Source organism: Micromys minutus, assembly GCF_963924665.1.
Source record: "Micromys minutus genome assembly, chromosome: 7".
Classification (NCBI taxonomy): domain Eukaryota; kingdom Metazoa; phylum Chordata; class Mammalia; order Rodentia; family Muridae; genus Micromys; species Micromys minutus.
In genome coordinates, this window is record NC_137976.1 from 69,863,427 (window position 1) to 70,115,809 (window position 252,383).

General features: G+C 44.4%; 5 protein-coding genes and 1 pseudogene across 9 annotated transcripts in view; 3 read left to right on the forward strand and 3 right to left on the reverse strand.

The window, feature by feature from the left end:
• The first annotated feature begins 20,383 nt into the window (after nucleotides 1-20,383).
• On the forward strand, nucleotides 20,384-38,154 carry TRA2B (transformer 2 beta homolog). 2 transcript variants are annotated; one of them, XM_080918849.1, is made up of 9 exons: nucleotides 20,384-20,556; nucleotides 30,623-30,756; nucleotides 31,383-31,545; nucleotides 32,279-32,467; nucleotides 33,803-33,918; nucleotides 35,337-35,420; nucleotides 35,811-35,870; nucleotides 36,852-36,925; nucleotides 37,145-38,154. In XM_080918849.1, exons 1-9 carry the CDS (start codon nucleotides 20,521-20,523, stop codon nucleotides 37,153-37,155), a joined length of 867 nt encoding a protein of 288 aa, XP_080774975.1. In that variant the 5' UTR covers nucleotides 20,384-20,520; the 3' UTR covers nucleotides 37,156-38,154. The 2 variants fall into 2 exon arrangements, with proteins under 2 accessions (XP_080774975.1, XP_080774976.1); XM_080918850.1 differs by having other exon boundaries at nucleotides 36,855-36,925.
• Nucleotides 38,155-63,243: 25,089 nt separating this feature from the next.
• Nucleotides 63,244-63,787, reverse strand: LOC308422338 (ferritin light chain 1-like; annotated as a pseudogene). Its single transcript has one exon. The product of its transcript is annotated as a ferritin light chain 1-like (transcript).
• Nucleotides 63,788-81,870: 18,083 nt separating this feature from the next.
• LOC308422913 (non-histone chromosomal protein HMG-17-like) lies at nucleotides 81,871-83,674 on the reverse strand (the record flags this gene model as incomplete). The annotated part of the gene is made up of 2 exons (XM_080919537.1): nucleotides 81,871-82,231; nucleotides 83,631-83,674. The coding sequence occupies 2 exons, from the start codon at nucleotides 83,672-83,674 to the stop codon at nucleotides 81,871-81,873; spliced, it is 405 nt and encodes a 134-aa protein (XP_080775663.1).
• Nucleotides 83,675-93,515: 9,841 nt separating this feature from the next.
• On the forward strand, nucleotides 93,516-183,003 carry IGF2BP2 (insulin like growth factor 2 mRNA binding protein 2; the record flags this gene model as incomplete). 3 transcript variants are annotated; one of them, XM_080919564.1, is made up of 16 exons in its annotated part: nucleotides 93,516-93,693; nucleotides 95,176-95,236; nucleotides 155,456-155,504; nucleotides 156,991-157,049; nucleotides 160,356-160,436; nucleotides 161,962-162,207; nucleotides 163,746-163,880; nucleotides 164,379-164,501; nucleotides 165,054-165,189; nucleotides 167,429-167,557; nucleotides 173,093-173,161; nucleotides 174,822-174,938; nucleotides 178,910-178,984; nucleotides 180,176-180,307; nucleotides 181,831-181,944; nucleotides 182,911-183,003. In XM_080919564.1, 16 exons carry the CDS (start codon nucleotides 93,516-93,518, stop codon nucleotides 183,001-183,003), a joined length of 1,797 nt encoding a protein of 598 aa, XP_080775690.1. The 3 variants fall into 3 exon arrangements, with proteins under 3 accessions (XP_080775690.1, XP_080775691.1, XP_080775692.1); XM_080919565.1 differs by having other exon boundaries at nucleotides 156,991-157,042; nucleotides 160,373-160,436; XM_080919566.1 differs by lacking the exon at nucleotides 167,429-167,557 and having other exon boundaries at nucleotides 156,991-157,042; nucleotides 160,373-160,436.
• A 7,996-nt stretch (nucleotides 183,004-190,999) lies between these two features.
• SENP2 (SUMO specific peptidase 2) lies at nucleotides 191,000-222,075 on the reverse strand. The gene is made up of 17 exons (XM_080919642.1): nucleotides 221,887-222,075; nucleotides 220,281-220,339; nucleotides 218,472-218,605; nucleotides 216,583-216,649; nucleotides 214,690-214,780; nucleotides 210,865-211,033; nucleotides 208,906-209,006; nucleotides 207,756-207,850; nucleotides 207,242-207,293; nucleotides 204,541-204,601; nucleotides 202,273-202,449; nucleotides 200,879-201,010; nucleotides 199,003-199,206; nucleotides 198,189-198,268; nucleotides 195,532-195,616; nucleotides 194,256-194,351; nucleotides 191,000-192,240 (listed from the first exon to the last, which is right to left on the reverse strand). The coding sequence occupies exons 1-17, from the start codon at nucleotides 221,985-221,987 to the stop codon at nucleotides 192,178-192,180; spliced, it is 1,767 nt and encodes a 588-aa protein (XP_080775768.1). The 5' UTR covers nucleotides 221,988-222,075; the 3' UTR covers nucleotides 191,000-192,177.
• A 13,199-nt stretch (nucleotides 222,076-235,274) lies between these two features.
• Nucleotides 235,275-252,383, forward strand: part of LIPH (lipase H) — a gene marked incomplete at its 3' end in the record, with an annotated part of 32,559 nt that continues 15,450 nt past the window's right edge. Inside the window, exons 1-4 of the mRNA XM_080919538.1 lie at nucleotides 235,275-235,389; nucleotides 244,482-244,849; nucleotides 246,741-246,849; nucleotides 250,761-250,862. Coding sequence (XP_080775664.1) covers nucleotides 235,341-235,389; nucleotides 244,482-244,849; nucleotides 246,741-246,849; nucleotides 250,761-250,862 — 628 coding nt within the window. The 5' untranslated portion in view covers nucleotides 235,275-235,340. The remainder of the gene's footprint in view (nucleotides 235,390-244,481; nucleotides 244,850-246,740; nucleotides 246,850-250,760; nucleotides 250,863-252,383) is intronic.

A 252,383-nucleotide genomic window follows, 5' to 3' on the forward strand; every position in this document is an offset into this window, starting at 1 on the left:
GGAGCTTTGCCAGCTCCCGGCCCTAGGCCCCTGTCATGTAGATACAGCCCCCCATAGATGGAATGTTGTACATTAGTCATATAGGAACAGTGCCCCCAAGCCTCTTCACATGTAGAAGAAACATCCCTAATATCTCAGGCCAAGCCAATAGAAAGCACCTGTTGTCATATCCCCAACCCACCCTAAAAGTGCATATAAGATCTTATCCAGAACGAATAAAGGTGTGAGAATTACTCCATCTGTCTCACAAGAGCTGTAACTGCCTGGGGAGAGAATGCTCACCCGAAGCATTCACTACCAGAAGCTCCCCTACGTTCCACCCACTAGCCAGCCCTCCAGCGTCTCGGCTCCGCTCGCAATTAGTGTGGCATCTAAAGCTGCCAGGGCAGTGGCACCAGAGGAGCAGCAGCAGTGGTCTCCCTCCCTGCTCCGGCCCTTTCCCCTTCCCTTGAACCCTCCCACTGGGCTGGGGCAAAGATCTCCACAGAGAGCCTCCAGTATACAGACCAGCAGATCGGCAGAAGATCCCAGCCGCACACAGAGATACTGAAGGATCTACTTCTAGAGGCACCGTGGGGAAACTTTAGGCATCCCATATATTTAGAAGTACCTTTAAAAAAAAAGTTTTATCTAGTTTATATAGGTGACCACACTGCCGCTGTCATCAGACACAGTAGAAGAGGGCATCGGATCTCATTACAGATGGTAGTGAGCCACCATGTGGTTGCTGGGAATTGAACTCAGGACCTCTGGAAGAGCACCCAACCCCCACCTGGTAAGGGTTAGCTAAACTGCCCAATTGCATGTTTTGACTTTGGGAAAACACACCTTCCTTAGTAATACTAATGCCCAGTCACAAGCCTACTCCACACCTGTTCCTGCTTTTTGCTACCTGAGGATAGACTTCACCCCAGGGGGTAACGCCTCCACCCAGCAGCTAGGGAATTTGCATACTGCCTTTGTAACTACCTTTGTAAGTATAAATCTGGAGTTGGAGCAAGTTGCACTTGGACTTGGAGTTGGAAATGGAGTAAAGCATTTCTGGTAACACGAATAATTGAGTTGTGTCTTTCTTTCAAACCCTACCCAGGCCTTCAACCGATTCAGAGTAGGTGTTCTTGGTGTGGGTACCACACAAGAACATTGAAATAATCCCATGGACTAAGGCTGGTCTTCAATAACAACAAAAACAACAAAAAACCCACATACACATGGAAACTGAACAATGGTCAAGAAAAAAATAAAGAAATCAAAGACTTTTTAGAATTTAATGAAAATGAAGATACAACATACCCAAACTTATGGGACACAATGAAAGCAGTGCTAAGGAAAACTCATAGCTCTAAACACCTCCAAAAAGAAACTGGGGAGAGCATACACTAACAGCTTGACAGCATACCTGAAAGCTCTAAAACAGAAAGAAGCAGGTATACCCAAGATGATTATACAGCAGGAAACATTCAAACTCTGAGCTGAAATCAGCCAAATAGAAATAAAATACAAAGAATCAACAAAACCAGGAGCTGGTTCTCTGAGAAAATCAACAAGATTGATAAACCCTTAGTCAGACTAACTAGAGGGCAAAGAGAGAGTATCCAAATTAACAAAATCAGAAATGAAAGGGGAGACAAAACAGAAAAAGAACTTCAAGAAGTCATCAGATCCTACTACGAAAGCCTATACTTAATAAAACTGGAAAATCTAGAGGAAGTGGACAATTTTTTAGATAGATACCAGGTACCAAAGTTAAATCAGGATCAGATAAACCATCTAAATAGCCCCATAACCCCTAAAGAAATAGAAGCAGTCATCAAAAGCCTCCCAACCAAAAAGAGCTCAGGACCAGATGGGTTTAGTGCTGAATTCTATCAGACCTTTATAGAAGACCTAATACCAATACTTTTCAAACTATTCCACAAAACAGAAGCAGAGGGAACACTACCCAACTCATTTCTGAAGCCACAATTTCAGTCATCCCTAAACTACACAAAGACCCTACAAAGAAAGAAACTTCAGACCAATTTCCCTCATGAACACTGATGCAAAAATACTCAACAAAATGCTTGCAAACCGAATCCAAGACCACATTAAAAGGATCATTCACCATGATCAAGTAGGCTTCATTCCAGGAATGCAAAGATAGTTCAATATACAGGAATATATCAATGTAATCCACTATATAAACAAACTGGAAGAAAAAAAAACATGTGATCATCTCACTAGATGCTGAGAAAGCATTTGACAAAATTTAACACCCCTTCATGTTAAAAGTCTTGGATAGATCAGGAATTCAAATACTTTAAAACATAGTAAAAGCAATATACAGCAAGCCAGTAGCCAACATCAAACTAAATGGTGAGAAACTTGAAGCAATCCCACTAAAATCAGGCACTGGACAAGGCTGCCCACTCACTCCCTACCTATTCAATATAGTACTAGAAGTATTAGCCAGAGCAATCAGACAGCAAAAAGAGGTCAAAGGGATACAAACTGGAAAGGAAGAAGTCAAAATAATATAATTTGCAAATGATATGATAGTATATTTAAGTGACCTCAAAAATTTCACCAGCGAACTTCTACAACTGATAAACAACTTCAGCAAAGTGGCTGGATATAAAATTAACTCCAACAGTAACATTCCTCTATCGACACCCTTCACAATAGTCACAAAGAATATAAAATACCTTGGTGTGATCCTAACCAAGCAAGTGAAAATCTGTATAAGAAGAACTTCAACTCTCTGAAGAAGGAAATTGAAGAAGACCTCAGAAGGTAGAAAGATTTCCCATACTCATGAATTGGAAGGATCAACATAGTAAAAATGGCCATCTTACCTAAAGCAATCTACAAGTTCAATGCAATCCCCATCAAAATTCCAATTCAATTCTTCATAGAGTTAGAAAGAGCAATTTGCAAATTCATTTGGAATAATAAAAAACCCAGGGTATCAAAAACTATTCTCAACAATAAAAAAACTTCCAGGGGAATCACCATCCCTGACCTCAAGCTGTATTACAGATCAATCGTGATTTAAAAGAACCGCATGGTATTGGTACAGAGACAGGCAGGTAGATGAATGGAATAGAGTTGAAGACTCAGAAATGAACTCACACACCTATGGTCACTTGATCTTTGACAAGGGAGCTAAAAACATTCAATGGAAAAAGGACAGCCTCTTCAACAAATGGTGTTGGTTCAACTGAATGCAAATTGATCCTTTCTTATCTCCCTGTACAAAGCTCAAGTCCAAGTGGATCAAAACATAAAACCAGGTACACTGAATCTAGCAGAACAGAAAGTAAGGAGAGAGTTTAGAACACATAGGCATAGGGAAATTTTTTTTTTTTTTTTTTTTTTTTTTTGAACAGAACACCTCTAAGAGCAAAAATCAACAAATTGAACCTCGTGAAATTGCAAAGCTTCTGTAAGGCAAAAGACACTGTCAAAAGGATAAAATGGCAACCAACAGATTGGGAAAAGATCTTTACCAGTCTTACATCTTATAGAGGGCTAGTATCCAAGAAGTTAGACTCTAGAGAATCAAATAATCCTATTTTAAAATGGGATACAGAGCTAAACAAAGAATTCCCGGGCTGGAGAGGTGGCTCAGTGGTTAAGAGCACTAACTGCTCTTCCAGAGGTCCTAAGTTCAGTTCCCAGCAACCACATGGTGGCTCACAACCATCTGGAATTTGATGTCCTCTTCTGGTGTGTCTGACAGCTACAGTGTATTCATATAGATAAGATAAATAAATCTTAAAAAAAATTATTCCCAACTGAGAAATATTGAATGGCTGAGAAGCACCTAAAGAAATGTTCAATATCCCTAGTCATCAGGGAAATGCAAATCAAAACAACCCTGAGATTCTACCTCACACCAGTCAGAATGGCTAAGATAAAAAACTCAGGTGACCGCAGATGCTGGTGAGGATGTGGAGAAAGAGGAGCACTCCTCCACTGTTGGTGGGGTTGTAAGCTGGTACAACCACTTTGGAAATCAGTCTGGTGGTTCCTCAAAATAGTGGTCACAGTACCTGAGGACCCACCTATACCACTCCTGGGCATATACCCAAAAGAAACTCCAACATCTAACAAGGACACATGTTCCACCATGTTCATAGCAGCCTTATTTATAATAGCCAGAAGCTGGAAAGTACCTAGATGTCCTTCAACAAAGGAATGGATACAAAAATTGTGGTACATTTATACAATGGAGTACTACTCAGCTATTAAAAACAACAACTTCATGAAATTTCTAGGTAAATGAATGGAACTTGAAGCTATCAAACATCCTGAGTAAGGTAACCCAGTCACAAACAAAAGAACGCTCATGGTATGTACTCACTGATAAGCAGATACTAGCCCAAGAAACTCGGAATATCCAAGAAACAATTCACAGAAATTATGAAGCTCAAATAGAAGGAAGGCCAGAAGTTGGAAGCCTCAGTCCTTTTTAGAAGGGAGAACAAAACAATCATGGGAGGAAATAATGGGACAAATGGAGAAACAGGGATTGGAGAAAAGATCATCCAAAGACTGCCTCACTCGGGGATCCATTCCATATGCAGCTACTAAAGCCATACATTATTGCTGATGCCAAGTAGTGCTTACTGGCAGGAATATGATATGGGGGGTAGTGTTATCCCAAGACTTGACTGAGGGTCTCCCTTCTGAGGGGGTCTTTCATGATGTGTAAGTTATATGTGGATTTATGTATATGTCATGTACATACACATGAATGTAAATGTACATATTTCTTCAAACTCATTTTTTTAAGAGGCAAAGCATCACAATACAAATATTTTCCATAGAACCCCAAATATTCTATTCCTTGCCTCAAAACTAATAATATGACTACCTCATAAATATTTGGGTATTTGGACTTGTTTTTTTTTTTTTTTTTTTTTTTGTGGCTTTATTTTATTTTTTTGTGCATCTGAATCACTTTCTCACTTTAAAATCTTGTAATTAAATTACTTTCTTTTTTATTTTTTTAATTGGATATTCTCTGTATTTAGATTTTAGTTGTTATCCCCTTTCCACCATCCCATCTCCCCTCCCCCTCCCATTACCTCCATAAAGGTGCTCCCTCTCCCAGCCTCCCTCTCCCACTTCAGCACCTTGACATTTTCCTACACTGGGAAAATGAGCCTTTGCTGGAGCAAAGTCCTCTCCTCTCATTGATGTCATACAATGCTATCCTCTGCTGCATATGCACCTGGGGCCATGGGTGTCTCCATGCAAACTCTATGGTAAGTCCCTGGGAGCTATGGTGGATTTGGCTAGTTAATAATGTTGTTCTTCCCGTGGGGTTGCAGACCCTTTCAGTTCCTTCAGTCCTTTCTCTAGCTCCTTCATTGGGGTCCCTGTATTCAGTCAAATGGTTAGCTGCAAGCATCCTCCTCTATATCAGTATGGTTCTGGCAAGAACTCACAAGAGACCATCCTTGCTGCAATTACACAAGGTTTTTTAATGAACCAGTGCACTGGGGTCGAGACTCATATCCCACACAGGGGTCAAGGAGTCTGACTCCGAGTGACTGAGAGAAAGGGTTTTTAAGGAAAACAAACCACAATGGGGGGGGGGGATGTGGAGTACGTCATTGGAGAATACCAAAAATACCAGTGAAGAATCGTTCTCAAGATTGTTTATAAGGTGAAAATTACCAGTGAAGAATCGTGAGGGGAACATCCGGTTTCTCAAGGTTGTTTATGATGTGTTATTTAACTTTTATGTTTTTATGGTCAGTCAGTTTCTGAAACAGAGTCACCCTGACCTTAAGGCCATAAATTCTTTTATGGTCAGCCAGTTCCTAGAATAGAAGGATAGATAGTATTGCAGAACTGGCTAGCCTACATTTTTGGCACTACTCTACCTGCTAGGGGTCTTCTACTTTACCTGTTAGGGGGGTCAGGCTTTATCCTGGTCTTTCAATCACTTATATGTATTTGTGGATGTACATATGCACACACATACACATGCACACACACACACACACACACACACACAAGGGGAGGAAAGGTATGTGCAACCACTTCCCTTTTATAAACCACAGATTCTTAAAATATCAGATGACCTTGACAAAGTCTTTAAGGGACTCTCAAAGTTCCCTCTGAAATGTTGTTACAAGTCAGGCTTCTACCATCCACACTACTCTCAGCCGTATCTTCTAAATTCCCATAACAAACATTCCCTAAGTTCTGAGAAATCAATAGTTTTTCTAGTTCTAAACCTTTCAACTCCTTCCACAATCATTCCCAAACTATGATTAAATCCGTCATGGTAATATTCCAAAAGCCTGGTACCAGTTTCTGTTGTTATTGTCTTCCCGACGCCTTTCTCCCTTCTTCTGTTTGTTTGTTTTCTCTGTGTAGCCTTGGCTGTCCTGAACTTGCTTTGTAGATGATGCTGGCCTTGGGTTCAGAGATCAGCTTGCTTCCCCAGTGTTGAAATTAATACTGTAGTAATTAATTAATTAATTTCACCATCACCAGGCTTGATAAGAATTTCTATTGCTGTGGTAAAACACCAAGTCCAAAAGCAAGTGCTTATTTATAACATCTTTACAACTTAAAAAAAACTTTTTTTTTCAAGACAGGGCCTTACTATGTAGCTCTGGCTATCCTGGAACTCACTCCATATACCAGGCTGGCCTTGAAGTCACAGAAACCCACCTACCTCCTGAATGCTGGGATTAAAGGTGTGAAACACTTTGCTCAGCTAGATACGCATTTTTAAAAAATTGTTTTTCTGTGTATGAGTGTTTGAGGCCAGAAGAGAGTATTAGATCTCCTGGAATTGGAGTTAACCATAGTAACATAGTAATAAGCTGTCACTAGGCTGGCTCATTTTACAAATTTTTAAAAAACATTTATTTATTTTACTTTTATGAGTACACTGTCTTCAGATACACCAGAAGAGGGTGTCCCATTATAGATGGTTGTGAGCCACCATGTGGTTGCTGGGAATTGAACTCAGGACCTCCGGAAAAGCAGCCGGTGCTCTTAACCGCTGAGCCATCTCTCCAGCTTCACTTAACTACTCTTAAGGTCACATTCCACCACTAAGGGAAGTCAAAACAGGAACTTAAGGCCAGGAATCTGAAGGCAGGAAACAAAGCAGAACCATGAAGAAATGCTGTTTGCTGGCTTGTTCCTCATAGCTTGCTCAGCTTGTTTTTTTAGTTGAGACAGGGTCTCATTATGTAGCTCTGGCTAACTAATTAGCTATGTAGACCAGGCAGACCAGAAGCTCGCAGATGATGGTCGTCAGAAGCTATTCTGAATCAGGCGAAGGCCTGAGGATTTGAAAGACACAACTCAGGTCTTTTTTATGAGAAGAATGCCATTTACTCTCTGAATCCAGCTAAAATATCAGTTACAAAGGCAGTAATTCGAATTCCCCAGCTGCCCAGTGGAAGAAAGCACCTCCTGGGTCAAACCTGTGACCTTCAGCAGCATAAGCAGGAACAAAGGTATGAGTCTGCAGCTCACAGCTAGGCCAATTTAAAACTCAAAGCAGGGTGTGTTTTCCCAATGTCTTGGCATAAAAGCAGACAGTTTGGCTAACCCCTGGAGGGGGATGGGCGTCACTCCCAACAGCTCCCCCTAAATTATTTTATAAATTAGCGCCTGTCTTGGGCGACACTCGGATGTCAGCACTTGCTTTACCCGTTTTTGGAAGTCCATCCAGATCTTAGGTTAGCAAGCACCCCTCCCCCATGGTCTTTTCTGTCACTGGCTGTCTAATTTATTCATGCTCAAACAAACTTGAGCTGTAGAGTTGCCTACTGCTATAGTTTGTCGACTGACAGCTCAGCTCTGAGCTTGTCTTCTGCCTAAGCAACATAAAGAAAGATACATACCAATGCTGCTCACAGGGCTAATATGCTTAAAGCTATGGTACTAGCCCAAACTTATGAGCCTCCCCAAATATAACTAGTTGTTCCTGCAACAGTGCCATCTGTTGATTCAAATTTAATATTCCCAATTGAATGAATATCCAGTTAAATTAATGATTTCAAATTAATTTAAATGGAGAGGGCTTCAGCTACTTCTCCAGAAAACTCCACCATGCTAGCTGTGACAACAGAGTGGGAAAGGGCAACCCCAAAAAACTGCAGCTGCAGAAGCAGCTGCTGTAACAGCAGCAATAATGGCTGTAGTAATGTTAAAATTTCTTTGGTGCAGGCATGAATTAGTTGATTCTCTCCAGTACGTTCCACAGGCACAGATCCTGGGATCCTCGTCACCACTGCAAGGTCTTCTCTCCCCCAGCAGCTTCTCGGGTGACATTTCTGTTGAGAACAATTAAGACTATCCTTTTTATTAATATCAATAGTACGAGTCCATGGGTTTAACAGGATGAACACAGTGCTCAGAAACCCAGACAGGTGACTGCATCCTGAGGAAAGACACAGAGCCTCAGGCCCTAGTCAAAATAGGGTCTTGTTCCCACCACAAGCCAAAGACAAGATCTTTCCATTGAACCATTCCCTGCTGCCCTGGGCACACTTTCCAATGTCAATCAGCCACAGAACAGCTTTCAGAATTTACAGTTAAAAATTTTTAAATGGGCTGGAGAGATGGCTCAATGGTTAAGAGCAATGCCTGCTCTTTCAGAGGTCTTGAGTTCAATTCCCAGCAACCACATGATGGCTCACAACCATCTGTGATGGGATATGATTCGCTCTTCTGGTGTGTCTGAAGACAGCGACAGTGTACTTATAAATAATAAATAAATAAATCTTTAAAAAATGTAAAATATGTAAAATTAAGAATAAATGTGCATGAGGGGAAATCTGCTCCCCCATTTTTGTTTTAGACAAATACATTTTTATAGTGTGATGAGTATGTTTACTGATGGCTTTTCCTTGAGGATTATAGGAAATTCCAGTTTTATAAATTATAGCATAGTCTAAACAAAATTGTTCAAACCCTTTACTGGAATAAGCAGGACCGTTAACTGTTTTAATTTTCTTGCGAACATTCATATATGCAAAGGCTTGCAAGCAGTGATTTTTGACATCTTTTAATTTCTCACCACTATGTGTAGATGCATATATCATTCCTGAATAAGTATCAATTAAAACGTGCACAAATTGTAATCTCCCAAAAGAAGGAACATGTGTAACATCCACTTGCCAAATATCATAGGGAGTCAGTCCCCTAGGATTAACTCCCAAATTAGGAGCAGAAATGAATTCTACACACATGGGAGATTGAGTGACTATTTGTAGAGCTTGGTCCTTTGTTATTTTGCAATGAAATCTTAAAGATCCTGCATTCAGATGAAATTTAGTATGCATCCTAATAGCTTTATCCACGTTAGATTCTCCTATAACCAATGCAAGAGGGCGAGTGTACGCATCTGCAAGCCAATTACCTCTCGAAAGAGGTCCTGGAAGGGTAGTGTGAGCTCTAATGTGCCCCACAGATATAGGAAATTTTCTTTGCCAAATCAAAGTCTGTAATTTCAATAGCTGATCAAGAACTGCTGACACAGGGGCAATATAAGTGGCAGTTTCTAAAGGTGACAAAGTTTGAGCAATGTAGATACTATCAGTATAAATATTTAGGGCTTCTTCTGGAAACCTCTGCAAAGCAAATTGCACAACCATAATTTCAGCCATTTGAGCAGATTTAATTGCTACTTGGTAGGTTTCAGGGATCTCTTCAGATACTACAGAAGCAAAGCCATTAGAGGATCCATCTGTAAGAACTAACCCAGCATGGGGAAGAGGGACAGAGGAAACTTACCTTAGGAAACACAATGGGATGCTCTTTAAAAAAAAATGAGCCAATTTATTAAGATAATGGTTATCAAGTTCACTAATAGTACTGCATAAAAATATAGCCCAATCTGTATGGGTTTGCACTAAAACACATAAGGTGTAATGGTAACTTCTACCTCTTTTTCAAAGGTCTGCACTACTGTTTTTTTGCTTTTTTTTTTTTTTTTTTTTTTTGCTTTTTTTGTTTTTTGCTTTAAAAATTAAATTAATAAGAGCTTGGGGTAAGAAACAACAATTTTTAAAGGCGAGGCTTACAAATGTACCCATAAAATATGTCCTTGCTGCCAAAATACTCCCATTGGAACATTATCAGATGGAAATACTAGTAACTATACAGGTATTGAATAATCTATAAATTTCAAATGAGCTCTTTCCAATGCCTCTTGGACCCCCCTGCAAACAATCTCTGGCTTCAGTAGCAAGCTGTCTATCAGAGATGTGATTAGCATCACCCTAAAAAATATCAAAAAGAGGACACAATTGTCCAAAGGATATCCACTTTTAGTTGATTCTCCAGTTAGAGAGGTTGTAACTAGAAAGCCTGAAAGGGTGTTACTATTTAAATAAATATTTTCTAAGATTTTATAAAATCAGATCTCATTACACCTGGCTCACACAACCCCCTGGGTTAGCTCCTCTCCCTTCCAGTATCCTGACAAGGTCATCGTTGTGGGGGCTCCTCAATCTGCTGGTCCTTTGTCATTGATATGGTGAAGCTGAGAAAAGAAGGCAACAGAGGCTGCTGCAGCTCTTCAAAGGCGGCCAGTTTACCATCCCCTGGAGCTTTATTCCTCTCATGATTAACCTGGGATTTACAAAGGGTTCAGATCCTGGAATGCCTGAACCATCAGTTTTAAGCCTACTTTGGGAGTTAAAGGATTGGTCATCTGGATGCCATCCAACATGGAAGGTGTGTACCTGGATAAGAAAGGAGACATTTCAACTCATCTGTGGCAGAGTGGGGTCTGTACTGACTTATGATAGACTATTAGAATAAATATTAACAATGTTAAAAAAAAAAAGAAAGCAGCCCTGGGTTTAGTCCCCAGCACCACATGAAGGGCATAAACTACACACCTGTAACTCAGTGTTCAGAAAGAAACAGCAAGAAGTTAGAAGTTCAATGCCAGCCTCAGTTACAGTGCCAGACTGAGAGCCCCTATCTCAACACAAAACAAAACAAGAAAAAAGTACAACAAAAACAAAAACTAAAAAGACATAAAATTGGAACATCACCCCAAATTGAAGGGGGCAGGAGAGGCAGGAATTTCAAAATGAAAGTATGGAGGTTATCTTAGAAAATAAAAACCCCCATTCAGCTTTTTTCTTTCCTTTTAGCACATCAGTACCTTGACTCTCTGGCTATAAAGAGCTTGTTTTCTAGTGTGGAAAGACAGGTCAGAGGTCAAGTAGGGGAGGGAGTGACTGGGCTAAAGCAAAATCTGGTGCTTTAAACGCAATTCTGAAAATGCCTGGCAACAGTGATTGTTTGAGTGGAGCCCCAGATGCTGAAGGAGAAAACAGTGGATGACAAGGAAGACTTTTCCAGGCTGCAGCAATGTGCCCAAAGGCTCTAAAGGAGCAAGTGTTTGAAAATGACACCGAGGAAGAGCCACAGAGTGGCTCAGTGGATAAAGTGCTTGTGGCTAAGCCTGGGGACCTGAGTTCTATTTTCCAGATCACAGCCAACTCGACATTTTAAAGGAAACAGTGAAAGAGGGAAACCAGTATACTAGGCATTCTCTTGGGCAGGGGGTTTGGGGAAGGACATTAACCAAGACTTCATTTTCTGGGGAGAGAGGCTGACTTGATTAACAGAGATGGTTCAAGCTGCTGGGGAAGGGTGGAAAGGGGAGGATAAAAGGAACAAGCGCAGGCAGTTGCCCAGGTGAGGAACGGCAATTTTCTGTTTCCATGAGACATTTCTTTCTCAATAATTTATTTTTTTATTCCCTTTACATCCTGATCACAGGCCCCCACTCCCAGTACCACCCTTTAATATCCCCCCTATTGCCCCTCCCCCTCTCCTCAGAGAAGGGGAGCCCTGTTTGAGAACCACCCCAACCTGGGACATCTAGTTCCAGGTGGACTAGGCTCATCCTCTCCCACTGAGGCCCAACCAGGCAGTCCAGATAAGGGGGCGAGGGATCAGAGGCAGAGAACAGAGAAAACGGAGACAGAGACAGGATCTCCTCACTGCTATAGTTAGGGGACCCATACGAATACCACAGGGAACATTAAGGCCTTAAGGGAGATTACAACCTTTGTGTGGCCCCTCCCCCTCATAAGGTTCTCCTGGTTACTGCCATTTACTCTGTAGTCTTCTCCATTGAACTTGCTATGTGGCTGGCTTTGAACTGATAGAAGCCTGCCTTTACATGCTGAATGCTGGGATTAAAGGCATGCACCATAGCGGCCAACCGTTAATTTGTTTTGAGACAAGGTCTCATATCCCAGGCTGGCCCGAAACTTGATAAGTAGTCGAAAATGACCTTGAATTTCAGGTCCTCCTGCCTCTACGTCCCAAGTGCTGGAATTTTTGCCATATTCTTAAGTAAACTGTGGTTATAATCTTTACCCAGTATACTTCGCTTTTTCCCTCATACACCCGTATTGCCAATGTGTGACAAGCATGTATATTTATTTATGTATTTATTGTCTGCCTCCTCCTCCTGAGTGTTTGCTCCTGAGGGTACCATGTTCCCTTCCCTCATAGCACCCTAGTGTCCAGATGTGTCAGCTTACAGGGAGTTCACAATAGATCTTTGTTGAAACAATGAATGTATAGCGGATGGATAGTACCTAAGATCTGGAGGGCATGAAGCACTATACCAATCCAGGGGTGCTGAAGTGGTAGCTTGTGGAGAGCATTTTTGGCACCTCCGGACAGTTGAAGGCAGAGTAATATTAATATTAATATTAATATTATCCCAGGACAGCTTGGGGCTGGCCAAGGCAGGAATCTGGCTTCTGTGCTAAGCCCTGTAAGGGCTATTATCAAGTACATCTACATCTGAAGTTCGGGCAGGGCTTTTAAGACTGTGGCATAGGGAAGTACATTCGTAAAAGAAGCTCCAGGCGGTGTCCTTAGAAATGCAGCTCAGGGCAGGGTGGATTTTAGAATGTAGGCACAGCAGTATCCATTTTTGTCTCTGACCTTTTCACCTGACCTCCAGTAAGATGTTTACAGGATCTTTGATTATTAAACCAAGCTTCACGTCGGCCATAAGGCTTAGGCCTCAAGTCAGGCTGAAGTCATGCTGCAACGTTAACTACCTTGTCTTTCTTCTTTCAATCCTCGCTCCGGCTCTGGGAGACCCATGTTGTTTGCCCGAGCTGGTCTCGGAGAGTAGCTAAGCCTCTTGGCCAAATAGAATTAAAGATAGATCCAAAGTGTTAACATTCCTTCTAGGCTCTACCCCACAGTTACCTGGCAATAATAGCTAGGTATGCCTGACTCTCTATAAAAGGTGTTTTTTGCTCCTCCCCTCTCTCTTACTCTCTTCCCTCTCTGTCCCTTCTCTCCCCATTCCCTTCCTCACCTCCGTGTGTTCATGACCAGCCTCTACTCCTGTCTCCTCTGCCTTTCTCTGTCTCCCTCTACTCCCCATCCCATGCCCTAACTAAACTCTATTATATACTATATTTGTTTTGTGGTTGGTACTTCTGGGGGAAGGATGACTCAACATGGGCCCCCACAGAGGAACCCCCTTCCTCCCCCCTACACACAACACCTCACCTCTACCAAACACATCCCTGGTTTCCTTTTCTTTTTTATATAATGCAAACCCAAGTTGTGCCATAACTTGGATTTCCCACTGCCACCTGACTATCAGCACTCCACATTCTCTCTCGCTCCTCGCCCGCCTGCACTTCGCCCCTGCCCACTCACATGGCGACAGAAACCACCTTGAGTGCACTTGCTCTCCCACCTGAGGAAGCTGCTAGGAGACCAGACTCTACTTCAGGAGCTAGCTCTCGCCCTGCTCTCTTGCTCCCATTAGATTCCTCTGAATGTTTGTCTCTGCCATGTTCTGTTGTCGCCTGACTTTCCTCCAGGCAGAGCTGTGCTTCAGCGCCATCTTAGTTAAGGGCAGTCACGGTTATGTGGTTGGCTGCCATTTCAGTATCTTCTTAACTAAGGACAGTCCCAGGACCATCCGCCATCATTGTTATGGGCAGTCCCCAGGTCTCTGCCTTTAGGAATACAGCCTGCCAAAGTCACTTAGCAATTAAGATAAGGTTTTCTAAATGGTAAAATGTTAAAGATCACTGCCTTACATATATGTTTACCCTTGTTTTTGCTACTGTCATTAAGTTACAAAGTGTTCTCTTTATTTGGGAGATATAGTCTCAAACAAGTAATCAAACAAACACAGGTTGTCTAACTCCGATACGCTTAATAAATACTGCTCTCAATCTCCTCAGAAATTTGCTAAATGTAACGTTAAATCTTTAAGCTTATAACAGACAGACTCTCCAAACGCCTAACAGTGACACCACACACACACACACACACACACACACACACACACACACACACACACACACACACCAGGTCTGAGACGATAATGGGCACAGCAACAAGAATGCCTGGATTGTGGTCTGATAACCACTGAGAATCACCGCCATTGCCTTGCCCGCTGCCAGCACTTGGTCTACACTGTGGACAGAGGAAACCCAGAGAGTTAAATGTCTCATAGTGCCTGAGTCAAGGTGGGTCATTTCTCTTTCATACTTATCTACTCCACAGAGAAAAAGATTTTCATCTTCTGGGCCTCACAGCCAGACCAACTCTGCCCAAGTTTCCATGGAGACCACAGGGACCTGGAAACTGTAGGTAGTGGACTCTAGACCAACCTCTGCTGCTTTAATTAATACATGACTCCTAGACTATAATTTATTCTTCCCAGATTTCTGACTACATTGACAGCTAAGCTTGACAGCTAGAAACAGACCTAGCTCCTTACACCAAGGTAATCCACCACCATTTTAGCCATTTGTCAACTAGCTAAGGCATCCAGATTTCTTTTTTTTTTTTTTTTTCTTTTTTCTTTTGACAGCCATATTTCTTATCATAGACAGATAGGTTTGCCTTCCTCACAGACTTCATGACAATGGATACACAGGTTCATATGTAAGCTTTCACAGATGCAACTTTCTGTTACTTCCTTATCTAAACACATATTCCAGTGACTAAGTGCTTCATATTTCCTCTCCATGCTATACCACTGTCCTAACATTAATCAGCATAATTCTTATAAATTATCCTAACTCTAATTAAATATTCCATATACAATCCAACTATATAATCACAAGTTCAATTTTTAAGTTTTGATTGTCTTATAACTATAGACTAAAAATGCTTCTTGGGATAAAACTACAGTATAAGCTATCATGTTCAAATATAAGTTTACTTTGGTTGTCTATTAACTATGGACTTAAGGTGCTTCTCGTGCTAAACTATATGATCAACGATCACATTCACAAAGTCCTCACATTTCTGAGTTTCCTTTAATTGTCTTTCAATTGCTATATATTCAATCTCCTAGACAGAAGGAAAAAAGCCCTTCTTGCTCCTCTGCTCCACAAAAGGGTTTTTTTTTTTTTTTTTTTTTTTTTTTTTGTCTTCCTTAAGCTCATCTAAAAGACTGTTCATATTGTTAACAAATTTATCTTTGGTAAACTTATAAGCTACAGGAAACCCACTCAGATCTTCTCATGGACTAAATAGACTCCATCCAGATAAGTACACCTGCCACTCAATAACCTAAGTTCTCATTTACTACCTGTCTTAGTTAGGATTTTATTGCTGTGAACAGACACCATGACCAAGGCAAGTCTTTTTTTTCTTTAAGTATTTATTTATTTTATATGAGTACACTGTAGCTGTCTTCAGAGATGGTTGTAAGCCACCATATGGTTGCTGGGATTTGAACTCATGACCTCCGGAAGAACAGTCAGTGCTCTTAACCGCTGAGCCATCTCTGCAGTCCCAAGTCTCATAAATAACAACATTTAATTGGGTCTGGCTTACAGGTTCAGAGGTTCAGTCCATTATCATAAAGGTGAGAACATGGCAGCATCCAGGCAGGCATGGTGCAAGAGGAGCTAAGAGTTTTACATCTTCATCCAAAGGAATTCAGGAACAAACTAAGCATCCTCAGGCAGCTAGGAGGAATGTCTCCAAGCCCACCCCCAGAGTGACAAACTTCCTCCAACAAGGCCACACCTTCTAATAGTGCCACCCCCTGGGCCAAGCATTATGCAAACCATCAAACTACCTATTCCAAAGGGTGGGATTCCTCCCCTGCGCCCTGGAATTGGGACTCCCTTGCCCCAAACACCAAGACCTAAGGGTTTCAAAGGTACATCTAAGAAAAAATATAATTTGCTCCCAAATGTACTTAACTTTATTCTCTACGTATTTATATTTGTACTGGCTGCTTTTGTGTCAACACAAGCTGGCGTTATCACAGAGAAAGGAACCTCAGTTGAGGAAATGCCTCTATGAAACCCAGCTGTAAGACATTTTCTAAACTAGTGATCCAGGGGAAGGGCCCAGCCCATTGTGGGTGGTGCCATCCCTGGGCTGGTAGACCTGGGTTCTATAAGAAAGCAAGCTGAGCAAGGCAGGGGAAGCAAGCCAGTAAGTAACATCCCTGCATGGCCCCTGCATCAGCTCCTGCTTCCTGGCCTGCTTGAGTTCCAGTCCTGACTTCCTTTGGTGATGAACAGCGATATGGAAGTGTAAGCTGAATAAACCCTTCCCTCTTGGTTCTTGCTTCTTGGTTATAGTGTTTGTGCAGGAATAGAAACCCCAAGTAAGACAATATGTATATAAATGTGTGTGTGTGTGTGTGTGTGTGTGTGTGTGTTTCAGCTGTCAAGTCCAGGCGTTTACTCAAAATGTGCATCCAGGACAGGTCTAGGGAAGCAGCCCCCAGACGCTCCAGTCCTCTCTCACAGATGCTCCTACTGGACCTGCTCCTTCCTATCTATCCACAGATGCTTCCACAGACCCTGGACAGCAAGGAAACAGACGGCGGTTCTAAGACTGGACCAACATTCCCCAGAGACAAGCTGCCTCATAGTCATCGGGAAGTAGCTAAAGATCACGATGACTCTATTCCTGCTTCACCATCACCTCTTTCTAGTTTCACCCTTTTTAATTAAAACAAAACAGGAATGTCAGCATTCCTTCTAGGCTCTGCTCCACGGTTACCTGGTAACAGCCAGGTATGCCTGACTCAGTATAAAAGGGGCTGTTTGCCCCCTCCCCTCTCTCTTATCCTCTTCCCTCTCTGTTCCTTCTCTCCCCACTCCTCTCCCCCCTCTCTCCACATACTTTTATGGCCCATCTCTGCTCCCCCCACCCCCGACTTTGCCTTTCTTTGTCTTTATTCCCTCAACTCCCCTCCTCATGACCTAAATAAACTTTATTCTATACCCCTCCTTGTGTGGCTGGTACCTCAGGGGAAAGGGATCCCTCAGCATTGGCCTGCGGAGGCACCCCCTCCCACATCACCATACCATGCCTCTACCAAACATAGTCTGATTCTTTCTTTCCTGTAAAACACAACACAAAGCAGAGGGCAAACCAAGCCCTTGGTCTTCCTCTGGACTCTCCAACTGATATTCCCTGCTCCTGCCTGCTTATCCTTTTGAGAGAAGGCAGTTTCCCAACCATCTCATTTTGTAGTATGTTACAGTGCAATGGAGGGACAAGGCTAGAGTTGGAAAAAGAGAAGCTGGTTGTTGTAATGGCAGCTTGATTGTCAACCTGAGACTTAGAATCACCTTGTAGTGAAGCATTTGCAGGACTATGAGAGGTTTTCTACACTGAATTGAAGTGGAAAGGCCCCTCCAAACACAAGTTCTTGAGCCCAGACTGCACAAACATGAGAAAATGACTTGAGTGTTCATCGATCAGTTTCCTGGTTACCAGGAAATGTGACCAGACCTCTTCAGCCACTATGACTTTCACACCGTGGTGAAAATACCTTTGCACCACGCGGTCACCTTTCCTTCCTAACATTGCCTTTGTAAGGCATTTTGTTCCAGCCAGGATAAACTCTACAAAATAGTTGTATACATATGCTCATTTATTTATTTTTGAATAGTTGTTTGTGTGTGAGTTTTTTTGCCTGCTTGTTTATATGTTCACAATGTGTATACAGTGTCTGTGGATTAAACAAAACAAAACAAAACACTCTGGCCTAGCACTGATGGCATGCAGCTTTAATTCTAGCTTTAATTGAGAGGGAGATTTCGTTTCAAGGCCAGCCTGATCTATAGAGTGAGTTCCATGGGAGCCAGAGGTACACAGAGAAACCCTGTCTTGAAAAAAACACCAAACAAAAAACTAGGTGTTGGCATTTCTTCTAGGCTCCACCTTACAGTTACCCAGCAACAGCCAGAAGTGCCTGACTCACTATGAAATGGGCTGCTTGCCCCTTGTCTCTCTCTTACTCTCGTACCCTCTTACTCTATTACCCTATCTGTCTCTTCTCTCCCCATTCCCCTCCCCCTCTCTCCACATGTTCCTGGCCAGCTTCTACACACTCTCTCTACCTCTCTTTGCTTTTTGCTGTCTCTACTCCTTCCTCAACTCTCCTTCCCATGCTTTAAATAAACTCTATTTCATACTATATCCATCTATGGCTGGTACCTCAGCATGGGTCCACAGAGGCACTCCCTCCCACCTCACCATACCATGCCTCTACCAAACATATTTCTGATTCATTTTTTTTATATAAAACACAACACTAGGTAGATGAGTAATGAGGAAGAACACTCCAAATTCATTCACACACACTTGCAAACATACATACGTAAAAACAATAAGAATTCATGCCCCAGATAATAAAAAGGAGATCAAAGCTCTAAAAAGAGAAAGACAGGAAAAGAAATGAACGTGGGTCCTGTCAGGCTACAGTGAAACTCAACCTGCCTCTGTCTCCCAAATGTTGACCTACACATTTGTGCCACTGTACCCATTGGATATTTCTCCTCCAGTAAAATGAGCCAGTTCAAGCCAGATTATATTACATTAAAGGCGGGTTTATTGGGAAGCTGCTCAATAGATTCAGTAGATTCTCCAAGGATTGAGGCCAGTGGAGTCACCATGAGGACGGGAAAGAAAGAGAGAAACGGTGCGGTGCATTCTCAGAGAAGAGAGAACTTCACCTAGGCCAGGTAAGGACTGAAGGATGCTGGGAGAACCTGGAGGCCAGATCTACTTTGATATGTAAAGTATGCACCTCAGAACCTTGTCCTGGAGTCTGAAACTAAAATCCCACTTTTCTTTCTTTCTTTTTAGAATTATTTGTTTTATTATTTTGTGTAATTTTATTATTTTATGTGAGTACACTGTCGCTGTCTTCAGACATACCAGAAGAAGGCAACAGATCTCATTATAGATGGTTGTGAGCCACCATGTGGTTGCTGGGAACTGGACTCAGGACCTCTGGAAGAGCAGTCAGTGCTCTTAACCTCTGAGCCATCTCCATCTCTCTAATCACCAAAACCCATTTTCTATAATTTTCTGCTAAACTAAAAAATACCATTCCTGGAAGAGCCTGATGTGTCTGCCCCGCTGCCTGTTTTCTTCCACTCATCTGGGGTCTTGATATTACCTGCCTGTCTCAAAGAAAATGTAGCAGGAGTGGGTGACCATGTAGAGACACCTAGGAAAATGCGTGCAGGGGCTAGCCTGATAAATAAAGTAATTTGCCCTTGGTGTACTAGGCTGAGGTTAGGGAGTGCTCTCTCTCTCCTTCTCTTTCCCTCTCTAGTTTTTTGTTTGTCGTAACATTTATTTACTTGGTTTACGAGTGTTGGAGATAAGGTATTGCTCAGGGAGATCTGCCTGCCTCTGCCTAACATTCCAGGCCATAGTGAACTATAGTAGATCAAAGTTGTGAGTTCAAAGTCAATCCATGCAACAGTGAGGCTTTGTGTCAATTTTTTGTTTTGAGCCAGGGTTTCTCGGTGTAGACCAAGCTGTCTTCCTAGACCTGCTTTTCTTTGCCTCTTTGGTGCTGGGATTAAAGGCATGCACCATTATGCCAGGTTTAAATTGGAAAAGTTTTAAATGAATGTTTTATTTAGGAAGGAAAGATCTAGAATGAAGTTTAAATAAATGGGAGGTGAGAAACTGGTGTGTGGCTGTGTTCTCCCCTAGATCAAGAGAAAGAACAAAAGGAGAGGAAACTAGTAAGGCAGAACAAAGGCACTGAGGAAAGTGCAACCATCTCTTCTCTTCTTCCACGCCGGACGAATCCCTAGAAGGTTCCAGAAACGTCTGTGGCATAGCTCCCGACATCTCGGTGTCCCAAGGAGAGCACTATACTCGCCTAAAAGCAGGAGCACACTTTCCCGCCACGCTGTGGCCTGGTACTAGGGGCGGGTCAGCACAGGGGCGGTAAGTTAGACGTCACGTCCGGTTTGGGAAGCGCCTTTGCTGGAGAAAGCGGTTCGGAGACTCTATGAAGTGGGCGGAGCCAGGAAAGCGCGCCTTCGGGGGGAGTGGGTGGGGCCAGGTTAAAGAGCGTGGCGTCACGTCCGGCAGCGTTAGACCGGTGCGGAGGTGGTGTGGAGCGTGTCGGCTTCGGGCTACTCTCAAAGTGTGGCGTCGCGCGAGGCTGCGGCGGAGCCTCTGTAAGGAAGGCGGGAGCTTGACAGCTTCAGTAAGGGCCAGCAGCGGTGACAGCAACCCGGAGTCATGAGCGACAGCGGCGAGCAGAACTACGGCGAGCGGGTAAGCGCGGGGATGCGTGGGAGGCCGCGGTCCCACCCTGCTTCTCCTTCTAGGCCTTTCGGCCCACTCCAGCCGGGTGTCGGGAGCCTGACGTCAGGAGGGAGTCGGGGCCCCGAAGGGCCTGGTGGACGACGCCCCGGGTCGGAGGAAGCCCGCCGGTGGGATATGTGCCTCGCACCCGCCGCGCCACGACCGTTTTTTCCCCCCTCTGTTAAACGGTGTTGGGGGGAGATTAAAAATGGCCGCGGCGTCCCTCGGCGTTGGGGGATGGGAACGGTATCTTATTTCGCCGTTGCTCTCCTGCGAAGCGGCGCCGCAGCCATCTTGGGCTCGCGAGCCGGGCGAGCTGCCAGAGGCACAAAATGGCGGAGCCGCCGCCGCTCCCTGCAGCCAGGCTTTACCGCCTCAACCCGGGGTTCCAGGGTGAAGCGGGGCAAGGCCGGCCACGTGTGACCCGGAGCCGAAGGGGGCTGGTGCATTCGGTTGATGCAGGGCGGCCTCCACCCAGGAACGGACAGCTCTTGGGGCGTCCGGAGACAGAAGCAGAGGGAAATTAAGGACCTGTTAGCTGGAGGGCTTTGTTTTTCTCATTGTTAAGATCTTACTGGAATAGAACTCAAGGTCATTAGGCGTTGTTGTATGGATTCCTCCTCCCCTGTGAAGGAGAAACCAGTGGCGACAATTTATGACGCTGTTAAACTCTGAGATCGACGTGTTTTTATTTTTTAGGTTTCCACCTCCCAGAGGGTGAAAATCAGTGGAGGCTGATTAGATTGTATATAACGGTCCTGGATTAGACCCAGTTCCAAAGCTTAACAAATAAAAGCGCAAGTGGCGTGTCTGTAGAGAGTATTAGATTAAAAAGCTATCACGTGAAGATGGCGGAAGTACAGGGCTCAGTGAAAAGTAATTGCAGTTTGAAGCATCATCAAAGAATGATTGTTTTGCTCCTCGGTATTTAGGTTTCTATTTTCACAAAAAGCTCACAGGAACTTTCAACTGCCAGATCATAGTTTACTTCTTGGTCAAATTTTTTGGTTAGTAAACTCTAAAAGGCCTTTGACGGTTTGTAGAAAGTGTTCTGGGACTCTTCGATGGTGAATTTGGAACCAAAAAGAGTAATTTGAACAGATCTGATTTTTACATACCGAGACTAGTTCCTTATCCTTAGATAAGTTGATAATTTTAACCTCACCATAAACCGGTGTGAGCCTTGTCCTTTTTGCCTTTCCTAAAAAAGATGGAGGTGGGGGGAGTGGGACAATTTTGTTATTTTTCTGATAATGGAAATGGAACCTAGTCTCAGTAATGGGCAAGCCTCAACTATACCCCAAACTTTTAAATTTGCTTGAACTCCTTCTGTAGCCCACACGTACCTTATTTTGGTCTTGCCTCCGGAAGTTGAAATTATTCTGTTTAGAATTAAAAGCAAATAGTTTTTTGTTGTTTGGGCACTAAATAGGTATGCATTATCACACCCCGGGAAGTTTTCATAGTATTAAGGGAATGAAAGTGGGTACCATTTTGAAAGCTGAAAAATTGTTACTTATGTTAGAGTTTTTTCTTATTTCCTTTTTAAAAATATTTATTTATTTAATTATATGAGCTGTATTCAGACACCAGAAGAGGCCATCTGATCTCATTGCAGATGGTTGTGAGCCACCATGTGGTTGCTGGGAATTGCACTCAGAACCTTTGGAAGAGCAGTCAGTCCTCTTAACCACTGAGCCATCTCTCCAGCCCCTTTTTTCTTATTTCTACTAGTAAGATGCACCTTCTGGTAATTTTCAGTCTTTGAGGTAGGGCTGCTCATGTCGCTGTCTTGGAACTTGACTCTTGTAGTCCGAGGCTAGTCATAACCTCAGGCATCTGCCTGCTGCCATCTCCCTAATGCTATGGTTTTAGAGACTTTCTGTGTAGCTCTGCCTACATATGTATACCAGGCTGGCTGGACTCAAACTGTTGATCCTCCTGCCTCTGTCTTCTAAGAACTGGGGTTAAAGGCATGTGTCGACCCCTTGGGTTTAACATTTAAATATGTGTGCATGACCTTTCCACGCCCCTTGACCCATGTGTTCAATTTTGAGCTACCTGGTGTGGGTGCTGGGGCATAAAACTGGGTTTTCCCTAAAGAGCAGTAGGTGCTCTTAAGACCTGAACCAATTTTCCAGCTCTGTGATTACTTCCCCCCCCCATTGGAATCTTGGGATGAGTGGAAAACTGAACTTTTCAAGAAGGCTTGCCAAAACAAAGTTCAGAGAGGAGGTTTAAAAATACTTCAGGGTAAACTGGGCGGAGTGTTGCTGGTTTGTAAATCCTAGCTACTTATTCTGGATAGGATCCAGAGTTAAACATAATCTGGGTGAATTATTTAGCAAGACTAAACATTTCCCTCCTGAGGAATTAAGGGGTAGTTTAAGGACTTGTTTAACTCAGAGTGCTTGCCTGCCACACAAGTTCACACACAAACATAATGAGTGGTAGCTCAAGCCCACCTTGCATTTTACCAGTCACAGTAAATGCAAAGTAGCAGGGCCAGGTCTGACTGATTTACCTTTCCTTTATAAGTGTAAGAAGTCATGTTCAAAGTAATAGTCTTGGATATGCCTGGTATAACCACCCATCTCTGGAACCTGAAAATGAGTTTCATTGACTTCTAGACCCTTAACTCTTAAGAGTTATGTACATGACTATCTTCCTGTGGACACTCCCACACTTCTGGGTTCCCTCAAACCCTTTATTCTTTCAAAGTTGTTTCCTAAGCAGATTTTAATTTGAGTTTGTGAAATAGTGTTTAGTTTGGTTATGAAATTTATTGGATGGATGTTAGCATTTAGCTCTGTTGCTGTATGTTCTCATTCTTGCTATCTGTAGGATTTATTGAGTTGGGTTTTTTAAACTCATTTTAAAGTTGGTGTGATTAAAATCTTCAAGAATTACTCATTTTGTAAAGCACTTTTTGAAGGAAATGTTGCCACTCATTAGAAGTGTAAAGAAATATCAGTGTTAATATTTGAAAGCCTGTAGTAATTCCAGTATAAGGTATGAGGCTTTTATGCATATGACCATTCACTTAGCTTAAAATTCTAACTTCTTTGAGATTGTGCACATGAATCTTTGTCCAGAAACTAAGGGTTGTGGAAGCTAGATAATTTAAATTTTTTGTTAGGCTATTTTATTATGATAATGGTCAAGCGTTAAGGAAAAGTTTGGAATTTGCAAATATTCTGGTAGGATGGATAGTAGCTGTTTACTTAGAAACACTGTGTTTGGAACATAAGCCTTCTGAATGGAGAAGTAACTTATGGATCCCACCCCATCAAATTGCCTTTCAAGCTCTGCAGCTTTTCTCTATCCTGTGATGCTTTTGTGTATTCCTTGATTTTATCCCCTAACTCCAAAGTCTGGTTTTTAAAACTAAAACATGTATTTCTAAAATAATTGTAGCCTTCACAGTTTTCCTTAACAAAGAAAGGGTTGAATTAATGGCAAGTTTAAGAAAGTTGCATACTTTTTTCATTGTTGACTAGACAGGTATAAGTCTCTTAAAACTGTTAAATTGTTTTCTTTGGCTTAAGAATGCTTATTGATATTGTGGCTATTGTCAAAATAGTGGTATTTTCAAGGTGATGTTGAAATGATTTTATGAGGTAAGTACTACTGGTTTTGTTGAAAGCTTGAAGAGGAATTTGTCTTGTTTGTACAGCCTTTTTCCTTTTCAGTAAAATCATGAACTATGTGCTAAAGATGAATATTTTTAACCTTGACTTTGTAATTTGGCCAAGTCATTGATTAGAGCTATTTGGCATATGTATCCAGCATTGTATTGTTGATTAGTATTTATTCGTAGCATTGTTTTAGAAATGAGTGCTTTTACATAGGTTATTGTAGGATGTGGGCCATATAGAATTAGGTGCTATCATTGTTTTTTGTTTTGTTTTTTTTTAAGTTTCTGGTCAAAATTGACCAAATTATAGTTCCCAAGTCATTGCTTTGAAGTGGGTTTTGGAGGTTATTTATTGGCATAGGTTTTCATGTGGCATTATGTATGGGTCCCACTTCTGCATAGTGGGTAAGAACTTTCTAAAACACCCTCCCCGCCCCCCAATGCATATATGTGTTTTTGAGGGAAATGATTGTTCATCATCATGTTTAAGGTTTTTTATAAAAATCAGACTTTATAGCTAGTATAGGTGTGTTCCCCCCCCCTTAAAGAAACTACTTGTTTTTGAGGATTTTTCTCCATCCTTCTGATACTTGCAGAAAAAAAGTAGAAGATACTGCCTGTAATTGCCCCATTTGGGATGTGGAGGCAGAAGGATTGCGTCATGCAAAACTATATAGTGACTTTGAGGCCATTCTGGGGCTACATAAGGCACTGACTCAAGGGGGGGGGCTTTGCTCATTTCTGTGTTGATGTTTCTGTAGCAAGGTGTTTTCTTTGTTCATTTCTTTTTGTTATTGAACCACTCCCCCAGTAAAGTGTTTTTCTAAGTAGGATCATTTTTTCAAATGCATGTTAACTCAGTAGTTGATCTTGTTAAGTTCTTAGCTAAGTTCAAATGATCCTAAATGCAAATATTGCTTAGCAGTGATTTTGTTCTTTAAGAGAAGGAAGACTTGGAAAGTGGTAATAAAGCAACGCCAAAATGGCCTTTACATTGAAAAGTCATGGCACCTAAAGCTTTAGAGTTTTCTGAATCTAAGCCCTGTATATGTACATAAATAACCTTTAGGGAGGCCAGGCACTAAAGAAACGTGCTTGGGCATTCTGATTCCATGATTACATTTGTGCTTCCAGCAAATATTTCCCATTGCATTTTAGTGATGGATGTTACAAGGAAATGAATTATTGTGACTCCCTTAAATAAAAGCCATTAAACAAGATGTTTCCAGATTAAATGATAATTGACTATAAAATTAGGCTGGAAATTAGGCTTTTTTTCTTAGTTAGAAAAGATGCTACCTACTGTAGCCATGATTGCCTATACCAAAAATAAAGTCTTGTCTCTACCTACCTTATTTTTTTGTTGTTGTTAAGAAAATAATTTGTTTTTCATTTTTACCAGAAGAAAATGCAGGAGGAAACAGTATGCAGAAATATTTAGCAGGATAACAGGGAAAATTAGACTGATTTACATGGACAGTGTTTTGCTTAGTGTTCCAACAGTGTTCTAGTTTGTATTAAAATTCACTAATATGCTAAAGTGGGCCTTTTTAATAATCTGAGAGGGTTAACTAATTTTCTCATAACCAACCTTTCAAGTAGGATCTCTGCATTGGATATCCAGAAGACTAATGTTAACAGAGGGGAAAACTTACAGAATTCTTTGAGCATAACTACTGTTGGAATCAAGTTTGCTGTTTTTCTTTATAGCTGTTGGCATGTAATAGTTGATTAACTTTATTTAGTATCAGGATTTTAGTTCTAAATTTAGTAATTAAACTACCCTTAGAATAGTTTGGCTAATGCAGATTTCCTAAGGGTGGGTTGAACAGATCCAAACAGTCAGGTTTGCTGACAATGTCTAACAAATGCTGTTTTAAAAATACACAGTAATGTGGCATTAAATAAATTTCCATATGTAGACAAGTCACAATAATGTAAACCTCCTAACCCCAGGCTTTGTCATTATGCAGATGAGTTGTCCATGCTTTTCTTTCTTGCACTTTTGTACTGAAATGTGTCATTTTTTGACTAGAGATGTGCTTTTGACACTTAGCATTTTCTCTTTAATACAGTAAGAAGTGTGAGATGTGATTACAGTTTGTAAAAATGTTAATTGAACAGTAAATGTTCAGTTACGAATGATGAATTTATTTGGAATAAACAAACGATTACCACATACCAACAGGAAACTATGTAGTTTCAGTTTTTTGAACTGCATATCTAGTAAATTTTTTTAATCCAAAACTACAAAAAGGGATTTTTTTTTCTAGTTTCAGTTTTGGCACTGGATTTTATCCTGGAGTTTTAAAATATTCTTCATCCTGTTCTTTTTCTATTAAGGTTAATGTTGAAGAAGGAAAATGCGGAAGTCGTCATTTGACAAGTTTTATAAATGAGTATTTGAAGCTCAGGAATAAGTGAAGCTGAAATTTGAAAAAATAAAAGAAAGAATGCATGCTAATTATCAGACCAGAAGTCCCACTTGTAGAATATTGAGCAATTTGTGTGAAGTGGGGAAGATGAAAGAAGTCAGAATTTGAAACGGAAGAATGAAGAAAAGAAATAAAAATGAAGTTAAGATAAGAAGTAATCTGGAATCAGAAAGCACTACGCTAAGTAATTACTAGTCTGTTTATGTGTCCCTGTATATTTTGCTAAACATGCATGCATTATTTGTTTAATAGAAGAAAGTATATACAGGGTAAAGAAGTGACTTCCAAGGGAATCCGTTTAAATTAGGTAATAATTCTAATTTTACCTGCTTAGTCAAATGATGGAAATGCAATTCTTTAAAAATACTTTTAGTCAAATAGGCTGCAGCAGTGTGCTATTTATCCTGGGTAATTGGCCTCCCATTTTGCCTTAGGCCTTTTCATCTGTTATCCTCTGCTGGTTCTGGGGCATGAGTGAGTATGAGTTGGAACTGGTGGTCTCTTTAATGCCCTTTGGACTCTAAAAATGCACTGACAGTGTATGGTAGAATATTTCCTACTAGAAAAATTGAAGATTGTTACCAGGGTGATAATGGGACTAAACCCCCAAAATCTAAGCAAAGCATTCACCACCATTGTTTCTATTGTGATGAAAGCATTAGGTTTTCACATATTTGTGGAAAGCTACAACCACTTAAAGTCCAAACGTTGATCTACATGTGCTAAATAAGGATGAATTATATTGTTTCAGTTTTAACGCCCGTTCCAACTGAATTAGGGGTTTTGCTGAAGTGTATAGTAGCTTCCCTTAAAAGAAATGGGTCGGTCATACAAGTGAGATGAGCTGATTCAAAGTGTGGTAGTAGCTGGTGCTTTGTGCGTTTTCTGTTATCCTTAGTTTATTATAAAGATCCTAAAGTAAGCATTGTTTTCTTCTAGTATGCTACTCCAACTGAAAAAAATTAAACAAAATTTGTCTTTCTATATTTTGACTGATTATATAGTTAATTAGCATAATGTCAATTCCAGGCACATACAACCTGCAAGCAACCAGTAGTTGTCTTCATCATGCAGAATATTTAAGATTATCATCTTAAAGCTATGTCAACTTTTGAGTGTCAGGTTTTTAGAGCTATTGGAAAGAATGACTTAAATGACTGAAGGATGCCTGTTATCAGTGCTTTTTACATTATTTCTGTTCCTTGGAAAAGTACACAATACTCATAGAAGACAGTTTTTTGCTATGTAAAACTAACAAGATGAGTGAGTGGTTTAACTTTTGTTACTCAAATTTATGTGAAATTAAAGTGAGTAATGTTGATGTTAGTGTATACATTCCCCATCTGTTTTTTAATTTCTTTTTTGGATCTTGCATCTTCTAAGGACCATTGAGGATGATGCTTTTAAGTCCGGTTCATAGGGAAAACAGAATTAAAATCAGGGCTGAAGTGGGGTTTGTAATCAGGGAAGATTGCTTTGTGAAAGAATCATATTAAATATTTAACTTCTAATATTGAATTTGTGAAGCTTTAAATAGCATAGGATTAGGGTGACTAACAAACTAAAAGCTGTATATATGTCTTTGTATTCTGAGCTGCTATTTATAGGAGCTTTGGATTGAGAATTTTGTTTTTAAACTTGACCTGTTCCTTATAGGTTGTGCACTAGCTGAAGTGATGGCTAAGATTTATTTGAGATTTTTTTTTCTGGGAACTTCTGATGGTGTTTTAGTTATTCTACATTCATGATCTTTTTCAACATTGGCTCTCTAGACAATAATTTTATAGGTTTATATATACATATATAGCTTTCTTACACAGTTGAATTTGAAGAATTGTGTATAAAGAATTTTCCTAGCTGGTTTTGTAGTTTGTGCATTAAGGTTTAAGATTAGCATAGAGCTTTGGATTTAGCTAATCAGTCTCGTTTCTTCACACAAAAATCTTTTTTTCCCCACCAATAAAGTTAGTCAGCATAACTGACTTAACATCTTTAAACTCTGATGGGAAAGTTTAGAACTGGTTTGTTTTTGTTTTAGTTTTTTGTTGTTCCCCACTCCCAATCCACATTCCAACAAGGTAGCAGTAATACAGACAAGTGAAATCTTTTGTATTCTGTTGCTTATTTCCCCCTCATTTCTGATCTAAGAAATAGTTGTTCAAAATGTACATCTGGGGCATAGCCTATTAGATAGGGAGGCTGAATGGTGCCTTGGGATCATTCTAAACCATCTGCTTAGAATTTTAAGGAGAAACCTTACTATGGCTAATTTTTATGCTAGATTTTGTTTTCTTCTTTAAGCAAACAGAGGCAAGTCAAAGGGTGAATTTTTATTTTCTGCCCCTTTATTCCTAGGCAAGCTTCTGTTAGCTAAATTTAATTTTTATTTTATGCTGTGTGGCAGTATATTATGTGTATTTCTGGAAAAATACTTCATTTGCTTTCCTTTAAATCTTTTAATTGTTCTGTGATACATTCTTGTAGGACTAAAGTAAAGGCATTTTTATTAGCTTTTCCCTATAGTAAAGATGGATAAAGCTACTCTTAGTTTTTTAATCTAAGAAAGTGAGGTAAATTGTCTTATTGAATGTTTGCTTGAGCATTTGATACAGAAATCCAGGGGCTAGGTAATTGGAGTAGTCTCCCACCAGCCACAGTGAATGTTAAACTGTATCTTGTATTAAAGGCAGCTGTTTTCTCATATATTTTAATCTGTAGTCACTCCTTGAATGAATTAAGAAAGGTCTAAGGGAGGTGATGCTTCCTATGGCATGTCATATCACACCATGTTTTAGTGTCATTCAGGTATTTTCTAGATGATTCTGGACCTAGTTGTCTATTTTACTTGAGGTCCCTTCTCTTCTATGTTGTATACAAAATACATATTTTTGTGTTCTGAGCATAGAGGGAGGGATGTTCTAAATTGTCTCCCGTATTCTGTATCTTTATCCTTTTGAGAATATTCATACTATTTTGTCAAGGGAGCTGTTGTAACTTTTATATGTAAGTGTAGATGTCCATGTTCTTTATTTTAATTTTGCTTTAAAAAGTTGTGGTTAAAGCTTAGCTGTCTAGGAGAGTTAGTGCTGTTTACTCATTTTCTTTGCATTCTATTGCTATATACTTACACTTTTTCAACTAATTGACTCAAGTCCTTGGCTTAAAACAGTTATCCTATTTAGCCTGCCCCCACCCATTTTTTGAGATTTCATTTGTGTTGGTTAACTAGCATTTGGAGTTTTGATAGAAAAACAAGTACATAATTGCCTAGGCATCTATTTTTTTTCTGGGCTCCTATCCTTGTTTGAATGTGCCCTTGACACTTTTTCTCAGTTACCCATTGTATTCTGCCTTGGCTTTTGTCAGTTTAGTCAATAAAACTAGATCTTTGTACCTTCTCTACTTACTGTTAACTGTTTATACTATCTTCCTCTGTTCTTAGCTCCTTTGGTTGCTCTTGAGTTTTGTTGGAGGTTCCCACATTCGAAACAAGAACCTAGCTAGATTCCTTCAGAGCTTGCAACTCAAGACTATCCTTATTGCTTTTGCTCTCATTCAACAAACTTTAATTTGAGATTTTATAAATTCTGTAGGATGCTTGTTTTCATTATTGGATTGCTAGAATAAACTTCATAGTTCACTGAGGTTTGTTCCCAGTCTATGTTGTGTTGTTCTCCAAATATAATCCCTGGGCAGTTCTTTAACAGTCTGACTTGGACACCTTTTAAAGGGAGTGGAGTTAGATACTTCTTATCCCTGCTCCTGAAAGGAGGAAGAAAAGAACCAAATCATGTCAGTTGAAGCAATGAAACCATTATACCAGGTATACTCAATTCCTGCCCTCGTGTATATTTTATCTTTGGAAGAGGATTGCTCTCCTTGGCCATTTATCTCACAGAAGCTTATTTGTTTTTAAAGTTTCCAAAGCAGTATACAAATTAAAACTTTTGACATCTGCGTGTAGGAATCCCGTTCTGCTTCCCGAAGTGGAAGTGCTCATGGATCGGGGAAATCTGCACGGCATACACCTGCAAGGTCTCGCTCCAAGGAAGATTCAAGGCGTTCTAGATCAAAGTCAAGATCCAGATCTGAATCTAGGTAAGAAAAGACATTTTGAGATCTGTTAAGTCTGCTTATGGGGTAGTTGATAAACCAGTGAAGGTCTGTTATATGTTGGTATTAGCTAAGGGGGGGCAGAAGACTGAAAAACAACTGGGCTTCTGGAGTCAGGGTTTAGATCTTTGCCCTATTTTTGCTGACTTAACTTTTTGAATGGCACCAGTACAGACCACAATGTGTTGTGGTTTAGTGACCACTTTATACAGAGGTAAACACTCTAGTCAAAAGCCATGAATATTACTAAAAAGACTACTGTGGTAGCCTAAATTTAGTGGGTATAATAGGAAATATAGAATAAAGGGGGATAGCATTTTGAGAGGTAAAGGTGTGCATGAACTAAACTAGGAGTGTGCCATGTGGTCCAGTTTTAAAAGAATTTTAAGTATTATTTTTTTTTAAATCAAGATTTTTCCTTTTATATTATATTGAAATGTTTTGAGGGATTTGTTCTGACTTTGAGTGCTTTGTAAAGTTAAAAGGGACACGATTAGGGTTGGTTTTGCTTATGGGTTATGGCCCATGTTTAACTCTAGGATATAGAGTAAAAGAAAAGGCATACCTGTTTCAGTTATTTAGTCATAACTACAAAGACTTCTGTCTTGCAGGTCTAGATCAAGAAGAAGTTCAAGAAGGCATTATACAAGGTCACGATCACGATCTCGCTCTCATAGACGATCCCGGAGCAGGTCTTACAGCCGAGATTATCGCAGACGCCACAGCCACAGCCATTCTCCCATGTCTACTCGGAGGCGTCATGTTGGGAACCGGGTAAGATTTCTGAAGTGCTATAGACTATGCACAACTTAATATTCAGTGTAATTTTTCTCTCTGACTTCAGCTGCTAGACATTCAGAAGGAGTGGAAGATTATAGGAAGAATTTGTGAAGCTTTAATGTTTGCTTTATCCTTACTTGCTCCATTTTAAGACAGGGTTTCTGTTATGTTGCTCTTACTGTCCTGAAACTCAAGAATTATTAACAAGGTTGGCCTCCTGGAATAAAAGTATTTATGACTCTACTCAAGTTTTATTTTTTATCACCTTTATTTTTATGTGTCCATAACTGAGGGAGTATAGAAGTCAGAACCAACTCAAATGAGTTTTGAACTTTTGAACCAGCCTTAGTTGTACTGAGTCTCTGACTATAAACAAAATGGTTCATTTTTTTTTGTTGATAGAGATTGTACTGTTCTGATTTATCTCTTCTTACTACTATGATCTTTTTCTTTAGAATAAATTCCTAGATGAATATCATCTCAGCTGAACTTCAAACCCCAAAAGTGGATTATTAGGTTTCTTTTTACTGAGACTTAATAACCCTCCCCACTTTAAGGTTGAATTTAGTTCTCTTGTAGGATTTTCTCCCCCTTTTTGTGTTTATTGCACCATATGCCACAATGTTTTGTAAGATACAGTGGTGCTTGATCATTTATCATTTTTCTATACTAGTTAGATTTATGTTAAATTTTCAAAGGTTAAAAATATCTTATTTCTGTTTTCTAGGCAAATCCTGACCCAAACTGTTGTCTTGGAGTGTTTGGATTGAGCTTATACACCACAGAAAGAGATCTAAGAGAAGTGTTCTCTAAATACGGCCCCATTGCTGATGTGTCTATTGTGTATGACCAACAGTCTAGACGGTCAAGAGGATTTGCCTTTGTATATTTTGAAAATGTAGATGATGCCAAGGAAGTAAGTAAATTCTTGCACTTTATAGTTAAAAACACAGTTCTGTTAACTGTTCTGATAACCAAGTGACGACAAGGCAATTTCTGTTTTATAGTATAAATTTAAGATTTGAAGCACACAACTAACTAAATTTGAGTCAGAAGAAATAAATACTACTGGAAACATGTTAAATTCAGTGATTTGCTGAATTAATTCAGGACACTTAATTAGTTTGGAAGCTAAGCTTCATTAAGTTGCTGGCTTTAACCTGGTGTACTTTACTAATTATTTTGAAGTAAAATACATAAAGCCATGAAGAGTACACAGAACTATTTTCTATTTAAAAAGTACATGCTAGCAATTAAGTGAGTTTATTATTTGAATTTCTTGTCTGACACAATAAAAAGTGAGATTGTGGTTAACTGTTTAGAAATGTGCTACTTTATATTTTAGACCCTAAATTTGTATATCCATGGGTTTTTTGCCTACAATAGTATCTTTGCATTGAATGTACAGTTGTCTGGAGGCCATCAGAGATCAGGGCTCCTGGAATTAGAGCTATAGACTGTTGCATATTTGGTGGGGATTGAATTCAGGCCCTCTGGAAAAGCAGCCAGCACTGAACTGCAGAGCCATCTTTCTAGTCCATGCTCATTTTAGTATAAAGAGCAGGTCCATTGGTTATTGTTAAGACCAGGAAATAAGCTTTTGCTAGAATTTTAGTGCAGTAGTTCTTCTTGAGGTTGAGAATTTTTTTAAATATTTGTTACTAAAAAATTTAGATGTAAAATGGCATTGAAGCTTTAAAGAAAACTTAAAAAGAGCCTTCTAATATGCCGAAGCATGTAAGATGTATGTAATAGTCTCTTCTAATTTCAAATAGTATGGAGAACCACCCCCAATCAAGTCCTTTTTCACTTTACAAAGCACTCAAAGTCAGAAGAACAAACTCCCTCAAAACATTTCTTCAATATAATATAAAAGGAAAAAAATCTTGATTTTTTTTTTTAAATACTTAAAATTCTTTTAAAAACGGACCACATGGCACACTCCTAGTTTGTTCAGAGATGTTAGTATGCTGTATGTGTGTATAATCCCAACATTTAGGATGTTAGAGACCAAGGGTTTAGGTAAGTCCCATCTAAATTTGTAGGTAGGAACAGTATTTTGTGGGTCATGTAGGCCGATTTATTTGTCTGCACTGTGAGAGAGAGAGAGAGAGAGAGAGAGAGAGAGAGAGAGAGAGAGAGAGAGAGAGAGAAATAAATTTACAACCCATTGTAAATTGTGTGTGGGGGGGTTAGGTAATTAGATGCATTGACCAGAATGTATATAACTTTTTTTTTTAATCTTTTGAAGGCTAAAGAACGTGCCAATGGAATGGAGCTTGATGGACGTCGAATTAGGGTCGATTTCTCTATAACAAAAAGGCCCCATACCCCAACACCAGGAATTTATATGGGGAGACCCACTTAGTAAGTTGAACCTTTTTGTGTGTGAGGATGGGTGGTACTCTATATAGTCTAGAGGTGCTTGTTGGGCATCTTCCTCTGTCATGATCTACCCTCCACTTCCCCCAGTCTCTGGACATTTTTTTAAAAGAAATTGTTAAATACTGTTTATATGCACAACCACATGTATGTAAGGTTCAGGAGGGGCAACTTTGGAGATAGACTCCTTTCTTACACAGGATTCTGGGGGTGATTTCATTTTCACCCTTGCTGTCCATGTCATCTATTCAGATTTGCAACTCTCCCAACTCCCCAAATGTCTCCCACTCCCATTCTCATCAATTAGTACATCTATATATGCTCCATGTGTGGCCATCTACTGGATCATGTTCAGTCTGACGTGCTTCACACCTTCCTAGAAAACTGCCTCTTCAGCAGCAGCCATCAGTGCCACTAGCTAGTTCCTTGGAATGGGGGTGGGGCCTTGGTAGGACCATCCCTTCACCCCCACGTGCTGGGATGTTAATTGATACAGGTAACTAAACTGCAGTTACTGTTAGATTATGAATGTAGTGGCAATATTGTTATGCAGTATGGTGTTGTAATTCTTTGTAGATTTAGAATCTTTCTACTCTTTCCCTGGAGTGAGGAATAGATTGATATTGATGTTCAGTACCAAAAGAAGCTGCTTTTTAGGACTGGTTGCTCTAAATCATGGGTCCTAATATATGATTTGAATAAATCTAGAGTTTATTTACTGGCTGCCGTGAGGCTGTGACCTTGGGTGCTGATTACCTATTTTAGACCCAGTACTTGAGCTGTAAACACTTTACCCATTGATCCATCTTCAGAACCTCTAAATAAAATTTAATTCTAAAATTTGTGAGGTGGCAAGGGGGTTTGTGGAGCCCTGGTAATGGAAGCCTTCAATCCCAGCACTTGGGAGGCAGATCTCTGAATTCAAGTACAGCCAGGTCTACACAGTGAAAACTGTCTCTGAACATCAGCAGTAAAACAAAACAAAGGCAGGGTTCTTGCAGTACAACTCTGGCTGATCTCAAACTCTCTGCCTCCTTAGTGCTGGAATTAAATGTGTGCCACTGTGCAATTGGTGATTTTTAATACAAAAAGTAAGTTGGATTTGTGTGCTCCTAAAATCAAAACATTGCATATGGGCATACACATAAAAGTAATAAAGTATAACAAGGAGAAAGGAAACAAACATGGTATTGATACTGGTAAATTATATATATAGAAATATATTTCGGTTAGTGTGCTTAAAAAGGTCTATTAGTAGACATCTCTAATATTTGTACAGGAAATCCAAAGACACGTTTGTTTAATCATATCCAAAGTACTAGGTTGAGTTGTTCTCTTTCTATCTACGAGGACCAGTTTTAGCAAGAGAGGATTACTAAAAGATATGTTGTTGTTGTTCATAGTGGCAGTTCACGGCGCCGGGACTATTATGACAGAGGATATGATCGGGGTTATGATGACCGGGACTATTATAGCAGATCATACAGGTAAGCTGTATAGAAGTCAGTCCACACTGAAAGCTTAAAAAAACCCAAGCTTTTAGGGTGTAATAAGTAGCTGAAATTTAGGGCAAATTTCATTAGTAATGTCTAACTTGGTTGTGTTTCAATGCCTAGTTAATTTTTCAAAATGAAGAAAGACCTAGCCAGTACAAAGATGAAACTTAATTTTGTTTCTCTGTTTAATTCAGTGTGGGTCTCAGCTTACTCATTGGTGTGCTATGCATACTTTTTTGGTATTTTTATGATGTTCAAGAAATGGACAATTGTTCACGACGTTAAAGGGCTCTTCAACATTTCACTATAAGAAACTGGATTTGGAGCTTTGTTTGTGGTGATGGTTTTAACTAAACAATTTACTTTTTTCTGTCTTTACAGAGGAGGTGGAGGAGGAGGAGGTGGATGGAGAGCAGCTCAAGACAGGGATCAGATTTACAGGTGTGCCTTGGGTTTTTAAAATCCGGATACTATAGAATACTTGTAAAAATGTTTGCCTGATACTTAAGCAACAGCCTCTAAATGGTACAGTTTTGTTTTGAGATAAGGAGGGTCCTAGAACTCAAAGTTCCGTCTGCCTCTTTTCTAAAATGTCTCAAGTGCTGGGATTAAAGGCTTGCCCTGTCATGACTTACTTTTTTTTAAAGATTAATTTATTTGTGTATTTTGCCTGTATTGGTTTCTCCCACATTTATGCTTGCCATGTATCCATGAGGGACAGAAGAGGACTTCACGTTTTCTGAGCCACTTTTTAGGTGCAGGGAATCAAACTGCTAGAGTAGCATCTTCATTCTTAGCTATTTCTCTGACCATAGGATTTGATTTCTTAAAGTTTGTAAAAGTAGTTTTCAATGGACAGTGAAAAGGAATTTGTAAAGATTGCAAATTGATCTTATAAGAGATAAGCCATTTTTTAGATAGTTCTTCTGTAAGCTTTGTAATCACATGGAGAATCATGTTTAAAACGTCCTGCTTGCTCAGTCCATGTGCTCTTAAGCTTTTTTAAAAACTTGTTTATGAGTGCACTGTAATTGTCTTCAGACAGACCAGAAGGTGGCATCAGCTCACATTACAGATGGTTGAGAGCCATCTTGTGGTTGCTGGGACTTGAACTCAGGGCCTCTGGAAGAACAGTCCTATTCTTAGCCACTGAGCCATCTCTCCAGCCCAATTTTCCTTTTTTTAAATTGACACAAAAAAGTGAAAACAGAGACTGAAACTTACCCATTAAGGGATTTTCTTTTGGGTATTCATAAAAATGGCTTGAATGAAAGGTGTTTTGTAAGTAAGCAGATACTGTAGTTATGATGCTTATTTGGACATTTTAGAGGTTGATAAGAAACTTCTAGCTTGAATAGTGTGGCTATGTTATTATTAGACCAATATCATATAGATGTAGATGCAATCTTGATTTGTTTACAGAAGGCGGTCACCTTCTCCTTACTACAGTCGTGGAGGATACAGGTCTCGTTCCCGATCACGATCCTACTCCCCTCGTAAGTTACTTTAATGGCTTCTATTGTAAGTCCATGCTGTTTCATCCTGTTTACATAGTTAAATCTGTGATACATGAATGGTTTAAATATAAGCTTACTGAATTGCATCTTTGTATTTTATGCATTTATGAACTAATCTAGTATGAATGCTTGCGTAAAAATCTTACTCGCCGGATTTTTCAGGTTGCTCCCATTTAATACAGTTTATTTTCATTCCAGGTCGCTATTAAAGCATGAAGTTGAAGACTTTCTGAAACCTGCCATAGAGCTGGGATATTGTTTGTGGGCAATATTTTCTATTGTCTCCTGTTTAAAAAGTGAACAGTGCCTAGTGAAGTTAGGTGACTTTTACACCTTTTATGATGACTACTTTTGGTGGAGTTGAAATGCTGTTTTCATTCTGCATTTGTGTAGTTCGGTGCTTTGTTCAAAGTTAAGTGTTTTCAGAAAAGTATGTTTTGCATGTATTTTTTTAAAAACAGTCCAAATTTTGACTGCTGAGAAGTTTCTATTGTACAAAACTTCATTTAAAAGGTTTTTCTACTGAATCCAGGGTATTCTGAAGATCGAAGCCTGTGTGTAAAATGCTACCAGATGGCAAAAAGCAACAATAAACAAGTTTGGTTTTTACTTTTCTTTCTAAATATCAATGCTTAACAAGAACCATTCTTAAGTTATCAGTAAAATAAATAAATAAAAATAATTTTTTTCAGGAGTCCATGAAACTTGCCATATTCAATATATCTGCAGTTAAGTGTTAAAATGCGCTGTAACTCTGTGCTGCTAGTATTAGAACAAAGATCTTTCCATACAGCAAATGCTTAATGCTTACATTAATGTGGATCTGTCGGCCTTTGTGTAATCTTTGTTATAGAGCAGGGAATAAGAGCTACAGATAGATACATGCCTGTAAAAGGCTGTTACAAGGAGGTAATGGTATTTCAACTAATTATCAGCAAATGACAATACATTCCACCACAAATGTACTCTTGTTCTTCTAGCTTTTAGACTATATGAAAATACTGGGTGCTTCAAAGTATGGAATGAGAGAAGGGATCACCATACCTGTGTCATGGATGAGACTGCCTGTTCATTTTTTAAATATGATTTTCAGGTCCTTTGCTTATCAAAGGAAGCCCAATTCACTCAAATGTTTTGAGAACTGTTTAAATAAACGCAAGAAAAATTGCTGATGCAAACTTGTTTTTCAAAGAAGTGCTGGTTTTCTTTTTAACTGTTGTAATTAAAGTCCTGTAGTTTATTTAGTGCCTAGTGCAATATTGTTCTTGTTTCAAGATAACATTAAATGTGTTTCTCAAATATATTGGTAGATACTGGAATAAACATTTCTCTTTGGGGCTGAGGTTGTATAACCTAACCTCACATGTCTGGGTATTTTGCAAAGCATGTTTTTAGTATCAGTTTGCTTCTGGTTACCGGGCTTTTTTAGTACTTGGATGTTACTTAGTATATACAGGTGTTTCATAAGGCAGAGAAGTTCCTTACTGGAGAAAGGTTCTAGTTTACTAAAGTGGTAACATTTACAGCGGTGGGAGCATATGTTGTGATGACCACTAAGCTCTGGCTAGCTTATAACAGCTAGGAGTCTGACTTTGAGCCCAGAGACCATTTTTACCTCCTCCCTGAATGATAGTATTACAGGTGAACATCTTCCTTTATGTTTGGGAGAAGTAAATCTTACTAATGGAGTAGACTTATGCCAAGGATTGTTTGAGCTGGTTTACTATGGTTTGTTTTGAGCCTGAGTTTAATGGTTAGAATGCTTTGGGGGCATGAGTTCTTGAGGGTACACAGCACACATACACTATATGCATACTGCACATGGTTTGTAGCTTTACTGCCTTAGAATTTTAAAAATCTGTGGTCAGGCAAGAGTGATGACTATAATAAAACATAAGCTATTGTGGGCAAGAGTGGGGGTGAGTTAATTCGTGTGTGAGGGTGATAAAATAATAGTTTGAAGCTTGATATTAGTTTAGGTGCAAGGTTTTTAGGGAAAGAAACTAGGGTCTTAGCATAACCAGAAGACGGAAATTTTGTGAATATGAGCATGAACTTTAAACGCCAGATGCTAGTGTTTAAAGTGGGTGTATATGTGCACATTTGCATGCAGAGGCCAAAGATGGAGGTAGACTAGAAGCTTGCTCTTTGGGCTAGATGGACAAGTTGGGAACTCCCAGTCCTGGGAGGTTAGGCATACATACAGCACCATGCCATGAAAGAAAATGGATTCCTAAGTTAATGGTTATCATCTAAAATTAAAGGGAAAACACAAGTGCTAAGGTTCATAGGGGTGAGTCTTCATGCCAATCGCTCCGGGGTACAATTTTATTCTGTGTCTTTAAAGGGGTGCTGTGTCGCTCTAGTAGAATGCCTTCTGGCCTGGTGGGGGCCAGCTGGTGCTAATGAGTTCCAAGTGATCTGGCTTTGTCCTTCATGTTGAAGACTGACTCCAGTGATTAAAGCTGACAGGTGGAGAAGTGAAGGAATGATGGGGGGATGAGGTTGGAAAATAAGAGGATGAAAAGAGCAAGGAAAGGATGGGGGGAAGTCCTTGTGAGGATCCCAGCTCGATGGCTAGGTCATAGGCCTGCAAATGAGTGCTGTGGCGTCTAGGATTTATATGAACCCCAGATTGCAATCCATGAAGTGTGAGCAGAAAGCTGGAGCATTAAATTTTCATATTAGGGAATTTTGCTTTAGAGGCCTACTAATTAATGTACACCAGGCTGGTCTTGATTACAGCTCTGCTGATTGAAATTTGCCAGGAAACCTCTTACTCATGTATTCAGTATGCAGTTAGTATGGCAGACATTTCACTATGCACTATCATAGGTTGGGATGGCAGGACACAGATTGATAGTGAAAAACATCTAATGGGGAAGGGTGTCAGTGTGGAGTGAGCAATAAGGGGCACAGATTACAAGCCAAAGGTCATTTTAAATTGTGGGTGTCATGAGTCTTCACCTCTTGAAACAGCACTTGGGTCTAACTTCATCAAAAGTAGCCTCAGAGGAATGGAATTTGGACATGTTTCTGGCTTCTACCTACCGTGCAGTTAATAAGGTGTGAATTAATGGCCCAATGTGAGGCTGGGAGCTGGAACGCCTGTTTTGGCAGGGTCACTGCCATTCAGCAGAAGGTAAGAGGCTGTCCAGGAACCAGGCACCAGCAAGCCTGCTGACTCCAAATCCTGTCAGCCAGTGTACTGCAGCTGTTGGAGCAGGACCAGCCTTACAAATTGCTTTACAAGTCACTTGCCAAGTGTTCAGTAATCTCATCTCCATCCCTTCTGTGCCCCTCAATCTAATCCCAGGCAGAATAAACGGCAGTGATTTCTTTAGCATTTTCTCTTGAAGTGAGTGCAGTTAAAGAGGTTTTCATTCCCATGCAGCCTCGAGGCTAGAAGTTACATAAATATAACTCAATAGACATGATAATATGCTTTATCATGTCTATTGAGAACAATTATGAGCTGGAGAGATGGCTCAGCAGTTAAGAGCAATGTCTGCTCTTCCAGAGGTCCTGAGTTCAAATTCTCAGCAATCATGGTGGCTCAAACATCTGTAATAGGATTTGATGCCCTTTTGTGTGTCAAAATCTTTAAGAATACATGTTAAAAAACAATTAGATGGTTGGGACATTTATGTATATCTCTAAACCATACAACATCTAACATCTGATAACATCATAGAGCACCAGAAATAAGATAATTATATTGGTAATGCAAAGTCAGGAAGGTGGCCCATAGGCCTTGGGCTGTTTCTGAACTGGTGTCCAGGCTATACTCTGACTCCCAGGCTTTAGACAAGACCCTATTCAGGGATCCTGGGATCTCTAGAAGCTGAGAAGCAGGTAACCAAGTAGGGACTTAACAAGGAAATCAGCTTGGCAACCTCTCAAGTCATTGGCTAAACTGTATGTACACAGATTGAGACTCCCAACTGGCTGGTCCAAGAAAGTGAGCTGAAGAGCTACCCAGTCTTGTTTACGGACAGACCAGCAGTGCCATGAATGATGCCTCCACAACCTCACTTTATAAGGAAGGACTGACCTAGCAGTTCTGAGCTGCCCCGTGTGTGCTGCAAATCAAGCTTGGGGCCTCTATAGAACACCAACCACTTGTACCTACTGAGCCATCCTCCAGCCTGCTCATTTATGTATATACCAATTGCTGCCCCCGCCCCAGGGCATCACACACAGTCCCTTTCCCAGTAACCCCCTCCCTTAGGTGGTGGGCCCCTCTGAGTCAGCCTGGTGTTTTGTTTCATTTTTAATGAGAAAGCCTCAACCTATTTAGTTTTTGGTAGAGTCCTGCTGAACCCTAGAACCTGTGGGGCAAGTAATGAATGAAAGGTTTTCTTTCCACACTCACTTTTTTAAAAATTTGCTATGAATTTATTTTATTTTTTTTCCTGTGTAGTCTGGGTACTTTATTTTCTGTTGTACATTAGGCCATAAATTCACATGGAACTGGCCCCAGCAACCCAGGCTCTTTCCCGTTATTCCTCACAAAGTGTGCTCCTCTGGATGTCACAGGCTGGTGCTTCAGCACAACCCAGGTACCCTTTGGCTTCCGTTTTCTTCTGGTCGTTCCCCCCTCACCCGCTTCAGGAAGCTGTCTCTGCTCTTCGGGTGCTTGATGTGCTCAATCCACACATGGATCCTCTTAGCCAGAATCTTGCCCTTCACTTGGTGCTTAAAGTGATGCCCGTTGCGTGCTGGGAGACAGTGTAGACTAACGGATTTCCGTGGTAACATTCATGTTTCCTAAAAGGTCTAGAGAACCTAGACCAAGTGCCTCTTTCCCTTTGTGTCGTCATGTTGGCGAGTTAACTGGAAGATATGGCTGCTGTGGCTGAAAGCATTTTATTACATTTTTGTTTGCGTAACTGCCTTACTACGGAATTTTCCTTTTAACATTTTTGGTTCAATTCTGAGTGAACTAACTTGGCCTCTTTATACAGTGTTCTTGCCTGATCCTTTTCTGATAGTTTCTCTCCTGTGTATAGTACCACAGTCTCAATGGAAGGGACTCTGAAAGGCCCCCTTCTTGAGCCCAGATTTTGCTGTCTCCTGGTGTATCATAGCAAAAGCCATGTTTCTGCTCCAGGTGACCGCAGTCAGGGCAAATGTCTGGGGGTTTCTTCTATGTCGGTTAACTTTGTTTTGGGGAGCTGTCATTCAAAAAATGTTGTCTAAAAAGCTGGAATTCTCTATTTTCACTGGTATCGTCTGCTAGTTCTGTGAGGACACATGGACTCTGGACTGCTGGTGCCCACTGAGGAAGGTGAAGCCGCCCCAGCGCTGCTGCAGTTGCTGTTGAAGCAGCTCCCAGCTCCTCTGGAGCAGTCCTGGACTGCCATGGGAGTGACCGCAGCAGTGAAAGAGCCATGTCCCATGTCCTCAGTCTACATTCACTCTCAAATCGCTTAAATGTCTCAAAATGAACAATTCTTCCTATGTAAACTATTTCTGAGAACAAAATCTAACCCACCAAGAGACCTAAAGGCTGGCAGCGTGCCAGGTACCCAAAATTATCACCAGGTACATCTGAGACCAGGGCATAAAGATCAATTGAGCCCAGGAGTTCTGCACTAACCTGGGCTTATGTAGCTGTGTCCCAAAAACTCTTAAATAAGCTGGTTTTTAAAAAATTGTTTATTATATTTTTAAATCATTTTATTATAGATAAAAACTAGTTGGAGAATGGTTCAGTAGAAGAGTGCTTGCTGCTTCTACAGAGACCCCAAATTTGGTGCCCAGCACCCACATTGGGCACCTGAGAAGTGCCTGTACTTAGATATTTTACCTCACTTGCACACACATCAACATGCATGTACATAGAATACAAGTAAAAGGACTAAAACAGGGGCAGTAGAGTTTGCTCTGTGGCACTTAAGAGCACTTGTTATGCCTGTAGAGGACTCTGGCTTGATTCCCAGCACCCACTGTGTCTTACAGCCATCTATAACCCTACTTCTGTAAGATAGGATGCCCAATTCTGACCTCAGATACCTACATGCAGGCAAAACACGCATATGCATAAAATTGTAGAACAACAGCCAGGCAGTGGCAGCTTTAGTCCCAGCAACTGGGAGGTAAGTTTGAAGCTAGCCTGGTCTACAGTTAGTTTCAGGACAGCCAGTGCCGCACAGAGAAACCCCATCTCAGAAAACCAAAAAGTAAGCAAACGGCAAAAAAAAAAAAAAAAAAAACTCCACATACCACAAACACTGTAGTGCCTATAATATCTAGCATGTAATTTCAAAATTACAGATACGAGAAGGAAATCTGTAGCCAAGAAGAAAATCACTCAATAGAAACATCAAAGTGATGGAGGGGCTCCGGATGTGACTTAGCTAGGAGAGTGCTCAGTGTATAAAGTCTTTATTCTCAGCACCACACAAGCCACCTGGGAACCACAAATCTGCACCTTGCTGCTGTGGAGGTGGAGGAAGAAGGATCAGATGTTCAAGGTTAGGGTCAATCCCAATCAATCACACAGTAAGATCAAAGGCCAGCCTTTGAGACCCCATCTCAACACCATAAAAACCTACTATTCTAGTTACATCTAGCAGTTATAAGGAAAAGGAATATTGTGAGAAGAAAAGTGGGAGAGAATTGAGAGATCAAAAATTAAAAATTTAAAAGGAAATTGTAGCAACCATAAAAACAATCCACCAATATTCAAATATTGGAATCTGTGGGGCTGAAAGACCCCTGCAGAGGAGAGACCCTCACTCGAGTCTTGGGATAACACAACCCCCCAAAAACTCACGTCCTTGCTGCAATTACAGGTTTATTAATGAACCAGTGCACTGGGGCAGAGAAGTCTAACCCCGAGTGGCTGGGAGTAGGGGTTTTTAAAGGGAAAAAACACTATCCGAGGGAGGAGGGAGTGCATCATTGGAAAAGGCCAAAAATACCAGTGAAGAATTCCCAAGAGTAACACCCGGTTTCTCAAGATTGTTTATAAGGTGTTATTTTAACTTTTATGGTTTCATGGTCAGTCAGTTCCTGAAACAGTCACTGAATCGGCTATCCTACATTTTTGGCTCTACCTGCTAGGGGTCTTCTACTTTACCTGTTAGGGGGTCAGGATTTATCCTGGTCTTTCAGGGCCATCCTATCCAAATGTAACACATGGCCTCCCAGTGACCTGCTGACAGGATCCAGTCAGCACTGCACCTGAAGCTCAGATCTGAGGTTAACAGATGAGAAGTACTTGGTAGAAAACTACTTGAATGAAGAACAGCATGAATAAATGTTACCACCACCCCACCCCACACCCCCCAAATTTCCAACACACCCCCACAGATCTACGTAGCTCCAGGAGTCCTTAAAAAAAAAAAGAAGAAGAAGAAAAAACTCAAACATGCCAGGGACATGGAAATGAGCTACTGAAGCCACAAGAAAACAGTTGAAAGGCAGCCAAAGAAAGAAATATGCATTCCATGGTGGAATAGTGGGAAAATATCCTCTAGCATCTCATGAGAAACAATGAATCAGAACACCAGAAGCATGCATGGAAAGCGACGGGAGAGAGAAATTCTGGAGTGATTCATTGCCTAGTGCTTGTGTGCCCTTTTGTTTTCAGAGGACCTACTGGTAGTTCAGATCCACCTGTAACTTCAAAGCCAAGTGATCTGGCGTCCTATTCTGGCTTCTCTGGCTACCCAAATGTATGTATGTACAGGCAGACAGAGGAACACATGCACATAAATAAAAAGCAAATTTTAAAAAGGAAAACTGATTATATAAGAATTTATATTAATCTTCAAAAATGTAGGGTAATGAAGCCATTTTCAAACAAATGACGTTCAGAGAATTTCATTACCAATATGATCTACGGAGAATTTTAAAAAACTCTTTAGGCTGAGAAAAATTATACCTGGTAGAGAAAACCAAATGAAGAAACAAGGATTAAACTACCAGAAGAGGTAAATATATGTCTCTACCTGAGGAATGTCATGTAGCCTCAATTAGATTACAGGATCAATTTCTTTCCTCCTGATAAAACCTGTACACCTAGCACCTGAGATTCCCGAAATGCTTCCCTATGCTAATGAGGCATTTTGATGCCCTGAGCCCCCAGCCAATGACATTTGCCCATCGTGGATGCTCTTACCCTCAGTCCCCCAAAAACTTAATAGACTTTGAATCACCCTAAATAAAGTTGGTGTGCCTCCTGACAGCTGGTCCTGGGGTTGTTACTCACTGTATGTACTCACGGGGCTTCCAAATGCTCCCCTCGCTGTCTGTTCCTTTTGCTCACATGTTGGGTGAGCCATATATACATATACACATATACCATGTATATGACCTGAGAACTACAACATGCTACAATAACCACAGGGTGCAGTAGGGGCACATGTGCCCTGGCAATAACCAATAGCACCTTTGGCCTCTCAGGACACCTGCACATATGTGTGTATACCCACACCCAGATGCCATGCATGTATATGATAAAAGAAAAATGAAAGTGAATATTTGGCACTGATATTTGTATGAAATGTAAATGATGTAGAACAAAATGTCTAAAATAATTTTCATAAGGAACAAAGAGGATATTTTTTTACATGTGCCTGAGAGAGAATATGAAGGTACACAAGACACGCATGAATAAGTCGGGACAATCAGGTGCTCGTCTCACCTTGCTTAGGGCAGTCTCTGGGTCACCACTGTGTCGACCAGGCCAGCTGGCTTTTGAGCTGCAGAGGATTGTCCTGTCTATTTGTCCATTTAGCCAAGCTCATTCTGGGATTGCATGTTCCCGGCACCACATCCATGTTTTGTTTTGTTTTAACTTGGGCTCTGGGTATCATACTGAGTGTTAGAGAAACAAAGGTAAACAGGAAAGTGAAAGCAGGTTTCCTCAGATGGCAGCTTCCTATTGCCAGAAGTCACTGTGGGGAGAAATAGGGGAAGGCATAGGGCAGGCATCTATACAGGTACCAAGAGGGGAAAGGGGAGGACCTATAGGCCTATAAAATGCAAGAGTCCATTTATAGTGGATTTTCAACCTCAGGTTTCTTTCATTTTGAAGGCTTGGTCTTTTGTCTTTCTAAGTGGTTCCATTTTTTGTGCCAAGGAACAAGTTAGATGATTCTCTAGACTACTGGCACCACCCTTGTTATAAGTGCATATTTGTTTGGTTTTTACGTGAGTGTTGGGTATCTGAACTCCAGCCCTCACATTTGCACAGTGAGAAATGACCATCCCAGAGGTCAGGAGGAGAGGGAGAAAGATGCCTGGGACTTGTGAGTTAGCTGGTCTATCTGAAATGGAAAGATTTGGGTTCAACAAGAGAGCATTTTAGAAAAAAATAAGATTGAACACAAATAGAAGAGGACATAAAATATAATCTTGCCTCCACACACAGGGAGCCAGTGAATATTTGCTTCTTGATGGAATTGGGGCAGAGGGCAAACGATGTTTCCTGGTCTGAGAGGATTTTAGGGAAGTTAAAAATGGGATATACAGGGCTGGAGCGATGGCTCAGTGACTAAGAGCACTGACTGCTCTTCCACAGTTCCCGAGTTCAATTCCCAGCAACCACATGGTGACTCACAACCATCTGTAATGGATCTGATACCCTCTTCTGGTGTGTCTGAAGATACCAATAGTGTACTCACATACATACAATAAATAAATCTTTAATTGGGTATACATCCAAAGTTAACATGTCACCACTTCATAGCCCTGAGCACTGTGTGACGCATAAACATATTAACCTTGACATTGCTCCTAGCTCCTCTGGTCAGTGGTGGCTGGGGCAAATTCATTGTGGCAGGAGATAGACAAGAAGCAATGGGCTGTCTAATGAGTACAAGTGAAAAGGGAGATGTGAAATGCCTGCAAAGGCAGGAGAGATGGTGGGAACGCATGGAGAATGCTTGCGTTGAAGGGTAGCTAAAGCTTAATAAACTGAGACATAACCATCAGGATATACAAAGAACTAAAGGCCAAGACAGGTCCGACTGCTATAAAGGGAACTAAGTCTCCTGAAGTAACTGTTGTCTCCAAGGCTTGCTGCTAACCTAGGCCTAGTCCTGGAAGCTTCTAGCCTCTGTGCAATCTAATCTAGGCCTAGAATGTTTTTGGCCTCAGAGTTGCTGCTGAATAAACTCACCCTTTCTTGTTCTTTCTGAACTCTGGCTGGCTGGTTCAGCTCTGCTGTTCTGGCTCAAACTCCTCTCCGAGCTGACTGATTCAGTCTGGCTTCCCTCAGGTTCTAACTGAATTGCTCTGCTTAGCCTCATGCTACCTTTGGCAGGCAATCTGTTCTTATCTTCTGGCTCCTTTTCATTCTCTAGCTCCTGTTTTCATCTGTATTTAGCCTGTTCTTTCTGCAACCTGTCTCTGTAAAACTCTCCCAGTAAACCTGTCTTTTTTTTTTTTTTTTTTTTTTGCACTTTCCCTCAAATAGCTTCTTCTTGAGAGAGCTGGGGCTATCCTATCTGTCAACTCTCTCTGATTCAGCACTTTGTCTGCCATTCTATTAGACATCACTTTCAGCTATGGGTGCCTCCTTCACACACTAAATTCACCTTCTTTGTTTGGGATTAAAGGTATGTACTAAGGGTGTGTTTGTGTTCCAGCTACAGGGATTAAAGGTGTGTGCTGAGCCACAACACACCCAGTAACCGTTTTTTTTTTTTTTTTTTTTTTTTTTCAGTAAATAACACAATCTCAGGGTTTACAGCATGATCAAATATCCTGCAACAACTGCTCTTTGATTATTTTAAACTTAAAAAAATCAATTAATTGCTGAGCATCATGGTACACGCCTTTAATCCCAGCACTTAGGAGGCAGAGGTAGGGGGATCTCTATGAGTTTGGGGCCAGTCTTCAGAGTGAGTCCAGGATAGCAAGGGCTCAGTTGCATAGAGAAGCCTTGTTACAAGAAAAAAAACTAAACCAAAAAGAGTTCATTAATTAATTAAAATATGAGACAGGGGGCTGGAGAGGTGTCTCAGAGGTTAAGAGCATTGATTGCTCTTCCAGAGTTTCTGAGTTCAATTCTCAGCAACACATGGTGGCTCACAACCATCTATAACGAGATCTGGTGCCCCCTTCTGGTGTGTAGGCATACATGCAGACTGTACATTGTATACATAATAAATAAATCTTTTAGAAAGTTTTTGAGACAGAATCTCACTATGTAGCAGGCTGGCCTGAGACTAGCTATGTAGATCAGGCTGGGCTTTAAGTCAGAGAGATCTACCTGCCCCTCCTAAGTGCTTAGACTAAATGTGTGCACCATTATGTCTAGCTATATTTATTCTTAATTATGTGTAGGTAGGTATGTCACATGAACTCAGAAACCCGTGGAGGCCAAAGGCCTGGAGCTGGAGTTACAAAAAGCAACTATGAGTCATCAGATGTGTTGGCTGGGAACAGAACTCAGGTTCTCTGGGAGAAGAGAGCTCTTCTTTCAAGTGCTCTTAACTGACGAGTCATCTTTCCAACCCTATATAACTTGTTTTTAAAGTAGGATTCTTGAGGTCATATTTTTTTTTTGGTCTATTCCTTTAATAAGATGTATAAAGCAGACCACACAGAATTATTTCACAGTGATGGCTGCTCCTCATCTGGTTGTGTGCCTTTTGACAATGACCAACAATAGGAAATACATTTCAGATCCAGGAGTGGTGGGGGACGCATGCCTGTAATTTCAGTCCTTATGAGGCGGACGCAGAAGGATTGATATGATTTGAGGCTGCGTAGTGAGTTTGAGGCCAGTTGGGGTACAGGAGTTTCTTAGTTAGGACTTCATTGCTGTGAAGAGACACCATGACCAAGGCAATTCTTATAAAGGACGCTTAATTGGAGCTGGCTTACAGTTTAATCTATTATTGTCATGGTGGGAAGCATGGCAGCAGCATCTAGACAGACACGATGCTGGAGAAGGAGCTGAGACTTGATCTCTGATTCCACACCGGGCAGAGTTTAGGCATAGAAGACCTCAAAGCCCAACCCCGCAGTTACACACTTCCTTCAACAAGGCCACACCTTCTCCAACAAGGCCACACCCACTCCAGCAAGACCACACCTCCTAATAGTGCTAGTCTCTGTAGTCCAAGCATTCAAACACATGAATCTGTAGGCATCATTCCTATTCAAGCAACCAGAAGAAGTTACTTTATTTTCCCCAAACAAAGAAAAGAAAAGAACTTTTCACATTGTCACCGAGTATACACACAATTTTTTTTAAAAAGAAAATATGCTCTTTATAAATATGACAAACAAAAGTTATAGCAAGGTTTGAATAAAATGTTAATATTTAAATAGAATACTGGGAAATTTCAAAGGAATTAATCTAAACAAAATCAGGAACAAGCTTGGACCCAGAAGAATGTGGATTACGCTTCCAGGTTCAGGTAGATCGGCAGTCTTTATCAGGAGGCAACTTGAGCCTTGAGTTTTGACATCTAAACAAAATCTATTTTCTCCTCTATAGCCCAGGCTGCCCTCTAATTTACCATGTACTCCAAAATGACCTTAACTCCTACTACAGTCTCCTGCTTTTGATTCTCCTGCTACAGTCTTCTGCCAGATTGTGTGTGTGTGTGTGTGTGTGTGTGTGTGTCACCATGACCACTTATATGGTCTGGGGATTGAGCACAGAAGTACCTCATCTGTATCATCCGTAGTACCTCAAGGAAGTATTGATTTGTTTTTGTTTTTAAATATTTATTTATTCTTCTCTCTTGTATTACATCTCGAATGCAATTTCCCTTCCCTCCTCTCTTCCTAGTCCCTTCTCCCCGTTCCCTCTCCCTCAAATTCACTTCTTTTTCTGTTCAGAAAAGGATAGGTCTCCCAGGGCTACCAACCAAGCATGCCGTATTAAGTTGCATTAAGACTAGACGACAAATCCTCTTATCTGAAGGGTGCACTATCCAGCCCAGTAGGGAAAGAAAAGGTCCCAAGATCAGAGAAGAGAGTCAGAGTCAGCCCCATCCCCGCTGTTAGGAGTCCCACAAGGACACCAAACTTCGCAACCATAACACCTACTCAGAGAACCTGGGTCAGACCACTGCAGGTTCCCTGATTGTCAGCTCAGTCCCTGTGAGCCCTGCTTAGTGGGTTCTGTGGGCTGTTTTAAGAGATTTATTTTTAACTTGAGATATTTATTATTTTATGTGTATGGGTGTTTTGCAGGCATGCATGTCTGTTGCCAGGGAGGCCAAAAGAGCTTGTGAACTGCTGTGTGGGTGCTGGGAATCCAACCTGGGTTCTCTGAAAGATCAGTCAGTCCTAACCACTGAGCCATCTCTCCTTATTTTTTTTTTTTTTTCAATTTTTTAATAAACACCAGCATCTTCTTTACTTCCTGGCTCAGCATGATACAAACAGCTACTTTCCTGCTACATGTCACATCCACACTGGCGTACACACAGACTTGGAGGTATCATCTCTCTATGCTGGCCAAGGCTGCCCTGTCTTCACATGGGCTTATTTCACTGGTGCCTGCCTGAAATAAAACGATCTTTAAAAAGAAATCATTTATTTATTCTATATGAGTACATTGTAGCTGTCTTCAGACACACCAGAGGGCATCGAATCCCACTGCAGATGGTTATGAGCCATCATGTGGCTGCTGGGATTTGAACTCAGGACCTCTGGAAGAGCAGTCAATGCTCTTAACCACTGAGCCATCTTCTCCGGCCTAAAATGAAATTTAAAAAGAGCTTTTCCTAGCTATTCCCGCTGCAATAAAAGTCCCAATCAGACCTTGGTGAGGAACATACACAAACTGTGGAGCCAAACTCTAATCACACTTAATCCTGAGCTCTTTAGATAGAAATGATGGGTTCTATGTCTGGGGCAGGAAATAATAAAAGAAGACAAAAAGCATATCATTGAAAAAGAAAGCCATTACCGAAGTGTGCTAAAATGACCCCCAAAGAGCTGGACAAGGGGCTCAGTGAGTAGAGGTATTTGCATGACCTGAGTTTGATCCCCAGAATATACCACAGAAGGAGAGAAAAAAAAAATACTGAAGTTGTCCTCTGACAGTTTGCACATCCTGCCCCTCAACAAACAAACATGGAAAAGAACCCCAGAGCCTAAAGAGGCACCCACAACTTCTAAATAAGACCGTTGTACCAACGCTCTCTAACTAGTAGAATTCCTCAAATACATTTACAGATTCATAATGATACTAAAAACCTACTGTCAGTCTTTGGAAGATATTAGGGGATTAAGTCATTATTTTGGATTATACTAAAAGGGTAAGGGGAAGCAAGCGTGTATCCTGCCTTCCCTATATGAGTCGTATCTCTTTCCATAGGCACAGCTCTTGGTGTGGGGCACTTGGGAGGTGAAGGCCGACAGGTCAGAAAGCCAGAGTCATTCTTAGCTATGTCACACGTTGGTGGCTAGCCTGAGCTATGAGAAACTCTGCTTCAGAGCATGGATGGCACCACAACCATGAGTTTATGTACAGTCCAATCTATGGGGGTGGAGTGGTTCTGAGAGAAGCTCACATATAAAATTCTCAAAAGGCTAATACATATTTTTTAAACCCAAGGATAATAAAGACTTAATTATTATTATTTAATTATTTATTTATATTCCAGCTGTTGCTTCTTTTCCCAGTCCCCCACCTCACAGTTCCTCATCCCATTTCCCCAACCCCTTGCCTCCGAGAAGGTGCTCCCCGCTCCCCAGGTGTCCCCTTTCCCTAGAGCCTCAAGTCTCTTGAGGGTGAGGGAGGAGAGCGGGCCCACCGATCCGGCCAGGTGGAGGAACAGCACCTTTTCATACTGGTACCATCCCTTCTGTTGCTCTGTTCAGGAAGATTTCCTCAGTATTTTCTTTGTCCCACGATCTTGACAGCTTTGAAGAATCGTGGTCAGTTACTTTATAAAATCTCCTTCTGTTTGAGTTTGCCAAGGCTCCCTCTTAGTTAAACCCTAATCATTTTTATTTATTTATTTATTTTAGAAAGAGAAAAGCTAATAGAGAAAGAGTGATGTTAGCACTTTGCACTAATAATGGGACAGTGCTGATCACGTCGACCGCAGGAAGAACCAGACGTCGTATGTCTCATGATGGAAATGTGTAAACTGGGCAGTACACCTTTAATCCCAGCACTTGGGAGACAGAAGCAGGCAGATCGCTGAGTTCGAGGGCAGCCTGGTCTACAGAGTGAGTTCCAGGATAACCAGGGCGACACAAGAAACCTTGCCTCGAAAATCTAAAAGGAGAATGTGGTGATGTGCTCCAACAGTCGCAGTTGCTCTTGAGGTTGAGGCAGGAGGATCACTTGAGTATGGGAGTATGAGCATGTTTTCTAAAAAGATTTATTTATTTATCACATGTATATGAATGCTCTGTTCTCATGCACACTAGAAGAAGGCATCAGATCTCATTACAGATGGTTGTGAGCCAGATGCTGGGATTTGAACTCAGGACCTCTGGAAGAGACCCTAACTGCTGATCCATCTCTACAGCACCGAGAGTGGGAGTTTGAACATGAACCACATAGTAAGATTCTGCTTCAAAAAAGGGTGCTAGGGCTAGGTACACAGCTCAATGGTCATGCACTGGCTGCTTTACCAAAGGACCCAGGTTCAATTCTCAGCACCCGCATGACAGCTCCCTTGTCTTGTAACTCCGGTCCCAGGTAAGTCAAGTGTCAAGCTCCTCTTCTGGCTGTGGTACAGAGACACTTACGCAGAAAAAGCATCTATATACATAAAATAGAAATAAATCTAAAAGAATGCAAAAAAAAAAAAAAAAAGCAACAATCTTACTCTGCTGAAGCATACAGACATAGCTCAGAAGGCACAGGAATAGAGAGACACATTAAATAATACCACAAGGCTATAACGAGCAAAAATACAGATTGTGGGAAAGTGTAGGACGAGTGACATGACATGCTGGGGAAAAAGAGAGACGAGAACAAACAAGCAAAGCTAGTCACACTGGGTTCAGTTAGAGCTGTGGGAGTCTGACGTTTGGCTAGACAGAATCTTGATGTTGGTTGGTCAATTCGTATAGGTCCTGTACCCCTGAACTCCCTGGTCTGGATCCAGTGATGTTCATGCAGCTGAGAGACAGCAACAAGTGGTACACCTGTCTGTGCTCTTGAGTACAAACAGAATAATGATATACCAAGGCCAGCTTCAGGGTGACATATTAACTTTACTTGAGGTGAATCAAAAGTTGTATCATTTTGGGGCTGAGGGACTAGGAATATTCAGGGTGGGCAAAAGGTTGTTGGCTAAAAGCTCAAGTACTGAGAAACCTCATTAGCATAGTGAGGCATTTGGAGAATCTCAGGTGCAAGCTGAATGAATTCTTATCAGGAAAAAGGCTGTCAAACCTGTAGCCTTAACAAAGGCTATCCACATTCCACAGGTACAGGGTGTGGCATCTGGGATTCCTCCTGTTGAGGAAGGAAGCCTCACTTTCAAGACCATTTTGCACTAAGGTTAGGGCCTTGTGGTAAGGTCAGACTTCGACAAAAAAGAGAGTCTAACCCCTCCAAGGACTCCCAAGCTACCTCACTCTAAAGGAGCCTTAACCCCCACGCCTATGTAGCCCTAAATACCTCAAATTCCAGACCCTGCTCTCTGCCAATAAGTAGATATAAGGCCACACTCCTTGCAGTTCCGGAGCCTGCTTTCTGTTTGAAACTGGGTGAAAGGGCGTAGGACAGGCCCTTGGATACTTGAGCTGGGCCTAGTAAGTTAACAGGAGATAAGCTGACTTAACTGCTTATCTGGCTTCTGCAAACTGCTTGCACCATAGGAAACCCCCCCACCCCCGCCCTAGTGACTTCTCCTGACTGCAATTGTCACCCCCATCCAGGAGACTGAGCAAACACAGACCTCTAAGACTATAGGGAACTGATTGGTCCATGGAGCACGGGCTTAGATAGTTTAACATGATTGGTCCCCAGAGTGCGGGCTTAGATGGTTTACAATGATTGGCCTAGAAAGCGCTGGCTTAGATAATTTAAAATGATTGGTTTGTGATTCACAGGCTTTGCTATGATTGATTTGGGATTTGCAGGCCTTGTGGACCCTATAAAGCTGTCCTAATCCTGCACTCGGGGTCTGCAGTCCTCTATCCTTGTGTGGTGTGTGACTGTGGGCCCCAGCGCGCTTGGAATAAGAGTCCTCTTGCAGTTTGCATCAAGATCGCTTCTTGTGAGTGATTTGGGGTATCGCCTCTCCCAGGACAGATTGTGGGGTTCCTCGCTTTGAGGATCTAACCCAACCATGTAATTTCTTATACACCTGCTCAAAGATGACAACACACATAGTGAGCTGAACTCTCTAGAATTAATTATTTAACAAGAAAATGCTTGTTAACTAGACTGGCCTACCAGCCAGTCTGATGGAGGTGTGTTCTACACTGAACTTTCCCCACAGATTGTGTAAAGCTGGCAGAAAGTTTAGTCAAATTAACACACATATACATACAGAAATTGCTGTTAAACCATAGCCTTTCTTTTCTTGTTTTCCCAATATCTTGTGATAATATCACAATATAAAACACAGTGAAACTTTAAAAGTCCCAGTTTTAAAAAATTCACACATTTAAAAAGCTCAGTCTACCTAAAATATTCAACATCTTAAAAGTCTGAAGCCTCTCATCTGTGGGCTCCTAGAAAATCAAAAACAAGTTACATACTTTCAGTTCCAAGAGGAAAAAATCAGGGTACAGTTACAATCAGATTTTTAAAAGTAAACAGTTTAAAACATAAAACACTCAGTGTCCAATATCTGATTCACTTGTGCTGTTCTGGGATTTGGCAGCTCCTCTGCCATCAGCAGCACACACAGCTTGTCTTCACTCTGTACCTGCTTCTGTTTTTTTGTTTTTTTTTTTTAAAGAATTATTTTATGTATATGAGTACACTGTAGCTGTCCTCAGACACACCAGAAAAGGGCATCAGATCTCATTACAGATGGTTGCAAGCCACCATGTGATTGCTGGGAATTGAACTCAGGACTTCTGGAAGAGCAGTCAGTGCTCTTAACCACTGAGCCATCTCTCCATCCCTTCTGAATGCTTTTATAGCCTGTGTACATATGCCTGTTGCCCTCTGAAGTCAGAAGAGTATTTTGGATTCTCTGCAACAGGAAGGATGATTGTGAGCCATAATGTGGGTGCTAAGAACTGAACCCAGGTCTTTTGGAAGAGCAAGTACTTTACACTTCTGAGCCATCCTTCTAACCCCTGTGTGTTTTCTTGGACGTTGCTCGGGTATTTATCCTCTGTAAGTCCTCTTTAATTTCACTGACCTGTTTCTTTTAATTTTCTTTAAACTCCTTGAATTCTTTGATGAAGTTTATGATTATTCTTTTAAATTTTATGTCTTAGGATTCATCTAGGTAATTCTTATCGATAAACATTTCTATAGGACTGGTAAGGTTTTGGAGTGGAGATGCTTGTCTAATCTTTCATGTTGTTTGTATATTTGTCATAAGGCATGTGGGCTTCTTTTTTTAGTTCTATGCCTGATACAAACAGAGCTGGTTGAGGCAAAAGGATATGTGGGTGGGTTGGGCAAAAGGTTGGAATGAAGTCAGGTGAGTTGGTAGAATGGTCTGATGTGCAGGATGTGGTCCTGGCTCATCGTGGGGCATGTGAGGGTAGACCTGCCTAGATGGAAAGGTTGACTATGGCTCAGAAGGGTCTTGTGGTTTGGGGTACAGGTAGAGAAAGGGCAGGTCCTTGCAGATAGGCTGGGACACTGATGTAGGACCTGGATAAGATCTGGTGGGTTGGGGAGGGTTAGCCAGACTTACCAGGCTAGACTCTGAAGAAGACCTTGTGCAGTATTTGGCTAAGTGGAGAGGTTCTCTTGTTAAATATTTATGAATACTTAGGACATCTCATGTAGAATATATGTTTACATCTCATTTTATTGCTTTGGCTGAAATATTTCTGTTTCACTTTGTCTCCTATTAATTTACTATCTGGTAGTTTTATTTAGCAGGTTTTCCTTGAACATAGCCTTATATTAGAGGTTTTGTTTTTTGTGTTTTTGAGACATGATTTCTCTGTGTCGCATGACTTGGGATTCATTCTCAGTGCCCAGATCAGTTGGCTCACAGCTCCCTGTAAATCCAGCTCCAGGTATAACCCTTGGTGCTCTGGTCACCAAGGGTACAGGTATTCGTGTACATATACCTATGTGCAGCTGCACATATATGTGCACACGACTAAAAATAAGTATTTATTTTTAAAATGTGAATGAGGGCTGGAGGAATGGCTCAGTGGTTAAGAGCACTTGACAGCTCTTCCAGAGGTCCTGAGTTCAAATCCCAGCAACCACATGGAGGCTCACAACCATCTGTAACAGGATCTGATGCCCTTTCCTGGTGTGTGTGAAGACAGCTGCAGTGTACTTATATATAATAAATAAATGGTGAGTAAAACCGGGAAGACAGCTCATTCAGTAAGCTGCTTGGTATGCAAGCAAGAGGGCCTGAGTTCAGATCCCCAGCACCTATGGGAAAAGCCAGGTGTGGCAGTGTGTGCCCGTGATTGCAGTGCTAGGGGGCAGAGACAGGAGACTCCCTGGAGCTTGATGACCATGCTGTCTAGCTGATTGGTGAGATTCAAGTGCAGTGAGAGACCTTGTCTCAAAAAAGCTGGAAGCGAGTTCATGTTGGGTATACATCTTTAATCCCAGCCATTTGGGAGGCAGAGACAGGCAGATTTCTGTGAGTTTGAGGTTGTCCTGGTCTACAGAGTGAGTTCCAGGTCATCTAGGGCTACACAGAGAAACCCTCTCTCAACCAAACCAACCAACCAAACAGACCAAAAAGTTGGCACAGCGAGGGTTAGAAAAATACATGTGATGCTAACATCTGGCATCCATGGGCAGGAGCACCTTGCATGTTCATGTTATTTTAAAGGGTGGAAGATGGGACACTAAAAAAAAATGCTTTCTGTTCAATTCCCATTCAGTGTGAGGATGTTGGACCACAGTGGAAGATACTTTATGGCATGACAAACTAAACTGTATGGTATTTAAAAGTTTATAAAGAGTTTGTGGCATACAGGACAGTGTACTATTGATCCTAAGAATCATGGCCTTTCATTCCAGTTCCAGCAGGCAGGAACAGCTGAATCTCTGTGAGTTCTAGGCCAGCCAGAGCTACATAGAGAAAATCTGAGAATCTATCTAAAAACAGATAAATAAGAACTATGACCTCACTTCTGAGAAACGGTTGTGGGAGCAGGAACATGAGGATGGTGAGGCAGGTCTCAGGCTAAATCAGTGATTCTCAATCTGCAGGGCAGGACCCTCTGGGGAGTTGCAAATTTAATATCTTACACATCAGATATTTACATCACAATTCATTTGTCATTGGCAAAATTACGGTTATGAAGTAGCTGTGAGATAGTTTTATGGTTGGGGGACACCATAAATTGAGAAGCTGTTTAAAGGGTCTTGGTGTTAGGAAGTCTAAGAAGCGCTGAGCTAAACCACGGTTCCTCAGAGCTCACACCGTGTACACAAGGCTATCAAAGATGTCTTGAGTCTTAAAGGGTTTGTGTGTTCCATGTCCTTGCGAAGATAGTTCTTCACCCATGGGGGTGGAGACTAGACCTAACTGGGAAGGTAAGAAAATAAAGAAACATGTAGACACTTAATAAAGCATCAGTCGGGTTGACTGGGCTCTCTGATAGGAATGCTTCATTATCATAGAGGCTCAGCATTTTATTATACAGCTGAACAGAGAGGCAGGGTTATTGTATACAGCTGGATCTGTAAAGCCCAACCATCTCTATTTTTGAAGAAACCCATTTTGTGTAAGACCAGGGGCTAAACTCCACTTCTAGGAAGAAAACCACAACGTCCTCCTGAGCAAACATCCCATAGCAACCCCCTTAGTGACAGCCAGTCAGGCTACAATAGCAGGGTCAAGGTCCATATAGATACCTGAAGACATCCTGCAGAGGACAGATAACTTGGCCATCCTGTTTGTCAAGTGGGTTTGCACCTTTGTTCATTTCCTGCAGATTACACCAGAGATGCAGTTCTTAAAGTAGTAACGTGCTGACCCGTTAGAATTACTCAAGCTTGCTGTAACTATAAGGAGTACCGTGCACCCCTAGACTCAGGGCTGTGCAGACAGTGAGAGACCTGGCCTGGCTCCAGGGTTCAGGCTGAGGCCCACCTGCACTGTGTGTGTGTTTCCCAAATGTAACATCAAAGCAATTAAACTGAAAGCAAAAATGGAAACATGCTTGAGTCCCTTTGTTGTGTATCTAATCCCTCAAAGGTTCTTCTATTAATTTATTCTTCAAGCAGCCAAATCTCCTGCCACTTTCTCTGGACATGCCTCTGGAACACTGCCCAGGACCAATGGAGGCCTCCAAAATTCTTTCAGTGTACTAGCATACAACTACCTCTTTAGATTTGACTTCTGCCCCAAATCTTAACACATAATTCTCCTTTTCTAGAGTTTAGCTGCCCCTCCCTGGAGTCAATATGTTCAAATCTTTTATTAGCCTAATGCTTAGAATTGCACCTCCTTTATTTGTTTCTTTCTTCATGGTTTTATTTATTCAATTCCTTACTTTTTCTTTTATCTGTATAAGGATGATTCTCTCTGGAGTGTTCCCTTGGCACAGAGGCAGAGAGTACTGGTCCCTCTTCCAGAGAAACCAGGTCCAATTACCAGCACCCGTGTGGCAGCTTACAATTGCGTGTGACTCCAATTATAGGGGATCCGACACCCTCACACAGACATATGTGCAGGCAAAACACCAGTGCACATGAAATAAAAATAATAAATAAATATATTATTGTCTTATTCAGGGTTTCTATGTCTGCACAAGCATCATGACCAAGAGGCAAGTTGGGGAGAAAAGGGTTTATTCAGCTTACACTTCCACATTGCTGTTCATCACCAAAGAAAGTCAAGACTGGAACTCAAGCAGGTCAGGAAGCAGGAGCTGATGCAGAGGTCATGGAGGGATGTCACTTATTGGCTTGCTTTCCCTGTCTTTGCTCAGCCTGTTTTCTTATAAAACCCAGGACCACCAGCCCAGGGATGGCTCCACCCACAATGGGCTGAGCCCTCCCCCCTTGATCACTAGTTGAGAAAATGCCTTACAGCTGGATCTCATGGAGGCATTTCCTCAACTGAGGCTCCTTTCTCTGTGATAACTCCAGCTTGTGTCAAGTTGACACAAAACCAGTCAGTACAGTTATAGATAAATAATATATAAATATATATTAATATATTAAATGTCTATATTTGTCTATTTGTCTATCTATCTATCTATTCTCAGTAGCCAGTGTCCACATTCTGGTCTTCTGTTCAGGCGTTACTTCCTGTGTCTTGGTGTCCTTGCCTGGCCTCCCGGAGGACCTTGACCTGACTTGGGGCACTGAGGGAATGAAGAAAAAGACACGTGTAGAAGAGTTGGGGTCATGCTGCCTCTCTGATGGAAAGACTGTAGCCCCTGGACTCATAGCATTGTTGTTGTATGTAGTTGGCAGATAAACAAGCAGGCAGGTTTATGGTATACATCTGAATCAAGGAGGCAGGGTCAGTTAATCATTAGGCACTCTCTCTGTGGGCAAACAGTCTTCAAGATATAAATACCAGTGTGAGGTCTACGGTAAACATTTTCTGCACTCAGTATCAACTCAACATCCACACTGAACCAGAGGAAGATTTTGCCATTTCCCTTTGAGCTTCATTTGCTCTGGGAGTTGGGAGAGAAAATGTTTGCCATTTTTCCATGTGTCTGAGGCTCTGGGGTCCTTGACATGGCTGTTCCCATGTCAACAGCACAATTTACTCAAGGATTTCACAGACTCAGAGCTTCGTCTGCTGCCCACACGTACCCACATGTATGTGTGTGTGTTTGTGTGCTTGTGTGTGAGTGCATGTGAGTATGTGTATGTTTGTTTGTGTGTGTGTGTATGTGAGTGTGTGTGTGTGCTTTTGTGTGTGAGTGCATGTGAGTATGTGTGTTTGTGTGTGTGCTTGTGTGTATATGTGAGTGTGTGTGAGTATGTGTATGTATGTGTGTGTGCTTGTGTGTGTATGTGAGTGTGTGTGAGTATGTGTATGTATGTGTGTATGTGAGTGTGTGTGAGTATATGTATGTATGTGTGTATGTGAGTGTGTGTGAGTATGTGTATGTATGTGTATATGTGAGTGTGTGTGAGTATGTGTATGTATGTGTGTATGTGAGTGTGTGTGAGTATGTGTATGTACGTGTGTATGTGTGTGAGTATGTGTATGTATGTGTGTGTGTGTATGTGCTGTGTGTGAGTGCATGTGAGTATGTATATGTGTGTTTGTGTGTGTGCTTGTGTGTGTATGAGTGTGTGTGAGTATGTGTATGTATGTGTTTGTGTGTGTGTGTATGTGCTGTGTGTGAGTACATGTGAGTATGTGTGTGTGTATGTGAGTGTGCATGAATATGTGTATGTATGTGTTTGTGTGTGTGTGTATGTGCTGTGTTTGAGTACATGTGAGTATGTGTATGTGAGTGTGTGTGTGTATGTGTGTGTGTATGTGAGTGTGTGTGAGTATGTGTATGTGAGTGTGTGTAGGCCAGCGGTCAGTGTTGAGCATCTTTCCCGATTGCTTTTCACTTTATTTTTTGAGTCAGAGTCTCCCCACGTCCCTGAAGCTGACTAATTTTGCTAGACTAATTCTGGTCTCCGTCCCTGCAGTGCTAGGATTATAGGCACATTGCTGTAACCCACTTTTACTGGGGAACCAATTTTAGGTGCTTGTACTTTCCCTGTAAGACTGTTCCTGACTGATTTACCCCCCACCCCAGGATTTTTGAGTTTAGAATTCTCTATTCTTTATATACATGCTATTGCTGTGGGCCCTTGAGGAGCAGAGCACATTTTCATGTCCCCAAAGAAAGGCTTTCTTTTGAGCTCTGTAGACCAGGCTGTCTTCTCCCTGCCCCCCATTGTTTCATCTCCTTACACGTGACTCACGCCCGTTCTCTCTCCCAACCGTAGACTTTAGGCCTGGCATTTCTGTTCCTTTTATTTCCTCTTTAGAATGTCATGGACACTGTGTAGATATCCTCCTCACGGGAGGCTTGATGTCACACCATGAAATGGGGTGGGCTGATTATACACAGAGCTTTATTACATGTTCTCAGATGTCGAATACCTACAGACCCCAGACCCCTGCTGAAAGCAAATTTCAACTTAGTATGTCAGGAAGATTCAGTGCTGGAATGAGGTTCGTTGAGAATCTAAGGCAGGAGGATTATCATGAATTGGAGGTCAGCCCGAACTACAATGTGATTCTATTCTTACACATCAGTTGGCCATAATAATTGTACATAAAATGATTTTATGACGTAAGGACATAAAAATCGCAATCATTTATTTCTCAGTATGTGTCTTAAGGTTGGCTGACATTTAACCTTTAAGCAACTGTTAGATATCCTTTAAACTTAAAGCTGAAGGTTGGGTCCATGTTTTTATAGATTTCTCATTTCCTGGGCCACAGGTTACTCAAAACATGCTATTCTCAAAACAAAGGGCAGGAGGACATGAGAAAAAGCCCAGTTTTGCTGGTTTACTTCCAGCCTCTCCTTTCTCTACATATGCCTCAAGCAACTGGCCACAGTAAGCCATGTGGTGAAACCCAAGCCAGAGTAGGAAAGACACACTGTGTCCTTTATGAAGGTGCTTAAGAGCATGAGCCCGAGAGTATCCAGGGGACGATGTGGCCCTGGGGACCAAACATCCCAAATTCTATGTGCAGAACGTTGTGTTTATTTCATCAACATTGGCTTTTCATTGGATTCCAGGAGGTCTAGAAAACAGGTAGACTTGGTAGCCATGACAACTTAGGGGTGACGCTCTGTATGACTGAAAGTTTCCTCACAGCTCCTCCACGGGCCCACCATAGCTCCTCCACGGGCCCGCCATAGCTCCTCCACGGGCCCACCATAGCTCCTCCACGGGCCCGCCATAGCTCCTCCACGGGCCTGCCATAGCTCCTCCACGGGCCCACCATAGCTCCTCCACGGGCCCACCACTCCAATATAGACCCTGAAAATATTTTGCTGTGTTGTTCTCTCTACACATTTGGAGTAATTTGATGATTAAGAAATTCTGACTTCAAAACAACACCTCCCCCAATATTAAATATTTCGTGAAAGAGCGGGGCTGAAGGGCAAGTACCTTTGATGGAGGCAGATCTCTGAGAGGTCCAGGACTGCTCTCCATAGGTCAGCCAAGGTGACACAGTCAGACCCCATCTCCAGAAAAAGAAGAGAAAAGAATCTCCAATTTACAATTTATTTCCACCCTCCCTACAATTCTTGTCAGACTAGACCCTTGCTATGTGTAGGTAGGGAGGGTAGGGGGCTGAGGCTGCACTTCATAGCATCCCTTAGACTTGAAAAGGTCAGAACTTCAGAGCATCCCTTAGACTTGAAAAGGTCAGAACTTCAGAGCATCCCTTAGACTTGAAAAGACTATGGCCTGGGACAGTGGGCTCCACCTCCAGACAGGCTGATTCCCGTAGGGAATAGAAAAGGTCCTACAGAATCACAAGTCACCTGTTGGCCATGCTTGAGGTGGTAGGCACTCAGAGAGGCCATGTAAACCTCCCAGATGGCTTTCGGGACAAAGCATACTGCTAGTCTCCACATCTTTATCAGCTGAGCATAACACCAGTGTTTCCTTTTGCTGGGCATTTGGCTTTTGTCCACTCTGTCATAAAAACAACGAACACCTCATAAACCTTGGTCACACTTCTGATTGCAGTCCCATGTTACTTAGTGGTGGGGCATCTATTGTGACAAACCTGTCATTAGGCGACCTTTTACTGTTATGACAGGTTAACAGTGTGTCACAGGGAGTCTGTCATCGTTCAGCATGACCAGATTTTCAGTGGCGAGGTTCTCAGGAATCTGATCATCTGGCCAAAGATGATGATGATTATCTTTAAAAAAAATATTCACGCATGAGTACACTGTCGCTGTCTTCTGACACCAGAAAAGGACATCAGATCCCATTACAGATGGTTGTGAGCCACCATGTGGTTGCTGGGAACTGAATTCAGGACCTCTGGAAGAGCAGCCAGTGCTCTTAACCGATGAGCAATCCCTCCAGCCCTTGATTCAGGCTCTTTTTTTTTTTTTTTTTTTTTTTTTTTTCTGTTTCAAAAACTTTATTTTTTTCTTGGTAGAGGCTCCAGGGCAGTTACAAAGCGGCCTAGTGGCTTTAGAGGTTCATTCGGGTGGAGGTCCTGAGGCGGCTGGTGCAGCAGAGAAGGGAGCCCCTTGGAAGGCACAGAGGCCTCCTAGTCCTGCTTGAGAGTGAGGCGCTCAAAGAGATACTCGCCCAGAGATCCCTGGGGCACGCCAGTCTGCGCTGGCTGTGGCCCTGCCAGCCTACGGAGGTTAGTCAGGTGGCTGCCCATCTTCTCGATGAGCTTCGCCTCCTTATCCAGGAAGTGGCTTTCCAGGAAGTCACAGAGATGCGGGTCTGCTCGGGCAGAACCCAGGGCATGCAGATCCAAGATGGCCTGGTTCAGGTTCTTCTCCAGGGCCAAGGCAGCTTCCATGGCCTCCAGAGTTTTACCCCACTCATCTTGAGATGGCTTCTGCACATCCTGGAAGAGTGCACGGCCCCCACGTTCGTTCTGCAACTTGAGGAGATGCTCTCGCGCTTCTCCTTGGCCAATTCAGGGAAGAAGTGGCCTACGCCCTCCAAAGCCACGTCATCGCGATTGAAAAGGAAGCCCAGAGAGAGGTAGTGTAGGAGGCCCGCAGGTGCAGGTTGACCGGGCGGTTCACGGCAGCTTCCACTTCTGTGGAGTAATTCTGACGGATCTGAGAAGTCATAGCTGGTCCGCAGTACGGGGCAGACCGCGAAGACGGTGTTGGCCGGTCCTAGGAGACGGCGAGGAGATGGTCCCGGAGGCTGCGACTGGAGAGACTTGTAGGGCAGCTGGAAGCTAAGATGGGAGCCCCCGGGTCTGTTCCGTTCAAACGCTGTTGAAGCAAGACACAGACCCACGGGACCTCAAAGATGCTGCTTGATTCAGGCTCTTACAGTGAACTGCCAAATGGCTTAACCGAAGGGTCAGACTAATGTATTCTCCCATTAGCCCATCTTCAGATGGTCTTGTCATGGAATTGAACATTTGATGGTAATATTACAAAACTTTTCTTTCCTTTGCCTGGACAGTTATATTCCATGGTTACCATATTGCACCTAGGTTTTTTTTTTTTTTTTAAATTCAAGAATATACACCTTTTTAATTGTTTGAGACTTTTATCCATGCATGTAATACAAACATTGATCATGTCTACCCCATGCTCTCTCTCCAGTTCTTCTCACGTTGTCTCACTTCCCCTCTCAAATTCATGTATTCTGTTTGTAAATCTATGGAGCCCACTTACTGCTGCCAGTGTGTGCATGGGTTGGATGCCCCCCATCCCCCAATCCCTACATCTACACGCAGTGAGGGGGGTTATTTTGATAAAAATTGTGGAGGAAAGGAAAAAAAACTATTTCTTCAAGGTTTTTTTTCCCTTCTTCTTTTCCTTTTCTTCCTCCTTTCCTTTCTTTCTTCTGAGGGCTGGCCTGGAACTCCTTATGTAGACCAGGCTACTGGAGCACAGGTAGCTTCTCGGGGGCTGCTTCCATGAAGATGCACCTTCAGTTGTCAATGGTGCCTCGGTAGGGGTTTGATTCCATGATCCTCTCCATTCAGGCTGGAATGTCAGCTGGCTTGTTCTTGTGTAGACCTTGTGCGTATAGGCACAGCTGCTTCGGGTTCACGCCCATAGAGCAGGTTTGCTGTAGGTATCTGCTGCTCTGGCTCTCACAATCTTTTCTTACTGCCTTCTCTTTCTCGATGACTTGGATGGTGGGGGTGGGGGTGTGTGATAAGATATCCCTTTTAGAGCTAAACACTCCGCCATCTCTGGAGACCACATAAGGTTTGTGAGATGCTCTTCAAGTGGAAAGGTAAATGCTTAGATGGCAGCTTATGTCCATTTAACAGAACAGTGCTAGCAGACTTTCCCCTAGGGCATATGGCTTAACTAGTCATAGGTTCTTGGCTCAGTTAACAGCATCAGGCCGGAGTCCTGTTTGGTGGAGTGGACCTAATTTCAATCATAAAGTAGTTGGTTACTTTCATAACATTTAAGCCATTATTGCAATCGTGGGTTTATCAGGCTAGTCAGCGTTGTAACTCACAGGCTTCCTCGCTGCTGAGACTTGGGTAAGACAGCTGATTACTATTCTCTACTGACAGGGTACACAGCGCTTTGCAACACCATGGAAGTGAGTAGGGGTGAAGCTTCTAGGTCAGTCCTGTCACCCTCATTTCTCCATGCTCTATGGTTCAATTGTGTCACAGAGCAACCAAGTATACTGACCGTTGTCTGTAATACTTGGGGAATCTCTAGGGCCATAGTGACTAACAACTCAATAAGCAGTAACCCCTACTTAATAATTGGGTTTATTTGATGCCGTGATATATGGAAGAGGTATTGCCCCTTCCTCCACTACAGACTAACTCCATTTAAACTCTGTATATATGTATACATTTTAGGAAGCTTCTACAGATGTATGTTTCCATAAAGCTTTATTATGTTAAGTGACCCCCCCATGCTCTCTCTATCTGCCCTCTCACTCCCATCCACTTAACCCTTCATTTCCCATTATCCTTATCCCCCTTCACACCACCTACATTCTATTTTCCTTCCCTTGAAATCCTCATAGCTCTTTACAAGTTTTCTGACTTTTAAGGGTACCCTAATTTAAGTAAAGAAATAAAGAAAATAGCTAAAGAAAATTAGCTGGAGAGATGGCTCAGTGGTTAAGAGCATTGACTGCTCTTCCAGAGGTTCTGAGTTCGATTCCCAGCAACCACATGGTGGCTCACAACCATCTGTAATGGGATCTGATGCCCTCTTCTGGTGTGTCTGAAGACAGCAACAGTGTACTTATATATAATAAATAAATATTTTAAAAATTAACATTCATATAGGAGAGAGAATATCTTTATCTTCCTGGATCTGGGTGGGTATCACTCAAAATGATTATTTCTAGCACTATCTGCTTGACTACCAACTTAATAATTTCATTTTTTTTTAACAGCTGAATAACATTCTACTGTGTACATGGACCACATTTTTATTTTCTTTTCCCCACTTAATGGGCATCTGGGCTGTTTCTACTGCCTGGCTGTTGAGCACAGAGCAGCGGTGACCATGGATGAACAGGGGTCTCTGTGGTAGGATAGAGTCCTTTGGAGATGTGCCCAGAAGTGGTATTTATGCCTCCTATATTTGCCTTTTCTAGTTTATTTTTTAATGAACCCCCAGGCTGATTTTCATAGTGGCTCTGCTGTTTTACATCCTCGCCAATAGTGAATGGGAGTTCCCCCTTTCTCCTGGCTGGCCTGGAACTTGACATGTAGACCAAACTGGTCTTGAGCTCTCAGAAATTTACCTGTTTTGCCTCAAGTTCTGGTGCCAACAGGGTGCTCTACCACACCCCAGCGTGGCTTATTCTTTTTTTCTTTTTTTTTTTTTTTTTAAGACTTTGATGGAGTAAGATGTCTTGTTTTTAAAAGACAGAAGTCCTGGATGTTCAAGGTTATGAAATGAAGGCTCAGGAGCCAGATCCTATGGTGAAAGTTTGCTAGCTCAGGCAGAGAAAGCTCTAAGCTGAACTTCCAGTAACATTCCAGGAGGAAAATACTCTTTCTCCCTCTGCATGCTGTCCTGAATTCCTTCAACTCAGAGCCCTCCCCTCTTCTTTTTACTTTGATTAAGTGTTGCTAGGAAGTAGCTAGAGTAACTCTGTCTATGGACAAGCTGTGGGGTCCTTTCTGGGTGCAGCTTGGATTCAGCTGTGGGCCAAGTTCTCAAGGCTTTTCACTCCCTGTCAGTCAGTTACTTGCTCTGCCTCTTGACCTAGGATTGACCTTGGATTGAAGGTGTGTGCTTGGGCTGAGCTGCACCACAACTACTTGTTTACAGTAAACAAAGAGCTCTAGAACAAAGGCTGAGCCACAATTAGAAACAGATTCTCACAATTCACAATCTCAGGTTTTGCAATGTGATCAAATATCCTGCAACAAAGGTGGAATCTCAAATTAGTTTTAATTAGCATTTTTCTGATGGGAAAGGATATGGAACATTTTTTTTTTTAAAAATGGTTTTGGTGATTTACATTTCCTTTTTTGAGACCTCTCTATATAGTGCCCCATTTTTAATTGCTTAATTGGGTTGTGTGCTAGATGTTCAGGGTCCTCTGGAACAGCAATCTCTCTAGCCCAGGGTCCTGTTTTTTTTAAAATTTAGTCTGCTAGTCTGTGGTTTTTGTTTTGTTTGATTGAGAATTGGAGGCCCAGGATGTTCAGGATTATTATGGAGAGATGTGTATTTGAGAGGCCAAAACCTACTCCATCTTGAAACTAGCCTCCATCTTAAAAGAAAAGAAAAAGCCCTGAGAACTTGGCCCACAGCTGAATCCAAGCTGCACCCAGAAAGGACCCCACAGCTTGTCCATAGACAGAGTTACTGTAGCTACTTCCTAGCAACACTTAATCAAAGATTAGTCAGATTGTTTCAGATGTACTTTCAGACCATTTGTAACTGTATCATACCATCTTGCTGAACAGCACCCACCTGTTGGGTTACAATAGACATTCAGTAGTTACTTGCCAGGCTGGACCCCTCCTCACTTGCCTCCATTTCCTATAAAACCTTGTCCTAATGAGTGTTTGGAGCTATTTGACCAAACCATTCTGTGGGTTAGCAGTAAACCCAAACTCAAGTTTGTAATAAAGAGACCCTAATGTAAGTACATCTGAAACGACTCCTTGGTGGTCTTTTGGGTTCATGAATACTTGTGGCACAACATATTGATTCCTGTCATTTTTTTTTGACTTGGTGGGGGTTGTTTCCTTGTCTAAAGTGTATGTGTATGTATGTGTGTGTGTGTGTGTGTGTGTGTGTGTGTGTGTGTGTGTGTGTGTGTGTGCATGCTGTTGCCTCTTGGACATGTTTATCCTTCTTCAGTCTCAAACATTCTTTTAAGTATCCTCTGCAAGGCTGGTGGTCATAAATTTTTTTAATCTGCTTTTATTGTAGAAAGTTTCCTTTCTCCTTTGAGGATGACAGTTTTGCTGGGTATAGTAGTCTGAGATGGCACCTGTAGTTTTTCCAGAAACTTCTAGAACATCAGCCCAATCTCTTGTGGCTTGTAAAGACTCCACTGGGTTGGGGGGGGGGGATCAGCCGTTATCTGATAATCTTGTCTTTATATGTGATTTGGTCTTTTTTTCTTGCACCTTGCAATATCCTTTGTTCTATACATTTAGTGTTCTGTACTTTGGGGACAATATGATTTTGTTGAAAATATTTTCTGTGCCTTTAACCTGAGTTTGTTCTCTTTCTTTTATACTTATTAGTTACAGGTTTCATCTTTTTATATAGCATTTCAGGTTCATGCATGTTTCATTTTTCAAAACTCATTTTCCTTGACTAAGTGGTCCAGCTCTACCCTGTCTATAGGCTCTGAGACTCTCTCTTCCACTTGATCTACTTGATCTGTTGGTGAGGCCCTCCACTGAGTTTTTTGACTTCTTAAATTTTTTTCATTTAAAATTTTATTTTGTTGGGGGTAGAGGTTCTTCAGAAACTCTTTACCTCTTTATTAAATTATATTTTCATATATTGAATGGTTTTATTTTATTCAACTGTTTGAGTTCTATTCATTCTATTTTGGCATTTATTTAAATCCTTGTCAAGTTCCCCAAACATATTTTATATCATTATTTTGAATTTGTTTTCTTGTCATCTAAAGGATTTCCCCAGGGAACATTACTATGGGAATACTAATGTCTCCATGTTTTATTTTTATGACAGGACCTGGGCATGTAAAGTCAGGTCATTGGTACTGTTTTTTAGTATGGACTCTGCCCCACCTTTGTTGAGTGGGAGTTTAGGTTTCTGTTTCTTGTTATTCTGATGTCTCCGGTTTTAAATAGTCTGGTGTTTGAAGTTCAGTCTTAGTTCACTCACTATTGATGTGAAAACGGGATACGAGAAGTTGTCTTATCCCAAGGGTAGAGATGCATGTCTTTGATCCCAGCATGCAGAAGGGAGAGGCAAGCAGATCTCTCAGTTCCAGGACAGAGTGAAACTTTCCCTCAAAAAAAAAAAAAAAAAAAAGTTTTTTGGAGGTGGCGGCTAGAGAGATGGCTCAGTGGTTAGGGGCATTGTTGCTCTTTCGGAGGACCTGAGTTTGATTCTCAGCACACATGTAGGACAGCTCACAACTTCACAACAACCTGTAACTCTAGTTCTAGGTGATCTGACACCCTCTTCTGTCCTTTATGGGTACCAGTATACACGTGGTATACACACACTTATGCAAAAATAAAAGTAAGGAACTCTTTTTTTAAATATTTATTTATTTATTATCTATATAAGGACACTGTAGCTGTCTTCAGACACACCAGAAGAGGGCATCAGATCCCATTACAGATGGTTGTGAGCTACCATGTGGGTGCTGGGATTTGAACTCAGGACCTCTGGAAGAGCAGCCATCTCTCTGAGCCATCTCTCCAGCCCCGTAAGGAGCTCTTAAAACCAAAATAGTACTCCTCATTCAGCTGGGGCCAAGTGTAGCTTCTGAGCACAGCAATGAATCTTCTAAAATAAGAGAAGGTAGACTGGAGAGATGGCTCAGCAGTTAAGAGCACTGACTGCTCTTCCAGAGGTCCTGAGTTCAATTCCCAGCAACCACATGGTAGCTCACAACCATCTGCAATGGGATCTGAGGCCATGAGAAAAGGAATCTGTTGGGTGTGGTGGCTCAACTCTGTAAATCCAGCACTCAGGAGGGCAAGGCATAATTGCCCTGAGTTTAGGCTATCCTGAACTGCATAGTGGGTTCTAGTCCAGCCTAGGTTACAGAATAAGACCGTGTCTTAAGAGATGAAACGAAACACAAAAACAGAAAAGCTAAAAGGAAGGTCAGAAGGGAGACAAGGTGGTTTGAATGAAAAGGCTCATTCATAGGAGCTGGCACTATTTGGACGTGTAGCCTTGTTGGAATGGGTGTGGCCTTGTTGAGTGGGTGTGGCCTTGTTGAGTGGGTGTGGCCTTGTTGGATGGTGTCACTGAGGTTGGGCTCTGAGGTCTCAGGTGCTCAAGTCAGGCTAGTGTCTCTCCCTCTTCCTGCAGCCTGTGTGTGGATCCAGATGTAGAAGTGCTGGCTTCCTCTCTAGCACCTTGTCAGCCTGTGTGCTGCAATGAGAACGGACTAAACCTCTGAAGCTGTGAGCCAGCCCCCACCGAAAGGCTTCCTTTTATAAGAATCGTCACAGTCATGGTGTCTCTTTACAGCATAGTAACCCTGACCAAGACATGAAAACCTCCTTACTGCTACATTAAGATGACAGGTTGACAGCCTGAAGGACAACAGAGTTTTGGAGCAGAGGACTCACCTGCACCTCCCTTCCTCCCCGTCAGACCAGACGGTCTAAACAGAGTCCAGTGTAACATTGATATCGCAAGTGAGCCATTTTCCTCACTGATTCTGTTATTTCAGATGTGTGATTAGGAAAAATACAACTTGCCTGTAATATGTGAGAAAGTGAAAAGACTTCCTAAACAAGCCCTTAAAAATAACTCCTTGGAGCTGAACAGTACGGGTACTACACTACTGCGAGGCTGCAGACAGGAGCAGGAGGGAAGGATGCTGACTTTGCCTTTCACAGGTAGCCTGTGGGCCTGCTGGAGCCCAGAGCATCCCCTGTGAGAGCTCTTTGGCTGAGGGAGTGTGTGGTTAACCCTAGACCTGGTGAGAGGTGTTAGTTGTTCTTTTTTTAAAACATTAACAACAGTTGGGTATGATGGTGTTTACGTGAAAACAGGAGGACCAGGGAGGGCTCAAAGTCAGCCTCACTGTGTAACAAACTGGAGGTCAGCCTGGGCTAAATGAGACAGACTTAAAAACCAAGGGGAGGAAAATAGCATGCCAGTAACCATTGCCTGGATATTAGCTAATAGCCTGTTCCTTTGTGTGTGTGTGTGTGTGTGTGTGTGTGTGTGCGTGTATGTGTGTGTGTGTGTGTGACAGCACCTGTGTAGAGGCCAATCCTAGGAACTCAGATCTCACTTGCCACTCCATAGGCTCTGGGGATTCAACTCAGGTTGGCAGGTTTTACTGCTGAGACATCTACTATTCATTCATTCATTCATTCATTCATTTTTAGTGCATTGGTGTTTTGCCTGCACCCATGTCTGTGTGAGGGTGTTGGATACCCTGGAACTGGTGTGAGCTGCAGTGTGGGTGCTGGGAATTGACCCTGAGTCCTCGGAAGAGCACCCAGTGCTCTTAACTGCTGAGCTGTCTCTCCAGCCTGTCTGAATAGTGGCAAACCAAGGCCATCACTTCTAATTTTGCTGTAGTACTTACTAGAGCTTTGTCTGGACAAGTTGATCAAACCAGCACCTTCTCAAACCACTTCTGGTTTGAGTTCTAGAAACACTACTTTCACATAATGGAAGGCAATTAAAAAAATTAAATTATGTTTAATCGTATATGTATATCCGTATCTATAGGGGATGTGAGTAGAGGTCAGAGGGCAATGCGTAGTAGGTTCTCTTGCTCTATCAGATGGCTCCCAGGGACTGAGCTTAGGTAGTCAGGCTTGGTGACAGGTTCCTAGGAAAAGGGATTTCTAAAGACTTTACTCTCTGGTATGGTATGTTGGCAAATGCCTATAATTCCAGACATTGGGAGGTGGAAGCAGGCGAGAATCAAGGCCATGGCGGCACAGTGAGAATTTTGGGTCCACCTGGGCTGCCTGAGATGCTGTATCAAAAAATTTATATAGAAAAATTTCAAAGACACGGTTCTAGATACATCATTGTGAAGAGGATGTCTTCATGCAGGAAGGCAGGTACTAGATAAAACAAGGCCAGCCATTGGACGAGAAGGAAGGATGGGTGAGAACAAGAATTAGAAAGAGGAGAAGAAGCCGGAGAGAGGAGAGGCAGCTGGGAGCAACATGGAAGCAGATGTTGAGATTCTTCTTTGCCCATAAATACAGATTGTTATGAGTGTCTTTAAGGGGTGAAGTGTTCGGGATTTTGTGCTGTCTAGATGGGAAAATTATATCTTATCTTATGGTGTGATGTATTCTTTCTTGCGGCCACTTAATTGAGTTCAAGAGAGGGTGTGGGGGCAGGATGAACCACGCCCACCACGGAAATGGGATGAGCAGAGGGCTGGGATGAACCACGCCCACCACGGAATTGAGACGTGCAGAACTGGCGCCATGGCAACCCGCAACCCGCCAAGGGAACTATGAGTGAAAACACCTTGGCTGAGGGGGGGGGGGTTTGATGGTGGTGGGGGTACCATGGAGTAGCGGCTCCCGGACCGCCCAGGTCAGAGAGTTTCCGGGGAAAGAGCAGAGTGGTGTGTGGGGGAACCAGTATGGCTGTGGTTTTTAATATTTACTGCAACATTATTGATTTTAAGTTACTAAGACAGTATCATCAAATTAAGTGTTGTAACTATAGGGCTGGAGAGATGACTCAGTGGTTAAGAGCACTGACTGCTCTTCCAGAGGTCCTGAGTTCAATTCCCAGCAACCACACGGTGGCTCACAATTATCTGTAATTGAATCTGATGCCCTCTTCTGGTGTGTCAAGGACAGTGTGGTTATAAACATGTGTGTCATATACATAAAATAAATAAATCTTTAAAAAAAAAAAGCGTTGGTAACTATAGCAACCTCATGAAACAGCAGCAGTGGGAGAACACAGCAAACCTTTCAGCCAGACTTTCTGATCCGAAACCCGGAAGAGCTGCTGACACTCCTTCAAACAGCTCTGGAGGAAGGGGCCTTCTCTCACAATTTCCACAAAAGCCTAATAACGCTGAACTTCTAGATGTATTTTAAAGTTATAAGAACCTCCCCTCACTGGAGAAAACATCAGGGCCCCATGTGTGCTCAGGATGTTAGGCAAGCATTCTGCCACCGCACTGTTAATGAGGCTCGTGATCCTCCTGCCTCAGCCTCCCTAGTGCTTGGGTTACAGGTCATACCAATGCACTTGGTAAAAGCTGGCTTATGGGTTTGTGTTGAGACTGGTTCATGTGGTCTAGGCTGGCATCACACTTAATCTGTAGCTGGGGATAACCTGACCTCTCGGTTCTTCTGCTCTGTGAGGATAACAGCCTGCAGTACTAGGTGTAGGAGGTAGATTTTTGTTTTTCAGAAGTTCCCCTCTAAACATTGTCTTCTTATGTTAACATATTTTGGCAAGTCTTACCAAGCTCTTCCCTGGGCCTCGCACAAGTGTTTCCAAAGTACCCTATGTCCAGTCAGCAAAACTACAGCATCATGTCTACCGAGTTTTATCCAAGCTCTGCTGGCTGTGTGTGGCTCAAGTTGTTGGCATTTCCAGGTCTAATGACTCCGATCTGACTCACAAGCAGACCCATTTCACGGTGGGTTAGAACACAATGAGAAACTTGTCAGTTCTGTGAGTCACAGATGCTGCAAATGCAAAGATGAGGGACTGGAGAGGGCAGAGGCGAGGGCCTGATTCATAGGCCGGGGGCGGCAGCACTCCAAGACCTGGGCTGATGCTAACACCAAGAGACCAGAAAGACTGCTCTTCTGCCGCAGTTCTACAAAAAGGACAGCATACTTTCTCTCCTATAGATGCTATACTCCTCTACACAGAAGGGACCCTATAGATACTATACCTTTCTACACAGAAGGGACCCTATAGATACTATACCCTTCTACACAGAAGGGACCTTATAGATGCTATGCCCTTCTACACAGAAGGGACCCTTTAGATGCTATACCCTTCTACACAGAAGGGATCCTATAGATGCTACACCCTTCTACACAGAAGGGACCTTATAGATGCTATACTCTTCTACACAGAAGGGATCCTATAGATACTATACCCTTCTACACAGAAGGGACCCTTTAGATGCTATACCCTTCTACACAGAAGGGACCCTATAGATGCTATACCCTTCTACACAGAAGGGACCCTGTAGATGCTATACCCTTCTACACAGAAGGGATCCTGTAGATTCTATACCCTTCTACACAGAAGGGATCCTGTAGATGCTATACCCTTCTACACAGAAGGGACCCTGTAGATGCTATACCCTTCTACACAGAAGGGACCCTGTAGATGCTATACCCTTCTACACAGAAGGGACCCTATAGATGCTATACCCTTCTACACAGAAGGGATCCTATAGATGCTACACCCTTCTACACAGAAGGGACCCTATAGATGCTATACCCTTCTACACAGAAGGGATTCTATAGATGCTATACCCTTCTACACAGAAGGGATCCTGTAGATGCTATACCCTTCTACACAGAAGGGATCCTATAGATGCTATACCCTTCTACACAGAAGGGACCCTGTAGATGCTATACCTTTCTACACGGAAGGGACCCTATAGATGCTATACCCTTCTACACAGAAGGGACCCTATAGATGCTATACCCTTCTACACAGAAGGGTCCCTCCCACCCCCCAAAGTAAGAGAATTGCAAACTAAAACAACACTGATATATTTCTCATCTATAAGATTGGCAAGAATTAAAGATCACCACCCACTTTGTTGGCACAAATTGGGACCTAGGTACCCTTTTACAATGGATGGGATGCCAAGGGGTATAACTGTGTTCATGTTCACATGTGGAGGCCAAGAGGTCAGCTTTAGGTGTGGTTCTGCAGAAGACACTGCCTGGGGTTGTCTGTTTGTTATTGCTTTGAGATGGGAGCTCACTATGTAGGCTTTGTTGGCCAGGCATTTACTATGTAAACTAGGCTAACCTCAAACTCAAAGATTTGCCTGTTCAATGCGGGGATGAAAGGCAAGTGGTCCCTACGCCCAGTTGCAACTTGTTTTTTTGAGACATGGCCTTTCACTGGCACATGGGGCTCACCCATCAGACTAGGCTTTTTGCCAATATGCCCTAGAATTCTGTTCCCACCTCCCAGAAGTGTGCGTTCCAAGTATGTGTTATCATGCCTAGCTTTTCCAGTGCTAGTGCTGGGAGTCAAATCTGGGTCCTCATGCTTACAGAGCATGAGGTCTCCTACCCTAGCCTGGTATAATGTTCTTGGAGGATGTGTCCGCAGTGTGTATTTAAAACATATACACACAGTCCCAATGAGGTTGCTAAAGAAAGAACCTAAGGAGCTGAAAGGGGTTGCAACCTCATGGAAAGATAACATTATCAACCAACCAAACCTTCCAAATTTCCCATGGACTTCCAAAATTCCAACCTTTGTGCAAACTTTGAGAGACCTATAGATCCAGTTGCATAAGTAGCTGAAGATAGCAGGGTCTGGCATCAATGTGAGAAGAGGCTTTTTTCCAGGGAGGGCATGATTTCCCAATGTAGGGGAATGCCAAGGCAATGGGGTGGAGAGGGGGATCAGAAGGGAGTACACCTTTGTGAAGGCAACTGGGGGGTGGGATGGGAGCAGGGCGGAGTAAAGAGATAACATCTCAAATGTAAATACAGAGTAATAAAAAAGAGAAAAAACATGCACACACAGGCTTTGATTTTCTTTTTAAAAAAAGATTTATTTATTTTATGTATGTGAGTACACTGTGACTGTCTTCAGACACACGGGAAGAGGGCATCAGATCCCATTACAGATGGTTGTGAACCAACATGAGGTTGCTGGGAACTGAATTCAGGACCTCTGGAAGAGCAGTCAGTGCTCTTAACTGCTGAGCCATCTCTCCAGCCCAGATATACTGGCTTTTAAACTAGCAACCTCACTCTAAGAATTCGGGCTAAAGATAAAGCTTCAAAGATGGTCCAAGTGTGCACATTAGGTTCTTAATGGCATTTTCTGTTTTCTTTTTTGTGTATATGTATTCAGGGTGCCTGTGAATATTCCTGATTGTGTTTGCATGCGAATGCACACATGCAGGTCTATGGTTGATATCCAGTATCTTCCAAGACAGCTCTCCACCTTATATATCAAGGTGTCTTGCTGACTCATGAGCTTGCTGTTGGCTAGTCTGACTAGGAAGCTTACCTTCTGTGTGCTGGATCACAGACAGACACTATGCCTGACCGCCACTCAGGTGGGCTTCAGGGATCCCAACTGTTCTCAGGCCTTTACTCTATGAGCCATCTCCTTAGATGAGTATCTACCTTTGGAAAAAAAAATACAGAATATTGGAAGTCATTGATTGATCACATACTGTGTGTGCCGTGCAACTGCTAAAGGGGTGGGAAAATCTGTGTGAACTGAGAGTATTTTTTTCAAGATGTACTGTTATGTCAATAGAAAAAAGTACACACAGGCCTTGGGTGTGGCTTATGGAAAAGTACAAAATATTGTTGTTAACAGTTACCTTTTTTGTGGGAAAGAAGAAGAATAAAAAGAAAACATGAGGGGTTGGGGATTTAGCTCAGTGGTAGAGCGCTTGCCTAGCAAGCACGAGGCCCTGGGTTCGGTCCTCAGCTCTGAAAAAAAAAAAAAAAAAAAAAAAGAAAGAAAACATGAATGAGTTTAATTGTACAGAAAGAAAAGCATATGAAAGATCAGTGGGGGATTAGTAAGAACAGCCACCCTTGGGAAGGAGTAGATAAGGGTCAGACAGAAGAAGAGAGGGGACAGACTGCCTTAGTAAATACTTACTGAGGAATTAAATCATTAAACAAACCCCTGCAGTGGCACATTCCTCTCTGCCCAACCCAATGTTCTGGGTTCCCAAATGAAAGATACACTCAATCTTTAAATTTTGATATGTCTTAATCAGCTCAATGGCCGGGCCACTTCCTAACCTCCATGTGGTTAATCTAATCCCCGCCGAGAATCCTGAGTTATAACTTACTAAACCCTGCATTCTATCTTGGCTGCCCGGGACCCAGAGTGATGCCCAGTAGGCTGCACTGTCCTAGCTTCTGCACATGCTGGCTGTGCCTCCCTGCCTCCCACTCTCACCGGGCATCTCTTCTCCTTTTCCCAGAATGGCACATTTGCCCCTTTTCTTTCCTTCCTCTCTGACCCTAGCCCAGGCATCCTAAAAGGCCTCCTCTGTCTGCCCAGCCAATGGCTGTTGGCATCTTTATTTGCCAATCAGAACCAAGAGGAAGCAGGGTCCTTGAGTGTCTTATGGAAGCAGTTGGGGGGGGGGATCCAAAATAACATAAGAATACAAGTGGCTACAATTAACAACCACTTTAATACTTTATATATTAAATGGCAATAAAAAGAAAAATTGACACAGTAAAACCAACATGAGAATGAAAGACAAATAAGGAAGAATGAAAACAAAGCAAATCAAATTTCAGGTGTAAAAGAGTAACATTGGAGAAGGGAATAAAGCCCTAGTGAGTGTTAAACACTTAAACATTCTTAGATCAAAATCAAATGTTAGGAGAAAACACTTATTTAAAAAAATCATTTATTTTTATGTGCACGGGTATTCTGTCTGCACATCACATCTGTGCAGTACCTGAGGCAGCCAGAAGAGGGTGTCAGAGCCCCTGGAGCTGGAGTTTCAGACGATTGGAAGCCATTATGTGGGTGCTGGGAATTAAACCTGTGTCCTCTGGAAAAGCAGCTAGTGCTCTTAACCTCTGAACCATCTTTCTACTGCCATTTTAAAAGATTTATTGTTGTTTTGAAATAGGGTCTTTATATATACTCTGGCTGGCCTGGAACTTGCTTCATAGATCAAGATGCCCTGAACTTAAAAGATCCATTTACCTCTGCCTGCTAAGTGCTGGAATTAAAAGCATGCACCCCCACATCATATTAAATTATGTGTGTGCACGTCTGTGTGAATGAGAACCAGAGCATTGGACTGCCCAGAGCTGGAGTTACAGGTGGTTGTGTGCCACCTGAACTGGGTGCTGGGAACTGAACCTGAGTCCTTTGCAAGAGAAGTATGTGCTATTAACCACTGAGCCACCTCTTCAGCCCCAACAACAGACTTCTTTTTCAAAGATAGATGAGTAATTCTACACACTCTAACACTGAATTACTTAACCATAGGGATTAATCCAATGAAGACTCAACAATAGGGACAGGCCTATGGCTCAGCTTGTCTAGGATGTGTGAGGTCCTAGCATGGAAAAGAGTTGATAATAGGACAACAAACAGTAAAACCCCTGGGGTTGAATTTTAAAGGTAAGAAAGTAGTAGCTACATAGTTTTGAAGTCCTTAGTAACTTTGTAACACAGAAAGCTGATTTATACTGACATAACCACCAGTGCTAGACACACCAGCACCATGTCCCCCAGACACAAGACAAACTCTTACCTAAATAGTGTCATCTCTGTGGTATTCCTGTGAGCAACCTAATTCTCCTAAATCTACCGAGAAGAAAACATCAGATAAATCTATTTTGAGAGCACTCCACACAGAGATATCTTTCACACATCAAAAATGTCAACACAGGAAGAACAAAGGACCAATCAGTTATGTAGCCTGAACACACCCAAATGCAAAAACCAATTCCAATTTTCTGTTGCTACAGCAAATGTCATTGATACAACAGTAAAATTCAAAAACCTAGATTTCAACATTAATGTTTATCTTGTTTTTATGTGCTTCTGAATTTTCTGTATTAATTTTTTGAGAATTTCATATATACATGCAATGTATTATCATAATCCACCCCATCCTTCTGCCTAACTTCCCCCAAACCTAACTTTACAATCAACCTATCCAAACTTCTCTTTAAAAAAAAAAAAAAAAGATTAATTTATTTTATTTATGATTACACTGTAGCCATCTTCAGACACACCAGAAGAGGGCATCAGATCCCATTACAAATGTTTGTGAGCCACCATGTGGTTGCTGGGAATTGAACTCAGGACCTCTGGAAGAGCAGTCAGTGCTCTTAACCACTGAGCCATCTCTCCAGCCCCTTTTGTCTTTTTTAATACTTAAAAATTATGAGTGTTTTGTCTGAATGTGTGTATGTGTACCACATGTGTGCAGTGTATACAGAGGTTAGAAGAGGGTATTTGGTCCTGGAACTGAAGTTAGTGTTGGTTGGGGGCCACCATGGGATACTGGGCACTAATCCCAGTCCATTGCAAGAGCAGAAAAGGATCTTAACCACTGAGCCTCTCTCTGCCTGTGAGAGACACAAAGCTCCAACTACTCCAGTGACAGAAATAGGTTGCATCTGAATTGTTGGTCAAAGGGTTTTATGGGAACCCCACACTCCAGTTATTGCCAAGGCTATCCGCAGACTGATGGTAAGGTCCCATGCTAAGCATAACCATGAAACTCAGTGAACACATAGAAGTCAAGCTGATACCTACCTAGAGCCTTCAGCCCCACTGACTAGTGTTCACACTCTGCATACTCCCAAATGAGAAAAGTAAACAGCAACCCAGCTATAAACCCTGAGCTCTACAATGGTGACGTGCCTGCAGGATACCCTGGCACAATAGAGGCTCAAAAGTTGTGGGAGTAACCAACCAATATCTAGTTGGAATTAAGGCACAACTCCATGAGATGGAACCTATGCCCGATATTACCTCGGTGGCCAAGAACCCGAGAGGAGATGGACCAAGGACACAGGAGAAAACCAAATGTTCTTGTTCTGCTAAAGAAATAGAGCAATAAAATGACTCCTAATAACCTAGTCCTCTGATCACAGATGAGTGCTTAGCTAAGCCACCATCCGAGAAGCTTCTTTCCATAGTAGATGGGAACAAATGCAGAGACTCTCTCTGGACAATGTCCAGAGATTGAGAGACCTTGAAATGCTCAAACATAAATGGGGTGTCGCCATTAAATCCTTCTCCTCAGGGCTCAGTGAACTCTGTGGAAGAGGCAAAAATATTCTAAGAGGCAGAGGAGATGGAAGAGACCAAGGAAAACAATGTTTTCTAAACACAGTAGAACTAATGCACATATGAACTCACAGAGACTGTGGTAACTGCCACAGGGTCTGCACAGTGCTGAGAGGAGTAGACATAAGAGCACATAAATACTAAAAAAAAAAAAAAAAAAGTAGTCTTTTCCAGCCGTCTCACTGGGTATACAGACCACCGTTAGGGGCCGGCCCCAGGTAGATGGGCAACACGAAATAAACTTAACGGTATTTCTGGAGGCTCACAGTATTTTTTTCTTTTAAACTTTACAGATCTTTTGCCTATGTATTATGGTTTCTGAGTTTGCTTTTTGTGGTTTTCTGTGTGTGCTAATGCATGTGTGTCTCAGATTCTGTATTTCTTGTGATTATTCATTGGCTCCCTTTTTCTGTTTGTTTTGTTCTATTCTGTTTTGCTTTCATTTTCTTATTACCACAGCATCTTTAGATGTCTGTTAGCATTCTAATGAGAGATGGAAAGAAAGGGTGTGGATTTGAGTGTGTGGAGATGTGGAGGATCTGGAAAGATTTAGGAGAAGGAATCTTAAAAATCTACTTCCAACAACAACAAAGAATCCCAGTGATAGATCTTGAAAATTCGTATTCTTTAAAATAGCTTTGATTGTGGGAGTGCACCAGTGCATGCCACAAAGCACGTGTGGAGGCCAGAGGACACCTTGTAGACGTTGGTTCTTTCCTTATACCATGTAGGTTCTGAGGATGTAGTGCAGATCATCAGGGCTGTCTACCAGTACCTTTACCTGTCCAGCCATTTTGCCAGCTCAGAAATCTGCAGTTGTAAAAGTTATCCTGACAATTATGATGTAAAGTCAAACTTGGAAAACATTCTTTGCCCTGTAATAAAAATTTGTTAGAGCAAGATTTTTAAAGATTTATTTATTTTACATATATGAGTACACTGTTGCTGTCTTCAGACACACCAGTAGAGGGCATCAGATCCCATTACAGATGGTTGTGAGCCACCATGTGGTTGCTGAGAATTGAACTCAGGACCTCCGGAAGAGCATCAGTGCTCTTAACCACTGAGCCATCTCTCCAGCCCAGGGCAAAAATTAAAAAATATCCATATATTTACCACCAAGCTTTATTATTGTTTTTTAAAAATAATACTAATAATGTTACTTAAGCATAGTGAAAACTAATTACTGCTGTCAGCTTCCGGCTCTCAGAAGAAGCCTGAAGGCAGCAGAACTGTCTGCCCAGGAAATGGCACCAGGTTTTTCTTTTTTTTAACTGTAACCAGCTTTATTAAAGATACTTTTCATAAACAATCATGGTATTCAGGCAGGGCATGAGCAGACATTCAACAATATACAAGAACTTCCAAATTCCCTTCTTGTATAGACTACCAAAATCAGAAAGCCACTGTAGAACCCAATGAAATCTTCATTCAATGCTTCAAAAAGGGGAAAGTAGCTTAGAGTGAGGGTTGACATTTCACATTAAGGATGTTGCTTAACAACTTTTCACAAGCCGACCCTGACTTTCAGGAAATGAACATGGCAGAATTATCAATCTGAAGATCCACAATCTTTTATAAAAGGAGCCATTGCTCTTCTGAGAACACTCGATGAAGTCATTGCGAAGTCCACATGGTCCAATAGACTAGAAAACCAATCTTGGGGGTCAGGTTCCAACAGGTCTCTGGTTTTAAGGGAATTATGTCTACATTCATGGTACACAGGAGATAGGTTATAAAAATGAATTTAGAGTTTTCCCAGACCACAAGGCATTTTGTGCCTTGGTATCCACCTATGCAGGATCAGGAGCCTTTCAAAATTATCAAGGAAAGAGGTTTTCTGTCCTCAATGCAGCTTGGGTGATATTTTAAAATGTTAGTGACACATGATCCACCCCCCCACCCCACAATGAAGTGTTCTGTGTGCTAACAATATAGTTTAAAAAAAAGTAAAACAAAATTCTGCATTTTTATAAAACTTGATAAAAAATAGTTTTTTCAAACTGTACAGTCACCAGAAGTACACAGTTATCAAAAATGCACACACGTCACTTGGCATCTCCAGCACCTTCAGCTTTCTGTGCCTGGTCTGTTCTGGCATCTCCATTTTCTGCAGGATTATTCGTATCCTTCCCGGCATCGGCTTTCCCCTTCTTCCCCTTGGGTACCTTCTCTCCCTTCTTTGCTGGGGCCTTTTTAGGTTTGGGCTCAGGCTTTGGAGGAGCAGGTTTAGCAGACAACCTTGCAGATCTTCTCTGTGGCTCGTCCTTCACCTTGGCTTTGTCTCCTTTAGCATCCCCTTTAGCCTTTCTTTTGGGCGTGGCTGCGGCTGGGGACATCAGCGCTGAACACGAGTATACAGCTGTGCGCCGGTGCACCGACTTGGTCTGTCCTCGCTGCTTCTTCACACTGTTCCATGGCACCAGTTTATTCAAACAAAGACATAAAACTGAAATTCTGACACACACACACACACACACACACGTTTTCTATTCTCTCTCACTCTCACCAGGGCCAGTGTCACTTCAGATTTGGAACTGTGTGACTCTTGCTTGCTTCCTGTCTTCTAGATCATAAACAATGATGTGCAGTGAGTGAGGGGAGGCGGTGCATCCACAGGCTGAGCAGGAATGGTGAGGCTGTCTGTAATAACACTGAGGTTATCAGGTATAGGGTCTGATGAGGGCTGGTGGACAGCTCTGCTGGGTCCAAGTGTCACCAGTCACCCAGGACAGTGGGAGAGGAACATTTCTGATGCTCTGAATCTCCAATGCCTCGGAATTTAAAAACTGGTCTGTTGCAGTAAATAAAATAAAAATAAGAACCCCACCCCGGTTCCTGCACAGTTCACGCTGTGAGCTTCGAGCAGACTCTGGCTTTGACCCAGGCTGTCTGCTCTGTCACCTGACCAAGACCAGCTCGGGCAAACAACAGGTTCCCCCAGAGCCGGAGTGAGGATTGAAAGAAAAGAGACAAGTTAGTTAAAGTTGACTTTGGCCGGACTTGAGGCCTGAGCCTCATGGCCAAAGCGAAGCTTGGTTTAATCCATCTTTTAAAATCACTTTAATTACATGCAAAAAGGTAACCGGTTCTGAGACAGGGACCAAAGATCCTGTAAATATCTCTAGGTCAGGTGAAAAGGTCAGAGACAAAAATGGATACTGCTGTGCCTACATTCTGAAATCCACCCTTCCCTGAGCTGCATTTCTAAGGACACTGCCTGGAGCTTCAAATATGAATATATTTCCCTATGCCACATTCTTAAAAGCCCTGCCCCAACTTCAGATGTACTTCCTTATAGCCCCATTCTTGAGAGCCCTGATCGAGCTACAGATGCCAATGTGCTTGATACTGTCCCTTACAGGGTGTAGCACAGAAGCCAGTTCCTGCCTATAATCAGCTTTAAGGTGTCCTGAAAAATTAATATTACTCTGCCACCAACAAGGTGCCAAAATTCTCTCCACAGTCACCCCAGCTGCTTCTGACCCAGGCGGTCCACGACTGTCCCAGTGTGCTGTTTTCACTCACTTTCCGTTGGCAGGTTGTTACCACGCCTGACATACACACATCCCAACGCAGCAGCGGGCTTTGTGCATACTGCCACGGCACTTTCTTTTTATCTAATTAAGTCGTCACCTTAAAGAACACACCAAAACACTCATAACAACCTGTATGTATGTGCAGAGAATATTTACATCTGCTGCCATGTTGGCTTCCAGCTCCTTCCTTTTCTACCTCTTCCTCTGGCTCTCCGGTTTCTCCTCACTTCCTTTCCTCCTCCCTCCTTCCTAGACTTTTCACTGCTTACCCTTCCTTCTCATCCAGTGATAGGTTGGACCTGCCTAGCTGCATAGTGACATCATCCTACACATCTCCCTCTCTGTTTACTTTAAAAAAAAACAAAACTTTTCTCTCAAATGTCAGCTGTGCACAACTATTACCATTTGAAAATCATCTAAATGACTATGTTTTCTCAAAGTTAATTAGCTTGGGTAGGCTATACTATATTAGTCTTCAATGCCATCAGAAATCTGAGACTGACCAAATATTTATAAACATAGGAAGCCTAACATGGCTTCCAGAACTGAGACAGGCTGTAGAGACAAAACTCTACCAGCAGTCCCCTGTTAGCAACATGTGAGAGCAAATCTTCGGCCTTCTGGCTCAGGATCAAGTAACAGACCTTTGAAATGCAGAAATCTTGAAGGGCTGATAATTCCGACTTGACAAGGATTATCAGTTGACTATTCTGTAATGTGTCTCTTTCTGGACAGTATTTGTTCGTAGACGAAACAGGCATTTTTTGCCCAGTGGCTGCCTGGCCACAAGATATAACCTCACCTGGAGGCAGAGATGATCCCTATCTTCATTAAGTCCACCAAAGGAGAACTGTTAAGAGCAGATATGTCTCAACAAAAGAAAAATAACAATAAATGTCATAATTTATAGATTTCTGATGTTTTTGAAAATTATCTATCTATATAAGGTAATCTGGACTGTTGTCTGTTAACAGCTGTTTCTGATGAGAATATTTTCAAAATGCCCAAATGGTGAACTAGGAGCCATTAATTTGTTATTTGACCCTTAATTCCTATGTTTAATCAACTCAGAAGTTGCAATGCCAACAATAGAAGGACTGGGTCCAAACCTTGTTTTCTTAGATGTATTGTATAGGCACAATGCCTATATGAAACTAACAATATTAATCTCAATTTTAAATCATTAAGAAAGGTCTGAAGAGATGACTCAGTGGTTAAGAGCACTGACTGCTCTTCCAGAGGACCAGTTCAATTCCCAGCAACTATATCATGGTTCACAACCATCTGGAATGAGATCTGATGCCCTCTTCTGATGTGTCTGAAGACAGCCACAGTGTACTTATATATAATAAATAAATCTTAAAAAATAAATTAATAAGACATTATACCAATAAAAACCTTAAATTTGTATTAAATAAATTCTATACCAATATAAAGATTATAACTTCAAGTTAGCATCAATTACAAAGATTTCTACTAATGTAAGATATGGCTTTAGCTTTGGTCTGGAGAACTTGTCTCTGGCTTTGAGAACTTTGGCTTTTCATTATCTCTCTTCTCTTTTTATTGTTCTTAATTTCTCAATCTACATGTGTGTTTGACTTTAAGGGTTGGAGTGGTTTGAGTAAGTTTGGCCCCCACAGACTCACGTTTAAATGCTTGGCCCAAGGAGTGGCACTATTAGGAAGTATGTCCTTGTTGTAGAAGTGTGCCACTGTGGCTATGGCTTTTGAGACCTTCCTCCTAATTGCCTGGAAGACAGTCTCTCCTGGTTTCCTTTGGATCAAGATGTTGGAGATTTGGTCTGCTGCTTGCATTGTTATTTTAGTTCCCCAAATTCCATGTGATTCTATTTGTAAGACGCTGAGGGTCCCTGCCCCCAGTTGGTTCTGATTGGTAAATAAAGTTGCCTGTAGCCAATAGCTGGGCAGGGAGACAAAGGCTGGACTTTAGGATTCGTGGGCAAAGGGGACTGAGAGGGATGGAGGATCGGATCGCCATGCCAGGAAAACAGTAAGGTCCAGGCCTGAGAGATGCAGAAGAGAGAGCACACCAATCATGTCAGAGCCAGGGAAGAGCAGCCCCAGGGGCCCTCTTGATTGGGTCTGGGGTAGCTCCTTCTCCAGCACCATGTCTGCTGCACACCGCCATGATGATAATGGACTGAACCTCTGAACCTATAAGCCAGCCCCAGTTCAATGCTGTCTTTAAAAGAGTTGCCATGGTCATGGTGTTTTTTCACAGCAATGGAACCCCTAAGACAGGGGTAGAGATGATTTTTAAATTTGTCTGTCTGTCTGTCTGCCTGCCTGCCTGTCTGCCTGCGGGTGTTTTGGTGGCATGCATGTCTATGCAGCATGTGTACACAGTGCCTTAGAATCCCGAAGAGGGCACCAGGTCACCTGGAACGGGAATTGTAGACAGTTGTGAGCATCCATGTGGCTGCTGCGAAGAGCAGCCAGTGCTCCGAACCACAGAGCCATCTCTCTAACCCGTTACATGCTAGACTCTTGTCTAGAGCATTATATTTATTGCTGTGAAGAGACTTGGTCCATTGTAGTCATGACAGGAAGCATGGCAGTGTGCAGGTAGACATGGTGCTGGAGAAGGAGCTCAGAGTTCTGTCTGCAGCAGGAAGAGAAAATGCCACACTGGGCCTGGCTTGAGAAAGAGAACTCAAAACACATCCTTTTGTGACGCTCTTCCTCCAACAAAGCCATACTTATTCCAACAAGACCACGCCTCCTAATAGTACCACGCCCTATAAGCCTATGGGGTCCATTTTCTTTCAGACCACCATGGACTTCTAATTCCTTTCACGCCTTTTCCTAGTCCAGTAAGCCCCTACTGTGCTGCCTACTTTTATGTCAACTTGACGTAAGCTAGTGTTATGGAGCGAACCTCCTTTGAGAAACTGAGAAAATACTATCATAAGATCAGGCAGTAGAAAACTTTCTTCATTAGTGATTGTTGGAGGAGGGCCTAGTCCATTGTGGGTGGGGCCATCCCTGAACTTGTGTTCCTGGGTTCTATAAGAAAGCAGGCTGAGCATACCATGGGGAGCAAGCCAGTGAGCAGCATCCCTCCATGGCCTCTCCGTCAGCTCTTGCTTTCAGGGTCCTGCTCTGACTTCCTTTGATAATGAACTGTGTGTGATATGGAAGATAAGCAGAATAAACCCTTTCTTCCCCAACTTGCTTTTGCTCGCAGTAATACGAGCAATTTTTCATCACAGCAATAGAAACCCTAAAACACCTACTTATCTTTCAAACCCCATTTCCAGTAATCAGTTCTTCCGTGATGACCCCTGGTGAGCCCAGGCCGAGTGGCATCTGTTTGCCAATAAACTGTCACATCTGAAATGCCATAGTACATCTGTGTGCAAATCTGCCTCCTCCACTGAACATAAGCCTGTCAGGTCTGAAAAATGCTTATTTCTTATGTATCCTTATTTCTTTGCACGGTGATACCACAAGCACACTAATGTGTTCAACAAGGGGAGAAAGGAAATGCCCCATCATATGTAGATGCCTTCATCCAACTTAAGGTTTCAGGTGACCAGTTTTTATTCAACAATATTACTGGCTTGAATACGAGGTCATACTGGCTTGAAGATCGAAGGGGTAGAAAGCAAGAATTTCGTTCATCTAGAGAGTTACTATATGGAGGGAAGACCTCATATAACTTATGAAGTTTTAGTATTCACGGGTTTCTATGTGTGTATGTGTATGCATATGCCATGCTGTGGTATACAGGTGGAGGTCAAAAGACAACTTGTTTCTCTCCTTCCACTATCTGCATTCCAGGGGTCCTCAGCCTTGGCAGTAAGCACCTTTACCTGCTGAATCATCTCCCTAGCCCCTTGTATAATAATAATAATAATAATACTTCTGAGATATAAAGTATCTGCCAGGGATCCAGGGATCAATCCCTAGTACAAAAACCATACACAGAAACACAGAAGATATGTACTTTAGGGAGTTCTTTTTTTAGCATATTTACAACAGCAAGCAACTATGACTACTAGCCAGGATATCTTCTTATCTGTGAAAAGTGCTGAACGTATCCTGGTGCCAAGATGGGAGGAGAAAGGGGGTTACAGAGGAAAAAATGCATTCCAGGACAGGGAACAGCATGTTCGAGGGTAGGTTATTCTGAGAAAGCAACATTCGAGGGCAGGTTCTTCCAGGGAAATGGAACAGTATGTGCAAAGGGGCAGAGTTCTGAGAAGGCCCAGGCATTGGAAAGTGTCGGGGAGGTGGGGTTCATTGTGAGGAAGTGGCTGAGATATTTCCCAAATGAGGAATCTGAATGAAGCCAGGTGAAGACACTTTCCCCTGTACTGACTTGACAGAAGACATCTAAGGGACACTATTAAACACTACCGTGTACACAGATGCTGGGACATCTCAGTTACACCATGCTGGCTTTGGCCCCATCTTCCAGCACGGTTTCATTTTCTTCCAGATTCTCACATTATCCAAAAACATTGACCATATTAACCTTGATTAGGATAATCATGCCCCCTGTGGCTATGTGGCTCAAAAAGTTAATGCTAACACGATCCCATCAAAAAGTATCTCTGGCCAGAGGCAGATATATTTCCATACTGAAAATCCAGGATGAAGACTTGGTCCTCTGTGGACTGTCAGACTCAACTATGTTTACCACAAGTGTCTTAAGCCTGTGTGTGTCTATGAACTGCTTGCTGCCTCCCAGGGTTTCAGTAATCCCACCTACAAAGTGGGATTAGGAAATGCTGTCCTGGCCACCTCTTTGCTACTGTGGTACAGAGAATCAACAGGAAGCTATAGACTTCTCTACTGCTTCTGAAACTCTTGGAGAAAATGCCAACATAGTGTCTTAGTTAGGGTTTCCATTGCTGTGAACAGACACCACAACCAAAGCAACTCTTATAAAACCAAACATTTAACTGGGGCTGGTTTACGGATTCAGAGGTTTAGTCTGTTATCATCATGGCAGAAAGCACTACAGGATGCAGGCAGACTTGGTGCTGGAGAGGGAGCTGAGAGTTCTGCACATTGACCCACAGACATCCAGGAGAGACTGGCATCCTTGGACAGCTAGGAAGAAGCTCTCTTCTGCAATGGGTAGATCCTGAGCATAGGAGGAGACCTCCAAGGCCCATCCCCACAGTGACACACTTCTTCTAACAAGGCCACCCCTCCTAAAAGTACCATTTGCTATGGGCCAAACATATTCAAACCACCACACGTAAGTTTTAGAAAGAGACGTGAATACTTGCAGAATGTCCCCAGACTTCTGATCCTAAAGTCTCATCTTGCTTCACTAGGTTTACAAGATCACCCAGGAGCTCTATCTGACAACCATTTCATCTCTCTAGGGGAGGCGGATGTTGGGAAACTCTAGAGAAACAACCAGGAGTGACTTTTTTAGGTAGGAGCAAGAACCTCTATAGATTTCTGGTTTTCCCTTGGAGGTTGCCCCTGCCATCCCCAAAGGTTTCCTGGCTCCTTTCCTATCACAGGAAATCTATTGCCTCTAAGAACTGTGGCTACTGCATGTTGATTTTTTTTAAAGGTTTATTTATTTATTATATATAAGTACACTGTAGCTGTCTTCAGACACACCAGAAGAGGGCATCAGATCTCATTACAGATGGTTGTGGGCCACCATGTGGTTGCTGGGAATTGAACTCAGGACCTCTGGAAGAGCAGTCAGAGCCATCTCTCTAGCCCGACTGTTGATCTTGATGTCAAGGTGATGGGATTTGGGATCATCGGGCAACCAAATCCATGGGCCTGACTCTGAGGGACTGGCTTTAGGTGGGAAGAGCCATTCTAAATGTGGGTGGCAGTACTGTCCACGGGCTGGGCCACTAAGTTGCAGGGAGAGGAATTGAGCTGAACATCAGCCTTTATTCTCTCTGCTTCCTGACTATACACCCAACGCAAGCAGCTTCTTCACACCCCGGCCACCATGCCTTCCCTGCCAGGATGGCTGGTACTCTCAAAACGTGAGAAAACGGAGATGAGTATCGAAAACTGGTGCTCAGAGGTGGGCTCACGGGTGTGATAATCCTGCCTATGTGGTAAGAACTTGGAACTGGCTTCTAGGAAGACTGGACGTTTGAAACTAGAAAAGCCCTAGAAAGCTGTAGGCAGAATTCAATAGGCCAGGCTGGTGGAAATTTGGAAAACTAGTATGTCAAATATGGGCAGTGGAAACTCAGCTCGTGAGGTTCCTGAGGAGAACAAGAACCCTATCGAGAACTCGGCTGGGGCTGCCCCTTGATTGTGTCCCAAGAACCTGACTGAGGCTGAATTCAAAAATAATGGGACTAATGTGCTTGGTGGAGGGAATTTCAAGCCAGGCCGCCACTCAGACTGCAGTGCAGCTGTGGGTCACTGCTCTTAGTCAGGCCTACAGTGTCTCAGGAAAGATTAAATCGTGGCAGTGCTGTTTCCCTGCCCTACCACTCCACACTGGCCTCCAGGCTTGTTCCCACACTAGTTCCAGCACCAGCCCCCCACCCCCGCACCCATCCCTGTGATCCAGGTAGTCGGAAGAGTTACTGCAACATCATAGTTAGAGAAAGCAAAAAGTGGAAAAACGTAAAGTTTGAGTAGGAAAAGAATGTCAACAAGTTACAGTTTCAGACAAGGCAGGCTCGAAAGCCTCTGTAACTATTAAAGGAGACAGTACCATCGTGAAACGGGTCTCTGCACTGGGACAACAGGAGAGATACTCTGAGGGGAAGATCCCATTTATTAAGATTTCCAAATACAAATTTATCTGACAGAAGATAATACTACTGAAGGGATTCTTTACTCAGAAAACAAAGAAATAGCCCAAAACAAACAACAACCCCTCCAAACAAACAAACAAGAAATATTTAGGAAAAATGTGTTTCTCTGGGATCAGAACACCAAGGCCAACAGAACCATGGTCCAAGAGGAAAGTGGGGCAGTCTCCATCTTGAGCTGGGAGTAGAACCTGGTATCAGCATCCACATGATACTAGTTGTAAGCATGACAGACAGATAGAGGAGGGGTCACAGGATATAGCATCACAGTTCCAGAGAGTCACCAAGGCTGGGCTATGTGTGGCAGGGTTGATGCCCCTGCAAAGAATCCCCGTGAGCTCTGACAAGATGAAGCCTGACCTGCACTGGAGACTGCAGAATGCTGAAGACAATGAAAACAGGGAAACCTAGGAGGGAAACTGCATGTGTCAAATGATGCCAGCCCCAAAGAGAGGCTATGCTTGCTGCAGGGTGGCAGAGCTGGTAGAGCAGGGCTACCCAAGCCCTCTGGAGCCCAGAGGGGTCCTCAGGAGTCCCAGACGGCCAGGAACTGCAGGACCTTGTTTGCCCTGCTGCATGTTGTTTCTGTTTTAGTCAGATTTCCCCCCTTGCTATGATTTTCCTCCCTCTGGAATGGGAGTCTTTATAAGTGCCACTGTAACTGGAAATGGGCAATTTGTTTATTAACTGTATGCTGGTTCTTAACTAAGTGAAAACCTTAAGTCTTTAGAGACCTGGGACTTTCAAACAGTGTCAGGAATATTTAAGACTCCAGGGGCTTTTAGAACTGGACTATGTTCATTACGAGAAGAAAGCAAAACTTTAGGGGTCTGGGGTGGAATATTACGATGCTTAATTTTGTCAATTTGATGAGATTTTGAATCACTATGGATGACTCAGGTCTAGGCTGGGGGCACTATGGATATAGGCAGCAGAGTTTCATGGCAGGGGTTCTAGAGAGAAAAAAAAAAAAAAAAAAAAAAAAAAAAAAAAAAAAAAAAAAAAAAAAAAACAAGAAAAAAGCAAGCGAGATGAACACCAGCATTCAGCTTTGAAGGCCAGCCAGTTTCTGTCCCTATGGCCAGGAAAGACTGTCTCCTCAAACTGTGAGCCAAAATAAGCCCTTCTTTCCTTCAACTTCTTTTGACTGATACTTTGTTGCTGCGCCAAGAACAGTCAAAAACACAAGAGGTAGGCAGAAACCTGTACTTTGTGATTACTAATCCTGGACTTCTTCATGAAGCATGGTTTACAAGACAGGACAGAACACACCAAAGATAGTCAAAAGCTGTTTCCCAGAAAGGAGTCTGAAAGTAATCCCATTGACAATAATCCCACTTACAGAGTAAGAGAGTCCTCCCCTGTCCCCAGAATCCACAGAGTAAGAGAGTCCTCCCCTGTCCCCAGAATCCACAGAGTAAGAGTCCTCCCCTGTCCCCAGAATCCACAGAGTAAGAGAGTCCTCCCCCACCCCCCAGAACCCAGAGTAAGAGAGTCCTCCCGTCCCCCAGAATCCACAGAGTAAGAGAGTCCTCCCCCACCCCCCAGAACCCACCTATGCCAAGAATCTGTGTGACATGTATGCCGCTCTCCAGAGCAGCCATGGTTCAGCCACAAACACTTGACATGTTTGAAAATGTAATGCAAAACACAAAAGGCTTACTAACCTTTCAGGGAGGGAGACCACCAACCCTTGGCGAATCCTTGTCTTTTGTAGCCTGTAACTAGGATTCACTGCGAATAGGCAAACATATCCTTACAAAGATGACCAGCCTAATTAGGAGTGCTTGTGTAAGTATTCCAGTCTGCGGTGATCTGTGCACAAACTACGTGTTTCCATTTGCGAGTTTCTCCCACGTTTCACTTAGGAAGCATCTATTCCTGGTTTATCTGTAAGTCTGGGGAACACCATCAAAGCCCCATTTCCAGTTCGAGGAGCAGTAAAATCCAGAGAGGAAAATGGGTGACTTTTTTGACGAAAGCTAGAATCGAAATGTCTGTAAATATCTAGATGAGAAAGAATTCATCATTTCCTTATCAAGACAGGTAATTAAGAACAGCGGCCCCCCCCCCCCAGTTTTTAAGTTTCCCTGGGCCAAGAAATGGGGCAAAGTGCAGTGTGTCACACACTATCAGTCAGCCTTTTATGCTGCTCTCATAAGGGGTGGTTGTTTGATTTCCTTTAGGGAAAAAAGTCAGGCTCAGGGATGTGGGTACACTTTGTGGCATTCTGCTGGGTCTGAGTATAGAGCACACAAGCGGTCAACCCTATGCCCCACAGTGATTTCTCCACCCAGACATACCACCACTGAAACCCTCCAAAAACCAAGAACGCTCCCCGGATCACGCTCAGAAGTCCTTAGCCACACCTCACCTCAACATCCCTCCATTCTCTTCTGTAGCCCTTCATTTCCACGATTCCCACGGGACCATGTGACTTAGACCGCTGCCTGGCAATCTGTCTGGCTCCTTCCTGGGAGAGGGTCTAGGACCCTGCCTCTTCCGTCCTCCTCGAGGAAGGACAACTCTCCTCTTTAGTCCCTTCCAGGGCTCAGGGAACGCCTACCAAGCCTGGGACTGAAACCCGCCACTCAGTCTGGTGTCTCCGCCACCACCTGGCCTCCGCTGGACTCGGGTCTGGCTCTCCTTTCTTGGTTGGGGAAACTGAGGCTTGGCGGCGCGATAACTTTTCTAGGATACCCGGTCTGGGGGAGGGGACCCGTGTGTTCCTTCGTCCTTTGACCACATGCGCCCCCCTCTCCAAGAGCTTGGCTCACAGCGAGTCTCCGGATCCGTGCATGGCTCGGGACGCGCCGAGAAAGTTGTCAGCCGTGGCGTGCAGAGCTCTCCTCGAGGTGCACCTCACTGGCCCTGCGCCCACGTCGCGTCCACCTTGCGCACACCCCACCCACGACCGCGCCCCTCGCCTCCCGCGCGTCGCCTCGCTCCTCCGCTCCCGGCCCCGCTCGGGCGGCCGCCGCCGCTTCCGCCCGCCGGGCGCGCAGCCTGGGAGCGCCGAGCCCTCGGAGCGCGCGGCGCGGGACGGGCAGGGCGCGCACTCTCGGCGGTGCACACGCCGCTCCAACTCTCAGGCGCGCGGGGAGCGTCGGCCCGCCGCCGCCCCGGCACCCGGAGGCAGAGCGAGCGCTTTGTCCGCACGCCCGCCCGGGACTCTGCCCGGAGGAGGCAGCCGCGCCGAGTCCCCGCCTCCGCCTCTGCCCCCGGGCGGGCCGGGCCGGCCGCGGTGGGGGGAGCCAGGCTGAGGGTGGGGGCGGGGGCGGGCGCAGGAGGAGAGAGGAGGGCAGCGGAGACGGCGGGAGCGCCGGGTGCCGGGCCGGGGGAGCCGCGGGCTCTCTGGAAGACGCGGATGATGAACAAGCTGTACATCGGGAACCTGAGCCCCGCCGTCACCGCCGACGACCTCCGGCAGCTCTTCGGGGACAGGAAGCTGCCCCTGGCGGGACAGGTCCTACTCAAGTCTGGCTACGCCTTCGTGGACTACCCCGACCAGAACTGGGCCATCCGCGCCATCGAGACCCTCTCGGGTGAGCACTCGCGCTGCCCACGCCGCGTCTAGCTGGCTCGGGACGGCGGCAGCGGGGAGGCCGAGCCCCATGGGCCGCACCCGCCGCGACTCCCGAGCCCTCACGCTCACTTTCACGCACCAGCCCCGCGACTCTCGCGGCGGGCTGGCTCCGGAATGGCCGACCGCCCTGCCCCCACTGCGGGGTCTAACAGACCCTCGGGCCTCAGAGTCGGGGCGACCCTGTGCCCCTCCGAGGATCCCCAGGCTCGCTGGCTCTCTAGGAGCGCCCCTGAAGTGCCCTACTGCTCTCCGGAGCTTCCCCCGCCCCCACCTTTTCAGAGTCCCCCGTTTTTTTTCTTGGCCCTTCTAGTACCCCCTTTGCCAGGGACCCCCCCCCCAAATCCAGCATCTCCTCTCCTCCTAGCCAGACCTTCCTTCTTCCCATGCCTCGTGCCAAAGACCTCTCGCCCTCTGTCGTCTCCCAAGCTGCACTCTCCTTTTGAGACCCCCTCTTGTCTTCTGGCCCCCCACTTTGGGCATCTCCTGGACTTCACCTACTGAACCCTTCGAAGTCTTGGGGTTTCTCCCACCCGGCCCTTATCGGACCGCACATCTCCCTCGGTCCTTTCCCGAAGCTCAGTTCCCTCTCTCTGGTCTCGGAAGCGCTCCTATTTTTTCCTGAATTTTTTGTCCGATTTTATTGAGAAGAACTCGGGGCTGGGGGCTTTCCGCCTCCCGTCTCCCCGCCTCCTGCTCGGCCAGAAGCACCTTTTTACGAGGTACCCTGTCTCAACTCGGTGGGGGCCCGGGCTGAGAACCGGGAAAGAGGCGACCGGGGGGCCGGCGAGCGCACTGGAGCCCAGACGGGAGTCGGAGCGCGACACACTCGCCCGCGCGCGCGCTCCCAGCTCGCATCCCGCACACGCACGCGGCGGACCACGCTCCCGGGGGACTGCGACCCCCTACCCCGCAAGGGAACCCCCTTTCCTTGGGTAACCTGTGCGGTGGGGCGAGCTGGCGAGACCTGGGGGTCACCCCAAAGCAGGCGGCCGCAGAGCCAGGGACTCCAGCGCGTGTCCCCGAGACCGCTGGTAGGGAGGGCAGGGGGTGAGCGCCCGGGAGCCTCCGGGTCCCAGGGTGGCGGGATGGGGTCCTGGGGGCCGGAGAGACCGAGGCGCGCCAGCCCTGCAGCTTGAGTTTCAAATGAGCTCATCTTTTCAAATTGGCGCCGCTCTTTATTAAATGAGTTTTTCCGGTAATGCCACCCACAGCTATACCTGGGGTCCGAACCGGGCTTGCGCCCGTCCCTCCTCGCCGGCCACCCGGGGCGCCCACTTTTCATCACAGTTGGCGCTAAGTTCGCCCAGCTGCGGCCGGGTGGAGGACCCCTTGAAGGTTCCAGAAGGCGGAGCCCGAGCGTGGAGTAGTGTGCGTGCCCCTCCTTGACCCCCGCGGGTTTGACTCTGGGAGGTTCTGAGTGCTTTAAATTTCTGTTTTAAAGGTAAAGTGGAATTGCATGGGAAAATCATGGAAGTTGATTACTCAGTCTCTAAAAAGCTAAGGTAAATATATTTTGCCTAGTTTCTTTCTTTCTTTTTTTCTTTACCCCTTCTGTGATTGATTGGGCTTCCATACGTATAACTATAAAAACACGCTCAGCTTAAAAAAAAAAAGATGTCTCTCTGGTTTTTAAAGGGGCTTGTGTTGGTTTTGTGAGTGGAGATGCTAGCTTAGAAAGTTATTGTTTCTGTGTATTATTTTACTTTCATTATATAAGGTGTTTTCTGTGCTTGCAGACTGGTTGGTGCCTAATTAAGGGGTCGGAATGGAGAACACTAAGTGGATTCAGTTGGCTGTGACCGATTAAGTTGTTTATCATAAATTGCCTTTTGCTCCTACTGCCACCCCTAACCCTAGCACAATAGCAAACTTCCTGAGAGATGTTAAGAGTAAATATTTACTGTGTCAGCTGAATTGCTTAACCAAACCGTGCGATTAGTTATTTTTTTGCATAGTTTAGTGATGAATTATAAAATAATAATAAAATAATATAAAGTAAATGAGCAGGTTTTTGCACCGTATTCTAAAGAAGTAGCATGTTTGTGTTGGATTCGGGGAGGAGCCAGACTTTAATAACTGAAGCTCTGGGCTTCGTTGTTACTGTTGCTTTAGAGAAAGGTTGGGGGGGGGGGGGGGATAAACAATGTCGCGGTGAAGTGAATAGTTAGCTATTGTTAATGAAGGAGTAACACGCTTTGTGGGGGTTGGGCTTCCCCAGTGATTCTCTATGAAAGAACGAAGGAGAACATCTTTGTTTAAAGCTCTTTGTGGACTTTAAATTGGGAGCCTTTATTCTTTCTACCCCCACCCACCACGTGTCCTAACTTAGGTTTTTTTTTTTTTTTTTTTTAAATCCTATTATCGAACGTTTCTTCTTTACCGTTCTTCATTAAGTATCTGAACTGGGGAGGCTAAGTCAGATTTTTCCACCTTCTTAGTCTGAGGGGGAAAGCTCTGTCAGGATTGAGAACATTTTAAAACAAGTTAATTTTATAAATACGTGGATGTGTTGGAGGGTTTTTAAAAACACTGTGTGCACAGTTCTGCATACATCGTAATGTAACAGAATCTGTTTGGAAAATGAGTGTGCCACATTAGAAAACTCCTTAATACTTTTGGTTTTGAAAAGTCCAGAATCATGATTTATAGTCTGGGCTATTATACTGAAGGGATTCTTATGTTGGAAATCGTGGCTCTCTGTAAAGTGTCCTATGCTTCAATTTTCCTTTAATGTTATCATTTTAAGTTGGGATGTTTAAGGGGATGTTTTCTGGGATGTTAAACTCCTACTGTAAGTTTTAGCCACTGGTCTCCTAACAGTTGAAGATTTGATGGCTAACATGAGAACCAATGAGAACCCTCAAGGCAGAGGTACATCTATAAATATTTCATTTGTGTTGACTTGCCTTGCTCTTGTGAATCTGTTTGGAGATTGAAATGAACAAGTCACTAATTTTTAATTGAGGTTATTTGATGTCCCATTATTCCACGATGCAGTGGATATCACTCAGTTTCCAAAATAAGTGAAGAACTGGTCTATTTAAAGTCATCTCGATCACCTAAAACTTAGCAACAAAAAGACCACTCTGGTTTGTTTTTAAATGTAGGGGTTGTTGGGCTTTTTGGCTGAAGTGTAATGTAATTCGGCTTATATGTGTTCAAAAGTAGTCATGTCACAAGTTGTAACATAAATTTATAAACAGTGTAGGGCTTCCATAGTCCTAGGACTAAAGGATTTCTTTGAACATGCTGACGCTATGAAGTAACTTGGAGGAATCTGCGAGCAGGCTGTGTGATTGGCTACACCTGAAGACAGTTAACATACCAAATGCATGGGTAACCTGCTGGACTCCAACACACACCGCTCTACATCTCCCTCTCTCTATTAGTTTAAAACACAAAAGTTACCTACTTGCAGTACAAGCTAAGGGGGAGAAGGCTAAACTGGTCGAAATTTGGTTAGCCGAGGTCAGCCCTCTGGGATGAGGAATCAGTAAATTCTCCATATTTCTGGGTATAACTATTCCTGTGACTTAAAAAGCAAACAAAAACTAGGGTGCTGTGACATTTGAGGCCAAGCTTTTATGTTATGCAGTGATTGCTTTTGTTCTTTTTGTTGTGCTTTTCGATGCAAATTGACAAGTTGGAAGGGTCAGTTCTATGTGGTTTTTTGAGTTTTGTAGAGCTGGAGATAAATATGTCATTCTCTCTTGTTTGTCTGCTTGAAAAAAAAAAGATTCAACAATTGAGTGCTAATATTTTAATATTGTGCTTGGTTCTTTGATTTTTTTTTTTTTTAGGGAGCTATTTTAATATCTAGATCCCAAATACTTTTTAAAACAAAGCTAATGATAGTTTGTAAGATGCCTTTTAAGTCTTTGAGGAATTATTGGCACGGTATTTGCTTACCTCAGCAGCTTCAGTTAAATCACATAGCATCATTTTATACTGGCGGCTACAGCGCAGACAGAGTGGACCCCGTTTTCTCAGTCAGAAACATTCTGGAGTGGAGAATTCTTTTTCTTTTTGCTATATATGTTTCATCCTTTGGGAATGCAAATTATCATAAGTAAGGCATGTTCATCTGTTTTGCTTGCATTCTGCTCGGTTTCAGTCTGCTGAGTACAAGTTTCCTTTTCTGTATTTGTATAGTACCTGTAGGCACAAAGATTTTGAGAGGAAAAAAATTGATAACTTTAAGAGTGCTATTAAAAGCTATGGAAACGTTCTTGATAGAATTGTTTGAGTACTGCTGAGAGTTCACTTCAGAAGTCATGTATGCATGCTGGCACACATATTGCATAAGCCGTGTTGATCTAAGACATGCTAACTTGAATGTGCTTTTGTTCCTAACGTTGAATGATTCTGTGAGAACCAGGACTTAAATAAGCAGGCAGTATCTGCCCTCTTCCCGGAAGTAGTGAATGATGGTCGTTGGGTTCCACTGGGACAGTTAGATCCTCGGAGGAGGCGCAGGGAAAGCTGTGAAGCTGTCTTTCATGAGTTAAAAATCAGTAATTGTCTTCTCTCCAATGCAAATGAATTTGGGCTCCTATAGGAATGCTAAAGAAAACAGTATCCCAATTGTATTTTGCTTGTATGTACGACATTGTGTATAGCTGAATTAAATACCAACCCCCCCAAAACCCACCCGACTTCCAGACCTCCCTGTAACAAAGGCTTTTTCTGCATTAATTTTTAATTTTCTAGGAACAAAAAAGACTTTATTAGTTTTAAATCTTATTTAGTAGCCTTCTATTTCAAGACTTGGTTGAATTAGAAAGTAATGGCAGGACTTAATTACATATTTGGATAGATTAATACAATGTCACATGATATCAAATTGTAAAGGCACTTAGATTTAGCTTTGAAATTGCAGTAGTACATTTTTTAAAAGGTAACTTTTTTTATCTTCTAGAGAACACACATTTTCCTGATCTCTAGAAATAACTATTTGGATTAGAATAGAAATGGTAGAGAAAAAAATAACTTGGTATTTAGATAACAATGTAGCCTTAAGATCTTTGTAAGAGGCTAGCATTTAACTTTTTACATATTATTAGACATTAAAAATAAATGTGATGTCTACAAAAAATATATTTTATTTTGCTTAGTTTTCAAATTCACCAAATGGTATCAAAATTTAAAGTGTAAGGTAGCAGTTTATAGAAGTATTTAAATTCTTAAACCTTAGTTCTAAAAGAGAATGGATATGTATTTTATTTGCTACATTGTGCTTTCTAATAATAATGTCTGTCTGCAACTGTAGAGAATAAAATGAGCTCTCAGAAGCCCTTTAAGAGTTATGTGTCTCATTTTGTTCAGCTGAGGTTGTCATTTCCTAGATGAGGGGAAATTAATAATATTTGGAGAAAGCCTTTTATATACCATGGTCTGAAGTATATTTTCTTTAAGAAATGATTTTACCTTCTAAAATACATTAAAAGATCAGAAGCCTCAAAACTAACTACATGTGACAATTATTTGACCATTTTAAATGTGTGTGTGTGTTTCTCTAAGTTACTTAGTGCGTTGAAGAGGAATCTTAACGATGCTGTATTGTGTGTAAAAGAACAGAGACCAGGGCAAATTTATCATAAGACAGAAAAACAGTTAAAAAAAAAGTTCTTCTAGAACTATTTATAAATGTTTGATATTTTCTAAATATATGTGATCTACAACTGAATCACTATTCCATGTTTACTAATGAAACACTCCAAGTAGAGAAACAGTTGGTCATTTGTCACTGAACTAAATTGTCGTCCCTCTGATTCAGCGCTGTGTGTGCATTCTGTGGGGGGCAGTAGTTTTACACAGATCAAGTAGCAAGACAAAGAGGAGATCTTTAATTGAGCAACCGTTACTCTGAGTTTCAGTCCAGACAAAGCTAATGAAAATCACTCGATGACTGAAACTCACGAAGGAAAGCACATGTAATGCCATCTTCCCTGAGTGATGCCTTCCATCTTAGAGATGGTGTCACTCCTGCCAGTCAAGGCACAGACACCTGCAGCGTTTCCAGTAAGCACATTGCTGAGACGACAGAACAGTGCAAAAACTCCCTTTTTAGATTTCTCTCAAATTCAAGTCTCTTTGCTCTCCTTCTCACCCCTACACACACACACTTTTATTTTCTTCTCAAGACACAGTCTCTCTGCGCAGCCCCAGCTGTTCCTGAACCCGTAAACCTCTTTGCCTCAGCCTCCTGAATGCTGGGATCCTGGGCACACACTACTCTGCCCAGTTTACAGAGTGTGTGTTACTGAATGTGAATGTTCACTTAGAAACCCTGTACTTGGGAGGGTGTTTTGTTATTTTTGCACAACCAATTATGGCTCAGTTTTTATTAGAAGAGGCGTAGAATTGGAAGCTGCTTAGAAAATTATACATTTTAAGATATAATTTTAAAGAATGTATTTAAACATCTTGTGTATTTTTGTTCTTTTTTTGTTTTTGTTTTTAAAGAGACTGTTGAGCTTTGGCTAAAAACGAACTTAAAAAAAGTGTGCTTTGAAACTTCTAGTCAGAAGCATAATATCTCAAAAAACGATGTCTGACTCCTTAATTTGAGGGACAGAAGAAGGCGTTTAAGACGGTGTGCCTAAATAGTTGATTGGTCTGGTTTTATTTTTTTGCACTCACTAGGAAGTACAAATTAGTTTGGGGGAATATTCAAACAATGTCAAATGAACACATAAAAGCAAGCAAACAGCACATATCTTCCAGGAAAGACAACCCCCACCCTTGTCATTTATTGCATTAAGGCCACTTTAAGTTTCTGCTTTATAATTTGGCTTGATGCTTATAAACTTATAATTTTCATTTGGTGGCGTGGATGGTATGGGTTTTATTTTGGGCAGCAAATTGCAGAGTGCTCCGAAATATTTTTAAGGTTTTTACTTTTCATGTTTTGATTCTGGATTCCGGTCTGGTTGCTTCACAAAATAGGGGAAAGGAATTATTTTTTTGTTACAGAAAAACTTTAGGTTCTGTCCCTTTCACTGTCAAAGAAGATCACAAAATTAGAATAACGTGTCTTCTTCAATCCAGTGCGGAGTTGGGTGGCGGTCGACGCTGGGTGAGTAGTGGAAAGGACCCTCATGCCCATAAGCCATCCTTAAATCCATGCCTGACATGGCCTCCCACCCCTCCCCCACCCCCAGTAATATTTGGTATTCTTGAGGTGTGTTGCTTGCTTGCTTCTTGCATTTTCTAACTGTTTATGTTTCTTATGCTTTCATTTCCTAAAATGCAAACACTTAGTTTTCCTGGTCTGTCGAAGTGGCCATTTTAAGTTCCGTACCTTACCTAGCAAATAGAAACACGTGTGTGAAACTATTGCAACCTGAGGGGCATTTGCCGTTCTTCTCCTTGTCATGTATTCATTTAATAATACAGAAATGTGAATTGACCTTACGATTCTTAAAGGTTTCAGGATCCGGTACTGTTGTGAACACAGTACTATAGGTCGTGGTGAGACATGGGTCCTGTGGCTGCATCTTAAGTTCATACGGTAATAAAGGTATTATGGCCTCTTTGACAGAAAATTTACTTTTTCTAAGTAAGATTTGGAAAAGGGGGGAAGAAGGATGAGTTCTTTGCTCATTAGAGGAAACTTTAACTTAGAGAAATGGAGTAGTAATTTGTCTAAGGCAGATAAAGAAATTGAGTATCTGGGACGAACCAGGCAAGAGGTCCTGAATCAGCTGGAAGTGTTGGAAGGCCCATATCCCGGCAGGGGTGATCGAACTTGTTTGTCAAGTGTTCAAACTTGCAACCATCTCATTCTTACACTGCTCCAAATGATCTGCTCTTTGGCAGTACTCTGCTTTTATAGGAAAAATAATGAGGAATAGGCACAAACTTTTATTATTTTATTTTTTGGTTTTTCAAGGCAGGGTTTCTATGTGTAACTGCCCTGGCTGTCCCGGAACTTACTTTGTAGATCAGGCTGGCCTCGAACTCATGGAGATCCACCCACCTCTGCCTCTGAGTGCTGGGATTAAAGGCATAGGCAAGCAAGTTATTTTAAAAGCAGCATTGATCCCTTTTTATCTGCTAGCCATAGACAAGAGAGTGGGGCGTTCGTCCAAGGAGGTGTGTGGTGGTTTTGTTTGGATGCTGTTTATACTGTTTTATTTTTTTAGTGGTTACATTCTTTGTATTAATAAATAGGACAGTGCTAAGAAGGACATTCCTCACTGGGGGCAGTGGCGCATACCTTTGATCCCGGGCCAGCCTGGTCTACATAGCAAATTTAAGGGCAGCCAGGGCTACACAACAGAGAGAGACCGGGTCTGTCCCACTAAGCCGTAAAACCAAAATAGGACAGTTCTCTCAACTTGTGAGCCACCCGGATTAGGCACTGACTTGTTCGGGTCAACATTGTATCCCTCTCGGTAAAGATGAAGAATTCTCCTGGTGGGCTCCTGGAGGCTTAGCCTTTCTGGAGACTGCACTGTGCTTTTCTTGTTTCCTTGGTGGGAGCTGCCAGTCTTTCTTCTTCTGCTTCATTTTCTGCACGAAGGTCTTTTAACCTGTGCTGGAGTATGAATGGAGGTTTGCCATCAATGGAGACAAGTCCTTAATGACGTACTCGTAACTGAGCGCGCTCGTGAAGTGCCCCCTCGGCTCTGAACTGTTTCCTGAACTCACCTTTTGGTTTCCTTTGCCTTTTGTGGACTCTCGTGGTGGTGGTGGTGGTGGTGGTGGTGGGACAGAGGGCAGAGTTATCAAGGGAAAAAAGTAGGTGAAGGGTCATTTCCCACTCCTTATGTGTGTCTTCAGGTCGTAAGGTTCGGGGCTCGATGTTTCTGTGCAGTTGTGACTCAGAAGCTGGGACAGGAAGAGAGTTAACTAATACTGAGTGTGCATTTGTGGCTGTTTCTTTTCTTGAGTAACATGGAACTCATTTTCTTCTATAGAGGGAGGTGGTACATTTTAAAAAATGAACTTTTTATTGATTCTTTGTGAGTTTCACAACATGCAACCCACTCTGACTCATCCCCCCCAGCCCTCCACCCTTGCTACGGCTCCCCCCAAATAAAAAACAAACAAAAGTAAACAAATAGAGAAAACGTGTCACCGTGGACGCTGTAGTGTGTCACAGCGTGGCCCACAGTGTAGCCCTCTGTCCACTTGTCTACACTTCAGATGTTCACTGCAGTGACTCACTGGTCTGGTTTGAGGTCTCTGGCTTCTGTGACACCATCGGTATTGGATCCTCACCGGGTCTCTTCCGGGTTATCCTGCTGCGCTGTGTCATGTCCGTACGGTGTTTCCAGAGTGGCCCGGGGCGTAGAAGGCAGAACAGCCGTCTCACGGGCCCCGACAGTCCAAGTGGAACGTTTTAAGCCATAAAATAATATTATGAAATGTGTTAAATTGTGAAGGATAATTTCTCTTCTCAGTCAAGGTAGCTTAAGGCATTAGAAGATTGTGTGTGTGTGTGTGTGTGTGTGTGTGTGTGTGTGTGTGTGTGTGTGTGTGGTTTGTCAAGGCAGGGTTTCCAGGTGAGCATTGGTAGTCCTGGACTCACTTCATACATCAGGCTGGCCTTGAACTCAGCATTAAAGGCGTGCACCACCATACCTGGCTTAAAAGATACATTTATCTCTTGACTCCTTTTCTCTTTGAGAAAAGGCAAAAGCCAGAGTGCCTTTCCTGTGTGCAGGTAGCTTCCTGTTAGCCACCGTTCAGCAAGTAAAGTGCTGCCCTGTGGCCTTTTGTCTCTGATGTTAACCACCTTACTTTGAAAAGTGGCTGTTTTTCTTCATATTGTACTCTCTGAGTTCTGAAGAGCAGTCTTCTGTGTCTGTCAGACGTTGATGATGAAAGATTAACATGGAAAGCACTTAGTCCTTTCATTGATTAGAGAAGAAAGGAGGGAGAAGAGGAGATACCACAAAACGGCACTGGGTGGCTGTAGCCTGTGGTGCAGCTGTGTGCTCTGGAATTCCAGAGCACAAGAGGAGTGGTCGGTGTTTCCAGAGTGGCCCGCAGCGTAGAGGCTCGGTAACCTTTCTTTCCTGGAGTGACTGATCTGCTCACAAGCTTGCTTTCTTTAAGCCCCTGCCCTGACCTTTGCTTTTTTGAGGGTGTTAGGGAAGCTGGGTGGTAGGCCTGGTGTGTTTGCTAGCCCCAGTGTCCCTCGCTGGCTGGGCTTTGGGGCAGCTCAGGAGGCACGTGTGTGCTTGCTCAGTGTGTTGGAATGCATGATCTCTGTGGCACACACTTCCTTGAACTGTGCAGCTGACACACCAGCTTCTGTGGGTGTGGGGCCACAAACTACAGATTTTTTTTTTTTTTTTTGTAAGTGGTTGCAAGATTGGGAAAGAGCTTCTCCGTGTTGAAGGTTTTTCTCCCATGAAGGCAGGTTGTCTTCATCGTTTGTGAAGGGAAAACATCTCTCTCATTTCCTTCCTAGTTAGTAAAAAAGGAAAAGAGATCTGGACGTGTAACTCATCTTGCAGCCTGTGCTTTGTGGGACACCTGCGCAGGAGGGAATCAAGCATCTTTAGAAGTACACAACCTGTTCTTCCCTTTAGGGAATTAAAAAAGTCTAATGGCCTAATCATTTTAAGTTTTAGCTGCTTTTATTTTTAAAATTTTACACATTTTGTCAGTTCATCACAGAACTACAGTAAAAGGGCATCTTGTTTTCCATGTTAAAGAGGCCTGGGAACAGGGGGTTGCGGCTTCAGACTTTTGCCCCGGAAAAGTTAGTTCTTTTGTTCATTGATTTTCATATAAATGGTTCAGTGAGCATATCTCTTTCAGTAATGCTGTCAGAATTGATTCGTGGTTTTAGTGGGGTCTTCTTTTGTTTTGTTTTTGTTGTGTTTATTTTTCTAGATAAGGTTTCTCTGTGTAGCCCTTGTTGTCCTGGAACTCACACTGTAGATCAAGTTACAGACTCAGAGATCCGCCTGCCTCTGCCTTCCCAGGGCTGGGATTAAATTAAAGGCTACCACTGCCTAGTGGGTTTGTGGGTTAACTTCCGTGTGGTGATTATGACTGCATTATTTCTGTCTACCTGACGGATTTCAGGGCTAAACTCTGGATTTGACCTTCCATGGCAGTGGTTTTAGAACTGTTCCACAGAGCCTGGGACTGAGGATCATTGCATTTATGGAGACAGGGAGCAGCTGTGTGTTGTTGGGAGCAGCTGTGTGTTCTGGGGAGTAGCTGTGTGTTGTTGGGAGTAGCTGTGTGTTGTTGGGAGCAGCTGTGTGTTGTTGGGAGCAGCTGTGTGTTGTTGGGAGCAGCTGTGTGTTGTTGGGAGCAGCTGTGTATTCTGGGGAGTAGCTGTGTGTTCTTGGGAGTAGCTGTGTGTTGTTGGGAGCAGCTGTGTGTTGTGGGGAGTAGCTGTGTGTTCTGGGAGCAGCTGTGTGTTCTGGGGAGTAGCTGTGTGTTCTGGGAGCAGCTGTGTGTTGTGGGGAGTAGCTGTGTGTTGTGGGGAGTAGCTGTGTGTTCTGGGAGCAGCTGTATGTTCTGGGGAGCAGCTGTGTTTTGTGGGGAGCAGCTGTGTGTTCTGGGGAGTAGCTGTGTGTTCTGGGAGCAGCTGTGTGTTCTAGGGAGTAGCTGTGTGTTCTGGGGAGTAGCTGTGTGTTCTGGGAGCAGCTGTGTGTTCTGGGGAGCAGCTGTGTTTTGTGGGGAGTAGCTGTGTGTTCTGGGAGCAGCTGTGTGTTCCTGGGAGCTCCATTTTTGCAGCTGTGCTCATGGGTGCTGTAGATACTGTAGTTGCCTCTCGAATTTGGTTTAGAAAGGGGTGTGAGGTCTGGATGATCGTATGTCAGGCTTTGATTAGCTTACAGCATGCCCAGCCTCTCTCCTGGTCCCTTGGCACCTTCCCTCTTGTGTGGTGACCTTCTGGCCTCTGTCACTTTCACTTTAGAAACTGCTTTACCAGCTGCATGGCAGGCTCCTGAATCTATGGATTTTCCTGGAGTCAACAACGGTTTCCTTTAGGAAGGGGTAGGCAAGCAGGTCCCTTATGGATGCACTGGAGTAACCACGAGGTGACGTGGAACCGTCACCTGTGAGGGTCGGGCTTTAGGCTTCACGCTCCCTTCAGAACAGGGCAGCTCTCTCTTGCACTGGAGTAACATAACCTTGAAAACATTCTTGAACGGGTGAGATTGACAGCCAGTGAGCCAGGCGGGGGAGGGGAGTCACTATACTCTTTCCAAATCTCATGGGTAAAAAAAGTTCAAAATGGAGAGGTGGCTGATTGAAAAGTGGAAGGGGGCTCATGGGAGTGTGAGGAGGACAGTTGGGTGAACGTAAGCAAAGTACATTACATACGTGTGTGTGATAACACGAAATTCCCAATGAAATCCACGTGTTGTGTGTAATATCTGTTAATAAAAGCGTTCCTCTTAGAAGGGCCAGCAAGATGGCTCAGCAGGCACAGGCAAACCTGAGAATCTGAACTCAGCCTCAGAGAATCACCTGAAAGCTACCCTCTGACCTCCACCCGTGCGCCCACGCACATAATTAAAGAGATAAAAACCAAGTTCGAAACTAAAGATTGTAAACAGAGAGTGGAAGGAAGTCTTGGTTACATTTATCGTGTGAAATGGTATTACCGGGAGGCGCGTGTGCCGTAGCTTGTTGGTGAGACACTGGGGAAGCGGTTCCTTCTGCCTGTGGGTTGTCAGAACACCTTTACCTGCTGAACCATGTTACTTATTGATGACTGAAAATGTTTTCAATAGACTATAAAGTAGCTTCTAAGTCATAGTGATGGCAAGATATTATCAGTGGTCCTACTGTGTAAAATAATTCCCTTTTTTACATGGCTTTTTTTTTATCACTTATTTTATTGGTCCCAATAATAACTAATTACCTGAGAGTAATAATAGGTCAAATACAAATTATTAAAACATTTGTCAGTTCTTAGTTTTAACTCTTTTAGAATTTGGTACGTACTCCTCATTCCTCTTCCAAACTCCACAGATCCACCTCTCCCTCTCCCCCACTCACTTCAGTCTTTAAAAACTTACAATTAAATAAAGTCTCTCAAACCCGGTCCCCCACCCCCATAGGCTCATTTGCTCAGGATCAACCCAGTAACCACGTGCTTAAAGGAAACCGGTTCCTCTCCAGCAACCATCGCTGGCAGTAGCTCCTCAGCTAGGTGGGGTGGGAGCCTGCACGCCCCCCCCCCCATCCTGGAGCGCTCATTGGCTTGCTCTTGAGCAGGCACCACAGCTGTGAGGTCATGGTCTACACAGCTGTCTGTGCTACCCTGATTATAAAAGCCTCCGGAATCTTCTAGGAATGTGTAGATTGGAGTTTCTCCTATTGGCTTTGCCTATTGACAAAACCTGGAATGAAAAAATCAAACCAAACCATTCTTTTAGTTACTCTTACCCCGAGGAAGAACCCTTAGGGAGCCTTCGAGGCTTTGCCTTTTGCAGAACCCCACGGGTGATGTCCAGCATGGCGCGCTGCTTGCTGTGTCGGCTCCCGTTCCTCTGCCTCCTCCCTTCCAGGATCAGTGACCTCACACATGTCTAACCCTAACCTTTCGCAATAGGATGAGACCTCCCAGGGTCTGTTCTCAGGGATCTGTGGACCATAGCGGTGGTGGCAGCAGGAAGGTTTCAGAAGAGAGCATCAGCCACCTGTGGCCACTGGGAAGGATCAGGCCCGAGTTTCCAAGTGCGGTTTCCAAGAGAAATGTTAAAGCTTTTAATGCAGAGCCCCCACTTATATTTTATAAATGTACTTTGCCTGCATGTGTGTGCCATGGGCGTGCCTGGTGCTCATGGAGGTTCAAATAGGGCATCGGATCCCCTGAAACTGGAGTCCCAGTTGGCTGTGAGCCACTCTGTGGGCGCTGGGACCTGAGACTGCATCCTCTACTGGAGCTCTTAACTGCCGAGCATTCCTTTAGCTCATAATCCCTGAATTTTAAAATTTTGGCAACAGTTCAAATGTGTTTGTAAACATTGAGGATCCAAAAAGACACTGGTAGAGGTTAAAGGTGGCTATGGGTTGACATTTGCTACTCTCTTCTCTGAGAGTGTCTATATCCATAAAGGGAATACATGAAGTGTGTGTGTGTGTGCATATGTGTGTGCATATGTGTGTTACTGTGTGAGAGAGTGTGTGTGTGAGAAAGAGAATGTGTGTGAAAGTATGTATGAATGTGTGTCGTGTGTGTTACTATGTGAGTGTGTGTGTATGTGTGTTACTGTGTGTGAGAGTGTGTGTGTGTGAGAATGTTGTGAAAGTGTGTGTATAAATGTGAGTGTGGTGTGTGTGTGTGAAAGTGTGTGTGAATGTGAATGAGTTGTGTGAGTGTGCATGTCTGTCAGTGTGTGTCCATGAGTGTGAGAGTATGTATGTGTAAATATGAGTGTGAGTATGTGAATGGCTGAATAAATGTGTGTGTGAGTTTGAGTGTGACAAAGTCTTGAATGTGAGTGAGTGAGAGACTGAGGAGATTCCGAGACAGTCTCTGTGTGACCCCAGCTGTCCTGAAAGTCACACAGAGGTCGTCCTGCCTCTGCTTCCTAAGTGCGGGTGTGCTTAGTTTATTCACGAGTGAGAAATAAGAGGAAACCCTTCTTTCTTTAACCCTGCTGTTTGCCAGTTCTATCAGTCCGCTGGGTGCAGGATGCCTGGATACTTGTTTTGTGAAGCCACCCAAAGTCTGAAATGTAGGAAGTACATATACTGACTGTGTAACATTGTCTTATGTGTGTCATACACATTACACATGCAGACTCATGATAGAATACAGCCTCTGTTTCCATTTATTAGAGCAGCGTGGCCCCTCTCTCTGATTCACACCAAGGCAATAGCAAGAGCGTATGATTCATATGCTGGGAACTGCGACTCTCGGTGTCTGGTAAATTCTTTAAAGTTTCCTTTTACATTTCCTGGTGAGTGTGTGTGTGTGGAATGCAGTAGAGGCCAGAGGCGTCCTACAGGAGTGTGTCCTCTCCTCAGCCTAAGTCTAGGGACTTAACTCAGGTCAGCAGGTCAGTGTGGTTTGAATCAGGAAAGTCCTCCGTAGTTGGGCACATGAACACTTTTTCCCAGTTGGTGGCATCATTTGGAGAGGTTTAGGTGCTGCAGTCTTGCTTCAGGATAAAAAGCCTTTGCTTTGAGATTTAAAAAAAAATTCATTCTGGTGAAGTTAATCCTCTGCATAGCAAGTCAGAGGCAGCCTGTTTGTGTCAATACAGATACTACTCTGAAAACACGTCTTGTACTCTAGTTCACAAGCGTGAGAGGCTGGCCACCGAGGCTCCAGCCAGCAAAGGTCTGATGCCAGTTTGGAAGTTCAGGATCCAAGGGGTTCCACAAAATGTGCCGGCCCTCTTCTGCAGGGCAGGGTGATGACGGGAGAACCGACTGGGGAGGACTGGTCTTTTGCCACATTTCTTTTTCTGTGTATGAGTGCTCTGTGTGCATGTATAACTGCACACCAGAAGAGGGCGCCAGATCCCGTTATAGCTGGTTGTGAGCCACCATGTAGTTGCTGGGGACTGAACTCCGGACCTTTGGAAGAGCAGTCAGTGCTCTTAACCGCCAAGCTATCTCTCCAACCCACTTTTTTTTTTCTTCTTCTTCTTAAAGACAGGGTCCTACTATGTTACCCTGGCTGGGCTGTGTAAACCAGGCTGGCCTAGAACTCACGGAAATCTGCCTTTGGAGTGTTGGGAGGTTTTTGTTGTTGTTACTGGGTTTGTTTTGTTGTTGGTATTTTGTTGCTGTTGTTATTGTTGGTTCCATTTGTATTTGTTTATTTAGTTTCTGTGTTTGTTTGTTTGTTTGAAACAGGGCTTCCCTTTGTAACCCTGTCTGTCTTGGAACTTTTTTTCTATTTAAAACTGATTTAAAACTAGAGATCTGCCTGCCTCTGCCTCTGAGTGCTGGGATTAAAAGCATAGGTCACCATTGCCAGGTGAATGTTGGGATTTACTACACGCATATCACCCTTCCTGGCCTGGGCTGTTCTTCTGAACATAAACACTTTTTATTTTCATCACTACGTGGACCAAGCTGGCCTAGAAGGCATGTAGACCTGGTTGGCCTTGAACTCACAGTGATTGACCTGCCTCAGCCTCCCTAGTTTTACAGGGCAGGTGCACCTTCAAAGGTCCACACAGACAGACAGTTTGACAGAGACAGCAGCTTGAGCTGCTGCTGCTGTCATTGGGAGGCCTGGTTGTGGCTCCTGACAGCAAAACCTGCTTTTTAGTTGTGTTGGGATCATGACAGCGGGCTTCCCCAATGTGAGGACACAAGAGAGTGGTGTCACCAGCTAGCTGCCTCCCGTGACCGCGCTATTGTTTTTGCATAGTGTCCCTTCATTAGACAGGAGACACCAAGTCTAGTTCACACTCTCAGGACGTTGGCTGTTGTCAGGAGGTGACAACTTTGGGAGCTGTGGTGATGCAGAAGTCAGTCAGAAGTGACAAGTAGATGTGTGCTTGTTGTGACATACACTGAAGGGCAGGAATGCCGGTACAGTGGCCTCTACAGTTAGCGCCTTTCAGAGTGAGACTGGACTGTTTGGAATGACGGCCGGACCAGTTGGTGGCTCCTGAGTCGCGTTGACTCCTGTGCACCTGGAGGGCAAGGATGACAGAATGAAGCACGAGTTTTAGTGCCTCCGGGCGAGGATACAGTTTTACCCTCAGCCTCAGTTCTAGGTGGTGGTTGTTGTTCTAACCTTTCTCCTCTCTGAAGAGTAGTTTCTCTTAGCCCACCTTTTGTAAAAACAACTGTTTTCTCCCTGCCTGGCCTGAAAGGGCTGATGGTTTTAAATACCTAATTGAAGACAAAAAAAAAAAAAAAAAAAAAACCAAAACACTTTCTGCTATCAATACAGATGTTTGCTACATTTCTGACAGCAACAGTGAGTTCTTTTTGCTATTTTTGTAACTGGGTGAGGTCTGATTTCTCCAGAATTACGCCATACTGTGGTTAGCCATGGCCTACAAGAGGGAAATAGATTTACTCTTTAAAATCATGGGTTTTCTAAGAAATGTGCCGTTTACTATCCAAACATGAGCATCTTTCTCCAGCAGAACACAGTGGTCACTTTGATAATAGACACATACAGTTTTCTCCCCCACTAGAAATTGGAGAGCCAAGGTCCTAAGATCCTTGGCCCCAGCTTCTGTCACACTCTAGAAACACACTGCAGACACGGCTAATGGTACCTGACACGCTTGAGGAGATTGGAGAGTATTTAGAGTTGTCTTTCGTGTTGAACATATGCACACTTGGCAATGGAAGCTAGGGCTGCAGCATTCTAAGCACATGTGACCTCTGAGCCGCATCTCGGGTATAAGCGTATTCATGTGCATACCAGGTGATTTGTTCTGTCTTACCAAACTCAGGCCAGCTTCTGAGCTTTGCATTTAGGCTGCCCTGAGCTACTTGACTGAGTGTATAACAGTCATGATTTCAAACTCTTCTTAAGCTCCTTACTGGCTGTCTGCAAAGTGTGTATTCCTGGAATACGTGGGACTTTAAAGTTTCTGGTGACATACGTTATGTGGATGGAAAGTTTTGCTTCCTTTTAAAAGTAAAACTACCTTATTTTATCTTACTGTCTTAGTTATGGTTCCCATCGCTGAGAGGAAACATTGTGACCAAAAGCAACTTGGGAGAAAAAGGATTTATCTCACTCTCCCACATCGCAGTTCATCATCAAAGGAAGTCAGGACAGGAACTCACGCAGGGCAGGATCCTGGAGACAGGAGCTGAAGCAGAGGCCATGGAGGGCTGCTGATTACTGGCTTGTTCCTCATGGCTGGCTCAGCCTGCTTTTCTTATAGAACCCAGGACCACCAGCCCAGGGTTGATACCTTCCCTACCCCATCACTCACTCAATTAGGAAAATTGCCTTATAGATTTGTCTCCAGTGGGATCTTATGGAGGGTTTTTTTCAATTGAAGCTCCCTCCACTCAGATGACTTTAGGTTATGTCAAGTTGACGTAAAACCAGCCAGCACATGTATGTATATGTGTGCACATGTGAGTTTTTGTGCACCAGGTGCTCCAAGTATCTGTGGAAGTGTGTGTGTGTGTGTGTGTGTGTGTGTGTGTGTGTGTGTGTGTGTTTATTCCCCTGGACCTGGAGTTAATGAGCATTCATGAGCCACCTCATGTGTGTTCTGGGAACCAAGCCTCTGTCCCCTAGGAGAGAAGTGATTGCCTTTTAAGTGCTGAGCTGTCTTCCAGCCCTGGTTGTTTCCTTTGTGCTGTGGAGAGTGAATCTTAGCATCGTAGTCCCTAGTGTTGTCTACTTCAGAAAGAAGGTGCTTTTATTTTATTTTTTAAATTTTTCTGCAAGTTTACACATTCTACTCAACCAGCGTATACTCTGAATCATTGTTCGTATTCCTTACTCCCTTCTCTCTTTGTCCGAGACTGGACCCCAGCTCACTATCTAACCAACCAACCTGGCTCCGAGGCTCACAGATCCTCCTGCCTTTGCTGCCAAGTGCCAGCATCACATGTGTGCATCGTCATACCTGCCTCCTGGTCTGTGATCTGAATGGCTTGCTGACTCCTCTTAGGAGAGAGTATTTAGTTGGGCTGTGGTTTCAGAGCGTTGGAGTCCGTGGGGGTGGATAAAAGACATGACAACAGGAATAGCTGAGTGCTCACATCTCAAACCACCAACAGGAGGCAGAGAGCTCATTGGGGATGGCAGGAGTCGTTTGAAACTTCAAGCTGCTCCCAGTGATATACACCTCCTTCAATAAGCCCACACCACTTAATCCTTCCCAAACAGTTCCACCAACTGGAGACCGAGTGTTCAGACATCAAAGTCTACGGGGCCCTTTCTCATTCTGACTACCACAGAGGTATTTCTGAGCGCTTTCCTTGAACAATTTCATTCTATTTCAGAGACCTAAACATTTGTGGGCGGTGCCTTAGTCTGCTGGTAGGAACAAGGAGGCTTCTCTACCTCATTTGTGGTGTTACAATTGTGTGGAAATAACCCATTCCTAACCACTGGGCCCCCTTCTGTTTTCATTTCTCTGTGTGCTCCACTATGTTTGATAGTTGCTTGTGCAACTTGCAGAGGCTACACCACTGGGGAATAGAACTCCCCCTGTGTCCCCCTCTACAACACTTCTGAATGCTTGTGGTCCATTAAGGGTGTGATGCTGTCCAAACCCAGAAGATAGTCAAGACCTGGTCTGCTCTCTACCTGTGGGCACCTCTGGGATGCACTTCCTGTTTCCCACATATATCCTTTTTATCATTTATTGCTAAGCATTCAGCAAGGGATTTCTGAATGGGAAGCATTGGTAATGCTGGAAAGTCCAAAGGTAGGAAAAACAGAGAGCCTGTCAGCCTAGAATTCAAAGTAGCATGTATCACCAGCATGATCATTCCTAAAATGGCTGGGGACAAGGTCCAGACAGAGCCCGCGGGGCAGGCAGTAAACTTCAGAGGCGGTGTAAAAGTCGGTGTGAACACTGGGCGATTGGCAGTTCTCTTCAGCCCCATCGTCCCCTTGAACACCCATCTAAAAGCTCTTGTCCTGAATCAAGTCCTTCTGAGTGGCCCTTTAGATCTCAGTTACCCTCTTAGTCCTGGACCTGTATGTCTGTTTACACCCTAGCAGGAAGGAATGGCACACTCAAGGGATGTGTTCTCAAGCCTGGCTGTGGGAGACGACTCCTAAGGATTGAAATATATTGTATCTGGTTTATTATGGTTTGACTTTGGTACAATTCTTAGGAAAAAGAAAACTGTTACTTTTTTAAATTGACAGGTAAGCAGAAAATGCTATTGTTCTATTAGTCTCTTTTGCCCAGGCTAGCCTTGACCTTTCTGTGTAGTTTTCAGAGAAGGACCTTGGACTCAAGCCTCTACTTCCCCATTGCTGGGAATCTGGGCTTGTATCACCATACGGGAAAATCCCTTTTCTCTGTTGGCACTGTTGAAAACCAATCTGAAAACCCTAGCTCTCCTTTCTAAAGTGTAGGTTAATTGAGGTAATTTAGGATAACAATAATGATTTTTAAACCAGAGATGGCTGAGTTGATGGTTCTTTGTGTGGCTTGTGGACTGGGCACTTTTGAACTACGGTAGGGATTTGTTAGAGGTGTGAGGATGGAGTTGGGGTGGAAAATGTAAACACAAGAGTATTCGGACTTAGCACGCCCCAGGTGGTGTACAGGTGTGTCTGGATGGACATCCTAAGTGTGTAGGGAGTGACCTTAGTCCACCTGGTTTTGGGGCTGGGCTCTGGCTTTGTGTGGTGCCCACATAGGACACAGCCAGCACTGGCGAGGGTGTCCAGCAGTTCAGACTCATTTCCTAAGAGTTCAGTGGAGAAAGACTCAGTCATTGTTTAGTGGGGTTTTACTGCGCAGGCAGGCACTGCTTTTTTGCAATTTGGCATTATAAAATCTTCCAAGAGAAAACACCCTATAAAAATAGTTTGGTGTGTGTGTGTGTGTGTGTGTGTGTGTGTGTGTGTGTGTGTGTGTGTGCGCGCATGCATGGTTGTTGGGGTGGGTTGGTTGGAGAGATGGCTCAGTGGTTAAGAGCTCTTGCCATTTTTACTGAGGGTTCCAGGTTTGGTTCCCAGGACCCACATGGAATCTCAATACGATTGAAACTCCAGTTGTAGGAGATTTGACACCCTCTTCTGGACACCGGGCATGAATGTCCTGCACAGATATATATCTGTGGCAAAGTACTAACACAAACATACAAATCTTAAATAGTTTCGTGGATATGTGTGTTGGGGGGAGAGTATGCCACCCTCCCACGTGGTGTGTGGGTGTACAGAGGTGAGGGGTGTGAGACTGGATCTCTCAGAAAACCTGATTTAGCTGGATAGAATGGCTGTCCAGCAAATGCTGGGGTCTGAGGTTACTGGCTTAAGTTGCCATGCTCAGTTTTTACATGGGTGTGGAGGATTAGAACTCATGCTTAGCAGCAAATACTTTTATCTGGTGAGCCATCTGCCCGGCCCCAAAGCAGGGATAAGGGAGATGGTTCAGTGGGCAGACACATTTGTCTTCAAGGTATGAGGACCTGAGATTAAACCCAGAATCCACATAGAAAGCCAGATGCACACTGGAAGCTGTAACCCCAGTGTTCCTGTGGGGGAGATGGGAAGCAGAGAAGGGAGACTCCAAGAGAACTTGCAGGCTTCTAAAGAGGTGTACACAGTGGGAAAACAACAGGGAACTCTGACTCAAGGTGGAAGGCTGGTGCTGACACCTGAGGTTGCCCTCTGACTTCCATATGCATTCTGCGATGTGCACGTGAGTGTGTGTGTGTGTGTGAGATACAGGTGTTTTAGAGCAGTGGTATTTTCCCATAAGTGTCACATTTCAACATTAACTCCCTTTCCGAGACCCCGGCATCAAGTAAATCATAGAGTAGGTCTGTAACATGTGATGAAGTAAACTGCACAGTAATTGTAGGTATCCATAGTAATTTAAATACAAATGTTGCACCGCTCCCAGAAAAATCAGCACATATGTAGTGTACACTTGATGACTGCTTTCCCAGAGGTCTCAGCAGTGAGGGAAAAAAACTGGGATCATCTCGGCAACAGTTTCTGAATCTAGTGTTTACTATACTGTGCTTGGAGAATTTGGACAGGAAGGATTTGGAGAGTCTGAGCTATTCAGACTGTCTCAGGAGCTCTTGAAGAATGTCTTCCCCACAGGTCTCTTCAGGATGGGGATCCAGCAGTGGCTGCTAGAGATAGGGAGAATAAATGGTTTTGGGAGTTTGTTTGTGTGTGTGTGTGTGTGTGTTGTACATATGTATGTGTGTGGAGTCCAGAGGTTGATGTGAAATGTCTTCTTTAGTCTTCTTTTTAATATTTAAAGATTACCACAATCGTGTGTGTGCCTCTGTGTGTGTGCATGCATGTGTATAGGCAAGGCAAACAGCAGACTGGAATCCTAGAACTCAGCAGGTGTATGTGCTTGTACTTGGTGTGAGAGAAAACAGATGTCAGTGGGTTGCTCACAGCGCTGGTTGCTGACAGACCCAGAGTTAGGGCTTAGGCGATAATCTTTCCTCTGGGCCAGTGAGGTGGTTCAGCAGGTGAAGGCGTTTGCAGTCATGCTGATAACCTGATCCTGACTGAGTTCGAGCCCCTGGCTCCACATGGTAGGTGAGAACCAACTCTTGTGCCTTTACCCCTAAGCTGTGGTGCACGCAACTGCACACATGCAAAGTAAATAAAATGGAAAGGGGAGAGACCCAATTTTTGCCAGATAGGGTGGCAGGCTCATACCGCTCATCCCAGCACATTTAAGAGGCTGAGGCAGGGGAATTACAGCTTGTGTGAGACCAGCCTGTGCTAAATAGTGGGACATCTCAGAAAACCAAACTAACTGTCTCTAGGTAAAGAATTTGCTGTGCTCCTCACACCAAGTTCGAGGCAGAGCTCCTGAGCTGGCAGGACATCGCAGAGACCGATCTAAACAATACTGGTTTCCTCTAGTGCTGATCCATTTGAAAATCGCCTTAGAATGTCCACAGCACTTTGCATTAGGAGTCATAGTGTAAACTGAACCACTGAATCGGTGGCAATTTTGTAGCAGTTGCTCTAAGACTGTCAGTATGTGCCTGGCTCTGTATCAATAGGGCACACCTGCCAAGAAACGATTGCCACAATAGTTTGATTCAAACAATACTTCTGTTACCTAGCAACATGCCGTTATCATCAAGGTCCCTAATTGACAGTGTGTTCTGAGTTAACTGCAGACTGGGTTCCAGGTAAGACACAACAACACACTTCAGATGCCTGGCACCTACCCTCAGGACCTTTCCTAACCCCCCAGGCTGGAGACATTACTCTCTCCCAAGGAAGGGCTTTTCAGAGAGAAAAACACACCTTCCCAGTTTCCCTGCCTCCCTTGGAACCTTTTTTTTTTTTTTTTTTTTCTGTTTAGGCATCTATCTGCTGCTGCAGGGGCAAGAAGGGCAGGTGAATTCCTATGTCTCACCAGTATTCCAGTGATAAGGTCATTTTATGGAGTGCTTCCTGGCTGGTACAGTGAGAGACAGTAACTTCCCCAGTCCACACAACCTTTCAGGTGAGGCAGGTAGGTGCTCACAAGTAGCAGAAACTGGGACTGCCGGCCTGGGCTGGCCACGAGAGCAGTCAGGCACACAGCCAGGTTGGACCAGGTCTTCTGGCCTGTTTTCCACACACCATTTGCCCACACTCACAAGCTGTGCCAGCTTGGCCACCTCTACAAAAATATATTTCAAAGTTCTTTCCTAACAGCACCTCGAAATGATTGTACTGTTCTGGGTTCCTGTCTCCACTCAGTTGATAGAAAGCCAGGCCAGGAGAGACTGGGGGTTAGTGCCTTCACTTATGAGGCTTCTGTAGAGCCAGGAGGCACCCTAGTCTATGCTGTGTGCCAAGCTGGGAAGACGGCTTAGTTGGAGACAAGTCTTGTTAATCTTGTACTATAGGTATCTTGTGGGCTTATGCCAGCTGACTTCTGCCTTTGTGAAGCATCCGCTAATTGACAGCCGGAGCTCTTTTGATGGGAAGGATGAGGTTTAGTTAGCCTAGTATGAAAAACAAGCCACTTAACAAGGACCATTGCTGGTACACCAGTAGCTCTCTGGTGGTAGCCTCATTTGAACCCACAAGAGCAGATTTAAGTCCACCATTAAGAAAGAAGAAAAGAAAATCCTTCAGACACAATCTACATTTGTCTAACTATAAAACCTGTGTTGTTGCCTGTAATTTAAAATTTTCTTAACATAGGAAGGTCCACGATCGTGCAGCTTGGGTAATTTAGAGCAGATAGTTGGCCTCTGATTCAAGAAGGCTTTAAGAGACCCAGGAGGGCTTTGTAACTTCCTATAATGCTGAGGTCTGCAGCTGTGGCTGGTCATTGGGATTGAAGCATCTACTCCATGCACTGTGTGCGAGGGCAGTGGGCGTTCTAGTTGAGGCCGAGGGAGAGGAGGCTAGGTAGGCTCCTTATGGGGGAAGGGCAGTTCTGGGCTTGGAGCGGTTGGGAGTCTGATGTCACTGTTTCTTGTGGGCCTATTTCTGGTGTCTTTTAGGAATGCTGATGGTCGTGACTAAACACCCTTCTCGTTTTGTTTGCACCTGTGTGATTCTAAAGAGCAGCTCCATTCTATTTTTAACACCCACTATCATCTGATAGGTCTGGGAGCTTTTCTTACCTTCCTGTTTCAGTAATGCTGGAACAACTCAAGGGGCAAAGACTGCTTGCTACTTGAAGTGACCGGCAAAGGACTTTCCACTTTTGTGTGTCACCACTTTGTCTTCTTTTTGCTGAGGCTAATGTAGGATGTGGTCCATGGATGGATGAGTAGGTTGGTGAGAGAGCTTACAGGTTCTGTCTTTGAGTCCCCTGTGCTTGGGATCCAGGCCAGGGCCTGTATTCATGGTAAACATTCCATTTCAGAGCCACACCCTTTAAATCCTTGGTTATAGCCTTGATAGTATCTATGATGAATACATATATTAACAATTCCACTATTTTCTTTTTCCTCCCCCCCTCCATCCCTCCCTCCCTCCTTCTCTCTTTTTTGACCCTAATTTGGTGAAATCTGAACCCCCTAAGAAAATGATCTGCTTTTAACAGGACTTGTTAGAATTTGATAGATGAGGTTACCGTAATGATGCAGTCAAGCAGATAGCCGAGAGAGCTTCCGTGACGCTGGGACTCAGTGTGAAACGAGGTGGCTCAGTGGTTAAGAGCACTGACTGCTCTTCCAGAGGTCCTGAGTTCAATCCCGAGCAACCACATGGTGGCTCACAACCATCTGTGTTGAGATTCGATGCCCTCTTCTGGTGTGTCTGAAGACAGCTATAATTAATCAATCAGTCAGTCAGTCAATCAATCTTTAAAGAAAGATGCTGTGACATGCCCCATTTATCCATGTCATTAGCACATCTGTGGATATTGTGCTGTCTGCTTCTTCTGATTTTTTTCCCCTCCATCCTTGGAGATTGTTCCTTCTACTCCCCCCCCCCCCCCCCCCCCGTGTCTGACTGACCAGCATCCTCCCTGGAGGAATTAGAGACCTGTGGCTGTCACTAGAGCTACAGCCTATCTGTCGGAGTAGATTCTTCTGTACAAGCCTTGGAGTCAAAGGCCATGTACCACTGTAGGCTTCTGTTCTAGTTAGGATACTTCGTACATTTCAAAGCCATATTTTTCTGAACTATTTTCTGGTCTGCCTTCTGTTCCCAGCTTTTTAGAGTTGTATTGATGAGTGGATAGAACCCGAGGAGCGTGGGTGATGAAGTCCTCTGGAGTGAGCGCCGCAGGCAGGCTGTTCAGCTGTCATTGGTCGGCTACTGCTAGCCGTTCTGGGCTCAGAAACACTTGATTTGGTTGAGTTGAGGGTAGAGACCATTTGACCTCCTCGGTGTAATCACTTTGGAGGTTGGTTTTATTTATTGGCTCTTTTATTTCCTTCTGTTTGCTGGACATTTCCTGCCCACCTGTGATAAGGTTCAGTGGTGACTGTTTCATGTCCAACACTTGTCTCTGTGGCGCAGAAGCAGACAGCGTCATCTGGATCCCAGGGCGCACCCTGAGTTAGCTCACCTTTCTGGTGGCAAAAATGTCTTTTCTTTTCTAATGACTAATGACAAAAATATGTTTTATAATTATTTAAAATGTATCCTCAATATTATAATAATGAATAACATGACATCTATACAATGTTAATATATTTATATTACAATAAATAATATAGCATGTATTATACATTATATAAACATGTAAATATTATAAATATATAATACACAATAATTTAATAATACTAAATTGGTTGAAAATCTGAAATGAGTGGCTTCCCTCTGTATACTCTTCAGTTAGAAAGTAATTCTTATTTCTTTGCTTTTCAAATACAGTCCCAATATAGAAGCCTGTGATTCCTTTTCTCCCTTCCCCTTCCTTCTGACAAGATCTCACTGTATAGCCCAGGCTGGCCTGGAGCTTATGTGTAGGCTTGCTTCAAGCACACATCAGTTCCATCTCAGCTGCAGAGACACCACTCAGCTAAGATAGATTGGCCGGCCCTCCCTCCCACCCACTTTTCCTCTGAACACTTTTCAAGTATCCCATTAATTATTAATTTCCCGAGTTTCTTGTAGCTGGTGACTCACGGTCACGAACCGGTTCTATTCATAGCATAGGTAGCCCTGACCCTGTAGTTTCATGTGGAAGAAAACAACCAAAAGAAGAGCCGCTGAGAATGGCCGAGAACGGATCAAAAGGGATCTAGAGTGTCTAGAGCCACCAGGAAGTTGTGGGGAATCCATCATCAACAAGCCAGAAAGAGCGGTGTATGCTATTTGTTCTCTTTCTTGTCTCTTAAAAGTGTGTGTGTGTGTGTGTGTGTGTGTGTGTGTGTGTGTGTGTCTGTCTGTCTGTCTGTCTCTGTGCATGTGCGTCTGCCTCTGTGTTAAGCCTGGAACAGGTGGCTCAGGTGCCTGTTTAACATATCAAAAAGGACACTGGCCACCAAGTTCTCCCTGTGTCCCTCAGCCCCCTCCAGTTTTGGGGCTCTCCTGGCTGGCATAGCCCACCTCCACTCTAAACTCCCCAGGCTGGGGGCTGCGCTGCCCTTAAATAATAATTCAACCATTTTGGTTACCTGGCCTTTCATCTCTCCTTCGGCCTCCGGACTGCCAACCTGGTTCCCCCCTCTCTCCCTTCCCCTTCCTCTTCTATCACCCACCCTGGACTCTTCCAGATGTCCCTGCCTCTGGCTCTGCTCTCCCATGCATCTATAATAAACCTTCTTCACCTCTATACCCAGGACTAGTCCTGTTCCTTTTTCATGTATTATGCATGTGTGTATGTCTGTGTGCCTATACTTTGAGTATCTGTGTACATGTGTGTCTTTGTCTCCATGTGCGTGTGTGTGTGTGCTTGTGTGTGTGTGTGTGTGTGTGTGTGTGTGTGTGTGTGAGTGTGTGTGAGTGTGTATCTTCTCTGTCAGCTCCCAGCCTGGCTTTGTACTACCTCATTTGTTGGGCTTCTACTTCTGAGTCTTGCCTGACCATCTTACTTATTGGTCTCAAGGCCACCGTCCCTGGCTCCTCCCCCTCCTTCCTATCATATTTGGCTATGTGCTCTTACTCGATGAGTCCCTCTCTATTTAAGTTCATGCAGTCACAGGTAACAGCTAAAAATTAAGAGCAATGACGTACCAAAAAGGTGTTGTCCAGCATTAAGAGGTATTCCTAATAGTAAAGTAAACAGTTCTTTCTTAAAGCCAAAGGACTTTGCAGCTAAACCCAAGTAGTGTGTAAATGTCCTAGAGTCAAACCTTTCAAGTTTTGAACTGAGTGATTCCCTCTGTGAGGATGTTTACTGTCTTCTGAATCCCCAGTATTGGGATATAAAAAAATGAACTCTTGGGGTGACTTCAATTAATACTGTAAATGTCTTTAAACACGAGTCTTTAATGGATAGAAAATAAAGTACCACAACACTGGAAAAAAAAAGAAAAGAAAATTATAACAAAACTAGCCAGGTAGAGTGATTACCCAGTGGGAAGAAAGTAGAAAAATTTTTTTGCCCCTCTATTTGTGAGAAAAGATTTCTTTCTCTAGATGAACATCATTTACACTAGTTGCATTTGAAGAAGCTGTGCCTTTGGCACCACTCCGAGCTTGGTGCCATGTGTAGCCTGAAGCGTAGTTTATGACGCTTGGCTGCGGGGGACTGCTGTTTAAGTCTCTGTGTTTGACACTGGGTAGCCATGGCTTCAAGAGCTGATCAAGCAGGTGCGGTTCAGCTTGCCTGTCTATGGGACTCCTGAGCACCTGGACTCCTGAGCACCTGGACTCCTGAGCACCTGGGACTTCTGAGCACCTGGGACTTCTGAGCACCTGGGACTCCTGAGCACCTGGACTCCTGAGCACCTGGTAGCAAAGAGGTTTAACCTAGTTTCTCGGATGAGGACTAGAGGGCAAGAAGGGCCAGAAGCAAGCCCAGCCCGAGCTGGTGACCTTCGGCACACTTGGTCAGGGATGATACTTTATCCTTCCATGTCAGGAACCTTGTAGCTGTTTCCTGTTAATGAAAATTCACATAGTCAAGCTTAAGCAAAGAGGGCCGTGGGTTTTGTTTGTTTTTTATTTCTGCTATTTTTTATTTCACCTTTTTATTGATTAATTAGTTAATTAATTAATTAAGCCAGGTAGAGTGATTGGCCAAATATATGAGTTTATTCTCTCATATATGGCATCCCAACCACAGTTTTCCCTCCCTCCTTTCCTCTTACCCCCTCCCCATCTACTCCTCCCTTCCCTTCAGAAAATGGCCTGCCTTCCAGGGCTGTCAATCAACCAAACACCGGGACATCAAGTTGCAGGAAGACTGGCACCTCCACAGCCCAGTAGGAGAAAAAGGGTCCCCAAAGCAGGCAGAAGCATCAAAAGCAGCTCCACTCCATCTGTTAGGAGTCACATAGAAACGCCAAGCAACGCAGCAGTGGTACACATGCAGAGAGCCCAGGTTAGACCATGAGTTTCCGTCCAGTCTCTGTGAGTCCATGAGCTTGCATGGTACTTTACCCCTGACCCATCTTCCCAAGCCAACAATAAAATATTTTAGGATATCATCTCTGTAGGAGAAAATGATAAAAGGGTCCCTGAGGACGGGGACTCTGCAAACCCAATGTCTGCACTGCAGCCAGAGTCCTCTGGGACTGGAGTTAAAGATGGTTGTGAGCCACCATGTGGATGTTGAGAAGTGGACCCAAGTCCTTTGGATGAGCAGCAAGTGCTCTTAGCTGCTGAGTCATCTCTCCAGCCCCTTCTTTCTTTCCTGTGAAATGTGTTGCCATGTAACCCCAGGCTAGCCTCCAAGTTGGGATCCTCCTGCCTCAGCTTTCCTGAGTCTGGGATTCTATATAATATAGGCTCATTTTTTTCTTTTGTTGTTAAATCAGTAATATGAGTTTAGGTCTGAAGGTATAAAGAATTTTTAACTTAAAAGAAAACACAAGAACAGCATCATCATTTTGCCTAACAGTGTCAGGTTTAGAATATCCAAAGGGTAAAGCGAATCCAAGATAAAGAGGTTCCGTGGGTCTTGAGTCTGGCCAGGAAAGCCGGAAGTGTGACTGTTCTTTGAAGAGAACGGAGGTTTGGGCAGCCTGCACAGGGCAAGTAGCGGAGGTTTGGCAACAGTGCCAGTGGCAAAGGTGCAGCGGCGGTGAGTGCTTCAGGAGAACTCGTTCTCTCCCAAGTGTTACACTCAGTACATGCTGTGTGGACAGGGACTGTATAAACATTGAGGAGTGGGGTACATGCTTCCTATTGGCTCCGTTTGAGATGATAGTGATGCTCTATTTGCAGGGGAAGGACTCCAGGCATTTTCCCTATCTGACTGACTGTCGTGGTCTTCTTAGTGGTGTGTCATGGGCACGTGTTTCAGAGTAGGCACGGAAGGGTAGGAAGTGACTTGACTCCCGCTGATCTCTAGTCCCCAAGACTCCCGGGGTCTGGACTCACTTCACCTTAGCAGTTCTGTCTAGTGGCATGTGGCATGGTTCACTTGCCCCACAGCTCCCCCGTGTTCCTACGAGCAGGTTTTTCTGTACTCCAACGTGGTCACACTTAAATGTTCTTTCCTGTAGCTGCAGCTCCCTTACTGATTAGTTTACAGTTGAGAGGCTTTAGTCCCTTACTGTCATGGCCAGAAGCATGACAACAAGCAGGTGGACACCGTGCTGGAGAGGTAGCTGGCAGTCCTACATCTGGAGCTGCAGGCAGCAGGAAGAGACAGCCATTGGATCTGGCTCGAGTTTCTGAAACCTCCGAGGGCCCTCCCACTACAAACACGAGACGAGTAACCGTTAGGACTAGCTATGTGGATGAGGATGACCTTGAACTTGTGATTGTCTGCCTCTTTCCAGAGTGCTAAGCTCATACCTTTTAACCTGTGGTCCTTCTTACATGTTCAGTCATTCTGCCAAACAAGTTCCATTTGCATCCTCAGCTCTGGCCATTTTTAACGACCACCTTGTAAATGCATGCCTGTGTAGAATGAAACATCTTCTCGAGACCCATGTAAGTTAGGGGGTGGGTACTGAAGCTTCCCCTATAAATGTATGCAGGCTTTTTAGACATGATGCAGTAAAAAAGTGATGGTTGGAGGTAGGTTCTGAGCAATGGCCGTCAGAAAGACTTCCTTGAAGTCCCTCTGTAGCAAACACATCACTCTGAGCTATTCAGTGTCACAGAGAAAAGCATACATTCTGAAGTCATGAAAACCAGTGCTCACGATGAGCTGTGATCTGGAAATGACTGACATTCCTGCACTGTTTTTCTTTGTTTGATAGTCTACTACAATATTAAATAGTTCTGACACCCAGAAGGTGTTTTTGGCAGTTCTTCTTCCTCAACCCCTCCCCCCCAAAAGGGCTTGTTTTACTCTGCTGAGTCAGGGATTAAATATATCAAGATCTCAGGGCTGTGCATATATTTATGGTTGCACATAACTCTTTGTTATTTTAAAAATACATATGCACATGTGTGTGTTCCTAAGTGTATGTGTGTGCACACCATGTGAGTGCAATGCCAGCAGACGTCAGGAGAGGGCAGCAGATTCCCTGGGGCACTACATAGTTACAGGTGGTTGAGCTGCCATGTGGGTGCTGGGAACTGACTTTGTGTTCTTAAAAAAACAAGATGCGTTCACAAATGCTGAGTCGTCTTTCTAGTTCCCTGATTCTTTTTAAAGACAATATATAGATCCTGCTAAACTATATGCAAAACCAAAACCACAAGGTAATTTATTTCTCAGCCATGCTGTGAACTCCCACAGCGTGATCCTGGAGCCTTAGAGGAGCAGTCCACAGGATTCTTGGTGCTTTAACCCACTGGCCTTATCTTGCAAACAAAACCAAGCACATGTGTGCACACGCACACACAGCCTGTGATCCTACTTTTGAGAATAGTATGAAAGCAACCTTAGACAGTTGTGAGATGCTTAAAAGACTTTGCTCTTCGGTGGCCAGATAGCTTTTCTCACAAGACTTGGTACAAATAGAGGTGTGTCTTGTTGCAAATAGAAGTGTGTCTCCTGCCTGTTGCTGTTCCTCTGTGGGTGCAGTTTCCAGAAGGTTCCCTGCAGGGAGCTGTTGTAACCTTTTAGTCTCGAACCTACCAAACTTTTAAGATATGCTAAAGAGTATTTCACATGAAGGGCTAGCATTTTTGCTGATGTGTTTCCCCAGGAGGGGACTTTTTTTTTTTTTTTTAAAGACGAATAATTATGTTCTCTTCCTCCAGCTCCCCAGACACTGCTCGAATTGTCGATGGAGTTTTTAATTCCCCAAGGGAATGACTAAACAAGATGGGTGTATAGTACCTGCCCACTTCTGTATTGCTTATGTTTTCCAAAACCAATTTGTAAGTTATACAAAGAAACTCAGAATACCAGGAATTTAACTATTTATTGTATTTATTTACTGTGTGTGCATGTGTGCAGGTATGTTTGTGTTCCTGTGTGTGCCACAGGTCCTTGAGATGTCAGAAGAAAACTTGGAGTTTGTTTTCTTCTTCCACCGTGTGGGTCGCAGGAGTTGGACTTTGATCATCAACTTTGGCCTATTTTGATGAAGATAGAGTGTTTGTATGCCTGTCCTCCATTTGATCTCTCGGGCTGTTAATAGCGTGTGTGTGTGTGTGTGTGTGTGTGTGTGTGTGTGTGTGTGTGTGTAGAAAATACTCAAAGGTCAAAACAAATTTATACATTTGACATCTCCGTTGCATATTTATTACCTGTAGTCAAATATTTCTCCTGAGAATTTCTACTAATAAGGCACCTGTCTTACAAGCACAAAGACCTGAATCTAATCTCCAGAACCTGTATAAAATTGCTGGGCACCGTAGCATGCACTTGTCATCCCAGCATTGGGGAGGCCGAGACAGAGGATCCCTGAACGCTGCCGGCGGCCAACCAGGCTAGCTTATCTGGTGACTTCAGGCCAGTGTGAGATCCTGCCTCTAAGGAGGTGGGCATTGTTCCTGGGGAGGAGGACACTGGCGGTTGTCTGCGGCCCCCTCCCCCCGTGTGTGCATGTGAAGTGTTTGGTGCTAGAAAGACGGTGTGGCGGGTAAGAGTACTTGTTCTTGCAGAGGACCTAGGCTGTGGTCCTCAGCTATTTGTAATTCCACCTCTAGGGTCTCTGACTCTCTTCTCTGACCTCCAAGGGCACCAGACATGCATGTGATACTTACATGCAGCCAAAAACTCACACATGTTAGATAAGTCTAAATGTTTTATTTAGAAATTAAGAAAAAGTTCATTATAGAGCATAGCATGCTTAATTTTGAAATGTCCATGGTTTGTCAATTTTTTAAAGCATCTTATTTTTACTTAATGTGCACTGGATGTATGTCTGTGTGAGGGTGTCTGAGTTACAGTTGTGAGCTGCCTCAATCGGTGCCGGGGATGGAACCTGGGACCTCTGGAAGAGCAGTCAGTGCTCTTAACCAGCCTCCTCTCCAGTCCCGCCAGAGGCATGTTTTACAGGCATTTATTTGCATGTGTGTGCACATGTGCGTGCGGAGGTCATGCATCTTCTACCGTGTAGATCCCAGAGGTCAGTTGAGGTCATCAGGCTCAGAGACAAGAACATTTACCTGCTGAGCCATTTTGCAGGTTCTAACCTGCTTTCTGAAGCCTTGCCCTGACTCTGTTTTCTGTACACAAAATACACTTGGATAAGAAACTGAATAGCTGTTTTAAAATACTCTCGTGCAGGATCTGTGAAACATTACTTTTCAGTGAGTCAGTAAATAGATGGGTAAATCAACACCTTTCCTCTGTGGAGTTGCTTCCCTTTCTGTCTCTGTCTCTGTGACACTGTCTCTCTCTGTCTCTCTCTCTCTCTGTCTCTCTCTCTCTGTCTCTCTCTCTGTCTCTTTCTCTCTCTCTCTGTGTGTGTTTCTTTCTATTTTTTTAAGCCAGGGTTTCTCTGTGTAGCCCTAGCTGTTCTGGAACTCACAGAGATCCTCCTGCCTCTACCTCTGCCTCCTGGGTGCTGGGGTATCCCTTTCTCTTTTTATTAGGGTTCTGAGGATGGAACCAAGGTTGCCAGGTTTGCCCTGCAAGCCCCTGCCCTCCATCCCCAGCTCCTTGCTTCTTAGAAGAGTCTAAAACCGTAACGTACTTGAATTATAATTAATATACTGGTTTACCTTACACTGTTTCCAAGCTTTGCAGTCTGGTGAGTCTCTTGTAAATTTTTAACTTAATTCAAAAAGAAATTTGGAGCAGGGTATGTGTCAAGTCTTACCGTGTAGTCTGAGCTGGCCTCCGGCTCCTGGTGACCCTCCTACTTTTGACCTCTCAAGCTTAGGTGCTTCTCTTTGCTTTTAAGTTCCATGCAAAGCCCTTGTCACCTGTTACAGTAAGAACACGCCTGTAGAAACGTCTCATCATGTGCTCCACAGCCCCTCCTGTGTGACTCAATGGTGCTGAGGGGGGTAAGCAGCACTCACTCAGGGCCCCACAGCCAGGTATTTATCCTGTTTCCCGATAGCCTGCAGGCTTGTAACTCAGGAAGCAAAGGAAACACTGTAATGTTTAAAATGCGGTGCAGGTGGGCCTGGCTGCTTTCCCTACACAGCATGCCTGCCCTTTGCTTTCCTCTATCATGACAAAGCCTCTTGCCCCAGGTCCCCGTGAATCCCCAGATAAGCTCCATGAAGTTGGGTTTCCCCTAGCCAGTCTTACCTCTTACCTGTGTAGTGTTTTCTGGTAGACACAAGTAGGAACTTGGTTTCTGAGTGATCTACACACCCACAATCTCCCTACCGATGTGGCCCAGTTGTTGATGAATGAATCTAAGAGGGAGACCATCAGAAGCCACATGCCTGGACCTGGCATAGGGCTGAACTTAACAGAGGGAAAGATGTGACAAACACTATTGGAGTTTATCTGGCACTTGGTTAGAAAGTCTGAAAAAGTAGTTCATTCATTCATTCATTCATTCATTCATTCACTCACAGTTTGGTCATTGTCTACTAGGCTGTAAGTGTGGTAGAGACTTAAGCTTCTTGGTTCATGTAGTTTTTTTCCTAGCTCAAAATAGACAATTTCTGATATTTTGTGCGTGCGTGTGGGGTGGGGTGCAGGGTCTTACCAGGTAGAGCAGGCTAGCCTGGAACTCCAAGATATCTGCCTGCTCCACCCTTGGAGTGCTGGGCTTAAAGCATGTGCCGCCATGCCCTGCTTATTGCTTATTTATCTGAGACCTGGCTTTGTCTGTGTGCACAGAGAACTGGAGAGTAAGCCACAGAGAATGTGGCTCTAGAACGGAGTTTCTCCCTTGCTCAGCTGGCCGCAGCATTTCGGAAACTTTGTTGCCTCTAGATAACTCCACGTGTTTAAGCTTTAAATAAAAACCGACTTATTGATCTGCGAAACCGCAGTGAGTGTGGCCCTGTACCACTAGAGGGCAGCACGGCCTTAGTCACATGGTCTGAACCTGCCCATTGCTGTGCCCCAGGTTTCCTTCACTTCTGTATCCCCTTTATATGCACTTGTAACGTAACGTGAACGAATGTATTTAGTATTAAATGGCCTCTTGAAATAGCTACATTGTGAGCTTTCTAAAAGGTGGACTGTGTAGTCCTTTACCGTCATTGTCCTGTTTTGTTCTAAGTTAATGAGTCCTGAAGGAAACCTTCCTACCAGGATCCCCCCAGCCTCCAGGTTTGTGCCTCAGAGCACCTCTCCCTGCATAGTTATGTCATGTCTGGGGAATCTTCTTAGGGGTTTCTTAACGACCGTGGGTGTCTGTAACAACAGCATTCTCTTGGAGAAGGTAGGGGTTAAGTCCATGTTGATGCTGTTTGATGCCCCCAAGCATATAAACACCTGTTTGTAGAGATGTGTTTCTCTCAAGAGACACTACTTACCGTTCCCGTGGAGGCACAGGTGTCCTTAAAGGGGTAGGGATCTGATTTTGTCCATATACACCTCTTTATAAACTCCGGGATGTGGAATTGCTGTGTTAAAGAGTGTAATTATTAAGGGGCTTGCTATTTGCTACCAAATTGATTTCTCAAAAGAGTGTGGGAAAGCATTTTTGTCCTAACATATATTCCAGAATTATACCCCCCATTTCATTGCCTTTCAATGGCTTTGTCTTCGTGGTATTTTATAATTACAAACATTTTTTCTAAGTAGTGGATCCTTTTATTTCTACTTTGCAAGTACATTCGTAGTTGGTGAAGTGTATTAGGAAATGGCCCGGTGGCCAGGTAACCGTTTCAGATGTGTGTCCTTTATTCCTCTGTTGGAAGTGTGTGAGGCACGTGTGCATGGTAGGGCCCCAAGGAGCGTGGCAAGAAGGAGATCTGTGTGTGTAGCCTGGCATCTGACAATTCACAGGGTCCTTTTTAAGGTGGCAGCTGGTACTGGCTGGTGGTTTGCAAGGTGGGAAGATGTACTGGGAGTTTTTAGAAAGTAGTCTATTAGGGCTGGTGAAATGGTTCAGCAGGTAAAGGCATTTGCTGCCAAGCCTGACCATAACATGGTGGAACGAGGACCAACTCCTACCAGCCGTCCTCCGACCTGCACGCTCATGGTCCTGTCTCCATGTGGATGAAGTGAGATGACAAAGAAAAGGCTGAAGGGGCAGATAGACAGGTCTGAAGAGACAAACCCCAGGCAGAGCCTCTAGGAACTGGTTGGAAGTAGTTGCTCCCCCTTGTCATCAGGCAGGTACCACTGAGCTCACAGCGCTGTCTGCTCTGCAGGAAATGGGTTGGGGGTCTGCTCTCCACCCATTTTAAGAAGGATGAATTTTATACTATCAAATTTGTAGAGAATGTAGATACTTTGGGCAGTCACACTTGGAAAACATCCAGGAGGGGAAGGGTGTGTAATGGGAACACCTCGGCCCATAGGTAAGGAAACACGTTCCTGGTCTTGCTGCTCATCAAGACTGCCACCTTGAACAGATCCAACATCAAACTTCTCCATCTAATACTAAGAAGAGTCTCTAAGTGGTTCACTTCGACTCCTCTTTCAGACTTGGAGTGAAGAGAAAATAAAAGCAATAATCAGAACATAGTAAAACATGTATGAAATATGACAAGATGAAAAGATTTATTTACATGTTTATGTTTATATTGCATTCATTTTAGTTTGTGTGTGTGTGTGCACGCGCGCATACATGTACAAGTGAAGGTCTGAGGATAATTTGTCAAAGTTGCTTCTCTCTTTCCACCAGGTGGATCCTGGGCTTGAACTCAGGTCATCAGGCTTGGTGGCTAGTACCTCCACTAAAGTAGCCCTGATGCCAGCCCTTTCCAACTTTCGTTTTTTTACGTTAAGGTCGTTCTTGGGGTGGCACGATGTCTCAGTGCAGAGCCACTGTTCCGGGGAGCAGGAGCAGCCTCCTGCCTTCTGACTTCATACGTGTATGCACACTTCCATACGTGTATGCACACTTCCATACGTGTATGCACAACTCATAAAGACCTCAGTCTATGGAACCTTTAGAAATTGAAGTGTATTCTTAGCTTGTTGAATATTAAAACAAAACAAACCTCTAAGACAAAGGCAGTGGCCGGCTGGTTGAGTTTGGCCCCCCAGCCCTGTTTGCCGACACATGTTCTGCACTAGTAGACTTTATTGTAAGGACTGAACATAGTGTGTGCCCGTAATTTCTGAATTTCAGTCTGGTGGTGGTATATAGTAAGATTCTTCTCTAAAACTCAATATAAACTCAAGAGAAAACACAGCAAATGGCAGTGGGAGAAGTGTGCAGTTGTTTGAATGGATTTCAATTTAGTAGTAAATAATTTGGGATGTTATTTTAGTTATACTAGCTGTGGGGAAGGGGGCCTCTTAAGACACTGCTGTTTGGAAACAAGTGTAGCCACCATGGAAATCAGGGTGGAGGTTCCTCAAGAAAGGCTGAAAATAGAACTGTATGACTCAGCTGAACACTCCTGTGCAGTGGTGGGGAGGAATCTAAGTCAGTGTGCCAAAGAGATAGCAACACAGTAGCCAAGATAAGGAAGCGCTTGGATGACTGTCAGCAGGTGAGTGGATTAAAAGCTTTGGCAAAATAAGCTCAGTGGATATGCACAGCACATACTCGCAGAATACGATTCTGACATAGGAGTGAACGCCATCAGTGGGGGGGGGGGGGGTGATGGAGCGGAAATCACGTTAAGTGAAACACACTGGGCTCAAAGACCAGGTGTTTTCTCTCCTATGTCTAAGGTAGATTTTACGATGTATAAGGGTCATGTGTGAGAAGAGAGAAGGGTCTAAATGGAGGGTAGAGTGAGGGACAAGAAGGGGAGAAAAGTGTGTGTGTGTGTGTGTGTGTGTGTGTGTGAGAGAGAGAGAGAGAGAGAGAGAGAGAGAGAGAGAGAGAGAGAGAGAGATTTGAGAGCCAAAGAGGTTGTGTTTGGGACAAAAGGAACAGTCAGCAGACCCGGGAGAGAACAGTGGTCAAGCAAATCTGAACAGCTCCTCAGACACATTAATTTGGTCTTTATTGCTATTTAAATTGCACTTGATAAGAGGCTCCATTGTAGTGGTCCGCAGTGGTGGACAATAAGTTTGTTACCTAGCTATTAGCACCTTAGAAACTGAACTTTTTCTCCTTGTGCGCCTTTGGTTTGGGGGAAGAGGTGGGGCAAGCAGGTGATGTTTTTACAGAGCTGAAGAAGCCTTGTGTGGTGTGGTTCGTGTATCTGAACCCCTGACAGTCGCTCCTTAGAGCAAGCCTGTGGAACGAATAGTCTGTATTTATAGACTTACAGCATCGCTTCCTGATGGGCAGGAATCTCACCCTCGAGAGCTCAGTTGCTGTTGTAGAGTCTCAGTGTCTGTCTGGAAAACCAGAACCAGCTTGTGTTCACTGTCCTGCTTCCACAGATCTCCTACAGTCACTGAGCTTAAGCTCAGGACGAACACGGGGACTGGGGGCGAGCTTGTGGTTGAAATCCCAGCAGTGGGATGTGTCTGGGGAAGCATGGCTGTGCTTTCCCAGCCTCCCTGCTGGCTTGCTTTTGAACATGTCTTCTCCATGGGTCCCTACTCTTCAGGGACCCACAGTGGGGAGGGCGTGGTAGGTCATTCATCAGAATCTAGCACACTGACCAGAGAGAGTGGTCAGAGCGGGAGCAGCGCTCACACACCTCCGCTGACCTGTGCCTGCTGCGTCTCACCACCGTCAACAGCTGCTCTCCCACTGTTGCCGTATAAGCTGGGGCTAACTGATCCAAGGAACATGTCTTCATTTGATTTATCACTAAATAGCTATTTATTTAGGGACGGAAGGGGAGAAAAGAGTGCGTGTAGAACGAAAGTTAGGGCAAATCAGTGCTTTGGCAGCTTTGGGCTGAAAAAAGAAACTAAAACTTTAGTTTCTTTTAGAATAGAAAGTGTGCTTTCTATTCTGAGGCTGCCACAAGATGTTTCTGCTGATGTTCATTCCCCAGTCATGAGAAGTGGGAGGAGGGGCTGGGCATCTTGCTAATTCTCCAAAAATATTAATTTAGAATTGAGTAAGGAAAAGTAGGAGGAAGAAATAAATCACTGGACTCAAGCGATACGGAAGCAGGAGGGGAGGAGACGTACGAAGCTCCTACAGCCACACAGTCTCCAGGTAGGGCTAAGGCCTATGGCATCTGTCAAGTAGAATCCTCAGTGAGTTGTAGCCCTGGTCAACCCCCCCGCCCCCCCGTGCAGGCTGGAATCTGAGTCAGTATGGCTTGTGACTAATGGCTTGTCAGAATGTCAGCTGCTTTATGGTAAGATAATGACACACAGGAGAGACAGTCATTACCTATTTTTAGGGATCTTCCTTCTGGGAATCATGGTGAGCATTCAGGAAACCATTTCCAGGCCTGTGCCTCGGACCTCCTCCCAGGACACATCCCCTCCCGGGGAACTGCTGGTGCTCAGGTCACACCCTCCACGAATTTGGTCAGAGTTGTTCCAGAGTTTGGGTGTTTGTGTGCCTGAATGAAATAGCCAGGCCCTAGCCATGAGACCCACAGCAGATGTGGATGGAGACTTCACGTGGTTGTTTCATTTTCCGAAAGTCTGCTTGTCCCTTAGGTATCCAGTAAGTCCATCACCAGAGCTGAGGCCCTGCTTAGAGTGCTCACTTAACCCCTTAGAGGCCTGTTCTTAACCCCTGCAGTGAAAGAAGACGGAGGCATGACAAAGTGCCAGCAATGATATTTAAATGAGTGGGGATTTCCCTGCTAATAACTTGAGTGGTTATGTCTTTCAGTCTGTTTCAGTTGATTGATCAATTACTTTTTTTTTTTTTTTAAGGCTGATGGCCTACATTCATGAAGTAGGCAGGGCTCAAGGAAAGCAAGCTGGGTGTCCACAGGGCACTTGGTGCTGCCCGGCGAATACAGCCTTAACCTCTGGCCTTTGTTAGTGCTTGAGTTCTGCCCCTTTGCGATGACTCCAAACCCACCCACCTCCTGACTGCTTACTTAGAAGCACATGGTGGGAAGAGGCTAAGATGCAGGGACGTCTGGCCTGACACACTTGTGTTGTCTGTCAAAGCCAGTTTTGCTTATGATCTATATTTTAATCATTAGGCTTTGAGTAAACCCTCCCAAAAGGTGTTTGTGGTTTTTTTTGTTTGTTTGTTTGTTTGAGACAGACTCTCAAGAAGCTAGGATTTGGGCTGGAGAGATGGCTCAGCGGTTAAGAGCACTGACTGCTCTTCCAGAGGTCCTGAGTTCAATTCTCAGCAACCACATGGTGGCTCACAACCATCTGTAAGGGGATCTGATGCCCTCTTCTGCTGTGTCTGAAGACAGCAACAGTGTACTTATATACATTAAATAAATAACTCTTTAAGGGTGGGGGAATCATACCCGGGTGTGAGGGATTCTCCTGGGCTTAGAGAATTGGGGAGAATGAGTTCAAGGACAGCCTGAAATACATAGCAGGAAAACAAACATCAGTTTCCCACAACTTGAAATATAGGGAAAATGGAAATTAGCAAAAGACAGGGTAAATTAAGGTAGAAACCTGAAGAGAAGAAAGAATTTTGTCGAGAAAATGGGTGCAGTAATGTGATATTGGAATGAAAGTGTAGCAGCTAGGGCACGATGAGAGACCTGGACGGGTCTCAGTCCTGACTAAGAGGACAGTGGGGAGCCCTTGCTGGGGAGCCCTTGCTGGGGTGCCTTTAGATAACCCTGTGGCTTCTACAACACTGCCGGCAGGTGGGGCAGAGCAGGGTGCAGGCCTCACACAGATCTGACCAGCATGAGAGTAACAGTCAGCAAACAGATGCTCATCAGAGGCCTGAGGGAGGGGCGTGGTGCTGAAGAAGACAGGCCTTCTGTGGGTCCTGACTCCTTAAGGAGTTTGAAGAACCCTTTCACAGGATCACCCATCAGATATCCCGAATCAGGCATTTACACCATGACTCATAACAGTAGCAAAATTACAGTTACTGTAGCGGTGAAAAACGATGGGCCAGCACAGCAGGAGGAACCGTGTAACAGGGTTGTAGCGTTACAAGGCTGAGAACCACCGCTTTCCAGGAAATGGGAATGGAGAGCTAGCGATGGTGGCTCCGCCTTGTGAGGTACTAAACGCTGGTGACCTGTATCCCTCAAGGGTGATTTGTGCTGTGTGACTTTAAGCAAAGCTGTTATTTTAACTCTTGAAGACAATGTCGGTGTAAAAGATGGTAAGTTACACAGTCGCAGGTCAAGGGACAGCTGACATCTAAGACACATTCTGCAGGTGACATTGTGTCTAAGGGAGACCTTGCCTTCAGAGACACCAGAAGTGGAACCAATCATTCCTAAGTTCCTTCCATTGTGGTCAGATACTAACAAGCTGGGAGAAGATGATGAGGTTGACCTCAGTGGAGAAATTTGAACACTGATACATATAAAGGGGCCTCTTTCGGTTCTTTGATTAGTTGTATAGAGTAACTGAAAATATTCTGGGCAGCTGGAGAGATGACTCCGGTTAAGAACAGGTACTTCCAGAGGATCTCAGTTCGGTTCCCAGCACCCATATGAGGAAGCTCACAACCACCTGTAACTCCAAGCGCCCCCTTATGGCTTCTGAGGGCTGTGAGCTCATACGCACAGACACACTCATAGCACATTATTTTAAAAGTGGAATAAATACCTTTTCAAATTTTTTATCTTTTAGTAAGACATATTAATAATATTTCGAATAAGACTGACATGTTTCTAAGTAAATACTATGCAAAGTCTGGCTTGCCCAGGAATATTCTACCTTCTTGGCATCACCACCTACAGAACTCATCATTCAGTCACGTTACCAAACAAAACCAAGAAGACTTTGTGGTGTTTTAGTTACATCTGTAGTTTGGTTGGGCCACATTCATGGTTATCTGGGGTGCATGTGGCTTGTGCACAGGTTAGGCATGTTTGTGTGGGTTAGGGGATATACGATGTAAGGTTGCCACAGGGAGATTCATTGTTAAAGCCGAGGTCATTATACACTTTCTCTATTTTCATAAGTTAGAGAATTTATGGAAAGCATTTAGACTGATTTTACGATTACATTATAAGTACAGAGAAACTCTTAACATCACAGCCAGAGTTCTTGCCCACGAGCAACGCTGCTATTTGCAGCCCTTATCTCATTGCTGACTTACTGGTGGCTTCTGAGAGCCTGGCAGCCAGGGTATGGCCTCTGAGGTACATGTGTAAGTGTGAAATTCTAGTAAGGCCATTCACAGTGTTTCCAGCCCTGGCTCGTGGCTCAGGAGACTGCTGTATAGACTTATAGGAGAGAAACTTCTCTGCAGAAGCCAGAGGGCAGGGTGGCCTTATCTCTTAGGGTACTTTTGCTTACTGGTTTGCTCTGCCTACTTTCTTATATAACTCAGGCCTACCTGCTAAGGAGAAGTGCCATGCCCTGTAAGGTGCGCCCTCCCACATCAATTAAACAGATGACCTACAGAGCTGCCAGTCGGCCAGTCTGACGGAGACAGTCTTTGCTATAACTAGCTTCCCCCTGCTTTGCCCCGCCCCGCACCCCGACCTGCCTGAGCTCTCTCAGCTGTCAAATATGACCAGTACGAATTGCATATAAATCACCTTGCTTAATTCTCGAAGCAAATTCTGGCAGTCAGACCTGTCCTTGTTTTACAGAGAAGGAATCCAAAGTGGGGCAAAGTCAGATATCCTTCCACATAAGTAGCTACTGGTCACTCATAAGGTCTTAGTCCAAAGATCATAATTTTCCTTGAATGTTGTTTGTTTTTTGATGTTTGAAAAGTGTTTGATAAATTGATGTACGCCCTGGGTACTTGATAGGTCTTTGAATACCTCATAATGTTTTATGAGATGGTGGTGAGTCTCTGAAGCAGGTAGAAGACATTGAGAGGAGCTTTGTTGTCCAGCCATGTAAAGAAGGCCCCGTGCCTTGTATTGCTGCTTAGAAGTGTGCCTTTAATTTCCATGGATCAGGGTTGCAAAGAGTACTCACAGCGCCAAAGGTAAACTGGTCTCGTGGGAAAGATGGTGCTTGCTGGCCAGATGACTTTGGAATGTATTTTGCTCACTGGCTGGAACTATAGAGAATTCTGGGTGCTGGACAAGGTAGGTAGACTTCATTCTGCAGATGCTATTGTTTCTGGTCGGCAGAGGTGAAGAGAGGCCAGGAGATGAACTAGTGAGTAGACAGTTGAGTTTGACAAGGTTAAGGGATAATCAAGATGGCGCCATGGTCCTGAGCTGGGGATGATGGGAGGAGGATTCTGCTACTGCTGCTGTTAGAGTAGGTGTGATGTGGTATTGGGAATAGAGATGGGCTGTAGAAGACAGGATGTTGAGTTGAGGTGATGGAGGTAATGACTGTGCCCTGCTGGATTTGGGTCAGACAGCTGCCTGAGTTCTCATGAGCCATACAGTGGCCGAGTGGGCTCCCCAAGAACAACTTATTTGGGGAGATGAAAATTTATTTTTACAAGGGACATGTGAGTTGACTTTTCCCAAGATAATTGTGTACTATCTTTTCTGTATCTCACCCAATGATGTTGACTGTCATAACACAAGTGGCACATTAGACACTAGAGACACATGAGACAGTGGAAGGTGAGAAATGGGGGGGGGTCAGACTTGGAGGGGGAGAGAGCATTGGAGGAAGCTGCCTGTCTCCAGGGGTGACACCGGTCACCGCTAGCACCAGGGGAAGCCATGTTAGCTATGGAGTTCAGACGCTGGGAAGGTAACCCTCCCCTGGCAGTGTCCAGGCTGGTGAGAAACCTTTGAGCAACACGGTGAAGCGGAAAGTGTCCCTTTTCTCCTGGCCTTGGTATTGTGGCAATATTGACTGATTAGGATCTACAGCATGATGCTGTTCATCCCTCTTACGAGTCTCAGCCCTGCACTTTCTCAGGGAATGAGAGATTAAAACAGCGTAACTATCTTCTAGATCTTAATCCCCACTCCTTGATGGAAAAAAAAAAAAAGCTTTACCATACGCTCTTACTAGATTCAGTCTATAGGAAATGTGTGATGTCTTAGGGTTGTTGCTGTGAACAGACACCATGGCAACTCTTATAAAAGGACATTTAATTGGCCGGCTTACAGTTTCAGAGGTTCAGCCCATTGTCATTATGGCAGGAAACATGGCAGCATCCTGGCAGGCATGGTCCTAGAGAAGGAGTTCTGCACTTTGATCTGAAGGCAGCCGGGAGAGTCTCTCTCTTCCTCACTAGGTGGAGCTTGAGCCCAAAGCCCGCCTACACAGTGACTCACTTCCTCCGGCAAGGCCGCACGTCCTAGTAGCGCTATTTCCTATGGGCCAAGGATATTCAAGCCACCACATGTAGAAAATACATTTTGCTCTTTAAACAGATTTCACTAACAAAGTTAAATTTTCCATTAAAACTGGCAGGAAATGGCATCAGCTGCTTTGGGTATGAGTAAGGCATTTAAAGACCACCAGTGTTGGCACATGCAGAAAGATCGTGACGAGTTTCATTATTTTATATTCTTACATGCACACATGTGAAGATCAGAGGACAACTTTTGGGAGTCAGATCTCTCCTAACATCTTGTGGGTTTGGATCAGGATGGAGCCCAAATCATTAATTAGGCTTGGTGGCAACATGTTTACCTGGGGCGCTGTCTCACTGGACCTTGAGGTGCTGTTATTATTATTATTTTATCTACATTTCCAAATGTTGCCCCCCCCTTCCTGGTCCCCACTCCCCTTTGCTTCCCCACCCCCACCTCACCCCTGCCAGCATCCTCTTTCCTAGGGGCATCAAGTTTCTACAGTATTAGATGCATCTTCTCCCACTGGGGCAGATCTGCTATAGATGTGCCATGGCCTCGGAACAGCTCAGATATTCTCTTTGGTTGTTGGTTCAGTCTCTGGGGGATCCCAGGGGTCCAAGTTATTGGACATTATTGGTCTTCTATGTGGTTACCATCTCCTTCAGTTTCCTTCAGTCTTTCTCCTAACTTTTCCATAGGGGACCTCTGTCCAGCTGTTGCTTTGAGTCTCTGCATCTGCCACAGTCAGCTGCTGGTAGGGCCTCTCAGAGGACAGTCATACTAGGCTCCTGTCTGCAAGCAAAACATGCAATCAGTAATAGTGTCAGGGTTTGGTGCCTACCCGTGGGATGGATCCCAAGGTGGGCCGGTCACTAGATGGCCTTTCCCTTCACTCTCTTCCATTTTTGTCCCTGTATTTCTTTTAGACAGGAACAATTCTGGGTCAAAATTTGAAGGTGGGTGGGTGGCCCCATGCCTATCTACTGCAGGTGGTGTCTTTGAATCAGTAGCGTAGGTTCTTTGCTCTAAATCAAGTGCATTAGGTCATTTCTCTTTCCCCTTGTGATGCAATAGCTGTGTCCCTGAACACGCTCAGTGGAGGCTGGAACTCTGCGTTTTCCATATTGAGTCAGTCAGCTCGGGACCGAGAGCACAGACGTGGCTGGTTTGGGTACACTGTTAGCTTTCTTTAGGTCTGTACACGTGTCCTGGTTTATCTCAGGGTCAGGTTGCTTTCCCTCTGAACTAAGCTAATTTATTTTCTTGGCTTGGTATCATCAGGAGCCTTTTGAACACACCACGACTTTTCACTGTAACAGAGCATTTGCCTTTTAATGGAAGTCCACACCCAGACTTACTCTGCATCTGAGAAATGGCCCTTCAGAGGGCCCCAGGCCAGTCTCTTCACTCTTTACATCTGCACCCCATGCTACATCATTACATCATCACGTTTCTTTTCTACGAGGGCTCTTTATGCATTTTAATCCCCTATTCTAGTGAGGACCTCTCACCTTCTTAGTGTTTTCCCCCTGTGACATTTCCTAAGTTCAGACAACTCACCAGTAGACAGTTATCCTCTACCAACCTGGACTTGGTCTGTAAATGTTCAGAGTAAATGGCTGCTCTTGATTTGGCAAGATAGCTCAGTGGGTGGAGGTGCCTGACTTGAGTTTGAGCCCTACAAGCTGGATGCTGCTAGGAGCAGAGACCCCCAGTTCCCTGGGTACCCACTGATCTGACCATCATACCTACACCACAAGACAGGTTTGCGCAGGCACATAGCAAGTGGTGATCAATGTACACCTCTTTTTAAATTGCTGTGGTGGCTGACCCGAGGCATTGTGAGATTTCTAGGTTTGTCAGTGATGCTGAAGCTCTTTGTATCAAGAACCTGGCATTCAAAGGACACAAAGTTTGGACGGATTGGGAAAGGGTTGGGTCTGAGGAGAGTTGAGGGAGTTACTATGGTCGAAACACACTGTACAGAATTCCCAAAGTAGTAAAAAAGATGTTTCTTTTACACAAGAATATTTGAGAAGAGGGTTTAGGCTGACTTTAGAATGAAGGGACAGCCACACACAGCTGAGGGTCTTACACTGGAGGTTTAACCTGGAACTTGTGTGGACAGTGGCCTCAGATTTGTGGCGCTTGTGTTTCTGATGAGTGAGCTAGGTACAGTCATGAGCTACCACACCCTGCTAGAGGAGGCCTTTCATCCTGCATCATTTCTGCTTGAGCATGCGGGGCCATCGCTCTGCTGCAGGGGTCTCAGGGCAGCTTTTCTGAGTCTGCTCTCTGTACACCTTCGCTTGGCTCAGGGATCAAACTCCATTCTCCGGCCTTATTTGCCAAGTGCCCTTGATCCCTTTTAACGTCCCCTCTTAAAAGGACAGAAAAAAAAACTGTCACAGCTGGGGACATCCTGACCTGCTAAAGAAACTGAACTATCTCTGTCCATAGTTTGAAACAACAACGCAGACCATACAATAACAAGTGCTCTGATATCCTATTTAACCTGTCTTCAACCCCAGGGTTTGTGGCACCACCGTAACCCAAGGTGAAGGATCAGTGCTGACAGTTTGAGAGCTTTTACATACATAATGTATATGAGTGCTCTGTTTGCACGCCTGCATGACAGAAGAGGGCATCAGATTCCATTACAGATGGTTGTGAGCCACCATGTGGTTGCTGGGAATTGAACTCAGGACCTCTGAAGAGCAGCCAGTGTTCTTAACAGCTGAGCCATCTCTCCAGTTCCTAAAAATCTAGATTTCTTAATTCACTAGTTTTCTTTAGCGTGGGAAGATCAGCCAGGCGGAAGGCAGAGTTTTGCTCAGTAGACATGCACTGAACTTCTCTTCTGGGCTGGGGCCATGGCTCACGGATAAAGCTGAGCAAGTATGAGAACTGGAGTAGTATCCCCAGGACCCACAGAAAGCAGGTAGGCATGGCAACCTCCTGTGAGCCCAGCCCAGTACCTCAGGGCCAGCTAGCTAGCTTAGACTGGCTGGAAATGGCAGATCTCAGCTTCAGTGAGAGCTTGAAGAGTGATCGAAGAGATCTGACCTCAGCCTCCAGCTTCCAGATGTACATGCATGAGACCACACACACACACACACACACACACACACACACACACTCACACAGAATAACTTACAAAAGACTCTCCCTACCCTTGAACCCTGTAACCTTATACCTTTGAAGTTTGTTTTTCTTCTCTGGCCTAGAGGGCAACTTTCTTTTCCCAGCATACACTTTAGAAAGAACTTTGGTGGCTTATCTCTGTAGGCCCTTCCCTTGGGCGCTCATCCATCCTACCCGATCCTAACCCAGAACTGAATCCTGCCCTTTTTGGGTCAGAGTTCATGGGAAAAGGTGAGAGAAGATTGTCTTCCCTTTAAGCCTGTGGAGATACATGCTGAGGGTGCTGAGCGCAGGTGTCTCAGTAAACAAGGTTTACTTTATTAAGAAGTAGATTTTTAAAACGTTTTGCTGGATGAAAGCATAGTATATCCTGTCTTTGATGCAAAGATGGAAACTATGATCCCATCTCTTAAAAACAAAGAGGTGAGCCTGCAGGTGCGCAGCACAGCTTCCTCCTTCTGCCTTCTCCCATTTCTTATGCTGGGTAGTTACTGCCTTTTATCCTCCCCCTCCCCCCAAACGAAGACCTCTCCCTCCCAGTAAACAGGATTCCCAGGAATCTTATTCTTGGCTCTCTTGTTTCGATGGAAGCAGGGAGGGACAGGCTACAGAGTAGTCTCTGGAATACTTCCTCTTCATTGGGACCGTGGAAACCCCTACTTGACAGCTGTTATAATTTAGTGTATCTGTATTTTTGTCTAATTACACATGTTTATGCACAGTGTTGTATATGTCAACCTTTATGTCAACGCCTGGAGTTGATCTCGGAGCTGAGCTACCCTTGGACTCCCGAACTCTTGAGAAACAAAACTACCTAGAGTGTTTCTTCAGGTTGAAGGAATGCATTGGTTACAGAAAAATGTTGACAGGAAGGAATTCAAAGAGGAGCCAGCACTGTTGGAAGGAGGGGCATAGTAAAGACAAAGGACCTGACTAGTGCAGCCTGGCCAAAGGGCGCCGACAGATGTATAGTGGCCCCTAAGACGAATGTGGGTAACAAACAGCACATAGTTAGACTCATTGAGGCAGGAGATAAAAGTGAATTCGGTGCTTAGAAACACTGTAACAAAACCCATGGCTTCACACACTGACCTAAACTTCTAATTCAAAAACAAAAACAAAACAAACAAACAAAAAAAAAAAAACATGTATGCCTGAGAGTTTTGCTGACTACTGGCAGAAGTCAGAAAACGGCATTGGGTCCCTTGGCCCTGGATTTACCGATTGCTGTGGGCTGCCATGTGGGTGCTGGGAACTGAACCCAGGTCCTCTGTAAGAGGCAGCCAGTGCTCTTAACAACCGAGCAAACAAAAAAAAATTTGGCTCCTAAAATTAGTTTTTTAAAAACCCTAAAGGAAAAAACAATGTTCAGTGTAAAAATATCTTATTTTTATGGTGAAATTTATTAGCATGAAAAATTAGGGTCCTAAAGAAAGTGCACAAGCTCCTGTGTAGGAGCCGCTCTGAGCTGCTGAGGGCTCTTCCAGCTCTAATTTTGAAGGCTGAGGTCATGCCTGCCCTTCCTAGCGTGGATTTGACACCCACTTCTTACTACACTGTTTTGCATATCAGGGTCAGGGGGTGGAGTCTTGTTGCAGTTGGGGGGAAGCCAGGCTGACTCAGCCGGATGTCACAGAGAATGTCATGAGCATTTGGGGGTCTCGGGGTGCCCCCTGCTGGGACTCTCACATTATAAACAAGATAGGAGTGTGGTGACGAACAGCCACGCTGGGTAAAGTGAAACAGTGGGTTGCTTACGCAGTTCAGTTACCTCTGAATTGTCCCTGCGTGGATGTGGAACAGTTTTGTACATACTGTCCCAGCAGGGGACAGACACCAGAGATGAAGCAGGCATCACATAAAAGCTTAGGTAAAGCTGCCAAACACACTCACTGTCCATTGCAAGGAGTATGCAGGATCAGAGCTCTGGCAACCTTGTTAAGCTCAGTAGGCCAATTAAATAATTATGGAAATTAGAGAAAGAGGTTTACTTCAGTGTGGCCACGTTAGGAGGAAGAACAAAGAGCCAGAGAGAACCTCTCCCTCAGGCCCTCTCCCTGTCGGGACAGGCAATATAACTTTAAATAGAAGGGGGGGGGGTCATGGATAACTAGTCCCTCCTACTAGAGGTGTGGCCCACCCCATCCCTGTGGTTAGGGCACCGAAGTCAGCTCACCCCTTGGCTTGAACCAGAGTCCCAGCCTTTTTATTTCCTAGCATGAGACTCCTGGGAAACCAGATGTCTTGGGGTCCATTGTAAAAACAGTCTTATAGCCAGGGACAGGGCAGAAGTGTCTCGTAGGATACCTTTATTCCTGCCTGGACAACTACAAGGTAGCCTTGGGGTAGTCTGTGCTTAGCGGCAGTCAGGCCAGGGAGGGTCCCTTCACCTCAGCAGAAACGTGAGGGGATGTGGTGCCTGTTGGGGGGCGGGGGGGACCATCGGGAGCCACCGTCACTCTGGGAAGCTTAGCTGGCACACCAGTCCTAATGAGGACTGTTCTGGATCCGACCAGGTGTGGGGGCAAAATACTTTATAAAAATCCTGAGTGGGAGCAAGCCGGCTACCCTTCAGGAGTCTCACTGGAGTGGGCAGTGCCATCAGCAGAGTGAAGAAAGTGTGTGCACGTGGTTTACACGAATCTGTTCCCACACTGCTTGCCTCTAGTGCTTCCTTATGCACTCACTTTATGAGCGTCAGTTTCGGGACTAGTTTGGCGTGTGTGGTGATGACCTTGGAGGTAGGACCGGGGATGAGGTGGGTTTCTGAGACTTAGCAGCTGGAAGCGAGGTTGAGTGTTTAACGACTGTGGGTCTTCAGCTTCTTTAACCCAGTACCTGCTGAGGGGATGAGGTGGGTTTCTGAGACTTAGCAGCTGGAAGCGAGGTTGAGTGTTTAACGACTGTGGGTCTTCAGCTTCTTTAACCCAGTACCTGCTGAGTCTGAGAGGAGCCCTGGAATCAAGCTCTTATTTCCTGACCAAGGTCTTGGCTTCAGAATAAACATACATGTGACAACAAAGAGAAATGTCATAAAACCCCAGAGAACTCGGTCCCTCTGGCCTTGGGCAGATCAATCTTTTCCTTCTTCCTCCTTCTAAAAGGAGCGGTTACTTTGATTTTTTAAGGTAGGGTTTACTGTGTGATCCCGGCTGGAAGGAGTTGGTACTTTTTGTCCCACTCGGCTATTGGTAGAATTTCCTAAGACAGATTGAGTGAAGGCATTTAACCAGCACACCAGCAGATGCTGGTTCCTGCTGCGATGCCCAGGCCCAGAGAGAGACACCGACAAAGGTCAGCAGCCTTCCGAGGGACAGCAGAATCTGTAAGGCAAGTTGCGCCCCCTTGTGACAAAGATGTTAAGAGTGTCAGATAGTCCTAGAGTCCTAGTGATGGCTTGAATTCCGGAATCCTTTCTAAGTAACTGAACAAATTCTTAAATTGCAATATGGACGTGTTATCTACTTATCACCAAGTTGGTACGCTTTTCCTTTCCTGTTCCGTTCCATCTCTTCAAAGTCTCTTGGCCCTTTTATTTTTCTACATTACTGTATGTTTTTAAGGAGTAGATGTTTATGTTTATTTCATGCATTTTGGTCAGATTCAGTATCTGTTAATTCTGAGCAACACACCGACCAACAATCCAGGCTCTGCCTTGGTCCACAGTGTGTTATGTAGGTGGGATTAAGTATGCACTGACATTTCTCTTTTAACTGTTCCTTAGCTTCTTTCCCCTTTGTTGTTGGGCCTCAGTTTCCCCGAAGCATACAGAGGTTGGGAAGGTAGGGCATTTCCGTTCCCTGCCATTGTTCGTTGTGTCTGCAGTAAACTCAAGGGGTGAGGCTGGGTGAGGTCTAAGGCTGTCACCCTGTAGGGATAAAGAAGCAATATCAGTTTCCCACAGACCTGAGACGCTTCGCTGCGGCCTTCCCAGGTTCCTCAGTCAATTCGAGAGAGCAGCAGAGACAGATGCGGTAGGAGAGACGAGCAGCAGGAAGACAGCATCGTGGTGCGGGGCAGTGCGTGAGGAGGAATCCGGAGCAAGCTGAGGCGTGTGATGAACACCTCATGACACCCATTCTCCATCTGTGGGGAGCCCTTGTATGGGGGTCAGAGAACAGCCTGGAGGGTCCTCTCTCTGCTTCCACCATGTGGCCATTGAGACAGGTCATCGTCCCAGAAAGAATGTCAGCTCTTTCAGAATGTCTCAGCACCCAAGCTGATGAATAGTAGTAGTTTCTCTCTCTCTCTCTCTTTTTTTAAGATTAATTTATTTTTTATTTGTTATATATGTGAGTATACTTAGCTATCTTCAGACGCACCAGAAGAGGGCATCAGATCCCATTACAGATGGTTGTGAGCCACCATGTGGTTGCTGGGATTTGAACTCTGGACCACTGGAAGAGCAGTCAGTGCTCTCAACCACTGAGCCATCTCTCCAGCCTCCATTTCTCTTTAGATTTATTTCATGTGTACACATGTCCTGCTCACATGAATGACTATGTACCACAAGTGTGCAGTATCAGGGGAGGTCAGAAGAGGGCATCAGATCCTTTGGAACTGGACTTATAGGTGGTTTTGAGTCCCTGAGAAATGTCCTTGGGCCCTCTGAAAGGACACCTGGGCCTGCCCTCCAGCTCCCAAGTGGTAGTTTTTTTAAAGGTTCATTTTGGTGTAGTCTGAAGTCATGGGAACAACTAACTAACCCACTTACTAACCCTTTCCTTCTCAGTGTAAAGAAATTGAACCCAGAGCCTCACATCTGCTAGACAGGCACTCTACATGGACCCATCCCCAGCTCTCTTCCTTGTCATGCATAGTCTCACTAAATTGTAGCCTGGCCTTGAACTCAACTCTGAAGCTCAGGAAGGACTTAAATTTACGATCCTTTTGCCTCAGTTTCCTGAGTAGCTGAGACTACACATCTGTGCCACTAGGGTGACTCCATGTGAATAAATTTAAGATCATGACACTGTGGAGCAGGGAAGATGTGGATAGTAGCATGGGAGTGTTGAGACAGGCTCTCCTGGGACAAGGGTGGTACCAGGAACCACACAGTAGGGTGGTCCTTTCATGGTTGTGTGTGTGTGTGTGTGTGTGTGTGAGAGAGAGAGAGAGAGAGAGAGAGAGAGAGAGTCTGTGTGAGAATGTGTGTGTGTGTGAGTGTGTGTGAGTCTGTGAGAATGTGTGTGTGTGTGTGTGTGTGTGTGTGTGTGTGTGTGTGTGTGTGACTCTCCATAGTCTCTGGTTGTAGGATATAGCCATTGGTGCATAACCACAAAGATCATGAGTTAACACTTGACCATGTTGAACTGTTTAGAGGTTGTTTTTAACAGGTTGACCTGTCCAGCCCATGGTTGCTGAAAGCAGGCTTGTTCTGGCATGGACTAACTAACCTTGGCAGCACAGATGCGCCCTCATAAAGCTTGCATTTGCTCTGTTTGAAGTGGGACTGTCAGAATTTTCTGAGCGTATTGTAAGTGTTAAACCAAATAGTCTACGGTGGACAGCCAGATGTCTACTGCCTTCCTATACCAACTTTATTTTCTTAAACCTCATCTCTTCATTTATAAAAGCCTTTTCTTCATCCTTGCTGTTCTTTATTGAAAACAGTGTTTAAGAAAAAAAGTAAGGAGTTGGAGAGATGACTCAGTGGTTAAGAGCACTGACTACTCTTCCAAAGGTCCTAATCCTGAGTTCAAATCCCAGCAACCACATGGTGGCTCACAATACACACACACACACACACACACACACATACACACACACACACACACACAAAATGAAATAAAATAAATCTTTTTAAAAGAAAAGAAAAAAGTAAACAGAAATGTTAATGCTCTTTTTCCGGGAACTTCTACCAGTTTTGTAAAACTGTAACTTCTTTCCTTCCACTCTTGCTGGGGCCTCAGAGCCTCTTCTCTGATGAGTCTGCTTCTGGGCAAGTTGATTGCTACGCCGTCTCTGAGGCCCAGAGACACAGTCCAGCCCAGTGGTCCATGCTGAGTCTGCCCACCACGGAGAAGCAGGCCTAGCAATGCACGCCCACCTCCTGCTTAGCCTCGTGCCTCCCAAGTGCTCTTGCCTGCTGCTCGTAGACCACCCCTCATTTTCTGGAATTCTGTGGTTCCTCTGGTCAGAGCCTACACTTCACCTTGTCCATATCACTTTGAAGGAGATTCAGAGAATCTTTCGCAACTTTCATAGGTCAAAGAGGTTCTCCTTTAACCTTGGATCCCTTCCTTGCCTCCTCTCCTTTTTATCCAGTCCTTTGCCTCTTCTATCACATCTTTCCAAAAGCTGGTTGGGACTTGGAGTATTCTGCCTCTTTGGAGCAGCCCTGTCTGCTCCCTCTCACTCGCTGTGGCACTGAATTTGGCACCTGGAGGCTGAGTTCTCTTAGCATGGGCTCATTTGTTTCTAAGGTTTCAGCCAAAAATCATTAGTCACCTCTTAGTCATGCAGGGCTCTCCAGAGATGGTGTAGGCATCATGTAGTCCCAACATGTTTCGGATGGTGTCTTAGCCCCCCCCCCCCCAAATTTGCTGCGATGAAATACTCTGGGATAAAGGATTTATTCCGACAGTTCCAGAGTAGAGTCTCTCATAGTGGGGAAGCCAGGTTTGAAGCGGCTGAGTCTACAGTCAAGTCAAAAGCAGTGAGTGCACGTCACCGATTGGTACCCACCGGGGACGGGGGTAGGAGGTAACAGAGTCAGGTGAGGAATCTTTGGGATCAGACTCCAGAGACCAGCATCAGGGTACACATCTGTGAAGATGAGGGAAGCAGCCACTACCCTGGCCTCGGTTCCTTTTTGCTGTTCCGGGAGCCAGGAGCCATCTTAGGGTTCTTTGAGTCTCCGGAGCCTGTGTGTACCTTGCTCTCTCCGTCCCACTTTTTTCCTTCGAAAGGTTGACATCCACACCCCCACACACAGAGTAGACATTCTTATTCCAGAAGAGGAAATTCAGGGTATAGCAACAAATGAGGTTAGACCCTGCTAGACTGCCCTGTTGGCGATCTCCGTGCAGCCTTGGTGAATAGCTGCAAACAGTTTGGGAGGGCGGAGGTGAAGACCTGGCACCTCTTCAGTGCCACTGGGGAGGGGGCAGGGGGGAGGGGGGCATCCTTCACAAAATCCTCCGAATTGGTTATAAACCACATTTTTATCAAGGAAGTTGCCCCTAATTAATATTTCTTTGTTTAAATGCAGTAGATATATTTGAAATTTGGAGAAAACAAGTTTTGGGGAAAATTTTCAAGGCCTTGATCAACAGGCAATCTGTTGGCTGTAGAGCTGTGTCCCTAGTCCCCTGTTTCTTAGTTTTCTGTGTTCAAGTTGTGTAACTTGGGCTCTAGAAGCTAATTTTTTAAAAAAAATCAGGTGCTGTATATTATCTTTTCATAGCCGTGACAGATACCAGGAAGTAGCTGAGTTTGTAAAGAGTAAAGGTTGCTTACCGCAGATTTGAGTCTCGCAGCTGGGTTCTGGTGAGAACTTGGGCGTGTGTGCAGGTTATCGGAGGGGTTGCACCACCAACCATGATGGCAAAGCAGTAAAGGAAGGAGCTGCCAGAGTCGTCACAAGGAAATGCTTCACATCCCCAGTTACCCAAGGACTTTCTGCTTGTCCTTACTTTCCAAAGGTTCCCTTGCCCCCATACAAGTATGTGACCTGCCTCCACCCTGTGGACCAATCACAGGAGATCCTTGGAGCCCTCCCAAACCACAGCAGCTTCTGAGGTGCCAGAGAGGGTCTTTGATTGGCATCTCCTCCTGTCCTTCCAGATGTGTCGCTTGCTTATTCTTTCACCTGTTGTCTTGATAATAGACTAGTCTTGCATTTTCTCTGTGGCCAAGGCCAATCGTAGCTTTCTGGAACCAAGGGAGAAAGATCCCGACCCGCAGAGAGCTGCCGTCACAGGTGGCTGCCCCTCCTTCTCTCCCTCTGTAAGAAACCACTTTTTGGCTCACCTAGCATTATGATAAAAAGCCATTAAAACTTTCTCCTTCCTGTTCTTCTGGATCACACTGCAGATGTACCCTAGGTTTTTGCTGGTCTTTCCCCAGATCTCTCCCTTGTGTGACAGGGAAACTCAGGAGCTGAGTGCTTCCTCCACATGGCCATGCCACAGCAAAGATGGCCACCAACGTTCATCACAGGCTCACCCCAGCCTTCCCTGGGTGGCCTTTGGCCCTTGGTAGATTCCATTTCATCATAAGGATATTATACTGATTTGCATGTAGCTCACAGGCTACCCGTTGGGCAACCTGAAAGGACTGGTTTCTAGTAAATACTTAGCGGTGTTTGTCACATCCTTTGGCAACACCTTTAGTTAAAACTCAAAAGATCATCTGTTCTGCAAAATCAGCCACAGTGCTGTTAGCCTCCGGTAGGAAAACTGGTGATCAGATTGTTCAGGATGCCAGCCCTCAGTGTGGTGATGGAACCTCTTAACTAGACATGATCTGATTGGCTGGTGAGATTCATCGGGAATTTAATGTCATATTCATCATCATGACTGCTGTGAAGACTGAGGCATAGTTTCTTTCTTTGGGGAGTAAAATGGTGTTGGCTTGTTGTTTATAATGTGGAGAGGGAGAAAGTGGCTTGTTTAAAGTAGCCACTGTCATCAACAAAATGGAGTGTCATGTGTTGGCAGCAGATGCTCCTGTGGCTGCTGGCAGCTAAACACTGCTGTGCTCCTTCCTGCCTTCTGGGCTGAAGGAAGGTGAAAAGATTACAGAGCAGGCACAGGCCAGATCCACGGACGGCTGAGAGAAATCCCTGGGACGGATGCTGAGAACGCATGGTTCCTGGTGTCTGGGTGAGCATGTCCAGGTGCCACAGGCGGCACTCAGATTAGACCGTTGGTTCTCCACGTTACTTATCTGAACCGACTGCTGTGTGTAAATACTTGTTTGTATCCTGGTTGGTCTTAATTGCAGATTTTCAGTCGGGGCCCACATAAAGGTAGCCAATCACTTTTCTAGAAATGAATTTTGTTAAGTGGAAACTTCATCTCACATGATGTGGATGGTACACACCTGTAATCCCAGCACTAAGGAAACTGAGGCAGGAGGATCATGACTTTGAGCCAAGCTTGGGCAACATAGTTAGTTCAAGACTGTGCCCACCTTGATCAAGGGCCTATGTTGAAATCCTGATCCTCAAGGTAATGGTTTAGAGGGGTGCTCTTACAAAGGCTGACGGCTACCCCCCCTCCCCCAACTGTATGCCTACCGGCCTCCCAGTCCACAGTGCTGTTAGATAGACCAAGTAGACAAGACAGGCCTGCTTTCTGTGTTGTTCCATCCAGTCATGGCTTTCAGGAGCTCTGTGTGACACGGAGATGGGAATGTAAGTTGTAAATTACTGGGACCATATAGCTTTGTGAATATTTGTCTATAGAGCAAGGTGGGGTCACTGTGGCATTCGTAACTGCAGTTGTCCCACGGACAGTGCTCTGCAAGGGATCACTGCAGTATCTAACGAAGTCATTGTATGATTCATCCGTGACATGCTCCTGCTCACCATGTAGGAACGTGTGTGTTGGAGGTTCAGACTGAGACTTGGCTCTTGTCAGGGTTCTTGTCTCTGGAATACGTCAGATGATCACAGAAGTTTTAAAGAGAATTATCTAAACCGAGTAGGAAACAGATAAGTAATGATCAACTGTGCTGAGTTTGTGAGATATGCAGGACCTGCCTATGTGACTGGAGCAGGTGAGCTTGCCCGAGTCCTGCAGTCAGCTGATACACCTGCCCTGCTCTTAATTTCCCCCCAAGACGAGGATCCCATGCCATCTGATGGATCTCAGAGTTGCTACAGAAACAAATGGGACCTAGTTAGGTAGAATTTCTCATCGAATCCATGGGATGTTCTTGGCTTCCTTTGCTTCTCTGTATGTCTACAGTTTCCCTGGGGTCCCTGAGCCTAGGTTTAAAATGGAACCTGGGATGTAATGAGCTAGGTTTCTCCAAATCATGTTAACTGACTCTCTTCTGAAATAGCCAGCCCAGCATGGTCAAAGATTTTAACAAATTCTATTATGAGAAAGTAATTTTTCCAGTTCTTGGTATCTGCAACCAATGTTTATTTCATCTGAAATTCACTCAGTTGCAACTTTTATCAGTTTTGGAAACCTAGAGATCAGAGATGATGGCATTCAAGGAGAAGACACTGAGACACCAGTGTGCTGGAAGCTGCATTGGGCTCATGCGTATTTTGGTTTGCAGTGGTTTACGAGGGAATCTACAGAGGTGCTGTGATTACAATGGAGCAGGATGCGAGTCAGCCGTCTAATAATCCAGGACTGTACTCCCCTTGTCCTGGTATGGAATTGGCCCTCCTGCCCTTTCCTACTGCAAACAGCTGACTTGTATTTGAGTTCTAAGTCCCTGCGTTTTAAGGCCGTGGGGAAAGTGACTGTAGTTTTATTACGGGCACCGTTTGCTGACTTAGAGCCCTGCTCTGCTTTCAGTTAAAACAAAAGAGGGGAAGGTCTCACTGCTGCTCTCAGAGCAAAGCTGTGGGCAGGATGATCCGTCTGCCACCTGAACTACAGGTGTAGGATTGGTACTAGTCAGCTTCGCAAGCATCAGGACCCCAGAGCCCCTCTGGAAGAGCCTGGGCATGGTGGTGTGTGTTTGTAATCCTCCTTCTGGGCAGAAAAAGACAGTGGCTGGATTCCCACAGGCTTGCTGGCCAGCCCACCTACCTAGCCTGCTTAGTGAGCCCTGGACCAGTGAGAATCACTGTCTCAAAAACAAGATGGATAGCATTTAAGAGCATGAAGGTTCCTCTTCACACACACAAACATACGTGTACATCCACATATATCTGTAAACATATACACAGAATAATAAACTATAGATGTGTGGTAGTTTGAATGGGAGTGGGTGGGAGCCATAGGCTCATACATTTGGATTCATAGTCACCATGGAGTGGCACTGTTGTGAAAGGGTTAGAATAATTAGGAGGTGTCCTCTTCACAATAGAGCAGGGAAAGACAGTGTGTGGGTGGTACCTCTAATCCCAGCTCTTCGGGAGGTGAGGCAGGAGATTGCTGCAAGTTCAAAGCCACCCTGGGCTACAGCATCTCAAAAAAATAAAGGAAGATTATTAGGGCTTCTATTATTACAGTGAAGGGACACCATAACCATGGCAACTCTTAATAAGGAAAACGTTTCATTAGGGCTGGTTTACAGTTTCAGGGGTTTAGTTTATTATTGTCAGGGAGGAAAGCATAACAGCACATTGGTAGATGTGGTGCAGGAGAGGAAGCTGGGAGTTCTATATCTGGATTGGCAGGTAGCAGGAAGAGACAGCAACATTGGTCATGGGCTGAGAGTTTGAAAGCCCAACCCCAGTGACACACTTCCTCCAATAAGGCCACACCTCCTAATAGTGTCACTTCCTGTGAGCCTGTGGGGGCCATTTTCATTCAAACCACGACAAAGACTCTCAGCACTAATCAGAGAAGCCTCTTCTTAGCAAACAGAAGTCAATGCAGAGACTCAAGACTTAACATGCTAAGGCCAGTGGAAAGCCCAGCTCTAGATACAACCCATTTAAGACTTGGCAAACATTGCAGAAACAAGGGCAGAAGGGTAATAAGAGACAAGAGAGAGAGGGAGTTGCATGGCCTTGGCAATATTAAAATTTAAAAAGTTAAACACAGGGAATGGCTAATCAAAGAGAATGGGGTCCCTGGTATATATCTGTGCTTTAGAAAGTGCCTGGAGATGAGCAAGAAGCACCGGGAAGAAGGGAAGCCAGGCAGAGACAGCCGGGAGACCTCAGTTCTAGACATGTGGCAGTGAGGGTGACAGCCACCACCTCATGCTCACAGATACTTGTTTGCTTTAAAAACAGGCAGGCAGGAACCCAGCCAATCTGGGAAGTCATTCTCTGTTTTCTTGGTGTCTTAGGGTTTTACTCTGAACAGGCACCATGACTAAGGCAACTCTTATAAGGACAACATTTAATTGGGGCTGGCTTACAGGTTCAGTCCATTATCATCAAGGCAGGGGTATGGCGTTGTCCAGGCACGCTTGGTGTAGGAGGAGTTGAGAGTTCTATATCACCTCCCCCCCAAGGCAAACAAGAGACTGATTTCTAGGCAGATGGGAGGAAAGTCTCTCAAAGCAGACCCCTACAGTGACACACTTTCTTCAACAAAACTGTACCTCCTCCAACAAGGCCACACCTCCAAATAGTGTGACTCTGGGCCAAGCGTATTCAGACCACCACAGTGAGCATGGAGGTACACCTGTGATCCTTGCACTCAAGAGGCTGAAACAGATGATCATGAGTTCAAGGCCATGCACTGAGATCCTGTCTCAAAAATACCAAGCTAAAAAAGGGGAGCTTGCTAAGTCCTACACTGAGCCTTTAAAGCAAGGTCCATGCCCATGGATTTAAAGAAAGAAGCTGAGCTGCTCATGTTTAACTCTGACCCTATGACTTGCCTCACTGGAGAAGTACACAGCACCTTCGTGGGCACCCAGACATAGTGTACATACCCCCCCCCCCCCCAACCACATACACACGTGCATATAATTATAAATAATTAACTTACAAAACCAGATCGACTTCACTAGTAGTTGGTTTCTGTAACAACACGCCTTGGAGTGTTCCCTGCATTCGCACACGATATGTACTTTCTCTGTTTTATGCCTGTGTGTTCCTGAATGTTCTAGCTGTGTTCTTGCTCATCTGTGGGGGGCAGGTGTGCAGTAGCTATATTTGTTCAAGTATCTTTGAGCTCATGAATGAGTTTTTCTCTGGGCTATATTGTTGATCAGTTAGAGTCAATATTTATATTTGAAAATAACTTCTTTTAGAAACATTCCATTTTCTTGAAAAATTTGATGTTTTTTTTTCTACGAATGAGTTTGGTGACATCTTATGTAGTGAATTTCTGTTTAGCCACCTAGACATAGGTCTTTATTAAAACCTGTGGCTGAAGAGTGTGAGACACCAGCCTTCCCAGCACAGAGACACAAAGTAGCTCTTCAGTCTTTTGCTTCTTTTTCTATCCTGACTTGAGACATGAAATTCTACATCCTTGCCAGACAGAGACGTTAACAAAGCACATTCACACTATAAAAATTACACAACAGCCTGGCCTAGTGGTAAGGGCCTTTAATCCCAGCACTCGAGGCAGAGGCAAGTGGACCTCGGTTGAGTTTGAGGCCAACCTTGTCTACAAAGAGAGATTTAGGATAGCCAGGGCTACATAGAGAATCCGTGTCTCAAACACCCTTCATTTATTACATAACTGTTCACACATGTGACCTCACCCCAGCCAACCTGGTTTACCTAGTAGTCTGAAGGGCTCCTGGCCAGCAAATGACCTATCTTCTGACCATGGTAAAGCCTGGGAAGAAGATCTATCCATGTCCAGAGGCTCAAAGCTACTGGCGTCTGAGGGGCAGAACTTCTAGAAGTACTTTCTCACACCTGCCATCCATGGAGGGAAGGAGACCCCACGTCACTGGTTTTGCTATTCTGTTCTTCTCTGTTTCTCCTCTCTGCTTAAATTACAGCATTTTCCTGGGGCCTTGTCTGGTTGAAGCCATGGGGGGAGCACGTGACTGTGTGCAGCCACTATTTGGTAATACTGGCACAAGGAAGAAGGGGAAAGGAATGGGGGTCCACTGGGAACACATCTGTTCTCCAGTGTTCCCCCAAATGAGTGCATATCTGCACACGGGTGGACCTTCTTCTCAGAGTTTAACATCTCAGAAAGTAGAAATAAAAAACCATGCTTGCTTGCTTCACAGGCTGGCCTTGAACTTACGATCCTTCTGCCTCCTGTTAGTGTAAGAAACCTGGATCACCACGCCTGACTTGGGTTTTTTGTCTTTTTGGGTTTTTTTTTTCCCCCTATGTAATTTTAATGCTTACATTAACAAACAGCAGACACCCGAATCATTCAGAGTCATTACACTAGCAGATGTCCTAATAAGAGCATCTAAAGAAAGAAATGTAGTGAAAGTCCAGATGGCTGTGCTAAGGGAAATGGCTGGGTGGAGTAAGTGCCGGTCCATTCCGGTCCATTTGTGTGGTAGGGAGCTTTCTGTCGAAGATGGGAAGATTGTCAGTGTGCTGCTGTTAGCAAAGCATGGAGCTATGGGCAGTGTGGCAAGCGTGCAGGTATATTTGTAAGAGACGTAAGCGTTTGCGTGGACCTGGGGGTTGTGCAGAAACAAGTGTTGGTTTCCTTGAGGATTGGGAGGTGGGAGATTTTTTTTTAAATTATGTTTCAGTACTAAATTATGAAAAATTACCTTCCAGAAATAACATTTTAAATGAAAATTAAAGCAGTTAATTTATTTGTTTAATTTAAATCCATAGCATTTGTGGCTTTACCAGGTGAGCTTGAGCCTAGGGACAGGACCAGTCGCAAGCGTGTATATTTTGAAAGAATGATCGTAGAATCATATATGATGGTTTAACTTTGACGACTTTGGTAGGAAACTGGAAATGTAAGGCTGCATTTAAATTGCAGTTTCTTTAACTTGTTACTATTTCTGGATTCTTTTTTCCTCCCAAGGTAATTGGAATCCGTAAAACATAGTGCCAACTATCTACAGGAGGAATGGTCTCTGTATGGCTTGGTGGATACACGGGGCTACTATTTACCATAGGAATGTCTGTATATGCTTTGGTAGATACAGTTGGACAGAGAACTTGACTATGATCTTACTTCTGATTTTGATATTTGCTGACGTCTGAGCATGTGGAAAACAAGGTTCTAGACTGCTCTTGTCTTTGCAGAAGCAGGAAAATCCAGATTCGAAACATCCCACCTCACCTGCAGTGGGAGGTAAGCCTGGGCACGTGTGCCTCCTTGATTCAGCTTCCTTGTGCTTTAGATTAAAGGCCGTAGGGCTTCCTGCCTTTTCTCTCCAGTCAGAGGGCACATAAAGTGACTTAGAGGTCTGTCTATCTGTCCCTCTTTGGCCCAGGGCATTCTGACCCCTCACTGTCGGCTCCCTTAGGTATCCAACTATCAAGTACCAGCACATCAGCCAGGAGACCACCTGTGTGCCTTTTGTGATTCTTACCACATGGTTTGATGAAAGGATCTTTATCTTTTCTCATTATGATTGGGTGAGGCACCAGGAAGCCCGTGGAAACAAAGTTCTTTTGTTGTTGCTGTTGTTTTGTCTTTGTTAGTTGCTACAACTAACAGTTATGGTATATTTTCAGATCACTAAAAGTTCTGAGATTGCTATCTTGATGTAAAATACAATAGAATTTTAAGGAGTGGGCTTACTATTAAGAACAAACTGCCCTTGCCTACAGAAAACCAAAACAGAATGGGAGGGGGAAGTGAGGGAGGTGGGGAGGAAGGAAGGAGAGAAGGAAGAGGACCAAGCTGGTCATAAGCCTGAGCCATTTTTTCAGAGGACTCAAGTTCAATTTCCAGCCGTATTAGGTGGCTTACAATTCCCTATAACTCCAGATCCAATACTTCTGGCCTTTGCAGGCACCTGTCCTCATTTGTTTTCATGTGTGCACACATGCACACGCGCACACACACACACACACACACACACACATTCGAGTACACACACACACCACTCTAAAATACAAAACAGCTAGGCAAATGCTGTATGACTAGTACTTAGGAGGCTGAGGCAGGCAGATCTCTTGAGTCTGAGGCTAGCCTGGTTTACGTAGAGATTTCCAGGGCAGCCAGAGCTACTGACAGCCAGACCTTGTCTCAATAAAAAAAGAATAAGCCTTTAAAAAAGATTTGTTACTTTTTGTGTGTACCAGTGTGGGTCCCTGTGCACAGCAGTTGTGCAGGAGCACAGGGGGCCAGAAGAGGTCATTTGATCCCTCAGAACTCTGGTTACAGGTTGTAAGCTGCTGTGTGTCTGTTAGGGAGGAACTGGGGACCTTACTGCCATCTCTCCGTCCTTGGGAACAATTTTTTTACTATGAGAATTTTGAACCATACACGGTCTGTTTCCCTGGAGGAAAGCTGAAGGGACAATTGTTAACCCCCTAGGGCGGTAGGAGCTTTGTCCCTTCCTCATTTCAGCGGCTTGGTTCTGGTCATCAAGACTCCAACACTGTGTGGTGTCACCTTAGAGAACAGACAGCTGGGAATCAGTCAGGAAAAGGGGGGGGGGGAGGGAAAAAAAGTCCTTAGATTCGCTGAGTTCGTTTTTTTTTTTTTTATGGAGGACCTGAGGTGCTGGCTTAATGACATTACTCCTGTGCCCTTGTATTAACGTGTTCTGCTTGCAGAGGGGACCAGTGTCGTTTTTATATGACCTTTTCTCCCTGTACCTTTACAGGTGTTGGATGGACTGTTGGCCGAGTATGGGACGGTGGAGAACGTGGAACAAGGTAAGACGTGAAGAAGTTAAGCCCCGAGTGAAATTAGCCCTTGAACCTTGAGGACCTACCTGGTCTGTTGTTTCTTACAGGTCGGGGTCATGGGGAGAAGTAGGAAGTCCCAGCACGTCAGCAGTGTGCTTCCTCTAGTGTATTTGTCCCTCTGTCAGAGGCAGCTGTCCGTTGGTCATTCACTCCGTATATCTGTACAGTTTAGTTACTCAAGAAACGTTTCAGGGTTTCTCTGTAGCCCCGGCTGACTTGAATTCTGTATAGACCAGAATGGTTTTCAACTCAGAGACATCCATCTGCCTCTGGACTCCAAATGCTGGGGTTAGAGGCGTGGCCACCACGCCTAGCATTCAGGCCTATTAACCCTGCAGAGAGTATAAGCACTGGACAAACACAGTTGGGCTGGGGCAAGCTTGCTGCGTCTGAGAGTAGCTGAGTTTATGCTGCTGCCCCTTAACTAGCTGCAGCTCACTAGGAAGTGAGAATACGACCTAGCATCTGTTTACAATGAGGTACACTTCCACACTGAGATTCCTGGGGTGCTCATGAAGATGCAGGTTTCTAGGGTTCACCACACACTTCTGGAAACTCAGGTTGGGGAGTGGCTCATTCCTCATGAAGAATCTAAGTGGTTTTGTGTGCACTCAGATCTGAGACCCACATTCATAAGAACAGCACTGCATATGCCGAGAAATACTTCCTCTTCCGGGAAATACTTCCTCTTCCGGTAAACCTGAAGCACTGATGTTTTAAGCGGGACCCAAAGGCACCTGAAGCTCTTTAGGCATCCTAGAAAGGTGGAGCCTAAGATCCTAACAGTGAAAACAGCAAAGTATCGTAAAGATTATTTTTACCTTGACCTTGATCCTGTGAGCTCAGCTTCACCCACAGAACCTCGCTGACTCAGTTTCCCCTTTTATAAAAATGACCAGAATTTCTCCCATTCCTGTATTATTGAATGATTGCATCATTCAATGCAAACACGTGTATGTATTTTGTAGACAATTGTAAAGGGATCCTAACGTCCCCAGGAAAAGATCATACAGAATCTGATGTCTCACCAAGGGTCCAATCTGTCTCGGCAGTTAACATACTTGTTTTGAAGCAGCAGTTATTTGGGTGTTAAGAACATAACTCTGTTTTTTAATGCCGCTTGCCCATTCTCAGAGTTGAAAGGAAAGCACTCAGAAGAAAAGACGTTTTCTAATACGTTTTCACTTCCTGAACGGAAGGCATTCTAGTGGAGAGAGCAGGCAAGATGGCTTTACAGGTACAAACTTAAAACAACTTAGGAAACAACTTCAGGAGTTGGTCTGGCTGTGGCGGCACATGCCTGAAATCCCAGTTTGGGGAGGTGAAGACAGATTAGCAGCTAAAACCTGAAAATCAATTCAGGATGGCTTGAGGTGCTCAAGAAGGCTGGGACAGCATGCAACCCTTCAGGGCCTGTGCACTGGAGACAGCCTGGCTTCTAGCACCTCAAGCCACAGAGCAAACTATTGAGCTGTCCTTTTGTCTCCCACTTTTCGGGTGATTTCTGCCCCAGCAAAACCAACCAGTGGAGTCTGAGGAACATGAATTTAATGAACGATGAAATAAATGATTTAAATAGAGCTCAGATTGCTCTAGAATCAAAGGACCACATGGCTATCAGAAGACAAACATCTCTGAAGAACAAAGACTATTAGTAGCAAGTGAGGGCGAAATTAAGAATCCAGGATTCCTAGAGTATGTCTTTTTCGGGAGTCCGTCTGATACTGAGTAGGGACAGTTATGTACCACAAGGCCCCATTTTGCACCGTGTGGGCATCCCTGAGTAAGTAAGCATCTTTAGAGAGCAACCGGAGTGTTCCTGGGCAGGTGCCAGGGCTAGGATTGCTGGTATGTAGATCAATGCTCAGTTACTGCCGATGACTGTATGTCCCACCTGTCCTCCAGTCTGTCCCTCCTCTCCCACCAAGGCCGTAGCTGACTTGAAATTACTGGGCAAAATATTTTTATCCCAGAGTTTTTAACATTTGGGGGTTGCCAAATTCATTTGAGAATCTGAATCATATTTCTTTATCTTTTATTGATGTAGCAAGTGGGAACTTGCTCCTAAAGTTTAAGAATGAATACTGTGTGTGCTTTGGTGTAAACTGCCATGTGTGTGCTGGGAATTGGACCCAGATCCTCTAGAGGAGCAGCCTCTTAAGCACTGAGCCGTCTCTCCAGCCCTGAGTATTGCTACTTTGAAAGGCAACTTTATTGTGTTTTCTTTTTCTTCCCTGGAATTATCTTTACTGCTGTTAACTTTAAATTCCTTAATGTCATATTCTGAAGAGTAGATCTGATTGTCATTCTTTTTTTTTTTTTTTTTTTTTTTTTTTTTGTGAAGACATATTTTTTATTTAGGTTAAAGCAGTCCTTTATCAGCCAAGCCCTTCAAATGAAAGGGATGTGTGTTTATATATAGGGCTTAGCTATGTAGCCCAGGTTTACTTTTCTGCCTCAGTGGATAGATGGATGGATGGATGGATGGACTGATAGACTAGACAGATGGTTGGATGGATAGATGGATGGTTGGATGGATGGATATAGATATATATTGCATGCCACAGGTATATTTTACTAGATATAATTATTTTATTATTGTATATATGATATGCATATATATCATATACATATACACATTTTATGTGTGTGTGTGTATATATATATATCACAGCTTTCTCTGTAGCTCTAGAGAGCTGGATATAAGAAACATTTTGTGTGTTTTGAGTTAACAAAATAGTAAGTAGGTCTAGAAGAAGAATTAGAAAACACGAAACACAAAGAATCATGACTTTTTCTTATTTTCATGGTGTCATGTGCTTCCACCCTTTTTCCCTCTGTAGTTTTAGTGTAAAGAAGTAAATTCAGAAGAACACAAGATCAAATGGCATTTATGGTGGAGGTGATGTGGCAGCACTTAGGATGACCGAGTGGATACAGCATATTCCCAAGGGGCTAATGACAAAGCAGTCCATGCCTTTTGCTAACTTCAGTTCTATGAATGTTACGTGAAAATACATAAATACACGGATAATCCACATGCACACGCTTACTCAGAAGTACTTACAGAGGACGTGAGGTAGAGGGCAGCATATTATGTATGCAGCTGATTACTGGGTGTTCCATACATTTGATTTACAGATCCTACAGATACATACGAGTCGGCTCAGAAGTGCGTGTAACCACAGCTAAGACGGTGCAGTGTTTCTTTCCTTTCCCTCGGAAGTTCCCATCCTTCCTTGGCCCCAAGGATGAGAACTACTTTTAAATGATGATACAGTTTTTACTTTTTTCTAGTCAACACCGATACAGAAACTGCTGTTGTCAATGTCACCTATATGACAAGAGAAGAGGCAAAGATGTAAGTGTGCTTGGTTTTATTTCCTTGCAGGTTTATTTGGGTTTGTTTTTGGTTTCCTTTGGATGCTGCATCTGGAAACCTTTGCAGAGAAGACGGGTACCAGCCAGTCCGTGACCTCTCGGACATGCTCGTACAATTCCAAGGGGTTCTCGCTGCTTTAGGTGTGTCAGAACAACCCGGGGGAGTTAATACCAGGCTGTTGGTGACTGTATAGAGACTGTCTTGAACAGTGTTGAGCCCTGTCATCAACAAAGACAGGAACTGTGTCAGGAAGGGAGGACCAGCTTTATGCTGGTGCTTCTATAGGCTCTGCTTTGACAAACTTTATGGGGCCCGCCCCTTTTCCCCGGAGCATGCTCTGTTCTCCATGAGGAATGCTGGGGCCCGCCCCTTTTCCCCGGAGCATGCTCTGTTCTCCATGAGGAATGCTGGGGCCCGCCCCTTTTCCCCGGAGCATGCTCTGTTCTCCACGAGAAATGCGCAGCTTCGTCACACTCGCTGCATGGAGACTAAAACAGTTTTCCTATGTGTGATATTAAAACGAGGACCCATCTCTGTGACAACAGTGGCCTTGGTTGTCTGGGAGAGTGTTCTACCCACATGCCTAGCTTGGGCTCTCTCTCTACTCTCCTTCCTGACTTTGATGCTCCAATAATGATTAATTTTGAGTTTACTATTAATAGATTGGGATTAAGTTTTTTTAAGCAATAGCAAAAAAGTTTCTTGGGGGGGAGGCTTTTTTTTCCCTTTGAGGGGGGATTGTACCACCACGCCTAAGAAGGTTCTTCTGGTAGGAAGTCAGTGAAGTGCCTCATTGGTAGTGTAACTTAGAAGTCTAACAGATGCCCATACTTCATGAGGTAAAGTCACAGCATTCCTGAGGTAATAACCTCACTGCCCTCGTGAAGACATAGTTTGCCCATTTTCATACCAACTGTGTTCAGGAGGTTGGTTAAAAGTGTGGGCACATCTACTGTGAAGCTTGGCAGCCTGTGTCAGCCCTGGCAAATGCAGCCATAGCCCAGTGCTCAATAGCAAAAGTCACCTGAACTGATAGAGGGCTGACCTCATTTTAAAGTTATGTCAAGTGGAGTGGGCAATGAATTATATCGAAATTGTTGATAATGTAAAATGTGTTAGCTGGATTTTAAGGATTAGAAATAATATATTTTAATAAATAGTGTATAATAAAGACAGGGAAGATACCGAATAAATATGCTTAAGTGTTTCTGAATGCCTCGAATATATTTAAATTTTGTGACATGATTAAACTAATCATGAAGATGTGCTACAATTTAAAAAGAAAATAATCTTGGACCCTAAGTCACCTAGGTCTAAATTCTGCAAGTGCTTGTTTCATTTTGTTACCTGAGACTCTAGGGGCGGAGGTACTGTTTGTCCTGCTCACCTCTGTATCCTTAATGCTTGGCACAGGCACCACATGAACGGCTCATGAGCAAGATGGGTCAGCCTTCGGGAGTCTTCCCTAGACTCTGATAAGCTTTTCTCCCCTGCTGTGTTCCAGAGCCATTGAGAAGCTGAGTGGGCATCAGTTTGAGGACTACTCCTTCAAGATCTCCTACATCCCTGATGAAGAAGTGAACTCCCCTTCACCCCCTCATCGAGCCCGGGAACAAGGCCTCGGGAGCTCCTCTCAGGCCAGACAGATCGACTTCCCGCTGCGGATCCTGGTCCCCACCCAGTTTGTAGGTGCCATCATCGGAAAGGAGGGCTTGACCATAAAGAACATCACTAAACAGACCCAGTCCCGGTACGTGCCTCAGGACCTTCCCCTGCGTCCCCTGTAAGCCATGCTCAGGTCCTTTGTTGCTGTGGTGGGAGGCTGTGCTTTCAGTGAACTACTGACACACTCGCCTCAGGCTGGGGGCTGTGATGGATGTTCATGTTAATGACATAACCGTCCTTCCTGAAGGGCCAAGTTTATGAAGAGAGCACTGAGGCCCTCCCAGGAGGATGGTCCTTCATGCTAACGTCCTATGGACGCACCTGGTATACAGCGGCTGAGGTGTGCTCTGCGGGGTCATAGCATACTTCGGTCTGGGCTTTCTCCTCTTGCCGGGCCAGATGGTATGGCCATCTAGGTTGTTTTATGTAGACACTGTGGTCACTGCTACATCCAGCAGAGAAGTATGTGGCTTCGTGTCTGGTCTTGTGTGTGTTCCGTTTAAGGAGACTGAACAGGCGGTAGCAGTCCATGGGCAAAGTGCTTTGTCCAGTTGTTTTTTTATATGTTCGGAAGAGCATAGCACACCGTGAAGAAGATACAGGCCTTGGGGACAGTGACTTGTGTTCGAGGTTTTATAAAATACTTCACCTCTTTGAGCATCAGTGGCTTCTGGGAAAAAGGAAGCCACAGTGCTTTACCAAGGTTGTTGTGAGGGTGCAAACCATCCGGCAGATAGAATGAGCGCCCACAGCAAGGCGTCAGATGACCAGCAAATACACAGCTGAGCTGGTGCGCTTATTCCAATCACTGAGAGCCCGGTAACCTAAGGAGAGTTCCCTCCAGAGCCTGGGGCGTCCCCAGCTGCAGATAGACTCCTCAGAGGAATGCTGGGAAAAGCTACTCAGAAGTTCCTTTTATTCTGAGCCCAGCTCCTCCTGCCCACGTTTGCACCACTGTAAAGTCATTTTCATTTATCTCTGTTCAGATTCCAAAAGTTGTATATGGTGGCTTTCAAAAGCCGGCAAGTTTCAGTGAAGTGAAATTAGCTCTCAAAATATGCGCCAGTTTGAGCTGAAGGCTGGGTTCCTTCTGACAGCCGAGGTAAAAGGAGGAGCCACGAGCCCTTTGTGGTTCTGAAAATAAACAACAAGCAGGACCCAGAGAGGTCTGATAAAGTCATCAGATTTTTAGGCCATTAAGTTTAAGAGCCCGGAAGACAGCAGACCATGACAGAACCAAAAGCTTAGGAAAGCAGAAAAAGGTGGGCCCTGTCCCTCTGTAGACGCTCAGGTTCCTAAAGCGTGCTTGGATTTGGTGCTGGGATCTGGATTCACATATGGCTTTTGAAGGCAGAGATTGGCACTGTTCTGTCGTGTGGTTCCCGTCTCACTTTGCCCCTCTGCTTCTACAGGCACTTGAAAGGCTACAAAAAATACCTCATTAACCAAACTGGCTCTTACTAGGTTGGCCAGCGGCCCTGCCGGCAGAGGGCACAAGCCCCTCTGCACTGAGCAGCCATTGTGCTAATGGTATTTCCACGCTGCAGCAGCTGGGCTGTGCCTTCTTGCATCTAGGCCCTATCCGGTTCTGCTGTGTTATGGCTCCCCATTCTTTTCCTATAGGGTAGATATCCACAGGAAGGAGAACTCGGGGGCTGCAGAGAAGCCTGTCACAATCCACGCCACCCCAGAAGGGACATCGGAAGCATGCCGCATGATTCTTGAGATTATGCAGAAAGAGGCTGACGAGACCAAACTGTAAGTCTGGTGCCCAGACAGCTGTGAGTTTAAGAGATGTGTTTAAAAGAGCTAAGCGTGTTACTCAGTAGAGGTAGAGGGACCATGCTTGTGTTACTCATATTCTCTAGAGGATCAGAAGTGATAGAATGAACTTGAATGTATAGAGAGGTAGATATAGATATTAATATATATGTAATACATACATCACAATTGTTATGTTTTGATATGTACCCAGAAGTTGGGATTGCTGGACTCTATGTGGTTATTTGATCATTGGCTTCCGGCCAGGCCTGACGTGTGGCGTGGGCCTGGTGTGGCCCGCCACCATTTAGGTGCTAGTGAGTAGGGGGTGGAAGCGGAGTTACCACTGTGTGGCTCATTTTAGCCAGAATCTGTAAGCTGAGGCTGGGAAAGAACTTGAAAAGCTTGGGTTTCCATTCATAAAAAGCAAATGGGGTGCGTCTTGGGTGCGGAAACAGCAGCTGTCCTAAGTGCTGGGTCCTCTCTTTTTTCCAGAGCAGAAGAGGTGCCTTTGAAAATCTTGGCCCACAATGGCTTCGTTGGAAGACTGATTGGCAAAGAAGGGAGAAATCTGAAAAAAATTGAACATGAGACAGGGACCAAGATAACCATCTCATCGTAAGCTGCCCCAGACTGATGACGCTCTCCCCTGCTTCTCTTCAGAGGGGATACACTCAGTGGTGCCGGATTTACCCTGAGCATCATGGGAAGCAGAGCCATAGTATTTACCCTGAGCATCATGGGAAGCAGGGCTATAGTGTGGTCACCAAAGCTCTCACCAGCACAAGGGAGGCAGGCCCTGGGCGCTCCATCCCTGGCACCAGGAAGCTTTCAACATGAAAATTAGTCAGTTCTGTAATCTGGGCTCTCAGGGACAGAGGCAGCTGAACCGGAAGTTGAAGTTAATTGCACAGTGAACTGAAGGGGAAGACTTAGTGAGACTTCTCTCAAAATACAAAGTGAGACTCGGGCTGGGGATACAGCTCAGTGGCACAAGGCTTTTCCTGGTGAGGCCCTAGGTTCAAGCCGCAGTACCCCTCTCCCCACAGATGATAGATGTGCGATCAGCATCACTAGGAAGGCTTTTGATGAGGTAGCAGGGATTTTGTGCTGTAGCATTAGGAGAAATCCAGTGTTTATCTTCCCTATCTTTTTTTCCCCGTTGGCCAGCTTGCAGGATCTGAGCATATATAACCCCGAGAGGACCATCACTGTGAAAGGTTCCATCGCAGCCTGCGCCAGTGCTGAGATGGAGATTATGAAGAAGCTGCGAGAGGCCTTTGAAAACGACATGCTGGCTGTTAACGTGAGTGCCGGGTTTCCCTGCAGCCGAGACGGTCACGGGCTCTGTAAGGACACTGTCCGTCTGCTGATGGGGACGTGCCCCGGGAGGAGTGAAGAGCTTCTGGCTCCCTAGGAAAAAGGCATCAAAGCAAGTAGCCAGTCAGCGCAACTGTGGTAAACACAAGTCAGTTCAAGCCAAGGAAACTGGGCTATTCAGACCATAAAGTGAAATGAGACTCATGACTACTGTATTAGGAAAGGACATTAGCTGTCAGAGCTGAGCCACACATGTGTGCGTGCAGAGTGTGTGGGTGAACAGGACTGGGTGTTGGATATAAGAGTACAAGAGATGGGGCTGGGAAAGGGGGATCCCGAAGTTTCTAAACTTGTATAAGCTCAAGTATATAGTTTAGCCAGGCCTAGTGGGGCACACCTTTAATCCCAGAACTTGAAGGTCAGAAGTAGATGGATGTCTGAGTTCGAGGCCAGCCTAATCTACACAGTGAGTTCCAGACCATCTGGGGCTACATAGAGAGACCCGGTTTCCATTATTTACACACACACACACACACACACACACACACACACACACACACACACACACACACACACACACATCTCCACTGAGCTGGAGGTGCTCTTCTTTGGTAATATGTGTGTAGCATACATAAGGCCTAGAGTTAATTTTGTAGAGTCAAAACCAAACGCCACCACAGGGCACGGAGACCTTGTCTATCCTGGGCTGCTTGAGGGCTGTATGAAGCGGGCATTTCAAGCTGGCCTGTAGGGAAGAGAAGGGCTCGCTCACTCTGACTGGCATCTCTTGCTTGCTGGTTGGCTCTTAGTTCCCTTAGTAAATGCTGTCATGCACTGAAATGTTCTGCGTCACTTGTAGAGACTATCCTTCCTGTTATTCTCAATTTATAACTGTCTAAAAATACTTATCCATCAGCAAAGCGCAGCTTGGAAGAGTGAAAATCTTTCATTTTTCACCATAGTTTTCTGAGACTGGAAAGGGTCAGCCAATATCAACTCATTGATCCCCCTGCGTTTGCGTCTTCTCTTCTACTTCATCCCCACACTCACAGAGAAGTGAATATTACAGAGGGATCGGGTGCAGCCCCAGGTCTCACTGCAGCACCTTTTCGGGACGTCAGTTCATCCCCACACCTCTCCAGCTCCACCTGGTCACCCATACCGCACAGTGACTGTAGGACAGGAAGGGGGAGAAGGGAGAGAGAAGACAGTCTGTGGTATCCGTGTGGATGCCATCTAACCATCTAATTCTCTGGACCTTGCTGAATATCTCTCCTCCACGGAATCTGGATGTTCTCAGAAGGGGTGTAAGCGCCTCACATCACCGTGTCAGAACGTGGCACTAGATATCTGTGCAAAAATCACAAAATCACCAGGGCCTACCATACAGCTCTGGGTGGTGGTGAAGGATCCACGTTTGCTGCTCTTCATGCCTACATAAAGGGGCACTTTCCAGGGAGACTTTCCCACAGAGAAACAAACAGAATCTTAGACAATTGCTTCATATTCAGGAAGCCAGGGGTTGGGGCAGGCTGGGCCCCGGGCCAGCGTAGGGACATTTCTCTGCCTCCAGCCCTGGTGAGCATCCTTGGTAGAGATGTGAAGTGACATGATTTTGAAGCTGTAGCTAAATGACAAAAGGAGCTATCCTCCAATCAGATGCTGAGGCTTGCCTGCACGCCAGTGCTCGCGCAGGCTGATTCATCCTCGGGTAATTAGAAAAGACTGGCATTTAAAAAATTTTTTATTCAACAAATATTTATTGAGTACTAGCATAGCAGACACTGGTCTCCAGGAAGGAGGCTCTGAGCCCCGAGACTCCATCTTGTACCTTTGAGGAAATGGGAGAGTTAGAAGTGTGTGTTGGGGGTGTGGGATGGGCCCGAACAGGAGAGGGAGGAGCAACAGCCGGGCACAAGAGCTCACAGGGTATTTAGGGAGAAGCATTAGTGGGGTGGAGGTCAGGGCTCACCAGGAAAGCAGCCAGGGATGACATTGACTGGGTAAGATGTAGTTCTTCCCAAGGTTGGCCTGGAAGCTTTGAGGAAATGCATCGGTCAGGTTGAGATTTTTGTCTGCTCTCAGTATGAGGTGAGAAAGTCCGTGTACCAGGGTGGGGCTGACTGGGAAATGCTGGCGCCGTGCAGACAGGAGATGGAGGCTGGTCACAGCAAGCCCGGCCTCTCAGCTTTTCTCGCTCATCTTTTCTTCTTTTCTGTTCCTAGCAACAAGCCAATCTGATCCCAGGGCTGAACCTCAGTGCACTTGGCATCTTTTCGACAGGACTGTCCGTGCTTCCTCCACCAGCAGGGCCCCGTGGAGTTCCCCCCAGCCCCCCCTACCACCCATTTGCTGTAAGTAACCCGGCGTCCCAGGAGCCCCTATGCTCCACGCCCCCAGGCAGCACAGAAGCTCCCCTACGTAGAGGAAGGGCAGAAGCTTTTGTTTGCAGTCTGTCTCGATGAGGAACTGTAATTTGAATGAGAGCTTTTCCGGTGGGGAAAATGCCCTCAAACATGGCGTCACGCTACACAGGAAGGAGCTGCTCACTGATTCACTAACTTGGCACATTTTACAAAAATAAGAGGTCTTAGTTCAAACAGCATTCATAGTGTTAGTTATTTAATACAAATGTTAGGTAGGATTCCTGGGTTATTCTGTAATGGAGGGGTCCTGGCAAAAGCACCTGGATATGAAGGTCACATCCTTTATCTTTACTGCGAGGTGCAGTAACCACCTTAGCACCATTAGAAGACACTGGAAGACGGATCACTTCCTGGGTCAGAGGCTGCATAGGGAGCCCTGTAAAGTCTAGCTGAAAGTTAGAGTCCTTAGTAATGGAAATTACAGTTGAAAATTATGTTTGTTGTTTAAATATCATGGCTTCCTCTTAGACCCACTTGGTGCAGAAATATTTAAGTATAATCACTGATTGGTGGACCATAGCACTGGGAGTTGGAAGGGAAAGATTCCAAAAGTTTTGGGCCACCCTGGGTTTCATGATTAGACCCCCCATCTCAAAAAATGAAATAGGTAGATAAAAGCTAAAGATGTGTTTCTTTGGGGGTTTTGGCCTTTAATGTCATGCTAAGGAAAAAGCCCCTTCTCCATCCAAGATTATAAAAATGTTTTCCTTATAATAGTTGGTTTTGCTGGGGGCTGTTTATACTGTATTTTACAGGGAATTTATCTTGATCTAACCCTATTTTTTTCCAAGTGTATAGCCAGTTTCCCCAAGTCAGTTATTGAGCTCCACCTCCGCCTTTTATTTTAGCTTTGATTCTTAGAGACGGGGTCTCTTGTAGCCTAGGCTGGCCTCCAGCTATCTCTGGCTGAGAATGGCTTTGAGCTGCTGATCCTCCTGCCTCCACCTCCCCGAGGGTGAATGACACCTCCTGTCTCACAGCCTGTGTCTGGGCTTCATCCTTCCTTAGTCTGGTCAGCTGTGTCTCTACAGAAGGTACTGCAGGGTCACACTGAGTGGCAGCTTCAGCAGAATGCTTTTTATTTTTAAAGAATTATTTATTTAATGTATATGAGTACACTTGCTATCCTTAGACACACCAGAAGAGGGCATCAGATTCTATTACAGATGGCTGTGAGCCACCATGTGGTTGCTGGGAATTGAACTCAGGATCTCTGGAAGAGCAGTCAGTGCTCTTAACCTGAAAGCTTGCTTTTGATGTTGTGGTTTTCCTTTAATAATAATTTGGAAGAATGGCAGCTTTTACTATTTGACAAATTGAAGAAACTTCTTTTTATTCATTTTAGATATGATCAATTCTATTTATAAAACACCTTGACCTGCCAACTTTTGTTATTGAGTCTATAGGGGAGTTTATTGGTAGTCTTCTCCTGAGGCCCCACCTCACCTGACTGAGACTAGCCCAGGCATGTGCAGATCAAGAAAGCCGGCAGGGTTAAGATCTCAGGCTGCAGAGTCATGTATAGATCCAGGTTCACATTTTGCTTCTGGTTCTTGCTTTTTAAGACCCAAATTGAGTCTTATCTATTTGAGGCCCCCATGAATGAGATGAGAGATAGGGGATCGATGCAAAAGCAAGAAGTTTATTAGTCTAGTGCACTGGGGTGGCCTATATCCAGAGGAGAGGCAACCCTGAAAGGCTGTTACAAGCAGTTTTTATACTTTTTAGCGGTACAGGTTACATCAGCAAGGTTACAGTTTAAACTTATTGGCTAAGCGTATAATAGACCTTTGAATCTATTGGCTAGCAAGCATGTGACAGGCATTTGAACTCTTATCCGGACCAGATAAGACTGACTCAGGTGACTATGAGTATATTCTGCAGTTTTTCAAGAATGCTCCTGCTTCTCCTGAGAGCTGTGGGTGGAGAATGGAATTTGGCTTAGCCTTGACCTGAGGCAGTAGGTGTAAGGCTAGCGAAAGCCCCTAGGATCCTTCAGCTTCTCAGTGTCAGCCCCCTCACCCTCTCCCCCAGTTGTCCCAAGAGGTCAGAGTGGATAAGTTGCTGTGGACAGAGACAGTTTGACAGTCTGGGATAAAATAACAGTCAGCCTTTCCACCCTTGGAAAACTGCCCAAGTCCTTGTTTTTCCTGGTTCCCTGAAGGAACACTTACTCTCTTTTCAGCCAGGGATGAGTCTGTCATCATATTAAAGCTGTTGAGACATTTGAGTATAATGCATAAGCCTGGCCCAAGCCTGATACTCCATTCTTCCTGTTCATGCCTCTGGTCTTTGGTTTCTCCTGCTTGAAGATACCTCCTAACTCAAGTGTCAGCCCATCTCTTGCCTCTGCCTTGCACCCTGCCGTTCTTCCTGGAAAATAAGGGAGCTGGTGATGACTTCTGTGAATTTTTACAAATGTGTGTCTGCTGTACTATCTGTATATCTGCCCACCAGCAGAGTCAAACTGGGAGATTTTAATTGGCCAGTGTATAAAAAAAAAAAACCTCCTCTTCCTTTCTCCCTTGTCAGCATCGGGGCACACCTAGCTGTAACCTTCATAAAAACACTAACCCTATACATACACACTGATAAAGCACGTGGGCTCGTGTGTGTGTGTGTGTGTGTGTGTGTGTGTGTGTGTGTGTGTGTGTGTTTGTGTGTAAGCCAGCCTTGGCCTTTTTGGCAGGTGATCGCATCATTCCTTCCTTAGGTCATTGGTAGATTGCTTTCTGATCCTCAGAGGAAACATTAGCTTGAAAGTACCTTTTCATTAGTTGCTGTCAACTCCATCTTAGCGGGGCAGATGGGAAACAGGACATTGGTTAGACACCTACATCATTGTAAATAAATACTCATTGATGTGTTTTCATTGCTTTTAGATATGATCAATCCTGTTTACAAAACACCTTGACCCGCCAACTTTTGTTTGGAAAAAATTTAATTGTACTTTCTTGTATTAAAGTTAACTGGAGAGGATATGTTAAGGAGTCCATAGGGGACTCATATGCCCAAGTCATGGGGACCAAAGACCACCAAGGAGCCAGTTCTAATGCAAACTTAGAAGGGCCGGGATTTCCCTGTTACAGTTGGTGAGTGAGAGTCCTGAATCTAGGGGTGTAGGCTATTTATTGTACAGCAATCTTGGGGAATTTCTCTTTGGGTCAGCAAGTTAATATTTTAAAGCTGCATTTCTAAGGTAATCTGCAGGAACCAGACACGGGCAAAACCAACTGACAAACAGGATGGCCAAGTTATCTGTTTTCTGCAGGATGTCTTAAGTTATCTCTATGTACCTTGACCCTGCCATTGGGATGTTTGCTCAGGTGAACTTTGTGGTTTTCTTCCTGGAATTGGAGTTTAGCTCCTAGTCTCGAACAAAGTGGAGTTTCTTCAAAAAATGGGATCAGTTGGGCTTGACAGTTTACTCTCCTAAAAACAGCGCATATCTTTCAGCTCTTAGGTATATGTGAGGTCAAGTCCACATCTGGACCAGGTCTTTAAGGCCCTGGGCTGCTCACTCTTTCCATCTGGGTCACCCTGGCTTACGACGTCTCTGAAGTTTTTTTGCATGTGTCTCCTAAGTAGAGCATAAGTCCCTTGTGTCCCTGTTCCCTAGAGTAAGGCCTTCCATATGATGGTACTCAACAGCTTTTAAGTGAATGGATAACAAATACAATCAGATACAGATATCTGAGTCTGGGTAGACCCGGGGGAAATGTTCCTGTTTATAGAGCTAGAGATTCAGACCTAGGCATAGACCTGAGCCTCAGCTGAAAATGACCTCCTGGTTGCTAAATTCAAAATTCTCTCCTAGCAATTCTTCAGTTCTGACTTAGGGACAAAGGGAATCTGACCTCAATATTGTTTCACTAGCTAAAGATCCCAAACCTCTGTCCTGTGGTGTGGCTGATGTTGGCAGTGTTAGGACTTGTGAGACCTCAGAATACCGTCTCTGATGTGGGACTGTTCTTGGCCGTGTATGGGTGTGAACTCACAGTTCACAGTGACCACTTTTGCTCCGAGGGCTGAGTTGCTTCGGGCCAGAGGCAGGCAGAAGCTTCATCCCCTCTGGTTAGAGCTTTGAGTGAAGAAGCTGCTGGAATCCCTTCCCCTGTGCTTACCTGCCTGCCACCCCCCCCCCCCCCGACATGCACAGAGAAAGGGCACTCTATGTGCTTCCCAGAAAGTCTTCAAGAAGAGGCAGGGTCAAGAAAGAGCCTTTTTGTCCACATTCCTTCAAAATTTGAGGCTTCTCTGAGGCCACTGGTTGGTTAACACCACTTGTGGGCTGAGACATCTCTTCTAACTCGTCTCTCCGTCTAACAAGGCACCGAGGGTGCTCTCTTTTCTCTCTGAGCTCAACAGTTGGTCTTGTTACTAAGGGGTCATAAGGTAAAGCTTGATCTGCAGCTGAGTCTAGCTGGAGAGGCAGATGGTGGGAGACATGCACTGCCCTCTGAGATGTGTTCAGGGTCTCAGCTCTCCTTAGACTCTAAGCTTAGCCACGTGTGTCAGGCAAGGCTGTGTGTGTACACCTTGGTACCCTGCCCCTTTCACTGTTTTCCCGGTGGTAACAGTAAGAGCAGAGTTTGCTTGACTTATGTAAAACATAATTAACAGAATTTGGGTGACTTCAGTAAAGGTCCTACCTATAAGAATATGGACTCACAGGACCACTATAAGGGTAAAGAATTTATAAAGAGATTATATCTGTCTTTGCTGTACTGTAGGTATTCAGTTAAAAACAAACAGCTGTTTTAACTTTGATTCTCTTAATAGCTAGTTCTGTTTCATGAGTCTACATCTGTCTTCCTGCTCCATTTCTCCCTCCCCACACGTATCCTCCTTTTCCTCTCCTCACATCTGCCTCCCTCATTCTGCCCTCCTCCTGCCCTCCCCACATCTGCCCTCCTCCCTCCCCATATCTGCCTTCTTCCCTCCCCACATCTGCCCTCCTCCCTCCCCACATCTGCCCTCCCCACATCTGCACACAATGCCTTTATCCATCTGCTTCCTTTCCCTTACTGTTGCTATCAGTTTTTCCACTGAGTTTTTGTTCCTTCTGGAAATCTCTGATGCAGCTAACTGGTCTGTCTTCCTAGGATCACATTTGCTTGTTCTGAATAACTCTTGGATTTTATTCCAGTATTTTCTGTTGCTTGTTAATGTACAACTTGTAATTCCCCTATAAAATGGGAACCACTAGCCCTGTCTCCACCAAAAAAGGTCAGAGCATAGAGTATGTGTGCTAAGTCCCTAGGGGACAAGGGTCATCTTAGAAGCAGTAGGCTCAGCCTTGCAGCTAGCTGACACCTTGCCGAGGTTCCATGGTCTCATGGTAAGGGAGAGAGAGAGCAGAGAATAGGAACACATGGGTACACATTTGTAGAAGTGATGGGGTGCTAGCTCATAGACATGCTGCGTGGACTCTGACTCACTGAATGTCTTGTTAATGTGCAGACACACTCCGGATACTTCTCCAGTCTGTACCCTCATCACCATTTCGGTCCATTCCCGCATCATCACTCCGTAAGTGCCCCCTTATTTCTGCCCCAACCATTTCCTCCCCGCTTCTTCCTGCTCTGAGGCCAGCTCCATGCATCCCCTGATGACTGGGCCTGGGGATGTTCACAGTGTCGGTGCTTGTTGCTATGGTTCTAGGTGCCCCAGGAGGAATGCAGCTAGAGTGTAAGCACCAAGCCACCCTGGGAGCCCCCTTACCTCTGTGGCCTCTCAGGTGATGCTAGGAGTTCAAGTTGAGCCTGGGTTGTGTAGTGAGTTCCAAGTCAGCCCAAGCTGCATACACTGGAGTTATGGCTTCGTCATTAAGAGTGCATGCTACTCTTCGAGAAGACTGGAGTTCCCAGCACCCACATCAGGTCACAGTCACTTGTAACTCCAGGTCTATGGGATCCAGTGTCTCTAGTTTTTGCAGGCATCTGCACTCATGTGTACACACACACACACACACACACACACACACTTTTAAAAACACAAAGGGTAAGCCAATTATAAAATGTTAATAAACTAAAGAAAAGCTTCCAGTAGCAGGATTTGAGGCTCAGCTGGTAAAGTGCTTGTCATATAGGCATGGACCTCAGTTCAAATTTTAAGCATCCATTTAAGAGCTGGGTATGTGGGTGTTCCTATCACTGAGGTAAATCACTGGTAATGGAAGATCCCTGGCTCTAGCTAGGTCAGCGAGCTCCAGGTTCTATAGGGTGGGTCAGCGAGCTCCAGGTTCTATAGGGTAGGTCAGTGAGCTCCAGGTTCTATAGGGTAGGTCAGTGAGCTCCAGGTTCTATAGGGTAGGTCAGCGAGCTCCAGGTTCTATAGGGTGGGTCAGCGAGCTCCGGGTTCTATAGGGTACTTCACATTGACACTAGGGTAGAGAGTGATTGAGAGAGATGCCAGCATCAGCCTCTGGCCTCTAACATGTATGTACACACATGAACATGTGCACAAGCATAACCTAGACCACACTTTTTTTTTTTTTTTGCCAATGTTTTTAATCAAAGTCAAGCAGCCTAAGACATGTCATTCCCACAGACCTCTGTAGCATTAACCACTGGCAGCCTGGCCTAAGAGCTTCTGACTTGAGAAATTTCTAGGAATAGGTGGGGCCTGGTCACAGCAGGGTGAGTCGCCTTGTGAAGTGGTGTCCCTAGTTGTAAGATGGGCTAGACACCCCTCTGTCCTTGGGCTAGGCGTGTTTAATGACTTTACAGTTGTATGTGTGTGGGTCAGCCATGTGGGTCAGGACAACCTTCAGGAATTGTCTTCTTCCACCAGGGATTGAACTCATGTCATCAAGCTTTTATGACAAGCATTTTTTTTTTTTTTATTGAAAAAGAAATTCACTGGGCCATCACAAATTAACCCATTTTGGTTCTTGGAGGAAGACCCAGGAAGCATATGTATCAAATCTGTGTCTCAGAGAACCTTGGGACAGACGGCTATGTGCACCACAAGCATGGATGCTCAGAGCTCAGAGGTTCTTCTAGGCTCATGCAATCTTGCTTGGGTTCAACTCCACTCCTCAGATTCATCTGTAGAGCACCAGGCCATACACTGACATGCCATTTTGGCCATTTCCCTAGGAAGTGAGGCCTTCCCATGTTGGGACTCTTCCTGTGTGGGCTGCGAGGTGCCGGCTCAGAGTGACAACTATGTGCATGTTCTTTTCTAGTACCCAGAGCAGGAGACTGTGAGTCTCTTCATCCCAACCCAGGCTGTGGGTGCCATCATCGGAAAAAAGGGGGCACACATCAAACAGCTGGCCCGATTTGCTGGTGCCTCCATCAAGGTAAGGCTGTTGCTGCCCGCCCCCGTGGGCCTCCTCCTGTCGGTGCTAGAGAATTCTCCTGAAGACAGAGTTCATCCCTGTCTGCTTCCGCTCTTCATCTTAGTTCTGTTCGTCCAAACAGCAGAGAAGAAAGACACTAGCAGTGACCAAACCTGGTCCTCCAAGGATCGGCACTGCCCCCTCTTCCCAAGAAGATAAAAAAAAAGTGTTTTTCCCAGGCTAAGGGATGCACTCTGGCAGAATGAACATCAGTGCCTAGCACCCAGCATGTTGATGCTCCTTTTATCCCAGGCTTCAAGAACTTACAGACTATGGGAAAGCAAACTGCAGAACTTTCTAGAAGGTGCCGATAGTCCTAGGGAGACAAAGCTGACAGTGTCATCTGTCAAGATTCCAGGACTGAGCTGAAGGCTGGGAGAGGGAAGTCCCTGTGGTTTGTAACACCGATCGGTGCAGATGTGGCTCAATTAGCCCATGTTCTGCCCCCCTCGGTTGTCAGGGATTGTTTGCCACAGAACTGCCTCAACCCCAGCTGTTGCTCTGACTCAGCATCAGGCAGTGACTCCGAAAGCCCCATGAAACACTCCCGGAAATGCTCTCCCTTGTTACGTGAAAGAATTTACTACCATGAGACAACCAAGAATTATGCCAAGTCTCATGACTTGAAGAGAGAGAATGCCTACACTTTCTCCCTAAGAGCTGGAGTTTCACCCACAGCAAGTGTGACAGGAAAGAAAACCTAAACCAAAATAATCTGAGTTGTGCATTATGAGGACTAAGGTGCCCCTGGGAAAGACGGCTTCTTGCGGCATTCCGGTTGCATCCGTCTGTGCTTGCAGTTAGAGGCTCACACTCAGACTGGGGGCTAGCCCACTGTGGGCTGGGTGTGATGAGATCATGGGGTGCTTTATGCCTGATGGCTTCACACAGGTAATGAATGCCGTGGCCTAGGTAATACGAAAAGCAAGGATGACCACAGCCCAGGGCACCCGGGAGACCTTTGTTAAACAGTTTGGACCAAAGGGCCTTGGGGACTTTCTTTATCTAAACCTTACTTTACAGGAAAAATGCAAAACACACAGAGAATAGGGCTCATTGAGACACCAAAGTGGTCCATCTCAGTCTTCGAAACTACGTTGACCACTAGGACCCTGAGTATCTGCTGAGGTGGACCTTCCCCATTTGCTGATGCTATGAGAAGTGGAGCCCAGGAGAATCTGACTCATCTATCCAAGGCCACAAAACTACTGTGTGACAACCAAGATTTGCCTAGATTGTCTTGATTCTTCTCTATTGCTGCTACCTCCTCCCATAGCAACCTTACTCCTCCCATAGCAACCTTACTCCTCCCATAGCAGCCTTACTCCTCCCATAGCAGCCTTACTCCTCCCATAGCAGCCTTACTCCTCCCATAGCAGCCTTACTCCTCCCATAGCAGCCTTACTGACCTTCAGAATTATGCCCAGTTAGCACCTTCAGGGAAAGGAAGAGGGAATTTTGTCACAATGTGATCAATCTCTGAGACATCACTCCACAGAATTCTCAGCTAAGGGCGTAAGTGCCAGTGTTGGCTCCTGCCACCTGCCTCAATGCCAGCCTGCGTGCCGCCTGCCTCAGCCTCCATCCCCTAGACAGGCAAGCTGTGGCTACTGCAGAGAACTAACTGCCCACAGTGGAGGATGGTCCTGGAAGCCCCTTGCCTGTGCAGCACCTACGTTACCCCTGTCTCCCATTCATCCTCGTACCACAGAGTATGAGACGTCAAGGCCAGAGAACCCCTCAGAGGTCTAGCTGAAGGAATGCCTCCTCCTAGGACAGTGCAGGTGACCATATGCTGAGGATGGACATTCACAGGAAAGCTGGGACACAGCCCTAGACCCTGAAGTCCCAGAGCAGACCCTTTATAGCATAGATAGGGTGATTTGGAGACAGCATACTCACAATGTGATGGAAATACCACCTCCCAGAGCCTTGAGTTCCTTTCTGAGTGCCCTAGTAGATTGCCTGCCTGCTGGGAATGGCTTCAGAAAGCCTAGGCTAACTGCAAACTCTATCCTGTGATGACCTTGAGCTCCTGATTCTGTGGCTTCCCCCTCCAAGTGTGGTTTTTAGCTACTGTCACTATGCTTCTCAGTGCAAAGGCTCTGAAGCTGAGAGTTGAAAATTGAGTAGGTTCCTGCAAGATGCACTATGTGTTCACATGTAGCTCCTGGGTCACCCGTAAGTTCTGTGCTGTAAGCTGATCTCTAACACCTTGTCTCAGACGATCCTCCTATCTTGGCCTCCTCAGTAGGTGGAACTGCAACTACCAGGTCCAGCTCAAGTCTGTTGACTTCTCTCCCTCCTATAAAGATTTTTTTTTCTTAACTTAGAATGTGCTGGGAGGAACATGTAACAAGGACCTGACAAGGCGTGGCCTCTGGTTTTCCCTAGCTGCAGAGGGACCCACAAAGCCAGAACCACTTGGTAAATCTGCCAAGATCTCATGCCCACCGAGCCTGGAATGTGGCCCATCGGATTCGCTTTCATCAACTTTCTGGTTTTGGTGTCTTCTTTGCCCCTTAAGGCTTTGTTTAATTCCTTTCCACACCTTAGAAGCTTAGCTGGGTGAGGTCGTGCCCTGAGGTCACTGTATTCTTTATTCTATTTAGCGTCCGGCTTTTCTTTAAACTTTTTATCTCCATGAGCACAAGACTTAGCTCCATTTCTCTTCTTGGTGCTCCTTTTCTCCTCAAACCGTACGTTATATATTTTTCTTTGGTCGACTTACGAGAGTGGCCATTGACAACCAGATGGCAGAGTCAGTACTAAGCTGTCTTAAAATCTCTGCCAGTGACAGTTAGCCTCTAATTTGGCCTCAGATTTTTTTTTTTTTTTTTTTTTTTTTTGGACAAATGTATAAAATAGCCACTCCTCCACCACCTCCCAAATATCACAAGAACGGTCTTCAGGCCATTTACTAACATTGTTTCCTCTGAAATCTCTTCACCTGGGCTGCCCAGTTCAAATCGCCCTCAGCATTGCCTGCATGTTCCATAAGCCCTGCTTAGACGTTCAAAGTCCCAGAGTTCACCTCCCACCACCGAACAGCCTCGTCAGGCCTGTCTCAGCCACACTCCACTCCCTGTACCAAGCTCTGTCTTAAGTCAGGGTTGTGCTGTGAAGAGACAACCATGACAAGTCATAAAGCTTACAGGTTCTCACTGTGGCGAGAAACGTGGTAGCACAACCAGACATGGTGTTCTGAAGTTCTACATCTAGATCCACAGGTCGCAGGGAGAGAAAGACACTGGGCCTGACCTAGGCTCCTAAAACCCCAAAGCCCACCCCTAAGGGCACACTTCCTCCAACAAGGCCACGCCTCCTAATCCTTCCAAACTAATGCCACTTTCTAAGCAATCAAATAGATGAACCTATGGGAGCCATTCTTACTCAAACCACCAGACACCTCTACCCAAACTATTGGTGAGGTCTTAGCATTCTCACAGGATTAAAAAGCTTGCTGGCTCAGACTTTCTGAATGAGGGAGGAAGTGCACAAGGGATTTGCAGAGCTGTGACTGGAACCAAGGCAACCGCATCCTTTACTGACAGAAGTACCTGCTCTTCCCCCTTATATATAGCTGGCTCGTGTGCTGTGTGTTAAAGCAGGGTGATCTTTCCTGCAGCTACACAGGACTGGACGACGCTGCTGGCTAACCCTCTAGGCCCTGGGGGTTGGCAAAGCTTGTATCTCATAGGACTTGGCTTCGGGGAGTGGCAGGTAGCTAGACAAGTACTCACTGCAGGGAGTAGCAGGAACTGCTGAACCTGCTCTGACCAGTCAATGGCCCAAATTTGATAGTGACTTCCTAAGACCTGGGGCTGACGCAGCGTGATGCCACACAGTGCATGGGCTGGAGGGCAGAAGCTTCCTCATCAACTGGTGTCAACGGGTTGGTATCAACACGTTCTTCTTTCCTTGAACCCCAGATCGCTCCAGCAGAAGGTCCAGATGTCAGTGAGAGGATGGTCATCATCACCGGGCCTCCGGAAGCTCAGTTCAAGGTCAGTGCTAAAGACCACGTTAGCCCTACAGGCTCTGGGTTCCAGGCAGACAGCTCAGAGGTGTTGACGTTCTGGGGAAGTCTGTCTGTCCTGCTGCTTGTGGGTGTCAGACTCCGGCCTGGTTCCTCATTTCTCCTCTGTGCTCTGCCTTTGCTCCTCAGAAAGGTCTGTGGTCCATTGCTGTCCATTCTGTTGGCTGCCTTTGGCCTCTCCGGCTGTGGGCATCAGTGTGGGTGCAGAAAAGAAGCCTTATAATTGGAAGTTCTGACAGCCTGAGAGGGAACTCTAGCAACACCGGGGAGGGTTCTGTGAGGAGCGTTCCCTTGTTTCCGATGTCTTTCCTCTGGGAAGCTTAAAACTTGAATGTGGAGAAGGCAGAAGTGTGTATTAAATTGTAATGGATGAACAAAATGTGGTGTGCTTCATGCAAGAATCCTATTTTGCCATGAAAGAATGAAGTGTCCTTGCATGCCCTAGACACGTGAGAGCACGTGGGCGTGGCTCTGTAGATAGGAAGTGTTGAGCAGCAACCTGTGGATAAAGGAGGAACTGGAGGCGCTGGGAGATGGGTCCAGCTGCTGACTGCTGTGACGGTGGGTTAGGGCTGCCGGGGCACCTCAGGGCCTCGTGCATAGGGAGTCGTAAGTTCTGCCACCGATCCACTCCTAGCCCCTTTCCAAGCTTTTTTTTTTTTAAATACAGGGCTGCACTCGGCTGCTCAGGTCCGCCTTGACCTTGCAATTTTTTTTTTAAACCTTGCATTTATTTCCCTTAGCTCCTTGAGAAACTGGGATGATGGGCTGATGCCACTAGTGGGTAAAGGGTAGAGTCAGGGCATCACAGGTCATGGTGATGCTCCCTGGCACTGACTGCGCTGGTGTGCATGCTGACATGAAGACTTGACTGCACACGCGGGGCCGTGCGTTCGATTCCCAGCAGCCAGCACCGCACTGCAGTGAAGCAAACACTACAGGCACTGGAAATATGGGGGGAAGGATGTAGTCGAGGTGGCTCACCGGTTAGCCCAACGTGGACACACGTGTTTTCAGAGCGAGGCAATGGGCTCTGCGGGAACTGAGGCTAGTGTGGTTGGAAGGACAGCATCCGTCACTAAGCCTCCACTGGCAAAGTCGTGTGGCCAGCTCCTGGCCCAGTCACCAGCTTATTCTCAGGGGCGGATCTTATTCTCAGGCTCAGGGGCGGATCTTTGGGAAACTGAAAGAAGAAAACTTCTTTAATCCCAAAGAAGAGGTGAAGCTGGAGGCCCACATCCGAGTTCCCTCATCGACAGCTGGCCGGGTGATTGGCAAAGGCGGTAAAACCGTAAGTTTGGCTCCTGACCCACTTCCCTGGATGCCCTCCCTGCCCTGGCCATGCCTGATCCCCCTCAAATCCTCACTGCCTCTTCTGCTCACTGTCAACATATGCAAGAGCCTAAGGCTGGCACGTGCTCGTCAGCACTGCTCTGGTACAGAGAGCCCAGAACAGAAACCACGCTGTTCCTCAGCGCTGTACCACCCAGCCCTGTTTCATATCCCAAAGACAAGAAGGCATCTTCTGACATACGTACACACACTTTATATACACACCCACACACTCATACAAATATACACCCTCACGAACACACACACACATACAGAACACAAAGTATCTGCTGGCCATTTGACAACACTACCTGGTTTCCAAGTCCAGAGGCTGCAACTCTGGCCCATGCTGTCTACTGACGGCAGTCTCTCAAGGACCCCTCAGTCTCCCTACCATACATCCTGCCAAGTCGGGATGTCTGCTATCGGAGAATTGGCTCAGCGAAAGGTGAGAAAAACGTAAAGTAATTTTATGTTTTCAGTCTGAAGGTGTAAGTGACATATGTCACCTAAATTCCACGGGTGAAAGTATATTCAGTGATAGAACAGTAAGTGACATATGTCACCTAAACTCCACGGGTGAAAGTATATTCATTGATAGAACATATCAAGTGTGGGACCCTTGGGTTCAGTGGTCAGACCCTCAGAGAAACACATATCAGTCCCAGACATGGGTATCTGTTGGGTGTGAGTGTGTCCTAGGCGACTGAGTGACTGGACAGGTCCTTGTAGAACTGGGTGTGCATAATGGTGAAGTGATTGTTGGGTGGTTGGAATTGCAGTATCCCGGGGAGCTCAGATTCTAGATGCAGTGAGTCACGTGCAGTGCAAAAGGAAAGTCGGCCTGGGCTGCAGGCTGTCTCTGGACCTACAAGTGCAATCCGAATCCCGAGTACACACAGCTGAGTGCCCGGCAGAGCTGAAACCTGTCAGAACCCGTCACTGAATTCTCTGCGACCCCAGCTGCGCTTGGCTACCCCCGTCATGCCAAGGATCAGGGACAGACAGAACCTCTGTTTGTAATCCCGGCCCTCTGGAAATGGAGCAGGGAGCATGAGAAGTGGGTGGTCGTCCTCCCCCGTGGAACAAGTTCAAGGCCAGCCCTGAAAGAAAGGGAGGGGGAGGGGGAAATGCTGTGTCAGACAACAGACCACATAGCTCATGACTAGCAACCAAGAAGTAGGTTCAGAAGCAGGCTTCTAATTCAGGCTGTTACTGGGGTCCCCATGAGCGTCTGCAGAATTAGCGCATTCGACTTAGAAGTGTCCCCATGGAGACAAGGTTACACTTCATTTTTCTGTCAATCAGCCAAACCTACACCTGGCCTAGGTGGGACAAAGGAAAAGGATTGAGGCTCCTTTACTTGTGAATACTAAGTCCCTTCCCCTGTATCCCTGTCCCCTCCCCACACAGCCCAAGTACTGGCTTTGGGGTAGAGGTGAGGGCTCGCCTCACTAGCTCACTGCCTCTCCACCTTCCCAGGTAAACGAGCTGCAGAACTTGACCAGCGCAGAAGTTATTGTGCCTCGAGACCAAACACCAGACGAGAATGAGGAAGTGATCGTCAGAATTATTGGGCATTTTTTTGCTAGCCAGGTACTACTACTACTATCTTATGAGAGCCCTGCCTCCTGCCACTAGTTCAAACTTTATATTTGCGCCTTGTGGTCACGTGCTTGAGCTCCTCCCCGCCGCCATACACACTGTGGAACCCCTCCCAGGCCTCCTGACCTCAGAGATGGGAAACTGTTGAAGGTAGGCTCTTGGCGTGCTTAGGTTGGGAGTATAGCATCCCTAGCCCTCCCGGGCTTCCTCAGGCAAGCCGCCAGCCGAGCAGTCAGGTGGTTTCACTGTGAAAGGTTAAATATTCAGGAAGGGCCCCCACTTCTCCGTTGTTTTGTTCCCTGCCTCCCCAGAACACCCACACACCGCGTGCCTCTGGCTTGGAGGGGCCAGCACTCCCAGTGACGTGGCCTAGCTGTCTGATGGTTTTGCTGAGTGGGTTTTGGAAGAGAGCAACTGTGAGCCTCCAAGAGCTCGTGCTTGTAGGTGACTTGCCCAGCCGCTCACTGTGACCTAACCCTGCAGTGGCTGCCCGGGTCAGTCTCAGAGTTCAGCCTGTGGGGAGCTGGGGCTCACAGCTGAGCTCTAGGTGTTCAGACTAGGCCTGGGCTCTAGTCTCTCCCTCCTTTCCTCGTGTTTTTAGTGCTTTGGAAAGGTGAGGGAGCCATAGCAGAATTCAGCCATGAGCGGCAGGGCCTTCAGTCTCTACCCCATCACCGACCCCTGCTGCCTCATGGCCAGTCTGTTTATGGTGACCTCTAGGCGGCTGGTTCCTCCCCCACCTCTCCTGTGAGCTTCCTGACCCCTACCTTGCATTCAGCAGGCTTGGGGCGAGGTGGAGCGGAATTCTGCCCTTGACTGCCAGGCCTTGGGAGAGAGATGAAGATGGCCTGGGCATCCATCTTTTCCGTCCCCAAGCCCCAGACCCCGTTTCCTATGGGGCCGCAGAACTGGGATTGTTTCTTCCCTGTGTCCTCCCCTCCCTTGTCTCCACTGCAGACCGCACAGCGCAAGATCAGGGAAATCGTACAGCAGGTGAAGCAGCAGGAGCAGAAATACCCTCAGGGAGTCGCCCCACAGCGCAGCAAGTGAGGCTCCCGCGTGCACCAGCAAACAACAGATGAATGTAGCCCTCCCAACACCTGACGGATGAGACCAAACAGCCAGCAGATCGGGAGCAAACCAAAGACCATCCCAAGGAGTGAGAAGTCTGCAGAGCAGCCAGGGCCTGCAGACCCCGACACGTCCTGGGATCCAGGAGGGTACAGGGAAGGCCAGGTTCTCCAGAAACACCACGTGGCCTGCCCCCAGCTTCCCCTGGCTTCTGCAGGCTTAACAGCCACCCAGTGCCCATCCACTCAGATTTCCCCTCAGCTCCCAGGACGCTATCCCTTTCGGTTGAACTAACATAGGTGAACATGCTCAAAGCAAAGCAGAAAAGCCCTAGCCGTTTCTTTGTTGTGAAGTTGTCTCTGTACAGTCATGTACATGTCAGAAGGGGAAGGATGCTAAGACATGTGGCCTGTGGGTTACACAGGGCGCCTGCAGCGTTAATATATTTTAGAAATAATATATCAAATAACTCAACTAACTCCAATTTTTACTCAGTGATTAATTTCGTTTCTTTTTGAAGAGAAAGCAGGCTTTTCTAGACTTTCAAAGAATAAAGTCTTGGGTGAGGTCCATTGGTATAGAAAGGAACTTTGAGCCACCCACACAAAATTCACTTGGAGGGAAATCTTGTCAAGGACACTTAATGGCAGTTGTGGGTCACCTGTGTCTGTCAACAGAAGGGATACCGTCCCTGAGGAGGGGGCCCTAGGCCCTCATCACCTGTTTATCCCATGCATCCATTTCTCAGCTTCACAGGTTTAAACTGGTTTTTTGCATACTGCTATATATTTCTGTCTCTCTCTCTCCCTCCTCTGCCTTCCTCCGTCCCCTTTACCCTAAATTCTTACGAACTTCTGCATCTTTTTTTTTTCTGCTCCCCCATATCTATGCACCCCCTGCACCGACCCCAGGCAAAGCAGTGCTCTGAATACCACACCACACACGGATCAGATGCGAACCACACAGACCAGCCTCAGCTTACACTCGGTTACTCAAGCGAACAAGAGTCGGAGGTACTTGTCCTAGCATTTGGAAGAGGAAAGCAGGAACCCACCAAACAAAGAAAAATTCCACAAAGAAAGAATGTACTTTCTTTTTACATCTTGGTATATAAGCCATCAACATTTAGTGAAATTATTTCTTTAAAAATTTAAAGCGCAGGAAAATAGCAATTTATACGAGGTTGTTGGCCCAGGGCGTTAAATTTACAGATTTTTTTTAAAATGAGAAAAACACACAAATAAAGCTACCTCAGGTGTTTTTTACCTCAGCACCTTGCTCTTGTGTTTCCCTTAGAGATTTTGTAAAACTGATAGTTGGAGCATTTTTTTATTTTTTTAATAAAAATGAGTTGAAAAAAAAAAAAGATGACCCGCCAGCCCAGAGCAGGCGGTAGTCCAGGTGGCTGCAGCTCCTCTGTCTTCCGCTAGCCAAGAGCCTATGTGGCCTTGTGGACAAACCTAAAAATGTTTATTTTTAAAAAACGACAAAGAAAAACAGAGAATATTGGAGCCGTCCTGAATTTCAATAGGGTACGTGCCGTGAGGGCTTTGCGCTGAAGGATGACCACGTTCTGGTTATGTGAAGAAATCATGACACTACCAGACCGTGATGCCGGTTTTCTCTACTGCAAACAGTGTTCTGTGACAAAAAAAAAAAAAAAAAAAAAAAGGAAAAAAATATATCCGAGCTAACAAGAGCCTGGTGTCTTGGTGTCTTCTTTTGTCTGAGCGTTGGGTCGCTGAAGGCTTGGGGGAGTAGCAAGCAGTCAGCACTGGGCAGCTCCTTGGCAACTTGTTTTGGGGGAAGCAGAGAACCAGTGAGTCATGAGGCCACACTTGCAGCCTTACCTGAGGACTTGGGGCGGGGGAGGGGGGATCGCCACGGGATCCCTTGGAATATTGTTCTCCCAGGGCCAAGTGAGTTTCAGCCCTGCGGGTGATTGAGGTACCAGTCCATAGAACCAGAGGGCAGACCACATAGCAAGCCGAGCCCCAGCCCTGTGGTTCTCAACCCCCCTCATGCTGTGACCCATCAGTATGGCTCCTCATAAAACTATTTTGTTGCTACGTACCTAATTTTGCTACTGTTAGGAATTAGGGGGGCTGGAGAGATGGCTCAGAGCTTAAGAGCACTGACTGCTCTTCCAGACGTCCTGAGTTCAATTCCCACCAACCACATGGTGGCTCACAGCCATCTGTAATGGGATTTGCTGCCCTCTTCTGGTGTGTCTGAAGACAGTGACAGTGTGTTCACATGCATACAATGAATTGTAATTATCTGTCTTGTAGTCTCCTTAGGAGACCTCTGTGACCCACAGATTGAGAACCACTGAGTTAGCCACATTCTTTCTAATTGTCCCTCTTTAAATAACAATACAAGCAAAAGCTTTAAAATGTGAAAAAGAAACTTAAGAACATATTAAAAGCTGAGCAGAGCGTAAATATTCTGCTGGGAGTGTAGCCCAGTGGTAGGTGCTATCAATACACAGAGCAAAGGAGCAGCGAGAAGTGAGAAGCTTCCAGTGCCAGGCTGTTTGCCTTGCTAAGACCTCTGTTGGAAGATGGCTAGTTGGCATCTTTAGGAGGAGCTCGCCACGTGCTCCCGCCACATCAGAAGAGATGCAGACACCGGTGGGTACTGGAGTAGAGCTGGCATAGCCAGCGGGAACACAAATTAGAAGAAAGTGGGATTTGCTTTGCTGTGTCCTGGCTGATGTGTGCTAGATGTGCAGTGAAACTCACGGTAATCTTGGCTTGGTCTTTCTCATGGGGAGTTTACTGCCTGGTACGGACAGGTGTTAAAAACAACACTTGCCACCACAAAGCTACAGCCTCAGTTTGGACTGCCTAGGGGCATACTGGTCCTAGAGAGAAAGTTTTTAGCCTCACAGACTATACAAATGTGTGTATATGTACATATATGTACACATGAGTGTGTACGCCAATTTTATTTATTTTTTTAACTTTTAAAAAACAAAGATAAATGTACAGATTTTTAAGCATTTTTGCATAAAATTATACAAATACATTTTTATAAGGTAATTAAGTATTTGTGGGTACATATACATACATATGTAACAATAATATAGAAAAAGAGGTTATTAATTTGAGGAGATAGGAAACTGGAAGGGGCTGTAGGAAGGAAAGGGATGTGATACAGTTCTATTTTAATTAAAATATTTTTTTTTCTTGATCTTCACACAGTCTGTGGGTTGTTTCTGGGGTGTTCAGAGCTTTCTGGGGTTAGTATCCCATTATCAGTGACTGCATATTATGTCTGTTCTTTTGTGACTGGGTTATCTCACTCAGGATGATATTCTCTAGATGCATCCATTTTCTTGAGAATTTTGTTAGGCCATTGTTTCTGATAGCTGAGTAGTACTCCATTGTGTAAATGCAGCACAATTTTTGTATCCATCTACTGAAAGACATCTGGGTTCTTTCCAGCTTCTGGCTATTATAAATAGAGCTGCAATGAACATTGTGGTGCATATATCTTTGTTGTATGTTGGAATGTCTCTGGGGTAAATGCCCAGAAGTGGTATAACTGGGTCTTCAGGTAGTACTATGTCCATTTTTCTGATGAACCGCCAGACTGATTTCCAGAGTGGTTGTATCAGTTTACAACCCCACCAGCAGTGGAGAACTGTTCCTCTTTCTCCACGTCCTCGCCAGCATCTATTGTCATCTGAGTTTTGGATCTTGGCCAATCTGACTGGTGTGAGGTGGAATCTCAGGGTTGTTTTGATTTGCATTTCCCTGATGGCTAAGGATGTGGAGCACTTCCTCGGATGTTTCTCAGCCATTCGATATTCCTCAATTGAGAAATTTTTGTTTAAGTCTATACCCCATTTTTTAATAGGGTTGTTTGATTCTTTTTGTTTGATAGGCTTTTTGAGTTCTTTGTATACTTTGGATATTAGGCCTCTATCTGATGTGGGGTTGTTAAATATCTTTTCCCACTCTGTTGGCTGCCGTTTTGTTTTCATGATAGCGTCTTTGCAATCTCATTAAGTCCCATTTGTTAATCTTTGACCTTAGAGCTCGAGCTATTGGTGTTCTGTTTAGGAAATTTTCTCCTGTGCCTATGAGTTCTAAGGTTTTTCCCTACTTTCTCATCTAATAGTTTCAGTGTGCCTGGTTTAATGTGGAGATCTTTGATCCACTTGCACTTGAGCTTTGTACAAGGAGATAAGAAAGGGTCTATTTTCATTCTTCTGCATGCTGAGTGCCAGTTGGACCAATACCATTTGTTGAATAGGCTGTCCTTTTTCCATTGAATGTTTACAGCTCCTTTGTCAAAAATCAGGTGACCATATACGTGAGGGCTCATTTCTGGATCTTCTATTCCATTGATCCACGTGCATGCCAATTTTATAATCATTCAAAAATACAGATTTAGTTAGGCCTAAGTGAAACAGGCCTGTAATCCGAAACCCTTGGAAACTGAGGCAGGAGGATCTCATATTCAAGACCTGCCTGGGTCATCTAGTGAGGCTTAAATTAAAGAATAAAGCTGGGCTAGAGAAATGGCTCAGTGGTTAACATTGACTGCTGTTCCAGAGGTCCTGAGTTGAATCTGTAATGAGATCTGATGCCCTCTTCTGGTGTGTCTGAAGACAGCGATCATGTACTTATATAAACAAATCTTAAAAAGCCAGTGATACGTATGTGAGTATACTATAGCTGTCTTCAGCCACCAGAAGAGGAGACTGGTTTCCATTCAGAAGGTTGTGAGCCACCCTGTGGTGGCTGGTAATTGAACTCAGGACCAATGGAAGAGCAGTCGGTGCTCTTAACCACTGAACAATCTCTCCAGTTCCCTCACATCTTTAGGCCCCAGGGTTAACTCACTTCTGAAAAACAAAAGAACAAACAGGTTCAGATGTAGATTCTGAATTTTTTTTCCTGCTAAAATTTATAATGGGCTATTAACCCCCCCCCAATTATAAAGCAAAAATTCAGGAGCAAAATCAGTTCATTTTCAGGTGTCTTTATTCCGCTCAACTCCAGAAGGAAATCAAGTTTTGAGAGTGGTCCTCAAGGTTTCTACAAATTAAGTTCCTTAATAGTTTAATGCAGCCTGACTACGCTCCCCTCCATCCCCTCTTGCTCCTCTCACCCTTGTCCCCTCCACACCTTCCCTACAAACCCATTTCTCACATTCTCCAGTTCACTTTGTTCTGTGTGACCATGGCTGTTGTGTCTGTTGTAGCCTGGTGGGCTCTGCAGTGGATATACAACTCTCCCCTTCCGCAAGAGTTTATCAGTAGCCGGTAATTGAGCAGGATGGGGTAAGAGTGGAATGCAGCCAGCCGGATGGTGCTGGGCGCTCCTGGATGCAGTGATTATGCTGTGCCTTGAGGATGGCCTGTGGCAATGCATCCAGGGCCACAGCCACTCTATCCACAGTAGTGAGAAAGGGAAGCACCACAGATCCATCAGCTGACATGGACAAAGATGTACATGGGGCTGGAGGATGGCTCAGATTAAAGCACTGTGCTTTCAGGGGATTTGGGTTTGGTTCTCAGTTCTCACAAGGCCTAGTGACTGCCTGTAACTCCAGCTCCACTTCTGACCTCCTAAGGCAACCCCATACACGAGGTATACACCTACAAACACAACACAGTGACTGAGCTAAAAACAACTACAAAGCCTGCAGCTGAATGAATGGAACGGGAAAAATTATATTGAGTGAGATCATACGGCCCCAGAAAGAGCCACATGGTCTCTCTCACATGCATATCCTAACTCTGACTCGTGTTTACTTGTAAAAGAATGAAGAGTATGACTTGAACCTTGGAGAGCAGAGGGTGGTGCCTTGTGGGATAAGAAATGGTAGAGCACAGGAATAAGCAAGAGGGGTCATGGGGAGACAAATGAGGGGTTAGGGGTGAGTGATTAAAAAGCCGTGGGAAAACTTACTATCATATCATCCCATTAAAAGATACAAAGATAGGGCTGGAGAGATGGCTCAGTGGTTAAGAGCCCTGACTGCTCTACCAGAGGTCCTGAGTTCAAATCCCAGCAACCACATGGTGGCTCACAACCATCTGTAATAGGATCTGATGCCCTCTTGTGGTGTGTCTGAAGACAGCTACAGTGTAAACACAAACACACACATATGCAGATGTGTGTATTGGACATTGGATAAAATATATATTGAGTTTCAATAAAAAAAATCTAAAAACTACTTAAGAGATTTATTGGTAAGTAGATAATTAAAATATTCCAACACTGTAAATCATTTGTGTATATTAATTAAAAACTGTTAGTAAGCCAACTGTATTTCCAACTTACAAATAAGTTCTAAAACTTGACACACTTTAAAACTACTCAAAATCAGTTCACAAAGCCATTTAAATGTGTGTTGACTACGGTACTTTAAACTGTGTATGTATCTGAGGTTTCCTATGTCCTGGGAAGACTATATCCACACAAGATCCCAGCATCATGGACATCCTCTTGGTGCAGGTGAACCCCCAACATCCCCCAGCAGTCCCCAAGTCATGCTCAGGACTTCAAAGAGAAGGAGCAGGGGTTCTAACAGCCTTAATGGCTCAGGTAGTCTGTAATCTACAGGGATGGCCCTCAGATGACGTTTTCCCTACCCAGTTCCAGCACAAGGTAAAGCAGCAGAAGGCACTTAGAAAATCACAGAAAGATGCCACCAGCAGTGTATATTTCTTAAGTTTTTACTCATTTTTAAAGACTACGGGCTAAACAGAAGAATGCAATATTTCTTTCGGGTTCCAAAACTGAAATTTCACAAAACCATTACTGGCTTTAATTTTGCTGACTCATTAGTTACAGTGAGAGCTGTTGGTCACTTATTTTTGTCTCACAAGCTGAATGTAACAATTCTGTTTCCCACACACTTGTTTGTGCAGACATCAGTGCCTAGAGTGTGGCTTCTGCACCTTAGCTTGGATTCAGAGTAAAGCGGTACCATCAGAGCTGAACATTCTGCACTTCCATATTTTACTGTTCTGCTAAAAATTCACTGTATCTACAGGAGCGTGGTGTATGCACTTTTGAGCGGATGTGTACATGAGAAGACCGGAAGTGAGCGAGGTTCTTCTTCCTGTTCCTCAGAGGGTCTAATGATTCTGCTTTTCTTCACTGGGAAGTGGAATTACAGACGTGAGCAGGTGCCCAGCTTGTTTGTTACAGATGCGCTGGGCTGAGACTAAGTCAGTTCTGGCCTCACCAGCGCTCCCTTCTGGAGCTGAAGAATTGCTGTCAAAGCATACTCAGGTGGTGTATATTCAGGAGCTCGAGGACACCCTTCAAATGCTACATTAGCTACAGCATCGCTCACCTGGGTGGAGAACAAATCACCATCCAAGCAGGACTGAGCCAGCAGAAACAAACCTAACCAAGGCCCTTAAAATTGCTTTACTTCTTACTCTGTTGGTCCATCTGTTGGTGTGTGCAATTAAGGAGGTGAGGACAATTTAGGGAGTCAGTTTTTGCTTCCCTGTGGGTTCTGGGGAATCACTAAGGCCAGGCAGCCATTTCCATAGGCCCGGGTCATAAGTTCTCAGAATTCTAGCACCCAGGTTTTAGTAGTGGAGACACGGCCACCTTCCTCCTCATGGCGGCATCACTGGCACAGTTCCTGGGGTCTCGGCTAAAGGAAGGCAGGGGTTCCTGTGTAGTCTGCCCTGAGGAGGATACACACAGTCTACCCCTGAAGCAGAACACATGCTCAGGTTTCACCTCATGGCTTCCATAACCAAGGCCACTTTAAGTCTCAGAGAAAACAGGTTTCAACAGCTACAACTCTGATCAGATGCCCAGGCTTTCCAAGAGCAGATGTGTGCATTTGTATCTAACCTGTGTGTATGTGCAGCTTTTCTAATCTTCTGTCTGTCTGTCTGTCTGTCTGTCTCTCTCTCTCTCTCATACCAGAACAAGTTTGGAAGGTTGAACAGAGAAGGGAGGAAAAATTATCAGCATATACTTCTAGGTTCTGCCAGACAGTCTTTATTACATCATAGAGGCAACACTAGGCACTAGATCTTGCAAAATATGCTCTGACCAACTTTCTGAAATTAAAAATGCATAACCACATCTGTAAGATTTTTAATGAACAAAAATGTTAAATACAAATTTTCATATGCAAAATAGATGACTGTAAACCCGGCAACCTCAGAGCCAAGGACTAAATCTCTCTCCAAAGGCTCAGTGGGGCTGGAGTAGGGCATGCTGATGAGCCAAAGAACTTAATTTCAGCTTTATATATATATTTATTAAAAAAAAAAAAACTCTGAGGAAAAATAGGCTTAACTTGAGGGGCATCTTCTGAAACAGACAGCTCAGACCAGCCCTTACTACTGTGCGGCTCATACTCACCAGACCTAGGACTGAACATTTATGGTCACAGTTACTTTGAATCCAGTTTCAAGAGGAAGCCAAGCTACTTCAGTTCTAGAAAAGAAAGTCTCTAGGATGCGCATGCCCTCTTCTGAGGACGCACAGACCACGTTCATTGGCCACATTTCCACGAACTGTGCCAGTGTCGTAGCATCAGACCCTCTAAAAGGCAGCCAGAGCCCCACAACTGAGCATCCTCATTTCTTCTGGCCTTGAGAGAGAACCTTAGCTGTGTTGGCAGCCCCCACTCCAGCATCCGAGACACTAGAGAACACCTTCTTCCTCCCCGTGCAGATATCACTCTGCAGCAGGGAGTGGCAGTTTGATTAACATTCTTTTCAGAAATAAATAGTCCAAACAAATTATTTATAGCTAGTTATAAAAGAGCAGTGGTGGAAGGGCACTGCCCAGAGTTTGCAAACGAGTGAATGAATACCTGTGAACACACAGACAGAACAATTCATAACAAATCCTGCATTTCCCACATTCATATGGAAATAACGATTGAAAACAAAACACATTAATTAGCATTTGTTCTTGAATGGGGTGAACAGTCCAGGGCTCTGAGTAGGCACAGCCTGACAAACAGGGTTGCAAGCAGCCCCTCCACACCTCTAGTCAGGGCCACTGTGGAGAGGCCTTCATGCACTCTTGAGAGCTCAGTACCTGTGAGAAGAGAAATGATCGGGGACTTTTTAACCCACAATGCATGAGGTATATGGAAACATCCATGAAAGAACCAACAGCAGCTAGAAGACCAGGCGGGGCACTGTCACAGCAACTGCTGGTGAAGGATTTCCCACACCATCTTCTTCCGGAAGAGAGGCATCTGGTGCTGAAAAGAACCACAACACTGTTACTCACTGCTGTGAAGAGCAGGGCAGCATGGCAATCTTTAGGTGTCATAACTGAAACAATGCATGTCCACTCCATGAGTTCCGCCATTTTACACCATGCACAGGGGGTTTATATCTAGTCAAGGAGGCCTTCTTCAATTCCTATCTTGACTCCATCTCCAGGGCTGCGATTCCAGGCATGTTTGGATCCCATGTTTGACAAAGGCTTTGTTTTTATTTAGTTTGTTTGCTTGAGAAGGATCCTGCTCGAGAGCTTAAGCTGGCTGTGGCCACATGATTCTCGTTCCCCAGGCTGCACAGTCAGGGATAACAAGTGCCACACATCTGTCTATGCACATAAATTCGGGCATTAATTACTCTGCATGTGCATATGCACTTGCATGCTAAGAAAAACCAAAGCTGGATACAGAATCATATACTACAGAACAAGAGTAAAAACATGCACCAAAATAGAAATGCCCACAGTGGCACAACAGTAAACTGTTCTACAGTCTAAATGAACACCATTTAATAAACAATCTGTTTTTATATTTAAAAAAGTGACCTTAGAGCAGGAAGGTATGGCTCAGTGGTAGAGGTCTTGCCTAGTATTTATGAGGTCCTGTTTTCAATTTAAATGACTTATTTAAAAGGTGAGAAACAAACAAATCTACAATCTTAATTCTGCTCTACCACAATCAGTTTTATTCCAAAAGCTGCTTGTCCCCATGAAATCTCATGTCATAAACAGAAAAATTAACTCTTTGCTATTTACATTAGCTGGCTATGGTGGTACACACCTTTAATCCCAACATTTTAGAAAGCAGCTAAGATATGGAGACCATGAGTCTGAGACTAGTGTGGCGCCACAGTATCCCTTTATCAATAAAATAAAAACTGTAACTAAGTAAAACCAGACCTGGCGCTTTCATTCTCAATACCTGGTATGTTTTCAGAGCAACAAAATACAAAACACCTGAAACTACTTGTGACTCAGACGCTGTGTGTTGGGGGGGGGGGGGCTGCACCTTTAATCCCAGCAGTGGGAAGGCAGAGGCAGGCAGATCTCTGAGTCTGAGGACAGCCTATACAGAGAAACCTTGTCTCAAAAAATACCAAAATTGAAATTCCCCTGTGCCCGATTCCTAGTGCATTGCTATAAATAGGTAAACCTATCTTCATATTATAAAACTACTGAGTTTTCAGAGGATATAAGTGGCAAAAGTCTTAATTAAAAAAAAAAAATCACAGGGTTCCCTTTTTTGAAACACAGTTTCACTATGTAGTGCTGGTTGTTCTGGGACTCATTAAGCAAACTCAGACCCCTCCAGTCTCCCTCCCTAGGCTGGGATTAGAGGTGTGCATCACCACGCCCAGTAAAGCATGACACTTATTCCTGCAAACAGCTGAGTAGTAGTGAGTGCTTTCATTGAGACTGGAAAGAGGATTTCAGCAGGGAGTCCAGTTCACTTCATCTTCCTCCAAAGCACTTAATACAACTCAATACTGTACAACTCAATAAACACTTTGGCAGTCAGGAACTATCAAATACAGGTCTATGAATGAGAAATTTTTAACTGGGGTTAACTCTACTTGTACAAGATTAGGTCCACTCTCAAACAGAAATGTGAAAGTTCCTGATGTGCCTGTGTATCCTCTCAAGTCCACCACTTTGTAGAGAGAAAAGACATTGATTCCTGATTCCATCTTAGACTTAGGGGTGAGTCCTCATAGGCCCAGCTTCCCCTGCTGTCATCTATTCTCATACTCCTCTCTAGCTAAAAGTAACAGTAACACACATGAACCAATCAAAAATGGAGTTCAAGGACAGGCAAGTTATCCCACGGGTCATCAAGCGAGCAGGACAAGCCCGAGAACACATGCTACAGCAGAGCAAGAGTGGGCCTTACCCAAGGCTCTCAGCAATAGTACTGTTCACTTGAGGAGCCTGAAGTGTGTCAGACACTGCAAAGCAGAGTACCAACTAAGTGCACAAGCAGCAGCCTGGACTCACCTGAGTAAATGTGATAGGTTTGTCCCTAGAAATATAATCTGCATATTTACAAGTAAACATTCCACAATCACTCCCATTCAACTGTTGAGGAATCTCCTAAAACCAAACAGAAGAGAGGATGAGGTAATTATCATTACAGATATTCCTTAGTCTCTTTGTAAATAGATAAAGGTTGATAAATCTGCAACCAGATCTGCTATTGCACAAATAGACGCACACACAAGCACAACCCCTTATGGTTGTAAAGCCCTAACCATGGTGCAGTGTGTGAGACTCCACAGAAACACTTCATAGACGAAGTGAGAGCTCTACTGCAAACCAAACCAAACCCAGCCACATGGGGAAGGCTGAGAAAGAGGACCCACCTTTGGTTTATTGCAAGAATACTAGTAACTCCATGTATGACTCCTAACAGCAGGAGCTGGGCTGTCTCTGACTCTGTTCCCTGCCTTTGGACCCTTTCCCACTACTGGGCTGCCTTGTCTAGCCTCAGTGGGAGAAGATGCTCCTACTGCAACTTGACATGCCCAAACTCGGAGATATCCATGGGAGACACCCCCTCTTTTAAAGAGAAAAGGAGGAGGGGTGGGCTGGGTGGGGGAGGGGAAGAGGTAGGAGAAAAGGGAAACTGCAGTCTGTATGTAAAATAACTAATTAAAAAATACTGTTGACATTTCAAAAGTGGTATTAACTTTAAAAAGGGGTTAAGAAAGGGTCAATCAGATAGATATGAAACACAAGAATCTACTTCAATGCTGCAGAGGTCACATTTTCTTAACAACCAGGACAAGTGCCCACTACCAAGGATCCCACGTGAGAAGAGAGAAAAAAAAAAAAAAAAAAAAAAAAAAAAAAACTAGAGCTAGAGCTTGTAATCAACTAAGATCATGCCCTGAGGGCTAGTCCTGTCCCTGAGGCAGAAAGGCAGTGAGGAACAAGCAGCTCTGAGAACGTGAGAAGATAAACCTTCTGGAATAAGCCCAGGCCTGTGTATCCCAGTCTTGGCTGTCAGACATAAGGAATATAAGAGAACAAGAATACAGGAAGGCTTATCCACTGCTGAATCTCACACTGGATGACAACAGCCTCCCTTTGATCCCCAAATGCACTTACAATTGGGAAAGGAAAGGGGGCATGCCCACACACATATATATACTGTCTGGGGTCCCACATAGACACACCCAACACATAGCATACTTTAGGAAAGTGTGTCAAGAAAGAAAGAAAGGAAAGTGTCCTGGCCTGAGCATGTGGGACAGAGACGAGCATCACTCACATGTGGCTTCATGCTGTAGTGGGTCCACTCTAAGAGATTGAGATCCATGTTTCTTTTGGTCTTACTTTCATCCTGTAAATACTGACTACAGAAAACAAGAACAAAGAACGAATGAATCAATGAAGGCCCAGAGGTCACCCACTGTGAGGAAAAAGAACTTTGTGGTATTTGTCAGGGATGTTTATTTATTTTTATAGAAACGTAACCTTTATTTTTTAGGTTTTCCTTTCCTGCTAGTAAAAAACATACATGTTAAAAGATATTTAGATATGTATTTATTAAAAAAAAAAAAAGCAAACCCTTACAGACATGGGAAGTTTCTAGTTCTCTATACCATCTCTATACATACAACTGAAGAACTCACCACTAACACCAGGCTTTTCAAGCTGCTCCATAAAAACTAAGAAAAGGAAGAAACACTTCCAAGTCAAAGGCACATACAGACCTGGGGTGGGGATGGGGGAGATTAAATAACTTCCCTGATAAATTTAAACACAAGACACAATACTTGCTAAGTGAAGTCAAGAAACATCAAAGAGAACATTCACGGTGCAACTTGATCAGAGATGCAAAAAAGGTTCAACACGTGTAACTCTAATGTTCTAAATTACATGACAGAAATCCCATGGACATCTGTATAAATGTAGAATAAACACAGACAACACACAACATTCCTTCATGTCATGTGAAAGGTTCTAAAGAAGCTTGGATTAGGGGAAAAATTGTTTGCTTCATTTTCGAAAAAAAATTTAATTCTCCATGACAAGAAACGGAGTATATTCTTAGTAAAGAAATTAGTATCTTCTGACTATTAAATATTTCTTCTCTTATACTTTTTGTCTGAGATAACCATAAAAGAATTATGCTAAAATACTGAGGAAAAAGAAAAATAAATTGTTAGTTCCTTTTTTTTAATTAGTTGAGAATTTTGTACCTGAATATTGATCCCATTCATGTCTGTCCCCCAACTCCTCCCCTTCTCCCTACCCTCCCAACTTTGTATCCTCTTTTATTAAAATAAACAAAACCAGCATGCCCAGTTTTCTGCCAATAAAGATGTGGCCTTCTTCTGGAAAATGGTCCAGCTGGGGGAGAGGGAGCTACATCTTTAAAAAAACTGGTTTCTCACTAACAGTTCTTTGTAAGATGAAAGTAGCACATCTGCACATCCTTGCGAAGATAAAAGCAGAAGCTGCATTTGCTGCAGTTGCCAAGGGTTTAAAAGAATGTCTTAGGATTGTCATTGATGTGATGAGACACCATTACCAAAAACAACCTAGGGAGGAAAGGGTTTATCTGGCTTAAACTTCCATGTCATAGTCCATCACTGAAAGAAGTCAGGAAAGAAATTCCAGTAAGGCAGGAGCCTGGAGGCAGGACTGGTATGAGGCCATGAAGGGCACTAATGACGGGCTTGCTTAGTCTGCTTCCTTATAGACCACAGGGCCACAACACCGGGGACAGAACAACTCACAATGTGCTGGGCCTTCTCCACTAATCACTAAATAAGAAATGACCTATAGTCTTGCCTACAGCCCACACTTATGGAAGCATCTTCTTAATTATGGTTCCTTCCTCTTAGATGACTTTAGCCTGCGTCAAGCTGACAGAAAATGAGAAAACACATTACTATTTTTTTACCATCATTCCTTAGCATAAAAATATCAAATGAATATATCTCTAGACTATACGTCTAGATTATATCTCTAGATTGTACTATGTTAAAATGTCTGATTGTAATAATTGCTGCTTAGAGCTGGGTATGCTGGTGTACATCTTTGATATCAGGACTAGGAGGGTAGAGGCTGGTAGATCTCTGTGAGTTTGAGGCCAGCCTTGTCTACAGGGCAAGTCCAGGATAGCCAGGACTTGGTCTCTTACAGAAAGAAACACTGTCTCAAAAAAAATAAATAAATAAATAAAAAATAAAAAGAAAAAAAAAAAAAAAAGAAAAAAGAAAAGAAAAGAAAAACAGAAAACAAAACAAAGACACAACTGCTGTCTGGGATCAGCAAGAGGCTCAGCTGGTAAAGGTGCTTCTGCCAACCTTGACCACTGAAGTTCAACTGTGCAGGTGAAAGGGAAGAAACCCTGCTTTACCCCACCCATCTATATACTGCTTGTCCTCCTGAGCATCAGATCTACTATCATGACAGCAGAATCCTGTGTCCAAATAACCATTATCTTGCTCATAATGGCCCCAAAAGGCAAACATAATAATGCCAAGGACAATCTGGAAGCACATAAGATAGATTACCTTCAGACTTTGGTAAAGCACAGTCCACACAGGCTGGTGCTATAATGCCCGTGGTTGTAGACACTATCCTGGAATATATACTTCACAACAACGGGGCTACTGTATTTGGAATATTTGCCTGCACAAACCATACACTTAAAATAAGCCCCACTATCAAAAAACACCACCATGAGTTGGCATCAGGATTCCAGGCCAAGACTCTTTGGCTAATAATTTTTCAGGACACCCAGAATACCAATTCCAAGAAAGTCCAATTTCAACCAGGATTCTAGAGGATGTGCCTTATCCCGAAGCACCTGCAGACTTGCTTCCCATGACCCATAAACACAATCCCATAAATGCAGGAGATTATCCAATAGAGGAATAACAGAACAGAGTGAGATTTTCAGACTTTACTTACAGAAGAATCTCACAGATCCTGTGGCCTTTTTGTCCCATAGAATCCAGATACTTAAGACACTTTTTTCTTAGGTCCATCACCTATAATGGGAAAAGGCAAAATCCTTAGACAGACATGTTTTTGCTGTTTGATTTTACCGAGACAAGGCCTCACTATGTAGCCCAGCCTGGCCTCAATTTCCAGTTCTTCCTCTCTCTCTCCTAAGTATTGGGATTAGAGGCATATACTACCATACCATGCCACAAACACTGTAAACATTAATAGCAGCAAGATTTTATTTTTAAAAATAAAAGCGTCTTTAAATGTTTAACACATGTAGCAATACAGGAAACAGACTTAGAAAATTTATCTGTGATAAAATATCACAAATGGTGTAAGATTAATGGAACACGTTCCAATTTCTATACAAAGGCCTAGAAATTTCTCACCAAATATTAGTAATCCTTCTAGCATTGGATCTACCTCCCCCACCCCCCTACACTTTTCCAGGTAAAAACGAAAGCTCCCCCTCAAAGCATGCCTTGTAGCTTTTGAAGCTGAGGACAGCAACACTTCGAGAAAGGACTCTACAGAGCTCGCCTTTTCCACCATGTTAGCCCTTCACTCCCTGCAAGTGAGAGCAGCTTTCGGTGGGAAGGAAAACCACCTACACTAGGGTACAATTAGCAGTAGAATCCCTTCTTAGCATGTACAAAGGTCAGGGATTGATCCCTAAGATAAGAAAGGAGAGAAAGGAAAAAGCTGGAGACAGAGGAAAAGGAGAGAGAAGGAGGAGCCTACCTCTAAATTCCAACAATGAGTCCTCTCAACTCACCACCAGGCTCCAGTGTACCTTCCGATGAATAGGTACCAGGACAAGTTCCTGTTCGAAGAGATTCACCCCTTTGGTCCATCTTTTCACTGCTTGGTAACCTCCAGACTTTAACTTAGGGTAGAAGAATGTACTGAATGCATGGAGTGCTGGGTAGCCTTGCTTTTTACTCCTTTCCACTAAAAGGTTCATATAAAAATTAATGACCTGTAAAATATCAAAAGATTATAATGTGGAACACGACAAATACACTACAAAATTAAATTCCTAGGGGTCAGAGAGTGAGATGTTCAGGGAAAGAGCAGTCTGTGCAAGAAGTCACAATCAACTGCTGAGTACACACGGGCCAGGCAAAGAAGGACAAAGGGCCGTGCACGGAGCTCCACGGCACTGTGCTTGCCTAGTACATGCAAGGCCCTGGGACTCAAGTCCCGGCACTGGAACACCTCCCTAAATAAAACCCAGCAAATCATGTGACTGACATTTTGAAGCACATGAATAACATTTCCATGCAATAATGAAAGGGCACATGCAAGTGTTATGCAGAAAAATGAACTGTTAACTACAGGACTACATCCATCCAAAATATACTTCAGTTTGGACATACTTCCCAAGGAGAAATGCCAAAATATTTATGAAACTTTTGAGTAATAATTTCTTCAAAAAATTTCAAATCGAAAGTGTTTTTCAAAAGCTTTATAATAAACATATCTACACTTACATTTATAAACGACAGTATTTTCATGTAACCAGGCATGTAACATGAGTAGATGGAGCAAATGGGAGAAAACTCAACAGAGCAGTGGGCACAGAGCCAACTGAAAAAGTGGTGGTAACTAAGCCAGCCAGCTTTTCAGAACACGTATGATACATGCTATGGCTTAAACACACACATCAATCAAACCCTAAGATTTATTTTTAATTATGTGCATATATGTGGGTATATGCACATGAGTACAGGTTTGCATAAAAGATCCTCTGGAGCTAGAGTCCCAGGCTGGGAAGCAAGCAAGGATCCTGTGAAGAGCAGGCACTCTTAACTGCAGCATCATCTTCTGTCCTTGCTAGAAGATCCTTATAAAGGATCTACCACTCCAAATGACAGCAGTAATGACCCTCAGGAGCACCCCAGCCCCCACCATGAGGCTAGCACTAACAGAAGCTGAAGGAAGCAGTTCCCTTCCCTTTCCACGTGAGGGCTCAGCACCACTTCCCATCACTGTACCAACAGGAGACAGGGAAGCTACAGGCACTGGTAGGACCCTGTAGTCATCATAACTGCAGATAATGCCTTTTGGGGGGTGTTAGTGTGTGGGGGTCTCATTACGTAACCCTGGCTGGCCTGGAATTTTGCATGTACTATCAACAGAGGTCTGTCTGCCTTTGCCTCCCGAGTTCTGGTGTTTTTAAAGCACCACTACACCTACCACAATGAATTGATGATATGCTTTTGCTTTAAAAATTACTAGTCAGGGGATGCACAACCCACAGGGACAGTGCTTGCACAAGGTCTTTGGTTCAATTTCTGGTATGGAAGAACAACAAAATAACCAACAGCTGGGTGGTGGGAAAGCCTGTGACCTGTTACTCAGGAGGATTACAACAGGGTTCAGGGCCCGTCTGAACTATGTAAGATATTATTGGAAACTTGTCTCAAAATAAAAAGCTAAAAGAAAAAAAGAGGGCAAGGATATAGCTCAGGATAGAGAGAACACTGCTTGCTGAATGTGGGCGCCCCTTGGTTCAATCCCTAGTACTGAAAGAAAACACAGAACAGAAACGGAAGTTGTTTTGCCACCTCTCCCGACTACGCAGCAGTCACTTTGGTGGCAGACAGCAGACACTGAGCAGAGTGACAGGCAGAGCAGGAAGGACCAACCTCATCGTTGAGCCAGTGATAGTTCCTTAAGGTCTGGATATCTCCTCGCGTGATTCGCAACTTGAAAGCGCTGCTCAAAATCTCATCTGGTGGCCCATGGCCCAGGGCGTTACTGATTTCCTTTTCCATGTCCTGAATTAGACGATGCTACATTAGCATAGAACCGCTATCAGTGTCGAAAGACTCAAACTGAAAAAAGCCTTTCATCTCTGCAACACTTGATGATCTTTGAAAAAATCCACTATTCAACATCTATGAAACTGCAGTGCAAAAACATCCAAATTTACAATTGCAAAACAGTTGTGAGAAGTAGGATTATGGTAGTGCACACTTTTAATCCCAGCATTTGGGAGCCAGAGGCAGGCGGGTCTCTGAGTTAGAGGCCAGCCCCGTCTATAGAGTGAGTTCCAGAGCAGTCAAGCTCACACAGAGAAACCCTGTCTCAAAAAACTAAAATAAGAATGAAAACGAAAACCAAACCAAACCAAAGCAGTCTTAATAATGGCTATCTCCTTGAATTATTTTAATAATTTATGCAGCTAAATGCATATTTAACTTATGAACCCAATCAAAATTATGGTTTTTTTTTCCTTTGCACACAATTTTGTTATCATATGGCTTGATCTCTCTACCTCTGACACGGTAAGCTTTGATGTTCACCTTGACAGGACCTAGAATCACAAGACAAAAGAACAGGGCTAGGGATCATCTGCATCTGTGGGTACCCCGTGGAGTTTGTCTTAAGCTAACTGATGTAGGGGACCCAGCAGAACCTGAGCATGAGAAGTGAGTGGTCATGAGTCTGTCCTGGCTGTGATGTGCCAGCAGAACACAGGAACTCACACCTGCAGTCACCTCCTCCCCTAAGACACTGTGTTAGCTCTATTACCATGGCAGCAAAAATGAAGCTACACAAACTTCATGTGCAGCATTAGCGACATCTAGGCTAAGTGAGACCCCTCCACATACACCAGGATAACAAGTTCTTGATTCAGTATGAAGAATCTCTTTTAAAATATGAATTTTATGAGGCTCATGCATGAGTACTGTCATGAATACCAAGACCAATCTGGGCTAAGTAACCACCAAGACCTAGCTTCAGAAACAAAAAAACCCCAAAAAACCAAAACCAACAAACCAACCAGTCAACCCACCCACCCACCCACCCACCCAAACCAGTTATATCTAATCCATCAGGCCGCCCTCACACAGACCATTAATGATTAATACAGACAACATAAGCAGACCTGGAAATTTTGTTTTGTGTTTTTTTAACTTCATATATTTATTCCTTCTCTGAGAAACTTCTTAAATGAGAGCAAGCACTTAAGTTTAGAGGAGCTATGGCCCATCTGAAATCGTCATCTCACTCTGAGCCACACAAAGAACTATACCTCTGTAAGTTCAAAGACATCTTCTGTTCTTCTGTCCTTCTCTTTGCTTGGGAAGTTCTTTTCCTTTGCCTCCAGCACTGATATTTTCCTTCTGAGTAAGCCATTGCTCCCACTTCCCAGGCGAAGCCGGGCAGACACTTCTTCTGACAGATCAGGCTCCAGTTGGTGTCCTTTTGTCTGATCAAAAAAGTTTCCACACTGACAATGCTTGATTTGTACATATAACTCAGCAGTGCATACAGAATATAAAACACTGTACAAGTTATGGAAGAAGTGGTTTTCTAGTTTTAAGTCCACCATGGACTTCCACACTGGGTGGTGAATACATGCATAAAGACCCACGTGACCCCACGCTCCCATTCCAAGCAGCTTCTCTACTGCAGTCCACTGACGTGCAGACTTTGAGTCCACTCAGTTTTGGTGTGCAATGGTTTTTATAAGGGTTATTAAAAAAAAAAAAAAAAGTAAAAGTCTGGCATTAACCCTGGAGAGAGAAAATGACTTGAGATTTAGTGGCTATCCTGATGGTGAAACAGACTCTGCCTGCCTGCCCTGGTAAAGGTGAACATAAGCCACAGAGTTAACACAGGCCCACAGGGCATATCAGTTACAAACAGAAACACCATTCCTTTGGAACTAGGAAAACATTTCCAGTTCCTATCCCATTCTAAAATGTAGTTAAAACACATTTATAAAGTTTAGAAAGGTACAAGGTGTGGCCTGTACAGAACACAGCAGAACCTACTTCTTATTGTACTGGCTGGTTGTGTGTCAACCTGACACAAGCTGGAGTTATCACAGAGAAGGGAGCCTCAGCTGAGGAAATGCCTCCATGAGATCCAGCTGTAAGACATTTTCTAACTAGTAAGGGGGAAGGGCTCAGTCCATTGTGGGTGGTGCCATCATCCCTGGGCTGGTAGACCTGGGTTCTATAAGAAAGCAGGCTGAGCAAAGCCAGGGGAAGCAAGGCAGTGAGTGACATCCCTTCATGGCCTCTGCATCAGCTCCTGCTTCCTGACCTGCTTGGGTTCCAGTCCTGACTTCCTCTGGTGATGAACAGCAATGTGGAAGTGTAAGCTGAATAATCTCTTTCCTCCCCAACTTGCTTCTTGGTCATGATGTTTTGTGCAGGAATAGAAACCCTAAGACATTATTCAAAGCCATCCTGTGTTAGAGCTGCTGTTATTTATTTAATCCTTTTCCTGTGTAATAGTTGGAGTCTAAGACCTTTAACCTGGTAGACAAACCCTCCACCACTGAATTAGTCTACCCGTCTCAAAAAAAGCAATGCATGGTAGGAACTGCACTAAACAGGAAGTTCTAGGCAATGGCCACTTGTGCATACATAGTGAGGCCTCTACAAAGCCTGGAGGTGAGGGATAGCAGTGGAGCTCGCCTACAGATACAAAGCTGACACCTTACAAGTTTGTGAGCAAATGGATTTGGAAACAGAACTTTGGAGTAGAGCTAGAGTCTTAAGATACCAGTGAGCTTTCTTCATTCTCTCTGACTGCCTGGTAGTTCCTACCTGCTCCTTCCTAATTTTATAAAAAGACTAGCTCTCACTTTGCTGTCTAGACTGGCTTAACTGTCTAAATTTGGTCTTCCTTGAATGCTAAGATTATGAGTATTCTGCTTTGACTAAATAGAAGATAAATGGTAATTAAACACAAAAGAGTCCATCTGAAATCACTGGAAACAGAGAACATTAGATGTTTTTAGACTATCTTTGTAATTCTATGTATATAAAATATAAGTAACAAAGTTTCAGTTACATTTAACTAAAAAATATATTTCTGTGTGGGGTATGGCAGTGCACACCTATAATCCCAGCAGAGGACAATCAATCAATCAACCAATCAAATCAGGAGACAGAGGCAGGTGCCTCTACAAGTTTGAGGCCAGTCTGGTCTATATAGCAAGACTGCATTGTAAGACCATGGGGGTGGGGTAGGAATTGAGATGGATTGAGATTGATTTCTGCCTGATATTAAATGCTTGAAAAAATAACTTTGTTATTAAAAACCTGACCATGCCTACAGAGATACGGAAACATTGATCTAATACTTACATTAAAAGTAGACAGGGCAGTGGTGGCGCACACCTTTAGTCTCAGGACTTGGGAGGTAGATGTCTATGAATCTGAGGCCAGCCTGGTCTACAGAGCTAGTTCTAGGACAGACAGGGCTACTTCCTTGTTTCATGTGGTATCAAAATGTCAGTCCAGTGACAAGGCAAATCTAACATTTACCAAGGGCTTCTACTTACACCTTCCTTTTCAAATCGGAGTCCCACCACTTTCTCTGTATCAGCTTTTCCTTTTGAATACCTGGGGAGGAAACCATTACAGATTTACAGAGTTCTGCTGTTTAACATGGTACATAGTAGTTCCATAAGTAACACTTATTAAAGTGGAGCAACATCTGTAATCCCAGAACCAAAGGAAGTGGAGGCAGAAAGACCAGTATTTCAAGGCGACATGATGAGCCTGAGACTAGCCTGGGCTAAATGAGACCGTCTCAATCGTTTTTTAAATTAGTATCTATTAATCTCTAAACAAACTGGGCTTGGGAGTGCTAGCAATGCCCTGTCTCTGCTTCCTGGCCTGCCATAAACAAACCGTGCCATTCTAATGCTTTCCTGAGCACAACAGACTGACTGCTCTAAAACTGTGAGCCAAAATAAACCTTTCCTCTTTAAGGCGTTTCTGTCAGGCATTTCAGCAGCAGTCAAAGGAGACTAACATGATAAACAAATGCTAGAAAAGTGGGGTTGCTGCTGTGACCAACATCTCTGTGGCTCTTGCAAATGTTGGGACTAGTATGAGGAAGAATATGGGAAAAAAAATGCAGGTCTAGGTTAAAAAGAGACACTCGAGAATGCTGTAAGGGGAGAGCTTAATGGGAGATTCTGCCAGGTGCTGAGAAGTCCAGAATGTGAAGAGAAAGGCAGACACCAGACTGCATTGTTAGGTTCAGACAGGCCAATGATACTAATGATAAAACTGGCTGCATTTTTTCTGCAACTTGAAGGCAATTTAAAAGCAGATGGCATGCAGGAAGAGGTAGTCTATGTCGATAAGCTCTGCCCTCAGTGAGCAGAGGAGGTAGGATCAGGAGTTGAGGTCAGCCTTACTTACACAGTAAGACCCTGTTTCAAAAGACAGGGAAAAGGGGGTCGAGAAGGTGGATAAGTTGGTAAAATGCTGAGTTTGGTCCAGGGTTCATGTAAACGTTTTGTGCAATAGCACATGCATACACTGTGGGCTGAGGCTTGCTGGCCAGCCAGTTTAGCCAAATCAATTCCAGGAAGGAAAAAGGAAAATGATTGTGTCTCTACCTCTGACTTCCACATACATGCACATATATACACCCTTCCTGCCCATTCCCTTAAAAAAAAAAAAAAAAAAAAAAAAAAAAGGCGGGAAAGCAATAAGAATCTAGCTGAAGTGACTAAGGAATTTGAAAGGCACTTTAGCCAAGCATAAAGGAAGACTTGGAAGGAAATTTCAGAGCAAAAGGATTTGAAGCCAACACACTGAAAGCAGTGGATAAGGTGGTGCAATTATTAAAGACTAGCATTGCTAAGGGCTCACCCTGGCACCCTTGACCCAAAGAAACCCTTAGGTGTTCCTCCCTGGAGTAAGGAACTGGCCTTGGCCTTTAGAGCACAGAACTGCCATCTCATATTGCATTCCTGTTTCCAGAACCTATTGTTTGTTTGTTTGTCTGTAATCTTACACTTATTTGAGGGGTAGCAAATGTTCTGTATTCACCAGTATAAATCAGAGGGCAAGCTCAGGAAGCTGGTTTTCTCTAGCATGTGAGTTCTGGGAATCAAACTCGGGCCTTCAGACTTGGTGGCAAGCATCTGAGCCATCTTGCCAGCCCTGTAAATTCATTTTAAAGAGAGCCTCAAGAACAAAGGTACTTTTCTTGCAGAAAGCTGCCTATGAGTCATCCACCTAAACACACAGAGGCCACAACAGTTTTTGTCAGGCTGGTAAGAGACCTTGCTATTGTACATGTGGAACTGTTTTTGCAGGCATACAATATGTAGGAGATCCAGGGTCACGGAGGTGTACACCTGATTTCCAAGGGCTTGGAGACCAGGCAATGTTTAACAGGGCCAGCACCCCTGTGGGGAGTTGGGAGGGCAACAGTAAAGCCTCAGTGTCAGTGCAGACAGTGGTGAGTTGGAGGAAAGCCATGCAAAACACACACATTCGTGAGTGTCCACAGAACCTCAAATGCTAGGCCAAGGGTAGCCAAGCTCACAGCCTGCCACCTTCTATCTTAAGATTTTTACACACGCGTGTCTCTGCTGAGCTGTGATCTTGCTCACTGTCCCATCAGTCACTTGGGGGTGTACTGTTTACCCGGTGCCACAGTAGAAACAGATGTGCATTATTTATATTTAGGTTCACATTTCTATGGGCTCTCAGAGCCAACTGTTGCCTCAAGTCTCTGACAAGTCTTTCAGAAGAGTACTTGCTACTCTGCAGAGTTCCAGCATCCACATGGTGGCTCACAACCTTCTGTAGCTCTAGTTCTACCTTGAGGGGATCTGAAGCCCTCTCTGGACTCTGTGGACACCAAGCACACAAGTGCTTGTAGCTTCATCTACAACTTCTTTACCCTTGTAGTTTCCTTAACAAACAGATGAACCAGATCTGGACTCTTGGCCACAGCTGGCAAGTCTGCTATAAAGCAATAGCTACCTAAAACCCCAAGGAAAGCAGAACAACCTTCACCATTCCTATGTTCAAAGCAGTGGCCACTGGAGATGCCAACATACTCTGAAGAAGCACCTACTTGCCCAAGCCCCGCTGGCTGAGGGATGAGGGCAGCTTGGAAGGGTCTGATTTAAGACGTAGTCACTTGAGTACTGATGAGCTACTCGAGCGAGGAGAGTCACAGTTCCTCATGGGAGTCATAAATGAAATTTTAGAATTAAATGAGCCATGTACCTCTTTTCACTTCTCACTGAACAGAGAGGTCCTCTTGTTTCAACAACTCTATCTGTGGGGATGGAAAGAAAAGATCCTTTACTAACCAATCACAGGTTGGAATTTCAATCCACAGATTCCAAGTACCAGCACACTTGTTTGCATCGATGCTAATGTGAGTTAAAAAGCCACTGATTGCCTCACACACAAACACCTAAAATACACATGACTTTCTCTTCCTTAAATCCTGAGCACAATATCAATACCAGTTCATTCGATAAGCTCACATCATTCAGTGAGCAGTTATTGGAGAAATATAAGGAAGTTAATCTAAGGAAGTAAATTAATTTTAGTTTCACAAAATATACTATACAGGCATTTCAGCAATCAACTTAATCGTAAAACAATTTTCTTTTTTGCTAGGCACTGTCTTGAAGCCTGACAATACTTTATGGCCTGGCATACCACATTTCAGTGCCGTGCTTCCACATCAACTACAGGCAGTGTCTTAAGAAGAGCTAAGTCTGGAACTCACACTGTTTTGGAACACAGTGGGTTGTTCTGACTCCATGATTCTGCTCTTCCATCCAGCCTTTGGTCTTTAATGTGTCCATCTGAATTCTCTGAGAACTTACACAAAAGTGAGGAAGATCAGATCAGATACAAAGAAAAGACCTTAGAGTGTAACTATTACCATCCTGACCCACAACTAAACCTATGATATATAATGGCTAAATATGATTTAAATGGTTAAAATTCCCAAATAATACTTAATTCTTTCTGTATTTAATAAGCTATACAATCCTGTGATCAACTTGCTAGTCCATGCTTTATGCAACTCTGTATTCACAATGTCTTGCTAAGTTACCAGATGAGCTGACATGCTGGACTTGCATGTCCTGGCACCTCTCCAGGTAAGACTTTACTTCCTGTTCCAGACTCACTTATCTGCTCAAATCTCTAGTATCTCATAGACAAGCACTGTCAGAAGCAAAGTCCTTATGACTAGTTGACGTTAATCTTGTTTCTGAGTAGGACACTAAAGTGCAATTACCAGAGCCTCAGAGACTGTGTGTGTGTGCGCGTGGAAGGAAAGGAAAATGAAATGCAAAGAGTCTGTGACAGGGTAAAGAAGGAAAAGAGAAAGGGAAGGGAAAGCTAAGCAGAAGGAAAAGAGCCAGGGCTAAGTCAGACAGATATTGTGGGAAATATTTGTGTTGACAAGGCTGGGAGGGGATTTCCTTTTTCTATGAGTAAGAGTTTATGTGAGTTGGATGTGATATCAAATGCATATAATCCTAGGAAGTGGAGGCAGGAGAATTATAAATTCCAAGCTAACCTATGCTAGATAGTGACATCCTGTCTTGAAAAAAAAACAAAACAAAAATCAAATCAAACAAACCCAGCCAGGCAGTGGTGGTGCACACCTTCAGTTCCAGCAGAATTCAGGAGGCAGAGGCAGGTAGAGATCTCTGTGAACTTGAGGACAGTCAATACTACACACAGAGAAACCCTGTCTCAAAATACAAACAAACAACAACAACAAAGTCCACTCTGTAAGCACTGCGCAGTGTCAGACAAACTACACAGTGGTTCCCGCCGTACCGTCACATCTCTAAAACCAAAAAAAAAAAAGGGGGCCGTACTAAGGAAAAGTCTGACAATTTCTCATCAGTTCCTCTCACCTGTGGTGTGAGACTGCAGAAGGGAAAGTGCTTCCATGAGCACCTTCTTTAAGACGCTCCAATAACTTTCGATATTTTTCTCTTTCATCCTTTTGGACACCCTGAATAAAAACACATACATGGTAAGTAGTAGCAGGAGCCTAACTTCAGATCCCACCAGACACTGCCGGGGGGATGCAGCCTACAGATATACTTTACTTGGAGCACACTGTTCTTAGAATTGCTTTAATCAAATACCAGCTTTATACTTTTCTAAAAAAATCCTGAACCCCGACCTCTTTAGAGAAACAAGTCAACAAGCTGGAGCGCTCCCTTTACTCCTCTCACACTATAGCCTTCCTTGAATCATCTTTTCAGCGCCTCCTCTCCACCCTGCTTCATTCATTACATTCTCTGTTAGAGCCACAGTTCTCTCTGTGGGTCAAGACCCCTTTTGGAGTTGAACGAACGACCCTTTCACAGGGTCCCCTAAGACCATTAGAAACACAGATATTTACATTACAGTTCATTACAGCAGCAAAGTTACAGTTATGCAGTAGCAACAATGAATGTAATTTTATAGTTGGGGTCACCACAGCATGAGGAACTGTATTAAAGGGTGCAGCATTGAGAAGGTTGAGAACCACTGTGCTAGATCATAGAGGTATTTGTGTCTTGGACAGAACTATGCTGAAGAAAACTGACTTCCTAATTGGAACTGATCTCCCACATTATTCGTACTGGGTCAGCCCCTGTGTTACATGGTCGCCCCTCAGCATCCCATCCAATTCACCTCGCCTGGCCCATTCTGACCAAGAGACTCTCTTCCTCAGTCTCCCCTGTGATTGCTTCTGCCTGCCACAGATGCCCAGAGCTCCTCTCACACTAGAGCCTTCCTTGAATCATCTTTTCAGATCCCTTGAATTAAATTACATCAATATGTAGAGAACCCAGAAGCATGCCTTTAACCCTGCCTTCCTGCCTGTTTCTCAGGACTTTAAACAATGTCCAAAACTGAAGTCAGCACCTTCCCCCTATTGGTCAGTGACAGGTTCTCCCTATATGCTCTGTGCTATTATTCCCAATTAACAAACAGCTGTTTGTAATGCTCTCTATCCACTGTCCTAGAATTTACCTACAGTCTCATCGAAGATCTCTTTAAAAAAACTCAAGTTTCTCTTCCTAATACCACCAGAAGGCCTCTGGCCCACTACTCCCTTGGCCTTTCTGCTGAATTATAAGTTATTTATGTAAAACTCATGAAAGCAGGGTTAAGATTCAAATACTAAATTACTAAAAGCTAGTGCAGTATCTGGGACTTGAACAAATATTTCTTTGATGAGTCACAAAAAGCTCATAAAACCATTTACCAAATTAAAATAGCTGATGGTATGGGGGAATGCCAGAGAAAGAAGTAATTCTCAACAGCCCTGAATAAATGAAGATCTGAAGAGAGAATAAAGGCCTGTCTCCTCACCACACTAAACGCTCTGAAAGGTGAAAAAGCAGAGGGGCACATCATTTACCACTTTTACTTAATCACTCATATTAAGGTTTATACAAATAAGTTAGGGAAGGCATGTGGCACATGTGTCTAATCCTAGCACTCAGGAGGCAGAGGCAGACAAATTTCTGTGAGTTCAAGGCCAGCCTGGTCTACATACTGAGTTTCAGGATAGCCAAAGAGACCCTGTCTTCAAAATGATAAAATTAAAACGTACTCTCTTCCTAGAAGGATGCCTTCTTTCTTTTTCAGTGGACCCTGCCTCTGAAACTCAGGTCTAGAATAGCTCTCACTGCCCGTCAACAGTAGGTACCACGAGTCAAAGCAGGTGAGGGAGGCCAGGTAGGAGAGTGATGCTCGGACACTTATAATTGCCATACCCCTTGGTACCTTTGGAATTTTATGCCATAGTACACAAATTATTAGTCAAAATCATTAGAAACATTTCTTTAAGATATCAGGCTAGAAGTGTTTACCTCCTCCACGGTGCAATGGGGACGCCTCACACCCTTGCCACCCTCTTCAGAAATCATCTCTGTTACACCTGGCTCCTGAGGTTTCCATGTTAAGGAACTCTCTGGACTGCTTTTGCTATGGCGACGACCACTTGGTCTTCTATTATAGCCTTCCGATTTCAACGTAAAACTGGAGAATAAAAGAAATAAAAAGACTATCATGGAATTGAGATTCAAGCTCCTAGGTTATGCAAATATTCTGCTGCTTTAGTTTAAGACCACTCATTTCTAAACAGTCACCATTTGCAAAATTAGATATATGAGCATCTATCTCATCATGGAATGTCTCATCTGACCACTAGAGCCGCCATGTGAAAGCTGTCCTCACAGCCAGGTTTCCAACCCCTTCCCCAGGTGTAGCTCCCCTTCCCCCACGGCACATTCCTCTCTTGAACTGTATACTTGTCCTTTACTCACTGGGCACCAGTTACATGCTAGCAAACTCTGTGCTGGGACTGTGCAGTGTGCCTCAGATCTCCCACTGCATCTTGTTGCGTCTGTGACTTAAAACAGAGCACAGGCCTGTGGTTCTGTAGAATGCACTCCCATTTCATCAGCTATTTTCACAGGAAAGCTTAGATACTCAGTTTCTGCAAGAACCCTGCAGTGAGTGATGACGTCCACCTCAGTGCAATATGCTGGGAGGCTGCTATCATTCTGGGCCACTGCCGACATTATCTATGAAGGTAGTGTCAAGTATCAGGCAGGTTTCTCTGTAACAAGTCACTTTCCTCCTTTATAATTAATAAGGGATTTGGGGGAGATGTTGTAATGTTAATATAGTATTCTAGGCCTTATCAAATCCCCACTTTAGCTCAACCAAGGCCCATCCGTACAGTCATTACTGTGACAGCCTGGTAATCTCTCTCATGCCTTTTCTCTCAGCATTTTCTATGGAGATCTACCTATCCACAGCACACATCCACCCACTGGTATTGGTGTTACAAGCTTTATTCATTTAGATGTTTAAATTGTCCCCTATTTGACCACTACCTACCAATCAAGGTTTTCCCCAAGTCGGGCTGAGTTTTACTAGTTTTGGGCCCTCCTTCATGTTCTGACACAAGATACTCTTGTGTCAATTACTATTTCCCTTCTACCTCTACTATTTCTTTTACCCACACTTAGAGCACCCCACTTTAGTCAGTCGGCCTCTCCCCTTCCCCCAAGCTTCCCTTTTCTTTTTGAGACAAGGCCTTCCTTATATAACCCTAGCTGGCCTGGAACTGGCTATACAGACAGTTCGGTTGTCCACAAAGAATAACAACAGAAACAAAATATATCTTTTTGGGAGGGTGTTTTGTCTTTTGAGTCAGGGTCTCTTTATATAGCCCTGGTTGTCTTGGAACTCAGTATATAAACCATGCTGGCCTTGAACTCAGATCTGCTTGCCTCTGCCTCCCACTGCTGGGATTAAAGACCATTACATTTGACTAAATATGGTTTTAAAAGGAACAAGGCAGGAGAAGAGACTATCAAGTTAGATATCCAATCAATAGGAATTCTAGTAAGTGACAATACATACAGGACAACTGACAAGGGAGTTCAGAGGGCATAGGAGCTTGCCACCACACCTCATGACCTGGATTTGATCCCTGAAGCCCGCATGATGTAAAGAGAACCAACTCTCACAAACTGTCTTTGAACTTTTACACACATATTTACTAAACGTATAAAAAATTTAAGAGTTAAGAAGATTATTGAAAAAATACTGTTTAATACACCTGACATGTTCAGTGTATAAAGTTTATCAAGGCTATATTTATGTACTTTTCTGTATTCACACACACACAGAGTTTGAGAGAAGTGTTGATTCTTTTAAAAATGGTTTTCAAGGAGACTGGAGAGATTGTTCAATGGGCAAATGTACTTGCTATTCTTGCAAAGGACCAGGATTTAGTTCCTGGCACCCCCAAAGTATGTAATAATTATCTGTAAATCCAGGGGTTCTAGTACCCTCTTTTGGCCTCTGTGGGCAAAACACTCAGACACATAAACACAGATTCTACGTTTTCATTTTCACTAAATTCTAGGGTGGTTTTTATTTCAGTTTTGACTTCTCCCTTAATCCAACTGTCAATTAACAGTGTGTTGTTTAGTTTCCATAAGTTTGGGGACTTCCTGCTGTTTTTACTGTTGTTGATCCAGTTTTATTCCTTTGTGGTCACATAGGATGAGGACATTATTTTAATCTTCCTACATTTGTATTGAAACTTGCTTTGTGTTCTAAAATGTGGTCAATTTTGGAGAAAATTATAAAAGCTGCTGAGAAGAAAGCATATTCTCTAATTGGACACCACATACTACCAAAGAAAATACCTGGTACCAGGAATGGGCTACCTCTTTTTTGAGTTGGCGGTTAATGGAAACCTGTAGATCAACCCCATAAACATTACAGGCTATTGCCAATGCTCTTGATTACCTTCCAGAACTTGACAGTCACACCCTAAGTCCTGAAAAAACAAATACATGACTCACGGAACAGAGAAATCTAGCTGGCACTCAACTGACAGCTGAAAGCACACTGGCTTTCACAGTGCTGGATGTGCTCTGCATGCCACCAGATGAAAAAGTGGTCACCAAACTCCCAGCGGTGAGCCCAGCAAGCTATGATGATGGTGCAACAACGGCACGCATTTTACAGGAGTGACAAGCCAATTCTAAGTAGATTTGAGGCCCGCTCCATGAGATGAGACCCACACGCACATCGTCAATAAGGCAAGATATGTCACTGAGCTCTGGGGGATGAGAGGGAAACTCACTGGTGCTACTCTGCTAAATGAACATAGCAGTAAAATGACTCAATGAATCATGGGTATAACCACAGACCAGTGCATTTCTCAACTCTATTAGACAAGCTTCTTGTGATGATGGCCATTAACCCCGAGCTCACAGCAGGTCAGTAGACAGACTAAGTGACTTTGGAATGGTCAGCCCTAAAGAGGTTGTCCATATCACAACCTCCTCCCTTGAGGTTCAAGGATCTATGGAAGGCAAAAATAGGTAAGAACCAGAGGTGGTAAGAAAACACTCTTTCATACACAGCAGGCAGATGTGCCTGTGAACTCACAATGAGACTGTGACAGCATGCACAAGGGCTAAAGCCAAACAAAAGCCTAACATGGCAGAGGGTACAAAGTTCCACTCCTAGCTGAGGAGCTACTAGTATCTGACTACTTCCAGGACAGAGGAAATCCGTCTTCTTCGGTGGAGTGACACCAGGCTTATCTCTAATGTCTATCAAGGCAGGTCCCATACTCAGGAGTAGCTAACAACACAGACTGGACTCCATGGTGGATGAGGAGAGACAGAGAAGGAGAGGAAGAGGAGAGGGGAGGGAGGGGACAAAAAGTTCAGTGGGCAGGGAGGTGAGGGAGGATCTGGGAGGAGTTGGGATGATCATGACCAAATTACATTGTGTGAAATCCTCAAAGATAGATAAAACCATAAAACGGGCTTGCAGAGATAGCTCAGTGATTAAGAGTACGGGCTGTTTTTCCAGAGGACCAGGGCTGGAGGTGTCCTCTTGTGGCCTCCTCTGGTACCAGCTATAAAAGTGCTACACAGGTGTCTAGGCAAAACACACACACACACACACACAATTATTAAAAATAAAAATATTAAAAATGGTTTTCAAAATTAAATCATACGATGGACATGTACTATAGTTGGAAAAGAAACAAGCCATATGATACTTAGCTATTACCCTAAGATAATGTAACAAAACACAATGAAAATGCCTAGCAACAGTGAGCTTTGCTTACAAAAGAGTACAATTTAACTCACCCAAAGGAAGGCAGGACTCTCCGTGGCTGATCTCGGGTCACTGTCACTCTGATCTTTGGATAGTCACTTATTCCGTTAGGAGATTTATTACCTTTAACAACATATTTTAATGAGAAGAAAAAATACCAGTCAACAGCCTGAATCTGAATCGGGACAGAAAACGTATTTACAGGGCAGAACTGAAATCTCCATGTTTAAAAGCACAGTAATCCAGCATGAATGTTACAAACAAATGAAAGGAAAGCAAAGGCAGGCTTAGGAGTGGACAGTGGTACAGTAGTGCCTAACATGTATGAGATGTTCCTAAGTTCAATTTTCACTACCACAAAACCATAACAGTAATAAAGTTACTGATATTAAAGCAGTATGTATAAGCCAAATTCAATTTACATAACCCTTAAAAAGAGTTAAAAAGGTTCCAAACCTACCATCATTTTCAAGCCCTTTGGAATTTTAACCACAGAGTGCAATGGTTTAAAGTGGTATGTCTGGGCACTGCGTGGAGATGGCATAACCTTTGATGGCCAGTCTTCATGACACTGTGACTGAAGAGACTGCAGAGTTAAGTCTGGGTATCTGTGAGGCTTCCACAGCAGACTAAAAGGAAAGGTCACCCTGACTGTGGACGGCAGTCTTGGACTACATAAGAGGAGGAGGAAAGGGAGACACTGTATTCTCCCTTCTCCTTGCTTCCCTGTCTGCAATGAAGTAATCCACTCTCTCCCTGGCCACAAGATCCCTCCCAAGAAACCACAGTCCAAGCTCTTAAACCATGAGCTAAAGCAAGCCTTTCCCCCCAACTTGTCGTTTCTGTTGTCACAGCAACACCAAAGAACTAACACACAAGGTCCACGTTTACTCATCTTTGCACTTTGGGGCCACACGAGGAACCATAATCAACCAGTTTGAGTAGAGCTATAAGCATTGTTTCTTTGCTCCTCCTACTTCAGATTTCTGAACCTCACCTTCTCTCACACCGACTTTCGCTACCTTCCTCCTCTTCCCAAACTACAAGTCAATCCACAAGGAAGACACTAAAACCGTTTCTCAGAACTCTGGGTGCTTCTGAGCATTTCTCACAATAACATTTTATGTAGTATATACAATTACAAGCCCACTTTAGGGTCTGATGACAATCTTGAAGTCTACAGAGCTGCAGGAATTAGGAACTTAAAATTGATCAACAAATACACGATGAAGTCTGAGAGCATGGACAAGGTCTCCTGTTCTTCCTGATCATTTAGATACAGTGGCAGACACACAGCAACCTCTCAGGAATGTTTAAAAATTTATCTTTATTTTTAAATTATGTGTGTATGTATGAGTCTGTGTGTGGATATGTGTGAATACGGTACACGTTAATTCAGAAGAAGGCATCACATCCCCTGGAACAGGAGTTAGAGACAGTTGTGAGCTGCCTCATATGGGTGCTGGGATCCAAACAGGTCTCCCAGCCAAACGCCAGCCTTTTCTTGTTTTGTGATCAATAAACCTTGATCTAAAGTCACATTTAGAATCATGCTTATAAACAAAAAACACAGCAGTCAACTCAGACAAAAATTATAAAGGAGAGCTCCAGGTTAAACATCCTTCCTGTAAAACCTGATGCTGATACAGAAATTTCCAGCTTCAGATTTCAGAGTTTACCTCAGGGATATTCAACTGCTGGGCTCTATGCAGACATACCCAAAAAAAAAAAAAAAAAAAACAAACTGTAAAGCCAAAGATATTTCTAGTCCTAGAAATTTAAGATAAAACTTATATTTGTTTTCATGGATGGTAATGAGATTATGCCTTTATTTAATCCTAATCCAAACTGGTGTCTTCTTTTCATATTCTTCACACTTAGGGACATGACTGCAAGGACAGGCAAGAATACCCTGACCAGCTTACCCAGCTTCAGCATGCTGCTACAGGGTCCAGAACTCATCAGTTCACAAGATGAAGAGTTCGAAAATACCTAAAATAAAGCAGTCACTTCTAAAGTTGCAATTTTAAAACATTTTTAATACAAAAGCTCACTCAATTCAGGATTATTTTCAAGATAGCACACAGAAGTGATGCCATTAAGATAAAAAGGTGACAGAACAATGTTAAAAGATAATTACAGATTTCCCACAAATACTTAAATAAGAAAAGTAAGAACAAATTTCCCTTTTCAAGGGAGCTGTGCAGAGCAGACTGACTCACTTCTCTGTTGAGGTTTGGTCTTGCTGTCTATTGTAATACTAAGTGTAGCCCCCAAAACCTGGAGTTTGTATGTAGACCTGTGACCCTGCCTCCAAGTTATTTCTGATTAGTAAATAAAGATGCCATCAGCCAAAAGCTGGGCAGAAGAAACATAAGTGGGGTTTAGATTTCTTGGAGAAGGTGGAGGAGGAAGAGAAGATGCCATAGGTTAGGTAAGCAATACAAACTTGGCCCTGAGGGCTAGCCAATTAGAGTTAAGAGCAGCCCAGATGAAACACAGCAAGTAATAACTTGGGGTTATCAGTCAAAAAGTAGAGTCTAATAGCATAGAGGGTAGGTATTTTCCCAGATCCTGTGCTGTTTAAGGCTTATTGTAAATAAAAAAGTTGTGTGTGTGTCTTTTATCTGGGAACTAAATGGTCAAAGGCAGGGTAAGAACCCAGTAGGATTAAAAAATTCCCACAATACTCCACTCTGCTCTTTTGTTCTAAGATAGTGTTTGACTGTATCCCAGGTTGGCCTGGAGCTCCCTATATAGCCAGGCTATATATAATGGTTCTTCTGCCTTTACCCACTAAGGATTACGGGCATTAGCCACTGCACCTGGCTTTGCTTTTTCTTCTTTTTGTTTTCAAGTGAAGGTGTCACTAGGCTGTCACAATGATCCTGAATTTCTAAGGTCACCTACCTTAGCTCTCCTGCAGCTGCCTTCTGAACACTAGAATCACAAGAGCATACCACCAGCTGAGTGAGCTAACACTGTGTAAAACAACTGCTGCAAACCCCCTTCTCTGTGCACAAACATGCTTATGTGTTCATGTCCATGTGTGTTGGTGCATGTCTGGAGGACAGAGGACATCGGCAGGAATTAGTTCCCTCTTTCTACAATGTGGGTCCTGGGGATTGAACTCAGTCCATCAGGGTTAGCAGAAAAGGTCTTTACTCACTGAGCCATCTTGCTGGTTCCCAACTATTCTTTATAAATATTTTTAAGTATTTAAATTATTAATCTTTAATTTTTTGACCTTCATATCAAAGCTAATAAATGTATGATCATTTCTAGAAATAAATCAATCTATGTGTTAATTCCCCAACTATGAGACTTTTTAAAAACTTTTACTAACATTTAGTTTTTAAAATGAAAAACCCACAAATATCACACTGTATAAGGCTAGAGATATAACTCAGTGGTAGACTTTTGCTTAAGATGCACAAGACTCATGCCAAGTACACCTTTAATCCCAGCACTTGGGAGATAGAGGAAGATGTATCTCTGGGAGTTCAAGGCCAACCTAGTCTACAAAGTGAGTTCCAGGACAGGCAGGACTATAAAAAACAAACTAAAAACAAAAAAAAAAAAAAAAACAACAAACAAAAAAAAAACTACCACCACCAACAAAAAACCAAGCCACCAAAGCCACAAAAAAGATATAAGCTCTATCTCCATAATAAGTAAATAAATAAACAAAATTAAGAAAACAAAACAACAATGAAACCCACTGACCCCCCCCCAATTAAATTAAACAACTGACCCCCCCCCAATCAAAAAGGGAAAGAAAAAAGATCAGTACCCAAGTCCCAGTCTCACTGACCTCTCCTGAAGGGGCCACATTCCGTGTTCCATTACAAGCAGAAGACACCATGGGTTTTGTGGTCAGCTGGAATGGGAATCCAAATAAACTCGCAGCATTGTAGAGACTGTTCTTCACTTGGTGAATGAAGCAATCTAGAAAGTATCAACCAAGTATAAACACAGAGCACTAAACTTTCAGAAAAAATTATGTTTGAAAAGAATCCTGGTTCTTCATAAAGTCTTACTTCTGAACACCAAAATTAAAATGTACCTATAAAAATGCTCTTGGGCCATCAAGATGTTAGTACCTGACAGTCTTGCTCATGCCTGGCAACACTAGTCTGACCTCCAGAACCCATATGAAGACAGAGAGAACTGATCCACAGGCAAGTCCCAGTACAACCCCTCACACATGTGCACCACACACACTGATATTTTTCTCTGACTGATAAAAGAATTTCTAGTGTATGTGCAACTACCAAGCTGCTGCAACAGCATTCAACTGTATCTGTGGTAAACCACGGAGTGGCCTCCTTTCTTCCCTTTATGTCTGCTCTTCTCCCCCAAAGCTACCTAGAGTTAGTTTATCTACTGTAGAAGCCAGCAGTTAGGTGTGCTTCCCTACTGATTTCTTTTAAATTAGTGAAAATTAAAGTTCAGTTCTTTACTGAGGTACGATGGCTCCCATCTGTACTCTGAGAACCTGGGAGGCTGAGGAAAAAGGATTGAGGCCAATTTAGATTGCCTAGCCTCACACACAAATTTGGATTGCCTAACCACACACACACACACCACATTTAAAAAGCTTGAATTCTCCGAGTTAAACTAGCCACATTTCAGGTACTCAATAACCACCATTACAGGAGGTAATGGTCAGCACGCTGTAGAGTAACAGTCTTCTCTCTGATACCCAGCTTCATCTCCAATTTAGATTCCTTTCTGCTGTTTGCACTAAGGAATTCTACCTCTATTTAACAAAATGACAGAGTGGGGGTAATCCTTACACAGAAGTAGATTACCACACACAACCAGCTCAGGAACCTTCTCTGACAGCACAGGGATGTTAATATTAGACAATCACTAAGCTATATTCCCATCCTCTTTATACTTTATTTTGCAACAGGGGCTCATTAAATTGTTTAAGCAGGCTTTGAACTTATGATTCACCTGCCTCAAAATCCTCAGTCGCTAAGCCACAGGCTTTGTTAACGAGGTCCTGGGTCATCCTCAGTAGCTAAGTCACAGGTTGTGTTACTCAGGCCCTGGGTATCACCAGCTGGTTTCTGTCATGTTGTTTTATGTATCTTATTACATTCACGTGCAAACCACTTCTTATTTATATTTAGTTTTAAAAATAGCTTGATTTTTTTCCTTAGTTAAAAGATACTTGTAGACAGGCCGAGCATTCCTTTTTTATTTTCTATAATTGTGTAAAATCAAGACATACTCAGTAAGTATTTATTGGATTTAAATGAAGTATGAACTAGTTCCACAGATAACCATCACACCTTCACTGTAGAAAAGAGGGACACAATGTAGCGTTCTGCTGTGCCTTGCCTGTTAATCTACTGCCTTTCTCACCTACCACTCAGACACTGATGAATCAGATCAGTCCGTTTGAAATGGCTCCCTCGCCCCCAGTTACCTTCATTACAGAAGACTTTAGAACTTTAAACTCGAGAGTCTGAAGTCACCTCTAGGAAGACAATGGTGTAGGGAAAGGGCAGGAAAGAGGAAACCTCTCATTGTCCGGACTTTTACCTTTTGAGTTTTGTTCCATGCACATATTTTTCCTACTAAAAGAAATTCATTTTAAAAAATGCAGTACCTAATCTTGGTCTTTTAGCTGGGATTTCATCAGTGTCCACTGCAGTAGAAAACACAGTGCTGCAAAGAAAGGAAAAGATGTGTATACACAGGTAATACACGCATTTCTATAAATAAACTTACTCAGGGCTGGAGGTGTGACTCAGTTGTAAGGCATGTGTTTAGCATGTAAAGGACTTCGGTTTCCTCACCTAGCACCAAAACAAAAACTTCGTACTATACAACATTCCTTCTCTCGTGTCCCATTAGGTCATGAGATGCAAGGTGTAAAGCAGAATTGCTAGTTCTGAAGCTTCACAAAGACTCAACGTTCCCTACTACACAATGGTGTGTAATCTGGTGAGATTAAATGAACACATCGTTTGTTTTTGGGACATTGACTCTAAAGTCAGCTTTTTAATTTTTTTAAACTTCAGGTAACTATATAAGCAGCCTTAAGAGATAAGTTCAGAGTTGGGGAGTGTGTTAACTGTCTTCCAGCCCCTAAACCCTGGTGCTGGGGATTGAAGACAGGACAGGCATAACAGACAAGTACTCTACCACTAAGGCACACCTCTAGTTCCTGAAATGAATACTCTTTTAAGACATGAGCCCCTAAATGTAGTAAAAAAACAGTTATTAGGCAGCTTGAATTCAAGGTTGGTCCACACACAGGTGTGGGGCCGGCACACTGCACAAGACTATGAATGAAAATGTGAGATTACCAATTCCTGTTCGATAAATACGCAGTTTTCACTGTGCACCAGACCCAGCATAAAACACTGGGGGAGAATAAACGGCCTCTTCTTACATAAGCATCACTTTGAGAACTTTATAACATCTTAACAGATTCTAGTCTGAACCCCCTGGAACGGTAGAAGCCATCTATCTCTGAAATACGTGCTACAGTTGAGCAAACAAGTCATTTCATCAGTGACCTACATTCTTGCAATCATCTATGAATCGTTTTGATCTACTTTCCCTAAACCAACCTTTTGTCAACTTCTCTTGACCTGGAAACAAAAATAATCATCATCATAATAATAAGCGAAGCAGACATAGCAAAGGAAGGAAAAGGAGGGAGGGAGGGACGGACGGACGGAGGGAGAAACTTAGGGGGAAGTGCAGAAGTTGCACAGTATTGTTTCCTAGAGAAATCCTTATTTAAAGGGGAAGACACTGTAAAGTCAATAAAGGAGTAGATGTTAAGTACTAATATTTGTCATTTCCTTCCAATTTTAAGCGAGTCTCAAAAGAGTGCACTACGTACTTTCTTCCTCTTAAAAGGTTGTTAAAGAACAGGACGATTCTCTCTCCCGGTAGCTCAACACACCCACCCCGACAGCTGCTGTCAAACAAGACAACTGCTTTTCCTCGGTACTCGCAGTCAAAAGACTATGGGCAAACTCCTAACTCGTTCCTGCGCTGTCCGCCCGCGACGACACCGGGCGACAGGAGCCGTATCCCGCAAGCAGCACGTCACCGGCCTCCCGTTCCCCTTCCGCACAAGGCTAGACGGACGGACTTGCCCCAGGCCTCCGTGGTCCCGTAGCTGCCGGTTCCCACAGGCCCGCGGCGCCCAACGCCAGCGCGGGGGAGGGGACCCGACCGGCGCGCGGCCACCTTACCTGCTGGAGCGCCGCCTCTTGAGCAGGGCGCGGGCCCCGGGCGCGGGCCGCTCGCACAAGCGAAAAATGGTGCCGAGAACCTTAGCCAGCCATCTGTACATTCCAGGCCTGAGCAGCAGCGGCGGCCGACACACCCCGAGACGCGAACCCCAGAGCTGTCGCCGCCGCTGCCGCCTTCGCCGCTTCGGCCGTAGCCAGAATCAGGCGCGAATTTGTGACGCCATCAGAGGGCCCACAGATTTAACGTTCTCCGGGCTAGGGGCGGACTCTCTAGAAGCCGCTGACGTCACCTTCTTCCGCCCAACGGGAAAGCGGCCTCCGTAGTCCGAGCATGCGCAGCCTGGGCCTGCTCCTTGCAAGCCTAGCAACAAGAAGCCGGACCGGCAGAGCGGGCTCTTGCCCGGGAATGATTGGCAGGCCGAAGGGCGGGGCTTTCTCTTTGGCAGAGCCAGTAAGGAGTCGGTCTCGGGACAAGGCCCACAGACCCAAACCACGTGTACTGCTGCTGGGCTGCGGAGAGCTACCCGAGCTACCGGACGGGGGAGGGGGGGGGGGTCTGAAACAGAACGCGCAGGGTGAAAATAGGTCAGGTTAGTTAGTTAATGAGTATTTAACATTTTGCGCTTTATTTTGCATATACATTGGTCTCATACTTTACCCGGATTGCCGACACCTTCACAGCAACCGGACGCAATGGGGAATCTTATGAATGTCATAAAAACTCAAGGTATTTAGCAATTAAATCACGCGCCTAAGATAATAGACATTTGGTCCACTAGCATTTGAACCAGAGTCTAAGTACTAGGGCCCATTCCGCACACTTAAGGTCAAGACTACGGGAAGAGACATTTTCATAGATAATTATAAATTAGAATACAAGGTTATTCGCTGCTTTTATAAGAGTGCACCGGGCAATGCAGCCAGAGAACGGAAAACCAGATGCTGCGGAGTGGGTAGGGCAGAAGGACTTCTTAGGGAAAGCTTCAGAATGATCCTGTGGCCTGCTAATCAGCTTGGCTCCTCCCTCAGCTGTCAGGCAGTAGTTCTCACTATCCTCTCTGTGAAAATACACACCTTTCTTTCAAAAGGAAAACCATTAGAAATAATCATCCAAGTAACCTCTTATAATCTCTTATGGATTTGAGCACAATGTCTGGGAATGTAGCCCCTTGAACTATTAAAAATCTCTGCTGGCATGGTGACATGTGTCTTTAATCCCAGCATTTGGGAGGCAGAGGCAGGTGGATCTCTGTGAGTTAGAGGCCAGCCTGGTCTTCGCAGTGAGTCCCAGGATAGCCAGAACTATCCTGAGTAGAAAGATCTTCTCAAAAACAAAACAAAACACAAAAGCCCAAAACAACAACAAAAGAACCAGGCTCTGTCTTTCCTGTTGGACCATGTAGCTAGCCAAAATTACTTGCCCAACACACACATCAAGGCCGTTTGAGAATCTATCTGTGCCTCAGATGTGAGCTCTCAACTACAGCACTATGCCTGCCTGCTGACATGCTCCCTGCTGTGATGATCACCGGAATAGACAAGGAGAGACAAGTGGTTAGAGCAGGTGAAGCAGAAGTGGCCGAAGAGATGGACTGGGTTGTAGCTGAGCTGGTCAGCACACTGGCTCTCCCTCATCCACTCCACAGAGTGAGCTCCCCTGCATTGCTTTGGCTAGCCCACCCAGCTCACCCAGCCCCACACCTCCAATGTGGTGCCCAGTCAAGGATTGGGGCCTACTCTCAAGTGCTGCAGCCTGTGAGGATCTGGGCCAGCTGTTCCACTCACACTGGGTGCCTTTGCCAACAGGGCCAGCTCACCCTCCCTCATGACCTCAGGGCCAGTTCTCAAGACTGCCACAGGTTTAGGGGGCAAGGGAGGGGAGGGCATCACCCCCCACACCCTTGCCACCTCATGGCAGACAAGTGGCAGGGCCAGCTCTCACCCTCAGGGCTGTCTCACCTGCACCCCTCAGCCAGGGCCAGCCCTACTGTGCTGCTCAGTCATGGTGCAGGGGCTCTTCGCTCTGGGCCCAGCCTTGGAGCCCAAAGGAGTGGATGGATGCTCATTGACATCCGAATAGACCTTGACTTGGACATTTAAAAAAAAAAAAATCCTTCGTTCTGGTTCTTGGTTTTCTGCCTAAGGCTTTTTGTTAACTCATTTCTGTTCCTGGCTGAATGAAATCATTCCTTTACTCTTTCTTACCTTTATTCTACCCCCACCTCCCTATCCAGTCATTAAGGTTCTTCTTTCTTCCCTACACCTGCTTGTTACATAAATACAACCACAGACATGCCTTCCAGGTCCCCAGAGAGGCCACTGGAGGGTTGTCCTGACTGTCACACCTAGTGAATCAATCATCTAGCGGGGGGACTTCCTGCTCCAGAGCTCCGAGCCATTTTAAGTCATGCTAAAAAAAGATAGAAGAGATAATTATCCTTCCAATTAGATAATGTACTTTTCCCTTCCCAGAATTCCTACCTCCTAGTGCAGTCCCTGTGAGCAGCCATGAGTTTGCATCCTTAGAATTGAGATAGGCCTACCTTTCCCCTTCTCCTCTGTCTCTTTCTTTTGGGTGCTGGCTAGACTTAAGTATACTTTTTCTGCTTCTTTACTGTTTCTCTGAAGCACCATATGCCACTCCCACCCCCTACTTTTGCTGTGCGGCTGATTCTCTGCTACATGTGGCTGGTCTCACATGCATGGCTCTGTATCCATCTTAAATTCATACCTAGGGCTCTGTAATAAAGTTCTCTCCAAACCCACCTCTTGTGGTACACGAATTTCACTCTTCGAGTTCATGAGACAAGAACCTGAAAGTCACTGGCCCATAGTGGTTGTAGTGATGACCAAGAAAGACCATGTTGTTCTCCAAGACACTCCAATATCACTGTACCATTTCCACAACAGCGAACAGAAACAACCGAAATGGCCATCACCTGATAAATAGGTAAGGAAAATGTGATACATATTCACAGTGCAATATTGCTCAGCTGTATAGAAAAACAAAACGATGGAATTTTCAGGTAAATGGGGAGAACTGGAGAAAATTATACTGAGTGAGGTCATCTAGGCACATAAAGACAAACACCATATTTCTCTCATGTGGATCCTTGCCTCAAACCCTGTTTTGTATGTTTAACTTGGAGTCCTGTGGAAGACAGAAAACTAGAATGGGCTAGTGGGGACTGGAGACTTAAGGGAGAGAGTAGTCAAATCTAGGTAAAAGATAGAGAGGGGGACTCTGGGGACCCTGGGGGCAGAGGTTCAAGCCTGATGGGTAGGGGGGGTGGATAAATGAAGGGTGGGCAGAAGGCTTAACCAAAATGCAACCTAGGATCTTCCACCTCCAGAAAAGTATTTCAATGAGGGGACAGAGCACAGGTGACATGAAAGGACAGAGGGAATATACCAGGGGTTAAAGGGTTAAGTCCAGTTTGTAGGATTGGGGAGACAGAGGGTAGGCAGGGTGGTTAGCCCAAACTTAGTTTACATGAAACCCCCCATGGAAATCCATTATTTTACAAGCTATTAAAAACATAATCTTAGAAAGGATGTTGGAACAAATACTTAAAAAAATTATTCACTTTACATTATGATCTCTATGCTCCCTCCCAATATCCCCCTAAAATCACTACCCCTACTCCTCCTCCCCTTATCCTCTGAGAGGGTGGAGGTCCCCCTGGATATCCCCTGCAACCCTGGCACATCTAGTCTCTGCAGGACTAGGGGCTTCTCTCACTGAGGCCAGACAGGACAGCTGAGGTAGGGGAACAGATTCCACAGACAGGCAACAGCTTTAGGAACAGCCCCACTCCATTTATCCAGGACCCACATGAAGATTGGGCTGCACACCCACTTCATACATGCGGGGGTGGGAGTGGGACTCAGTTTCAGCCACGCATGCTCTTTGGTTGGTGGTTCAGTCTCTGAGAGCTCCCAAGGTCCAGGTTAGTTGACTCTGTTGGTCTTCCGGTGGAGTTTCTATCCTCTCTGGGGACCTTAACCCTTCCCCCAACTCTTCTGTAAGAGTCTCCAAGCTCCATCCACTGTTTGGCCGTGGGTCTCTGCATCTGTCTGAGTTAGCTGCTGGGTGGAGCCTCTGAGAATACAGTCATGCTAGGCTCCTGTCTGCAAGCATAACAGAGCATCATTAATAGTGTTAGGGATTGGTGCCCGCCCATGGGGTAGATCTCCAAATGGGCTGGTTATGGCTTGGCCATTCCCTCAGTCTGTGCTCTATCCCCCAAACCTGTATTTCTTGTAGGCAGAATAAATTTTGGGTTGAGTTTTGTGGGAGGGTGGGTGTCCCTATCGCTCCACCAGGGTTCCTGCCTACAGAAGGTGGCCTCTTGAGGTTCCATATTCCCACTGCTGTGAGTCACAGCTATGGTCTCCCCCATTGGTTCTTGGGAGCCTTCCTTATCCCAGGTCTCTGTCACATCCTGCCAATGCTAACCACTTCCCCACACTCGTCAGCTGGAGATTTCCATTCATTCTCATGGCCATCTGTCTATCTCTCTTGTCCTTCCCACACCTGACCCTGAAGCCTACTCTTCCCCTCCCCCCAGTAACCTCCCTCCCTCTGCCTCCTATGACTATTTTATTCCCCCTTCTAAGAGAGATTCAAGCATCCTTGATTGGGCCTTCTTTCTTGTTTAGTTTCTTTGGGTCTGTGGAGTGTAGAATGGTTATCCTGGATTTTATGGTTAATATCTATTTATAAGTGAATACATACCATACACATCCACTTGGATCTTGGTTACCTCACTCAGGATGGTATCCTCCAGTTCCATCCATTTGCCTGCAAAATTCATGATGTCTTTGTTTTTAATATCTGAATAGTATTCCATTGTGTGGTGTACCACATTTTCTTTATCCATTCTTCAGTTGAGGGACATCTAGGCTGTTTCCAGTTTTCTGGATATTACAAATAAAGCTACTATGAACATAGATGATCAAGTGTCCCTGTGGTATGGGGGGGGGCATCCTTTTGGGTATACACCCTGGAGTGGTATAGCTGCGTCTTCTGGTAGAACTATTCCCAGTTGTCTGAGAAACTGCCAAATTGGTTCCAAAGTAGTTGCACTCCCACCAGCAATGGAGGAGTGTTCCCCTTACTCCACATCCTTACCAGCCTGGGCTATCACTTGAATTTTTTTTTATCTTAGCCATTCTAACCAGTGTAAGATGGAATATCAGAGTTGTTTTTATTTGCATTTCCCTGATGACTAAGGATGTTGAATATTTTTTTAAGATTTATTTATTTATTATCCATGAGTACACTGTAGCTGTCTTCAGACACACCAGAAGAGGGCATCAGATCTCATTACAGATAGTTGTGAGCCACCCTGTGGTTGCTGGGATTTGAACTCAGGACCTCTGGAAGAGCAGTTGGTGCTGTTAACCACTGATCCATCTCTCCAGCCTTGAACATTTCTTTAAGTGCTTCTCAGACATTTGAAATTCTGCTGTTGAGAATTCTTTTTTTCAATTAAACAACTTTATTTTTAAAAACAGAGGTAAATGTACAGATTTTAAAGCATTTCTGTATAAAACTAGGGAATTTTTTGTTTAGCTGTGCCCCAATTTTTTAATTGGGTTATTTGAGTTGTTGGTGTCTAACTTCTTGAATTCTTTATACATTTTGATATTAGCCGTCTGTCAGATGAAGGGTTAGTGAAGATTCTTTCCCAATCTGTAGGCTGCTGATTTGTCCTTTTGACAGTGTCCTTTGCCTTATAGAAGCTTTGCAGTTACATGAAGACCCATTTATCACTTGTTAATCTTAGGGCTTGAGCCAGTGGTGCTCTATTTAGGAAGTTGTTTTCTGTGCCAATGAGTTTAAGGCAATTTGCCACTTACCCTTCTATTAGATTTGGCATGTCCAGTTTTATGTTGAGGTCTTGATCTACTTGGACTTAGGTTTTGTGCAGAGTTATAAAAATACAGATCTATTTGCATTTATTTATATTCAGACAGCCAGTTAGACCAGCACCATTTGTTGAAGATGCTTTCTTTGTTCCATTGAATGGTTTTGTCTTCTCTGTCAAAAATCAAGTATCCTTAGGGTTTATTTCAGGGTCTTCAATTTGATTCCATTGATCGATCTGACTGTTCCTATACCAATACCACTCAGTTTTTATGACTATTTCTCTGTGATACAGTTTAAGGTCAGGGATTGTGACACTTCCAGAAGTTCTTGTATTGTTCAGGACTGTTGTAGTTATTTGGGGTTTTTGTTTTTCCATCTGAAGTTAAGAATTGCTCTGTCGAGGTCTATAAAGACTTGTGTTGGAATTTTGATGGGAAATGCATTGAATCTGTAGATTGTTTTTGGTAAGATGGCCACTTTCCACTATGTCAATGGGAGATATTCCTAATCTTCTGTTCCCTTTCCTCAGATCCTTTTTTTCAGCAACTTGAAGTTCTTGTCATAGAGGTCTTTAACTTCCTGGTTAGTCCCAGCTCCAAGGACCAGGAAATATTTCCAACAAAATCATAGAAGAAAACGTTCCCAACCTAAAGAAAGAGATGCTTAAAAACCTACAAGAAGCTTACAGGACAGCAAAGAAACTTTTCACCTCCTTCCATCCTGTTGTTCCTCAGTTAGGTCATTTCATGCCATCATTTCCTGGATGGTTTGTTTCAGGAATGTCTTAGATTTAACATTTTCTTGGACTGATGCATCAATTTCTTTTATTGTCTCTTCTATGCCCGAGAGTCCATCTCCTGTACTCTGTTGGCGATACTTGCATCTGTGGTTCCTGTTCTCTTCCCTTGGTTTTCCATTTCCAGGGCTCCCCCAGTTTGTGTTTTCTTTATTGTTTCTAGTTTTATTCTCAGGTCTTGCACAGTTTTATTTATTTTCTTCACCTGTTTATCCGTATTTTCCTGTATGTCTTTAAGGAATTTGTTTCCTCTTAAAAAACCCTTTGATTGTATTTTCCTGTATTTACTTAAGGGATTTATCCATTTCCTCTTTAAGGATCTCTGTCATCTTCATAAGATTGCATGGAAGGTCATTTTCTTGTGCTTTTGTTGTGTTAGGCTAGCCAAGGTTTGCTGTGCTCCGATAGCTGTGCTTTGGAGCTGTCATGTCCCCCTGGCTTTGGTTGATTGTGTTCTTTTGAGGGCCTTTAGCCTCCTTGGTGGCTTTAGTTCTTAGATGTTCCTGTTGTAGTAGTTGTAGGTATTGGTAGGGGGGGGTTAGCCTTGATGATCCTGGTGTGGCAGGCCTCTGCTAGTATCCTTGGAATGTATGGCTCCTGTTCAGCAGGTCTGATGAAGGTGGGCTGAGAGATAGCAGAATGGGGGTCAGGCAAAGACAGCAGGCTGCTCAGGGCAGCTGGGGGTTCCCCAGAACACTCAGCAGGCCGGGCAGGTGGGGTGGGAGTTTGGCTGCACATATGTCTGTACATTCTGTGCATACAGTGCCTGCAGCACCCAGAAAAGGGCCTTGGATTCTCTGGATCTGGCGTCACAGATGGTTGTGAGCCACCACAGGAGCAATGAATGGGAACTGAACCTGGGTCCTCTGGAAGAGCAGTCAGTGCGCCTAGCCAGTGAGCCATCTCTCCAGCCCACTTATTTTGGGCTTATTTTAATTTTGAAATTATATGCATTTCTCTATGTCTGTCTGTGGGTTGTGTTTGTGCACATGAATGTAGGTGCCTGCAGAAGCCAGGAGAGGGCATCAGCTCCTCCGGACCTACAGTTAATAGATTGTAAGCCACCTGATGGGTACTAGAGCTTGAACCTCTCTCCTCTGGAAGGGCAACAAGTGCCTGTATGCTCCGAACCATCTCTCCAGCCCCTAACATTTCTGAATTTCCCTGGGGCCTGGCATGTTTGGGTGCTCATGTATTAAATTGTCACCTGAACATAGGACCTCATTCAGGCCCAGCACATGGTAATCATACAAAACAAATGCTAGAGGTCACACAGAGACCCAGGTCATAACTCTGGACATAGAATATTTTTCCAGAATCATTGCTATAGCAGTGTCTGTTGTCATCATGAAATCAGCATAGGCTCATGTACGCCACAATAATAAAATACAAAAACAAGTTAAAGTGGTTGGCTTTTCCACCAAATTTAGATGTTCTCAGAGTGGTTTGATTTAAAATATAGATCTGAAGGGAGATATGGCGGCACATGCTTGTGATTCTAGTACTCAGAAGCCTAAGATGAAATACATGGTTCTTGTACTGGCTGGTTTTGTGTCAGTTTGGCACAAGTTGGAGTTGAAATGCTCCCCTGAGATCCAGCTGTAAGGCATTTTCTCAACTAGTGATCAAGGGGGGAGGGCCCAGCCCATTGTGGGTGGTGCCATCCCTGGGCTGGTAGACCTGGGTTCTATAAGAAAGCAGGCTGAGCAAGGCAGGGGGAGCAAGCCAGTAAGTGACATCCCTCCATGGCCTCTGCATCAGCTCCTGCTTCCTGACCTGCTTGAGTTCCAGTCCTGACTTCCTTTGGTGATGAACAGTGATATGGAAGTGTAAGCTGAATAAACCCCTTCCTTTCCAACTTGCTTCTTGATCATGATGTTTGTGCAGGAATAGAAACCCTGACTAAGACAGTTCCCAAGTCAGTCTGGTCTAGATCGGATGTTTCAAGCCAGACTGGGCTACATAGCAACTCTATATCAAGAGTGCACACACACACACACACACACACACACACACACACACACACAAGGGGCAGGTGGAGACAGAGAGACAGAGAGAGATGTGCACACGTACAGACACATACTTTGGTGGCAAGGCGATGTTGAGACCAAGGACAGTGAAGAGAAGTTCTCTCCAAGAGATTATCCTGTGGACCAAAGCTGCACTGCATGAGCCCTAGATGGCTCTTAACCATTCCAGACGATGACCTAGTTAGTAGGTCACAGAGCTGACCTTCCAAACTGTGGAATTTTCCCCTGGAGCTGCTTCTCACATAAACAGCCCTGCACCTGCCTCAGGTATCCCTTGGAGATTGTTGAATAATCATTCTAGATTCTCATGATCAGTTCTGGGGAAGCCAGCTACAAAACTAAAACAAATCTGGCTCTAATAAAAACATTTGTGTTAGGTCTTAAAGAAACTCATTTCCCCAAATTCTGAAAGGCACTCCTGGGTTACAGTTGTATTTCTGGGTTAAAACCCAGTCTTCTACAGAAACTTGTGAAACTGTTTCCCAATGGCCTAAAGAAGCCATTCCCCTGTCTCCAGCAAAAGGGACATAAGGCTCTGCCATTACTAACACATGCTTGTGGTGTGCAGATTTATGTTAAGGCAATGAATGATTAGACAGGAAGAGGAGGTGGGAAAAGGGAGAGGAAACGGAAGAGGAGGAGTCAGAGTAAAACGGAAGAGGAGGGGTCAGAGGAAGGAAGGAGAGAAAGGAAGGGGAACAAGAGGACGGTTAACGGCAAGTGAGAAGGGATCTCCTAGGAGGGGAATAGAGAGTGTAGTGGTAAATCTGCCCAAAATAGACTCCCAGCTTGTTTTCTAATTACAGAGTGTGTCTTCATTGAATGGGTTTATTTGGGTTGAAGAGGAAAATGCAACAAACTGGCGTTTGGGTTGAAAAGGACATTGCTACAGCGGAGCCTCTCAACTGTCAGGATCCATGCTGGCCTCCAGGCTTCCTCAGCTCGCACAGGTACATTTACACTTCCAAGTCTCCACCTCCCCACTAGCATGCTCCCATTTTCCTTATAACCCTGGAGGTTTTCCCTCTTCCTTCTCTCTGGTTTCCTGAGAAGACAGTCTTGGCAGTTTGGAATAAACTTTTTTCTTTTTTCCACACACAGAGCAGATATTTTGGTTTCTTTACTTCACTTCTTGCATTCAGTTCTGACATAATAATTCAAGATCCAAAATGACTCTAAAGTCCATGGTACCAAAAGAGAATTCATCAGGTACTGGGTGCTCCTCAGACCTTATTTTAAAAAAAAAAAAAAAAAAATTTTTTTTTTTTGTTCTAGAACTTTTAACAGGACAAAGCAGTTTGCTGTTCTACTGCCCTGTTGGTTTTCACATCCCTCAGAGTTTCTGTGTAACACTCTGTGACTGCTTCTGTGTATTTGTTTTGTTTTTAAGGATGCACCTTTCCATAGAGCCTAGACTAACTTCAAACTCTGGATCTTAGTGCCACGACACTCAGCCAGTTTTGATTACTACACTGTCATGCTTTCTGCTTGTTCATTTGGTTGGTTGGTTTGGTTGGACATCAATTCTCCAACTGAGCCATCTTCCCGACTTCCAGCAAGTGCAACTTGGCTAGACTGTGTCTCAAAACAAAATTTGAAAAGGTTGGAGAGTCTAACTCACCGGTTTCGCAGCATCCTGGACTCTCTGAGCCTAGGTTCAGTTTCCAGTGCAGAAAGCAAGCAGAGGATGCTCTCGGTGGTGGATATATACAATAAAAAAGACATTAAATTAGAACTGAAAACTATTGAGGGGGCGGGGCTTCGCGGTCTCAAACAACAGAAGGGGGCGGGGAATCCAAGAAGGGAAAACTATTGGAAGGAAGGGTGGGAGGGGAGAGAAGGAGAAGTGTGGTTTGGGGAGTATAAATCTAACTCTCTGTTGGATGTGAGTCTAGGAAACTGACTCACCTTTCCGAACTTGTATTCAGAGTGAGAGGCAGCAGGTTGGCAAAAGACTGTTTACAGTGAGTCATGGCTGCATGGCCCTAGACCAGCAAGGGCAGGGACACAGGTCACCTTTCCTGGCTGTCAAGTAGAAAATAATCAAGCTACCTCTCCCCAGTTCCAGTGTACCTGCACACTTGCCCTTCCGGTCCATACAGTAGAAGGCAGACTGCCCCTTTCTCCTCTGCTCTCTGTGGTGAATGGGGAGAAGAAGAAAGAGAAAAAGCAAGCACACAACACACACGGTAAGCCGGAGAGGCAGATATGGTGACTCACACTTGGGAGGCTGAGGCAGGAGCGTAAGACGTTCATGAGATTCTGAATCAGAAAAGTATACTAAATAAAGATGGTGGTGATAACGGGATGCACTGAAGACAACAGCGACTTTTGTGAATCATCCCTTAACAGGGCCATAGGCATTGAGAGATGGTTGTGGAGATAAAGACAGGGAGGGCTTCCTTAGAATACCTACATTAATGCTCCTTCAATGGCTGTAAGAGTTGACCCATAGAAGAAGGAAGGTCCTGTGTACTTACCCAGTTTCCCATCAGCAACATCTTATGTAAGTAGTCACATTATATCAAAACCAGAAAACGGACACTGGTACAACCCAGAGACTCTCAGCACCACATGCACATGTGTGTCCGTGTCCGTGTGTGCCTGTGTGTGTGTGTTTCTCTGTAATCTCATTGCATGGATTTTTATGGACACTACCACAATTAAAGTACGGAAACATCCCTCCATTAAAGGGTCCCTTGCAGGGCTAGGGAGATGGTCTGGTGGTAGAACATGGGCTTAGCCCAAGGCCCTGGATTGTGTCTCCACCCATTAAACAGAAGAGACCTTCCTGTGCTGACTCACACTCTCCCCTCCTCCCCGCCTGTGGGTTGTTTTGTTTTCCTATTGCATAGCTGGTATTTGTTATTACAGGGTCGATATGTCTCACTCCTCTAAAAGGGAAGAATGGGTTCCTCCATTGCTTCTCTGCCGCATCTAATGCTGAACTGAAAACTGAGCACCCCGCCATGAAGTTAGGGGAACTTCTGGGTCCTGTTAATAACACATAGAAGACCACTCGGCAGAGTGACCCTTATTCCTGTAACGGAGGAGTGGCTAGTTTCGCCCCTAATGTATATTGGCGAGGTCCAGATAAGTAAGCACTTAAAACTGATGGGAACAACACTTATCAGGTAGGTACACTGACCCAGCTGGGAGTGGCACATTCCAGGGCAGGTTCCTTAAAGAGGCAGCACTTCTCTGTTCCACAGAGCCCTGGTTTTCAAAGGAGCAAGCAAGGCTTAGAGCAAGGGCAGAGCAGAAAAGCTGGTTCATTTGAGTTTCCTATTGACAGTTCCTTAATTCACTTCCAGACAGGAGAGGAAAGCAGAACACACTACAGTGTTCCTGTAGTGTCCACAAAAAGACTAGAAGGAGCCCCCCACTCCCCCTCCTCAAGTTCTTCTTGAAGCCTCCTTTCTCAAGCAAGTCTTCAGAGGGTGGGATGGTGTCCACCGTGTAACCGGGAGGAGAGTACCCGGAGTTACGAGTGGCATGAGCAATTCACTTGGCAGCAGGCTGAAGACTTCAGCTTCTTACCTCATTTAGTCTGCATAACCCCTATGAGTCAAGCGATCTTATCTTCAGTTCGTGATTGAGAAAGCTGAGACACAGAACACAGATGTTTTATTTATCGAGGTCACATACCTGTGTCAAGCAGCACTTCACACAGACACATAGTCAACGCACGTGACTAATGGCCTGATGTTTGAGTGAAAATGTGGGGATTTTGTTGCTGTTCGGTTTTTTTTTTTTTTTTTTGTTTTGTTTTTGTTTTTGTTTTTTTTTTTGTTTGTTTTGTTTTTGGTCCTTACTGTTTTTAAAGTTATAAAATACCCAGAAACATGTTGTTAGGGGAATTTCACTAGACAGAAGGTTATTACATCACTTTGCAGGTGTCCTGTCATTAGCGACCCGCCTTCCCATTTAGGTTAGGTGTGCTCTCTACTGCCCGAGTATCCTTACACACAGTCGCTCATGGAACAGGACTGGTTACTTCTGGCGTCGGCCTTTGAAAGGTTGGAAAGATGTGTGGGTAAGGCTGCCCAGTGGGTAAAGGTGCTTCTCAGGCCTGACCCCCAAGACCGTGCACAGAAGGGCAGGGACCACAACCCACACTCACCTGCAACCCCCAATAAATAAAATTCAAAAATAAAAACTCAACTGTGAGGGTCACAAGGACTCTGGTTGAGAAGAAGGTTACGTACAGAAGATTGCCCGAATCGGAAGCTTAGTTCACACAGCTGTGTACCTGAACTTAAGGAAATGTTCTTAATAAAAGTCCAAAGACTACTCCGTGGAGAACACGCCTGCGAGTTAACATGAAGGTGGTTTTGTATACACAGTGGTGACAGGGGAATACTGACCTGGATTTGTCATTTCATTCATAAGGGGAAAGGACCTCAAATGAGGTTGATTTCAACACACCAAGCCTAACAGCTAATAAGCCGCCCACGAGGAAGGAAACTTGTTACTCCATCACCTTCCAAATGCAAATGACACATTTACATACGCACCAGTCCTGCCTCCGAGAGTCCCAGACCTTTCATTGCAAAGAGGAGGAGCCAAAGATCCTGACAGGACTGACAGGGCCACAGAACCTCCCCCAGGGACTTCCTGTTGTCAGACTCGGATTAGCTGTGTGAGCTCGCTTGGAGAAAGGGAGACTCCAGGGTGGGAACCGGGGAACGCCAGGCTCTGCCGAGTGGGACGTGTCCTTGTGTTTGGGACACATGATCTCTTGAGGTTCCCTATGCTGAGGCTGTGCTTTCTCATCAGTTTCTTGTGCTTGGTGAAATCAGGTAGGTCGTTTAGCCAATGTTTTAAGAAGTGTGAGTGAACTTTCAAAGTTCTGTGTGAGCATATTTGAGGACAGTAGCTATGGGCAAAATGAGCTTTCTTATGGTGAATTTTTTTTCAAGCCCTTATCTCTCTGAGTTAACTCGAAAAGACTATGTAATATTATTTTTCACAGTTAAATTATGTCATTCTACCTATATAAAATTAAATAACTGATTTTTTGAAACTGTAAAAATTTATTTTGTGACGCTTAAGTAGAGAAGTTAAGGGTTTTTTTTCAGTTTTTTTTGCTTTATATTTTTTTGCAATGGTAAACTTTTATACTTCCATGTATTTATCTAGGTGTATTTAAACCACTGTTACAAAAATCATAATTTTATATACATAAATTTCTAATAATGGTGAGTGATATATTTATAGCCAAAATTGTTGATTGCCAGACGGAGGATACAGTTCAGTCATATGCCTAGCACGTATGACACTCTGGGTTCAATTTCCGATACAAGGAAAGATAATAAAATCAAAATGAAAGTAGGAATCTCCATGGTGAGATAAACATGAAGGAAAATGCACCTCTCAGTCCTTCCCGGAACCCACTTCCGTTTCACACAAAGCTTGTGACTGTGGATTCTGACAAAACTTCTGTTTGTTTGTTTTTTTAAGACAGGGTTTCTCTGTGTAGCCCTCTATAAACCAGGCCGGTCTTGAACTCACTGGGATAAAGGTGTTCACCACCACACCCAGCCTTGACATAACTTTCTAAAGGGCAGGGGACAGATATCAGACCTGCAAACCACTCTGCTCCGTGGCTCCCAAAAGTGTCACACACAATGTGTTCTACGGAAATAACCTTTGTTGGAAGCAGCAGCAGAGGGTGCCGGGTCCTTTTACACCTAGGGCTTTAACACACACTGGGCAAACACACAACTGCGGAATTATATTCCCAATTGCAAGAATAACTTTAAAAACCAACCAACCAACCAAACAAGCCAACGGGAAACTTCAAATGCAGACGAGATATAGTAGAAATGTCTCTACTCCAGGATTGGGTAAGGTTTCAAATATGAAGCTTTTTACCGTTGCGTTTATTTACTTATTTAATATATGTGAGCACGCAAGCCAAAGTACACACGTGGTCAGAGTAGGGGCTGATTTCCCACGCCTACTGTATGGCACTGGACACACTCAGGCTTCCTATCCCTTGCCTTAACTCACCCAGACACTTTGCTGCTTCTGGTACTAAACTAGTTGTTAAAGAAAGTGATCTTTGGGGCTGAGACGATGGCTCAGCAGATAAGGTACTTGCCAAACAAACATGAACCCACATAAATGCTTAAGGGCTGTGAAGTCCCACTTAACAATTTCAGAGCTTGGTGGGTAGGGACAAACAATCAGTGGAACCAGAGAGCTCTGTGTTCCAACGAGAGGCCCTGCCTCAGTTCACAAACCGAGGAACAATTAGGGAAGCCACCTGCCAAACTCCAAGAGCCTCCACATGTGCAAGCACGCGCCTACATGTGTGTGCACACAAGCGCACACACACACAGGAGTGCCAGAATGAGGGAAAGGAAAAATAACCAGTAAAACAGTTCTCATGCTTTTTCAGAAATGCTCCAACACGCTTTAGAATTAGTTCAAAAGGGGCCGGTGAGATGGCTGAGCAGCTAAAAAAAACGTCAACCCCGTAAGCCTGGGCACTGAGCTGGATCTCCCAAACCTCTGGAGAGGTGGAAGGGGAACACTATCTCCTCACGTGTGTGCTGTGGCATGCAAGGGCGTGTGCACTTGCACACACAATCCTAAAGAAAATGTAAAACTTTTAAAATTAAAATAATGCAAAGGATAAGACGGTAAAGCTCAATTTTGTGAACTGATTAAAACTGTTAAGAGTCATATAAATATGCCAATAGTTGAAGCTTAGAATCAAACGAGAAAATGTATAATAATTAGGATTTATTTCCAGCCCACTGTTGTGGCACTGTTTCAAGTCTTTGTACAATCCTTTGTGGTAAATAGTATTTTCCAGTCCATCATCAAATCAGCAGTTGCTAACTTTTTAACATCTATGTGCCAAGGTTCTGGAAACCTCATAGGTATCACTTACAATTCTTAGAGCAACCCCGATAGTCTGGGGCTTAGGGTAAAGTGGGTAACATTCCCCAGAAAAGCACCCAAGGAGAAGAGGGACCAAAACGTAGATATCAAGATAAGTGATTTTTAAATTTTCTTTTGATTTCCTTTTGAGTGTTTTTCCTGAATGTAGTCTGTGTACCATGTGCATGCAGTGCTCATAGAGGCCGGAAGAGGGCTTCCAGTCTGCGAGCGGATTTACCATTACCTGGGAGCCACCGTGTGGGTGCTGGGAATCAAACCCAAGTCCTCAGGAAGAGCTGACGACAACTTCAACCACTGAGCCAGTGCTCCAGCGCTATGCTTCTTATCTTAAAAAGTTACATTTAATTAGTTTACTTACTTACTTTTGTTTGTGTTGTTCGAATGCGTGCATGTGTGCACATATATGCACAAACAACAGTGTGCTAGGGAGGTCAGAGAACAACTTGCAGAAATGCTACTTTTTTTCTTTACAATCACCTATACTGTGTGGTGAGCGCCATTTATCAGCAACCCGTTCCCCGGTGGCCCAGGCTCTTCCTTGTATAGCATTTTATGGGAGTTGGTGTTGCTGTGTGAACAGACTGAATACACAGAGCTTTATTCAGAGAGTCTCTTCCTCTTCTTCTTCTTTATGGTAGAGTGTTTGATCAACCATTTTCAGTTGGTTCAAAATACCAAAGTTTGTGTGTGTGTGTGTGTGTGTGTGTGTGTGTGTGTGTGTGTGTGTGTGTGAAATGAAGATTGAACCCATAATGAGCGTATTGAATGGATTTCCCTGTTGTGACAGAATACCAGCATAAGCATAAATGAGGGAGGGCTTCTTTGGCTCCAGGTATAAGAGGATTCAACTCATCATGGGAGAAAGCAGGGTGGCTTGGGGGTCTGATGATGGTGGTGGAGATTATGGTGCAGCTGCTGAATCTTAGCAGTTGGAAAACAGAGAGCTGGGGCTGGATGTGTGCCCAGCCCATAATCCTTAAGGCCTGGCCCTCAGGGACACTTCCTGTGCCCAGGACCCACTTGCCAAGGATTCTGCAGCCTCTTAAAACAAGTGCCAACATTTGGGGACAAATAGTCAAACATATGAACCTGTGGGGGACATTTCACAATCAAATAATTACATACGTGTGGGGACACAAGGTTCTGGCTTCAAATTCAAGCCGCCTTTGTGTAGCATTGCCTAAGAGATTACCATAATTGTGGTTATTTTATAAAGGAAAGGTTGAGACTCAAGAGAGTTTAGGCAGTTGATTGTGCCAGCTTGGGTACCTAGGAAAGAGGTCTAGATCTCAGATCTAGGTCTGACTCTCAAAGCCCTGCCCTCCCCAGAACTGTACTGTTTTTATTTAAAACTTCCCACTTTATGAGCTGAAATCCATGACGATTTTACTCTGTCCGTCCAGTAGGAGAGCATCCATGGTTGGTACATAAACAGACATGGCCAAGACTATAAGAAGCGTTTCGGCGAGTCTGCTGTGTGGGACAGTTAAGAGTGCTTGCCTAGGGTGCATGAAACCTGGGCTTGATCTGCAGCATTGCAGAAACTTGGGGTGCTGTACATACCTGCATCCTCAGTGCATATGAAGTGGAGGCAGGGGGATCAGACTTTCAAGATGACCCTCAGCTACACAGTGAATTCAAGGCCATTCTGAGCTGCACAAGATGAAAAGGCTAATGATAGCCCTGATTTTCAACTTTGATTCTTCCTTTCATATAGGGAAAAAGGTCGTAATATACAATTATGCCACCTTTGAATAAAATCCAGATTCTTCCTCAAAGGGTGCTGTATATAGAGTTTGTTTCCTTGTAATTTTCCAGGTGTTAATAAGAAATGTTATTTCAGGGTAAGCAGTCTAAAAAAGACAGGCATAATTTCTTCTGTTTCAGTGAACTATCAGAGAGGAGGCTCAACTTGAAAAACCAGTTTAATATACTGGTTATCCTCTGAGTAACCTTGACTTTGTAAGAAATCATTGAAATAGCCCAAAAATAAAATAATTCATAACTTTAAATACACCGGCATAAAATAAAATATGGAAATCTATGTGGGAAGCCATTGAACACAGTTATTTCTCATAATGTCTAGTATTTGTATGATCTCCAAAGTGCTGAGAATTTTCACACCAACAAAAAGCTCCAGCACTAGGAACACATTTGATACAAGCACAACAGCAACACAATCCCTGACCCCCAGTAGCTTAAGCCAAATTGTAACACGGTTCAGATTCATGTTGTCTTTTACAAATGTCTAATTCTGGGAACCAAAGATGGAGCTGAGTGGTAGAGAGCTTGCCTCTTAGGCAAAGGCCCTGGGTTGGGCCTTTTTAAAAGTCAGATCTAATAAATGGCTGGAGAGATGCTCAGTGGTTAAGAGCACTGATGCTCTTCCAGAGGACTGGGGTTTGGTTCTCATCTCCCACATGACAGCTCAGTATCATTTCTAACTCCAGTTCCAGGGGATCGGATGCTCCCCTGGGCCTCTGTGGGTACCAGCCCTGTACATGAAAGATTTTCAAATGGGAAAAAAATTAATGAACAGTAAGTGTAGTTTTGAATCAGGCATGGTGTTATATGCCTGTAACTCCAGGACTAGGGAGGCTGAGGCAGAAGTGTCCTGAGTTTGAAGCCAGCCTGGGTTGTATAATGCTACCTTGTCTCAAACATCCAAACCAAGGGAACTGATGAGAGGACTCAGTGGTTAAAGGCACTTGATGCCAAGCCTTCCATGAGTTCCATCATGGTGGGAGGAGAGAACCTGCTATTGTACCTTCTGACCTCCACACCATGGCACACATGTACTGTGTCCTTCACTGGTGTAATAAAAAAAAAAATCAAACCAAACTAAACCGACGAATGAAGAAACTAACAAACCCAAGAGCTCTATTGCCAGGAGTACAGTTGATGGATTTAGGGAAGGAGGGAAGAGTGGGCAGGAAGACTTCCCAGTATGCTTTGGGGCTGGTGCCTGAGAAAGGAAGGGTTAGAAAGACTGGATAGAGCCAGCCTCAGGTCCAGCACACTTCAGGGACTTTGTCAGACAGATTGATGGTGAACCCCTAAGACAAAGTTACTTGAAAGAGGAAAGCCATGGGAGAGGGGTGTGTCTTACTGTTCTACTGCTGTGAAGAGACACCGTGGCCAAGTCTTATAATAGAAAGCATTGCTGTGGAAATTTGCTTACAGTTTAGAGGTTGGTTCATTATCATAGCAAGAAGCAAACAGGCATAGTGTTGGAGCAACAGCTAAGAGCTTTGTATCCTGATCCACAGGCCGCAGGGGGAGGGAGAGAGGGACTGGGCCTGACACAAACTTTTGAAATCTCAGAACCCACCTCCAGGGACACATCTCCTGTTACAGGTCATGCTTCCTAAACCTTCCCAAACCGTTCACCAACTGGGAACTAAGCACGGAAATAGCCAGTTGAGGCCATTTTGATTCTAAGAACACAGGATGGGAGGAAATGCTATTCCAGAGTATCTGAACTCCAAAATAAACGGGAAAGGATAGGTATAATTTCTCTTGTTTCAGATAAGCCATGAGAGATGGGGTTAAAGGGCAGGTGGCCTGCCAGGTGGCATGGTGAAGTCCACTGTGCTTTCTATGGCTTTCCCACCCCTACCTCTGGTAACACATTCTCATTATAGCCCAGGCTGACCTTCAGCTTACCAGCCTCCCGTCTCTCAAGGACTCCAGTGAATGTGTGGCGACTAGCCCATAGGCTTCTAACACATAGGCTCATGTGTCCCAAAGTGAGCAGACTTAGAAATTAAGTAAAGAAACATCCGCCTTCCCCAGGATGAGCTCACTCAGGATTAGTCCCATCCGCATTCCTCTCTTGCACACATAGGTAGCATGAGAAAACAAATGTGATTTTTCCAGGCCATCTGGAGAGTAGGTTGCACAGACTCTGAGTTTGAAGCCAGCCTGGTCTACAGAGTGAGTTCTGGGACAGCCAGGGCCATACACAGAGAAAACTCTTGTCTTGAAAAACCATGCTACCAAAAACAAACAGACAAAAGGAAACAAAAGACCAACATCGCAACCTTTTAATTTTACAGATGGATAAGATCCAGAGAGCTCAGAGCCCCGTTCCACAACACCTGCAGTACCGTCAGATGACAAATTAAATACTGAGTTACTGTTCTGTGATAGCCCTCCGAGCAGACCGACAGGTGCAGTCTGTGCTCTCAAGAGCATTTCCTTTTCAGGAAGAGGAAGTGAAGGGTAACATGGAAGTGTTGACTCCGGGACCAATCCAGACTGAACTAGCATCAATGTAGGGCCCAGAACATCACGTATGGTTTTGGTCACTATTACTGCAATTGTGACCAAAAGTACCCAGATGTCTCTGCATAGTTAGTTCTTAAGTTTCCATTGAGAGAAGTCAGAATAGGTGTGTCTTAAGGTTGCCCTGCCTTTTGGTGACCTATCAAAAGTTAATGTCCTTCCCCTCTGTTCCATCCCTGTTCCCTCAACTTCTCTCTGCCCTTAACGTCGCCCTGGGGGATGCTCCCCAGCTTGGTGTTGGGGCTGTGCTTCACTTTCTACAGAGCTGCTCCCCACACATGAAGCTGAGTGTGAGGTGGTGCTGTACAGGGTGGTCTTCAAATATTTCTATTTAAAATAATGCAGTTCCTGATCGTTACATTGTGTCTGGAAACGAGCATTTTCGCTCGTATTTGCCTTTTTGCCTTTTGTCTCTTGGTGGCTGGAGTTGGACACAGGATCCTGTGCATGTGTGTTCCATCTCTGAGTAGTTCACAAAGACCTCTGATAGCAGCTCTTGATCAAAGCATTATATAATATTACAAAGGTCCAATTCTGACAAATTCCAAAACCAAGGACCTACCTCAAACCTCTTCCATGTTAATATACATCCATACATATATTTTCCTTTTCTTTGAATTTGATTTTTTTGTTTGTATTCCCTAGTGTATGTATGTCCACTACATGCATGCAGGAGCTGGTAGAGGTGGGGAGAGGGCTTCAAATCCCTTGGAGCTGGAGTTACAGGTGGTTAGATACCACATGTGGGTACTGGGAACTGAACCTGTGTCCTCTGCAGGAGTCTGTGAGTGCTTTTAACCATTGAGCCATCTCTCCAGCATTCATATTTTTTAATGTACATGAACTTTTCTGTGTGTATATGTGCATGTATACTGTGTGTGTGTGTGTCCTGCCTATGGAGGCCAGAAGAAGGTAGCAGAACCTTTAGAACCAGAGTTCTAGGCAGTTGTGAAGTTGTGAGTTACCATGTGGGTGCTGAGCACCAAAACCAGGTCGTCTGTGAGAGCCGTCAGTGCCCTTAACCACTGAGCCATCCCTCCATTTCCCCTCCTATCATCTTACAGCTTGAACTTTCCTTTATCTCCAGCTCTCCTCCCTTGCCCCTTGAACTGAAGTCTCAAGTGTCTGCCTCCTTTTGCTCATTCCTTCCTTTCTTCCCTTCCCTTGGTTCCCTTGCTTTTGCTGCTGATGCAGCGGCCTCCTTCTCTTCCCCTTCCTTCTCTTCCTCTTCCTCCTCTTTTAGAGACAGGGTTTTACTACGCAGCCCAGCTGACCTTGAACTCGCAGAGATCCACCTGCCTCTGCTTCCTGAATGCTGGGATGAAAGGCATGCACCATCACATTCATCCAATCTTGCTTTTCGAGGTCAGAACTGACAGCGCATTTTATCTGTCTGCCACTGATGGATCTTTGCCTTGTGCTTCCCTTTTATTTATATTTGGAAATAACTGAACATTTTTAGAAAAGCTACAAGAATGGGAGAGCACACAGAACAAACCTTTGTGCAGATATACTTACTGGTTCTTTGCGGAACTTCCTGGGCCTGTAGCCCTAGATTGTTATTTTTAACATTTTGGTGCACACATTTCATCGTCAGTTAGCTATCTGCTAACATTTTCTGAATAATTTGTCAGTAAGTTTGGCCTTTTACCTTTAAATGCTTTAGTTATATTTTCTAAGAATTGGGATTTTCTCTTTTATGACTCTCTTAGCCACTGTTCTGTTGCTGTGAAGAGATACCATGACCACAGCAACTCCTTTACAGGAAAGTGTTTAATTGGGGCTGGTTTACAGCTTCAGAGGTTTGTCCATTGTCATCATGGCAGGCGTGGAGGAATAGCTGACAGCTGCATCCTGATTCACAGGTAGAGAGATTGGGGGAGAGGAGCAGGGAAGCAGGGGAGGGAAAGAGAGGCGGGGGGGGGGCAGGCCAAATGTGGGCTTTTGAAATATCTACCCACCCCCAATGACACACTTCCTTCAACAAGGCCACACCCATTCCAACAAAGCCACACCTTCTAATCCTTCTCAAGTACTGTCATTCCCTGTTGAGGAAGCATTGAAATATATGAGTTTATGAGGGCCATTCATATTCAAACCACCAGAATAACCACAGTGTGACCGACTGTCTTCACGAATTGAAAGCTGAGGTCAAACTTTTACTGGATTGCCTAGATACCGATTTTCCTGACTTAGTTTATTTCATTGCATTTTCCTTCTACCACGAGGTCCACCCTAAGTTCAAGGATTGCCCTAGTGTATCCATCTTTGCTCTCCTTTAATTTAGAGCAGACCCACAACCTCCTTGTACTGTTTATTTTGGTGATCAATTGTCAGAAAGATAGGTCTTGTTTCCCATTTTATATTTGTCAGTTTTCTGGTCACAGTTGGGTTCCAGTTCCAGCATCAGCACCAGAACAGTGACACTGTGGCCCCTGAGGCCTCTGACGTTACAGTCACATAAGGCACATTGCCCTCCGTGGTACCACAGCTGGATGGCTAAGCAAGATTCTGCCCAGTTTCTCTATGGCATTTTTACTGGTTGTTTCCTAGTGACTGTCCCACCGGGTGACATTACCAGCAAGATGCTCCCAACCAGGTGCTGTGGGGAGTGTAAGAACATCAAGGAGCAGATCACAGCACCTTCTTGCTTAGGAGGCACTGTATGACATCATCTAATTCTTATTTCCAGATACGGATGAAGCATGCCCATCCTTCACCAGACTGAGCTTCCACAGTGCAGTGGTTGGTACGGGGCTATCTGTAAGACTGATGCTCTACACACAGAGAGACCAGGCCTGTGCACAAGTCATCAACTCTACAGCTCTGGGGAGCTTAAATGTGACCCAGAAAACCACATTTATTATCCACGGTTTCCGGCCGACGGGCTCCCCTCCAGTTTGGATGGAGGAGTTGGTACAGAGTTTAATCCATGTACAAGAGATGAATGTGGTAGTTGTTGATTGGAATCGAGGAGCCACAACTGTGATATACCCCCATGCTTCTAGCAAGACCAGAAAAGTAGCTCTTATTTTGAAGGACTTTATCGACCATATGTTGGTAAGAAACACTTGTCTTAGATGACCTTGTTTGGAAGCTTAACCAGTTAGCATCACTTGGTTGGATGATGGGGGGGGGGGGTGGCTATTTTGTCACACTATGCAATTCTGAATAAACCCAGGGAAGAGGGTGTGGCTCTGTGGGTTGTCCATCCACAGAAAAGGGGTTTGGGGCAATGTTCTCATTTTAAATGTCGATCTTAAGTCCTCACTATCTTCCGTAGCTAATGGCCGAAAGGAGCATCATTTTGTGGCTACTGTGAGGGTGTCAGAGTAGAACAGGCTCTTCCTAGAGTTGTCAGTTTAAACGCCTGGATCTCCTTCAACTTCTGTAGCTGTTCAGCTACAAGACCAAGCTACAAAACTCCAAGTTATCCCCAACCACGGTGAAAACACATGGTTTGGAGGAACAGTCAATATGTTTAGAAAGTCTCCCAAGGCAGTACCTAGCCTTTATTTAGAGAGTGTTCTCATGAGTTACACGCCCTCGCCCCCCAACATAACAAAGATGTGACATGAGCCAGGTTGTGATAGCACAAGTCTTTAATCCCAGCACTCTGGAAGCAGAAAAAGGCAGGTCTCTGTGAGTTCGATACCAGCCTGGTCTTCAGAGCAAGTTCCAGAATAGCCAGGTCTACAAGTTCTAGAAGCCGTGTCTTGAAAAACAAAACAATATCTCATGAAGTCAGAGCACTTGCAAAGAGACACCCAAATGGTGACCACTGTGGTGGTGGCGACATGAGGCTTATGCAAGCTGCTCGGCCAGCAGGTTAAAGTTTGGGTGGCTCAGAGCAAGCTGCAGCCTGTGGTCAGTGAGGTCTACCTTCCCGCCCTCACCTTTGCCTCCCTGAGATAGTGACTTCGTTAGGAATCCTTCGAAGTGCTCTATCATCCCTTCTCCTTTCTGGAAGCCCCTAAACACGACTCTCTCTGCTTGACAACCAGTAGAGTCAGGAGTGGAGACATGAAAAGACACAAATTTGGTAGCTAGCAGGTTGGTTTGAATCCTGCTCTGTTCCCTCCCCACTGGGTCAGATGCCCTCAGCTCTGGGCTTCACTTTCCTTATCTGTGTATTAAAGGAGTCAGATTGACATTGCAGGATGCTGTAACCTCCCCTCTTTTTTTTTTTTTTGCCATGCTGGAGATTGATCCTAAGGCTTATAACATACAAGACAAGTGTTCTGCCACCGAGCTACCTCTCCAGCCCTCTTGTGACATTCAAATGAGACAATAGGGGCTTAGGAGTTGGTTCTGTTGATGAACACTTGCACCATGAAGGTTTCAATTCGCAGAACCTCTATGAAACATCTGGGCACAGCAGTAAACTGTGCATGCCTATATCCCTGACCCAGGGAAGCAGAGACAGCAGACTTCCTAGGGCTTGTTGGCTAGTCTAACAAAATCAGCTAATTCCAGGCTTGGAGAGAGACCCTGTCTCAAAAAATGAGGTGGGGAGCAATTGAGGGAGACATCAGACTTAAAAAGATTTATTTATTCTTTTTTATGTATATGAGTGTTTTGCCTGCATGTATATGTGTACACCATGCATGTGTTGGTGCCTACAGAAGTCAGAGAAGGCACTGGAGCCTCTGGAACTGAATTATATTCAGTTGTGAGCAGCTGTGTGGGTGCTGAGAATTGAACCTGGCTCTTCGGCAAGAGCAACAAGTGTTCCTAACCACTGAGCTATCTCTCCAGCCAGACACCTGACTCTTTGACCTCTGACCTCTACACATAAGTATATAGATGTGCATTCCTATCTACCCACACACGAAGTAGCCCTAGTGAGAATAGATATTAAGCACTTAGGAATATTCCTTCAAAGCAAACAGGAAATCTCTGCAAGTGTGGTCAATTTCTGAACGCTTACAATTTATTAATGAAACTCTAGGCCAAAGGAGCTTCTCTGGACAACATTTACATGATTGGAGTAAGCCTAGGAGCCCACATATCTGGATTTGTTGGAGAAATGTATTCTGGGAAGCTGGGGAGAATCACAGGTAAGGTTCCTGGCAGTTACTGGGGGCTCACCTGGGCAGGTGTTCTCTGGAAGAGGACCACCACACAGGTAATATTGACCTCCGCCCATGTAGAACATTTTGCAAATTGCACAGAAAAGCTTGGTGGTGACCTTATTTTTCTTATGGTCACCCCCCACCAATATCTCATAGGGCTCTGACCTGTGCCCAGAGAGCAACTCACCAGGCATGGCTGTAGACTCATGGACGGAAAAGGAAAAGGGAAATTTGTGGCTAAATATCAGCTTTCTAGCAAACTCTAACGAAAATACTGGAATCCCAGGAGGTCAAACCCTAGAGGACAAAGACTTGCTCTGGATTTCTTGCCTATAGCTTAGGAATTTTCCACAGCTATTCACAGGGCTGAGGGCCGGGCCTTCAAGGGATCTCATTCACCTTGCCCAGAATTCATTCATTCATCCATCCATCCATCCATCCATCCATCCATCCATCCATCCATTCATTGCCCAGGGTTTTAAATTTAGGGAGGCTGTAAGACGGAAGTGTGTGGAAGGAGAGGAAATGTAAATGACTTCAAATACACGTTGGGGGATGTGGTAACCTCACAGCCCCAAATCCCCTTCCCCCGCACCCAGCGTGCTGGCAGGGCTTCCCAGTGTTTGTTTTGAATTTTTTTTCTCACTTTTCCCAAAAGCCAAGGTTACCTTAATTATCTATTTCCCTACCTTCCTAGGGAACCAAAGTAATTTTAAAAGCTGAGAGAGAGAGAGAGAGAGAGAGGGAGATACAGACAGATAGAGAGACAGAGACAGAGAGAGAGACAGACAGACAGAGAGACACAGAGAGACAAAGAAAGAGAGCCCTAGCTCACACTTAGAAAGGCTTGGGTTTGCCTCACCCCAGGGATCCCTTTTCGGATAGAGGGGACTTTTCTTTCCCATGGTGTTGCAGTGGGGTTCGGTGGCGGGCTGTGACTTACACAGTTGCTGGTTTCTATGCTGATTTCCTTGGTAGTGACTAATGATGTCACTGCCAACTCCAGGTCACTGATCACAGAGCTAGGAAGAAATGGACCAGATGTACACTTAAGCCAAGCATTTCGTTCTTCCCAAGCGCCATGTTCTTTCCTGTGGCCTCCTGATCACGTGAACGGCAGTGTACCTAGCCTCTAAATACAGAAATTCCCTAAGCCAGGCTTTCTGCTGCTCTAGGCCCATGTGACCTACCCCGAGATCCAGACTCAATTTCCGGTCCACAAATGAAATGTCTACCTCCGTGGCTGCCTCCAGTCCTCTCCTCACCATCTATCTCTCCGAGCCTCAGATTTAGTCTCAGTGGTCTCAAGAGGATTCCGAGTCCCTTTGTTCTTGCTTGGGTGTGCTCACTGGGTCACAGGGTGGGAATGTGATCTATCAGCCACGGACAAAAGCCACTATTATTTCCTGAGACCAGGGTAGGTCACTCCTGCACCTGTTCGGCCCTTCACTCTGCGGTCAATTTCCTCTCTTCGGCTTCTCTTCCCCAGGTATGTCTCTTGGGTTGGCTTCTCATTAGCTCCCCCCTCCTTCCTCCTTCCCTCCCTCCCTCCTTCCTTCATGTTTGGTGCTGGGATGAATCCAGAATCTTATGTATGCCAGCCTCAGACTCTGCCGTGAGTTAAGGGGCCTACATTTTAACCCGAAGATGCTCGTAGTCTGAGCACCGCCCTTTGAGAAACAATACTGGAGCTGTTAGGTCCTTGCAGTCACCAGACCCTTGAATGAAGCCAGTGGGAACTGAGATGGGTTCTAAGTGTGCTTCTTTTGAAGATAAAGGTTCAGAAAGAAGAAAAAAGAAAAAAAATCAAACCTCGCATTTATTATTGCATGTACTGGCACGACAAATTTTAGATATGCTGGTTAAGCAAGATGCATTATATTGTTTGTTGTGTTGAAGCAGGGTTTCTCTCTGTAGCCCAGGTTGGTCTAGAAACTAACTAAGCTCAGACCAGCCAATCCTCCTGCCTCAGACTCTTAACTGCTGGGGTTACAAGTGTGACCTACTATATCTGGCTGGTTTTATTTTGTTTATTTTTAATTTTGAGTACTATTTTATCTTATTATATTAGATATTAAATAATTTTAACTAAAGTATAAAATTTTTTATTTCAAATTTTTTTGTTATATACATTTTGTGTGTGTATATATGTGCGGGGGGGTGTGGCACACCATGCATCTAAAAGTTAGGGGACAATTTACAGGAGTCAGGTCTCTCCTTATACCATATAGGTCCTGGGATTGAACTGGTATTGTCAGGCTTGCTGGCAAGTGCCTTTGCCTACTGAACTGCCTATTTCCCGGCTTTGTCTTCTTTTGTCCTTTTGAGACAAGGTGTAACTCTGAAGCCCATGTTAGGCAACTGCTAGAAACTTTTAACTGCAAATATGGATTCAGGTTCTGGCCCATACTTTTCCCTCCATTTTCTATGTGCTGGTACTCAGATAGTTCCTGCCACGCTCAGTGCCTCCCTGGTCTAAATGTTTTCTAGATCTACAGAAGGCTCTAGGTCAGAGCACCTGCTATTTATATAGTTTGGCTCAAAAGTGGTTGGTGTTGCCTGATGTGAGAGGGGGTGGTTTCTGGGTACATTCCTTCCAAGGCTGTGGAGTTTTCCTACGGTGTTGGGACCTGTTGGACTGAGTCCACCCTTTGGTCTTGAGTGACTGAGTTACCTCACACCCTCCCACACCAGTTTCAGTTGGAGAGGACAGAAGAAGAAAGCTGGGACAAGCTTTGGAGGGACAAGGAAAGGAGGGAGGGTAGACAAAGGAATGTTTCAAGGAATCAGGACACTGGGCGAGAAGGAAGCAGGAAACAGAACCGCAGATGCTGCCTCTTGATTGTGCACAGGAAGGGAAGATGTCCTCAGAGAAGCATCCTGAGGGACGAGGGGAGCACCTGTGTAGTAGCACCTGCTCAGCATGCACAAGGCCTTGGGTTTAACCTCCAGCACCCAAAGCAAGGAAAGAAAAATGAATTTAAGCATACGATGGTATTCATAGGTTAATCTTCCGAGGAAGGTACCCTTAAAGCCCTCTCTGCATGGGGCTTTATCTAACAAATTGGGATTTTGACAGAGTTCGAGCTGTGCTTCTAGAATCCCCAGGAGTGATTTTCCAGGTGTTTCACTGCTGTGGCAATGAAGCCCAGCTCACCCTAACCTAGCCCAGTCTAACCTAACCATTTGATCTGCCGATGATAGTGCACCACAGTGTTCTTCCAAACCCAGCCTCTCCAGAGAGGCTCACAGCTTCCTGCAGAGCTGGCTCAGCTAGGGTCTGAGAGAGCAGAGCAGATGGAGGGCCAGGCTCTGGCCGGGATGGTTGAGACCCCCTAGGATGGAATTCCCCAGCAGGACAGGATCATGCTGGCCAACCTGGTTTTGTGACTGTTTCAAATGTGTTAGTCAGTGAAAAAGAGCCGAGCCGGGTGGGAAGATCAGGGAATGATGGGTGACTGAAATTCCAGTTAGAGGCCAGTCTGGGCTACACAGCTAATTCAAGCTGGTTTGAGCGACATGAGGGAACTTTGTCAAGGGCTGGAGATGTAGCTGGGGTAGCTTCCTGCGTAAGGTAAGGTCCTGGGTTTAATTCCCAGCCCCGCCGTTCCTCGGTCACTCTCTCTGAGGGCTTTTTGCCGGAGGAGCTTTTCTACTGAAGCAGACTGTGTGACTTCCTGCTGCGGGCTCTTTCCTGTACCGACCTCCTCATGGAGCCTCTCTCAGAGCCACTCTCAGTAACCATCCACACTGTGGGAAAAAGCTACTGGCTGTGGACAGGACATGCTGGGATGCTAGCAATTACTCACCCAAGCATGCCCTGCAGCCTCTCCGGGAGGGATGCAAAGAGCGGTGACTCACGTGTGGGGCTGCCAAGCTGCTCTGCTTTCTTTTAGGTCTAGACCCTGCAGGCCCTTTATTCAACGGGAGACCTCCTGAGGAGAGATTAGATCCCAGCGACGCACAGTTCGTGGACGTCATCCACTCCGACACTGACGGTAATACTTCTGTCTTTGTGAGTTGCCACCGTCGCCCCACCTCCCCACCCCAGTCCCACCACTGCTGTGGATCTGGTTTGTGCTAATTAGCTTTCCGGGTGGCCCGGCTCTTTCTCTCATTTCCCTGGGCTGAGAGTCCTGCATCTTCCAACTCAGAGCACGCCCCGGCCCATTCCTGGCTTTTTGTGGCTCTCCCAGATCATTTCTATCTCTCAACATGCTGAGTTCCTATCTGTCATGTGGTACGTGTGGGTGGCTTGGGGTGATGTTCATGGTTGGGTGTCAAGACGATGGCTGAGAAGATCCAGAGGATAGATACCCGCTGTATCTAAATGTCTCAGGGATGAGCCAACTGGGAACTTGGGAAGGACGGATGCAGCAACAGAGTGCTCTGTTAATTGTGCACTTGTGTGTGTGTGTGTGTGTGTGTGTGAGTGTGTGTGTGTGTGTGTGTGTGAGCGTGTGTGTGTGAGCGTGTGTGAGTGTGTGTGTGAGTGTGTGTGTGTGAGTTTGTGTGTGAGTGTGTGTGAGTGTGTGTATGAGTGTGTGTGTGAGTGTGTGTGAGTGTGTGTGAGCGTGTGTGTGTGAGTGTGTGTGAGTGTGTGTGTGAGTGTGTGAGAGTGTGTGTGAGCGTGTGTGAGCGTGTGTGTGTGTGAGTTTGTGTGTGAGTGTGTGTGTGAGTGTGTGTGTGTGTGTGTGTGTGTGTGTGTGTGTGTGATTTATGGTACAACTAGCTAACAAATCAAGGACCCAGGGCTGAGGATGTGGCTCAGTGGTAGTGCTTATGTGGCATGCCCCAGCACCAGGAAACAAAGAACAAGTCAGCCTGAGGTCTGTGAGGTGGCTCAGCCAGGAAGGGTTCTCGCTGCCAACCTGAGTTTGGTCACTGGAGTCCATCGGATGCAGGGAGAGATCTGATTCTCACAGTTGATCCCCGACCACCAAATTCATGCTAGTACATGTGTGCCAACACACACAGAAACACTACGAATTTTTGGCTTTTTAAAAAAATTGTCCCTGACTCTGTATCATGGGCATGCCTGTATGACAAGTAGTGACTGTTTGTCTGGGGGAAATGGCCTTTTGTGGACAGCTGCATCTTTACCATGACACTTGAGAAACAGTTCCTTGCTTAAGTGCTGTTTTAAGATGGACAGAATAGAACAATTTGTTTTTCATTCTCGAGAAGTGAATTTTGAAGGAAAGAGTACAAACGTCAGTGAGGCAGATCCCAGGTTTTGGTTCTTTTGGGTATTGCTGAGGCAAACCTGACGTCTAAGCCACTTCCGCACAGCTGTGTGCAGACCTATGGAAATGGAAGAGCGTGCAAGACACACACCCAACTGACACAGATCCTCAGAATAGGAAAACTATTGTGATGATTACTACAATATACTGCACATAACATATACATATATATGTAAACATTTACTTTTACTTTTTCTGAGATGCTTTGCTGTGTATTCCCAGGCTGGCCTGGCAGGGTGCAGCCGAGGCTGATTATAAGCTGTCAACATTTCT

Excerpts from the sequence above, each read along its gene's own strand:
- TRA2B (XM_080918849.1), top strand. The coding sequence starts at position 20,521 with ATGAGCGACAGCGGCGAGCAGAACTACGGCGAGCGG. Across the intron at positions 20,557-30,622 it reads AGCAGAACTACGGCGAGCGG|GAATCCCGTTCTGCTTCCCG; the intron begins GTAAGCGCGGGG and ends ATCTGCGTGTAG. Across the intron at positions 35,421-35,810 it reads TATTATAGCAGATCATACAG|AGGAGGTGGAGGAGGAGGAG; the intron begins GTAAGCTGTATA and ends CTGTCTTTACAG.
- SENP2 (XM_080919642.1), bottom strand. The coding sequence starts at position 221,987 with ATGTACAGATGGCTGGCTAAGGTTCTCGGCACCATTTTTCGCTTGTGC. Across the intron at positions 216,650-218,471 it reads ATGTGGCCCCTTCAGGAGAG|GTATTTTCGAACTCTTCATC; the intron begins GTCAGTGAGACT and ends GCTTTATTTTAG. Across the intron at positions 198,269-199,002 it reads AGGTACACTGGAGCCTGGTG|GTGATGGACCTAAGAAAAAA; the intron begins GTGAGTTGAGAG and ends TTCCCATTATAG.